We start from the raw sequence: 245709 nt of genomic DNA, 5'->3' as shown, positions 1-245709 counted from the left end.
AAGTCAAATCGCCGATGTCATCTTATAGAGTGAAGGCCCACCTACACTCTATTTTGGTTTCAGGTGTGTGGGTCGTATCTGTCACGTGACAAAGGCTTAACAAAATGGGCTTTCACCGCCAAATTTACATTTATTTTATATTTAGTGCGGATTTCATGAAAAAGTATACCGAAAATGCAACATGACTGAATTATGCTTGATGGTCAGTTATTGAGGAATATAGAGGCTTATATTCCTATCAATTATTTTGGTTTCAGATCTAGGGCAGCTATGAGTCACGTGATGCTCGGCCTTGGAAAATTCGTACTAAAAAATAGCAGTTTGCGGTTAAATAACATTATGCCTAACTTTGAGACAAAGTGTACCAAACAGTGTAAGAGAAAAAGTCAAATCGCCGATGACATCTTATAGAGTGGTAGCCCGCTCACTCTCTATTTTGGTTTCAGGTGTGTGGGGTGTATCTGTCACGTGACAATGGCATAACAAAATGCGCCTTTACCGCCAAATTAACTTTATTTTATAAATTTAATGCGGATTTCAGGAAAAAGTGTACCTAAAATGCAACATGTCCGAATTATGTTTGATGGTCAGTTATTGAGGACTAGAGGCTTCCTATGAACTATTTTGGTTTCAGATCTAGGGCAGCTATGAATCACGTGATACTCGTCCTGAGAAAAATCGTACTAAAATAGCATTTTGCGGTTGTACAACATTAAACTTAAGTTAAACTTCGAGACAAAGTGTACCAAACAGTGTAGAAGAAAATATGAGGTTTACCACTCGCAATCACAGCTGCGGTACTGGAACCGCAACCGATAGTGCATGAAACAGTCATAGGGTGTTACGCATCCGCGTGACGTCATGCGCCAACAGCCAGCGCAGCCGGCAAAAACAACTAGTTAATTCTGGTTCCCAGACCAAAAGATTCTGACTATTCCTGATGAATCTTAGGTCCGGTAGCCTCCGGTAATACAATGTATTACAATTTACGTCACGTGACTAAAACGGGAGGAATTCCTCCTTTTTCCGAAAAATTTCCGAAGTTTGCCGAAGTCGTTTCGTCGACAGTCAGATAGCGCCTGAGTATTTCCGAGTATATAATATAGGTTTAAATAACTGGTAATTGCTTATTAATTTTTTTTTAAAATGAGTTGATAATGAATAATCATTGTTTTCATTCAGAAAACTTGAAATTCAACGACGATTTTGTGCATCAAATATATTCGGATCGTACGGGCGAACTTTTTGCTGCGTCATGTACAATTTTGAATTTGACGACCGTTACCGAGATTTTCCAATACTCATAATCGACATACTCATAAAATATGCGCAGAACAAACATCGCTGGATTTTGTCGGTTTTTTTTGGCTAAAATGATGAAAAATATGCGCCTTTTCCGCACTGAGCCAACCTGACACTTGAAACGTGCACGCATATGATCGAGCGATGATTTTCGGTTCGCTCGGAGCGCGCGCGCCGCGGGCCGGGGGTACGGTACATGCACTAATTGTACGCATGCGCATACTATCATTTCGCTTGTACCGTCCGTACCCCCCGCGGGACCTGCCTACGCTGCTGGGTTACGTGAAAAATAAGCTCCAGCCCCAACCTCGTCCCCAGTGCTAACTTTATTTCCAACCGTGTTTCCAATAGTAAACCCTGGATAGGAAATTTTCTTCCTGTATCCGGCCTGATTGGATACCGCAATTGGCTAGTAATGGATTTTTATCGTGTACTTGGTGCTATATATTCACAACGTGCAGTACGTGTTTTCGCGATCATTCGTCCACGCCTTCTCGAAAATACTAATTTCCTTTCCAATTTGCTCATATTAATATGAAATATGATACTGCATGTTGTCTCGATAAGATCGTAACAGTTTGATTTCAAAAATCGTGTTTTCGTAACTCACGCCGTGCTCGCGCTGCTGCGAATTGACTCTGTTTTTACCCCAGACACCGCATACAAAAACAAACGCTAATGTGTAACGCATATCCAGGCACCAGACTGTTACTCATTTGCATACATGTGCAAAAATCTTGCACATGCAAATGATCCAATACCAGGGTGAGAGAGCAGGTAGTGGTGGGCGCGTACTGCTCGACACCCTGGGGACGAGGTTGAGGTAGTGGTGGGCGCGTAGCGTAATTTTTTTTCCTAGGAGGGTTAGGGGCAATGTCATGAATAATTCAGTTTTTCCTTTGAATCATTGCAAGACTTAGGTTCTCGTTTTATTTTCCCCTTAATTTAAAATTATCTCAGTGATAAATTTGGAGAAGAAAAATAGCTGATGAAAATGAGCAGCGACGACGTGGATTCGAACCAGGGATCTTTGTATCCATAGCTCATCTCGCTATCCACTAGGCTACTGTGTGGTAGCTCGACGACAACCGTTCTTTAAAATGCTTTTGTAACTAGTTGAGTAACTAACAACAATGCTGTTGATGTCATTGTCCGTTCTCATGGATAAACATGAAATATTCATGACATTGCCCCTAACCCTCCTAGGAATAAAAATTACGCGGGCGCGTACCTATAGGGTGCAGACCAGTAAATCGGTCCGAAATTGCCTGCGCCGGCCAAATCACGATTTGCATGCCCTCAAAATCTTCGGTATTTGGGCATGCTGTGGGCCATGAACTTGAGGGTTTGTAAAAAATATAGGTGGAAGCCGTGCACAGGACTGGGAGCTTGCAGTTCTGTGTAATTTTGATGTAATTTGGACCCTAAAAGCGCTCTATTTTGCAATGGAGTGTAGGCATCGTTTTTCAAAATGGCGATGGGCTTCAGGACTATTTTCAGGGGTGATCATCTTCAGATGGAAATTTCTCCTAAAAGTCATCAGTTGACCCCCCGAAAATTGAAAAGAAAATGAAAGATGATGAAATAAGCTTTAATTTGCTGTGCGTCTCGAACACCTTGGAGAGTTGTGAGTATTTTTCCCGAATTTTTGAAGTGGGAGCATTTACCATTGGGGTCTATGGAAGTTTATTTACTGGTCTGCTACCCTAAATGACAACCCAATGAAAAAAATTAGGGCTGGGTAACTAGAGTCCATCCAGCTACGCTGAGAAGGTTTATTGAGGGCAATCAACCGTGACCTCGTAGCCGGCTACGAGGTGGATAGATTCAGTGGCGGGGTATTCTGCAATTGTGCCGAATTCGGTAACAATAAGATCACGAACCACAGATTTTCAGGTTTTTGTAGATCGCAATTTTCTTTCACTTCGGCGCATTGCCAAGTGAACGCGCGCTCGTTCTTAAGAATGCACAACACCGTCAAGTGGTTTAACCAGCTGGTAACCGATTATTATTTGTGCGTCAAAATAGTGTTTATTCGTTTTGAACGTACGCAGGACGGGCATTTACGTCTCATCCAATGAAAAGCTTTTCTTGCCACGCTCCACCCACAGTTACCGCCCACCATGACCGTCTCCTGTCTTTTTTTTTTACCTTTATTATTCAAATTGTTCGCAGCTTGTATTAATCATGATAACAATGCAAGAGGATTCCAACTCGTTGAGCGGTACAAATATCAACATAACAAAAGAACATTCTAAGTGGCAGGATCGGGAACGTTAAATTGGAGTTGTATAGTGTTGTACCTATAGGCGACATATGACGTGATGAAGAAATGCACTGGAAATGTTGTACATTACGTATATATGTGTATAGGACACTCTGTAGTGCACAGCTCAAACTCATGTTGAAATCTTTCGACAAAGTTTGTCAACCATTTTCCTATCAATAAAAGTAAACACAAACAAATGTCTGTTTCTTTGAAGCACTATCGTATAATCTCCGATAAATAAGAACCTGAAATTAACAAAATAAAAGACTTGTTATCAATTATATCACATGTATTATAAATAAATAATTATAAATAAAAATTGGAAGGACTTGCCGAAACTTGGGTCAGCTAAGTTTGTTGATTAGTAGTTTCAGGGCATTGTACTCTTTAAACAGTTTGCATACAAATATTTCTTTTTATTGGAGATTCAGTTAAGGTTAAATTTAAACGTAATGACCCAAACTTTTTTCTAAGCGTCGCTAAACATTGGTGATTTACTCTATAAACCTATGATTTACTGTTTTTAAACTTATGGCGATATGCATTTAAAACAAGTGCCCTCTCCTCATTGATATTCACACGGGCACATTTGTCGAACGTTCCCCATTTCGTGCCTCACTTTCGTCTTGCTTTCAGAGTGACAGTACCTGACGGTGGCCTTTAGCTTTTACAGGCGTACAATGTATATGTCTTGTTAATCTGAATACTGACTGTACCCTGCGTAAGCATTTATAATCCTATGTGCCGTATTGTTGTTCTAAGTAGCGCTCGTACCCTGCCTTAGGCCAAAAAAAAAAAGTCTCCGGTTTCTGGTATGCGCACGCGTCGCCGTAGCCATGCGCGTCGGCAAAATGAAAAAGTTTTTTTTTCAATACAAGATGATGTCTCAAAACCGCCAAACTCACTGGTTTGACTGGAATCCTGCTGCTGCACAATTTTAACGTGTTTTTAGATGGGGCTATGATCGAGAATAAGCTTTATGTGGCCTCTCTGGACTCCCATATATTTGCACTAAGTTTAGTCGGGCACCATTTGCAGTCATCAGCCGACATTTGAAGCCCCCCCCCCCCCCCAAAAGAAAAACAGGTAAAAAAAAAAAAAAAGCTGCGTCGCTGCACCACTTTTGGGGCAAGCTCCATACCAGAAACCGGAGACTTTTTTTTTAGCCTTAGCCTTATTATTTCCTTGCGTTCCGAGTGTATTGTTAATCTGAATACTGACTGTTCCCTACGTAAGCCTTTTTAATCCTACATAGTTTCTATTGTAGCGCCTGTACCCTGCCTTAGCCTTATTCTTTCCTTACGTTCCAAGTGTATTGTAAATCTGAATACTGACTATTGAATACTTCTATTGTAGCGCAATCTTGGCAAAGGTGCAGGCAAACAAAATATGCCCGTGCAGAGAAACCCATGAACAGAGTGTTGAAATAATTCCAAAGAAAAGCCAGCTCTTCGTCGAGGAAAAAAAATTAACAAGGGGTACACTTATCAATAACAGAAAGTAATAATATAGAAAGGAACATGATTGTGGCCACGAGATCCATGACTAAAGGCAGTATGTGCGTCAGTAGGCTTAAATGCTGAGAGGACTCCCTGCAGTGTGAATTCATATACCTGCACTAAACTAATTACGTGCGTAATTCTGTTTGCTTTACCGACTAGATTTTGCTCAAAACACATCATGTACAGTGTACATGTATTTGCAAAACTGCTTCGACCTTCCTCCATGGATAGATTCAGCAGGCATTGTATCAGACAGCTTTAATTGTAAGAGATCCTCTTTTGCTATTTAGATTTTTGTACCGCTGAACGAGTTGGAATCCTCTTGCATTGTTATCATGATTGATACAAGCACAATTTGAATAATAAAAGTAAGGCTGTGGACGGTCACGGTGGGCGGTAACTGTGGGTGGAGCGTGGCAAGCAAAGCTTTTCATTGGCTGAAACGTAAATGCCCGTCTTGCGTATGTCAAAACGAATGAACACTAATGCGGCACTAGAAGTGAGCGACTGAAAGTGAAAGCACGACATCACAGTGAGTTCGTTTTTTAGTCAGAGCTTGCGAGTACTGTACGGCCAGACGCAGTCGGGCTAGGCCTAGTCTAGTATTCAGTATTGGGGTTTCTTTATACGTTACGCTTAGCGATACCTCGTTTGGTTTTTGCATTGGGATTTTTTCTAGAAATTAGGAAAACAATTTTTTTTTCAATTATAAATTATGCAAAACTTGGTCACGGTACTTGGCTAATTATTTGAAAAATATGCCGACTGACACTGTTCACAATGTCTGCCAAAAAATCCCAATGCAAAAACCAAACGGTCCTTTCTGTATACCTCGTATTTCTCAGAGAACACCGAGTAGGTAGGAATGCTATCATCCAGCTTGGATTCACAACCAAAAATGATGTCTGGCTGGTGTTGTGTTACTGCAGCTCCGAACTTTAGTTTGCTGTTTTCCCCTTTGAGCCCATTGCAGTTAATTTGCAGACCAAGTTACTTTTTCTTCTCCGTGTTTCTGCTTGGCTTGGATTTAGATGGCGTTGAAGTATGAATTGGTCTCTCATTACGAGGCACAGGTGAATTTGTGGAGTAGACGGTCCCAGAACGATCTGGTGTCTGTATTGTGTCAAACAAGTTGGATGAATCGACAATGGAAACAGAAGTTGGCGCAGATGATGAAACGTTTTGGGAGTCACATCCGCATTGCCATGGCAATTTACTGTCTTCACATAGGTTTCTGTAACGTTTCTGTAACGTTTATCTGATATTCTCATGCAAGCACAGTGAAACCAGGCACTGCAATGGTCACCTGCAACGGCGTGATGATGGTCGAGCACTTTCTGGTTGCACCTGCCACAAGGATAGAGTAGTGATGCAGAGGGTAATGGAAGGACTTCGGTAGAAGGATCACCATTACTGCGTGCAGATATTTGGGTATTTATTGTGGAAGGAAAATGTGTGATCTTACTTTTCTGTTCCACAACAGCCTTACCGGTACATCTCTGACAGTGGGAATTAACCCGCTCGTCTTCCTCTGGACCGGAGGATGCCAAGTTTCTTTGCAGCATTAAACTGGCCTTGGGGCAAGATTTTACTTGCACAGGATCTCCAGTTTAAATTCCCTAGATGGAATATTTCGGAGGACCACAAACCAAATACCAAGATCTCAGAGCAATGAGTTGTAATCTTGAAGTTGAGTACAGTACATGTGCATGTACACAATGTACATGCATAATTTGGCTTGTACATGCATAGTCTGTTCTATTGATAGTGTGGTCCCTGTGAGTAGAGGTCATTATTGTCTCTTCTGTACAAGTGGCTGTAGATTAATTACTAAATTAGTCTGTTGGGCTAGTTAAAATTTAACACAACCACAAAAACGAAAAAAAAAATTATCGGAAAATTTTTTTGCAACCTGACACCACTTTTTTCTTCATAGGGAATCTGGGACTGAGCCTTGAACATTTCCAATTTTTGTCAGGAAATATTCATAAAATTTTCTTGACTCTCCATCTATTATACACAATCGCAGAAGTGGCGTCAGCCTTGCAACATTTTGTTCTAATTATCTAGAACTGTAAATTAACAATTAAACATAGAGTAGAGAGTCACCCAATATTTTTAAAACTGATTTCCATGGCGGTCCCAAAAAATTACCCTATAACTATTAAACTATAGGTCTACCTCTTAGCAGAAAATGATGTACTCTCAACTATATAATGTCTATTTGACAGACTTCTTCACTTTAAAACTTTCCTTTGTGACTACTCAATCAATTTGTTTTTTTCTTTGTTTCGTTTCAAAGGATAAAGACAAAGACACCATGTCACATAGCAAGGGCAACACCAGCATTGAACTGATCAAAGAAAAGATGAAAGAAAAGCGACGAAAGAAAGCTCTGAATGACAGTAATACATCGTGGTCCAGGTCATTCTCAAAACGTAAAGGTAGGAAGACCCGGATGATATCCAATACACTACAATTGGCTCCAATGATAAGTAGGCCTATAATTGGCCCAAAGTCCGTAATTCATCTCAATTCATTGTCAGCTCCAAAGAATTGTAATTACCTAAAACTAATATTTAAAAAGCAAATCAGACAAGTGTGAATGTACTCAAAGATTGAAATGTTTACAATGGTGCATCTCATTTTACTCAAACATTATGAAATGCATGGTTGTGGGTGTAGAAAAGCCCCTGCTGATTCCTTATGTTACTTGTAACAAACCAGTATTCTTTTGTTACCCACAGGAACAACTGCATCAATCATCCTGATCGCCAGGTTGCGTTCTAACCTGGCTGCTTCCAAACGCGATGCTCAGCAGGCTCGTCAGAATATCTTGGAGCTGCAGCGAGAGAGACAGTTTCTGCAGCAGGCCAACTCTAGAAGGATGGCAGAGAAAGAATGCACTGTGAGCATTGGACTCTTAAACATGACTTGACTTCCAGAAAAATCCTACCTACTTAAAATCAGACAAAAATGAAAACAAATTGTTTCCCTGATTACTGGCTAATAAGCCCTAATAGATTTTAAAAATTGTTTTGAACTGTTCTATCTTTCTTATCTGGCTGCCAGCAACGCTTTGGAAACATCAAACAAGTTCTGTCCAAAGTGACTCCCAGCTTGTTGGATGCCGTGAAATCGATTGGACTAGCCATTGATCTCTGCTCTTCCTTACCCTTGCGGGAGAGTAGCTTGGGACTTATACCGAGGGCCTCCTCGACATCAGATGATGATTCCTTCAGGATTATGCAGAAAGCTGATCAAGGGTGAGTGCGGAGTCCTTGCAGGAACTGCGAGCTGCAGTGAATGAATTAAGCACTTCACCAAGTACTTGGTGATGTGCTTATTGCTTTAGACAAGGGGTTTGCATTTACAGATAGTATGCGAATCAGGTACCCGATTGAAAAAAACCAAAATACAAAGTGTGTACAGTGAGCTGTGAAGCCTTACGGTGTAAAAGGCATTTTCACAATCTTCATAAATGTGAATCTGTGTTGTTGTTTGTTTTTTTCATGTAGCCTGGTTTCCATTTTGAAAATGTCCCATGAATGACATTCGAAACCTTTCTTTTTCATTGTCTGAGAAGTTACTAAGTCATTTGTAAAGTTGATTATGGGTACTCAATTCCATAATCTGGAATCTGGAGTCCAAATACACATTTACAGTCACTTTTGTTCCTTCTCAAAAAGGGTCCATGATACCAATTTGAAAAGATGGATGTTTTTTAAACTTTTGTTATGTAAATCTGTCACATATTGTAGGCAAGCTCAGCTCTCCTCGGCCATTGAGAGTGCAGCCTCTCATGTGATGCAGGCAGCGGATAGCACAGGGAACTAGCACAGAATTGATTCCAGAGTATGGTAACTGTAATAATTGCTTCTTGAATTTTCTTGTTTTGAAGAGAGTGTATCACTATGATTTGAAGTACATTTTATTGGTTATACCCCAAAATAAACAATTTTCTTAAAAACGATAAACTGTCATTGTGCCCCATGATGTCGTTGGGGCCAATACAATGAATTCTAAAAGTGTCGTTTACAGGTTCATGCTTAGGATGTGGGAATTATTTTCAAATAGTTTTTAATAAATGTATATTCATGTTGTTCATGCCTCCTAAGGTAGTTGTAGTTCCAATTCCAGACGTCAGTCCACTCACCTGGAGCCACCAGTGAAGTGTTCCCGCACTAAAAAAAAAAAAAAAAAGCCGCGTCGCCGCACCATTTTTGGGGCAAGCTCCATACCAGGAACCGGAGACTTTTTTTGTGTGGCCTAATCCAGCTCACAGTTAAATAGTTACATATGTTATGTTCTACATGTAAACGTTAAATTAGTTACTCCATATTGCTTTGTGTTAATAAGAAAGCCACAAACAATAAGATGCTAGTGATGCAATCTACGTTGAAAGTGTAAAAAAAATGTACATTTAAAAAAATGGTCACATGCGGAGTTCCCCAAGGATCCATACTTGGGCCCCTCCTATTCTCCATTTATATTAACGATTTTGTGAAATCCTCTGATATTTTCTCATTTATTCTTTTCGCAGACGATAGTAATTTATTTTACACACACCCTGACACTAGTGAGCTCTTTAAGACTGTTAACAAAGAACTAAGGAATGTTTATGAATGGATTAAGGCCAACAAACTGTCCCTAAATATTAACAAAACTCACTTTATGTTTTTCCGTAAAAAGCAAAATATCCATTTACAGGATATTTTTATTGATAACACACCTATTAAAAAAACAGATTGTGTGAAATTTTTAGGACTGTATATTGACCAATCTCTGTCCTGGAAAAAACAAATTAACAATACTTGCTCTGTTATTTCTAGAAATGTTGGTGTTATTAACAAACTTAAAACCTTTTTCCCTCAGAATGTGTTATTCACTCTCTACAACGCCTTAATTCTACCTTACATTAGCTATGGTGTTTTAGCATGGGGGAATTGTGGAATTAGTAATATTAATAGAATTGTTGCCCTTCAAAAAAAAGCTCTGAGAATAATTAACCGTACCGACTTTCGGGCCCACAGCAATCCTTTATTTTATAAACACAAAACACTAAAGGCCAATGATATTTACCTTCTACAGCTTGGGACCTTTATGTACCAGCTTTCCAACAATAACCTGCCTAACACTATCTGTTCAATGTTTTGTAAAAATCAGGATGTTCACCGTCATTTTACTAGGCGTTATCATGATATTCACCAGATCTGGGCTCGTACAACTTTAACTCAAAAATCTGTTAAACATGAAGGCCCCAAGCTGTGGAATTCTCTCCATCCGTCTCTTCAAAAGGTGTCAAATGTGTCATTATTCAAACGCAAATACAAAACCCAATTAATTAACAAATATGTGGTAGAATAATCCCATATTGTAAGACCAAATAACTCTAGTTTTATTTCGTATTACTAGCTCTGTACCAACATGTTTTTGTCATTTAACTCCTATCGTTGTACTTGTACTTGTAATTAATTGTAATTGTAATTGGCTTTCCCGCTTATTTGCGGAAAAGCCTTTGTTTCTGTACTTATTTTCAATTTTTCTTTTTTTTCTTTTTTGGCTTTTCCGTTTAAATGCGGAAAAGCCTTTGTTTCTGTACTTATTTTTTTTTTTTTTTTTTTTTTCCTCTTGGGACTTGCAACCAAAATGCCATAGACTTTGTGCACGTTTTTTTCTCATCGGCACTTTTTGCATAAAGCATACTCATATAACATTGAAACTTTACATAGTCGAAGAACATATAGCAAAGGTCTTTCGTGAAGATAGACGCAATGATGACGTCATCATGGGTCATGTGACGTCATCTTAAAGGTGCATACTTTAGGGCCCTATATCGCGAGCATGGTAAGTCCAATTTGGTTCATACTTGGTATGTAGGTAGACCGGGATGTGTTATAGGTAAAAATTGGAGTGATGTCACGATGACGTCATCGTGTGATTTTATAAGAATTTTTGAAGTTTTGGACCCTCAAACCATATCTTATCAACGGAACATGGTAAATTCAAAATTCTTTTTGCAATGGGTTTGTTAGGTAATGCATACTTGGACCAAAAAAGTGAAAGTGCATGACGTCATGATGACGTCATCAAAAATGCGATTTTTGTATTTCACATATAAGGGTAAGTCTGATCGTCTTGAAACTTGGTGGATATGCAGATACAGTTACTAGTATGCAAAATCCGAAGTGACGTCATGATGACGTCATCGCTTGATTTGTTATAATTTTTTTAAACTTTGACATTTTCTTCTACTTGCAAAATTGTACATGAAATAGGATCATTATTAACTTTAAACTACGCACAGTACAAGGCCCTTCGGTAAAGTTGGTCTTAAACAAGTCACATCATAATGACGTCGTCATTAGTCATGTGACCTCATCTTACAAATTATAATTTAAACATTTTATACCTATCGTTCTAGCAAGCCAATTGGGCTGAAACTTGGCAAATATACAGTTATGTGTATGTTATATTTAAAATAAAAAGTTTCATTACGTTTTTCAATTGACAAGTTCGGAATTATCTTGAATCCGATCAATTACAAACTTCGAAACAAATTTAAAAGAACCAACCTATAGCCAGATTTTCCAGAAATTTAAAGGAGACTTTTTAGTCTAAAACGGACGAAATCACGTAATTCCCGATTTTGGGCAATAATGTGCACGTAGAGCAAGTATTTCTTTCGCCAACAGAGGGCAGCATATACATTTAATGGTTAGTTTTGTTTAGCATTCGGCAGCTAGGGCCAAGTTCGCGCAAGGACTATAGTTGACCAATGGTTAACTAACGTTTGCCCGCACTCTGTCTAGTCAACGGTGGTTGACTACGCTAGACGACTATTTGGAACCAGCCTACTGGGGTTGGTTGCTTCGCTGGTAACCAATAGCCGCGCGCATTCACGACGCTAGCAGAGAGCCAGGATCCAGAAGTTTTGCGATGACATTTTGACCAGCGTTTGACTAGAGACGTTCGCACGTTGCTATTAGTGCGCAGGCGTAAGGTACGTCACAAATCAACCACTAGTCGACTAATGGTCCTTGCCCGAACTTGGCCTATAAATGCAATGCAAGTTAAACATTAAATGTATCTGCTGCCCTCTATTGACGTAAATTATATACTCACTTGGCTGTACTGTACGCACTTGGCTATTGCCACTCAACCGTGTGTGCATGGCTATCGCCGTTGAAATGATTTGCCGCCCTGTATATTTTTCTACTATAGAAGTTAACTACGCCAATGTTATTGATTGCAATGATCTATAGCCCTCTACCCGTCTATTTTATTTACTTTTTTATTAGTAGAAAATGTCGTTATTAGTATTTGAAGTTTTGAAATATAAGGAGTCCTGATTGCATCAGATTGTGCAGACCAGTAGTTGCTCAAAATGGCATTAGTATGGTAGGCCTATATGTCAGAAGAGGGAAAAACATATCTGTATGCTACATGTTGTGGAAAACAATAAATGAAACAGGCAGAATTTCTTTTACTTTAATAATCTTTATTAGACCTTTGATAAGTTTAACAATTGATATCTTAATATCTGGCTGCACATGTTTCTGCTGCAGAGACAAAATGAAATGGTAAATGTATTTCTCATCATAAAAGAGTTATTGATACATGTATGTAATTGAAAGTTAATTAACACAATTGAAATCAATTGTACATCGATTGTTGTACACATGCAATTGGTAAACATGAACAAATTAAATGATTGAGGCCATGGCCAAGTCATATTTGAAGTTATAAAAATGTTAGTAAATGGCCATCAGGTTGATTTTAAGTAAAATGTGATGGCATTATAACATTTATAAGGAATTCTTGCACTGCATAAATTGTAATGGAACTGTATGAGTACCGCTGTCTATAAACAAACCTGGTGTACAAAAAATTTCATTCACTGACAGTTTAACAGGGATGTGATTTACATGTATTATACAAAAACAGTAGAAATTGTTTCAAGTGGTCATTTCTTTGATAGTATTATACAGAATGTGACATTTAATAAATATTTGAAGTGTTTGAAGCATAGGAAACGGGTAAGTTCAGCTCTGAAAAATTGAAGTTGGAAACTGTTAAATACCAATGAAGCTTAACAACTGACTGCTGTGTCAGGGCTAAACATTTGCACGTTTGGAATTATATAACTGCTTGATCGCGATTCCACATTCACGTGCTAGAAATCACGTTTTCGAAATTCACTTGGAAAAAGCTGGTGTGACTTATGTGGCTTTTCATTTTCAAATAATTTAGCATTCTAGTATTCGAAATTGTGTTAAACCGAATATTTGAATATTCAAAGCTTGCTGATCATTTGTTTACACGTGCCAAATTAAGTTGCATACTGCACCAGTTAAATGTTCCAGGCAGAGAGTGCAAGGGTTTTGCCTGCAGTATTCAAAATTATGGGGCGGTCGTTGACATTTTGTGCACACCTTTTGTTGTATGAAAATTATCAAGCACACTTTACTGTTAAAATAACATAACAGGCATTTGTGTAGGGCGTATATTTTTTACTCGACTATTCGAATCATGAAATTGCTTTTCAAATGTTCGGTTGTTGATCAATTATTCGATATATATTCAAAACAGCTCTAGTGAATTAATAATTTCGGAAATAATTATTCGCTGACCTCGATAGCTCTGAATACTCTGGCATCTGCCGACAGGAAGGGTGGCAATAAGGGTTGAGTAAAGAAAGAACTTGATGGCTTCAGAGCAACAAGCTGCAGATTGAAGACTTCAACACATTGTCCTGCATAAAAAAATGTCTGTTAAACTGTTTTATGAATTACAACCAACAGAGAATTGAAAACTTCTTGCTGTTCTTTTACTACCTCACAGTTGGGGGATGTAATAGAAAAGATTTATGTGCCATTTTCATGTAACGGTGAGGAAGATAACTCTACATCCTCCTTACATATGTAACAGTTACACTTTCATGTTACCTATGCATTATTCAAAGAATGTTTTGAATTAGAGTTAACTGTAGTGTGGAGTAATTCCTTAAGCGAAGCACATGTAGTTCAAATCTGCAAGAAGATATCTTTACAACCCCCCCCCCCCCACTAACAGTTACACTTACCTGAACAGTATATCCTGGCTGCTTTATTTCACAGAGGTTAGCTGAATCATCTGTCCTTGCTCTATGGCTGAATAATAGCGGCGTCGCCAGGATTTTTTCTAGAGGGGGGCAAAACATATTTTTCCCCAAAAAATCTTGTATTTCTGAACAAATTCTCGATTTCTCAGTTTTAGACGGGGGCAGGGACATTTTGCCCCCCCCCCCAACTCATTAAATTTACACCACTATGACTTCGCGCCTCTTTTTCTTTCTTTTTTTTTCTTTTTTTCTTCCTTTTTAATTTTTTTGGTTGCTTTTCCAGGGGGGTGGGGGTGGGGGGCAAGGCCCCCCCCCCTCGCGACGCCCATGCTGAATATGCATGAGGTAAAGTAAAAAAATATAACATGGTTTATTTCGGTTGACGAACTCAGTTTGTCAACTTCCAATACCCCTGGAAGCTAAAATCGATTATTCAACCTCAAACCATATTGTATACTATTTGATAACCGTGTTAAACTACCTTCCATGCAGGTTAAACATTTTCCCCCACTTTTCTGCAATAATTTGAACAGTAATGCAAATTCTGATACTATGGGAAATTCATTTCTAATTTGTTATCATCATTTATGGCCGTTTTTTGTTCAGGCCTTAGCAAAAACAAAGTATTATAGAAAACAAAATCAACCACACGTTGGTGACCTTTCCGCGCGAGACTTACACACTCTATAAGCGACAATATGTCGATCCTACATGGCGCTATATTGGGTCCAACTGATTTGCATAAAAATGGCCGCGTGAGGTCGCTGTTCGCGCTGTATTTTTAATGCACTGTACTGCATGCATAGCGCATAGACATTATGACTGCATGCATTACCGCGCCACGGCCGGATAAAAAAACAACTAGCGCCTTGACCAAGGCTATGAATGCTGTCATTGTGGTCGTTATTTTTTCAAAATGATTGTAAATGACCGAAGATGTGAATAATGGCAGGTTGTGCTATGCAGGATACAGGCATGCAACTTTTCCTCGGATCAGCTGATTTCCTCTTTTTTTACTCCTCATGTGTGCCATTGAAAATAGAAAAACACTGTACAAAGTCTTGGAAAGATTTGAATTTCCCCTTTTTTGTGAACGTAAAAGCAACATTTTCTGAGCCTTAACGTGGCAGCTAGATCATAGAACACGCGCAGTCCTTCAATTTTTCAAATGTCACTACGTCACGTTTGAGCAAAAGCGCGCGTGCTTAATAATAATATGACGCAACAATGGAAACAGGCATGGCACATTATAGGGCACATGCTTTGAAGGGCGATACCATTGTCCAGTATGGGTGAATAGCACTGAATACCATGTTTCCTTATGACTACACGTACATGTACGTGAGTGGCTACACGGGCACATGCATTTTGCAGTCGACTGCATGAGCAACCATCACTGTGTAGGCGCGCGGTCGACTAAGTAACCCTTACTGTAGGGCGATACCATTGTCCAGTAGGGGTAAATGGATGACGACATGTGTGCGTTTAACCTGCGAGTGTGCGTTCAACCTGTGGAAGCACCATTGAATAATGTGCGTTGCTTGCAGAGCTGCAGTTCTCAACTGCCCTTTCCAAACAGGCACATTTTCGACTGGCCCTGAACTAGTTTTCCTTAAATCGCATTCATAAATACCTCAGACAGTTTAGCCATTCCTATTGGTCGAGAGCCCGTCACGTGGCCGGTCTTAAACGGATGATAAAGACATGGCTAGCTGGTCTTAAACACTTTTCCAGTGTCACAATAAAATGTGGACTCCTAAATCCAGTGCCTCTTATCGTTTCATTTGTTGAACGTTCACAATCCTCACGTAAGCATGCGCAACACTACCAGGGAGTCAGAACTTTATAGTTCTAAATTCAAAACGCAACGCGCCAGGTGCGTTCTGCGCGACATCGCGCAGAACATGATACGCGCGCGTCAATCTCCATAAAAGGGTTGTTTACATCTTTACTCGCCAGCTGAACACTCCATTATTTTGCAAGAGGGATGTTTCAAAAAGCATAAAGTGAATTTGTTGAACAAAATCGGGATGTTTTGAACGAATTATATGGGTTTTTTTGTTACCGGAAAGGTATTTATTTACCCGCCTCCGGCTCGGGTAATAATTATCAGCACCCAGACTCTAAGTGGTCTTAAACAGAGTGATAAAAACCTCCGGACCACACATTTATTCCCTTATTATATAATAAAATAAAAGTAAATTTGGCGGTAAAGGCCACTGATCTCTATATAAAGACTGGATAGCGGATATGCATACAACATTCACACAGTAGACTTTGCATATTGACCAATTCGCCCCGGTCTCACGAAGATGGCCGCGTATAATACGAACGTTCTACGCGTAAATACGCGCGCGTTGTATCAACAGTTGACGCGCATTTTGGTCACGTACACATATTCTGATGTTCTAAAAGGAACACATTTCCGTAGTGATTATTATTTCAAAAACGCCGAAAAAGTGATTTGCGGCATAATAAAAGTAACCACTACGTTAGAAAAATTGTAGTAAACCTTGGTCAGTTGGTCAGTGGTGGTGGCCAAAATATAAGTCAAGTGAGCCGCGACGTTACAAAAGAAATCAAGCTGTCTATGAACACGGCAACTTGTCCTTTGTAGATCACCAGCCGGTCTCACCAATATGGCGTCAAATTCGTACATTGTGCGGCTCTTTATTAGCTATCCAGTCTTTATATAGAGATCAGTGGTAAAGGCCCATTATGTTATGCCATTGTCACGTGACAGGTACGTACATCTGAAACCAAAATAGATTGTAGGCGGGCCACCACTTTTTTAAGATGTCATTGGCGATTTGACTTTTTCTCCTACACTGTTTGGTACACTTTGTCTCGAAGTTTAACTTAAGTTTAATGTTGTACAACCGCAAAATGCTATTTGTACGATTTTTCTCAGGACGAGTATCACGTGATTCATAGCTGCCCTAGATCTGAAACCAAAATAATTTATAGGAAGCCTCTAGTCGAGTCCTCAATAACTGACCATCAAACAAAATTCGGACATGTTGCATTTTCGGTACACTTTTCCTGAAATCCGCATTAAATATATTAAAATATAAATTTGGCGGTGAAAGCCCATTTTGTTATGCCCTTGTCACGTGACAGATACACCCCATACACCTGAAACCAAAATAGAGTGTAGGCGGCTCACAACTCTTTAACCCTAAAGGGGCCGGGGGGGGGGGGCGGAATCCGCCCCCCCCCCCCCCCTCAACATTTTCCGCGATAGCTTCTAAAAAAAAATTTTTCGCGACCCGAGCTGTTATGACTTTTTAGCCTCGAGCTTTGCGCATCTTTTGATACCAAAAACATAAAAATTGGACCACGGGTTGGCCCGTAGCGAAATTTTTTCCGGCGCTACGCGCCGTGAAAACTGAATTTTTGCATATACATCGTGTACACCGAGCAGAATTGCCATGCATACATATGAATAATTAATTAGCCATAATTCCAAAACCCTTTGACCTATAGTCATGAAATTTCTTGGGCATGTTTAGGAAGAGTTGCTCTATGCATGTGCTGAGTTTCAAAATTTTTCGTCACTCGATGGCCGAGATCTTAGGGGGGGGGGGGCGGAATCCGCCCCCCCCCCCCCCGGCTGAGAGATGGTCAAAATAACCCGGCCCCTTTAGGGTTAATGTTTTCGGCGATTTGACTTTTTTTCCTACACTGCACTGTTTGGTACACTTTGTCTCGAAGTATAAGTTTAATGTTGTTCAACCGCATAATGCTATTTTAGTACGATTTTTCTCAGGACGAGTATCACGTGATTCATAGTTGCCCTAGATCTGAAACGAAAATAATTTATAGGAAGCCACGAGACCTAAATAACTGATCATCAAACATAATACTGACGTCCTCCATTTTCGGTACAGTCCTCGATGAAATCCGCATTAAATATATAAAAATGTATCACATCAATAATGTTGTTTATTGGCCTCCGTACTTTATGAATACGCGGCTGAGCTGAATACACGGCTGAATATGCGGCTGTGGTATCGATATCTGGCCGAATACGCGGCCAGGTTCACTCTGGTGGCCATTTTGCCTGATGTCTTGTGATAGACAGGTACCCTATTAAAACCATGACGAGAACCATAGCGTCGTCCAGGTATCGCACCAAATTTACAATTAATACCTTTGGTCTGGTTTCACTTGACCTTCATAAATTTTCTTCCTATTCTGAGTCCTAACGGAACGGTACCAGTCTCATTATGCCAGTGCAGTGCAGAATAAGTACAAGTGCAACTGCTACATACAACTAGGCTTACAAAAACGGAAGAAAAACTAAAATAATCGGGTAGCAAGAAATGTACGAAATTGTGATGATGGTGAGTGTTGATTTTTCTAGGGACATGGTATGATGGTTCAGTATAGATTGTATTCAATTACTTTATGATGAGCTCCAACATTATGCACAAGTTTTGCACTTGCAAAATGCATGCAGAAAATACACATGTAGTCTAGCCGCCTAAATAACATGGTTTTAAGTCAAAGTTAATTTGCCATGTGCAGACCATGGAGAAATAATGTGCAGACCAACACTGCACTGCACTGGCAATGACACACTGAGTGAGTGAACAGCAAAGAGAATTTTTGACTTGAAAATTTTTAAGTCAGGAGTAGGAAAGAATGTAGTAAAAAATTAGTAGTATCATGATTCATGATGCCATTTCTTTGGTTGTGTACATTACAAATCTGTGGAGAGTTGAGTGCATTTTCAAAGTATTTTCTAACAAAATTGGTAATTTTTCTCAGTCCCAGATTCATGCATTTTCAACATTTTTGCAGTGACTGACCTTCATTGAGGTAATATGTGATTAAAACAAGTGGCGTGAGGATGCAACATTTTTTCTCAGGAGTATTGTCAATGTCAAACAATATTTTATACTGGAAATGATGTCGTAACGATGTTTGTTTTTTGGCAGTGTATATTTTGCCGGAGACGGCAAACCTTTAGTAAACGTTAGTTTGCCGGATATGCACTGAACATGCGCAGTTACTGTTTTTTTGTACTCTAACATTTTCCGGCGACAAGTTTTAGTCTGGCTCCATGCCAAAATTATCGTTGTTACCTCGTATTCACAAGTTGGGATTCAGACCATTTTATAATTTCGGACTTTATTTCCCTTTTAAAAAAAATCCTCCAGAGCCACAAATCTGAAAAAGAAAATGTAATACTCTGCAAAAAATGTTTGAGACATGTTAAAATAATAAAAGAAGAATATTCTTATTTATTTGGGGATGAGAAAAAAAAACTTTAAAATGTGGTGCGGTCGGAATCGAACGCGAGTCATCCTGCTCACTAGAGCCTTTGCATAACCACTACACCAAACGTGCTACACAACTTTTGGTGGGAATTTAATACATCTTATAATTCAGCCCTATTTTAAAGAGTACAGCACCCTCTGTTGATATGGATTGCCGCCGGCAAACCTTTAGTAATCGTTAGTTTGCCGTCATTACCTCCGGCAAAATATCCACTATCTTGTTTTTTTCGCAGTGGCTATCGTTACGGCAGCCGTAACGCATTTCCCATTTTCTATCGTTACGGTAGTACTGCAACTTTTATAAAAACATGAGAAGAAAATATAAAATTAGAAGGAAAAAAAGTGAATTTGAACTTTATGAAATTCGGACTTTATTTCCCTTGTAAAAAAATCCTCCAAAGCCTCAGGTTAGAAAAGGAAAACAATTCGAGTGCAAAACTGAGATGCAAACCCACAACCTCGCGGTGCAAAATCCTACCCTCTATCGACTGAGCTGTCACACTGCTCGCTAAAACGTGGGGAAACAAATAATTATATACCTGCGTGCGTGTCAAAAAAGTATCGTAGAGGGCGCTAAACAACGGCTGCCGTAACGATAGCCACTTCGTTGTTTTTTATTTCGATGAAAAAAACTATCCAACTGTAGGGGCCTACGTGTATTTTTTTTCTCCCCCCCCCCCTTCCCCCCCCTCCCCCCCCTTCCCCCCCCCTCCCCCCCTCCCCCCCCCTTCCTTTTAAACAGTGATATCATATTGTTTCACCTGAAAGTGTAAGTGTAAGTGTTGCCCTTAAAGTATTACAAATTTGGGAAAGAATGTATCTTTATTAGTGGAGGCCTTATCCGAAATTTCAGGACTCTCAACATATCATTTATCGCTTTTGCACAGGATACTGGACTTGGTCAATTGTACGTGGACAGTCTGAATGTCAACGATACACAGCAACTACTGTGCAACCTAAAGTAAGTATCTCACACTGATGTATTGCCCATGTTGTGCCCATTCTTGAAAATCACGCATTCTCGAGAATGGGCATGCACATTCTTGAGAATGTGCAACTGGATCCTTGCTCAATCTTGGCAAAAAATAACTCTTCCAGATTGAGCGCACATTCTTGAGAATGCGCGACAAGATAACGGTCTTGTCGATGCCGAGCACCGGCTGCGCTTGGCAAGTCTAGCTGAATCCTCGTTCACTGATTCTCAATAATTATACTGTTGCAACGCAAGGCGCTGAAAAGTAGAGTGGATATGATAAGTAAAGGCGTATTGATATGGGGGGGGGGGGGGGGCGGACCGGGAAAATATAAGAGACATAATAATACTAGTGCAAAGAATTCTGATTTTTGGGATAATAAAAGCGGGGGGGGGGGGGTGGGGGGGGACGTAAGAATGAAGAATGTGAAGAATGAGAATGAATACTGCGACATCCCATAGTGCTAATGCTATTTCCCATTTAAATTGCCACCAATTTATTGTTCACATCCCACCATAACGTCGCAGAGCTGGATTCTATCTAGTCAAAAGAGCAATTTTGGCAGCTTCTGGACATCGTTTTTTTTTCGTGGCACGCATATGATACATGCAGGGACTTGTAACTTGTCTAGCCTAAACAAAGCACTTCCCAGACTAGTTCCCAGTCCTCCGTTATTACAAAACTTCCCATAAGTGGGCAGAAAAAAGCAATAATAACAGGTTTAATTTGATTCAAATTATCGTAGTTATACGAGTACAGAAGTATAGCACATTTTGTTTCCTCTTTATATGAATTGTTTCCCTTTTAACCGCTATACAATTCATTTAACATAATTATGTCGTGCAATGTTTGTTAAGATTGGGCAAAATTCACAAATTGTGCACGTGATATTCCCACCCAATCTTAAGAATGAGCGCTCATTCTTAAGAACGCGTGCTCGTTCTTAAGAATGAGCGCTCATTCTTAAGAATGCGCGCCCATTCTCGAGAATGTGCATGCCCATTCTCGAGAATGCGTGATTTTCAAGAATGGGCACAACACCCACATCACCCCACGGTGAGTTGGAATTCTTATTGACATCAAGTGACCGTTCCAAATCGACTGTGCTTAATTGTTAATTGTTCCAAACAGTTTTGTTAACCCTAACTGCCCTGAATCCGTCAAAATCCTCTTTGCCAAAGAGGAGGAATTTGGAGGATTGAGGTTACATGGCAAAATGGCGTTACTGATTTTATAGGATGTAGATTGAAATAAATGTTACTACTACTACTAGATAGAATTTCAAGCATAATCCAGGCATATATGGATGCATGGCTGAGCAAAAACAACACAAGGTCTGGCCCTAGACCTTGACACAGTGCATCCTACGAAATCAGTAATGCACTTTTGCCATGTAACCTCACTCCTCCAAATTCCTCCACTTTGGCAAAGAGGATTTTGAAGGATTCAGGGCGGTAAGGGTTTTAATGTGTAAATTTCTCTGTCAGTTAGTTGGGCATTTTAATGTTCAATTTTTTTTAATGTCAAGTAATTCGTAACTTGAATTAAAAAACAAAAATCTCAGGAATCAAATTGAAAGTTTGTAATTATGAGTGCTGTTGTCTTTGTGTACTCAGACAAATGAAGAATGTTGTGATTGGCAGTAACAGACAGAAGGCCAACCTGATGCTGTGTGGTGCTGTGCCCAGGTAAACCGCCCCCTTGTTCTCATCTGCTCCGCCCCTTTTTTTACCACACTGAAACAGGATGTTTTGGACCACATGTGAAATACCACTAAAGTCTATATGTGGGTTTTTGCCTAAATCAAGTTTACATATAGGGCAAAAATCCAATGAAAGTGTACATATCCCAGAAAGTTCACCGTTCACATTTACTGGTAGAAATCATTGACTTATTGATTGTTTCTAGCAGAATCCTTTTGGACTGAAAAAACATTCGCAAAAGTATTTCTATCTAAAAGATAGCACTGTAGATCCATAAACCCTGTATGAACTCTGCACGTGAGATGTAAATTTGCATGTGACAGATTGCTTTGAATCCAAAATGGCCAAACAAGTGATCGCAAATTATGTTACACTAAAAAAGGATTGAATACAGTTTAAAAAAAAACACCACCATTTTTATCTGCCATTCTTCATGTGCGGTTTTTACAAATTGATGTGTTTTTTGCAACTTTTGTTAACTAGGCACTTGTTTTTTTTTAAAACAGATTACTGAACATTATTACAAGTGAAAAGTCCCCCGCAGTGCTAGTGGAATGTGCCATTATTCTTGGAAGCTTCGCTAAAGGGTCAGAGGTCACAAGAAGAAAGCTTCTGGAGGAAGGGGTCCTGTCCATTATGTTACAAGGTAAGGCAGGCCTAGTCTAATCCTAACCATCCCAAATCCTCTAAAATCCTTTTTGCAAATTGGAGGAATTTGCAGGATTGAGGTTACATGGCAAAAGTGCGTTACTGATTTTGGAGAACGCACTGTGTCAAGGTCTTAGGCCGAACCTTGCGTGTTTATGCTCAGCATTGCATAAATTTAATAATAATAATAATAAAAGAACATTTGTAAAGCGTCGGTATCCGCCAAAAATAGGCGCTCATGGCGCTAGCTCGAGGAGAAAGTCAAGTTAAGATTGTGTGATGTGAGAGTAAGCTTGTTTGTACAGGTGAGATTTCATGTTTGTCTTAAATGTTGTGATGGATGGAGATGATTTGATAGCCAGAGGGAGTTGATTCCACACTCGGGTTGACGCTGCAGCAAAGGATCTGTCACCCAACAGAGTGGAGGTCCTGGGCTCGTGAAGCATCATGAGCTCACTGGAGCGGAGTCCGGTGCGTGCTGTTGAGTACGGGTGGATGAGGTCGATGAGATACTCCGGCGCATTGCTGTGGAGGATTTTGAACACGAATAGGCCAAGTTTGTATTTAATTCTGTATGATACTGGAAGCCAGTGGAGATCTGCTAGTACAGGAGTGATGTGAGAATGTTTACTAGTGAGAGAGATTAGTCTGGCACTGATGTTTTGTAGTCGCTGCAAACGGTTTAGTTGATTTAGGTTAATGCCATACAATAGTGAATTGCCCATGTCAATTTTGGATGTGATGAAAGCGTGAACAAGTATTTCAGTTGTGTGTTTGTCAAGATATTTTCGTATGTGTCCGATGTTACGGATCGACATGCAGACTGATCTAGAGATTGATGTAAGGTGAGGTTCCATGGATAGAGATGAATCAAAGATAATACCAAGATTTCTGACTTGATTTGATGACATGATGGTTGAATCACCAACCCTTATGGATGGAACATGAACTTTGCACGATTGCTGCTTTGAACCTATGATGATAAATTCGGTCTTTTCATCGTTGAATTTAAGCCAGTTTTGAGTCATCCAAGAACGTACGTCATCAATGCATGTTTCCATCTGCTGGATTGCTGAATCAACCTTGTGTTGTTGAGGGTCTACTGACATGTATAATTGGGTATCATCTGCATAACAATGATAGGATATACCATGCTTTCGAATGATTTCACCAAGTGGCATTGTATACAGAGAGAACAAGACGGGCCCTAGGACTGATCCTAAATTTAGTCCTTGATTATACTTGAAATCCTCCGCACTGCTCCAAGATGTCACTGCCTCTGCCTCAACATATTGACAGTCATAGCCAGAGGATTTTGCAGGATTGAGGCAGTGGTCACCCCTCCAAGGACCACATGCAAGAAATAATGGAGGAATTTGCAGGATTGCGGCTATGTGCTATTTTTACATGGGGGCAGTAGGAGGATTTTGCAGGATTGAGGCTACATCCTAGCAAAATGGCCTAGGGAGTTAGGGCTAAATTTAATGTTATATTTTTCTTAATTGTATCCTGGCGCAAAAGCATGAGTAACTGATCAGTAGGCTAATTTAGAAATTCAAAACTTACTTGGATCATTACTCCTCAAGAAATTTTGCTGAGAACTTTTCCGACTCATCCAGGTGGGAAATATTTTATGAGACTTTTTCTATTTTGCCTGAAGTAAAACATATTTCATTGCAAGGGTTGTTTTTTAGTTAGTCAAGTTGGAAAACATTATTTTTGATTGTTCGTGTCAAGTCTAAACCAGTTCGAGCCAGGATTATTTCGAAATTGACTGGACCCAGACGTGGGATTGTTTTCACAAACCTCGATGCCAGAGAGGTTCAGGCCGTCATCTGTGGGTAGCACACCCTGATATATCTGGCCTCGCTCATTGCTCGTTTATCCGTCATCTGTTCCGAATACAGCAAAACCTTTGCGTATATACACGTCATTCGATGTGAACTGGTTAAGGGTGTTGGATCCTGGAAAAGGACGTAGTCATAGATTAACCCTAATCCTCCTCAATCCTCCAAAAACCCCATGGCGGTTTTGAAGGATTTAGGAGGATTGAAGATGAATGGTGTTTGAGAAACATGAGGATTTTGGAGGATTAAGGATGAATGGTGTTGAAGAAAATGAGGATTTTGGAGGATTGAGGATGAATGGTGTTTGAAGAAGAGGAGGATTTGGAGGATTGAAGATGAATGGTGTTTGAGAAACATGAGGATTTTGAAGGATTAAGGATGAATGGTGTTTAAAGAAGAGGAGGATTCTGGAGGTTTGAAGATGAATGGTGTTTGAGAAACATGAGGATTTTGGAGGATTAAGGATGAATGGTGTTGAAGCAAATGAGGATTTTGGAGGATTGAAGATGAATGGTGTTTGAAGTAAACATGTAAAGGAGGATTTTGAAGGATTGAGGATGAATGCATTTTGACAGACAGGACTTTCTGATGATTTTGAAGGATTGAGGCGCTGGGCATCCTTCATTGAACACAAGTGCAAAATTATGGAGGATTTTGGAGGATTGAGGATGGTTCTTAGCAAAAAGTGCCTAGGGGTTAGGGTTTAAGGTTTTTTTCTGGTAAAGTACTATGTGTCAGGTTTTCTGGTGGGATGTTAAGTTTTTGATACAGTCTAGAATCTCTCTGTTCCAATCAGATATTTGTGAGACAACTTGTAAGTCTTCTTGATGAATTCTCACTCTTGAACTATCAATTGTTGCTGCGTGGTTTCAAGAAGTGCTGTTAGAGTTGTCTTTGAGTTCTATTTTCATATTACTGAAGCTCTTCAGCATGGTCGCTTTTTGTTCTTATTTGCTACGCAGGATTAGCACACGGCGAGTTGAAGTTTGTCGAAGCCTGTCTGCGTTTCTTGAGAACCATGATGACAAGCCCCTCAGCCCCGACGGAAATACTTCACCAGGTATTAAGCACGAAGGTTTAACCCCCAAAACCACTGGCATGTCAGACTGAATTTTTTTTTTTAACTTTAGACCTCTTCTTCTCAAATAATTCTTCTCACTTTATGCGAAAAGAGATTTATCAAACTTCAGAGTGTCTACATTATAATAAACTAACTGACTTCATGGGAAAAAAATCATCCTCTATGTTGCTGTCGCACATAACCTTTGATTTGCAGAATAATTGTACCTGAAAAGTTTGAAATTTAACCCTTTAGTTTAACTCCCGAGGCATATTTCTAGGTACCTGCCTGAATACTGTTTACAGGATCTAGAAGTGCAAGGGATTAATAGTGGTGTGCCCACTAAGGGAAAGTGACCATTCAGCCCTGGTATGAAAAGGGCTGGGACGGTACGGAAGGACTTCTTGGGAGGGGACGAGCTTACCGGGGGGCCCTTTTCATACCGGGGCTGAATGGTCACGGTCCCTAATAGCACGACCGAAGCCAATAAATATGCATTTCTGTTATGTAACATGGAAATCTATGTGTTCATTTTTGTCTACAGGACAGCACCATCATACCACACATGATACAGCTGCTACCACAATCCAAATGCACCCAAGAATGTATAGCCAGCATACTAGCAACATGTTGTAAGGTAGGTCCAATTGAAAACGGTAACTGAGCTTCATTTCATCTCAGACTTGGTATAGTTTTCGTGGCCGAGTGATTTGGGGCATAGAACTTTTTTGGTCAGTTTGCCGATTGTGGGTTCAAGCCCAGTGTGTTGCAGTGCGTGTGTTCTTGGGCAAGGCACTTTGTCACTCCTTGCTGCCCACCACCCAGGAGTAAATGGGTACCTGTGAGGGCAGAGATGCTGTTTGTTTTTGAATGGGGTATTTTTGTGCCGAATCGGCAGCATCAAGTTGTATACTTCCAGGAAGTTGAGATGGTCTTAGGAACATTTCATTGCTGGTGCAGAAACACTCTTTTCATGTTGTTCTTGGCAGAATTCCGAGCATCAAGAGACGTTATGCAGGCATGGAGCCATCAGTGCACTGGCCCCTCTACTAGACATCAACGAAGATAGGGTGAGTGCTACAGCAGGGGCATTCTGTGATATTCCTATGTACACATTTCAGGGACAAACGCAATCCCTGTTTTAAATGCACTAGTACACTGCATAGGCATATCACATTTTGCAACAAGTATGCCTACTTTGAGATGAGCTAGAAACCAACAAAAAATACGATACCCCCAAATTTGTGGATATTTTGTAGAAAACATGTTGGAGTATAATTTTCATCCAAGTTTGTCTCTAAGATCACCTGATCCACAAGGTCAAACTCAAGGTCAAAGTAAAGGTCAAAAGGTCATCATGCTTGAAAAAGCTCGGACATGAAAAATAATGGTAAATTTAGATTTCTTATGATGTAACCTTCCAAAGAAACCAAGATTTAAAAAATTGGCCCACAGGTTACGGAGCTGTGGTCATTTGAAAATTGGCAGCCACGCCCATTTTTTCCAAAATGGCCCAAAAAAAATGACAGGTGGTAGCGAAAACTGTTGGTCCAATGGCACTAAAACTCAAAATTTCAGCTTTTTCAGCCTAAATTATCCAATACACCAAATATAAACCAATTTAAAGGGGGTGCGGTTTAAACTTTCTAATTTCTTGGGTGATTTGACACGGAATGACCCAGCAACAGAGTTGTGATCAAGTTGTGATCAAAGCATGCAGTCACGGGTCAAGACACAAGCAATTCCAATGAAATGTGACAAAGTAATTCCCTGTCACAGTTCATCCCCTGTTACATGTGACCTGCCTTCACATTTGAATTGTGATTTTGCTTGTAAACTGACTTGTGATTTTGAATTATGATTTTGCTGGAATACAGCTCTTCATCAAAGAATGGGATATGGAGGAAATCAATCATTTAAGTCGATATGGGAATGCAGATGTTTTCGTTCAGGAAATAATTGTAGGCAATTACTGGACCAAGCCCAGTCTAATGTGGCTTTCTTAGATGTAGGTAGCTTTCCAGCACTTAACTGGTTCGTCACTCATCACTCAAATTCTGATGGGAGGCAGGTGGCTCTGAACAACGACGCACATACATTGGGGATAGCCTGACTGTATGATCATGGAGCTATAAAAAAAGGCTCCACGGTATGATCAAGGACAAACCATGCACTCCCACCTATGTGCGAACATATTTATGGTCGTTAACTGATTAAAGAGCCATTTTCTCAGTGGGGTGCTCATGAATACGAACCGGGGAATCCCGGGTTGGCGAAAGCCACATTAGACTGGGCTCGGTCAGCTTTCTTGTGTATCAAAAATATGATTTCTGGTTCTTCTCTGAACCACACAACTCACAAAGAGATATCATTCACAAGGTGTTTCCGCAAACCTCCCATTCATTGATCTGTATTACCCATTAAATAATTTTGGTTTCATATTTTGTCTTGTGTGGATTTTTTTATAGATTCAGTTGCCAACACTACGCTGCTATGCTGCCCTGGCTTACCAGAACAGGAACGTCTCATCTGCAATAGCCTCCAGTAAGATCATTTGTTGTTTAATTTAAAAAAAAAAAAAAAATTCTGTTGCAAACATTTAGAGGAATTTATTTGGCTTAATAAATACCTAAGACAGTTTACCCATTCCTACTGGTCGAGAACCCGTCACGTGGGTGGTTTTAAACGGTTGATAAAACACTGACTGGTTTAAAACACTTCCTTCCTGCACCACTGTGTTCCGCGCCACATCGCACAGTGCGTATCGGGTGGGCACAAATCTCCATAAAAGGAGATATTTAGCACTACAGGTGTGACACACGTACCATGGGCTCCGTGCGCCAACGAAAGAGGGCGCCCTTTTACCAAGCAACGACGTCCCATGGGCGGGACATTTAGCTGGCTGACGTGCACCGTTCCTTGTGTGTACTGCACGTACTTCAGGGGATTTGTAATATGTACACGCAGTGGTATGGCCGTGCGTTGCGGCAAAATTGCAGTCAGGCAAGATGTCATCGGTCGGTCACCCCCAATTGTACTTTCTTTGCCTGTGAGGGGGTACTTGTGAACGGAGAGAATAGGTGGTGTTTCACAAAACATGAGGTAAAATTGTTGAACAAAACCGTTTGAAAATTGTGAATTTTAAACTTGTTTTGACTTTTTGACCGAAAGGTATTTATGAGCATACTTGTTTAGAACTGGCCAAGGGCATATTTATTCCCTTATTGAAGCATGTAGTACTAATATCTTTTTTCATTTTCCTTTTTTCTAGCAATGCATAATGGAGAGAGCTTACTTCAAATCTTCTGTCGACTTCTGAACAGAAACCATTCAGTTGCCATGCAGCTGACTGCAGCTAAGTGGTATGGGTGTTAAAGCTCACAACTTGTGTCCTTATGACGTGGGTTTCCATATATTTCTTCTTAATGACTCCGGTGGATTTTTGAATTATAAAAGAAAAGCAGAAACACAAGCAAATAGCCATATTGCCAAATACATCACAAAGAAAAGTGACTTATAAATCAATAGACCATTATCATGTTGCGGCCATCTTGATTTTTTCCCATTCTAATCAACGTAACCAAAGCGAGGCTGGAGGGAAAAATAGTCTGGTTCCTTTTTGCACAAAAAACATCATTCAGTACTGTGATTGGATACAGGGAACATGACTGTAATGGTGGCAGCATGATAATGGTCTATTACCAGAACAGTGCCTTTTTTTTAATGGCTAAATGTGGAATCTCTGCTTACTGCAGTAGAACATATTGGGAATGGTAAGAAGTTTGGGCCTTTTGCACATGTTCATCCAGTAAATATGGAATCTTTGCTTAAAGAGTCAGTACAGAATGTCTGTGCTAGCATAAGCCACAGAATTCCATCGGACTTAGGACTTAAACCAAAAAGTGACAAAAATGTAATTATTGCGGTGCATGTTTCTCTTGCAGCCTTTCCTATCTGTGCAGAGCTGGGGCTGTGGCAGTTGACGACCCTATCATACAATTCAGGGTGAGTTTAAATTGCCGTACATTGAACAGAAAGCTGGCAGCTAGTACTATTTCTGTAGCATGGTATATAATGCTACTGGATTGCTGCTCATAGACTTTATGTTCCAGCTATGGATGGCACTGAGAGTCAGTGAAGGACGAATGGCACATGCATGTATGCAGTATTGTAGTCCAGTCTATTACAAGTCCTCACAAGCACAAGTCCTCACAAGTACGAGTCATCACAAGTCCATCACAAGTCCTCACAAACACAAGTCCTCACAAGTCCTCACAATCACAAGTCCTCACAAGTCCATCACAAGTCCTCACAAGCACAAGTCCTCACAAGTGCTTCACAAGTCCTCACAAGCACAAGTCCTTACAAGTCCACAAGTCCTCACAAGCACAAGTCCTTACAAGTCCACAAGTCCTCGGCACAAGTCATCACAAGCACAAGAAATCACAAGTCCTCCACAAGCCCTAACAAGCACAAGTCATCACAAGTCCATCACAAGTCCTCAAAAACACAAGTCCATCACAAGTCCTCACAAGCACAAGTCATCACAAGAAGGGAGTAGCCATATAGTCCTAATTGGACCCAAGTGTCCTTCAATATCAAAGCTCTATTAACATTTTGACCATTGAGTGGAACGCAGTGCCCACTTGTGTGTAAGTAAATATTTGCATTAGGTTGACCTGCATCATAGGTCATAAGGACAATGCATGCAGATCATTCTCTGACCCTTTACAAGTATCTGTGTGAGATATTGAGGCAGTGTTGGGGAACACGTCGTATGAAGTCTCTGCCCAAATATTTATGTTCAGTTTAAAACCATGATTTTGTCATTTTCTTTGGCATTGCAGGTTCTCCCTTGCCTGGTCAGAATGTGCAAGAAGGATCGCTCTGTGGAGGAGAAAGTGGAAGGGGCGGAGACTCTGGCCTTCTTAATAGAGGAGGATATTGATCTGCAGCGAGTGGCCAGCATCACGGATCATCTCATCATGACGCTAGCGGCGTTCTTGAGGTACATACCAGAAGCAACCAATAAGAATGTGAGTATGATAAGCTGTTTCAGACTATCAGACCACGTCACCTCTGATGAAATAGCTGACGGTTTTAACCAGTTCACGCCAGAGGCTGTGATAACACGCACTGGCTGTTTTTGTACGCAGGCACGGCTGACGGGTTAAGACGTCAAAATTGCCTCGACTGGCCTCTGGTTGACGTCTAAACACGCTAATCCCTCGTGCCTTTTGTACACACACACAAAGTCTTTGTAGTCTGTGGAGGCGGACCATGTGCTGACCATTGTGTGGGCGGTTTTGCACGGCCTATTGTTGTACAAGTACGCTTCAGTGCACACCTCAGAGTGTTGAAATATATGAGGTTTCAGCGAGAAATATCGCACAAATACTGTTCAAATCACTCTTGCGAATCAGTATTTGTGGCGTTTGGCTGTATATCAGAAGTTGGCTGGGAAATTTTGCCTTTTGAAAATTTCGAATTTTTTGGCAAAAATATACCCGGCGTGAAGTGGTTAAACATCTTTTTCATATTTTTCTTCACGGTACAGTGTTATATGACCATTTTTAAACTTATCTCTATTTCAAGTGATGTAACTTTTGTTTTCAATGTTGGTTTCAAGTTACCCTGAGAGGCAGAATATTCAATTCAAATAAAAATCTAAATATTCATAACATTTATCAAATTGTCTAAGCCCGAAACCTTTCAAAGTAAGATCCAGTGGTGTAGTAAGAACACTGATCCAGTGTAGTCTGGCTTGATCCTGAACATTCAGGACAAATGCCGCGTCGATTTGGAATTGACAACCCTCATGCTTTTCCTAATTGGCGAGGTTTTTGTTCTTGTCTCTAGGAGGATTTAAGTACAGAAATGAAACAGGCCGCCTTCAAAGTCTTCGCATCTCTGGGAGCCAACGAGGAAGACATTAGGAAAAAGGTACGGAGCTCAGAATAATTTCTTTCCTTTATCTTTCGTCTCATAGAGAGATGTCAGATTTTTTTTCAGCGTGTGTTCTTTGCTAGCGCTTTTCTTCAAAACGGTACAATGGATATACATGAAACTTTCACTACAATATGTCCGAAATACATATCTCATTTGCAATTGTTTTGATAATTGCTACATATTTTTAATACTTTCTTTAATTTGGGTCTAGATCATTTTGACTCACCCTGTATGTATATTAACATGCATTAAAGCATCCCTATCTGTTCATTAGATATTTGGATATCTATATAAAAAAAACACAACTTTAACCTTGACGTGCCAACCCACTGCTCCGTGGGTTGAAATCAGAAGACTATCTACGGGAAATACACCACAGGACTTAACTTAACTTTATTTTGGGATTTCAGATTATCGACACACAGAGCCTGATGGATCAAATAGAGATATGTCTGTCGGAAACCAACCCCAAGGTCCAGCTCTCTGCTGTAAGGTGAGAACTCATAGAAACTAGTCTGGGGCTGATTTCATGAAAATTGCCTTATCTTGCAACTCATCTTGGGACTTAAGATGAGTCCCCACTCTAAGATCGATCTTAGCTAAGACACGTCCTAAGACCAATTTCACTAAACACATCTTAAGCAAGACGCGTAAAAACTACCAATTTGATGGCTGTTTCATGTTTGATTGTACCGCTTGACAAAACAGTTGTTGAAAAGAAACACGCCAAACTAACTTCCCCCGTGCACACGTGCATAGAACACAAACTTTCATGCGAAAAATTACTCTACTCAATACATTTCACACGCAAGGTAGTTCTACACAAGATAAGATGGAGTCATTCTTGCTCCCCGTTTCATCACTCTATTTTAAAAAGTCGACTAGTTGTTGGTGTATAATTACATTTTGTAAATACGCTATTTTTATCAAAACTACCCACGTATCAGAAGACATTGCAATGATTTCCAGACGATATACAAATAAACGCACGTATTAATGAGATAAGACAACCCTCAGACCGATCTTAAGTTAAGACGAGTTCAGCCGCGTTGCTAAGTAGGTTTGTATGTGTTAAACTCGTCTTTAAGTTTAGTGAAATTGATCCTAGGACGAGTCACGAGTTAAGACGAGTAACCCTTTCTAAGACGGTCTTAGCGTTTTGTGAAATCGGCCCCAAGCCCATCAAATTCAAGCCTGACACAAAATCAGCCTTTGGAACCAGGGCCAAATCTCATGCCCTGATTACTGTTGTCTTCCAAGCTTATGGTGACCATCCAGTGCGCCAGCAAAGAAAAGTCATGCCTACCCTGCAAACACAGAATCTTGAGTTTGTGGATGAACACATGTGCTCATGCTCAAAGTTTTTGCTAGCCTGTGAAATCCGCTGCGTTATTTTAGAGAGTTTGCGTTGTAAGCAAAGATTGAAGTGGCCTAAAAACCCTCTTACATCGTCGATAGATTGCTTGATCTATAAAGCCGCTTTCACAACTTATTCCTTAATACCTCAGACACATTAGTCTAGTCAGTAAGAAATTTTTACAAAAGTTGATAAAGTGTATTGTCTGGTAGAATCCCTTGCCAAGTTTTGTTTCGTGTTCTCGTTGTGCTCTAGATGTCTTCACAGCTTATCAAGATCTGTACAGCAACTACGAACAAGTTTTCAAGACCACGCTGTCTGGAAACCTCTTATGAAGGTAAACTAAACAAAACTAGAAAATTGTAAAAACCACTTGCACTAGATGATCTTTATAAACCCTCCTAAACAACAGATAAATAAACTAACAAACAAGTCATCAAATAAGGTACAATTTAGCAACAAATTTTATCAGAATTATTACACTTTTCATAATTTAGGTTCCTAAAAAATGGTTTAACTTTGAATGTAATTTAAGTCAACTTATTACACAAATTAGTGCTGAGCATGAAAATAACTTGATGATTTTAGTTGTACATTTGTCTGATTTTTTTAATCGCATCAGTTGTTAAGATTGGGCCAACCAGACGAGCTAATGACGATAGCATCTTCAACACTCTGTAATCTCCTGCTGGAGTTCTCGCCCAGTAAAGAGGTAGGATGCAACTATGAATCGTTAGTCACTGAAACACTACTGAGCCCTAACTTCTTAGACTTCTTTTAGCAAGAAACCTTCCTTAATCCTGCAAAATTAGCTTGCGAGAAAACCCACTGGCACATGCCGTCTACTTCAAGTGTGAAGAGCAAACGTCCATGCCTCAGAAGTGTTGAAAAATACAGAACATTTTTAATGGGGCTCAAATTATTGGAAAAGAAAACTTTTTTTAATTAATAACAATGTTCATGGAAGTTCCTGATGCCTAGAGTGCCTGCTCCTGTGTCATGCTCAATCATTTAAGAGATTTTTTTCTGGAGAAAAAAATGAGCCTATAGTATAGCTCATTGTAACAGTTATTGTCGAAGGTTTACTCATTCGTTCGCTGTCATGTACTCTATCAACCGTGAAACAAAAAATAGCAAGATGACTGCAGCAAAAACTTTTGTACTTACATGTAAGCAACCATAATACTGAAGCCTCTATCTGAAATTACATCGCTTTTTGCTATGAATATTGAAACTTGCATTAGCACAAACAAAATATGGGTCGTAAAAAAATCCCACAAAAACTTTTTAATACATAGACCATGAGTAAAGGTATAGGGGACCAAAAAAAATTCATTTTTATTGTCTGGGCCCTTTTAACTCCAGCCAATTGTTGATGCCGGGGCAGTCGAGCTACTGTGCAAGCTGACCGCCAGCCAGAACACACCGCTACGTCTGAACGGCATATGGGGCCTGATGAACATGGCCTTCCAAGCCGAACAGAAGATCAAGAACAGCATCCTGACATCGCTGGGAACCGATCAACTCTTTGACTTGCTGACAGACTCCAACGTTGACATCCTGATGAAGACTCTGGGGTTGCTGAGGAATCTACTATCCACAAAACAGGTCAGTGAAATAATTCAAATAATTTGTTTTGAAATGGTGTGTTGCCTTCACCCAACTGACTCGGAAATTCTGAAGCAACTGGTCATTTTTACTATTTGAACTTTGTGTCCTGTTTCAGACGTACAATACAAAACAGTCAGAGTTTGTTGAAATTGAGGCATTAGTGTATGGACCAAAAGAAAAATCCTATTTTACATGTATTCCTAATACATGAATTTAAACAACACATCAATAAATATTTTTGACTTAACAAGACAAAGCTAAGTAATTTGTAGTGTTCATCGTTTGTAATCAGAATGAAGTGTGTTTCCCCAAAAAACAGTCGAAAAAAAAAAAAAAAATGATCCTTTTTCTTCAAAATTTGTCCTGAGTCAGTCAGTGTGAGACTATCAACATAGGGCTGGATAGCTCAGTTGGTAGAGCACTGGTTTAGTAATCCGGCGACGAAGGTTCAAACCCTGCTCCAGCAACTTTCTTTGTAAAACCTAATTTTGATAAGAATTTTGTTATATTTTGTTTTGTTTCAGCATATCGACAGCATAATGATGTCACACAACAAGCAAATCATGACGGCGGTCATCATGATTCTGGAGGGTGACCATCCGCCTGATGTCAAAGAACAGGTGTGCTACCATGGCAACAAACCTGCATAAAATCAAATTAAAGCCATGTTTTACAGGATTTCTCTCTTCAAATTTGTTTCCCTTTTGTTAAAGCATTAGTCCCTGAACCATCCCTCACTGCCCAGAACCGCCTGCCTGTTACTCCCTGTACCACCCCAAACTGCCCAAGCAATGTTATAAATTCTTCACGGAATAAATACAATGTAATACAATGTAGTACAGGAGGGAATGGGATAATGCAAAGTGCTCCCTGTGTCATTATTATTAGATTTTATACCAACACATCATATGGTTAATGTTTTCTGTTATTTTCCTGACAGACTTTGTGCATACTTGCCAACATTGCGGACGGACATTCAGCTAAAGACTACATCATGTCCAATGAAGATATTCTGAAAAAGCTGACGTACTATATGGTTAGTTAAATATTTTCATTTGTTCGCTTATTCCTGTGTTGATTTTCAGTCTTGTTCTAGATTCAGATCCTAAGTGGACATGTAAATATTATAGGATGTTTGCCTTTTCAGAATTGAAATGTTGTTTTTACTTTTGTTCACATGTTCATTCCACATGTTATTTTTGCATGTTCATTTCACATTTTCATTTCACATGTTCATTTCACATGTTCATTTCACATGTTCCTTTTGCATGTTTGTTTCATATCTTTAATTTCACCTATTCCTTTCTCTTGTTCATCTCACATGTTCCTTTCAAACGTTCATCTCACATGTCCAATTTGACATATCCATCTCACATGTCCATCTTGACATACCCATCCCAAAAAAATGAAGAAGTGCACCAGCATTTCACCAGACAGTGTAACAAATATCATCAGTCCTTTGCTCGTACCACTCTCTCCTAAAATACAGTCAAGCATGAGGGTCCCAAGCTGTGGAACTCCCTAGATGTTTCTATAAAAAAAATGTATGGAATTTTCCATTATTTAAACGAAAATATCAGGCCATACTACTAACTGGGTATTTAAATTTTATTTAGTCCACTCATTCACATATTCTCACAGGGTTAGGCCAAAAACAAATACTCGGTCTCTGGTCAGCGCGCGCGTCGATTTTAATCATGTGCGTCAACCTTTTTTTCTTCTTCAAATTAACACGGAAGCTACAACAGCTGCGCTTCCTCAAATTTTTGTACCAAGGAGCACCAAGGAATGGGGAAATTGCACCAAGGCAAATTATGGAGGACACCAATGTGTAATGAGGACACAAAAAAGCAAAATAGTACCCACCTTGTCTGTACAATACAAGCTTGAAAAAAAAAAAAGCCACCCAAAAAAAAATAAAAACGCGTCGCCGCATCAATTCCGAAACTTCGGTCTAACCAGAGACCGACTATTTTTTTTTTTGGCCTTACAAGACTTACTGTCCTTTCTGGTTTAGTTTACTGTCTTATTGAATGTGTATTTAGTGTTAATGTAATTGTTAATTAATATTAATGGGGGTCCCTACTCGACAAGCAGTTGCTTCTTGGTGACCCCCATCCACATTTACTTTTCTTTTCGTATAATTATACATGTATTGCGTAGGCACCAATTAATGTGGAAAATAAAGAATGAATGAATGAATGCCACATGTTCATTTCGCATGTTCAATCACATGTTCATTTCTCATGTTAACTTGGCATGTTTTCTGCAGAGGATAGAGCATGTGAAGCTGCAGATCGCCGCAGTCTACTGCATCAACAACCTGGTGTGGACAGAGGAAGACGGAGCCACCGAGAGACAAGCTAAACTCAAAGAATACGGAATTCAGAAGCACCTTCAGGCGTTGCTGGATTCTAGCGACACGGTGCTCTTTGACAAGTAAGTCAGCCTGTCATTATCAACCATTCATTCCAAACCCAAACTTGGTTGTGAAAGTTTGATTTAAAACGTTAAAATTGATGGAAAATAACATAATGGTCTGTTTCCTATTATAGAGTCAAGACAGCACTGCAGCAGTTCTCATCTTGAAGGCCGGGAACAAGACTTGGCTGGAACTGTATCTGATCCCTGGCAGACATTTTGGCATTGGATAATGGAATATCGGTGGTGCAACTTTCAGTGGTTTTCATCGCGGAGCAAGTTCGATCGAGCACAATCAGTTAATCGATGGCTAATTCTTGACATAACCTACACCTTTGTGCTTTGGGGGTGAAAGGGAATATACAACATTTGCAAACATCAAAAAACAAAACTATAACATATTATGAAATACCTTTACTGGACTGTTAGTGAACGACAGTCTAAAGCATCCTGTAAAATCATGGCACCTGGTGTGCTGTCATTTTCAAGAAAAGTGGTATTTTTGATCAATTTCCAACATTGGTCGGCCGACCATCGTTGGAAAAAATTTGTGTTTTTTTTTAAATACTGCCCCAAATTATTTAGTTCGTCTGCCTTGTGTTTGCAATGGATTACACACCTACAAACAGGTTCAAGCCGGCTAGACTGGTTCCCTGACCTCGACGTCTGTAAATTGCTCCGTTTAATCTTATGTGGGGTCAGGGAACCAGACTACAGGAACATGATTGTTTTTTCTTGGTTTTTCCAGCATAGAGTTTTAAGCAATGAGAGAATGGCATCCATTCATGAATAATATGCAAGAGGTTTTGTAAATAAAATATTAGCGAAGGGTTTAACGTTACGGAAGAGTCCTAATGATGTAAATATATTCAAGCAGTTGCACATGTTAAAAGAAGTTCATATTTTAGCTACAAAGGAAAAAATATATAGGAACAAGTGGTATAACAGCAATAGCTTCCTGAGTTTGATCCCTTGAATATTCCATTTTCCTGCGGTGCAGCGTACAGAGAATGGGATGCTCCAGGTTTTCCCAAAGGGACTATTTCACAAATTTTGCAAAAAAGCAATCGGCAGTTTTTTGGTTCCATTTCTGACATATTTCACAAAACTCAAGATTTTCAGGAATATATTTTGGAAAAAATGTTGCAACCTGACGCTACTTCAGCGGTTGGGTTTATGGAGAGTCAAGAACATTTTCTATTTATTTCCTACCAAAATTGGAAATGTTTCCCAGTCCCAGATTCTTGTCTTTTCATTATTTTTGCAGTGACTGACCTTCATTGGGATGATATATGAAGAAAAAAAAAGTGTCAGGTTGCAGCATTTTTTCTGATATTTTGATTTCTGGCAACACTCCAGAGAAAATGAAATTCCACACCTTTGGGATATCTCAACTTTTAGGTATATTAAAAAATAAATCCGCTATTAAAATTTTACTGAATCCTGATTGTTTGTTGGACTTGCTCATTTAAGTTTGTCTTCAGTTTTAAGAGTTGGTCTGCTGTCTTGGTCTTGGGCATTTTAAGGGGCGGCATTTTGGTGAGCTAAGCAAAAGGGATCACTATGAAAGAACTAACAGGCCAAGGGTGGATCGGGGGAAGCTTTTCACGTGAACTGTGGCAAAGGAACTCCTTTCTTTGCTTACTAATGACCAGGGGTGACGTCATGTCTTAGGTCTATTCTGTATCTGTATCGATTTCCTGCAGCAAAACGGATACTGCCACATCCCGTGCCATGGCAACTCCAGCGGGCTGTGGCCGTTTTGCTGGAGGAAATCAATACAGAAACAGAATAGACCCGAGACATGAAAACGTCATGCTTTGTTTACATGTGTGCTTTCCTATGGGAGCCAGGCTGGGATGGTAGCCCCAGATTCGACTACATCACAGGACTAAGGTGGGGAGCTGATGATATGAAGAACAAATACTGCAAGTGAAACTTGCGCATTCCCCCTGGCATGCTGGCAGTTATGATACAGTCAGTTAGAACGGATACTTGTCAGTGTCCTTAACCAAAATGGAAGATTTCTATTGTTTTAGCAATAGTGACCTTGACCTTTGACCTGTCAGCCCGAAAAGCAATAGGCTTTATAAGACTACCAAGAGCAACCCACAAACCAAATGTGAAGTTCCTAAAAAAAGTATTTCTCAAGTTATCGTGCTGACAATGTTTCTATTGTTGTAGCAATATTGACCTTTGACCTGTCGGCCCCACAACTACCAAGAACAGCCCACAAACCAAACTTGAAGTTCCCAAGTAAAGTATTTCTCAAGTTATCGCGTTGACAACATTTCTATTGTTTTAGTAATAGTGACTTTGACCTGTCGGCCCAAGTGATAGGCTTCTTCAAGAACAACTCACAAACCAAATTTCAAGTTCCTAAGTAAAGTATTTCTCAAGTTAGTGTACTGACAAGTGTTAACCTAACCAAAACATGACACACAGACACACACACATTTGTTTTACATACGCTATGTGGACATTCCTTTGTTTTCGTGTAATTAAGAAAACTCGGTACAAAAAATAACTTTACTTAAACTGTGAAAACTCTTTCAACCCCAAATTTGTTTTTTGATTTCCTTGAATGTTTCTCTTCATTCTGCGACGATAACCCTTCTATAAACCCAAAAATGCCTCTAAACCTGTTTTCCAGAGAGGGCAAAACGTTATGTGGACATGTCTTAGTCCACATAACGTCAACACAACCTGCATTATGTGGACATCTTTTGTTCACATGTCCACATAGTGACTGTAAGACAAACTCAGACATACACAAATACAGACCTCCACACATACATACACACAGAAAGAATGCGCTATCGCAATATCCTGCTCCGGCTTACAGCCAGGCGGATAAACAGCCAGGGGGATCAACAAAAATGGCACAGCCTAGGTATGGACTGAGGGAAATGGGCTTTGACATAAGGCAGAGGCATATTGCTCACTCACTTTTTTGAGAGAAAGACATAAGAAAAGTGGAACAAGCCTAATGTTTCTCATTAGTGAACGGATTTAATTGGACTCAAAACAAGCTCCTTCCAAGAATTACAAATGCCTTACAACAAAAGGGGGAATATCAGTGTCATGAGAACAACGCTCACAAAAACGCAATCCAAATATAAGTCTACTAATAGGATATTTCGTCTTCAAGAGTTGTCAAGTAATTCTACCAATTTGGCAAACGCAAGGGATTCAGATGTCTTAATTAAGGCACTCGTCCAAAGGAACAGTCAACAAACAAGAGGGTCATTAACGCAAGGTCCCTGAAATAAGCCATCATGCAGTCAAAACACTAGTTAACTCTACACATTTGTATATCTGGTGTTTAAAAGTTTAAACTTGGGAACTATTGCTTATTTTAATATTTTTTTTTTTGTATTTTACTTAATTTACTTATGGCTTTGTATTTACAATGGTTGTTTTTGCCGCATGTACAAGTAATTCATAATTTTCTGAAAAGGTCAAAGGTTATCCAATGCAAGGTACAGTGTGTAAGAAAAAGCGTAGAAAATCACATTCAGAAATTTTGTGGTTTTTTTAAGTACAGTCTATAAGTAAGAAAAGTTTGTAGAAAAGAAGGCATTATTTTTGCCGCCTTTGACCAACATCACACATTATGAACATTTGTTTTCGTTGAGATTCTACAGGTTTTTTTTATACATATTTATAATTCAATATACAGAGTTATCTGATCACAAAAATAGATGAAATATTTATGATCACCTTCAGGTGAAAAGGCAGTTACTCTTTTTTTTTTTTTTTTTTTTTTTTTACACATGAACAATTGAACATTTTGCATTTTCCCGAACACAGCACATTCGTTTTCTTTGCCAATTATAGTGATCTGTTTTACACACTAATACTCTTCTAAAAAAGACTTGCATTTGTTTATCTTTCACAAAAACTGACAGAAATACACTAATGTTTCCTCTTCTCTGCGTTCAATACAAGGAGGAAAACAAAATTCCACTTGGGACAACAATGCAAAACTTTTACCGCCAACAGCATAGAATACACAGATACACAAAACATCCAGCACAAAATTAAATCCAAAGTGGTTCCCAACCCACTCCCCCTATACTACAAGACTCATTTTCTCTCCTGGTTCCCTGTGATGTCTAATTTTCCCCCGATTTGAGGAAGTTTCCTCAAACAATTGGTTTCATTTTATTTAAAATTAAAGCACTATGAGCCAACTCGCTAAAAAAACCATTAATCTTTTTTTGTTAACCATAACAAAACAAGTTAATAATACTTTCCCCAAAAAGAAAAGAAAAAAAAGAAAAAGGAACCATGGCACTTTTTCTTCGCACTTATCTTAAACTCATCAACGTTAAACATCAAATATAACAATCTTCTGGCAGAAAATAGTATCCTCCTTTTTCAATAAAGGCTGCAACATTTATGTCACAAAAACTATTTAATGAATGAAGAAGAAGTGCCTAAACGAAACAATATCAAAGTTGGACACTAATATCAATACTGTTTACTTTTTAAGAGTTAGCTGATCCCGTCTGATAGAAAAATACAAGTGATCTTTTTTTTTTAACTAATGCTTTGATTAAAACAAAACTACAATTCCTTAGACAAGTTACAGCAGGAATGTTTCCGTGTCTAATTACATTTGACATCTAAAGCAAATATAGTGGTCCCTACCTTTGCAACATATCTGATTGTATTATCAGCAAATTGACAACAAAGCAAATTGTAAAACAAAAAATAGTGATTTTTTTTTAATTTTGAAAATATAAAAACATTTGTTCAACTTGAAACACAAAAACTGAATTAAGTACTGCTAGTAATGTACCAATGCTTGCTATCATGCCTATTGATCAATTTGTAGCCTTCCACTGCGTCTACAGACCACATTAAGAAAGCAGTAAACATTCATTCAACAATAGCAAGCTCCTCGGTTAGTTACAAAACCATCACGCCCACAGTGTCCGAGCTCCATTGATAACGTACACAGTGGGCTCGCAAGACGAAAACTAGTCAAAATCTATTTCTGATATTGCTTGCTTATATTTGGAATCTGGTGGTCACCTCGACAAACGCAAGAAGTTAAAAAAGACCACAGATTTGGTTATTTTCTAAATAAACAACATAAAGTTGATTTGGCATGTGTATTTATGTGATGTTCAGAATACAAGAAGCTTATCTTTTGAGGCTCAGGGGAAAAAAAGGTATCTTACAGCAGCCGCACAGCTTATTTACTTAATTTTTTTTTACAAAGAAAACAATTATCATGAATCTCAAAAACGTAAACATTATAATCTTGCCACACTGCAACAGCTACCGAACAAAACTGATGTGAAGAACAATGAGGTGGAAATGACAAGGACAAAAAAGAGTGACATGTTTAATCTTTTTTTTTTTAATTGAGGTAGTCAATCATAATCCCAGATACACAACATGGCTCAAATGAAACCTATGTGGATGAATGAGATGGATTTAAGTAATGTGAGATCCCTGTGGGGGAGTTTTTACAAAGTGATATTACCATGATGTTATTGATACTGGATAATCCCAAAGTGGGATTACATTATTTCCATTTTTTTTTTAAAACTGAGTAAATTCTAGATGAAATTATCTCAAGTAGGATAACTTTTATTTTTTTTATTTTTTCCTTCTTTTGGCACAAAGATGTCTATATTTGTAAGACATGACTCATAATGAAGGCTGCCAAAGTCGATTGAAAAAAATAATCAAACTTTACAGAGACAAAAGAGGAGTTGACAACCACATGCTGACCCATCCCCATGCAAGTTTTCTGTGTCCTCCACTTACCACAGACAAATGGTTCACCATTTATAAAACAAAAATAAAATGTATCATTTCAAATGTACAAATGAGCAACAAATGATCCCGTCATGAGGTAAAGCATCCATAATTAAAACTGACACCCATCTTTCACCTATTTCTGAATATTTAAATAAATTTTCCACGAATAATATCATACATCTAGCATAGTGAGTCCAAGCATTAATATGTAGTTGATGTTTATAAATCTCTCGGCTTTAAAAGAAAAATCTTGCACCCACAACATTTCAAAGATGATAGTCAAAGCTTCTATTTCTGTCTTTTTGAATGCATTTGAGCGAACTAAAGCAACCATTGATACAATACACTGAACAGCCTCTACAATAAATCAATACCTAATAAATCTGTAAATATCAACAAAAATAATAACGACCATTTTGAAAAGTTTCAATTTTATATATTGGCCCTAATAACAATTACTCTAGCTATAATCATAGGCAGCACACACAACTTTCAGTTTTTGTACACGTTTTAATGATGAATATATATTTAATTTTTTTTTTTAAAGAAATCAACAAAATATTCGCAGCATTCAATGTGATACAAGGTTAAAGTAATGAAACCAACAATACCACGAGCCCAGAGCTGAAATGCATGCAATTTTATACGTTAAGTCAATCGGCCGGTATACTACACATACCGCAATACTTGAACTTTCAAGATGTAAAAGGCTCCACGTTTAAGTAGATGACCGATAGATATCACTTTGAGTCTGTTGCAGATCTTCCTCCTTACAGTCTTTTTGTCCAATTCAGACATAAAATATGCCTTGGCAGTTATGTCTGGAATTGTGTAACTAGCAACCAGCAGTGTTGTTTGTCCTCTTTAGCCGGCATTTTGTGCCTTTGTGACAATCAGTTCAAACTCAATACTGTTGAGATTCTTGGACACCGTACAAACGATACAATTGGTTTGTTTGGGCGTTGTTTTTTTTTTCCTAGCTCTCGCCGTTGACCATGATTGGGGACACCTGTCCATTTGTCATGCCGTTCATGGCCGTCACTTCCTTCACCACTTCTCTCACTACTTCTTCGACTCTCTTCCGGTTGCGCTCCTCTCGAGGTTTGCGCTGGGGTAGCGCCTCAGTGGGTGTGGTCTCCGCACTGCTGCTTGCGTTGCCGTTGACCAATGGGCCGTTGAGGTCTGCCTTGGTCTGGTCTCCTGACTTCCCCTGTGGCTGTTCTTTCAGCTTTGGCGAGTCTGCTTTGCTGTCGTGTGAATTGCCGTTAGCCATTGGAAGGTCGCCGTTGACAGCGCCCTCTAACTTCTTGTTGGAATTTACTGGCCCGTTCTGCGAGATTTGAATGCTGTCAGGGCGGGGCACGGCGCCGGACTCATTTTTGGTATCCTTATCTACCCCGCCCTCTGGTTTCACCTCCCCTTGGTCGTGTCGCCATCTGTACTGCTCGCGTCTGCGGATGATTCTGTCCTTATTACGGGGTTCCTCCCTGTCCTTCCCCCGCCCGCCTTCGCCTCTGTCGTAACGCTGTCTGTCGTTGCGTGGTCTGTCGTTGCGTGGCCTGTCGTTCCGGGGGCGGTCGTTCCTGCGCCCTTCTTGCGATGCTTCGTGATGCGATTTATCGTCGGCGCTGCGAGGACTGTGTTTGTTGGGTCCGTCCTGCCGGCCTCGGTTCCCCCGCTGGTCCTGTCTGCTGCCCTCTTTGGCCGACTGAGACTGACCCTGTCTTGGATTGCTACCCTGCTGACCCTGTCTGTCGCTGCCTTGGCGTGGGTTCCTCGGACCTCTGCCTCTCTGGCCCTACTCGGGAAAAAAACACAATAAAATAAGATGCTTTGTTTTAATTGAAATAAGGGAATGCATGCTTGAACAGCAGATAGCAAATTGTGACCACTGGTGATAGCTCCATTGGCAGGACTACTCTCTCCAAACCACTTCAACAATCGCTTTGAAAGAACACCCTACGATTATTACATGGACCTTACTTTAGGGGTGATCAGCCAGTCACTCAAATAAAGGCCAAACTGAGGCGGCTACGGCTTCAAATAACACACAGGTCTATGGGAGTGGCTGCAGCCGCTTCCATAGGCGCCTGTAATATCAAGCCGTAGCCAAGTAATTCAGACATGGCCTAATCCTCTGATAAACAAATGAGCATCCACCAAATCACATTTTTAGAGTCTTTGCATCCTCCAGTGCACTCTTTGTGGAGACTATTGACACATCCAGCTAACTGGCAACAAATTACACCCAAAGAGCAAAGGTTACACATCTGTATCAGACTGGCACACCAGAGTCGCACTGAACTAACTTATTTTCAAAGACTTGTTTTGTCAAATTAAAATGTTGATGTTTTAAACAGTTCAGAGGGACTCTGTCAAAGATCGACTGTCGCAGTCACTAGGAACAATTTCGGAGTCTTGTCTGAAACCCAAATCTATTTGGGTCGACATGAGTCACTCCTAGTACATATGTGGTTCAGCCAGACTCTGGAAAATCAGTCTGCGACAGTTATTAACCAGTGAGTTTGTGCTGTACCTGCAGCGATCGCTGCATCTTGGCGGCCATCTTGGCCACCTCAGAGTCCATATCAGCGTCAGGGGTGGTCGGGGAGGTAGGCGTGGCTGGGGTGTCCACCGTGGAGGCGGATCGGCTCAGCAAGCCACCGTGATCGTCGCTGATGGAGGTGGGCCGGCTCAGACTGTCCATACTAGTCAGGGACGTCAGGGAGTGACGACGAGCAGAGTACACGCTCTTGACGGGTAGGACCTCACCAAAGTTCTTGACGGCCTGAAAGAAGGGATTACAGTAGAAGTTTGTGAAAAAAACACACACAATCGGGCCAACAAAAGATGTTTAGTAATGTAATCATTCATTACTTTTTCCACCAAGAAAGCACTGTATATTTGTACATAAAATATGTGAGCAAAAGTTGATCACGACGGCAAAATGTTTGGTATAGCTGTGTTCACTATCGACCTATTGCCGTTTGCAAGTTATCCACGCCCCTTAGATAACTATGGAATTTTGCACATTAAGTTTTGTTTGTCTCAGATTTTGCGCGTTCCACGTCCATTTGCATATCATGTCATTGGACAATATTTCACAAGCTGCGTTGACGCGATTCTACCGCGATAGGTCAATTGCGGTGCTCTCCTGTCAGGCATGCAACTTGGAAGTAACCAGCAAAAAAAGAGGAAACTCCATTCTTTACAAGACTTTATACTGTGCATTTCAATTTTTAATGGTATAAAAACAAGGAAATCAGCTAATCCAAGAAAAATTGCATGCCTGCACAGTCTAACTTTAACAATTTTTGACTCAAACTTCCAAAACATGTTTTCAACTTTTCAAAACATTTGTCATCATTCCAACTTGAACATTTGGATCCTACCTCCTGTAGCAGGTCTGGATTGCCTGTGAAGCGAGATGATCGCCCAATCTCCTCGTCAATTTTTCTCTCCGAGACAAAGTGCTAAAAAGGGAAAAATAAACATCAAAAAACAAAAATCAATGATCAGACCTTCAACAGGGTCTTCAAAAACATCCTCATCAGCCCTTGGTCACATCTCATTCAATACAGGGTTTTCAAAATTGTATTTTTTTGTCAACAATATTCAAATAAAAGAAATCACCACCTAAGAAAACGTATGGACTTGAGTCCCCCAAAATAGAAACGGGGATGGGCTACAGGCAATCTATGTTCGGAACTCAAGTGGATACCAAAAAAATTGATCCATAAAATTTACCACATGCAGCTGAGCAAAAAGAAAATATTCAGAGACATTTGACATGAAAGGTAATTTACAACATTTGAAAATATCAAAAAACAAAAACGCCAAATTACTACGAAATACACATGTACAGTAAACTCCGGCTAAACCGGCACTCTCGGGACCCAAGAATTTGTGACGACTTACGCGAATGCCGATATATGCTATAAGTCGTCATTTTGCCGACTTACATGAATGGTCTTTTGCACACATGATTCATTGCACTAATTGGCTTCGATTTACCCTGGATTGTCTCCTTAATGATTGAGTTGAATCCAGGAAATTAATCCTCGAATTGTATCATCACGTTTGGGTTATTGATAGTGGAGACCACGATTGTGTACGTGCACAGTAACAAATTAAATGCGTGCGTGGTGCGGTATATACCACGCACGCATTGACTGCAGCAGTAGTCATTCAATAAGACGACCCCCAAAATGGACAGAGCGCATTCGTACAGCCCAGAGGGGGTACTGGTATTGATATGCTCACGATGCATATGCGATGTATGCAGCAAAGATCCTATAACGCCAAGTAGTGGTATGCAGTAGGACACCCTTTTTCGACACTGATGCATGCAGCAATCACGGGCCGTGCGAAACCACTTTTCACTCGACACTTTGCTAACCGCAGTACAGGAAGTCGATGCCAATGCGTGATTTGTTGAATGCCGACTTACACAAAGGATTTTGTAAAGCTTTTTATATAAAAGGGGACCGAGAGTAACAAGACGACTTGAGCGAAATGGCGACTTGTAAAAGCCGACTTAGAAATAAAAAATTCAATGGAAATGCATTACGGACAATCAGGACTTAAAGGGAATATACATCATTTGCTTTTGCTGTAATTTTCAGAAATGGGTGGAATTGGGGGGTCGGAAATATAAAGCAAATATAGTTACACTAACTTTTTGGAGGTTTTGGGTTCGAAAATGCTATAAAAACCAAGAAAAACGATCATTTTCCTGTAGTCTGGTTCCCTGACTCCATATAAGAAGAAACAGAGCAGTTTACATACATTGGGGGAATTGTAAGGTCAGGGAACCAGTCTAGCTGGCTCGTACCCGTTTATAGGTTTGTAATCGATTGCAAACAAGTGCAATGGTCAATTGGGGCCAGTATTTGATAAAAAGCCAGTTGTTTCCAACGCTGATCGGCCGATCAGCGTTGGAAATTGATACAAAAATACCACTTTTCTTGAAAATGACAGTATACCAGGTGCCATAATTTTACAGGATGCTTTAGACTGTCATTTACCAACATCCTGTTAAGGTATTTCGCAAAAACTTGATAGTTTTATTTTTCGTTGTTTGCAAATGTTGTATATTCCCTTTAAGTCAGATGGCCGACTTGAGCGATTTGATGAGTTGTACGATGTCGGTTTAGCCGGAGTTTACTGTACCTTACTTGACTGTAAGTGAACAATAGTCTCAAGCATCTTGTAAAATCATGGCACCTGCTGTGCCGTCATTTTCAAGAAAGTGGGATTTTTTGTATCAAGTTCCAAAGTCGGCCGACCATCGTTGGAAAAAAACCCAGACATTTTTCAAATACTGCCCCCAATTTATCAATATAACAATATTTGCTGTAAAATTCTAACCTCTATTCTGAAAATTACAGCAAAAGCAAGTTTCCTTTAAGTAATAAACATAAGACACTTTGGCAGATATAACATGTATGAGGGGAGGGGTGTGTGTTTCAGAGTATTAAGCATTCAGCCATATGTACCTGCCTGTGTAGCTCTTTGAACTTCAACACAGTTCTACATGAGCGATACATGTACATGTCTAGAGTTACAAGCACAAACATCTGTTTTCCACAGCCAAACCTCCCGGGGGAGACTTATATGTAAGAAAGGGCAACCTTCAACCCAACCTCAAGTCCAACTACAATTCCAACGAGTTTCCTGTACTGAGGGGAAATGTTTCTAACGAGTTTACAATGAGTTGAAGATTTTGAAAGCTCCCTGTCTGGCTGTCAGTTTGCAAAATGTATACCATATGATCAGACGGCTGAAATGGCATTACTAATTTTAGCATTCCTACTTTTGGCATGCACAGTCGAAGGACTATACAACGCAACCTTGCTCTGAAAACGTTTTAAGTCTTAGTCATTATTCCCATGTAATACAGAGATGGGTAAAAGATATTGGAAAGTATCATTAAATCCATTGTTACACGTGTAAAGAAATTCTACTATGAAGCAAAAATACCCACCAACGGCAAGTAGGGTATCTTTACTGTCACTGATAATCTTCCCGGTAGTCTGTACAAGTGGTTTTCATTTCAAAGGAATATTCTTTTACAGTGAATTTTCAATTTTGTACATGTATGTACAATAGAAGTGAATCTTACAGAGTCCTCAATAATGTACAACAAAACTCTAAAAAAAATTGTAGTTTTCTCCAAGAACTATGGACTTTTGAGCTTGGACTATCATTTTTCACTGTCATATTATATATGTGGTTCACTTTCGATTTACAAATGTGCACGACTGATAATAACATACCCACACAACACAATCTTGAGCTACCTAGTCAAAAACACTGCAAGTAAAACTTGCGCAATCCCTCTGGCATCCTGCCAGTTTGTATACATGTACATGTACAGGCAGGTAGTAAGGACAATTTTCAGCGACGGCCTTGATTGTCCACCCGGCAGGTACCAGTTCTCAGTTGAATGGGGAGTTTGGGTTGAATGGGGAGCTTCGGTGAGACACTGGACTAACATATGTTAGAGTCATTAGAATCTCTCCAGAGACCTCGTAAATATCCATATTGGAAAGGATTTTTTTAAACACACACCCACACACAGAAGGAATACGCGATCACAATATCCCCTTGTCTGGCTTGAAAGCCAGGGGGATAAAAAGACACAACGCAGAGATGAATCTTTCCCCCAGCCCCATACCTTGATATCTGCTCTGAGTTCCAGGAGATCAGTGTCCGTCTTGCTAACAGCTCTGCTGATTTCTTGCTTCAGCTCAAAGGCCCGATGCTGCCGATCATCAAGAAGTGAGGCTGTTTAGAAACATTCAAAGAAAATAAGAGTTACGAAAACAAATCAAATCATGAACAAACCTTGAGCTCCAGTTACGGAACTTGGTTTCAATCGCTGAAAAACATTCTTTAAATCCAATTCACGTACTATAATACATAAACGCACAAAACTGAATAAAAAATCAATGAAAAGCCAACTTTTTAGACTCATAACAACTCTATAACTCATTCGTATCATCATGTCGTCACCTTTTGACCAATCCAAAAATGTCTAGCTCACCTCTTCCAGATAATAACAAAATTAAGTTAAACACTGCAAATAAAATCCTGCAATTTGTTTCTTAACTTACTGGCTTGTCGCTTGACTTCTTGAATCTGTCTCATCAGTTCCTCCTCTCGTGATCCCAAACTGAAAATAAAAAGACAAAAAAATTGAAAATTGTTTCCCGAGGCATTTTGCTATCACATCAATTTCTTTGACTCTGTCTTTGTACTTATTTACTAGGAAAGTCCACCAAAGGCGAAACAGAGCAATTTATAGACGTCCGGGAATTGTGAGATCAGGGAACTAGTCTAGCTGGCTTGTACCCATTCACAGGTGTGTAATCGATTGCAAAGAAAATGTGGACTAACTAAATATGATAAATCGGGAGAAGTATTTGAATAAAAGCCATTTTTTTTCTAACGCTGGTCGGCTGACCATTGTTGGAAATTGATACAAAAATACTACTTTTCTTGAAAATGTCAGCACACCAGGTGCCATGATTTTACTTGCTTTAGACTGTCATTCACTAATAGTGAGGTATTTCGTGATAATTTGGTAGTTTTGTTTTTGATGTTTGCAATTTTCAAATGACGTATATTCCCTTTAACTGCATGATGAACAATTTTTTGAAGATTTAGGAAGGTTTCCCAGCAAAAACACTTCGGGAGTTAGGGTTTAAGTTGCTTTCAAGCAAAAGTAAATGCAGCCAGAATTTACCAAACTGAGGAATTCTGGAAAATCAAGCTCTGAATAGATATGCAGAAGGGGGTTCTTGTTTTTTACCTTGTCCTGGCATCATCAAATGATTTCTTCAGTCTTTTCTCAGCTTTCTCTATCTCTTCCGCCAGCAGGTTCTTGTGTCGTGTCAGTGACACCACTGTTCTCTGTAGATCCTTTGATGACTTGTCCAATGAGGAACCTACGAATATCAAACAAATAGATATAGATTCGCAATCTTGACAATCACAAGACACCAGCACACGTGTCACAGGAGAAAAATAAAGTTTTACATAATAGACATGTGACAAGTCTTACACAAAGCATATGGTACGTTTCTTGTTTGTCACTGTTTCTATGTCATTGTGCCTTTCAGAGAGTTTCAGCCATTTTTAAAAACACTAGACACGCAAACTTCTATGATGTTTTAGAAGTAAAATACACTTAAAGCAAAATATCAAATGTTACAAGTGATTGTTCTAAACTTTCACAACTGAATGAAAAGACAAAACATAGCCAAATCTCTTTTCAGCAAGGTCTAAAAGCCTCAGCGTCTGACCAAAATTTGGAATGATGTTCCCTGAGAGCAGTTGAAAAAGCCTCGTTGAATCTTAAGACTTACCTGTCTTTTTGGATCTGGACGGATCGGTCACTGAGCTAGACTCGCTAATATTCCTCTCCCTCTTTCCAACACCCTCTGAACTTTGACCCTGACCCGACCTCTGACCCGAGCCATCCTTGCCTGTCCTTCTGTCGGGTGCCGGTCCCGAGGCCTGTTTGTGACTGTGTTGCTGGCCGGATCTGGCTTGGGTTGCTTCCGATGGATGTTGCCCCTGTTGGGACTGGGCGTGCGCCGGGCGCTGCCTGGGTTCCTGAGGTTTCTTTTGCGTGGCGCCCGCTGGGTTCTCTTTGGGTTTTGACTGGGTGGGGGCGGGCTTCCGGTCGCTATTGGTCTGCTGGGGATTGCGCTGTGGTTTCGGGCTATCAACAGGCTTGGGGGCACTTTGGCGTTGCGCTGGTGCTGGTTTGGCATCGTTGGCTACTGCACCAATGGGCTTGGTTTGCTGAGTACTTCCAGCTTCAATGGGTTTATCTACAGAATAACAAAACGGTAACTGACTATATTGAAGAGGAAACAGGTGATCATTGATGAATGGTTTCCTTTGATGCTGGTTTACCTGACTGCAGGTAACATCTGCAGATGAAAGTCAATACAGAAAAGGTCTTTGATGAGTCACGAGACGGAAGGGAAGGTCATCCACTTCTGCAACTGGGATATTGATTGAGTTATAGTGAATTATGAACTGCCCATAATTTCTTGTATTCACAAATTGTATTGCAATGCAAATGATCTTTAGTATTAAAAGAAGTATGTCTGTACACATGTACACGACACCTGTTTTACATGAAACCTGTTTAATAGCAACTATGAAATGAATTTGGGGTAAAATTGCGCATATTTTCAGATGACTCTGCGCTTTGCATAAAGGTATCAAATTTGGAAAAAGAATATATGGGTACAAAGATCATCTTATTCAGAGAATAGCTGTACATGTATGTAAATTTTATGGGCTGCGTTCACAAAAAAAAAACCTGTTTTCAAATGTTTCACTTCTTTCAATCACACTACAATGGAATCATTGGTAGGAATGAAAACATAATATTAATTTACAAATTTTAAAATACTGCATATGTTCAATCGATTATGTTTTATTCAATTTTTGGGAGCGTGGGGCATATTCTGAAACGAAATTCATGGAAATGTATGTCTGCTCACGTACTGTGCAAATCAATCAATAATTTGATCGTACATGTACATGTACTGGCAAGACTACATTACAAATACCGAATTTCCTTTTGTTATTGACAAAAGAAATATGCAAAGTATGCAAGCCAGGAAACTACTATTGATCAACTTTGGAGATATGAAAAGCTGTTTATAGCCGCTGTGCCAAACACTGCAAGGAACTGAAGACAATGGCCTTGCATTTACAATGTAGTTACACGGACTGTTCAACGTGATTGCACATTCGGGGGAGTTCCCCTATACCAGTTCAGACCAGTGTCAGGCACCAACTTGTATGCCCGTGGGCCGTGTTCATGGACATTGATCATGATGTTTTTATCATCAACAAGTAGCCACAATGAACTTAGAGCGCACGCAAATACAGTGTTTACTACCTGCTTAATTCCGTTTCTATTATGGGTCTGATGGTTAAACAAATGACTCCATTTAACCACATCCTCTGTGTAAACTTGTAAAGGATGTTTAAGTTTTAATTTGATGTGTATAACCATGGCACACAGACATTTCTCACATCATTATTACTCATCAGTTTTGTTTGGGCAGTCAGGGAGGAATTACATGTGTACATGCACATGTACTTCAAATATTCAAAGAATCTTAAAATACTGTCATTCCAATACTTTTTCACAGTAACTGTAAGTTCTTCATTCAAGGCTTCATAATCATATTAAACCCTTACTGCCTGGGGCATTTTGACTTGGAATTTCAAATTCCCCAAATCATCAAAAATCTTAAACTAAAGTAAAACAAAAGCACTTTTTTTGCATAGTCACTGAGGTTTACTGCTAAAAATAGCTTTATCAAAACTGTACAAAACCAGGCAATAATTTTTGATGGATTGAGGTTGCAATGATTAGTATTAAAAGAAATGCTTTAACATGTACATATGCACATGTACATTGTAAGTACATGTATATGATACATGTAATTTCTGGAGAAACGGTGACAACTTATACATGAACCAAATATTAATATATCACTTAATATATCCTGGCGAATGGTGATGAGAAACGTTCATGCTCCAGGCCTAAATGTAAGTTATAATCATTTTCTTTGTTTACGAAACAATACATGCATACCTTCCACAACAATAAATGCCAATGTCTGTGATTTGTGCTTCACCGATGCGACATGCGCATCACATGATTTCATGTGATGTGATGGTTAATAAACACCACATGATTTCATGAAGGTCACGTCTATCCTATCATTAGTTACATGTACATACCACATTTGTCCCTGGGAGGCTTAACAAATTTGCCGAAAAGTCACAAGACATTGTACCAAGGGGATTTTAAAGCCAACCCTAGTCACCCCTACAAAGATTAATGGTTGGTGCTGTAAACTGTTGCTCCAAACTGACCTTGCCCAGCACATTTGCCTTGTCCATTTTTCAAAAGAGGGGAGTTTATTCATAATAGCTGTCAAAATGACAAAGACATGCCAAGGTTGCGGTTTCTGTAGACCTTGACAGTGTACCAACAGAAATTTTCTTGGTAAACATCCACCGCTCACGTACATGCAGCAGAAAAGGTTTGGCATTAATCAAATCACCTGAGAGGGTATGTAAATTGTTGAGTTGCCCATAAACTGCGGCCACCCAGTCTTCATGCCAACTGGGGATTTTTTTTGCCAAACTTGCACGCAGTGATTGGTAAATTATAAGAAAATACAAAGAGAAAGAGGAAGTTACTTGATCCAAATAGGAAACTTTCAAGTCTGATATCCTCCTTAAATTGAAAAAGAAACCAGGTTGTTCGCTAATGACAACATTTTTGCAGATTTGTGCAGGCATGTGAAAACGATAATAATGATAATTTTCAGTGGTCAAGATACACGATGACACCTCTCCGGTTCTTATCATTTTCACCAAAAATAACATAGCACTGTTGTACTTATTATCACGATGTAATGGTACACGTAAATGAACATGTACACGTTGATGGAAGTGTTTATTTGCTAAGAATGCCCCTTAGGATTCTGAAATAATTTGTGTAACAAACATTGACTTACGATGTGATTTCCCTCAAGAAAGTGTTTAAGTTTATGTCTTGGACATAAACTTAGGGAGAAGTACGTAATGCTATTGACAAACAGAATATCTAATTGGTTGTCCCCCTTCATACTCTCAATGTACTACATGTACAGGGTGAGTAAAAAAACAACCAAATGTCGGGACCATTGTTTTAGTGAAGTTCTGCATGTAGCACTTTCAAAATGTACGATATGAGACCCCAATTCATAAGCTTTCTTTTAGTACAAGAATCATTCAAATCACTCACGTAATTTTCAAGTTACGGAGTTTTAAATACAACCATCGTTTTAAAGTTCTGTCCACGGATCACAGAAAAAGGTGTGCGTTCTTTCCGCAAAACGAAAACGAAATACACAGGGAAGTGTGTCAATTGTTTTCGTTTTGCTGAAATAACACGTACCTTTTTTAATCACCCTGTATAATATATGCAAGTGTCTTGATAATTCGGCATGCAATCTAAAATCACTTTCACAGAAAAAAAAGTCCCCTAAAAGTTAGTTTAGCTTGAACAGGTCACGTACAGTGCATGTGAACAGCGAGACAAGCATTCCATTTCTCTGTGGACGTGGGCCTCTCATGATAAATTTTTCTGTCTCGTCTACTTGCAGATTTGGCAGACAAGCACACTTCCCTTGAACAGGTTGATAACAAGCGACAGTTCGTTTCTATTTTTAACTTGGCGATTTTTTTTTTCTTGGGGGGGGGGGGGTGGTGGCTGGCACATACATGTACACGCACTTACCTATGTTGTTATTATTAGGAATGTGTTCTTCCTGTAGACCATTGGCTATGGGTAGGCCGTCTTCCTGGTTTGCCGACTGCTGCTGCTTGCTACGCTTCTTCTTATTCTTGTTATTGTTAGTCTGAAATGCAAGAGAGACGACCAAAAGACAAAAAAAAAAAAACACATCAGACTAAGTAATTATCTGAAATGGCTCACATGCAGCTAGACATGACTGGTCTTTTTTTCTTTGAGGGAAGGGGAAATTTTCATGTCTCACCTCGAGTATAATTACGGGAAATGACGCAATCCTGAACATATTAGCAAAATGAGTTAGAAAGGCTCTTTGCTCGGATCCTGCTTATCAGGGGCCACTTTCAAGGGAGCTGCGAAGCACAAGGATTTGCTTATAACTTGCTTAAAGCAGCCGGCCAATATGTCAAGCAATGCATTTTGCTGATAAATGGTCTCAGCTGATATTTTGTTTAGAGCATACATTTGCTAGGCAAGTTTTTTTGTGCTAAGTTTCTCCATGACATTGGGACGAAACAGAACAGATCCCTAAATGTCCTTGAGGTGAGTAGCAGATACATGTAACTAGACTAGCCACAGCCATTTGAGGCATCACATTTCAATGCCAAAAACATTCCTTCTATCCGTGAGAAAAAAATCGCAGATTCAATACTGACATTCGTACAATTTTAATGAACTGTCTAATTATACTCATATTTACACCGATCCATTGTGCTTCTTCCAGCACAGGATTGTGATAGTTTAAATAGAAAATATTGCTGCATCTTAATGTCAACTTGTCATAAAATGATACTGTGGAGGTACCGGTACTCTACCTTGCGTTTGTTGGGTATATTCCATTCCTTGAGGATTTCTTCTGCTCTGTCTGCAAAGTGAAGTAAAAGAAAAGAACGTATTATTGTTCTGAAAGAACAATCTCACTTGTAAACCAGTACGGTGTCTCACACGGAGGGCAAAGCTAGCCACAAAAACTGCTAGACCATCAATATTGCCTGCCAAATTCCTTCACTGACTGAGATATGAACTTGTACTTTTAGCACAGAACTTGATAGGGCACATTCAGTCAAATATGTGAATGAAAGACGCCCGAAGTCTGAATAACTTCACCTCCTGCTCATGTATCTAAAGTTTCATAAGATTACGAAGTCCATTCATCCTACCTCCAGTCGTACGTTTAACTTCCATTTTGTGCTTTTATTTTGCTGTACTTCAACCACACCACACGTACATACACCACAACCACAGAGCAACCCACAAACAGAGCTCCGTCTTAGATCCGACTGAAGGCAACAGTGAGCAATCCAAGAAACCAAATTGCAGACAGATGCAAAAAATAGAAACTCCCAGAAATTTCTGCTGTGTCTGAAAAAAAGTGTTCCCAGTAGACCGGCCCCTGCCCATACATACATGCAGCAGGTGTTTTGATACCAGGGTTATCATGCAGTTCCTTGAGGAGTTCGAAGCCAGACTTTGGTAGTCTGTTATACAACTGGGCACATATTTTGTAGTAGGGGGTGCATTACAGATTGGGCGAGTGCCTGTTGGTAACAAAGTTCATTCAGATGTCAAGGATTTCCAGGGCAGCTGGATCTCATAAAAAAAAAAAAACTGTGTAAGAAAATCCAGGAGTAATTTGGGAAGTTGGAAGAGTCAGGTCATCAGATGGACAACTAACTCTGTGGTTCAATCAATGTACCAGTTCTTTTCTCAATTCTTGGACGAAAATTTGGAGATCTTGATTTGTTCATCTTGAACATTTACCGTGTTTACATGTAAATAATAATCAAGTTTTCAGAGGGATACTGTGGACACTCAGTCTCCAGTCTTTGGCAGACTTTTTAGACCCTCTTAATGTTTCACAATTCCTAGGTGAAACTCCTAAATTCATGAAACTGATGTTAATATACTAAATGTCCCTACCACTTTTGTCAAGTACAACTGTACGTGTACATTTTACTGCATGTATTAAAGTCAACGTAAAATTTAACAGGAAATGTATGATTTGGAAATTGGTTGGGCAAACATTATTGTTAGTCATGAGATACGTATACATGGTACGAAAGTATATATACAGTATGCATTCAATCAACATAGTTTGTTTTAATGTGTTTTTATTTAGTAATTGTTATAATAAGCTTTTTTATATTATTTTATTTTATGTTTATGAGATGCTTAATTGTACAGGCATGCCAACTGAAGCAACAAGTGATGAAGGAAATGATCCAGAAAGAAGAAGTCAATTTGGTAATCTTTTGCTGAATGTAAATGTATTAACCCTAGTAATTTATTAACCCTAACTCCTTTGGCATTTTTGCTAGGATGCAACCTCAACCCAGCAAAATCCTTCAATTGAATCCATGTAAAAATTGCATACAGCCTCAATCCTCCAAACTCATCCGTTATTTCTTGAATGTGGTCCTTGGAGGGGTGACCAATGCCTCAATCCTGCAAAATTCTCCAGCAATCACTGTCAATATGTTGAGGCAGAGCCAGTGACATCCTGCAGCAGTGCGGAGGATTTCAAGTAATTTGTAGGTCTTAATTCATGCACGGCTGAGCATAAACAACACAAGGTCCAGCCTAAGACCTTGACGCAGTGCATCCTCCAAAACCAGCCACACATTTTTGCAATATAGCCTCAATCCTGCAAAATCCTCCATTTTGCAAAGAGGCTTTGGGAGGATTTTGGAAGATTTGGGATGGTTACGGTTAAGGTTGGAAATTAAACAAAAAGTTAAGAAGTAGAAGCAAAAGACAAGAACGAGTGAAAACCATGTAGAAATCTCTTTTGGGAAAATGTGTGGTTATGAAAAGAACCGGTGGATTGTCTTTTTAGAACCACACCTTTTCTCAAAAGAGATTTCTACATGGTGTTACCGCAAACCATCACCATGCAAAGTTTAAAATCTTAATTAAAAGACAAGAAGTATTGTAGATTTTTAACATGCAGACAAAATAAGGAACAAAGGGAAAGTACATGGTACATGTACAAATTCCCCTTTAATTTGCAAGCCCATGACCCTCACCCGCCCCACCCGTTTTTCTCCTCAACACGAAGAAAACATACACACACTGATCATTTAATGTCCTACCTTCCATAAACGCTTGGATGGTCTTAGGCACATCGTTATCAAAGTGTTGCAGAACAAGCAAAATGTCTTCCTTCTTTCGGTGGGGTACCACCTCCCGTACACCAGCAAGCTGTAAAAAGACGCAAACAATAAAGTTCGGCTGCATCATTAAACCAGTAACCATGGCAACAGTTGCTTACTTATCCCTTTTTCATTCAGCTACAAGAGGAAACCATTTCTATGTGGGTAGCAAATGCTCAAAAAAATTACATAAGGATAAAGTATACGTTATTGACTTGTAACTCTCTCTGAAAATTTCATGCACTTTGCACTCTACTCACACTCTATTCACACATTTAAATACAAACACCCCAAAATTCAGCTGTCCACCACTGTTCATTTACCGTTCTACACATGGATGAATACTCTTTAAATAATAAAAAAAAAACATGATGCTTTCATCCCTCTATGAATGAACAAAAAATTGCACAGGAAAACAGACACAAATCACTATCCCTCTTTTAGGAGAAAAGACTTCATTTTTTCCTCATATTCAAAACACAAAATCTGACCCAAAAAAAGAGAATGTTTCAGTCTTGACTCAACTTATACCAATCTCATTTTTACATAAATGCCTACATGTGTGCAATCTCTGGTTCTCTCTCAGCTCAATAGCTTCAAATGGCATTCCATGGACAGCTGTAAAAATGAGTTCCTTTATTAAAATATGCATAACTGTTCAGAACATGGATCAATTTTGGTAATTTTATTTTTTCCAAATGAGTGGAAGCACATGGTGGTTTAATGCTTCATTGGTGTGTCAAAATTAATTGCTTTTTAAGGGGGAAAAAATCATTAATCCAGGTAAGGCTGCATCAGATTGCATTTAACAGGACGGCTGGATTTAACTCAAGGGTCTATCGCCACTGGCTGCAGCCATGTCCATAGGAGCATGTGCAATTTCCAGTCAAAGCCGAGCAATTTGGAGACAGCCTCACTTTCTTTTTGACTCGCCCACGTGCACATGTTGCAAAACCACCTGTAGTGTAGACATTGTATGCACAAACGTCCAAATTTTGATTTTTGCCTGTAATTGTTAGATGTTTACAGTACGCGTCCTTTTAATTCTGAAAAAAAAAATCCATTTTTACCTTGGAGGGGCACTTTCATTCAAAAAGAATTTTGAGAAACATTTTATGTACATATCGGTTTATATATTTCATATACTTATTAGCCACATTCACAGTCCTTGTCAATTGTCATTAATTGTGTGTATGTGACATCATACATGTAAGTCACATTGCTCACTACACCAACCACAGACTTGTTGCTACAATGAACTTTCTGGATTTTCAGATTTTGCTGCTCTCCCAAATGTCATCCTTTTCATTTTACCAACTTTGCAACAGGTATGGAAACAACCACCCCAACCCCCTTCCCCTGTATTGTAATCTTCCAATTCTCACTGGATCTCTCCATGACAGACCGATCCATTAGCACAAGGAGGGGTGAGGAAAAGGAAACAAATAATTGACCGGTTGCCGATCAATACAAGCTTATGCAGCTGTGAGGATGCATATTTGTCAAACATTAAAGGGTTCATTTAGATATTGATTTCTCCAGTAACCCAAATTTACAATGACTAAAATAGATATTGTATTTGTTCGGAGGGAAAATTGCAGAGAACCTTAGTTATAGAGAATAAAAAAATACTCCATCAAGACCAACTTTATTTCACTAAAATATAAAGTTTGGTATTCTGCCGTATTAAGTGTAAATGTAATGAACAAAAATCAAACACCATAGTTGGTGTTGTCACTGATAACCACATGGAAAACAATTCGGGTGTTTCACAAAACAGTGCGCCACCAAGAGTTTACCACGGAGAGTTCATTTTTCCCGGTGCATTGTGGGAAATGGTCGACAAATTCGTAGCGCGGGACATTTGAAAGTGTTAGTTTTTTCCAGTCAGTAGTTTCGTAAGCATGATTCGAGTATCTGTTTGCCCTTTTCTTTTCTCTTTATCACTATGGTGTTTTTTTGTAAGGTGGCTGAACGCTACGCCCAAATCTATAACAAATTAACTCAAGTTGTCTACTGACACTCGTTCAAATGGGCCATGTTTTGTCGACCGTTAACTTGAATAATGGACTCTCCACGACAAACTCTTGGTCATGTTGGTGGCGCACTGCATTGTGAAACGCCCGAATTCAAGTTCATGTCTACATGTACATGTGATATAGAGTGACTTTACCTTAGGCTTAGAAACTCCATGCAAGAATAAAATAGAAATCATGTCCAAACTCGGAATCGGAATTGTAACTTCACTTCAAGGAAACAATCCCTGAAAAAGCTGATTTTTATTATGTAAGTTGGGTTTTTTTCATTCCCCTGAGATTCAATTCTGGACTTTTCAAAACAGCTTTATAGTTTTATGTGCGAATGATCTCGTTTTAATGAGGAATAATTAATTATCTCTGTAATAATTCACTAAATGTTCATATTTTTGAAGGTTGCCCAAGCTGTTTTTCAATTCTGAAGGCAATCGTGCCCTCTGAATAGACCAGGAACTTTGGACTTCCAAAATGTTGGAATAAGAAAAGTCTGTTTATCTTGTATTTTATAGGCCCCCTAATGCACTGTACATAGCACTTGATGCACACAATCTACTTAACCACACCAGGGAATTCCAAGCTGGAATTTTCCTTAACATTTTTCAGCTCTACCATACATGAATAAGACTTTGATCTCACAGCTCAAGCAAGGCACCAGAACTTGCACCAGATCAACAGAGGGCAAACCTTGTTTATAAAAAATTCCCCTTGAGAAGCAAAATCCCCATTTTGTTCCTTCTGTTATCAACTGCAGGGCCACTTGCTACAGAAAGTGTTGGATTCACATGTAAAAAATACCTACTGGTAGATGTTTTGGATTTACAAATCAGCCAGCTTAACCTAGTAATATCCAAAACCAAACTTGCCATTTTTTTCTCAAGGAATTATAAAAAGCCTTTGATATTAAGCCATGCAATTGGTTTCTGTTCTCTGTTGATGTGATGGGCATCAAATTTAGAGCACTCGCAATTTTCACGCTCTTTTAACTTAGCCTAATTGAACCAATATGAACTCCACTGCATCATTTAACACGAGTCAGCGTGAGTGTCAGTGATAAATTATTATGTCGCGTAGCCACCAGCGATACCAATACATGTACCTGTACTGACCAGCCTATTGGCCGTTACTGATCTCATGCGACACGTATTGTTATCCCCACCACTCCAATCTAAGACTGAAATTGTGAAGGCGTGGAGAACTGTCTATCACCCTTCTGTTCCTCCCTGCAAAGAATTTTGTGCAGTCAAGCTTGCCGTTGTCCACAGGGAACAATCCGGACGTGAACAGTGTTTTCGTCTGTCCAACAATGTTTTTGTCTGTTATACATACTGTGCATTTACACACACAGCTTTCCCTTTTTATCTCTCCTCCGAATAAACGCAGCAAATAAATGTATACAAGGCCAAAAAAAAGTGAACAAATCTGCCATCAGCTTTTTAACATGCAATCTAAAAAAAAATGGAAATCTCAATTTGTACAAAAAATGGTATACCGGTACCACAAAACACAGTAAAGTCACAAGGTTTGGAATTTTGGAGTTACCCCCGGTACTTCAGATTTTTTTTCTTAAACTAATTTTAAGTATCGTTGATACCCAGGAACAACTGCATGTGCATGTATGATTTGACATGAATGTAGCAAATTGTTTATAACAAGGGAAAAACCTGTCTATTATGTGTGCTTCTGCAGTAGGTACAGTGTGTACATGTACATGTGGCAATATTCTGCGGAATCCAAAAAGCCAAGATGCACTATCAGTGTAACTTCCCAGATGTTCAGAATTAAGTTTAATAGAAATAAGGTGGCACTTATATAGCGCTTTACACCAAATGTCTCAAAGTGCTTCACAATTACTACCCCTGTTCATCAGGCCTTAACCCGAACCCCCTAGGGCCTTTGTGCTAGGAACCATCCTCAATCCTCCTAAATCCTCCAAAATTTTGCATCTGCTCAAATGAAGGATACCCAGCGTCTCAATCCTTCAAAATCGTCAGACAGTCCTGCCTCTAAAAATGCAGTCATCCTCAATTCTCCAAAATCCTACTCTTTTTTAAACACCATTCATCCTCAATCCTCCAAAATCCTCATGTGCTAAACACCATTCATCCTCAATCATCCAAAATCCTCATGTTTTTCAAACACCATTCATCCTCAATCCTCCAAAATCCTCCCAAACTGCAATGAGGAATGTGGAGAATTTGAGGTGGGTTAGGGTCAAGACCATCTTTCTGCAGCAGCTCGAGATCAGCGTAATCTGGTCTCTACCGGTACCTTCACAGGTACCCAATTATACTAATGGGTTGAGAGAGGCAATTTTGTCTAGCCCAAAAAAACACAAGCACTATGTTTACCATCAGGGTTTCGAATTCACGTACCATGGCACATGAGTTGATCGCCATAACCATTTGACCACGGCGCTATTGTCCTATTGCTGTTTGCGAGTTAGCCACGCCCTACCTATGAAATTTTGTTAAGTTTTGTTTGTCTCAGATTTTGCGCGTTCCACGTCCATATGTATATCATGTAATTGGACAATGTTTCACAAGCTGCGTTGACGCGATTCTAATGAGTTAATTGTCTCATGAATACATTACCGGTACGTACCTGTTCCTTGACGTTAGCCATTGAGTTATGCGATGTCCGAGTCAGTACTGCCTTGGTTCTTGTGTCAAAGTAAACGTCAGTAGTATCTGCAAAAAAAAAAACCACAAACTTGTCTTTAACGTTAAAGACACTTACGTATTTCTTGCAGAGTTACGCAAGAGTTGGTACCATTCATTTTTTTTTGTACTTGTATTTTTTTTCTTTCGTATATCGTCATTGTAACAACATGGGCAAAGCATCCATGATTCTTTTTCAACACACTTAAACGGTGTCAGTTTTTTAAAAGCACATTGCACCTAAGGAATTCAATTGTTTTATCTTTCAATATATTCAATATTTAGTTTTTCTTTCGTTTTTCATTGTTATCTTTGTGCACTTTTTTCCTCTCATCTGTCATCAGTTTGGTTTGTAATATGACTTTACTACATTGGTTTTGTTTGTCTTTTGTTTGTATGTCCCACTAGTGTCTGTCCTTTTGTTCTTGTGATTACGTCGTATGTGTCCAGGCTGTTCCACCTATAAGCCTTGGCTTATGTAAACAGCCTTGAACTCTCCTATAACTCTTTTTTCTTAATTTTGCTTTCTATTAATCTTCATTTAAACAATTAGCTTCAAAGCATTTTGTTTCTGTTGGTAATTGCCTTCATATTTTTTTTCTGTTCATTTAAATATCACTGTATTATATTATCCAAATTTGTATTGGTTTATTGGAGAGTCCTAAATAAATGTCAACTGAATTGAAAATTGAAAAGGAATAAATACAATAAATCAGAGTCTCCCATTCAAATAACAGAAGTTGGCACAGTTAAAAAAAAAAAAAAAAAAAGAGTGATCTCTACTACTCAATAAATTTGCATTAAATATGCCAAGAAAGACCAACCAGTGTCATGCAGGCAGTAACATATTTTTTCCAGCTAAGCCCACTATAGCCTAGGCTAATAAAAATGATCACTCTTACAAAACCTGTAACAATTTTATAGGCAGTTACATCACAGGATGTGTTCCAAAAACCAGTGACCCCACACAATGTCCATGTAACAAGAATTTGTTCCCCTTATTTGGACGACCTCGACAGTTAAATGCTCCGTTGCCTCCACTCAAAGGCCCAGCTTCAATGAAAAGATACAAGGTGTCATGGCACAGAATGCTCCATGATTACAGTAGGACAATTCAGTCTTGAAGGACAAATTATTGAAAAATACTCTTTTTATTTTTGTATAAGGCCATGCAGTAATAATATATATACACCTGTGAACGGTACATGTACATTGTGTACATGTACATTGTGTACATGCGCATGTTTAAAATTGTAGGCTAATGTAAACCAATATATTTTGTGGAAAAAGTGAGAAAATAATTCCTTGGGTGTATCCATCCCCATGTACCGGGTACATCCATCCCCGTGTACATGTACAAAAATGTATCATACATGTACATTCATGTACATGTATACATCTATGTGCGGTATGTACATGAAGCGAGTATTACTCAAAAACATGTAAATTTTCGACATGGAAAATACATGGTTACTGGTACATGTACATGTAACACAAATAACTTATAAGTTTAAATTATATGTTCATTTGTAGGTGTATACTTGTACAAAATACATACACATGTACCAGTATGTGATATTTCTGTAGGCTGTAGAACTTTACACTTACAAAGTTACAGAAATTCTTTACTACAAGTAAAACTACGAATACATACATGTGTACAGCATACATGCACATACATACAGTACACATCACTATACATACATGTACATGTACATGTACATGTATGGGTACATATAAATGTACATGTTCATAGAAGTCAAGATGTAAAAAATTTTGAGGTTTACGTACATGTACAGGTACCCTACATGCATGTAGAATGCATACAACTGCCATTTTAAAGATCACTTTCTTGATGCATGCCTTTACAAGATAGAAACTGCCCACCCCTCCATCAACACTGTCCAATATTCAAGTCAATGGATTTATATTTAAACATGTTCATTATGCAGCCAGATATCTCCTAATATAATATGGTCATTTCTGGCTCAGCGCACTACACAAGTATTGTGGAAATTCTCACAAGGAAAACAAAAAACCAAGAAAAAGAAACCAAATATATTTGACAAGATATAAAAAAATATATACGCCAGTGCCAGCCTGTGGAATATTTTCCAACAAAACACACACAAAATGAAGACAGGTACAACACACTTGATAGTGCTGGTCATTTTCTTCAACCATTGTTAACCTTATTGTTCACCTTATTGTTCACGCATGAACATGTATTGGCGTGACTATAATGAAGTACGCAGTGTACTACAGTATTCATCTAATAAGCACAGACATACCAGTACATGTAGAGTGGTCTTCTTTCATTGTCTAAGATACTGCTTTTCAATGCAACAGGTCAAGGCAAAACTGGTCTGGGTGAAACAAACAAAACTCTACAAAGAAAAACATGCTGCACATCTTAATCAAAAAGGGAAATTTATGACTAAAAGTATCTGAACCTGCATATTACAGAATGTGTATGGTATATCACAGAATGTGAACAAACTAAACCATTTTGAAATCCGTGTGAAGAGCACGCCTGGACATCCACAAGTTCTCATTTTTTTCCCTCACGAACTGTGGTAGAGTGGAATACCCTGGACGATTCATTAGTCAACGCAAGGTCTTTGATCAGTTTTATTAAGCAGCAACTCCAATAAATCCCCACACATCCCCGCACAAGCCTGGCTATTATACTCATCATAGAGTCGACTATTCAGCCAGTATAAGAGCAGAAGCAGCACAGAATGTAAATTGAAAAAAACAAAAAAACTTCACATTTTTAACCGAAAGGGTAAAAAAAATCTTAGTTTTAGCACGAACCTGAGGCCAAAAAAAATAATAGTTCTGCTTCCAGTTTCCCTACCTACCCTATTCTGACAGCCCCTACCCTATTTTTTTTTATGGGCAAAATGAGAAGGAAAAAAACACCCAAAACCATCAATTTCCAAGTTTTACCCTTGACTAAACGTAGACACCTCCATATGATTGTACACACACAAAAAATGGCCAAAAAAAAAATCCCTACCTACCTACCCTATTTTAGAATGCCATGTAATTGTAATCGGAAGCAGAACTATTATTTTTTTTTGGCCTAATTGACAGTATAGTGTCAGTGTACATGTACATTGTAATGCAACTGTATACATGTACATGTACATGTACATGTAGACTAAATGCATACCGGTACATGTACAGTGTAATGTGCAATGTTCGGTTACATGTACTCTTATAAATTTCTTCTGCACAAACCACAATTTTTTTTTCTTGAATTAGAAAGATATAAATCTAAACATGGAGGTAGGAAACATAATCTGAATCAAACGAATTACAAGTACATGTAGTATATAAAGCTGCAGGTTTTGTTTTTTTTCAAAAAAAAACTACAGGTAGCCACAATCTTACCAGTACCGCTGGCATTCACACGAACCCTCCCATAACTTCCTGAAGGAAAATCTGATGAGAAATCGCAGTGAATCGTGATAACAAGTGGGCACTTTGGCACAGCCTAATCAGCTGTTTTTCTGTTCATGCACAGTAAGCTAATGGGCCTTATGCACACACAGCGTACATGTACCCTACGTCACTACCCAGGTCCAGGTCCGTAGGTCAGTGTTCTAAGTGCCTAAACAATGCATGTTATTTTTGTTTGGTGCCTCCTGCAGAACAATGGCAATAGATCTGTCAAAATGCATGACCCCTTGCTCCTTATCACTGATTAAACACTGCTGTCAAGTAAATTGTGTGTATTCAGATAATTTGATATTTAAAAGCTGGTGGTGCAATACTACTACCAGTGCAACTGGAGCAACACAGATTTGTACCTTTTGGAGAAAGTGTGCCTCAAAATAGTGGACCACATGTTCACAATACATGAACATTTCAGTTAAACCTGCCCTGTGGCATGGTTTAGCACAGTTACCTGCGGTAATGCTTACATGTAAAACATTAAGAGGACAGCACGCTACAAGGTGACAATGACACAATCCTGACTGAGATTTAATCCTTGTATGCATAGAAAAGAACCCCTGATTTTCAGTTTCTATCTGATAACGTTTCTATCAACGCTAAAGGTTTAAACACATTTTACTTTGTAACTTCATGTAGTGGTTGTTAAACAAACTTGATGACAACATCAGTATCAGCATCAAGTTGTTGAAAGCAATGAAAACTGGCCTGGGTGTTACAATGTATCTTGTGTGAGGCAAAAACATAAGTACAAAAAGATTAAGTTCAAACTTTTGTAAATTTCATGAAAATCGTTGTCCTTTTATATGAGTACTACCTTATAAGTTACCGGTATATTCATCATCGTGTATTGTACATGTACCATGTGCATGTACATGTAAGGCCCCCCCCCAAAAAAAAATTATTGTGTTGCCCTCATCTGACCAACCCAAAACTCTAATACATGTATTAATTAATCTAAATTAAATAAACTTTAACCTTACCGTTATTGTTTCTTTGTGATGCCACAATATAATTTTCCATTTCGTTACAAAACGTACAGTTTACCTAAATGGTAGGTTCAAATTTACAAATTTCAAAGGTTCAAATTTACTGTATTTTTGAACGTGTGACTGACGCTGAGGCTTGGGAATGTGGTGTGATGTACTGCATAATGCACTGTACCATTTATCGCATGCATACCTGGTACATGTACACAGTATATGTACGGTAGTTGGCGCGTGCAGTACATGTAGCCTAAACGTTCTGTGCACGTTGGTAGAGGGGAACTGGTAAGCAAATAGAATTCTAAGAAAGGGTACGCCTACAATGTATGTTAACTATATGTTATCTATATGTTAACTATACATGTATATGTTAACTATATAAACACGCCCCCCCCCCCCCCAAAAAAAAAAATCCCCAGATAGACCATTCCTTCCTCCATGGATAGACCAACCCTCCTGATTGTTTTCAAATGAGGGCAACACAATAATTTTGTTGGCCTGATGTACATGTACATGTAGTATGCACATACATGTACATGTAGCTTTTACATGCAATCTCTATGCTACATGTTTAACAACCCCCCCCCCACATGCATACACATTTTTATGTACATGAACATGTCATCATGTAAAAATATGTACATGTTGTACATGTATGGCCTCCCTATCAATGCAATTGTATTACCATCTCTAAGTGTACTGTATACCGGTACCTTGAGAACCTGACCATTAATTCAAGTGTAGAATTTAGAATGACCTCACCCTGAAGGAGCTATGATAATGAGGGTGGCTACATGCACTTAGCGTGCACAGTAAAATTTACTACAGACTTATTACAAATTTGTACATTGTAACTCAGCAAGCCTAGAGGTTGTCACATGGAGAACAATTTCATGATTTTGTGCATAACACTAAAACAGCACTTGAATATATTTCATTCACTCAGCACACTTCTGTCTACATGTACGGTACCACCTGGTGTACCGGTACCGTACGTGCACATTTTTGCCACGAAGGAAATATGTCGGTGTGAATAATATCTTCAAGAGCTTGCAAGTGATACATTTGTAAGTTTGCTCGCATGTCACATCTTTCATTAACAACTCATGAGTGATGTGACTGGCTGTCATTACGTGTATGGTTTGTCAATGACAGTTTGGAACTCTTTATCATCAGTAATGCACCTGATGAGCAAACAATGCACAGGGTGTGTGTTTGTGGTTCTGAATGCAGAGGGTGAAATTACTGTCAGACATCCGACATTTTTCTACTGGGTCCATGCCATGAAATTGTATTTCTTTGATAAAAAATATGTATTTGAGCGGCCAAATGTTGTACCCTAGTGCACTGTGACAGCTCATAATTGACTGCACTAGGCATGCTGTCCGAGCAGTTTTTTGTTTCTAGTGTTAACTGAAAATGTTAAGTTTATTATAATTTTCCGTAAATATTCTATTCTATTGTTAATACTCTGAAAATGTTAAATTTATTATAATTTTCCGTAAATATTCTATTCTATTGTTAATACTCTCTACCATTGGTGACCAACGTCCAATAGACTCATTGCATTCAGAAGACATGTTTGAGGCGGTCTTATTCATTTAGTTCAGTAACAATGAATGCACAAGCCGTCTACTCATACATACATGTACATGTACATGTACCGGTAGTACATGTGGAACAACAGCAGGCACCTCAAACATTATGCAAAAGATCTGTACCTTAAGGATGCAAAGCATAAGATAGGGTTAACAATTTGTACATGTTTAGGTACCGGTATTGTATAACAATTTTAAAAAGGGCGTGTACCCACACCTGGCATCCAAATGAGGTGACCACAAGCCATGCATTGACCATTTAGCACAGCCTTTCAGCTGTACTGCCCAACACTCTAAACCTTGATCATACCAGTACACCCTGGCACAAAATCACCTGTCACATTTCAAGGACAAGACAGTATTCTATCTATGGAATCCCCATGTCTATGTAAATTGAGTACAGTGTACATGTACAAGTAGTAATGTGGTACATACATGTATCCAACACCGCAACTCACAAGTGAGTACATTTGCACACTGTACATGTAGGAAAATACTGTACACGTTCATTTCAGGGGTTTAAAAGTTTGTGGTAGTCAAACAACATTGTACCTTTATTAATAGATATCAGGTAAACAGCCTGTCCTGAAAAAGTCCATAGTTCAAAGTTCCACTGGAAACAATAGTATTTCACTTTAAATGTGAATTTTATTTCTTGTTTTTTAATGTAATTTCTGTGGTATTTTATGTAATGCACGTTCCATTATTTTTATGTAAACGGCGCAATATAAATTTTAATTTATTATTATTATTATTTTACGAAACTTTGGGAAAATGGTTGTGGCCGTCACGTGCGTTCTGATGACAGAAACCAAACAAAAATTTTTGAAATGAATACATGTACATATAACTAGATAAATATCAATATTCTAAGATAGTTAACTAGATTGAAACAAAAATTAAAACAGAATAGTGAGCATGTGTCTAGACATTCACTATTCCAATTGTAACTAACGGTGTACATGTACCGGTACATGTACACGTACACGTTGTGTACACATAGTAAACTTTATCCGTACCATTCTTTATCCTTCTTGAGTCGACACACGCTGATACATTGTACACTGATCAACAATTCATAAATAAACTTACAAAAGTTACAACCTTACCAGGAAACGATGACAGACCAATCAATATTCACCAACTTAAACAGAGTCTCCTGCGTTGCCTCAAACTACATTTGTACGTACAAAAACAAAAAGATCCCCCATGTTCACACAAACATCAGACCTGTCTGCACATGTTCAACTGTCAAACTTTGTGTTTTGCTCACAGTTGAAGAAAAAACTAGGCTATAGTGAGGAGTACACCCAAGGTTTTTTGTAGAGATTCGCCGAACCGTGAAGGAGAGCACAAACATATTGCGGGCATGACTACCCACAGCTACCTCAGGGGGTTTCCTGGGTATTGTTTACATTGTTGTCCTGGATAACAATACAGGGTGGAGTGCCACATTCCAAATTCTCTCTATTATACATAATAGTGCTTTACCCCTGTACCATAACCACACAGGTACCGTCCACAGACTGCAACTGCCACTCTTTTCCAATCTACCTCAATAAGCCAGTTTGGTGCTGGCATCTCGATGAAGAGGTCCAGGTCAATGTCATTTGGGATAAAAATGCTGACGCGACTCAAGCGTCTTGTACACATAAGGCTCGTTCTGCTCGAAATTAATGCACCGAGTGTCATGCGACCATTTCCTTGCACGTTCATGCACCTTCAAGCGTTTGATTATCCCGAATAACCTGTGACCATATCCTTGCACTTGCATGCGCAGTTGCAATACCGAACTAGCTTATATTTCCTATAGTCTTGACTTTGTACATTTGTTGTACCATGCTCTTTTACATACATGTATAATCATGTGAACATGTACAATAATAATGACGCTTATTTCGCGCTTTACACAACATGTCTCAAGTCAAAGCGCTTCACAAATTTTTAAAAGACCTTTTTATAACAGAAAGAGACAATATACAAAAGGACCTTAAATTCCTACCTAAAAAGCACGACATTTCCACGAAAAGTACAAAAGCCTCACAAGTTAGAATTCAAACAAATGTGAATTTTATATTCATGCTTAAGGGTGCTGAAAACCTTGTGTGCGCTCAGTGTTGCATGGAAAATAATGCACTGTAGTTTTAGATGGCTCGGCTGGACTTGTTGTACATGTACCGGCACCACCTTCTCACTTGATTGTTTACAGCAAGAGATAATGCATTGGAATGCCACTTTGGGTGGAATTTCTCTTCAAGCGAACAGCCTATGGTGTGAAATCATGCATACACATGTACATGTACATGGCATGTGGCACACACATGTACCTATTATAATGATGCAGCCGAAAGCGCTTGACATACACCCACATGACCCATGTACTGAACATGGATACACTAGAAGACACACATTGTAACAGGTTGTTGCCACATTAGGCACATATGTTTTTGCGTACTGTTATTTTGACTAAATTAAAAAATAACTGGGTATGTCTTCTGACTGGCGCACTTGAACAAAGATATCAATTGGCAAACTGGGGAACAGCCAACATAGAGCGGGATAGCTCAGTTGGTAAAGCACCGAATGTCGCAGGTTTAAATCCTGCTCCAGTCAATCTTTGTTCAATTTAACAATTAAAAATAAATGGTTATAATTATTGCTCATCATCTCAAGGTCTTTACACCCACCCCCTCCCCCCCCCCCCCCAAGAAAAAATATAACTTAAAAGAAGCTTGGTACCACTATTCTGATTATAGGCAAGATATTTAAATCCTTTTTTTCTGATCTTGGAAATGCAATGACCGATTTTATGCAATTTATAGATATTTTCATGCTTAGTACATTGTAAGTATGCAAACATTTAAAACAACTGGGGGTAAAATCTGTGAATCCCCCCCCCCCCCCAGCCCCACGCTTTTAAGGATAACTCGTTTTAAGGGCTCCAACATAAAAGTTCAGCAAAGGAAATTCAGTTACAAAACTATCTCTCAAGTTTACAAAGTTTTTGCAGAATCATCAATTTAAAAGTTACTTAACAGTTTTGTGGTCCTTAATTAAAAAAGTTATGTTTGCCCCTTTACAAACGAAAACTGGACAATAGATACCACATGTTCTGTGTGTTAAAGGGAATATACAACATTTGCAAACATCGAAAAATAAAACTACCAAGTTTTTGCGAAATACCTTAATAGGATGTTGGTAAATGACAGTCTAAAGCATCCTGTAAAATTATGGCACCTGGTATACTGTCATTTTCAAGAAAAGTGGTATTTTTGTATCAATTTCCAACGCTGATCGGCCGATCAGCGTTGGAAACAACTGGCTTTTTTTCAAATACTGGCCCCAATTGACCATTGCACTTGTTTGCAATCGATTACAAACCCATGAACGGGTACGAGCCAGCTAGACTGGTTCCCTGACCTTACAATTCCCCAATGTATGTTAACTGCTCTGTTTCTTCTTATATGGAGTCAGGGAACCAGACTACAGGAAAATGATCGTTTTTCTTGGTTTTTATAGCATTTTCGAACCCAAAACCTCCAAAAAGTCAGTGTAACTATATTTGCTTTATATTTCTAACCCCCCAATTCCATCCATATCTGAAAATTACAGCAAAAGCAAATGATGTATATTCCCTTTAAGAGAGGTGTTCCCTAAATTTGCACATAACACATGTGCCTTTACCGGTAGGTTTCAGATACATGCATTGTAGGCTACCTCTATTTCACTATTATAGAGCAAGGAAAACTCTCTACTGAATATCTTGACACTGACAGACCAGCTGGCAGCTGCACAGCGTTTCAAGGGAAGGAAAAGGATAATTGAGCAACAAGAGTGTGCACAGATTGATAACGGAAAAAAGTCAATTACGTGTAAATCACATTATCACACGACTGGTAATTATTTATTCATAAGATGAATATGGGTCGGGGTGATGTTAATCAACTTAGGTTTTATACTCAGTGTGTTACCTCTCAAGTGAAAGTTGGAAAAAATCTCTTGGGTGGGACTCGAATCCACGACCGCCTGCTAGTGCAGACATCTTTCTTACCACTCTTTTAGGCTTGCGCATGTTTAACTTGATCAAAATCAAATATTCTATTAAGTCCAACTTGGAATAAATCAAATACTAAACTATGTCATAATGTACAGCCCCTACCGGTAAGTGCTTTTATTGAAGAGTAAGTCTAGGACTACACAAAGCATCATGGCATTTGTTGTGTCGTTTGATGTGTCGTTTGATGTGTCACATTTACAACGCATTCAGTGTTAAATAAAAATGGCTCATGGAACCTATCAATTATCATAACCACAATCTACCTTGGAATTGGTACAAAAGTCGTGTGATGGATTCACAAGACAAATCTAGCATAGCTGCATAGCTGAATGAGGATATCACCACTCAAGACTCAGATTATTCTTTTTTACGCTGTGAGTGTGAATAGAGGGTATGCACAGCCGTTTTCCCACAGTAAACTTTAAGCGAGATTTGACCTCGGTGAAGTTCTGTTGTGGATCTTTCCATAGGACTGATGACATCATATGCATTTTTGAGCAAAAAACTCTGAGGTCAAGCGCTCTGTAACGATGTGTTACACTAAACAATCATAGAGCTGCCCAATCACCGTCGCGTGTAGGTTTTGAAGATCTATGCGCACCCCGCCGTTGTTGTATTTCAAAAACACTGCATCCGAATCGACCAATCACAATCTTAGTCAACATTTGGGAATGAAATGACGTCACGATTTAATATTGGTTTAAGTCGAGTAAAGACTAGTATTGGAGTAAAGTCGACTCTGATTGGCTGGCTGGCGCGGGGTTGCATAAATTTGCATTCTTACTATCAGACGTTGGACTGGAGATAGGGCTCCGTACGGACAGCGGGTGATACTCAACTTATTGAACTATGGATGATGTTGATGGAGGAATAGGGCCTACACAGAAATGATAAACAACAATGTGACACAAATGAGGTAATCCTTACTCTGATTGGCTGATAAAAATAAACATCTTATTAATTTTTTTTAGCAGCCAATCAGCATCGGGCTTACATTATGTAGGGCTTTCACTCATGTTGTGAAAACTACAACATGCACATCTGACTGCAAAAAAGGTAGGAAAGTCACATTTTTTTTGAAAGTGCTTTCAAAATTACAACTTACATGAGTTTAAATGAAGAAAAAAGACTGCTTTAGCCTGCAAAAGTCACTTTGGTAATGGACAGTCATCTGCAAAAGTCAGTTTTGAACAGAACTCCTAAAAAATAGAGGTGTCCTAAAGATACATACATGTAAGGATTACCACAAATGACATGAAATTGAGCTGCAATCTTCTGTATCGTCAGTCCACCTAAAACGACGAGGATCTATTTCGACACACTCGCATTCAATTTGTGTTGGACGACGAGCGCATGTTGCAAGCGTTACCTGCGCCGATTATGGTGACTCAAGGATATTTTAAATTAAAAAAAATATACTGCAAATTGTGTGCATTTCAATAGAACATTGCGCTTTCAAAATTCAATTATTACCTATTTTAAATATTAATATTAAACGTTAGTAAATTAATATTGGAAATAAGGGTCAATAAGGGTCAATTTTCTTTAGTGCTACTGCTAGGGCCAATTTCTTTGACAAGACTTAATTACTAAATTTGCATGATCAGTGCGGTTTTTCTTTTTCGAAACAGAAAAATTTAAAAACATCGTATTTCATTTCAATTTTCATTCATTCATAAAATGCATATCAAAATTACAAATGCTTCCTACACGTACCTCGTTGCTTCCTCGCCATTTTATGAAAATGATGCCCTTCAATGTAAATACGATCAGAAGAAGGCTATCCTCTATACAATAAAAACGGAACACCGCCTTTGACGTTGTCAAACAACTCACAATTTTTTATGCCACTGCGACGCGTCGAGTTTCGATTCTAATTCTAGTGATGTGCTGAGTCGCCATATACATGTACACACCGCTTCTAATTCACGTAACGTAAATGCCGGGTTCCTTGGTTTCGTAATTTTTGTTACAAAACTTCATAGCCTTGCTATGCAGGCTACCAGCGATTGATTTCGATTTCCAACGCGTAGTTGATGTGACACATACTCGACCATTCCATTGCGTGCTGAGTGCCCTACCATTTCTATTTCAACTGCACGTTGTGATAAAATGTGATTCTTTCCTACTGTCAGAATTTTTTAATGGTTGCGGAAAATGATAATTCGTTAGTTCTTGGTCGCTTTTGTTAGTACTTTTGTATATTCAACAATCGAATGACATGTTTGAGAACATGAACAAGTATGACTTTGTCTTTGCAACGTCGACCAGCTTGACCTTGGCAGTCATGGTTGGGTACCGTACGGCGGTACCAACCACGGGTTGGCAATGCCAATTATCCAATTAAAAAAAAAATGAGAAACTGCGCTGCATTATGAACAAAAGCGTAATTGGTAAGATTAATCAGTGTAATAATAAGATTAATCAGTGACACATCAAGGTGTTTTTTTTTTGTTTTTTTTTAGTACCAGGCCTCGTCTGGATTGTTTATATAACCCAGGCAAAGTTGGAACAACCACCGTTTTTATATCACTCTCGGGCAGTCATATCCACTTCATTCCCTTTTGCCTCATGGTTTTACAGACTATAACCGGATGGTAAGTCCCATGAAGAAGATTTCCTCTCCAGACATGCCAGACAGTGCCCCGGTTGGACTTCAATGCCAGGGCGGATGCACATCATAACACCGAACCAACCCTAGGCCCTGGCGAGTGGATATAAATTTAGATATCCTCTCCCAAGCAGGTTCGCTCTCTGGCTGGCAAAAATACTTCAAGGTATTCCTTAAGGGTTAGCATAAATTTGTTGCAGATTTCGAAGACGTGCTGTCGGCAAAGTCAGTCATATTCATTGCAGCATATAATGGGCGGGGCGACGGCGGCGGTGCGCGGTGGGTATAGAGTGCACAGGTCAAATAAAAATGTACATATTAGTTTATTGGGCTAATATTTTTAGTTTTTGAAGTGGCGTGCATAATGGGGGATGACACGCAGCCTTTCTCTTATTATGACGGACTATTTTGACCTCTTGAGAACCGGTGTGAAGTAGGCCTGTATAGCGGCGGCAGTATGTTCTTTGCTCACTGTTAGTTACACGACGTACCGGTATAAAAGGTCACTGTGTGCTCTGTCTTCAGATATTTTCCCATAATGTAAAAAAAAGTTTCCCTCCATCGAGCCTGCTGGACTGGAGAATTCAGACATGGTTTTCTAGATTCCATGGCAGCCTTTCCGGCGTCCACTCACTATTCTCAAGGTACTTGCGATGATTTGGGCCAAATTTGATATCCATAAGGATTAAAAAAAGAACATACTTACTTCTGCTCTGGGAATTTCTTGCTATCAGTCACGAGATATGGTATAACATGCAAGGATGACACATTTTACAGCATTTTATGCAGGGTGAAGGGACGACCCTCGACAAGTCTATATAGAATTCCAAATATTAAGGAATAGACCATAGGAGGTGTAAGAGCCTTATGAGTTATGTCATGATGTGCCTATTTTTGGTATAAGGTTTCGGTCAATGACCCTTCTCACTTGATCAATGCGACAGGGAAGCGATGATTTATGGCGCCGAAAATAGCTAACGACGTGCACGAAGTCCATGAAGGCATGAGTATAGCTCCGTAGTATACCAAGACATATCACGCCCCTTGTGTTGTACTCGAAACAGACATGCGAGCATTACCAGAGGTTATATACTACATCATGGAGGAAGGAATTAGACCTTTCACTGGAAAAATATACCTTACCTTTTTGCTATCGACGTGTCAGAACTTGCAGGATGACTGAATGGTTCCTGTCGTAGTTGAGAATTTCACCTGTTTACAACAGGTGGGGCAGTATACTTTTTACAGCTCTTGAAAGTTCAAGAATAGATTGGAGCACTGAGTCCGTGATCACCAGCGCTGTTGGGTAATCTGACGTGAACTGCGATCAAAGTTTCCCTTCGAGTTGTGTAATCAGTTGATTTAGGAGATTATCTTGGAGCGCACTTTTATCCGGTATCGGGCCTATACTGATATGTCACAGTGTCCGTAGAGTTACGTATATTGTTAGCTGCCCACCGGAATCCACGCGATGGAGTAGCTCAGACGAGACAGAACTTCTTCCCACCACAAAGTGTTCGAGAACGACTCGCCAGCTGGCTCAGAGTACAACCTTGCATCCACTGTGCCAACTTCCTGCCTATACGCCGCAACCTGCAGTGTGAAATATGTCCTTGTTTTGCCAATATTTTAATAGACTCAATATATCGATGTGCTCTTGTTATTATAGTTTCTTGCTTTTGAGTATTGAGCGTCCTTGTGTGCGGCCATGGACAATCAGCTGTTGCAGTGTTGCTGACGATGCAGGTTGTGCGCCGAGGCCTGCGTGCATCGGCCGGGCCCAGCCGACCCGGCAACTTAATCGTGTATGGTGATGGGAAAACCATATTGAACATGCCCGTGGCTATTTATGGAACTTTCATTGATCGACTTCCTCAAATCACTGTAATCCAAAGCTGGGACATTGGGACTAAGGGAGATTAGGTTCTCAGGTTCAGGGATCAAAAACGGGTATTTTGGAGTCGTTTTTAGCCACAAGGGACAATTAAAATAGTTAAAATGTTCTGTATTTTGCGTTAATAATATACCCCGCGTATCCTCCATGGTACACCTATACAGGGCAAGATACGGAGCCATAAGGCTACAATGATCTACGGGGTTAAAATAGTATCGAGCAAAGCTGATCTGCCGAGAAAAACTGTTTTGTAAAATCCGGGTTTTTTCCCATCAACATATCGTATTCTTTTCAACCAAACATTGTGGGGAAAAAAATGTTTCCTCGGAAAGTTCGAAGTGGCGAATGGCACCCCCTTCCCATCCGATGCTTTCGTGTGCCCCTTTTGCTCCCCACCCCCTCACGGCCTCAGAATTTATAGTGTAAAAAAAAGATGTTTTAAAACAATTGTGAAATCCATGACTAGAGATTTCGGACCCCGTTTCTCATGTTACGTCACCTATGATTTGAGACCACCCCACCCCCTTCCCCAGTTTCTCTGCGGCTAAAATATTGGACGTCATCTCACTCTTGTCCTTTTTTTTTTCCTACTGCAATTTGGAAGGTGAAAAATACTTCAATATTTAATCCCCCGGGACGATAACATTAGTGTCACGTTGATGAATCAATAAGGACAGGCGGCCAGTGCGTGATACAATATTTGTAATGCTAAATTCCCAAACTTTCATGAACACATGTGCGCGAAATTGTGCATCATTATTCATAATTACTGCGAAAAGGGGGCGGGGCCTCAGTGAACAAAAAAAACGAAGCTTTTTGCTAACAGCGTGCGCGGGACGGTAACAGATGAAATATGATCAATCAATAACTGAGAATAATGCGGTATATGATTTTTCTTTATGGTTTATTCAAATGTGTGTAATGTGAAATCCGGACTACATGATGTACGGACGCATAATTGGTTGTAATGCCTTATGAGTCCATCTAAAATAAAAATGGACCAGAGTCCAAATGTTTTAAGACACCGGAATTTAATTTAACTAGAATATCATGCATTGCATTGCAATTTTTTTCCGAGCGAAAAGAAAAATCTAGAGATATTGCAAGGTGAGGGGTATGTTATCTTTGAATTCTCATTTGCCGGATTTAACTGCTGACTGGGGTCAGCCATTCCGCATGCGCACAAAATTACATATACATGCCTTGGAATATTCTTGCCTCGTGTCTTTCAACAACCAACAATACTTTTTTGTTTCCTTGACAATTCTTGTGACAATCTACACTGCCCTTCGAGTAGACCAAGTGCACAATGAAAGCAACGCTTGGCCTCAGGTTATGGAACCGTGAAATGAGTAATTTAGAGTGTACGTAGGCCTATAAAATGACAATGCAGCCATTGATTTTGTTTTCTTTTTCGTCGACCTGAAAACAAAATATGTCGACCTAAATAAATATTATGGAAATCTATTTCAATGACCAATATACAATCAAAACGCTGCGAACCTTCGAGGGCGTTTAATACTAAACTTTCGAGCACGGATGGTGTGGAATTTGTCAAGTCTTAATAGCCTCGTACCGGCCCTCCTCTAGATAAATATGCATTGTTGATAAACTTCCTGTATTGATTCCTTGAGCATGTTTATTGTATCATGCGCACAATGTGGGTGACAAGTAGCGGAACAGCTGGATATGATTCGATTGGTTGTTGATCGGCGACGTCAGTCGCATACGGCACGTTTTTGCACTTGATGCGTCACATAATTATATACATTGATTTGTCTGGATAGAATGTCACTATTGGGGAGGGGGTCGAAGGAATATACATGTATTTAAAAATGTACATAATAATAAGAGCTTTCAAAATTGTGTTTCTCAAGATTTCGCAGATTTTGCTCATCCAAAATTGTGTTAATTTGTTAATGTGGAAGTTCACTAAAATTATGAGGATTCAAAAATCGAGTGACGGTTCCTGCATGCTCAAAGGTTTTGACGTCAGATTGAACAATGAAGAAACTTCGTGCAAAGGGAGGAGGATTCCCCGCCCCCCCCCCCTTCCTCCTTGCAGTTGCAGTTTGCAACGACGACGCGCACGATGTGGTGTTATTTGCGCCCTCTTTTGACACACAATTATAAATAGACGGAAACATGTTGATTTCTGATTATCCGCTAAGACGACGACAGGGACCCAGACTCATACAAACCCACGCATCTTACGCGGCAGAATGACAAAAAGGTAGAGAAAGCAGATATTTATTTTGGGTTTTTACTACAATTTATACGTAATACAAATACACTAGTAATAGGAATGTGAAATTAAACAATTTAATTAAACGATCGTCGTTGTTAATGGCTGTGGAAATATAGGGGGGTCAGACAAGTCGACCGTTGAGACAACTCGACTCGGGACAAGTCGACCATTGAGACAACTCGACCGTTGAGACAACTCGACCGTATGTGCGATAAATGGAAAGACAAGTCGACCGTTGAGACAAGTCGCCTCGCATGTTTTGGGCCTAGTTTCGGGAATAGTACCGGGGATTTTGACGGCGGCTGATCGCCGTTTGGGAGTGATGACACATGAGTTTTTTTGGTTGCATATAACAGGGCCAATATAGCGCAGCGTGATTGTCCGTGCACATCGTTCGTTTTTTTTCAAGGCCACGTGCGCGCATCCCCGGTCAACGTGGCCGTACCGTGCACGGTGGCATCGTTTTTGCCGGGCCTGTGCGCCCATTTGCCGCGCCGGTCGACGTGCCCTTGTGCCGGGCCCGGCCCGGTCTTCGAGGCCGGGCGGGGCGACGGGGCCCGACGCAACATCGAGTATGCCCGCGCCGCACCCGTGATCGGTCTTGCCACAGAATTTTGTGCAACTTTTTCTGCTCCACGTGTATTCATTTCCATTAAGTCGAGCAGTCTCAACGGTCGAGTTGTCCCGAGTCGAGTTGTCTCAACGGTCGACCTGTCTCAACGGTCGAGTTGTCTCAACGGTCGACTTGTCCCGAGTCGAGTTGTCTCAACGGTCGACTTGTCTGACATTCAAATATAGGAGAATGGGATTCATTATTGTACACAGTGTAGTGATCAACAACATGATTTAGCTTTCACTAGTTTCAGTGGTGTCCCAGTACAGTATTTGTTCTCCCCCCAAGTGAACCATATCAATCGTCTCATTTTCTGTCACACTGCAGTTTTTTTTCATCTGAACATGAGGCCTTTCCCATGTTTCCCAACTTCTTTTTTATGAAGACGTTTGTTGAATCTTGAAGAGCAGGTGGTCCAACTGTAACAACTGAGTTCGACCGTGCCATTATTTTTCTTCAACTGCATGAACTGCACGGTGAAATTGTAACATCCCAGCATGTCATCGTCCACACCAAGAACTACAGCAAGTACCAGCCAACTAACAACGCCCCAAATGGCGTCACGCCCTGCGGTCACTCGGACCGTGGTCACCGCGACGGGGACTGCGACTATACCCAAGATGGTTCCCCAGTACGGCATCTCACCACTCATCAGTGACAACTCCACCAAGAGACGAAGCTCGTCTCGCTCCATCAAGCGGAAGAAGTTTGACGATGAGCTGGTGGAGAGTAGTCTACTCAAGGTAAATGTATGTCAAACCAATTGCATGAGTTCTTATATTATTATCTGTGTAGCACTTTTACTAGAAGACCAAAACTACAGCGCGGCTTTCGTTTCATCGCGCAAGGCACGGAAGCACTCTCGTAACGAAAGCCACGCTGTAGTTGGTCAAGAGAATTAAAGTGCTCTCAGTCGACGGCAAATGATGAGAGACAGCCGAGTGAGAGACTCCTGTGATCCTGGTGAACAAAATTCTGGTAAAAATGTCACATATTTGTTTGACATTTGAGGGATTTCAACCCACCCTAGAGGTACTTATCCACATCAAGATAATACTTATGAAATATTGAGGCAGAGCATTTCGTGGCAGGAGAGAATGGAGGTTTGAAAAAATTGAGAATTTTCTGCTTCAGCAACTTCAATTGGTCTTGCTGTAAGGTTTGTAAAAGAACCTTACAGTTCTGGAAGTAGCTAAATCCAACAGGGTCCAACGGTTACTGCCTCCTCAATCCAACAGTATCCAATTGTAGTTAATATTTAGTTGTCTGCTGGATCCAACAGAGTCCAACTTGGCGTTATTTATCAGTACTCAACAGAATCCGACTCTAAATATGTACATTTGAACAAGGGGTTTACTGCTCAATCCAACAGGCTCCAACAGGCTCCAATGGGTGTATGATATAGTTGGATCCTGTTGAATTCAGCTGGGTTAAATATATTAATTAATGCAAGAACGTTTTTGATAATATTTTTATAATACTTTTAGGGTAAGTGCAAATGATCTTATATGCCTTTACAGATAGTATGTGCCTCTTTTTAGGTAACTTGGATTTAGATTTTCACAACGTAAATTCAAAAAAAATTCAAACTACACAGGAAGCATAGAACAACAAGTAGCAAACTCCACACAGAAAATAAGTTATGTTATCCATGATGTTTGGGTCAACACTTTTTTTTAATCTTTAGACTTCCAAGGGCAAAGTGTCATCAACGACGTCTCCGTCCGGTCAGCCGCCTCCTGTCGAGAAAGAGGAAAAGAAAGAGAAAGAGAAGGAAATAGTGAAGCCGCCTGTCCACCATCCGCCCACCACAGAAAGGAGAAAGGTCTGGATTTATCCTTTTTTGTGTGGTCCACCACCCCATCAATGCTTTTTTTTAGGCAAAGAGAGAGTCGGTCAATTTTCCGATATTTTAATAAAGGCAACACTCCTTAAAGTTAATATTGTTCTTAGGGGTAGTCTTTGTACTCAACACATTTTAAGAATCAATTCTTGTTCTCCCCAAGGAATTGCAATTTTGCTTAGATATAGTTAGGAAGTGACTCCAAATGTTTACGTTTGAAAGGAGAAATCCTAAAATTCATTTATGAAGTGAATATTAGTGAAAAGAAAAGAAAATACAAGGACTTAGCAGTGTAATGAATGTTTTATCCTGCACTCATAGCTAGATCATTTATTACCTAATGTTCCCTCCGAGTGTAAGATTTCACTCACAAAACAGGTCGGAAAAAGCTCTATGGAATCCCTTTCTTCCAATCACATTGGATTCCTGACATCCTCAAATTTCTCAAAAGCTGTCGTTTATTAGACTCTTGGAAAAATCAGGTTCCACCGAAAGTTGATCCTTCCAAAGAACGCTGTCATTACTCTGAGGGTGGAATCACTTCAGTTGCATTTCAGAGCAGAGTTGCTCAAGTCGACTGAAGGCTTATTATTCATGTTATCTTGCTCATTTGTTTCTCATCACCACGCAGGTATCCTCCCGCCCGTCTACATCCCACAGTCATCGCCCGTCTTCCTCTCACAGACCCCCCTCAACAAGCCGTCGCTCCAAGAAGCCCAAATCCCTCTTGTCCATCGCTAAAGATCACGGACGATGGAAACCACAGGATGACCTCCTGCTTATCAGTGCTGTACAGCAGGTATGGTATTGGCCGAAACAAATGCCAGAATGGTAACTGTATCACCACAGGCCAGTCACTAGTCAGATCTCAAGAAGCAACGGATGAACAATGTTAACGAAATCGTGTCCCTTGACTTAAGACTGGATGTCTTGTGATTGTGTTGTGATGACATATGATTGACTTGTGATGACTTATGATTGACTTGTGATGACTTAAGATTGACTTGTGATGACTTATGATTGACTTATGATTGACTTGTGATGACTTATGATTGACTTATGATTGACTTGTGATGACTTGTGATGACATATGATTGACTTGTGATGACTTATGATTGACATGTGATGACTTATGATTGACTTGTGATGACTTGTGATTGACCTGTGATGACTTTTAATTGACTTGTGATGACTTATGATTGACTTGTGATGACTTATGATTGACGTGTGATGACTTTAATATGATTGACTTTGGATGACTTTTGATTGACTTGTGATGACTTTTGATTGACTTGTGATGACTTATGATTGACTTGTGATGACTTATGATTGACTTGTGATGACTTATGATTGACTTGTGATGACTTATGATTGACTTGTGATGACTTATGATTAACTTTTATGACTTTTGATTGACTTGTGATGACTTATGATTGACTTTTATGACTTATGATTGACTCGTGTTGACTTATGATTGACTTTTATGACTTATGATTGACTTTTTATGACATTTGATGACTTGTGATTGACTTTTTGACTTGTAATGGCTTGACTGCAACTCTGCAACTAAATCCTTTCACGCAGCATTTCTTCAGAACTTTATCTGTGTAACAACAGCATCCTCAATGGTAATATATGCAAAACATCACAGCTATACTACAGAGTACTAGGGTTGTGTATGAGTGTGTGTTCACGAGTTGATAGCTCATGAGTTGATCACCCTCCTAGTGGGTGACTCGCTGGAGGAGCGGGCGACTCGTTACCATAATGGGCCTTATTCACGAGTCGGCCATATCGAATGTAAAGTGAGGTAAAATCTTCATTTTTAGAACTTACAAAGAGAAATGAAAGCAACGACATGTAGTTAATTACACATTATACCAGTCTGCTCTAATGAGTAATTTCAAATTTGTGATTAAACATACCCTAATGTTTTAAGCCAAAGAAACAAAAAAAGTGAGGCTAGAATGTATAAATAGTCTGGCACCATCCCATTCAACAGTTTAGTTTGATGGGTTCACAATCTTGTTTCTGTCAGACCAATGACTTGGAGACTGTTTACCAAGGAGTGAAGTTCTCCTGTCGATTTACTCTGAAGGAGGTCGAGGAGAGATGGTACGCTCTGCTGTATGACCCCGTCATATCAAAGTAGGTTGATTCTGTCTTTCAAGTTTATAATATACAAATTAATTATCTTCATTTTGAACCATGTTTTTTTCCTCCATTTTTCAACGGTAGAAAAGTGTATGTATACTAATTACAGTGTAGCTAATTAGTAATTTACCTTTATAGCTTTAAGCTAATGAATATGTACACTTCCATATGTGATGTCAATCCATGGCTGTTTTTACTGTTTACGTAAAATTTGTGATGGACCTATTAAATATTTGTTAGGGAGATCTCGACATCTGTAGCTCATGAACTGATCTGCCATCTCAAAATCTTGTTATGAAAATGTCAGGAATTGTGAGCACCTTTAAACTGGCACATGACTGTGTTGTGACAATTAGTAATGGCATACTTCTGACTGTAATTTTTAATCATAAGCGCACTTAAAAAATAAAATAAAAGGTATTTAAAATTAGACTCAACCAGTATCCTTGGTGTGTTGTTACAGGGCACGTCTGTGTAATTTTTTGGATATTGTTTTCCAGGCTATCCCAGCAGGCAATGCGGTCGTTACACCCAGAAGTCAAGGCTATTGTCGTCAGTAAAGCTATCTACAGCGAAGACGAAGAAAAGTTGCTCGGTACAGTCACTTCCGTAAGTCTACATTCACTCGTTTCTCAACAACGAAGGAAAGCGAGATAGAAAGTTTGTTATTTTGAATAAAGTGATGCAACCCCTGCCAGTGTGTGTTGTAGTAAAGTCCATCACAGATCCTCACAATTCTGTCGTAAGTCCATCATTGGGGAGTCAGGTTGGCGCAGTGGTTACTGTCCTCGCCTTCCATCGCTGTGGCCCGGGTTCGATTCCTGCCGTGGTCCACATGTGGATGTGGTTTTCAGTCCCCACTGATTCCATGGGTTTTCCCCTTAATATTCTTCTGGGGTTTTCCTCCCATCTTGAAAACTGGAATTTCTTCTCATTATCTCGTCTCTATAGGTTTCCTCAGGCTTGCGAGCTACAGTGCCTAGGGCACTTTTGAGGAATCCTTGGTTTCATTACCAGAAATAAATAAATAAAATAAATCACAAGTCATCTAGGCCCAAGTCAAGCTATTCAAATGAACCGTGACAAAGGCATTCCTTTGTTATTAGACACCCCTGTTTACTTTTGAGTGGTCTTGTGAAAGGATTTGTGATTTACTTGTGACAGGACTTGTGACTGTACCATTACTGCTGCCAGTGCTCAAAAGTTGACACGGTATTTGTAGCTTTTGAAAAAAAAAACTTCACAAAGTTCAAGTCTGTCCAAACAGAATATAATCTCTATTACTCTCTTTGACTTTTTCTTTTTACAGACTAGTCAACCAACCGTGGAAACATTTCAAGAATTAGTCAACAAGAATCCAACCTCCTTCCATCCAGCCAGGACAGCCAAAGCTCTTTACACTCATTGGCTGCTCATGAAACAGTATCACCTGCTTCCTGACCAATCAGGTGAGCTGACATATTGTCATTGAGTAGGCTTTTATATCTGTCACTGTGATTGGTTATTCACTAAGGCAGTTTTTACCGTCTGTCCAATCAGGTGAGCTGACACATCATGCTTTGCAGTATTGTCCTATCATTGGTCACTAACTGAAGTGATGTTCACTGCCTGACCAATCAGATGAGACGACACATCATCTCTATTTCTCACTCTCATTGGTTATTCTCAGAGGCAGTGTAAACTGCCTGACCAATCAGATGAGCCGACAAATAATCACTTTGCAGTCTTTTGTATCCTTCACTCTGATTGGTTACTCACTGAGGCAATGAGTACTGCCTGACCAATCAGGTGAGCCAACAAATCATCCTTTCAAATTTCTTTGCAAATCACTCACCGAAATTTGTAGGGATGACTGCCCCATTCAACTTTAATAGCGATGTTCAGGTGATATATTTCTTTTTTGTCTCTGTTTTTTTCTCTCCTTCTGTACAGTCCAGCCAATGCCGAGGGGTGATCATGTACTCAACTTCTCAGATGCTGAAGATATGTTAGACGACACCCAACTCCAGTAAGTACTAGAAACTTCTTTGTCTCTCATTACTCATGAGCTTATGGTGTGGTTTTAAATTTATCTCAGAATTTGGGATTTTCTGGAATGGAGAAACAGGAATTTTTGGAATGGAAAAGAAACCCACTGGCTTTGTATTGCATCGACCTTTCTCTCATTTTTGGTAATCAGTTTTGTTTTGTTTTTGTTTTGGTGTATAGGGATCAGAGAGATGACATCCTTGAACATGGTAAGAATGATCGCTGCACATGCTTTCTGTAGTACAATATTGTTAACGACTAGTTAATCTGAGAAGTAGGGTTACCGTTAACAAAATTTGTTTTTAATGTAGTAATTTATAACTGAGAAAAGCCTAAAATAATTTTTTTCATTGATGAAATATTTGATCCCTCATTGTATTTTATAAAGATTGTAAATTTGAACAGATTATTATTAAAAATCACTGTGATTATTTTTTTCCTTAATTTTTCTGGATTATGGCTCATGCTGTGGTAGGATTTTATTGGGTCACCATTAGCCGAGAGAAAACTTGAAGAGAGTGAGAGAATGGCCTAACATGGTTGTGCCGTGTCTTTTACTTCTGTTGCAGAGTTGTCCGTGTTTGACCGGCGGCAGAAACGCGAAATTCGAAACCTGGAGAACGAAATCACAAAATGGCAATACCTCGTGGATAGCGTCACAGGTAGGATGAAAGATACGCTTCCACCCACAGTACACAAAGGAAGACTGTTTGTAAATGTGTAGATTCAATGCACTAATACTCGCTGAATGTCACCAAGAGAGAGTGAGGAGCACTTGAATGCATTACCACTGTATGAGTAATGCTTATGCAAAGACGTTACATGTAATGCTTATGCAAAGACGCTACGCGTAATGCTTATGCAAAGACGCTACACGTAATGCTTATGCAAAGACGCTACACGTAATGCTTATGCAAAGACGCTACACGTAATGCTTATGCAAAGACGCTACGTGTAATGCTTATGCAAAGAAGCTACACATCTGTGCAAATCGGCAATAAAATTAGCCTTTCATACTTTTTGCCATACCCGCATGCACCTGTGTGTTCATGTGCTTTGTCCCAAACAATGGAGCTCTCGTATGCGTAGTCGCATGATACCATCTGTTCATGCACGGTGTCTGTTATGAAAACACGCCCCTCAAGGTGATCCACAAAGCGGGCTTTTTTTTGACACTCCATGGATCACTGAGCATGTGCACATTTTCACTTCCTTAAAGTTTTGGTTCTTACATATCAATGTATCCATGGTACAGCCCCTGTTTATCTTCAAAGTTTAGTTCAGGAGTACCGGCCAGCTAGAAATCTGCGTTCTATCCATAAATCTCTGTTGTCACCCCCAGTCATTAAAACTAAGTCATATGGTTCCCGCTCCTTCCAATCAGCTGCAGTTGAGTTATGGAACAACTTACCAGATATTGTCAAACAGGCCGAAACATCAGAACAATTCTAAACCCGGGTCAAAACATATCTGTTCAATTTGTATAATTGTTGATTTCATGAGAGCGCATAGGGACCTCACGGTGATATGTGCTATATAAGAATGGTTTTATTATTATTCCTGGTTGCTAATAGTTTGACACCTTATTATGAACATGGTTATAGCATTTGTGACCACGGTACGGTCTTAGGAGTATAGCGCGAGTTGGAAGCAGTTGATTCAGAAAAAAAAACAGGCAATATACAAGGTGACTTGCTCTCTGCCTCTATGTGATGACTTAATGAAAATCAGTACTTCAAAAAGTGTGTACATGTATATCTTTGCTTGACCTTTATCTTTCTGTAAGGCATTAGCTTAAAGGGAATATACGACATTTGCAAACATCAAACAACAAAACTACCAAATTAATGAGAAAATACCTTACTGGACTTTTAGAGAATGACAGATTAAAGCATTCTGTAAAATCGTGGCACCTGATGTGCCCCTCATTTTCAAAAAGTGGTATTTTTGTATCAATTTCCAATGCTGGTCGGCCGACCAGCGTTGGAAAAAACTGGCTTTTTTCAAATACTGCCCCCGAATTACCATTATTTAGTTAGGTTGCATTTGTTTGCAATCGATTACACACCTATGAATGGGTGCAAGCCAGCTAGACTGTTTCCCCAACCTTACAATTCCCTGACGTCTATAAATTGCTCTGTTTCATCTTAAGTGGGGTCAGGGAACCAGACTACAGGAACATTTGTTTTTCTTGATTTTTCCCAGCATCTACGAACACAAAACTTCAAACAAGTCAACAATATTTCCTATGAAATACTAACCCACAAATCCATTCATTTCTGAAAATTACAGCAAAAGCAAATGTTGCATGTTCCCTTTAATGGAGGATTAGGGGTAAAAGTTTCATTTTAAAATCCCTTACCAAGAAATATGTGATGTATGTATTCCATTGTTTTCTAGGTTTTATTGACCTTAAATTCAATTGTTGTCTCCCTCTTCCTTTCCCAGGAATGACATCGCCGGCGTTTGACGGTCAGACTCTAGCCGTGCTGAGAGGTCGTCTGGTCAGATATCTTATGAGGTCAAATGAGGTCAGTGGCATCTAGCGCACCCACATCCAGCAAAGAAAATTCACAAAAAAGAGCGAAATACATTGCATCACTGGGTTTTCTAACTAATACTGCATCCAGTATCCAAAATCAAACACCGTTTAACAATATGCCACAGTGTCGCTTTGATATTCTCGTGATACATATTTTTTTTTTTAATCACCTGATATGTCTTACACATGCGTAATTGCGTATTATGGTCAGTGACTATATTTGTCTGCGTAAGAAACATTTGCCAGCAGGCAGACGGCAGCAAAGGCCTTTTATGTCATATCTTTGTAAATAGGAGTACTCGTTCAAAGCTTAAAGGCAATATACATGTACAACATTTGCAAACATCAAAAAAACAAAACTAACAGGTTATTATGAAATACCTTGCTTGACTGTAAGTAAATAATATTCTCAAGGATCCTGTGAAATCAAGGCACCTGGTGTGCTGTCATTTTCAAAAAAAATGGAATTTTGTATTAATTTCCAACAATGTCTTTTTTCCAAATACTACCCCCAATTTACCAAATTAAATTTTGTTTTATCAATTACACATCCGTTAAGGGGTGCAAGACAGCTAGTCTGGTTCCCTGACCTGACAGTTCCCCGACCTCTATAAATTGCTTTGTTTCTTCTGAGGTAGGATCAGGGAACCAGACTACAAGAACAGCATTTTTTCTTGTTTTTTTTTTCCAGCATCCCAGAACACAAAACAATATTTGCTATGAATACTAACGGCCAATCCATCCATATCTGAAAATTACATCAAAAGCAAATGTTGTATATTACCTTTAAACATTTTGTATTTCATCAAATGGGAAATCAATTCAATAATTTACTTTCTTTTGACAGATTACAATTGGCCGCTCCACCTCGGACACCACCATCGACGTCGACCTCTCACTGGAAGGTCCAGCTTGGAAGATATCCCGGCGCCAGGGCCTGATCAAGCTCAGAAACAACGGGGAATTCTACATCGCTAATGAGGGCAAACGGGCCATCCACGTGGACGGCAAAGCCATCATCAAAGGAATGAAGAGTAAACTCAATAACAACTCCGTAGTTGAGGTAAGGGTTCTTGATAACAATATTTGCAAAAAACACACTAGCTTTAGGAGCCATTCAATGTCAGACTTTAAATCTCCATGTGAAAAAGAAAAGGATGTTAGCAGCCCATGCATGCAAAAAACAGTTGATAGGTTTTGTGCTCCCATTTCTTAATTAAAAAATCACACAAGGCTGAAATTTTGACTCATGAAATTTGTTAGTAATTAGAATAATATAGCGCATTTTTATTTTAAAATATTACTAATTTTGAAGTTATTTACATTTGTAGGCCAACGACCTTCCTTAACCCTTTCATGCCCACATTGTTTATTGACTTGGCTCTCCCCAGGACCGAATTGTTTGCTCAGTCATGCGGAAATCACTAGAGCGTGAAAAAATGAGCACGAGTCGAAAACTCACTTTTTTCAACCCAGATTTTCACTGCCAAGGAGTGATTAAAATCATAGGTGCTGTGTGTAAAGTTTGTTCCTGGAACCTTACTCTTTTATGTGATGTAAAAATGAAGTCCATACGTGCAAATATAAGAAAGTTATGCCTTTTTGTTCATCTGGTCCCAATTATCAAACTGCAAGCCATTTCACCACATGACCTAATGGCACTCCATACCTCAAATTGTGCGTGGATACTTTCTGAAGCACTTTTCTCATGTTTTTGTAATGGTAACACTATGAATAAACCACACCATTAGAAAGATCCGAAAACACTCTTTTAGCTGGTATATAGTTGATGTATGGGCGGCCAAACATATCAACATGCTGCCTTTCTGAAAAGTAGTGAATATATCTGTGCTGAGGATGTTTTGTGTGTGGTTTCCTGGTCGACTAAAGTCGCCCATGGGAACCAGCAGGGGGGTACTTCTTGTCGACAAAAGTCGCCAATGGGAAGGAAAGGGTTAAACATTTGCTTAAGCAGCATGTTAAATCATAGTGTCCTTCTAGTCAGTGGGCTTACGGTCGAAAATGACCCCCCATATGCAATTTCAGGTACATTCTTTGAAACTCTCAGGATCACTAGAGGATACCTCCAGAAGTTCCAAACCACTTGATGCCATTTTTTCTGACCCTTTTGTGGGCGTGGCCATGATTTTAAAAAGTGGGGGGCTTCGCGCGTAAAAAATTATAAAAAAAAAAAAATTCTTTTTCATATTTGGACAGTTAACTCAAGTGCTACATCAAAAGAAAAAAAATTCCACAATTGTGCCTCTTTTGGGGGTGGGGCTACCTTTTAAATAAGTGGGGGCACACGTTGCTAACAGAAAATCGACCTGTAACAGGCAATCTTGAGCTTTTTTGTTTTGTTTTTGTATTTGTTACAATCCCTTATAATTTGGTGTGGAAAACAGAGTTTTGAGTTAAGGCCAAAAAAAAAAGTCTCCGGTTTCTGGTATGCGCCCGCGTCGCCGTAGCCATGCGCGTCGGCAAAATGAAAAAGTTTGTTTTTTCAATGAAAGATGATGTCTCAAAACCGCCAAACTCACTGGTTTGACTGGAATCATGCTGCTGCACAATTTTAAGGTGTTTTTAGATTGGGTTATGGTCGAGAATAAGCTTTATGTGGCCTCTCTGGACTCCCATATATTTGCACTAAGTTTAGTCGGGCACCATTTGCAGTCATCAGCAGACATTTGAAGCAAAAACATCAGGTAAAAAAAAAAAAAAAAGCCGCGTCGCCACACCACTTTTTGGGCAAGCTCCATACCAGAAACCGGAGACTTTTTTTTTTTGGCCTTAGAAGACAAACGAAGGACGCTCACAGGGGGAACGGAATGATAGAAACGGGTTAAAGGGAATGAAACGAACTCCAGTGATGTGCACTGAATGAGACACAATAGCATGAATCTGGCAAAGGGACAGAGACAATGAGCATACAGGATGGAATAATACTTTATTTATTCAGATTAATTGGTAAAAACACCTGTCTCCCAAAAATACAACTATCCAATTAAAAGTAGTATGCCAAATTTGATTAAAAACCGTCCAACAGAGTAAAAATACATTAACAACAATAATTCCCTTAATTACAATAATTCCCTGAATAATATGAAAAATCTGTGCGACAATTACATGTAGTCGTGTATATTATAATTATTTTGAGTTGCATTATAACAGTGTGTTAATTATCTCAAATTTCTGAAAGATTAACGAAATACAAAGTCAATTGCAAGACTGAGCAGGAAAATATATACTAGAAAAACTGCATAGTTATATTTCTACAGAAATTCTATTGATAGAGGATAGTCGTTGTGTTTTCCAAGCTTTTGATAGCATTTTTGAATACAACCGTTGAATGTCAATGAATCGAAAAATAAAAGTTTTGAATTTATGGGACGGAGCAGCGTTTTGTGCATTTTCACTTTGACGTAGGCCATGATTACATTTCATGCCAGATTGACTTATTCCTTAAACTTGAGCAGCCTTCGTATTTCTTAGACCTCATGGGTAGACTTTATGAGTATAGCGGCCGTCTTATAGGGCATCTTTTGTTATTTTAATTCAGTAACAATGAGTGCTTAAAAGGTTTATTTCTGGTATGTCACAGCAAGACAAATGTATTGCCTTGATGACTGCTACCTAAAGGTCCATATACGCCTTTTTTGAAATGTTGTGGGCAAGAGAGAGCGCCTTTTTTTCAGTGGGAGACCTCTCTTGTATATTCACCCCGCAAATGTATTATATTATGTTATTCATTTTTTAAAAACTATTTCATTGAAAATAAAACATGACAGAAAATACGGGGTGGAGCAGATTGTCACTTGTTGAGGTGTCCAGAGGTGTTTGTGAGAGTTTGAAGGAATTCGCAATAATCCATATGGGCTCGCATAAACTTCCTTTTGGAATACACGTATGCCCCCCTTTTTGTGAAAAAAAGTGTGACACGCCCCCCTAATGGGAGCCAAAGAATTTATGAGTTGACATGTAAACGTTTTTTTCTTGCCAAATTATAATGGATTGAAACAAAAACAAAAACAAAAACAAAAAAACCTCAAGATTGCATTTTACAGGTCGATTTTCTGTTAGCGACATGTGACCCCCACTTTTTAAAATGTTGCCCCACCCCCAAAAGAGGCTTAAACAGCTTCATAAGAACATTCAAAACAATTCACTGAGATAGCTGGATCTCTGTTGATGTGCTTACCAAGTGTATGTTACTAAAATAAGGATTGTAAATGACCCCAAAAAACCCACATAAACAAAATTTTAAAGGACCCAATTTTGTGTAATTAACATTCTTTTGAGTACCTATAAGAGTACCTTGGTTACATATGTTTTTAAAAGGTAAATTAATTTTTTTTTTTACAAATTACAAGTTATGAGTCATGATGTTTGAGTCTGGGTCTTTTGCCGCCTGCGACTGGATTTGGGTCCGTGTCATGGAATTTGGGGCCTCCGCTTATAACTATATCTTTAATATCTCCTGGCCCATATACACACCACACAGCTTCAATGCAATATATAGCATACCCATCACATAAATTATTAAGGCCATCAAAAATTGAGCTGTATGAGTAAGTAAATTTCTTAACTGGCTTTTTGTATTAAATAGTTTTTCATAATCTGGAGATGTTGTGTTATAATCTGAGATTTTTGTGTAAGCCAAACTTTTAGGTTCATGTCTGCATACATGTCAAATATTATATTTATAACATTGAAGAGCTTGTTATTTTGTTTTGTTATATCCTTTTTTTTTCTTGACAGATTGCGGGTCTTCGATTCATCTTTCTGATAAACCAGGAACTGATCAACGCCTTCAAAAACGAATCCATTAAAGGAAATGCCTGATGCTGTTGTTACAGCCCTGTCTGTAGCGGTTCTTTCCTCGCCTTCCACTAATGTGACCCAGGTTCGAATCCCGCTCGAGGACAACATACGGGTTGGGTTTAAGTAGCTACCTGATTCTGTGGGTTTCCCTGGCATTGCATGCATTCTGGGGTTTTCCTCTCACCTCTAAAACTGTAATTTGTTGGATATCCTGCTGAATGGCAAATGAATAAATGCAAACAAATTCACAAATACACAAATTTTTAAAAAACTGACACCGATTTCTTGAAGGATTTGTGGAGTCTGCATTTTTTTAAAAGAGAAATATATGACCAACAGATAAAACTTTTCCGACTATCACAATTTTTTTTTTACTCATTTAAAACCACAGGGTTCATAAACACTCCAAGGGGTGTAACAAAACATCAAAAAGCGTTTAAAATTAAAGTGGCATGTATTCACATTTTATTTCCCTTCTTTAAAGGTTTAAACTAAAGGTAGGGTAGTTCATTTGTCATTTGTTCCTTGTTATTTTCGTTTGAAGCAACAAAAGTGCTCAAAATCTAAAGACAGGTGCTTTATGCTTAACAACTCACCTGATGAATTTTTAGCTCAGTGAATGCTGTATTTTTCAAGGAAACAATATTCTAGGATGTCGATTTCAATTCAAAAGTTGCCGAGTCATGTTTTGAATTGCGGCCAAAATCAGCACTTGGGACACGTTCTCATTCAGGCGACTGCAGCTAGCGATTTCACGCACTGAACTGGCAAATAATAGCAACCGCGAGCACGTGTACATTGGGTCAATGCTTGCGTGCACCCATTCATGGATTCGCAGAATTATAAACCCACTACTTAGGGATATTTCCAAAAATGTGTCAGTAAACACATCTTTGGAAATGGCCTTCTTTTATTGTTTTCTTCAAAATGACAGCATGCCAGAAGGAATAATTTCACAGGGAGTTCATCGCCATGCTTTTCAACAATAATTATGTCCGTTACTTTTTGGATAGCTGCAAATGATATACTCTACCTTTAAAGTTCTCTTGGAAACTTTTGATAAATTGTGGATTACAACATTGGTTGAAAAGAAAGTCTAATTTTGGAAACCTTATTCTGTTCCTGAGTACATCACATTACTGGTGGTACTCACTTCCCATGACTTTGAGCCAACTGTACATTTGTATTATATCTGTAATTGCTATGCCAGTGTTTTTGTAGAGGCGGAATTAAACGTTAAAACAAAGTTTTTGGCTGTAATAACAGATTTGTCCACTTGCTTTCTTTGTTGAAGTGTTGAATGCAATTTTTTTCTTCCTATTAAAGTAGATGTAGTTTCAACCAAGAAACATTTTTTTTAGATCCAAAGGACCAGCCTTGTGTCCTGACTGACTGAGTCACTGACTGATTGATTGGCTGAGTGACTGAGTCACTGACTGAGTCACTGAGTACATGTATAAATACTGCCCTAAACTGAGATTTTGGGTTTGGCTTGTCTTGGCAAGACTAGTCATTGAAATAAAAATGTTAAGGTTAAAAATGTCGAAACTTCATGTAATGCTAAGATTACAATTTTGAAAGTTGTAAGAACATCATTGAATTCTAAAATATAGAGGACAAATATTGAATGTAAAAATACACCTTTTTAACCAGTAGCTCTCCTTGAGAACAGTTTCTATTTCAATGATGGAAATATTTCTGAGCATCACTGCCGACTGGTTGTTTTTATAAAGTTTGGAACCCCACATTGTGCATAATAATTGTTGAAGATTGCAAGTATGCACTTTGGAGCTAACTGTCATAGTCTATAGTCTATATTATAACGCCTCACCCACAGATTCTGTGTCTTGATTGGCCGAGAGCGAGTCACATGTTACTTTCTAATATTGCTATCTTTCTGTGCACGGCCAAAAGTACTATACCCGTAGCAACTTAAGTACTATACCATTGGCAACCAAAGTACTATTTCCACGGCGCGGTATTTGTGTGCAAATGGATGCTTGTGTGCGCGTAGCGCGTATTGTTCCAAAGAGAGCGCGCCGCAGACTAGGGTTCAAACATTTCGTGAAGGGGTAGTTTGGAAGAGAGAAATACATTTTCCACCAATTTTGTATTGAAATTGAAGTTTATTTCAACTGTGTTCAGATTTAAATAATTTAAAATATTAAAATCAAGCAGAATCTGTGGGTGAAGTGTTATAAAACAAATATTGAATGCTTTATCTCGTGGTGAAGTAAAACTAGCCTCCCTCGATGATCCATGGACCATTCTATTTTCCCTCGGCTTCGCCTCGGGAAAATAGAATGTCCATGGATCACCTCAGGAGGCTAGTTTTACTACACCACTCGAAGCATTCAATATTTGTATAATATGCTAGTGCATGAACACCACTCTTAACCAGTGTGACAGTACGTGACGGGCATGAACAAAGTAGAGGCTACGAGTTAGTAGACTTCATTCCAGTCTATACAGTTTTTTTACTAGATCAAAGGTCCTCATGTTTTACCGTAGCAAAAATGAAGGTTTCGAAACAGGTAAATTTCAAAATATTGAACCTGGAATGCCATGTATAGAATTTCGTTAGCGTGTTAGACTTAATACAAATCTACCGTGTTGTCTGCTCCATTGAATGGCACAGCAACTTGTTCAGTTCATCACGGGTTTGATAACAGAAAACTTTGATATTTTTTTATCAAGTCACCTGATGCTTGTCATGTGTGTCTTTCGTGTCAACACGACTACCCGTCCCGTAAATCAACCTGTCCAGTTCCACAAATATTATTGGACTGTGAGAAGCAAATCCGGAAGTACGCGATGTTGTTATTTGTGGCTGTAGTTTTGTTGGGTACATTGGGCACCGTCGTGTTCGGCCAAAACCCCATACCCCACAGGCCACCTACAGGTTTCGTGTACCCGGCCAGCGATACTTGCAAGGCACTCGTTGAGTTTAAGGCATTCGTGGACCTGGCTTGCCCTCACAGCAAGACAGCATGGCCGACATTTGAACAGGTTAGTTGGTTCTGTATCACTCGGAAAATGACCAGAGTGCGTGTTATGCTGGTTTGTCGGTTTCTGGTTGTATACCCTTTTATCAGTGAGAGTGTTATACAAATCTTGGAAATGACAGATGCGTGACAACATTAAAGGCTATGTTGTGGGGTTGCGAATGATTTCTCAAATGTAAGCAGGTAAATGGCATGGAACCGTGGTTTTAACTTGTTCGAATACTTCTACTTAGCGCCAAAACGTCATGTACGGGGATGTATATCTAACCACGCTATTGGCCCTTGAAAAAAAGTTCCTGAAAAGGTAACCTTTTCATATCAAGAGAAACAGTCACAAGTCTGATTCATTCTATCAGAGAACTAAGTAAATAAGCGCTCATTAATATTGTATAATTTAGTACATTGTCTTTCCTTTCATATTTTGCTACGAAGCGTCAAACTGAAATCGTTTTTCAGAAAAATAAACCCGCATGTCTTGTCTTCCACACCTCAGAGTGAGTTGGAGTTGACATTTATTAGACTCATTTCCCTTCATCTCGTATCATTTGTGAATTGCTTTTAGAAAGCGCTTGTCAAACTTTATTTATTTATTCCATTTCTTTACCCAGGGTATGCCCAAACAGTCTAAAATTGGTTTCCATTGGGGCCCTGCATACAATAAATAATGACTGCAAACATGTATAATTATACAATACATTACAAATACAATAAAATTCAATACAGTGAGATAAAACATTATTTGAATAATGCATAGGTCTTAAGCAAATATTATAAATACAATATATTTTAAAACTATTATAACTACATGTATAGTATGAATGCTTTACTATAAAGTTGATTCAGTGAACACGAAAAAATTTGGATCTGTCTTGTAACATCAAGAAAAGAAAAAAATATTGCTGTAACTATATTCGCTGATTACGGGAGGGGCGAAAACCCCGCGAAAACCCTTTTGGGAGAAAACACGGGGAAATTCCCATCCGGCTCCTTATCTTCTTATTAACTTGACTGATGCGGGAAACAGGCATCCGCATTCGACATTTGACATTTCAATTTGTTGCTCTGTTTGACGGAAAACCACGGGGGGGGGGGGGATCCGAAAAGGTGATGATTTTTGCCCTGTCATGTGTATTTTATGAATAGAAGTTCGCACTCCGTTCTGATGAATGAATACTTGCCGAATTTGGATTCTTGTTGAACAGGTTGCAGCGTATTACAACAATGCGACCGCTGCATTGGTTGCGTTTGAGACGCTCATCTTTCCTCTGCCGTACCACCGTGCGGCCTTCCCTGCGGCTCAGGTAACTTGCTTGAAGTGAGCAGAGTGGTTGATTTGAAGAAAAATTGCATCCTGTGTTGTTGGTCGTTGTGCTTGTTTTGTTGTTGTTGGTTGGTCAGTCAGTTCGATCTAGTTGCTTGCCACTGACTAGTTTGGTTGTGATGGGTGGCTGAGATGGTTGTTCAAATCGAATCCCTCACGCCTGTCAGTCGATTCTTCAATTTTTTGAAGAAAAAACTAAACTTTCACAAATTCAAAGATTTAGAGTTTATCAAAAATTAGAGCCTTATTTCAAAATTACATTGAAAAGTTAGAGGTGATATTCGTCTGGATATCGCTTAAGTTCGTGTTTCGGGCTGCTTACTAACATTTCAACGATTTGAGTTCCAGTATAAATTTTTTTTTTTTCATTTTCAGAAAAATGCTAAAAAAGCCACATTTTTTGTCTTTCCTATTTAAAAACAAGAACTTTTCAAGGTACGTAAACATCTTTTTTTTATCTTGAGGGAAACGGATTTAAGATCCCAAATTGGCGGAATACGGCGCATTCCTGACAAAAGTGCTCCTTTAATATATTGTTCAGCTGACGAAACACCTTTTCGCAGTTTTCACTTTCTGACGCAATTTTATTACTTCTCCAGGCAACGTACATTCTGACGGATATGAAAAGTGGAGTCGCCTATGACTGGTTTCATTACATCTTCAACCATCAGAGCAAATACTACGATGGCGCCATCTTGAACTTCAATCAGTCAGAAGTCCACCAGTAAGTTTTAGTTTTGCTTGAATATTTTCTGGTCCACTTCAAAAATGTGCTGCCCTGTCGGCAAATAAATGCCGCAACAAATAGCGCCGTGCACCTTACGTCCGATACTGCCCAAGATCGTCTGCTTCATACCCCCCCCCCCCCCCCCACCACCACCACCCCGCCAACTCTCTACTTTTGTTATTTGCGCGGCCGGGAGACCGGAAAAAGTCCCATGGCTACCATTCACTGAGTGGTCTGCCGGCGAATTTGTCGTCACGCCCCTCCGTTCAAAATTAGTCTGGCGACGCCAGTGGATTCCCCGTACTAATATACCCTTTGTTGACATGATTTCACACAAACAACGTATTGTGTGCAAATATCCATTCCTTTGTTTGAATTTTTTTGCAAACTAGTAGGAGCTACCCTTTTTTCGGTTACTATGGTCAGTAACGGATGGGGAGGGGGTGGGGGCGGGGGTTGAGGGGGTAGAAAGGAGCGTGTAAGCCCCCACCCAACCCTTCATGTCCCCCGAAACCAGATCAGCCCCTGATGATATAAAGCAATATATATTTTTGCTTAGCATCCCAGAAACGTATAGCCCAGCGATTTCACCTCGTAAATGAGTTTTCCCTCTTCCAAATCTGTGACAACTCAAATTGACTCCATCCGAGTATCAAAACTCTCCGTCTCGTTATCCCGCGGTAAATAAGATCGTGTGTCCTCTCTTAGGATGCTGGCTGAGGATATCTACATGGCCACTGGCGTCTCAAAGAGCGACATCCTTACCCACTTCAAGGACACTGACCCGTCTTGGGAGGAAGAGATTGTCATGTGGAAATACGGATGCACACGTAAGCTCCTTCATTTTATCAAGTAGTCTTGTCTTAAGGTAACATGGTTTAAGGGGAAGGTGCATGTGGGCTGATCTGACTACCTCCTGATAACACGAAGCGGAGGGAGGTAGCAAAAAATCAGCCAACACTGAGGTAGACCGTCACCCTAAAAATATGGCGACCGGTAGCTAACTCCCATTTTAAAGCCATTGATTGAACCACCTCCGCGCGCATCATGAGTGTTTATTTCCGAATCAAGGTGTTTTACAAAGGCCTTTTCCGAGGGTGATTTTTTAAAGAAATCAATGTACCAAATCTTTTTAAAAATAACTCCGACTTTAACACGCTAATATTCCTATTTGAGGGGTCCGGAAGCGCGCCACCAGCGGTCAACTTTCAGGCTCCAACAGTCGATCTTTCGCACTAGTTCCTAATTATTGTGTCAAACGTCGAACTTATGTCTGGTCTTCTAAATAATTTTGATCGACTCGACTCTGGATCGACGTCTAAAACGGGAGTAAGGTTATCATTTGAGGCGGGTTTGAGAGAATAAGGGATGACTCAATTTGTCGGGAACGAACAGTTGATTTTTAATTTGAAAAAAGATTATGAAAGTTTAACAAAGTCAAATGTATTTGAATGTAGCAACATGTAAACCTACGTCACTAAAACCTTGAATTCGCGATTATACCTCTAATGTTATGGCGTCAATAACGGCGTACTCAGTTGGTAAAAAAATATGTCCAATTTATCTTCTCACCCCAAACCTTCAGAGAGGCATTTTTGCCCTTTGGTTCCCGTATACACTGATGTGTATAACCCCTCAATTATTAGACCCTTCGTTGTTTTATCAAAAGGAACGGTAGACGGCACGCCGAGTGCTTTCATCAATGGTGTAAGGGTGGAATTCTCTCCGACTTGGACGCTGGACGATTGGAGGCAGGTCATTGACCCCTTGATTTACAATGAGGTATATGCCTGACCATTTGGGTGCGTTATCCCCATATTGTCGTATAAGTACAAATCTTTGGTCTCGCTATGCTCGCGAAGTAATAGTGTATTAAAATATAGGCCTATAGGAGGTTGAAACACATAGTGTAAGTGCCTGGGGAAAAGTACCGTAAAGACTTTGTGGTGGTTTTTTTTGTGCAATCTATCATGAAAGAGACGGTTTATCTCCTACACAAAATTCGTACGCAAAGCATTGTGGGTAACCTTGCCTGTGTCATTTAAAATTTGGACTCCTATGAAATTTGGTCTCTTTTACCTTATATGGATTCTATCTCACACATGTGACCTGTCTTTTTTGCATTTCTGTCCACTGAGACATGCGCAATACGGATGAGTCAGTATTTTTATGTAGGCCTAGTCCAGGTTTCACAATGCACAGGCCATGATCGGTGCACATACATACATTTTCGTTAAAACTGTAAGGGTAACTTTCGTTAAAACCAATGAAAGCTCAAATATATTAACTGTCACCAGCGCCCTGAGATAGGGCGGTGGATACCAGCGGAACGGTCATCTTTATTTGAACTGATTTAAAATTCTCGTTCAACCAATCACAGGACGCGTTCTACATGCCGAAGACCTGCCCTGCAGGCGAGGCGGAGTGCAAGTATCTGCCAGGGAAGATGGAGTGCTGCTTGAATGGCGAGTTTTGCATTCCCAATGTGGGATGCCGATGCTAGATAACGCAGGACCGGCCACAGATATCGAGCGTCAAACAGTACTTCAATGAGATGATAGAATGATTTGCAGCTGACAAGTAAAGATTTAAAAATGACAACAGGTGTAATACTAAAAAAATGTAATGCACAATCATAATTTGAACGGTGCATGGGGTGGGGGACGGGGGACACCCCCACATTTTTTAAAAGGGGGGGGGGGTATCATATCGTTTGCCCCCCCCCCCCCCACCACCACCACGCGTTGCTCGTCCCCGAATAAAAAGTGTAGCCTAGCCCACATTTGATTCTAAAGCTCAAAATAGCTGATTCAATGACTACAAATTCGAAAATGATGTTTAGGCTAAATTATGATCTTTTGCTCAGAAAAATGTATAAACAAAAGTCAGAAATTGCCTCCGATCGCACCACAGAACGTCTAGAATCCAAATTGTCCGGGCCCTTAAGCGGGCCCCGAACCCCACTCCGTTATGCTTCGCTACAAGGCATGTCCCCCACTTTTGAGAAACGATAAACCTTCTTGGAACGGTGCATGCACACATCGACATTGGACAGCTTTCATTTCGACCCCAAGTCTTCTATAACTTAGATATCATCTTTTCACACCAAAAAAACCCTAACAGATAAATAAAAAAATACACAATATGATACCCAAAGTTTGAGCTGAGATCAGTACTGTTACTGATCTTATTTAATTGCTGCAAGAATTTTCCTTCATTTTAGATCTGAATTTCAAAGCGCATTAATGTTGCGTGTCCAAAGTGACTTCGGCAAGGTGTCCATCCAATCTTTCGGTTTAAAGATTCGTCTGTTTTTAAATAATAGGCCATTGTCATGTTTCCGTTCAAATCAAAGTAATCAAAGCGAGGCTGGAAAGAAAAATAGTCTGGTTCCTTTTTTGCACAAAACATCATTCAGTACTGTTATTGGATACAGGGAACATGACTGAAATGGTTGCAGCATGATAAAGGTCTATTGAGCTGAGATGGCTAATGAGACAGATACCAAGGCAATTAAAATGATTTTAATGAGCTAATTTGTACAGCTAAAAAAAATCATATGAGACATGTAACGCAAGGTCATAAATGATGAAATAACCAACATTGAAGATGTTGGTTTTTATTCTGAAATTTTTTTGAGTTTTTTTTTTCACACAGATAAGCAATAATTCGTTTGGGATCCTGAAGCAGGCAAACGAATAGTTTGTTTTTAACTTAGCCAGTTTCTGAAATGATGCATGTTTGAGTGGAGTAACTATAATGTTGTCTGCAATAAAGAAAATGTTTTCATGTACAAAATGATGAGGAGTGTCTAGAAGGTTATTCACTTCTTTGATCCGACTTCACTTGCAGGATTTATCGGGGGGTGGGGGTGGGGGGGGGGGGTTCGTGAGGGGGTGGGGTTCTCATCTAATTCATGTAACAAGAATTTGCCAAGAGGTGGTCCACAAAAACGGAACACACAGAGGGAAATGTTGTTTAAAACATATTACAATATCCAATATAAAAACTCTGTAACTTTGAAGATAATACTAATTTTGAATAATGACTGAAAAATTCCCCTAATGTTCTCATTTGTTTCCTTTTTTTTCAAAACATTTTAATATGAGAACTTTTCGAGAAGACGATGAGAGTTCCCGTCAGCGATACATTAAATTTTGGAACCCCACGTTCAGTGTACATGTGTAGGCCTATAGAGCGCACTGACATTGCAAACAAGCCAGTCTATTTTTGTCACGGGTCATTGGTCAGTCTGAACACCGTACCGGTGCACAAAACGGTTCTGCTTTCTGTAGACTTAATATCAAGCCATAATACAGAATAATAATCGCTGAAAGAATAGGGCCGCTATGTTTAATTGCATCATGAGGTACAAAAAGTCAACCTGCTAAACATGCATGCATAGAACTTCCATTTCAGATAAAGATCCCCTTCCAACTTCAAAATCCAAAATCCAAGCGTTAATCTACGAAAGCCCATTAGCGCCACTGCAAGTATATATGTTGCGGATTATTTAATTCGTTATTACGGATTATTAATTCGTTATTACGGATTACTAATTCGTTATAACGGATTATTAATTCGTTATTACGGATTATTTAATTCGTTATTACGGATTACTAATTCGTTATAACGGATTATTTAATTCGTTATTACGGATTATTAATTCGTTATTACGGATTATTAATTCGTTATTACGGATTATTAATTCGTTATTACGGATTAGTAATTCGTTATTACGGATTATTTAATTCGTTATTACGGATTACTAATTCGTTATAACGGATTATTTAATTCGTTATTACGGATTATTAATTCGTTATTACGGATTATTAATTCGTTATTACGGATTATTAATTCGTTATTACGGATTATTAATTCGTTATTACGGATTATTAATTCGTTATTACGGATTACTAATTCGTTATAACGGATTATTTAATTCGTTATTACGGATTATTAATTCGTTATTACGGATTATTAATTCGTTATTACGGATTACTAATTCGTTATAACGGATTATTTAATTCGTTATTACGGATTATTAATTCGTTATTACGAATTACTCATACGTTCTGAGTCATTACTCGGCAACTTAGTATAGCACAGAAGTGGTGCTGGTGTAAAGCAAACGTATGCAAAGATAGCGCCGCCTAGCGGCGCTATATACATAGGCCCCTGGTCACGTGCTCTCCACGTGTGAGAACATCAGACTTAATTCGTAATAACGAATTAATAATCCGTAATAACGAATTACATAATCTGCAACATATATACTTGCAGTGGCGCTAATGGGCTTTCGTATTAATCCATTAACGCAGACGGTACACTTGTTACAAGTCCGTAGGATCCAGTGACACAGCAACTTTGGCTATCATGATGTGATTAGACTTGACCTAAGTCGGGATTCTTTATGCCGCGCCGTTGATCATGGTCCGTGTTCCGTGTACATGCACAGTACGCATATACGGATTGAACAAAACAGAGTAAGTCCGACTTGGGTCAAGTCTATGATGCGATAGGTTCAGTGGTCACGGGTTCGAACTTTGGTCCTTTAATTCCCGACTTCACTATTATCAAGTCACCTGATGTTGAATTAAATCATGTGACGGGTGCTTGTCGTATATAAACAAGCGTGCACGCCTCCATGCACAGATAGGATCTCCGTACACACCATTTTCCATCTATAAACTTGTTCAGACAGCTTCTCGCATTATTAATACTGAGCCAAGTGAAGCGAATCATGAAGTACATGTACGTGGTGTTGGTGTTATGTGCGGCTGTTGTGGTGTTCGGCCAAGCCCCCATACCCCACAGGCCACCGAGGGGTTTCGTGTACCCGGCCAGCGATCCGTGCAAGGCACCTGTAGAATTCAAGGCATTCATCGACGTGTCTTGCCCGGACTGCAAAGCGGCCTGGCCTACATTTCAGAAGGTTAGTCTATGATTTTACCATGATTCACAGTTATCATACAGTGTGAGTTGAACTAATTTTGTGATATGGTACAATATACTCTAAAATGAAAAAGAGTGAAAAACCACCCGAAGTTGTCCCCCATGGCTCTTGAAAAAGAGTGGAATTTAATTCACTCTTTTAGAGTGTTTTTTCACTATGGACCATTGTGCAAAGCGCAAAAAAGATGAAAACTTCACTCTAAAAGAGTGAAATCTACTCAAAAAGAATTGTCCGCATATGGCTCTTTGAGTGATTTTACAATCTCGCTGCGGCGACTTACCAATTTAGATTTTTGTTAATTGCTTGTGGCCCTCTTCCGTAGCGAAGCCATCGTTATCAGCGAAAACCAGTACCGGATGACCTCTCGTCCCATAATTATATGTATATCCTCCATTATCCTTTGATCTTTCTATAATGCAAGCTTTGAATTTTTGGAGCAGGTTGCTGAGTATTACAACAATGCTTCCACGTCACTGGTTGCCTTCGAAGCAATCATCTTCCCCTTGCCATTCCACCGGGCAGCATTCCCAGCGGCACAGGTATATTGAACTTCAAATAATTGCTGTATGACTGATGAAAGTAACAAGGGTTTTAGCTTAATTGGCAGGTGTATATACCCGCCCCCCCCCCCCCCCGAGTCACATTTCATCATCCATTTTTTTTTTTTGGGGGGGGGGTTCGGTTTTAATCTTGTGCGCCTTTCAACACAAATTCATGGATCATTATGCACATTTTCGTTCTCGTCTGTTGTTAAAAAACGATAATAATTGGACCTTAATTTACTTTAGGAAGGGTTAGTTGAAGTTGTTTGATAGGCGGAACAACTTTCTAAAATGTCACTCATTGTGGTTATTTTTCCCTTCAGGCAACTTACATTCTCCGGAATTTGAAACCAACTGCTATATACACCTGGTTTAATTACATCTTCAGCCATCAGAGCAAGTACTACAATGACGCCATCTTGAACACCAGTCAGTCAGCAGTCCACATGTTAGTACCTGATGTCTATATGTTAAAACTAAGAACAAGAAGCAGTGGCTTCACTATGGGGGGGGGGGGGGGCATTTGCCCCCAAGTTTCTCCCGCCCCCTCCAATGTGGGACATGTTGCCCCCCCCCCCCCCCAACTCATTAAATTTACACCACTTTGTCTTCGCGCCTCTTTTTTTTTCTTTTTTTTCCTCTTTTTTTCCCTTCTTGCCCCCCTTGCCCCCTCCTCGCTACGCCCATGATGTTCACCCCCGTCCCTAGTTGCCCCCATGCGTTGTCTACATACGCGTAGGCCCTATAGTTTATTTCCTTCGCCGTTCAGAGTCAGAACTAATGTTGGAAGTAGAGAGAGAAGTTTGGCTTAAGTATTGTGGATATTCTAAAAAAAAGTGAAGTAAAGTGTAACTACATAGGCTAATTATAAGCCAGTCCGAAAATTTGTATCAATGACCGCGGCCAAGATTTTCTGCACAGCTTTGTACACCAAAATGAAGAGTTATGACATGAAGGATACCGATTTCGGACCCCATTTTAGGTCCACGAACGAGGGAAAAGTATTTTGTGAGATGCTGCAGTATTTTAGTGACAGAAAATGAGAGAAACTGGTTACTGTGCCCAAATGTCGCTAGCGTTACGGACCATTAATGTGCGAGCTGACTGATATTTGGACCTGTGATTGCCTCCAAATTGTTGTCGCAACTCTTTCTAAATTCCAGTTCTGAAACCGAGCCACCAAAACTCCCATCTCGATACCCTGAAGATAATTTTACTCTTGTATTATCTCTTTAGGTTGTTGGCTGAGGACATCTACGCAGCCACTAGTATCTCAAAGAGCGAAATCCTTACCCACTTCAAGGACACTGATCCATCCAGGGAAGAAGAAATAGTCATGTGGAAATATGGATGCACGCGTAAGTTTATTCATTCAATGAACAGATGCATAATGGGCACAAAGACTCCGGTGACCTTCATGGTTGAGTAAACATTAATTAAAGAAACAAAGCTCCTGTACAATTTTTTTCTCCAGAGTTCTTGGCTTTGGAATGCAATATAGTCACCGCACGCGATAGATGAGTATGGAGACTGATAGAGAACAGCTGTATAATGCCCCCTCCTCGAAAAAAGGGGGAAAACACATCTTATCTATCAGTTTGAATCCCCATCCCCCCTGTTTGTAAAATAAGTAAACTGATGCAGGTATACGGTTCTGAGCGGATATTATATGCAGCGCCACCAAGCGTTGTTAGGGGGTCTTTCATCTACTTTGCTCTCTTATCTCATTAACCGGAGATTCCTGATTTATTTTCGCCTGAATTAATAAACTGTCCTAAACTCTAAAACTGCTTGCACAGTGACAAAATATATGGCTATAAGGTGGAAGGGAACACATTTTCTTTAGCTAGCCTGGTCTGAAAAGGGAGTTAGCTAGGAACAGGTACCGAAGGCAGTAGCGCGTACAAAAGGCACTGCTGCTGAGGGGAGGGGGGGGGGGGGGGTAAATTCGCCCGGAAAATGTTGAGATCTGCATGGATGCTTTGTCTTACATTCAGGAGCATAATTATTTAGAAAATGTATTGGATTCAACCCCCCCCCCTACACTCCACCGTACGCGCTTCCATCGGATCGACACGTTCATTGTAAGTGGATGTTTTTTTTAATGGTGAGTGGTACATTTCCTCTGTTCTGCTACCTTGTACCTTGCCACCTGTAGTCAGCATCCCCCTTTTTAACTGATGATACTTTTGCTGTATATTTTGAAGGAACGGTGTCTGGCACGCCCACTGTTTTCATCAATGGCATCAGTGTGGACTTTTCCCTCACGTGGACTCTGGACGATTGGAGGAAGGTCATTGACCCTTTGATTTACAGCGCCGAGGTAGGCGTCTTTATACTTTATAAACTCAGTGGTCATTGGCCACTGTAACTGCACTTGGAGATGGGCGATTCATTCAGAAACTTATGACACTCGATGTGTCGATAGTTATAAAAGAGAACTTGCACATACTTAGTTGTAAATTTTGCAAGGAATTTAAGAAATTCGAAAAAGCGCCCACTCGACTGCAGCTTATCATGAGTACTAGTACAGAAACAGGGGGAGAAAAGTTCAGTGTAAACAGTATAAAAGAACCCACGACCTTTAAAAAAAACTCTGTGGAATCGGGTTATCAAGTTATAAAAGAAAGATAATTAAAAAAGTTGGCCTACGTAAAGGCCGACTTGATAGACGAGATCCGAATTCGATCACTGTACACGAGAGACTTATTAGAAACACATCTAGTTTCCATATAAGTTCATCTATTACCGGGAAAAACACTTCCAGCTGCATTAATTTTTCGAAGATTTTAAAAGCTGCTACCTTAACAGTGACACGTGTAGGATCGGCGTACAAGGCGCCGCCATTTTGACATTTGTTTTCAATGACAACAATAACGGGGTAGGTTCATTTCATGTTTGTACGTTCGGCCTAGCTACAACGACACAAACATATTTGAGTGACTGGAATATTAACGCATCACAATAACGTGTCACCCGGCCCTTGAGTAATCGGTGAGTACGAGAAAATATTACACTTCTCATTCCGCTTATCCAATCACAGGACACGTACTACATGCCGAAGACCTGCCCCGCAGGAGAGGCGGAGTGCAAGTATCTGCCAGGGAAGATGGAGTGCTGCTTGAACGGCGAGTTTTGCATTCCCAACGTGGGCTGCCGATGCTAGTTAAGTCGGGACCGGTCAACGACACAGCATGAACCGACAAAAAAGATATGATAAAAATTAGATGCAGCTCAGGGACATTATTATCATTATGCTGTTAAATACATCATCCGTATGAGTCTGAAATTCAACTGCACATGCGTGCATCGAGACTTTGCCATTTAGGCAAAGCACTGCGTAAAAAATCTATGGAGAACCTATCAATTAAAATAATTGAATAGAATTTTTAGAATTGGTAAGAATTCTTCAGATTCTTTTTGCACACGCTTATCTTAGTTTGTTACTTTGTCCAGTGACATCGACAAAAAGAGTGATGTGCGCATGTGTAGTTGCATACAACTGCAGCTTGTTACCCAATGAACTTGTGTATTTAATCAAGTTATTGACATGGAGCCATATTATTGGTACAAAGGCGATTGTTTCTTTTTTTATTTAGACAGTAAATTTTAGCTCTGGAGTTATACATTAAATCTAAGGCAATTACGGTCGCCAGTGGGTATTAAACGAATAATCTCGACCGGGTGTTTAAGAGGGTGACCAAACTTTAAAATTAAATGGTAAATGACGAAATCTGTTGCGTACACTGAAGATATATACTTTCAGAGGCTGATTTAATAGTGAGTTCCTAATGCAATAATTATAAGTATTAATAGAGAATAAACTTTCTCAATATTATTATTATTATTATATTAAACGGTTTATTTGTTTTTATAAACTTTTTTATATTTGTTTTTTTTTTATAAATTTTTCTTTTTTTTCTTTTAAGCACAAACGAGTTTATGCTACAATTTACATTAAAAAATGCTTGATGGCGAAGTTTTGTCATCATAGTCTCTAATCAACTTGCAAGTGTAATTGTCCCAGTCAGAGTGTAATTTTTGTATGACATCTTGCAGCAAAATAAATGGTTCTTTCAGTTTGCCATTATCATCTTTCAGTTTGCAGTGGTATAATCAATACAGACCTTCTAATTCCATCATCAATGGTGATCATTAATTATACGTGTTTACATTTAAATTTATTTCGTTGAGATTCTCATTGCAATTTTTAATGAAATTAATTGTACGTTAAGCTACAAGTCGGCCGTGACTGTGACTTAGTGGTACCGATACCCAAAGAAATCAAAAATAAACATGCTCACTGATGTATTACTAGGCGTGGTCTTCGTCGTGTACTCGGCTTTAACACCGCCCTCTTTCGTTTATTCATCTGGATATATTTCATTGCCTCACGTTTTTTTTAGTCTGGTTAGGCCAAAAAAAGTCTCCGGTTTCTGGTATGCACGCGCGTCGCCGTAGCCATGCGCGTCGGCAAAATGAAAAAGTTTTTTTTTCAATGAAAGATGATGTCTCAAAACCGCCAAACTCACTGGTTTGACTGGAATCCTGCTGCTGCACAATTTTAACGTGTTTTTAGATTGGGTTATTGTCGAGAATAAGCTTTAGGTGGCCTCTCTGGACTCCCATATATTTGCACTAAGTTTAGTCGGGCACCATTTGCAGTCATCAGCCGACATTTGAAGCAAAAAAATCAGGTAAAAAAAAAAAGCCGCGTCGCCGCACCACTTTTTGGGCAAGCTCCATACCAGAAACCGGAGACTTTTTTTGGCCTTAGGGCAGGCCTCATGCATGCTTCTGATGAGTGGGCGCACACACGCCAAAGATCACAATGACAATGCTCCAAAACCTCCAAGCATGCCAAGACTGCCAATTTTCAAAGTTGTCAGTGTCGCCATTTTGGGTCCAGGAACTGTTCTTCTGTTGGTGCTGACTTGTTGAGTTGGATTGTTGGGTATTTTAAATTTTAAACCCGGTGGTTCGCTGCGTCTTCGAACCTGTAGATTCGTGAGTATTTCAGCATATAACGTTAGACCTATAACTGTGGTTCTGCTTCAATATAAACCGCGGAAAGAATGTTGCATCCTGACGCCACATTTTTCATCATATATTTTATCAGTGAAGGTCAGTCATTGCAAACGTGTTGAAAAGACGTGAATTTGGGACTGAGAAACATTTCCATTTTTTTTCTCCATTTTGGACAAATTTTGTTAGCTGCATTATCGAGAAATTAAGTTCAGTGTGGAAAGTTCAACGTCGTGAGTATCTACCAGGTGAAGCATCACTATACTGTTTCATGTATTGTCTCGACGGCTGTTTTATGTACTGTTTCGACGGTCTTGTGTAGGCCTATTTCTTACACAGGTTAACTCATACGGGGAGAGAGCAGGTGTACACAGTGCCAATTAGCCTATTACTAATAGCCCATTGTTTGTACTAATCCATTATAAGTAGCTCATTGTACTAGCTCAATATTATATCAGCCATTGCACTAGCCCATTGCACTCGCCATAGTATTAGCCATAGAATTAGCCATTGTATTAGCCATTGTATTAGCCATTGTGTTACCAGAAATATAGCTCATTATATTTTAGCCCAGTCTTGGATCCTTGTTTTAATCTGTGATGTTTGCCTGGCTTGCGAACTGTGTTTGTGTGCATCACAAACTAATTAAAATTATACAATCCTACTCGGGTAAAGTAGTAGTCAAGTCGACTTCGGGCTTTCTTTTAAGACTCTTCTGAGCGATATTAAATGTTCGGTATATCAACTCATTTCATTTTTTTTCAATTAGAAATAAATCAGTCTATCTTGAGAGCAAGTTTTGGAATTGATTCTTGTTTATTTAATTGCAATATTAGTTTCTCAATTGCCAAAGTTGTTAATGTAGGGGTCCGTGTCCTTTGAGAGACTCCGTAGTCTTCGTGTGAGACCATGTGGCGACATGTCACCGCTATTCATCCACACGGAGTGTAAATAGTTCCTTCGAGGAAAAGTAATTATTTAAAACAGGACGCATCAATTCCGAATTCACTTATTTGTAAAACTCTGTTAATGTGTGAGAATGTACCTTTTAACTGTTAGAGACACCTTTATTGAACTAACAGTATCAAGAGAGGGGTTGTGTGGCGCATTAATCTACGTGTGTTTTGCCATCTTGAAATGTGATGTGCAAGACCGTCCTTTTCGGATCAGCGGCCAATGTGTGAGTACATTGAAGAATAGTTTGTGTCCCAAAACTCAGCTTTTGATGATAATATTTTTAGATCTATTGCATGATTTGTGTCTCGTAGTCTCACATTATTATCCCTGATACTACTGGACAAATCTTAAGTTCATATGTTGATTGGAAAAAGAGTAATTTAAGGTTCATTTGTCCTCTCGATATGTTGTAAACTTTCGTGAGTGAATCACCTGGTCGTACACGGTGACTGTTTCATGTCTGTAATTTACAGCGACTGTTGTATGCCTAATTCTCGCTTTGGTTTCTTGCTCCATAAATATTTTGTGTGATAGGTTGGCGAGTCTGATGCCATAACACAACCCAGCTTGGCGTTCGGGGAAATTTTAAGGGAAATTTGAAATTGAGGAAATTTAGGAGAATTTAGACATGTTAGAAGGGAACCTAACGAAATTTGGAACTTAAGGAAATTTTACATTTAGGCCCCCCTAGTGAAACTCAACTTAACTGAATAGAAATTTAACTAGAATTTAAGTGAAGACAACTTAATTGAAAAGAATTGTATTGGGTTCAAGATATCATTTTGTAATACTTGCCATTGTGGGAACTGATTGTCAGTCATGTAATTCTATGCCTTGTTTATAAAATCAGACATCAATTAAAATAATTTGATATTGCAATCTGAGCAGTGAAACTTTTTGCTTCCGCTTCCAATTATTTTGTTTCTGATTTTGAATTATTGCCTCAACGTCCTAAACTAATCATTTAGCGGACTTTCCTTCAAGTATCGTGGTGCACATAACACTGCCCCATGGTCTCCGCGATCAGCAAGGGCGGATCCAGAACACAATTTTTTGGGGGGCCCCAAAAAATTATGGTCCCCCAAAAAAGTGGGTCCAATAATTTACGGCGTGGGGTTCAGGGCCCGCTTAAGGGCCCCGAAAAAAATTTGGATTCTAGATGCTCTGTGGTGCGATCTGAGGCAATTTCTGACCACTTTAACTAATGTTTTTTTGAGGAAAAGATGGTGTTGTACTCATTGCCTGCCTTTATTGCGATGTCACTTAAAAAAAAAAAAAATTGGTTTCGTTTTTGGGGGGGGGGGCTGGCCCCCTTTGGCCCCCCCCCCCGGATCCGCCCTTGGCGATCAGTGCATTAATTTTTAATTAAACGTTAAGCGGACTCACCACCCTAGGGTCACACCCAACACATAACCGTGACAATAATGTCAAATGCATTTAACATGTGAAAGGACCAATTTGTCAGTTGTCACTAAACGGTCCGATTCTCAGCCTTCTGCCTGATGGCGCCCTCAAGCCTCACGCACAGCTTCTGTAGTTTAAATTCAGTGGCTACAAGTACAAAAGTGTGTGCCCATTCGTATCTCACAGGAACAAAGGCATGTTCTCAGTTGTGACGTCAGATGCAAATGCTCTATTGTTACTTTTCTTGGAGCAATTTCCGTCTTGTCATCACCCATTCGACAAACAAAGCCAAAAGAGACGACGCCCACACGCAGCCAGCGATGACAAAGGCCATATCGAAGCTTCCAGTCTGGTCGTACATCCAACCTAGAAAGAACGAGATATGTATGAATGCAAAACTTTATCCACAACCTGTGCCTACAGCTAGATTTTATTTCAACGTAACTTTTCATATTGTACTATAATGTGTGCTGCTCGCGCAAAAGAGGAGTCAAAATATGTTTGGACTTTTTTTTACACATTTTACACTATTAAGTTTGCACAACGCAGCAAATGCGGTTTGAATTGTCACAACGTATTTTGTAGCGTTAGACATTGTTCATTTTGGTTCTTTAAAATGTTTCGGGCACTGAATGTATCTTTCATTTACATAAAAGGCTAGTGTGGGCAGGTTAATCGGGCGCAAAATGAAGAGAAATATCAACTCAAGGGAATCATCGTAAAACAAAATGGGTTGAAGGAGTTTTCACAGTGTGAGTAAAATGACTTTTTTCCCCACAGGTTTTTTTCTTAACTACACAAAAACAAAGGAATGTCCACACAAGTATGTAACGTTACAAACATGTGTGTTTAGAACAGTGTTTAATTGCTTTACACAGTTTTTGCAGTGCACATTTTGGATATGGTAGTGGGTACGAGCACTCACTCACCTGGAAAAAATCCCACACTGAACAAGATAGCTCCACTAAGAAGCTGCATCCAGCTGAAAGCGGTTACGAGGAGATCAACTCCGAGTAGTTCCCTGGTGAAGAGATCGGAGAGTGCGCCAGTTGCGCCAATCGCACCGAAACACAAGAAGGCATTGCTCATCATTAGCCAATAGGAGTTCATCCAAGGAACAGTCACAAAGGTCAAGGACCCTACTACGATCACAATCGCTAATGCATGTCGTAACTTCAACAACGCCCGGTCCACTAAAGGACCGAAGACAATCTTTGCCGCAATGCTTCCCAACCCGCCGGCAGCGGTAAACATCACGGCATTATACGCGGAGAAGCCTTTTGCCTGGGCTTGAGCAACGAAGAAAATCTGCCAAATGGCGCCCGCGAACCGATAACAAAGAAATATGGCGGCTGCTAGCCAAAAGGCGACCCGGCGGCCAACCGAGACCCCGAAACGCTCCTTCGTGATCAAGAGGGCGTCCTTGGCTGAATCCAGCCACGATTTCTTGCTGGCACCATGAACGTCCGATGAGCTATCACGTGATTCCGCTTCATCATCGTTGCTGTGGGCAACGGGCTGGTAGTCGCCGCTAATCCGGGTTGCCGTTGAGGGTGATCGCAAGAGGGCGCCACACACCCCAAGATGCAGGCTAAACCCGCCCAGAAGCAACAAGGCGCCTCTCCAGCCGTAGGTGTCCAGCAGTACTTGGATGAAAGGTGCGAAGATGACGAAGCCCAAAGGGTGTCCCGAAGAGGCAATACCGATAGCTGTGGCGTAGTTTGTGGTGAAACACCGTCCTACCATGGCCCTTGACAGGATGTTCACGATACTCAGACCCGGTCCTGTAGGGAAGTAATTTTTCATGGAAATTGATAAAAAAAAAATTCACAGCAAGTTTTGATGTTTAAGCGATACGACATACGTGTATACCACATTTTAAAGCAGGAACCACTATCTTGCAATCCAAACTCAGTGTGCGCAGTACATGTACATGTATATGAAAAACTGCCGCTTACCAGCTATCAATGCTAGAGGCAGTGTCAGCATGGCCACACTAGTGGTACAAGAAGCGAGGACGATGGAAATCCCGAGCATGAAACCGCAGATCGCTGCCACTGTACGGGTACCAAACACGACCTCAAGAGGTCTAGCCAAAGGAACTGCATGCATTGGTGGAAAAAAGGCATACAGAGTTTAACGGCAATAGGAACAGTAGTTTACTAATAACCCGAAAATGACCCGCCGGTAACTCTAACCCTCCTCAATCCTCCAAAATCCTCCTTGTGGTTTTGGAGGATTTTGGAGGATTTTGGAGGATTGAGGCTGAATGGTATTTTTCAGAAAAGGATTTTGGAGGATTGAGGCTGAATGGTACATGGTATTTTGAGGCAGGACTGTCTGACGATTCTGAAGAATTAAGGGGCTGGGTACCCTTCATTTGAACATATTATAAGTGCAACATTTTTGGGTAAGAAGGATTTTGGAGGATTGAGGATGAATGCATTTTAAGGCAGGACTGTCTGAAAATTTTGAAGAATTTAGGCGCTGTTGTAAAATTTTGGAGGATTGAGGGTGGTTCCTAGCAAAAAGGCCTGGGGGGGGGGGTAAGAGAAAAAAATTGCCCATGCTGTCCTGTTCATGACAGTTCACCCGTCAATTTCATCTGAACGAGTGACGTTTGCGTTGGACTTGGGCCATTAAAAAAAAAAACTGAAAAGAACGAATACAATTTGGCTGGTTGTGAATGAACAAGATTTGAGGTTTACATGAGAGTGGTGAAGTACAACCAAGGAAACGGTTTGGCGTATCTTATCAAGAAGATGTCCTGTGAGACTTTTAACTTATTATGCTTTGAGCATCCTCAAGGTTTCTCCTAGTGACGGTCGCAGCATACTGATCGAAACATGACACTGGAACCACAGGTCCCATACGCTTTTAATTTTCCATCGTGTTTCCTCATGAACAAAAGCTATAAGAACGACGCTCTTTTTGAATATCAATTACCAAATGGCTTCATGTAGGGTAAGCATGCAACTCAAAAAATCACGATGATGTGTGCGTTGAAATAAAAAGTTCCAAAATTAATCCGTTCGTATATAATAAACACTTGGTACCGTCATCGTTACTGTGCCTTCATTGTGAGCTGAGCATGGGGTCTAGTTAGTATGGAACTCTCACCTAACAAATTGCCAGTTCCGCTGATGATGGCGATCATCCATCCTATCAACCAGGTATCAGTAGCGAACTGCTCCTTGAGTGTGGGCAACATTACGCCGAGACCCTTGATGAGCCCAGCAAAGAGCAACCAGCTCACATGCACACATAGGACCGCGTACCATCCCTGACGAGAACCACAAACTGCAGTCCTTTCACCCATGGCGTTGCTCAATATTGTAGCGCAAATTGGTAAACACTTTCATGACTTACTTCTCGCACGGCGATTCTCTTTAATTCTGGTAGCCTTGACCAAGGCGTTGGGCTTTTAAAAAAAAAAATCGCCGATAAGAAAATCCCTAATCAACTTGGCAAGGCATAATTGAGTGCACATATATCGATGCCCGTACGCTGCTAGTGAGAAAGTAACTTGTACCATACAGCGAGGCTATGCTTGCACGTACGCACGTACACACACGTACATGTACTCGTACAGCAGCCATGCACACACAGTGCATGCATGAGCTAGTCCGCGTAACCCAACGCCTTGATGGTTTTGAGTTGACCCAGCAAAACCTATTACGGTAATGAGGTACCACCCCCCCGCGTATACTGAATTCTCATTGGTCAGCCCGCGATAGGCTAACAAACACGTCGCAGTCTGTCCGAAGCAGTATTGAAGGCTCCAACGAATTCTGCAGGTAATGCTGTCATTAGACGATCGTTGCCCACTCAAATGGATTCATTACACGAGCCGAAAAACTCGAACCAATGTCAAATTGTTGAAAAAGTGACGAACATTTCGCTCTCGCTAACAAGACATGGAAGACGCCATGATGACTAATGCATTATGCATGCAGCGCGACGTCACATGATTCTTGTGAAGCTATTATTATTATTATTATTATTATTTATTCGGCCAAAACATTCAAAATACAAACATGTACATGCACATACAATGTAAGAAATGTCATACATCAAGGACAGTCAAGATGATATATAAATTGTGTAACAAATACCAATCGAAAAGAATAGATGTGTATAGGTACAGTAGGTAAGAATGAGATGGGGAAGAAATGGGGGTGGGGATGAGGAATGTATAGAAGGGGAGCGGATTGGGGAAGAGTGGAAGTGGGAGGGAGTTCAACAAGCAGAGTAAAGACAATCCAATCTAAGATGGCCAGGATGAACAAAAGTGAAAACACTGTGACTCAAAAGCCTGTTCATCCAATCCTAGGTTGGTAACATGCAATAACTTTAAAATATAACTATTAAATACAAGTAATATGAGAAGTTAAAAATAAATCTGGAAATTAAAAATGCTATTATAATGGAGGGTAATATATATGAATAAATAAATGGGTAAATAAATATCTGCTAAATATGTAAATGAATTTAAATGAAAATAAAAAAGTAGCATAAATAAAATAATTCAGTAAGAAACACAATAAGTGATAAACAGGTAAGCAATGAAACATACAAACGAGTTAAAAAAGCATCAAAACAAAGACAAGAACAATCAGATAAAACCATACAGAAAAAAACATAACAGATACCCTACACATGCAAACAGACAAGAAAAATTACAATTATACGAACAGTCTAATACATGTACAAATGTAACACACAAAAAAACATATTAACAAAAAAACAGAACAAAAAACAAAAAACAAACGACAAACAGCCCAACTCCCCAACAAACAAACAAACCAAAAGTTAATTAGAGAACTCTATACGAAAAAAAAATTGAATGATTCATGAAGGAAAGAAAACTGACTGGTATAATTTGAAATGAATATTAGTTGAGCAAAGAAATCTGACCGAACCAGGACCCGAACCCGAGACCCCCGGACTACCGTTCCAGCGCTTGAACAGCAATACGGAGGTCCCGGGCCCGAATCCCGACTCGGCCAAACCTCCCCGCTCAACCAATATCCAAAACACAATTTAGATCAAAAGCAACAAATAGACAAAACATTACCATCAATAAAATGAGCACATAATTCACGATTAAAACACTGAAATGAATCAAGTATCAATGAGTCCTTAACGTGGATTGGGAGATTACTCCATATACGAGGAAAAGCATGAACAGGGGAATTCCTTAAACTTAGGGTTCTGGCGTAATGGTGATTAAATGAAACTGTGTCCAGGTGACGGGTATTGACTACTGTATGGGATGTAATACTGAGACAATCAATGAGGCCAAACAAACATTTAATGGTAAATTGAACAGTGAGTTTGTGTCGTCTAGTTTCAAGGCTTAACCAGTTCAGTGTATGCAGTCTGTCCTCATAGGTCATGGCTCCTCTCTGTTGCTTTAGGATCATCCTAGTGGCTCGTCTTTGCACTCGCTCGAGTTTGGCGGCCAACGTGGCTGTGTATGGGCACCAGGCAGGCAACCCATACTCAAGCACAGGCAGGACTAGGGTTCGGTAGAGTGACAAGAGAGCCTTGGACGATGATCCACCTGCGATATGCCATATGAAGCCCAAAGTTTTGTTAGCTTTAGACACAACAGCATCGACGTGGTCATTCCATGTTAGCTTATTGTTCACGGTTACTCCAAGATACTTGAAGGTAGGGGCAACTGTGAGGGGTATTCCTTGGAGAGTGTAGTGTGGGAGGACTATTGTTTTCTTTGTACGCGTCATGTGCATTATCTTGGACTTTCCCTGGTTGAGTTTCATTCCATTTGTTATGCTCCAATGGGCAAGAGCATCAAGGTCCGATTGGAAGTTGAGTTCATCTCGGGGCGAAAGAATTGGTTGGTAAATGAGGGTGTCATCTGCAAAAAGCAGACACTTGGAAGAAAGGTTATTAGATATATCGGTGATAAACAGGTTGAATAGCAGAGGGCCGAGCACACTTCCTTGGGGGACGCCGGATGTGACTGGTGACCATGATGAAAAAGAGCCACGATACATAACACGTTGCTGACGCCCAGTCAGAAAAGATTTCAACCACATCCATTGTTGACCTCGTATGTTGAAATTGCGAGCGAGTTTCTCTAGTACCGTGTGATGAGGCATCATGTCAAATGCCTTAGAAAAGTCTAGGCAAGCAATGTCAATTCTAGGTGGGCGTGGCTTGTCCAGGATTGTAGCCCAGTCGTGGATGGCATTAGTTAGCTGTGTCACACACGATTTTCGGGCTGAGAAACCATGTTGTTTATCATTGCCAAGGCAAAAGGAGGACACATGATCATGAATACCATCTGCCACAGCCTTCTCAATCACCTTACACACAACGGAAGTTAGGGCAATTGGACGGTAGTTCGTAATATCAGTTCGGTTGGCGGACTTGAATACAGGTGTGATGTTTGAAAGTTTCCAGTCCATGGGGAGAGCACCCTGTGCAAGTGAGGAATTCATCAAGCGCAACAATGGGGGAGCAATTGATGATGCAGTAGCTCGTAGGATTGTGGGTGAGATTCCATCAGGGCCTGGTGCTTTATGAGGGTTGAGAGTTAGCAGCGATTTGGTCAGAAATCCTAGATTGATTCTGATTGGAGGGAGTTTGGGGATAGGGAGGGAACACGGTGGTGGAGTCGCTGGACAATTGACTGCAGGCGAATGAACTGAAGTGAAAAACTCATTGAAAGCTTCAGCAATATCAGCAGGCTTGTGGATCACCTTGTCGGCTTGACGGAAGGCTGGAGGACACTTGGATTTTCTTTGGTCTCTCACAAAGCTTACAATTGGTCAGCTTAAAAATAAATTAATCATACTATTGGGAAGGTTGTTTCATGTGATTGGTCCAAGACGAACCTACATAATCATCACGGCATACCCGCATATCCTGAAGCCCGCCCATTTTTTTCCAAAACTGGACGAAAAGGTAAAGAAAGACATTAAACCTGGAAGTTGCAGACCAAACAAGGCGGTCGTTCGACGGGCCACGCGGCGCGTATATCCCCCACACGCACGTACATGTACGTACACCCACACACAGAACACAGTAGGCCTACATTTTACTGCCTTATTACACCATGCGTACATGTACATGTACTGTACAGTCCGTACTCACGTGTGTGTGCTTGCTGGTTGTGTTAGTACCGAACCGTTCGTACGGGCAAGGGTCGGTGACCGGTGGTACACGCACGTAGCCGCGTTGATTGTGGGTGCAGGGCCCGATTATCTCCCTTCGACAAAAAGCCGAGAGACCGCATTGAACAAGGCTATAATTCTGGCAGCTGGTCTTCATTGGGCGATAGAAATTAAAAATTGGGCGTTTTTAGCTGCGCACATAAAATGTACATAGTGTACAAGCATGAGTGCTTGGCGGTACAGGGGTACCAGCGAAAGCGCTATTGCGCTTTGGGCTCTTTTAGTGTGCGGCGCGGAATTGGGCGCATTGGCATTGCACTGCATGCACAAACCGCATAGTTAGGCGCTTACTGAAGCCAAATTTATAGCGCGTATTTTAAAGTTGCTAAGGAGCTTAGTTACGCGTAGGCCGTAGGCGCTAGGCGCGGCGCACTAGCACTTCACTTGCCATTTTGCTGTCACTTTGAGCGGACGTGCGCTGATCTCCACAACTAATATTGTGAGTAGAAAATAGTGTTATTTATATCGTGACACTTTTCCCAGCTATTTAATTTAGGGCAAGTCTAGCTTGGGGTAATTCAGCGCACAGTTATCCAAAGTCCGCATATTTTTAGGTGAAATTTAGGAGAGAATATAAGCCAGAAATCTTGTGAATAATTTATTTGGAAACCATTTGGAGGTCTGATCACCTCCGGAGGTAACTGGAGGTGACTGGAGGTAACTGTGCTTGGAGGTACATGTACCTCCGATTCATTTGGTGCGAATTAAATGATGCATTGAGAAGTACAAGTTATATCTTGTTTCCGGTTGTCAATTACTTGCTTGTCCAATAGGGTTTGCCTGCAAGTGGGGATATATTTTCCCCAAACGGACGCACCCCCGGGTTGTTGAGAACCCGCCGCCCATATAGAATCCCCACCGCGTGCGGAGCCGCTCCCGCGCGCAACTCAATAATTTTGTGGGAGGAAAAACGCCACAAATGGTGTCAGAAGTGGGATTCTTGTAGGGAAAAATTTAGTATTGGTAGGCAAGTAGTTGTATTTTTGTGTGTGTGTTTGCTTACCTCTTCCGAGTGTGAGCGCCTCGCTGATTTGTGTACCTCCGCCGGAGGTGCTATATAGAGTGTGTGTTATTTGAGAATTATTTTGCAGTTGTGTGTACAAATAAAAGCCTCGCTTGTGATATTATGGCGGACCACAGGACCTCCAGAGAGGTCATATCAGGTTCGGGTACAGTCACCTCCGGAGGTGAGAGTGGTGTACCTCCCCATGGAACCGCCCCTAATTTCATATCAATGAGATTAGAGGAGCTGGAAAAAAGAAATTCAGCTGCAGGAAGAGCAGCTCCGATACACACTTAGAAGCATGGCGTTGGATAAGAAAGTCCAGCCGAACAAAGTAGATAAACCGATTATAAATCGGAATAATGTTGAAATGCCTGGATTGCACCTCCCGGAGGTGCAGGATGATCCAGAGGTGAAATTCAAAGATTTAATGGGGGAGTTGAAGCTCTAAACGTCGGGGTATGCGACTGGGATCAGTCCTACGGTGCCCCTAACAACAAATACAGTCACGCAATGTAGTAGCAAAGACAGACAAAGTGAGGATCAAAACAGCCGTGTGGCTATAAGAGGTCCTCAGGTTAAAGGTTATGGAGGGCCTGTGACCTCCACACCTCGTCCCGTAGTCTCAGAACCTGTACAGACAGGACAGAGAGATGAAATTGGATTGCATCCAATGACCGGACGTGGTGGTCGGCCGAATATAATGCCGGATAGATTTGACGGGAAAAGTCCATGGAAAGACTACCGTCAGCACTTTGAAGCATGTGCAACAGCGAATGGCTGGAGCAATGCACAATCGGCTGTGTTTTTAGCAGCTAGCTTAAAAGGAGCAGCACTGAAAGTGCGTTGTAACCGAGAAAGCGGACAACTCCAGTATAAAGAATTGATTGATCAACTCGAAGCGCAATTCGGGCCGGGACAAATGGCCGAACATTTCTTAATGGAATTGCGAACGCGCAGACAGGGTCAGAAAGAATCCCTGAGAGAGTTGGGGCAGGCAATAATGGAGCTAGTGGCCCTAGCCTACCCCGAATTTGATGAAAGTGGACGGGACCGTCTAGCACGGGTCCACTTTGCTGATGCCATTGAACACCAGTCAATCAGAGAGGGCATATTTAGGGCGAGGCCCCAAACCCTTGACGAATCAATCAGAGCTGCATTGGCAACAGAAAACTTTGAGCGAATGGAAGCTGAGAGAGATCCATCGCCAAGAAAACCCAAATACTGTAGAGCGAGTGAAAACAAGGGAAACCCACAGTTGGGACCAGCTAAACAAGCATTTCGCTCAGATAAGGATAAATTCCAGACAGTGAGTGAGGCGCCCCAACCAATGGGAACACCTCATAGTGAGGTACACATTGGAGGCGCTACACAATCAGAGGTGTTGACTTGTTACAATTGCGGAGGATGGGGGCATTTTGCAAGAAAGTGTCCCTCCCCGAGAAATCGTTCGGGAAACGCAGGGCGGTCTACCACGGGACCCATGGAAAGACCGCTTTTTCAGGTAATGGGTCAACCAGTTGTCCCCCAGAGAGGACAGAATCCAAACCAGAGTTAGAAAAACAGAAAACAAACTTGGTTCCCCTAGAGGAACCCAAAGAAGGGTTATATGTACGAGGGGTGTTAAGATCTATCAGTGTACAATTTCTGGTAGATACAGGGTCGACAGACACGATTATATCGAAGTCTGTTTACTCCCAGATCCCTATGGAAAAACGACCCAAATTAAACACAAGTCATATTCAAGTTCGTCAAGCTGGAGGTAGCCTTATGGGCAACATAATGGGTACAGTTGAAGTTGACATTGAGGTTGGCCACACAGTTGCTCTAGTTGAGGCAATAGTGAATAGTGGCCGATTTGCCGATCCCAGGAATTCTGGGCATGGACTATCTTCTCCCGACTGGAGGAGTATTAGATCTTAATGATTTATCCTTACACATCCATGGTGAAAAGATCCGTTGTACAGATCGAGTTGGGTCCTCGTTCTGTTATCGGGTAGTGGTGGACACAACCACTACTATACCACCTGGGCATGAGGCTATAGTGCTGGGGCATGTAAAGTCCAACCAAGAGTGGATTGCCAAACTTGGAATAATAGAGCCAATAGCCAATGGTGGAGAGCTTGCCCAAAGAGGCTTGGTGTTAGCTAGAACACTTGTAAGGACTGACCAAGACACAGTTGGACTAAGGGTATTAAACCCAGGTAGAAACGAACGGGTACTCCGCTGTGGGACTACAGCTGGAGTCCTCACAGAAGTGAAGGAAAGTGACATAGAAACTGAGTGCAAGCAGGACTCTACCATGGGAGTGCACGTCCCACTACATCTCGAAGAACTCTACGACAGAAGCGTTGAGAATTTAGAGCCTCGTTATCATGACGAGGTCAAGAGACTCCTAATTGAGTTTGGTGATGTGTTCTCCAGGGGTGAATCCGATCTAGGTCAGACCAACCTGGTGAAACACACGATTGATACGGGCAGTGCCCGACCTATGAAGCAGCGGTTACGAAGACAACCTGAATGCAATCAACAAGAAATATCCCGACAGGTTGAAGGTCTTGTAGAAATAGGAATCATAGAACCATCTGAAAGCCCTTGGGCTTCGAATGTGGTTCTTGTTGCTAAGAAAGATGGCACAAAAAGATTTTGTGTGGATTATCGAGGGCTAAACTCAGTTACAATAAAAGATGCATATCCTGTTCCAAGGATAGATGACTCCCTAGACGCCCTGTCCGGAGCGAAATGGTTCTCCACATTAGACCTTTCCTCCGGATATTGGCAGGTTGAGCTTGATGACGAAGCGAAACAAAAGACTGCATTTGTGGTCAGAGGAGGCTTGTACAATTGGAAAGTAATGCCCTTTGGGCTCAGCAACGCCCCGGCCACATTTGAACGATTAATGGAAAGAGAAGTCGCAGGGTTGCAGTGGCAGACACTGCTTGTGTACCTCGATGATGTGATCGTGTATGGGAAAACGGTCACCGAGGAATTGGATCGCCTGAAAGAAGTGTTCAGTCGCTTCAGAAACGCAAACCTGAAACTAAAGCCAGCAAAATGCTTTCTGTTTCAGAAAACAGTGAGGTATTTAGGTCATGTAGTATCGGAGAGTGGCATCGCCACTGATCCTGACAAAACCAAGTCCATTCGAGACTGGCCAACGCCTGGTAACGTCAAAGAGGTTAGAAGTTTTGTGGGACTGGCTTCTTATTACCGGCGCTTCATCAGAAATTTCGCAGACATAGCAAAGCCCCCGCATAAACTTACTGAAAAGTCTCGGGATTTCATATGGGACTCAGATTGTGAGAGGTCATTTGAGACCCTCAAGAGGTGTCTGCAAGAGGCACCAATATTAGCCTACCCCAAGCCAGAGGGCCAGTATATACTGGACACTGATGCTAGTGGGGATGGAATTGGGGCTGTGCTCTCACAAACTCAAGAAGGGAGTGAAAGGGTGATTGCATATGCTAGCAGAACCCTATCTAAACCCGAGCGGAATTATTGTGTGACGCGGCGAGAACTACTCGCAGTGATCTTCTTCTTACGACAGTTCAAGCAGTATTTGTACGGACGGAAGATAATCATCCGAACCGATCATGCCTCCTTGCGATGGCTTATCAACTTTCGCAACCCAGAAGGTCAGTTGGCTAGGTGGTTGGAAGTCATTGGCGAGTACGATTATACAATTGTACATCGACCAGGCTTGAAACATTCCAATGCAGACGGCCTATCTAGACAACCATGTAGACAATGCGGAAGGACTATAGAGAATGAGTCGGAAACGGCAGTACACGAAAGTGTGGTTCGAATAACAAAGGTACAGCCAGAAATAACCAATGAAGCCATAACGCAGGCCCAACTAGAGGATTCCTCCACTTCTTGGGTAATCCAGGCCAAAAGAGATTCAACAGAAAGGCCAGAATGGAACACCGTTTCTGGGAAGTCAATTTCCATCAAGACCTATTGGCGCCATTGGGATCAGTTACACATCAACAATGATGTACTGTACACCAGGTGGGAGTCTGATGACGGCAAAGAGCTGAAATGGAAAATTGTACTTCCTGAGTCGCTACGAAAAGCGGTGACGGAAGAACTGCATGCAGGAAAAACAAGTGGACACCTTGGGTTTAAGCGAACACTGGCCAGAGTAAAGTGTCGCTACTACTGGTGTGGCATGCGCGCAGATGTCCGTTCCTTCCTCAGGAAGTGTGAACGATGCGCAAAGAGGAAATCACCACCTAAGCGGAACAAAGCACCGTTACAGCAGGTTCCAGTCGGCTATCCAATGGAAAGGGTAGCACTGGACATAATCGGCCAGCTACCAATCACCGACGATGGGAATCGTTGGATACTGGTAGTGGGCGATTATTTTACAAAGTGGATCGAAGCATATCCACTTGTGGACACAACAGCACAAACAGTTGCCAAGGTCCTTGTCACCCAGTTTATTTGCCGATATGGGGTCCCTGCAGAACTTCACTCTGATCAGGGAAGAAACTTTGAAGCAAACGTGTTTGGTGAAGTGTGCCATACACTCGGTATACACAAAACACGAACCACACCCTATAATCCAAAATCCGATGGACTGATAGAGAGGTTCAATCGAACCCTCATCAACATGGTTGCAACCATGATAGAGCCTCACAGGCAGCAAAAGGATTGCGATTTGCAGTTGCCATATGCAACATTTGCATATCGATCCACTCCGCAGGAAAGCACAGGAGAGACACCCAACATGATGATGTTGGGCAGGGAAACGGCTTTGCCGATTGATCTATTGACTGTTCACCTCGAGCACCCTGCGAGTGGCGAGTTGGATTACGCAGAAGAGTTACGAACGAGACTAACGAGTGCTCACGGTCGGGCTCGTGGGCATCTTAAATCCAGTACGAGAAGACAGAAGCGAGGCTACGACCGAAATGTGTCTGGCAAACCGCTGAACAAAGGAGATTTTGTTTGGGTTTATAACCCAGCTAAGAGGAAGGGAGTCTGTCCAAAACTAGAAAGTCGTTGGCAGGGCCCGTATCTGATAGTTGATAAACTTTCGGATGTAGTGTTCCGACTCCAAAAGAGTAAAAGGGCACGGACAAAAGTAGTGCACTTTGACCGGCTGAAACTGTATGAGGGCAAAACCCTTGAAAATTGGACTGAACCCAGGCACGAAAGCCTAATAAGTGAGCATAGAGAAATCAGTAATGAGCGGATAGAAATCCCTCCCCAAGACAGATCTATTGAGTGTGTAGATAATGAGTCAGGAAATGAGAGTGAGGCCATGGAAGAGCCGGTTGAAGCCGCTTCCATGGAGGTAATTAACAATGTCAATGAGGGAACTCAGGAATGTGAATCTGAAGAAAACATTGCGGCATTGAATGAGTGGGTGAGGACCCCTCCAAAATCTTCTATGAAACCCTCCGATTTGATGAGCGGTGTACCTCCTGTAAAACGACGGCAGTTGCCAGTAAGAAATCGTAGAGTACCCAAGAGGTACAGGGATTGTTAGAGGGTGATGAATGTTTACTAAACCCTCTCTTCTTCTTGTTTCTTATTTCAGACTATGCCATTACCAATGACCACTCCAGACGATCTGGATGAGAGCAGGTTGCTGATGTGCAACAAGTGCCCGAAAGTATTCTTGCAGAGACGAAGCCTCTACCGGCATCTGCAAGATTGCCATGGTCCACCCAGATATCTCGACTGCCAAAGGTGTGAATTCCAGTCTAAACGGCGGGACAACCTTCGCAGACACTACAGAAGGGTACATCCTCAACACATGGATGACCTCCATTTCTCAAGCAGCCCTCAGGGGCAGCCACCACACAGTCACCGTTGGATGGAGCGGAGGGATATCGCAAAAGTGTCCAACAGCCCCAGGGCAAGACCTGCAGCAACGGCGAGCTGTCCCCCGGAGACAGTAAATGCTCCAGCTAAATATCCAGCTACAGTTCCACCCACACCACGAGAAGCGGTGCATGTGGCACCTCCTCAGCCTACACCATGCAGTGTCTGGAATGAGATGGAAATTCCAGTAGCTGAGGAGGTGGTGATCTCGCCAGCCGCATCACTATCCTTACTACCAGCAACCGCTGAGGAGCTGCCCACCCACAACAAGACACCTAGCCCGGTTGCGGCACCAGTAAGCGGGAAACCCCTAGCCTGGCTGAAAAGTCAACTTCAACAGCAAAATCTGCCTACAGCCTCGGCCTCGTCAAGTGAGTCGAGCGAGGACTCAGACGAAGAAGAGGAGGTCACCAAGAAGAAATCATCCCTGCTCAATATTGCCATCGACAACGGCCTGACCAAAGTGACAGAGGTCGTCACCAAGACGAATTTCCGCAACGGCGACAAGGTTTCCGAGGTGACGCGGATCAGGGTGTATGAAGCCGGCAGCAAGTAGTTCCAAAGTCTTCAAGTTCGTCTATCTGGACTTAACTTTTAACTTCAATTAGGGCCTAATTGTTCCTCGTCGCTTTGCGGATCAGGACTCTAGTGCCACCTGTTAATCAACAAGAGAGTCTAAGTGTTTTTATTTTATTCTAAAATATTAAGTGTTGCGGATCGAAGGACTCTAGCGTCCCAGTTAATGTTTTACTGTTAATTCAGATAATTGTTGACGAATTTATTGTTCAAGTGGTTTTTTTTTTGAGGATCAACAGACTCTGTTCATCGGTTAAATTTGCTATAGAGACAATGTTTTTAAGGAAATGTTTTTAACGAATTGCTGAATTGTTTAATCACAAATTAATTGCTGCTTTTATCCCTCACCTTTTAACCAATTTGCTTGTTAGAGTTTCAGCCTAAGTGAACGGGGACCGTTCAGGCTTCGAGTGGGGCTATGTAGCGCAAATTGGTAAACACTTTCATCATACTTCTCGCGCGGCGATTCTCTTTAATTCTGGCAGCTGGTCTTCATTGGGCGATAGAAATTAGAAATTGGGCGTTTTTAGCTGCGCACATAAAATGTACATAGCGTGCAAGCATGAGTGCTTGGCGGTACAGGGGTACCAGCGAAAGCGCTATTGCGCTTTGGGCTCTTTTAGTGTGCGGCGCGGAATTGGGCGCATTGGCATTGCACTGCATGCACAAACCGCATAGTTAGGCGCTTACTGAAGCCAACTTTATAGCGCGTATTTTAAAGTTGCTAAAGAGCTTATTTACGCGTCGGCCGTAGGCGCAGCGCACTTCACTTGCCATTTTGCTGTCACTTTGAGCGGACAACTAATATTGTGAGTAGAAAATAGTGTTATTTATATCGTGACACTTTTCCCAGCTATTTAATTTAGGGCAAGTCTAGCTTGGGGTAATTCAGCGCACAGTTATCCAAAGTCCGCATATTTTTAGGTGAAATTTAGGAGAGAATATAAGCCAGAAATCTTGTGAATAATTTATTTGGAAACCATTTGGAGGTCTGATCACCTCCGGAGGTAACTGGAGGTGACTGGAGGTAACTTGTGCTTGGAGGTACAAGCAAGTGGGGATATATTTTCCCCAAACGGACGCACCCCCGGGTTGTTGAGAACCCGCCGCCCATATAGAATCCCCACCGCGTGCGGAGCCGCTCCCGCGCGCAACTCAATAAAATATTTTGTGGTAGGAAAAACGCCACAATATCATCAGTTGGATTGTTAGCAGCAAACGAGCAGCTGTTGGTCAATTATCATCCACTGTTAGTGCATGTATTTATTGACCAGTTGTTGGCGACCTTGTCACCTTTCAACCTCCAGCCTTTTGTAGATCCTGTGAGCAGTGGCGTGCCAAGGGGGGGCCAGGGGGGTGGGGGGCACGTGCCCCCCCCCCCTGGAAAACCTAGTGCCCCCCCCCCCCCCCGAGTGCCCCCCCCCCCCCCCCCCCATCAAATGCTGGTGCCCCCCTATCCTCTGCAAAATTCTGCGCGTTGTTAAAATCATTACCTCAAAAATAGCAATTTCTTGAGATATCTTCAGATCGAATTTAGCATCAAATGTGGCACCATTTTGCATCTAGCCCATCCTCCGTATGCGAAAATTTTCCAAAGGGGAGGGGGGCACCCCCTCCCCTTAGACCCCTCCCCCAGGACGGCGATCCGTATCCACCTAAGTGCCCCCCCCCCTCAAATGCTGGTGCCCCCCCTGTGCCCCCCCCCCCCCCCCCCAGACTGAAAAGTCTGGTGATGCCACTGCCTGTGAGGGAAGCGATTTCTTTTGAGTACCGAAATGGCCATTGGCTTCGGGCCAGATTTCAGCCATAAATCAGCATTGTGGTTGAGAAGGCCGATTTCTACGGAAGCGTAAAAGGACCAAAAGAAATTAGGAAAAAAATAGTTACTATCGCGCCGCAGCCTATCTCGCCGCGGCGAATTACTATTTTGTATCGGTGGGCGTCGGGCACGACAATCGCGATCCCTCCGGGTCCTATGGAACGCCAAAGAGGCAGCGGCGTACGTACGTCCTAGGGGACGTGGAGGGGGAGGCTTGAGATTGCAATGGAGGGCGCCACAAAATGTCATCCGTGCTGAAAGGCCGTGAGACAGGGTTTCTTCACCGGATACCCGCCCAATACCCGCCCTAGTCTAGTGTCCCACATACCACTCGGCCGGGCCACTAGACAAACTACATTATTCCGTGTTCCACTCGCGCTCGCGGGATAACTAATAATAACTACCGCAATTGGATTTTCAAGGAACCGTTATTCGCGGGAAAAAATGCACACAAAATCGCTGCGGAAAAAAATTGACTTAGGCCTATATTCTTCCAGCTAATTACGCATGGTATCTCACATAGGTGTTTTTCTACGGATGCCAAATTTTCAGTGGGGGTTGAGCGAACTAGTATTTCGTCGCGGCGAGATAGTAATTCCCCGCGGCGAGATAGGAACAATTTTTTTCTTAATTTCTGTTGGCCCTTCTACGCTTCCGTAGATTTCTAAAGGATACGTAATACTTTATTTTGAATGAACAACATGCACACAGACATGTTCACGTTGGCGGGCGAAATCTTTGAAAATTAATTGCTCCCGTTTGGAAGACCGTATCTCAATTCATGCAACCTTCAGGGTTTATTTCCCTTATAATGATCCAATGATGTGCTAAAAAGCGTTTTGATATATTCAGTACTTTTCGTTGAAATTGGAAAAATAGGCCTGGCTATTTTTAAAAGTTGTAACACTGGTGTTTGCAATATCTGTCAAACTTTTTCAAGCCTCACGAATATATTATAAAAAGTTGCAGAAAAGCCTCCTTCACGAGTTATTAATTGATAAATATCACCCTTTTTGCCGAATTCCATTGGACGATACCGAGACCCAATCGTAGTCACGCCAAGTCACGCTAATAAATATGCTTATTATGTGCTTCGTCATTGTTGCCCAAAATCGGCCAACCTGAAAACCATGCACGTGAGTTAATTTGGTCGGAAAAAAAATCCTCTTCAAAATTTACCTTGGAGATAGTTCAAGGTGTAACACAAGCGTTTGCAGCTGAAATTCGGGACTTACTTAGATGATTAAGTGTTTAACTAATCGTGAAATAACAGCTTGAGGAGATTCCTAGAAATTGAGATAAATACATAGATTTGGGGACGTTTTCGAACGATTCTTCCCGACTTTAAGTCAGCTTTACCAGTAACCAGTGTTGACGTTTCGGCATCAATAACGGCAACTGTTTCACTGACATGAAGTTAAGAATTTCTTCTTCCGTTATAATTTAACATTTCAATCATACTGAGCATATTTTCTGAGGAACACAACGTTCAAAAGGCCATGCTTTTTGGGGATGCATGAATTTTACTGTTCTGTTAAAGCGTCTAAGAACATAATTGGATTAACTTTGTTTAACAACGGGGACGCTTAGGCTTTCGCAACCACACAGCTGTAAATCACGCGTCGTGCAGTTAATATTAATAATATGGATCACAGCATTTCTAAGAAGTTACCCACATGTGGCTGGAATGATATTGAACCCGCAGTCTCTAGTCTCTAAGGATACACCCCTGTATTAAAATTCCCACAGACACCAGTGCTAAATGCCCATACTTCAAAACTCTTTTTAAAATACTCATAATTCTCACAGAAATATGATGTTCAACATGTCATCTTTCATTTACTTTTCATTTTTGGTGGGTACTACACGTACATTTTTTTAGTGAGTACTCAGTCCGGCCACTGTTTTAGGCTTTATATTCTAAGATCATTCTTCAAAATGCAATAAAAAATGACGTACCTAGAATACGAATAGATGTTTCGGGTGAATTTGAGCTATCCATCTTTTTATAAGATTGTCAATCTGCTGTTACTTTGCGAGAGCCACTCGTTCACCGCACACACTAATTACGCCGCCATGTTTGTTGCGTTATTTGCCTCGCTATGATTTTCAAGATGGCGTATCCGAGAAATGTCTATGTGGACGTTTTAGTTCTAGATATAATTCCACGGCTAAATCTGTGGGCACTATAATCTTATTGAAATATATCTATCTGTCATATAAGCCACCTTTAAAGAGATTAAAAGGTCTTATTATTATACTTTTTAATAAATTAATACACTGTTAATATACGCTTTTAGGCATTAGCTTGTGTGCACTGCGAACGCGTTAGTATATATATATACTAGATAATAGTTCCATAGTTTAATCTTTGGTCACCATAATATCGAAATATATCTGGCGATCATAAAACGTAGTTCGTATTTTGTTTGGAAATAAAGACGATTGTGCCATTGTCAATGTAGGACTACATGTAACTTTGGCGGTCATTATTGTGAACTTCATAAATCAATGTTGTAATATTCAAGTTGAATAATATTTGAGACTTTATACTTTGTATATTTCCTTCACACATTTCTGTGAGAGAGATTATTATTCACCCGCATAATACCCCCCCCCCCTCCACCATTCGCCACCGACCGCCGATTTTGGATAGGGCGAATGCTTAAGGGCAATTGTGCACTTTACAATTGGAATAAATTGCAATATAGGTTTTCAGACCTTCTCCAAAGAAGAAACGTTTGAAGTTAGCTTTAAACCCTTTACTTTATCAAAGTCCAAAAAGTGATTTTTTTTTAAAGGACAACGTGCCGTGGGATTTAAGTTGAGTAACAAAATCCACAGACGACACTTGTCGACAAGGTTACGCTATTGGGTTACTTAAGTTGCGCGACAATACGGGCGATTCACAATACTGTGCCTCCAAGAGTTCGCAACGCGTTGACCAATCACAATGCGCGAAATCAGTCGACCTTTTGCGCATTGTGATTGGCCAACGCGTTGCAAACTCTTGGAGGCGCACTATTGTGAATCTCCCGTATTGCAGGCCAATTGAAATGATTTACAGCTGATTAAATCTTATCAGACATCTAGAGATAGTGACTTTATTTACTATAGCGCCCTCTGTTGTTATTCTTCGTAACTTGCCCTTTACATTTGTGAAAAAAAAAGTGCGGGCGGATGGCAATAATCATGGCACATATCACGTGATTGAACAGGTATGTAATGTGATTTGAAATAACTTCATAGTGGTTTAGATTCCACGGTGGTAAGCATGAAATCACTGTGGTCTGCTGCGCTAGGTTGGATGTCCACATGCTGTAGGTTCGAATACCCGCAGTTTTAAAAAAACTTCACCAAAAAGTGAATTATCTTTGTCTTTCTTATATAGTGTTTTAATCAAGTCCTACTGACTTTTCGCCTTTTTCGTCTGATTCATGGCTCTGGAGGATGTTTTAAGGGAACTGTGGCGAATCTATCTTTCAGGAATACGGGGGGGGGGGTGATACTGATATGCAAGGGGGGGGGGGGAGAGAGTTGTCGGCACGCCTTGCTAGGGAGTCCGGGCGCTTGCCCGGGAAATTTTGAAATCTACGACGCTTTCTCCTGCATTCTACTGAGGCAATTTGAGAATAAATTTTGGAACTTTAGCATTCAATTTATTATTTTTTGGCCTAATTTTACTAGTATCATAACATTAGTCAGCGGCTGAACGGGGAGGGGGGGGGGGTTGCAACACCTCCCTCCCCCTCAGATTACCGTTAAGTCTGAGAACCATTCTATTACTTGGTCACAGAAAAAAATATTGCTGGCTGCCCGGATGGCATGTTGAGCGCTAAGCTATTTTCTCACAGCGCCCTCTTTGGCAACTAACAAATCTACTGCCTGAAGAAAAAAATCATCACAATAGGAGGGCGCTATTTGGTTTGGGTAAATATAGAGATCAGTGGTAAAATTATGTATGTCTATGGCATAGACATTTATTATATGTCTATGGTCTATGGTAAATACTTTACACTGGGTCATTCTTTTACTTTGGCGTCCTCTTTTTTTCTGTTCTTGTTAAGTCTGACATTATGTTATTCTGGATAATATATTGAGTTTGTGAGGCAAACGACCTACCCAAGAAATGAAACTTACTAAGAAGTCATTTTTAATGACACTTGATACTTCAGAGGTAACAGGGGCAGCCAACAATTGTCACACTTTGGACCCTTTAAATTTATAGAATGACCCTATATAGAATGAACTATGGGGTTTTTGGAGTGCCTTCCCCCGACTGAAAACAATAATGTTAGTTATTTCCTTAAAGTTGGTGTAAACGTTGGTGTTAAGTTGGGTGTGTCACCTTGAAAAATAAATTTTCAAATTGAATTGATAATTTTGTAGCATTAAATTAGTAAGGAGCTTTCCAATGAGACATCGCACGAAAAAAACAAATCGGCCCATGACAAGTACTCATTTAATTAATTTCAACTTTCCAACTTTTGAATTAAGAGCGGGACACTCCTAATTCGTTCTGAATAGTGTGCGCAATTTCTGAACTGGAGCGCGCCATTTAAAACCAATTTTTAAAATTGTATAAAGGCCTGCAAAAACAACAAGCAAATTGGAAAAGCACGTATATAACAACTTTATGTTCGTGGGATATTAACGCCATATCACTTAATATTGCAAATCTTGATCTATTGCTCCAGGCCTTCTGGTCTTTTCCTATACCCCCTATCCTTTTCTGAAGAAAAAACATTATCTTGTACACACATCTACCCCCCCCCCCCCTGGAAAATCCTAAATCTGCTAATGAGGCAAGGGCCGGGGGGGGGGGGGGTACGCTCAATTCAGGCTCCATTGGACACGCCACTAGGTACATTCTGTCGCATTAAACTTGCAAGTCAGCGAAGTGAGTTGGTAGGCAAGTAGAACAAGGGTTCCAGATATGTGGCTATGTTCCAGAATAATGGCTCATTGTTGAACAACAGCTGGAAAACATTTGGTGTTACTCTCTGTATTTTTACAGTTACCACGGAGGTTTTATTGTCTACCGTGAAATTATATGATAAAACACAAAAATGTTCTATATTTGCAGTGGTGCAACTAATGGAGGGGGCACAGGGTATGTGACCCCCCCCCCCCCCGCTCCAGGCCTATGCCCAAGCCGACCCGCGCCGCACAGAATTCGGAGATGACAAAAATACCTGAACCCCCCCCCCCCCCCCCCCCCCCCCCCCCCAGCACCCCCTCCCCGCGAACTGAACCTCATTTCCTATGTGTACTGTAATACCACGGATAATACATGTATACTTTTTTTCACTGCTATTTTGCTCTCAGTACAAAAATCATTCACTGTTAAATGAGACATCAAACGAAAACAATCCGCCCACATATAGTTCGAATAATAATTGCTTAACACTTAACAGATTCCGAATTATTTGCCGCCCGACAACGAATTCTAGGCCTTCATTACGGGCACCGTACCGGCACAGTGGTGCCAAAGTTACTCAAAATATAAGCCCTTTTCAGAGAGTTGGAGACACCAGAAGAATTTTTTTTTTCCAAAATTCTTTTGCAGAGAAAAATGTTATTAAAATGTATTGACACACGATGTTTATTTATGTTCAAGCTATTAATCACAATGTTGAAATCTGTCACGTTCGAGCTTTTTTTTTTTGGGGGGGGTAATTTTTTGTCCACTCCAACAGTGGATCATAGTGTCTGGTGATGCCTCTGAAATTAGGTGACCTCTAATGAGTTTATACGTCTTCTTGACCCTATGTGCATGCACGATCAATGACCAGACAATACAAAAAATAAAGAAATCCAAATTCATCTATAGCCTATAGCCGTTTTGGACCCCCCCCCCCTCCCTCCGTCTGGACTACGATGGGAAAATAGTCACCTGCCCAAGACCCATATGGATATACCAGGCTTAAAAATAGAATCTGCCTTGTTGAATATGCAGGCATTTATATTAAAAGAAAAAGAGAAAAAAAAGATGTTGTGAACAGGGGTTTTATTTTTCCTGAAAATATCCCGGCTAAAGATAGTAACAGACCCAAATGGCCTGTGCGCTCACGTCAGATGCTGTGCCGTTGACGTCAAAGCAGTGTGCTGTGTCCACAGAGCGATCAAGGGCTTAAATCTTACGACTGTTTCATGTGTAAAAAATAATCAATCCGATCTCGGTGGGTTTGCGCGTTTACCGGCATAAGAATACAGTCATGCCATGAAGACTTTTTACTGGCAATATCAACACATGATATATAGAAAACAGGTAACAGCGACTGAAGTAAAAGACATTTTTTCACTCCTAAAATTCAATTGTGTAAAATAGTTGTCATAAAAATGTCAAACAACGTCAACAAGGCAGTCGGGATGCAACAGGCTGATCAAATTATCTATCTATTCCAGTCGTGGATTACGTTTCAGTTTTGAATAGGCAACAGTTTGTTGGTCCAAAAAAGTCAATTCGGCCGATGATTCCAGATGATAGATGAATCCGACTGATCAATGTGAGATTGGCTTATGGGACTTTTCCGCACCTTTTAAGTTTTGTAAAAAGACAAGGCAAGGCTATAAAGTTGGTCACAGAGCGCATACAATTCTATTCAACTGCCTCAGAATGGCTAGTCACTGGACTTCTTTCATGCACACATAGTGATCTACATTGGCAATCCGCGAAAGAACTGCCCGACACTCTTCACCGGTTCACGTCACCAGCATAGCATACAACCAGTCACAAGTGACATTTACGGGCAGTCAGTCAGTCTCAGTCAGTCAGCCCGGGGAGGGAGGAAACTGGGGAGTCAGCCAGTCAGTCAAGGTTCAAAGAGGTCACTATAATAATGGCTGGCCCTCGGTGACCAGCAAAAAAAAGGATCCCGCCGAAATACAGGGTGAGTAAAAAAAAAAAAACGAAACCCAAATGTTGGGACCATTGTTTTAGGGAAGTTCTGCATGTTGCATTTTGAAAATCTAGGATATAAAAGTCCAATTAATAAGCTTTCTTTTAGTACAAGAATCATTCGAATCACTCATGTACTTTTCAAGTTACGCAATTTTTAACACAACCACCGTGTTAAGGTTCTGTCCACGGATCGCATTTTTGGTGATCCGTGGACAGAACCTTAAAACGGTGGTTGTGCTTCAAATTCCTTAACCGCTGAAAAGTACACAAGTGATTTGAATGATTCTTGTACTAAAAGAAAGCTCATGAATTGGGCTTTCATATACTAGATTTTTAAAGTGCGATATGCAGAACTGCAATAAAACAATAGTCCCGACATTTGGGTTTCTTTTTTTTTTTACTCACCCTGTTAGGCCTCCATGCATGTCATTCGTAATTAACTGCCCAAATTTAGAGCTGTCCATGATTGAAATGAAATCACTAGTGTGGAATCCTAGGTGTATCCCAACTAGTAAAGAGTGCGTGGTCAACACCCACTACCCCTTCAAGTTGGTTACACCTCTATATTCCGACACCCCTATGTGCCGGGTATCGGAACATAGGGGTGTCGGAACATAAAGCATTTACCTTTCACGTTCATAAAATTTTGATTCGAGCATGGAGGCAGCCGTGAGTCACCGCTCTAGTCTGAGCATATTCTAGTTCTCTGGCCTGAGTATAAACCTTCATTTGTCGTGGAGCCAGATCTAATGGAGCGTCCTCTCAGAGTATTCACTGCTCCGTGCTCCGTGCGAAGGGAAAACTTGGCTCATGCTGTTCACAGACTGCATGAGCGATGGGTAAATTGAAGTGGATATGCGTTCGATTCGTCCTGTTCTATTAGGCGTTTTATTTACCTGGCCATCATTCGGTAACGGAACCCATAACGTCTTTATCCGCAAGCGAATTGTGTTCTGTTTTACCCCGCCGATTAGATAACAAATTATTCTAATCTCAGTCAAGGTTTTTAACCATCATTTTAACCATTTTTTCTTCATTATACACACAAGTTCTCCACTGTTGAATGCGTGAGGCATCAAACCGAAAACATGGGCCCACTTTTAGTTAGGGAATAATTACTTTAAAACTTCCGAATTATTTGCAGTCCGACACCTAATGGTTCCTAAGTCAGAATCAATAATGTGGGATCGCGGGAACCAGCATTTTCCCAGGGCGGATTTTGTGCTCAAAAACAACCCCTCTTCGGCATGTTGCAGAATTCAACATAGAGAAATGAAAGCATTAATTGTTTCCGTTAAAATAAAGTTTGAACCCTCATAGTGCAAACGATATTTGAAGAATAAGCTCGCGCCAACGCCACGGTAGCGCCAGTCCCGCGTTGCAATAGAACAATATCATGTTGCGGCCATCTTGATTTCCCCATTCAAATCAACGTAACCAAAGCGAGGCTGGAAGGAGAAATAGTCTGGTTCCTTTTTGCACAAAAAACATTACATTCAGTACTTTTATAGGAAACAGGGAACATGGCTGAAATGGTGGCAGCATGACAAAGGTCTATTGGCAATCTGGTCAATGCTATAAACGAACGTGGGTAGCGCGTGTGCATGCAGTTAGCAAAATGTTAATGACGGATCTTTTTTCATGGCTCAAATGGCACAGCTTGAACGCCATCAACAGACGTGCAGGGCAAGAATTTCCTGAGTTGTGTGAGTTGAAAAAAAAATGAAACTGACTTCTTGTTCCCACACTTTAATACTAGACATAAATTGAGCTGTCTGCGAGGTACTATGTCAATCTGTATTGGCGCAACCCACGCAAAGTCAACATGCGTGTAAACAGCTTATACCCGTATAAATAATGCTAAAAAAAATGATTCCACGGCCAAGTGGTCAAAGGTGTGATGCAAACAGTCATGGCAAGAGATTTCACTTCTCCGAAACAAAAAATCCATCTTGTCAAAATTAAAATGTCATCCCATCCCACACGACTGAAATGTAACACTGAAGACAACTCGGAGTGTAACTAGAACTTGAACTGAAAACAGCCGTCGTGTGTTCTGGCGTCGTTGGGTTTCGAACAGGGGTATTTCATGCACGTCCGCGGACGCGAAAATGAGACGTTTCCCATGCTATGGTGTCAGCCAGAACACAAACAAAACACCGTTTTATGCGTCTCACCTGAGTTTGTTTTGTACCATTAACCAGCTCTCGAGATCAAAACATTCTGCTTGTTGTAATGAAAAAGGATGACTGTATGTGCGCAAAACGGGCACGGGAGTTCTACGACTTTGGCTTTTCACCATTAATTAGAGGATCCCGATGCATGCAAATCACATTGCCAAAATATTAAAAGTGATAGTTTTGCATTGAAAATTAGGGAAAGAAAAATGAAACTGGTTTTATGACCAAAGCTGGCCATGAATTTTGATGTTCTTCAATCTTGTTTAATAATATTGGAAATTGGTCAATGGAAAAAACTAAGTCATTTTTGGTGGGTAGCCTATATCCCCACAACGCGAAGCAAGCTAGTCCATCTCACCAGTCCCTCCCACGGGGTCTAACGGAAACATGCTTGCGCTTAGGAAACGGGAATTCTAATGTCCTTGACAATTTTTCATGATCTTGCATAATATACTATGGATTCCGGCGATGGAGCCAAAACTTTTTTTTTATGGTTTGTTTTATTTATTAAGATTCCCGCGATCGGAGATATTGAGCATAGTCTGAAGTAAAGTCGATGGTCATAACGCGCATGTGTTAGTTTTTAAAGAAATGATTTTGGACTATAGTTTCTCCCCCATACTCCCCAACCCCGAAAAATTTTTCCAGAACCATAAATCAGGTAGAAATTTCTTACTTAAAAAATTTGCATAATTAATCGTCGAAGCTACTCGCATATCATGAAACTTTGCTGAAAGTTGAAAGGTCTATTCCATAGACTAGGGGTCACCACTGATGGGGAAACCGGACTAAACAAACTTGCACTACAGCGCCCTCTAGTGTTGTCTGTCGTTTAAATTTTAAAGATGTACTCCCCGCGCTATTTTCAAGTTTCACCTCGAAATATAGGTTTTTTTTGTTTTTCAATTACGTTTCCCTATTTACTTTTGAACTTCGAACGAAAAAACCACCAACTTGGTTTAGTTATTGCATTATTTCTTCACAAAATTTGGATTATTGTCTGCTAGACAATAATTAATTCAGTTCTCGCAGGGCGGGTTCACTTGCGCAAAAAAGGAAATTCCTTTTTCAGAGGGTTGCAGATGCCCAAAATCGGAATTATTTTTTTTCTTCATTTAAAGCAAAACATACAAATTGAAAACTCATCAGGAGAAAAACAATTCTAGTTTTTGAAGAGCCTGCGGGAAATCATTTTCTTAACTCAAAATAAACAATGCATTTATGGCGTTAGTCACAATGATACAGGCAATTTTACGTCGTACATTTACAAAATCTGCTGGTAGTTGAACTGGCCAGGGGCGGATCAAGATTTGGCTCGAGTGCGGGGGGGGGGGGGGGGGGTGCCATGGGGAGGGGTTTCGCAGGCGTGTACTCCTTTTCTTTTTTGCATGATTTTCCTAGGGGACACGGTAGTGTTAGACCACTTGCACCCCCCCCCCCCCTTCCTGCCCTAAATCAGCCAAAACTTACGGACTGCAGTGATCTGCTCTTAGTACGGACAGTTTAGTACCGAGGCCAAATTTCTTGTAATTATTGTTTAAGGCGCAGGGCATCATGCTTAAACGTGAATATTCTCTCCCGATAACTCCCCCCCCCCCGCCCAACCCTATACTTTCCATTGTAGCCCGCACCTTGAGTGGCCTTCTGGCCTTGTGATGGGCGATTCCCATATAAAAAACCCCAAACACCAATAATTTTGGAATCTTTTTTTTTTTTTTCAAGATTGCAAGCCATGAAATGAAAACTAAAATTGCAGTAATGCGTCGTATTTTCATTTATAACATTCAATTTTTTTTTTAATGTTGATACAACTTGTTTTTTCTAAATAAAAAACAAGTAAACGCCTTTTCAGCCTACAATTCATGCAACACAATTTACATTAAACAAAATTATACAAAAGCGTTATGTGCTCGAGGTTGAATGAACACATTCCAGAGTTCACAGGGATGGTTATTCATCCGGGACCTTTCCTCTGATGTAACCGATATACGGCGCGTGCAGCCGGCGGCCTCTTGATGAAATGACGTCGGCAGGTGTATATTGGTCTTCACCACTTTTCTAAAGGGGTAGTTTGATTGAGTGTCAAAGTTGCGAAGACAAAATGAAATAAAATATATATATTCACATCAAGATACAAAAAATTACAAGTAAGTACATTCTAAATATGTCACATTGTTGACCTAGGTGGTAATGCGTAACCACGCTTGTCTAAATACCAGCGCTATTTTTGGTCCCTCCGATAAAGGTAAATGTGTACACCCCCAAGTGAAAGTGGTAGTGTTGGCGGCCATTACTGGTGGCGCATCGCATACAAAACATGTACATGCACGTAGTTAACGTTGTGTTGTGCAGTGTAATAGGATAATTGTCTGTATTCAGTACCGCCCGTGTGAAGAAATAATATTTTACGTCTGTGTGCACTTTCCTGAAAATGTCTGCTTGAATGTTTCAGCCCTAATGGTTCAGAAGAGGATAGAATACCTTTCGAAGGCATGGACTAGGCGGTGATAAGCGGAGAACTTGTGTGATATTTTTATGCCAGGAAATATGGCTCATTCCAGCTCGAGTCGGCGCGACCTGGAACAAGTGAGCGACCGTGGTACGACAGGCGCTGGCAATAACAACAATGTACAGGTCTCAGTGACAACACAACCACAGGTAATAAAAGCATAATCCTGGTAATTTAAGCGGAAGGAATGTTGTATTCTGACACCATTTTGTTCATCGTAATTATACTATCTCAATGAAGATCAGTCATTGCAAAAATGTTGAAAAGAATGAATCTGGGACTGAGAAACATTCCCAATTTTGTTACAAAATATTTTGAAAAATACACTCAACTCTCCATAGACTTTGTACACAACCAAAGAAGTGGCGTCGCAATACTACATTCTTTACATTTAACCATTTGGAGGAAAGATTTAACGCAATAATATACTCTCCTAAAATGGTCAAGATGTTATGAGGCCCAGCCGCAGGGCGATATTGTGTAGTAACTGACCCTGTTCCTGTAAATAAGTCATGTAAGTATAAATAAGATAGTGGATATTTTGCCAGAGGTAATGATGGCAAACTAACGATTACTAAAGGTTTGCCGGCGGCAATCCATATCAACAGAGGGTGCTGTACTCTTTAAAATAGGGCTGAATTATAAGATGTATTAAATTCCCACCAAAAGTTGTGTAGCACGTTTGGTGTAATGGTTAAGCAAAGGCTCTAGTAAGCGGGATGACTCGCGTTCGATTCCGACCGCACCACATTTTTAAGTTTTGTTTTCTCATCCCCAAATAAATAAGAATATTCTTCTTTTATTATTTTAACATGTCTCAAACATTTTTTGCAGAGTATTACATTTTCTTTTTCAGATTTGTGGCTCTGGAGGATTTTTTTTAAAAGGGAAATAAAGTCCGAAATTATAAAATCGTCTGAATCCCATCTTGTGAATACGAGGTAACAAAGATAATTTTGGCATGGAGCCAGACTAAAACTTGTCACCGGAAAATGTTTAAGTACAAAAAAACGGTAACTGCGCATGTTCAGTGCATATCCGGCAAACTAACGTCTCCGGCAAAATATACACTGCCTATAAATAAATTATATTAAGAGAACAAAAATCCACATTATTAGACTTGCCAAACTAGTTAGGGACATTAAACCAACAGGTATGTCGTAGATCAGAGGGCAGGGTTTTTAATTGTTGGAAGGAACTTTCTGGGTAAACTGATGATGTAGACGACAAAATGTAAGAAAAAAATTAAAATGGCAATCATTGTGATGCACAGTGGTTCAACCCTGCTACTCGGCAGGCAACTTACGTAAAGCACGCATGTGCTGAATGACAAAGCACCAAAGCACAGCACCATTTGCACGTGCAACATACCATAAGCCGGCCTGCGAGGGCTGAGCTAGCTGTGCTTGCTCGGCGATGGTGCAGCCAGCCATTATGCACCTTTGCTAGCCGTGATGTGTGTACACAGAGTGTAGGCCATTCGCTGACTGATGGCTGCTCAACGAACTTCATGTAAACATCGGTGAACATCACTAATTTTGCCACAAATCGTACACTCACTGTTGGACTTAGTTTCTAGAGGTATGCCAAACCCAATGTAAAAGACCATCAGTATAGGGGTACTGTAGGCCTACCTATCCCAACAAATTTCAACAACACCTGCTGTTGGACTTTGATGGGTTGAGTTCGGTTGGGGTTAATTAACAATGCACTGTTCAATTTTTTAACTACTTGTTTGAACAGAAATCCAGGATGTTGCATTTCATGTGGTTTCTGTTTGTTCATGGAGCAATACATTTTAGCTAAAGCGAAATAAACTTTAAAGAACCCTCTTTTCTGCAAATTTACTGTGTATCTGTCGTGTTTGTCATTGTGTTGCACGTTCGTCATGCACGCATCATTGACCAATGACAGTGTTGCCATTCACTTTGCAAATTTGGCAAAGCTGCGTGTATGACAAGCTGCACTACAATGCAGAATAATTGTCGTAAAACTATATACCACTTCCAAGTAACCTACCTGTACACATGTACGTAATACTGTGCCCACACATCATTTTTTTATGACAGTGTGGGCTGAATGTCATCCTGTGAGCAAAGCCTTGCATAAAAAGGCCATAATGTTCAGTGGTACATGTACAAATACGTACCAAGACATCAAAAAAACCTCTACAACAAGAATCAGTGATCTGTACAACTGAGTTTCCTGATCTTCTGGCCCCAATCCCAGCACAATGCAGGTACCATTCCTGTTTGAAACCTTCGAGTAAAAGTACCCTGATTAAAAATGCAACTATTGTTAGTAAGCCTTCATGCAACCTTTATTGTCCTAGGCTGCAATTCTCCAGGAAAAAAAGACTTCTGTCATGACTGACCCAGAAAATGGCTGAGGTTAGGGTAGGGATCTTTATGCCTTTTTTTACATGTTTCATGCATTGATTAGGGAGTCAGGTTGGCGTAGCGGTACTTTCCTCACCTTCCACCTGGTTCGAATCCCGTCTGAGCCAAAATGTGGATTGGGTTTTCAGTCCCTGCCTGATTCTGTGGGGTTCTCCCCCGGAATTTTCTTCTGCGGTTTTCCTCCCACCTCTTAAACTGTAATTGTTTCTCATTGTCTCCTCTCTAGCATGTCTAGAGGTTTCTTCAGGCTTGCGAGCTGTACAGTGCCTAGAGCACTTTTGAGGAATCCTTGGTTTCATTACTAGAAATAAATAGTAATAATGATAATAATGATTTGTAATGTTTCAGCAGCGTGACTTTATCCATGTGGTTGCCCTGTCCACCATGCACAGTGTAATGGCACAGCATGGAATGAGGATTTTGTTGTCAATGTACATGTGACTGCTCACGTATACATGAACATGGCTTGGATTTCCTTTCATTGTAAGCTTTCTTTAAAGAAGAAGTAAATTTTTTTATGGTACAAAGTTTTGATAAATATTGGCTACGCAAGTAGAATTTTTGGTTCCGTTGGGTGGTTCAGCTGCAGTACTACCGGCATGCTTCCCACCATATTTGGAAATCCCTTTCAATTTGTCACAAGATGGGTCTTCATCAGTACACTAGTCCTGGTCTGGACCACATATTGAACCCTAACCCCCTAGTACTCCCTCAGGACTACCAGGGCTGCTAAATCCAACAGAGTCCAACCGGACTTTCCTGTTCAATCCACTGTGCCTCATTTTCAGTTGTCTGCTGAATCCAACGGAGTCCAACAATGCGTTATAATGTGGTTCAGTTGCCTGCTGAATCCAACATTTTGCATGAGGAATGTACACAAGGGGTTAACTGCTCAATCCAACAGGCTCCATCGGGTATGTGACATAGTTGGATCCTATTGGATTCAGCAGGGTTAGGGTTAATTAATAGAGTGCACCATGATCTACTTGGAAATTAAGCCTTTCACTCTAGGAGATAGTTCCACATGGGCTGCCTTTAGTCACCATTTTGGAAAATGTGTATGTCGCGTGTACAGGACTCAGTTTATAATTAATGAAGCATGCAGTTGAGACTTCATGTGAACACCGAGATGACTGGTTACACCATGCGTGCATCGGGAGAGCAAATTAAGCCCGGCTATGTGATCACGTCTGTTGCATTTTCTGACTCATCACTTCACCCATGGGTAATGGCTTGAGGCAGGCGGCTGAAATGGAAACTGTTTTCCTCTTTAAATAAAGGAAAATGTTTTGTTGATTTTTATTAATTTTGATCTTGACTTTGCCTTTTTTTGCCATTTTTGTATACATGTACCGTGATTTGTAATAAAAAAAAATAATACAACAGTTTGATGATTCCAGAATTTGTCTTCAAGCAAACTTGAATCCTCGATCCTGATTGGTCGATCCATGGCAACAACAGAGTGATAACCTATAGGTACATGTACCTAATAGCATGATCGAAATCGCACTCTGCGTGTCACGCTATATTCCAAGATGCACGTGCCATTCCTTCTGCATGCATATAATGGGATAACAATAACCCTAACTGCCCTGAATCCTTCAAAATCCTCTTTCCAAAGTGGAGGAATATGGAGGATTGAGGTTACATGGCAAAAGTGTGTTACTGATTTCGTAGGACGCACTATGTCAAGGTCTTGGACCAGACATTGTATTGTTTTTGCTCAGCCATGCATAAATATAGGCCTGGATTATGCTTGAGATCCCCTGTACTGCTCCAGGATGTCACTGGCCAAGCCTCAACATATTGACAGTCACTGCTGCAGGATTTTGCAGGATTCAGGCAGTGGTCACCCCTCCACGAACCATATTCAAGGAATAATGGAGGAATTTGCGGGATTGAAGCCCTGCTATTTTTCCATGAGGCCAATTGGAGGATTTTGCAGAATTGAGGCTACATCCTAGCAAAAAGGCCTAGGAAGTTAGGGTTAATGGAGATCATTGATAACTGCTAGAGAGTTCATGCACCGCGTGCTTGTTCCATCTTTATGAAGTTTACGTGAAGATAAATTTGTTATCCCACTCGCGCTCATGGAACAAGGAAAATGTAGAGGGTATTGCGTCCCACATTCCACTCGACCTTACTTGGTATGGGACACAGACGCACTACATCATTCCGTGTTCCACTCGTGCTCGCAGGATAACTAATTTAATCATCACTGCTCAACAAAAACTACATTGTACATGCGATGCCTCCCTACCGGTACCTTCCCCTTGCAATAAAACAAGAAGTTAGTACCTTGTATCTCAGATGAGACTACATGTAGGTAGTTGTTCTTGTAACACACAACTGAAACACAATAAGAGAAACACAGTAAGAGAAACAACAGCTTTTAAAAAAAAAGGAATTAAAACTTTCAATACATTTTTACTCCGTCTACATGTAGGTGACCACAACAGTTAGTTTGTTTAACATTGGATAATGTAATATTATTTTAAAAAAACAATGTACCGGTACATGCATGTTAATTTTCATACACCTCAAGAAGGCCCCTCAATTAAAATTTTATACTGTCTCTTTATGTATTTCACTGCTTGCAGTTATGGTAAACTTAGTACGACATATCTCATCATGTATTTCTAAGTAGATGCCATTATCACTTGTGCCCATTAATTTAGTGCATTTTAATTCAACAGTCTGTTCTAAAACTATACCCGTGAGGGTAAATTCGTGCAGATTCATTGTGGAGAAGAATTGAACTGGCTTAAACAAGTGCATGCCAATGCCTTCCATCCCCTTGGGCAATGCCTTCTGAAATGATTTTGCATTCTGCGAAGACGACATGCATTGCAGATGCCATGCTCTCCAACCTTTACTTCCGATTCCGTCGCTTGTCTGGATGGTGTCGGCCGTGTTTGCATAATGCTCTCCACTCCTTGAGCCAGGCAAACTTTTGGCGACAGTATCTCCAAGTCGGAAGCAGTTCCTGGGGCTACATGGAGGTTATCCGGGGCTATGTCCGGCCCTTCTTGACTTCGTACCTCCGTAGCTGCCATCAAATTATTCTTGTTAGCCTGGATTTATACATGAACTGTGATTCCTCTTCAGGGCGAGGCGCGTCCTCAATATCCAACTTTGTCTTCGAGGTTTGACATGTTCATCGATGGGTTTAGACAGATCTCGAGATTGTTATCAATGACACCCATCAAGCCCACTGCAGAATCATTCAGTGTTGACGTCCAGTCAGATTTGATTAGTGATGAGCATTAAAGTTTTCTCAGACTTTTAAGCGCCAGAGTTTCATATTTGGACATGAGTCAGCTTGTAAATGTAAGTTATATTTAACGTTTGGATTTACCAGTGTAATGATACCGGAGTCTTATATAGCACACGTAACTACCAACAATAGGTACTCAAAGTGCTGGAAATTATGTCTATTATTCAAGACAGGTAAATGAAGTTGATGAGAAATATGAGACCTATGTACATGTAGCAGCTGATAAGGGTATACAAGGTGCTGCGGCGCATATTGCTGCCACTGCCAGAAACACCGGGGCAAACCCCTTCTCTTAGCGATAATTGTTACTGGGTTCTTTAACGTGCATTACACAACACACGGGACCTACGGCTTAACGTCCCATCCGAAGGACGAAGCAATAATGGTAAAGTGCCTTGCTCAAGAGCACAATCACCATGTTCCCATGGTCAGGATTCGAATCCATGTACCACGGCTTACGAGTCGAACACCGTAACCATTGGACCACAGCACCCCACAGTTGCCCCATCAGTTGTCAAAGAACTGGGGGCCCTGGGATTTCTTGAACAAAGTGACATGTTATTCACAAAGTGAACATTATCAGCAATTTGTTAGTTACACTTTGGTGATGTCTTGTATTGTAAATTGTAAACATAGACAGTTGCAAATTTGAAGGAAATATTTAAACTCTAATGACAAGCTTTCTGTTACTGGTACAATCTTGTGAATTGGGGCAAAATTTATGTGGAAAACCTTCAGCTCTGGAATGTTTTCTTTATGCTATCCTCACCAATGTGAATTTTTTTTTATTTAAATACAATCAACAAAGGGTCCTTTGCTGTATGGTTCATGTAGGTTACAAGGTTCTAGCAGGTATGTAACTTTTCCTCGAATCAGTTGATTTCTTCTATTTTTATTTCCATTTTCTTCCGTTCAAAATAGAAAAACACTGTACAAAGTCTTCTGAATTTTGGCGTTTCCTCTTTTTGTGTGAATGTACAGTTGCATGCCTGTTCTAGGCGATACCTAGTAGTATGGCATTGTGCATGTGTTACACACTGGATACTCAAACAGGTCAATGCACACATGTGCATTGTGTAGTTTACATGTACTGTTCACAGTTATATTCATCCATGGAGGAAAGCAACTGACCACTGTATATAATACAGGATTAACAGACAGTGCTGTATGCAGATCAAGTGACTGAGCATTTACTTTGGTCACTCAAGTGAGAAAGCACTAGGGGCAATGGCTACACTGTCACTGTGCATGTACATGTATGTTCTTTTATAGCCCATGGGTTTTTACATGATGTGCCTCAGTGGTCATTCTGTATTGACCATCATTGTAGTTGGTACTACTGTACTATGATATAATTGTAGCATATAATTTTCTACCACCTGGGCCTCATTTCATGGCCCTGCTAAGCACACAATTTTTCTGCCAGTAGAGTCTTTGTTCTATTGCATGTTGACTGTAAGCAGTGAGCAGTAAGCACTGCCAAGTAATGCTTAGGCCCAACCTCAGAGCAAAAACTTGCATATTTCATTGACTTAACAATAGAAATCTCCATGCACGAACAACTTTTAGCACATCCACACTCCCAAATTAAGGTTAATAGCACAATCTTGCTTTACAGGTTGTCCCACAAAAAAAAACCTAACAGTTGAAAACCAATTAATAAAGGTATTGCATGTGGGTTTTTGGAATATTTTCAAATTACCTCTTAAAGTCAGATAACCAATCTACCACACAAACTTTATTTCATTCAAATCGATACATTTGAACAAACGCTATGCTTCATCGAACTCAAGGGTTGAAAATTGTCTTGGTAAGCACCGTCGATTTATCGATATTACTTGATTATTCAATATTATTTTGATATCGATATCGCTGATAGCCATTTTTTAAATCATATATCGAAATATCGAAATTTTCGGAATTGAGTAATCTATCGCAAATATCAAAAATGCGTCAGATTATCGTCAAAATAAATATCCTGTTTGTGCTTTTACTTTGTGTTTATCGTTTTTCTGTATAATAAAATAAAACTTGGCGGCAATGTGTGCTTGTGACTCAAAATAAAAACATCAGCAAACGGCGTCACTTTGTACCCTGAGTTTGCTGGAATTCACGGTCTCCCCCTTGTAAAACTATTTAAAAAAAACCCCGTTCTTGACATACCGTGTACATACACGTGTACTCTCAGTGCTGAGATTTGTTTTAAAAAGTTGAGCATTATGCTCCGGAGAAAGCCGTGGAAATTTGGGACTTAAGATATTTTATTTATTTTAATTTTATTTTAATCAAAGTGTCATCTTTATGGTCTTTAACTTTTACATGGGATTATTGATATTTTGAATATTCTCGATATTGGATTTCCGATTTATTGATATTAATTGAAAATTCTGATATCGACGGTGCTTACGTCTTGGGCGATGTTCCTTGAAAGTGAGAAACCGCAGTTAGAGAAACACACAAAGGAATTATTTCCTTTGTTAAAGAGTAACGTGACTTATTCTACCGGCTTTGATCTGTAAACTTGATAAATAGAAAAAAGTGGCCCAAGTGGTTTTTCAAGTCCTGTAAATAATTGTGATTGCTGTAACTTTTGAACAAAACATCCTAATGAAACCAAAATCCTTTGCCAATTACTGCTATAGTTTGAGGCAGTGCGAATGGCGTTTAGAAGCAGTGCGGATGAAATACAAGAAAAACACAGGGCTGATTTATGCATGGCTGAACATATGCAGGATATGGCCTACTGGCTTGACATAATGCATCTTCCACAAAAAAACCCAATATATCTTTGCCATTTATCCTCAATCATCTGTAAAATCATCCAAAACGGGCCAGAGGATTTTGGAGGATTGAGGAGGGTTAGGGTTAAAGAAAAAGGTACCAGCAAAAGTAATGTTCCACTTTCCCTCTCCACATGTACTGCATATACCGGTATGAGTGATCATGCTCATTGGTAAGAATAGATGGTTGCACAAGATCACGTAGTTGAATTGATTAATCATCACCATTTTGACAGAAGGACAAATCTGTCCAAACTGCTCTTTTGAGCTATTCAGGTATTTTGGATGTTCTAATATTTGATTATGTCCTCTACATAATATGCTAAAGTTAAAGACATGTTTGTCAATTACTCTACCCGGTACATGTATGTAAATACACAAAGTTGTAGTAACTCAGTTTTTTAATTTTATTTTCTTATTTTATATGTCGTCTGAAAAGACTGAACAATTATATCCTGATGGGACACTGTAAAATTTCACAATTTTCCCTCGAATGTTGAACCATACACCTTTGAAATTGCCAAAAATACTGTACATGTACTATCTGTATCTGTACATCAATATGTGTACATGTACATGTAAATTAAACCAAGGCTTTGTCAGCATGGGTCATTGAGCGCAGCTGCATATGGCATCAGAAGAGAAGGGAGAAAATATTTGCAATTAAAAACAAAAGGGGAAAAATTAACTATTATTATTTGGTGACACAGCTACAGTACATGTAAATGCCGCATTTCTAATTTCATGAGGCCTGTTAACATCTATGTTGTTATTGTAAATGTCATTCAAAGTTTGTAAATGGCTCACGTACATTTTGTACCAGTAGGCTACATGTCGGGTATACCACGCAGCCATATGTGTGAACTTAATCATTAATGTGCATGCAGGTATGACTTGCATATTTGTACAAATGTGTACCAACTAGTGTACATGTACATCCATGCAATGTGAATACATCCGTATGTGTGTAAATAAAGTTCTTGTACTTGAAGGTCTTGAAAAACTGACATGGATGTAGAGAGGCAGTGTGTCTAACGTGTGTTTATACGGTACATGTAGCTACCGGGTATTGTCTTTCCAAACATTGACTAACAATCTTTAAATATAATTTTTCTTGTCACTTTTTTCACCATCTATTCCATCCCATCCATCTATAGGCCTACCATCCCATCCAACTATACCATTCCATCCAACTATACCATCCCATCCAACTATACCATCCCATCCAACTATACCATCCCATCCAACTATACCACTACATCCAACTATAACATCCGATCCAACTACATGCATAATATCCCATCCAACTATACATCCCATCCAACTATTCCATCCCATCGAACTATACCATCCCATCCAACTTTACCATCACATCCAACTTTACCATCACATCCAACTATAACATCCCATTCAACTATACCAACCCATTATACCATCCCGTCTAATACCATCCGATCCAGCTATATACCATCCCATCCAACTACACCATCACATCCAACTATAACATCCGATCCAACTATAACATCCCACCCAACTATACCAACCCATGCAACTATACCATCCTATCCAACTATACCATCTCATCCAACTCTACCATACCATCCCATCCAACTATTTAATCCAATTATACCACCCAATCCAACTATACCATCCCATTTTAAGTAAGAATTTACTTTGACATTATGTAATTGATGCAGAAAATGCAACTGTGCCTTAATTAACGCAAATACTACATGTAGCTCACATGGATTTTTTTTAATGCTACAATTGGTTGATATAGTTCTAGTTATTGTCGCTACTAAACATATTTGAAGACTTTATTTCCAAACCGCGATATATCCATTTGGGAAAAAGTGACAAATGTGCATGTTTATCATATTAAGAATAAAAACAATGTAACAGCTGTTCCTAAACTTCATTTTAGTGTCTTCTTAAATTGTGTTTAAAGGGAATATACAACATTTGCAAACATCGAAAAATAAAATTACCAAGTTTTTACGAAATACCTTAATAGGATGTTGGTAAATGACAGTCTAAAGCATCCTGTAAAATTATGGCACCTGGTATACTGTCATTTTCAAGAAAAGTGGTATTTTTGTATCAATTTCCAACGCTGATCGGCCGATCAGCGTTGGAAACAACTGGCTTTTTTTCAAATACTGGCCCCAATTGACCATTGCACTTGTTTGCAATCGATTACAAATCTATGAACGGGTACGAGCCAGCTAGACTGGTTCCCTGACCTTACAATTCCCCAATGTATGTAAACTGCTCTGTTTCTTCTTATATGGAGTCAGGGAACCAGACTACAGGAAAATGATCGTTTTCTTGGTTTTTATAGCATTTTCGAACCCAAAACCTCCAAAAAGTCAGTGTAACTATATTTGCTTTATATTTCCAACCCCCCAATTCCATCCATTTCTGAAAATTACAGCAAAAGCAAATGATGTATATTCCCTTTAACTAAAACCTGTCGAAACTGACTCTGGGCAGCCAGAAGAGAAAGGTACATGTATTCTAAAAGGTAAAAAAATGGAGTTGATCACGTTTTGGAATTTATACGGTAAGCTCTTCAATTCCAAATGTGCATTGTGTGTGACTGGTTCTTACCCAATAGAACCCCAGGCACTCAAGCTAATGGAAGCTTTTAGAATGTTAGTGAGTAGCTTACAACTGTCAACATTGTTTCTGTGTCTATACATCAACAAACTTGTTAATGTACTCGTACGCATACATCAACTTCATGGCATTTTCAAGAGCGGATGTGCCTGTCAAATCTTACTGCAATGACGTTGCATTATTTTTCACTTGCAGATTTTTTTTTAGTGAAAATGGTTTTATTAAAATCTGAGATTTAAAACAAAATAGGCTTTAGCCTTTTAGGACGACATATTTCATTTTGAAGTGTGATCGCACTTTTTCATGAAGAAATACATTTCATATCCGCCACCACACTTTAAAGCTAATATACAACACTTGCTTTTGCTGTAATTGTCAGAAATGGATGGATTTGGGGGTTAGGATTTTATAGCAAATATTGTTACACTGACCTGTTTAAAGTTTTGATATTCATAGATGATGGAAAAACCAAGAAAAAATGCTGTTCTTGTAGTATGGTTCCTTGACCCTACTTTGGACAAAACAGAGCAATTTACTTTGGGGATTTGTCAAGTCAGGGAAGGAGACTAGCTGGCTTGCACTTGTTCACAGATGTGTAACCGATTGCAAATAAAATGTTGACTAGCTACATACATACATTTGGTTAATGGGGGCAGTATTTGAAAAAAAAATTTCCAACGATGGTCAGCTGACCATCGTTGGAAATTGATACAAGAGTAGAAAAATTCTGCGTTTCTTGAAAACACCAGGTGCCATGATTTCACAGGATGCTTGAGACTATTATTCACTTTAATACATACATCCCATACAGTCAAGTAATGTATTTCCTAATAATTTGGTACCGGTAGTTTTGTTTTTCAATGTTTACAAATGTTGTATATTATCTTTAACTTGGTGAAGATATTAACAAAATCTGTATACTGGCCCCAGCTACCGGTACATGAGTAGATGCTTTGAAGCATCATTCAGGATTCAATTGATATAAATGCGCATGCTGATTGATGCCAGTGGACTAATTTAGGCCTTGGCTCACACTCCCAAGTTTTTGCACATTCTAAATCTTAACCTTAAGACAAGTAGGAGTCTCACTTTTTCCCCGAATATTTTTTGCAACCGTTTGGATTGGTTGAGATTTTAGGTCGTGTTGGCAATCAGCAGATGGGTGTACAGTTTGAAATGTGTCACATGACGCATTTATTGGAGCCTCCATGTCCATCGGCCGGCCGAGTCTGAACATACATACATGTATGACTGTGACTCATTTCCATAGCTGTTTGATATGCATGGACTGTACGCTGCAGTGCTGCATAAAACGCAGCCTAGAATTATTTATGGAATGAGGACTATGCGTGGCATGCTGTCCGGTCCTTCAGTAGACTGGTAGCCTGTCTTGTTATCAACTACAAGTGTTATATAACCCAACATTCATATCCATACAGTAAGCATGACGGCATTATTTGAATGCAGTGCCGGTACATTAATTAATGTTCAATATTTGCAATTGTATCTAACCTTTGAACTTGTGACAGTTAAAATGCAATCAAAAGTATGCGTGGTACATACAAGGTGTTCATTACTTGATATAGACGGCCTTCAGAATGTAACCTAAGTTGCAGGAAGCTATCCCCAACAGTAGGCCTACATTTTGTTAAAGGGCCCATACAATGTAGTTTTTACTGTGATCCTTTGAAATAGAAATATAATTTGTATCCTTTTTTCACCTTTTTTTTCGATATTTAGTTTTTGCCATTTTCAAGGGTCTTTTTGTGCCATTTTGGTTTTATGAAAATGCAAATTTCCCTATTCATGAGCAAAAGTGTGATGTCATTTCAGGCAGAAACCGCAATGTTAAAGCTATTTCTGTGGAAATTTTGTTTGGGTCAATTTCCAACAATGGTGAGCGGACCATCGTTGGAAAAAGACTGACTTTTTTCACATACTGCCCACAACTTGCCCAAGTCAGTTAGTCCACATTTTGTAGGCAATCGGTTACACATCTGTGAAAGGATGCAAGCCAGTTAGACCGGTGTCCTGACTTGACATTTCCAAGACATAAATTGCTGTTTCATCTGAAGGAGGGTCAGGGAACCAGACTGTATAAGAACGGTATTTATTTCTTGGTTTTTCCCCAGTACACAGTGGACAGGTACTTGAAGTGCTGATCCTGTTTAATTACACTACCAGTAGCATTATGTGCAATAATTATATACAATGTATAAATATGTTGAGCATTGGGTAAGACTAGTAGCAAAAATTGTATTAAAACATTCAGTCCTACTGTAGAGTATGGAAGTGTGATGCAAACGAATGGTTTACAAGTGCAAAATGTAGTGCAAACGAATGGTTCAGGGGCTGAATTATGTGCTCATGTCTTTTACACACATAATTGTGCATGTGATGTGTTCCCTTCGGTACTCTATAAACTGATTAAATGTGTTCAAGATCAGATGCATGGTCATGACAATTGAGTGGAAAACCAATGTTGCAAAGCAAAGTGTTTTGATTAAAGTTCATCTGATTAATTTCAGCCGCCTGCTTTCTCTGTGTATTTTCCTCTGCATCATCTATTTCCACTTGACTGCTTTTGTTACATCAGTAATGTATACATGTACATGTACCTGTTTATGTTTATAGTCTTGTCATTCAGCCTTCGAGAAAGACTCTGCTAGGGTCGAAACGTCAGGCCACTAACTATTTTTTTGCATTTTTTCTGATTAATTTCATGAAGTTTAGTATGGTGCATGTGAAGAGTTTATTTCCAAAACGCAATATATCCGTTTGAAAAGAAAGTGAAAAATGTGCACGTTATCATAGTTAAAAAAAAAAGATGTAACAGCTGATTCTAAAGTTCATTTTTTTGCATTATTATCTTGCAATTGTGTAGACTGACTTTGGGCAGCATTGAGAGACCAGGGTTCTAAAAGGTAACAAAATGGCGTATATTGCATTTTGGGAATAATTCTTCATGTAATGGAGAGCAAATAAGACATTGAACTACACTCAACAAAAAGAAAAGAAATCCTGCAAAATCCTCAGTTATTTCTTGAATGGGGTCCTTGGAGGGGTGACCACTGCCCTAATCATCCAAAATCCTCCAGCAATCACTGTCAACATGTCGAGGCAGAGCCAGTGACATCCTGGAGCAGTGCAGAGGATTTCAAGTATATTCTACATTCTGGATGCCTACATTTATGAACGGCTGAGCATAAACAACACAAGGTCTGGCATCTTCCAAAATCAGCCACACACTTCTGCCATACAGCCTCAATCCTGCAAATCCTCCATTTTACAAAGACGATTTTTGGGAAGGTTAACATGTACAATGTAGTGTTGTAGAATCAGTTTCAAACGGCTTTTTTGAGTATGTTCATATGTGTACATGTACATCATGGGACCGTTATGGGAGTGGCTGGAAGTTCCTTTACAATACTGTACATGTACATTGTACATTTCAATGATTCCATAGAAAACTTGTCCAACATTGAAAGTACAGGTACATGATAGTGGCACTAAGCATACATGCCTTCATATTGTTTTTTTTTTTACATGGTTGATGAGAATTAGTTATTCTGCAGTATGCGAAAATTATGAGGATCACAGAACTAATGGATGTCCATCATTCTCTACCAGCACCTTTGTGTAGATTAGTAATTGCACTGGTACATGTACATGAAAAAGTAAATGGTTTGTGCTTATTTAAGCGGAAAATCTTTGCACTTTTTTATTTATAGTTCACACTTTTAGTTGGAATTGTCTTTTCGTGGCTCTAAAGTGGTTGTCTTTTATGCAAGAGAAAATTAAACATCAACCATCTTGAACCTTAAAGAACTCGAACTCCTACAATATGTAACTCTCACAGTGCCTGCAAAATCAAACAAAAAGTAAGGAATTTGTTGTGCACATGTAATAGTTCCTCAGTACTACATTTTGTACATTGCTTAAATCTATTAAACCGAATCCAGTGATAATTCACATTAGTTTTCTACTCGATCCAACACAGTACAACAGGTCCTGAATGTGGAAACGTTCAAATACAAAATAATTTGCTGCTTATTTCAACGGAATCGAGCTATAGTTTCCTGCTTAATCTAACACAGTCCAACAAGTCATTTTCCTGGGTACATGAATGTTACAATACAAAATTACTTAGCTGCTTAACCCTAACTCCCTAGCATGATTTACTAGGAACCATACCCATCCTGGCAAATTCCAACACCATATGGGAAACTGCACACACATATTTCTGACTTGGTTTTTGGAGGTGTGCCAACCCAATGTAAAAGACTGTCAGTTTAGGGGTACTGTACCCATCCAGACAGATTCCAACAATACATGCTGTTGGGTTTTGATGAGTTGAGTTCCGTTAGGGTTAATCCAGCAGAATCCACCTGTGCCCTATTTTTCCGTTGCCTGCTGAATGCAACATAATGTAAGATACATGTAGTTAGCAGGAATATTCTAAGTTTTTACTGCTCAATCCAAAGTGATCTAACAGAAATGCAAATGATTTCTCATTCATTGCTCTGGAGGTTTTTTTTAGGGAAGTTACAAATAAGTCCGAGAACCATTCCGTTGCCAACTGACGTACATGTACGCATTGAGGTAATACTTGGTTGCCATCTGGACTCATCAAGATTTCACAATTTTCTCTTTAGAACCGACAATCCACCATACTCACTAATTGTGTAATTGTGTAGGGTATTAACGAAGTGTTAAAAAAAGTTCTTGATCTGCATTAAAAAATACTTGTAATATGCTTGATTACAAAAGACTTAGAACTGTGGCATGTTTCAGAGTCAAGTCCCGACCTTTGCACAAACAATACCGGTATGTGTATGTAAGTACACTGTACATGTATACATGTATAATTTACAGATCTTTCTTTGGTTTGCTTGAAAACTTTCAGATCTTAAATTTAGTTACACTCACCACTTAGACTTGAGAACATGTCCAGATGTTAAAAAAAGATTGGCAAAGTTTTGCAGATAGAATGGTATGTGTATAACACTAGATGTACATGAGCCTGTGTTCGAAGATTCATGGTAATCATAGAAATGTTCAATCCCAAAACGTAAAGCTCGTCCGCAACAGTCTCTTGTGAATTTCAATAATTTCTAATGGGCTCCGAATTACCCATGGGTTTTAACGAATTTGCAAAGAAAGACGTTTCTGGCTCAGACCACAATGCTGCTCTTGGGAATGATTGAACGCCCATACAAATTGAGTATTCACACATGTTCAAGAGAGGAAAAACCCAATAGGGCCTAATGCATCACTGAGTCGAAGGAATTATTTGTCAAAAGAGTAGGGACAGCCATTCATGCAACTTTTCCTCAGATCAGCTGATTTCCTCTTTTTCTAATTCCCATGTCTGCTATTAATAATTGAAAAAACACTGTACCAAGTCTTTATGAAGTCTTGGCGCTTCCACTGCCTGGACAGCTCATACAAATGGTTTCATCAGATGGGATACAGTTTTAATACTATTACCCGCAGGTTCTTGTAATTTTCCAGAAATTTTTGAAGCATTTTTTTTTTCCATTGATACTTGATGGAGTTCAGTAAGAGCAACTGAAGTGTTTTCCATACGTGTACAGCGTGTCTCAAAAATATAGCAGTCAAGCAGCTTTTTTTTATTCTGAGGAAACTAAAGCATTTTTTTGGTAAAAAAAATTACCATGAAATGACAGAAGTGTATCTGTACCCTTGTTAGGATTGTTGTTCGGTGTGATTTGGACTTCTGTTCAGGCCAAAAAAAAAAAATAGTTGTGCTTCTGATTACATAGCATTTGGAAAAAGGGTAGGTACATGTAGGTATTTTTTGCAATTTTTTTTGGGTGTACGACCATATGGAGGTGTCTGCGTGTACCGTTAGTAAAGGGTTAACCCTAACGTCATAAGGGCTGCTCTTTGGGGGTCCAGGATCAATTTACTACAGAATACTACATGTTTTGTGCACACTTGTATGGAAAGAAATGCATACTACAGGTTACTACTCAGTAGTATTTTGTAGCTTTAGGTGAGGTTAGGGTTAAAGGTAGTAATTGATGGTTTTGGGTTTTTTCCCTCATTTTTCTTAACAAAAATTAAGGTAGGGCTGTCAAAATACTGGTAGGGTATAATGTAGGCTATAGGGTAACCGAAAGCAGAACTATTATTTTTTGAGTTACGGCAAAGATTGTAAAGACTGTGAAAATCTACTTGGGCCACTTTCTTCACCTTCTTGGTATGTGAATGCCTTTTATTAGATACCAGATAATCTGAAAAGTGGCCCAACTTGGAATTCAAGTCCTTTCATTTAATTAGCTGTATCTCTATAGACTGGGGTGTCCAAATGAGATGGTATAAGAACCATTGAGTAGAGTAGACTCTAAGTTAAAATTTGCAAAAAGAGAGTGCTAGTATTTTATAATAAAAAAAATGTTGGTGGCCAGTGAGTCCATCAGAATCCACCAGTTAACCAGGAGTAAATCTGTTAAGATCGTGAATCTGCCAAAGTCCACCAACAGCTCAATATAGAGGTATCCTGAATCCATCAAAATCCTGCAGTTCTGCTGGCCTTACAATCCTGAATCCATCAAAATCCCCCAGTTTGTGCAATATGGAGGTATCCTGAATCCGCCGAAATCCCCCAAAACAGGGGTGTGGATTTTGATGGATTCAGGTGCGCAAGGGTTAATAAATTGACTTTAGTGACACACGCTGTACCAACTGCATCACTTATAATATGTAGGCCACACACAGCATTCACATTGCAGACGCGCCTCCCACGGGCCGCACATCACTACATGTAACACACATTTGCAGACACCAATAATTTATGTCCACGGAGAGAAACAGTCAACCAGATAATGTACACGGTGAAACAAGCTTGCCCTATGCACACCTCCATGTATACATGCAGCCCTGGTTTATGTGGACTCCCCGCCATTCAATTTTTAATTGGATTTTCTTGCAGTTGTATCAAAGTCAGGTCATCCACACAAGGGTGCACCATTGCACGGCCATCACTTCAACCGTGGAGGGCACCATGTATTATCAGGCCATAAGAAATTCATGTATGGATATGCCTACATAATGAATTTAAGTACAGACATTGTAAACATGCCTTGTACAGTACATGTACATTTTTGTACGTACATGTATGTACATGTACATGTATAAATGTACATTTTCAGAAAATGTATAGTTTTAATTTTTTTTTAAAGTCATGTATTTATGATCACGATGGACATGCTCTGGCTCATTCTAAAAGACCTTATAGCATAGGTTGGCTGCATAATGTTGTGAGGTCTTTACATGTACAATGTACATTGTATGTAAATTGTAAACACATGTATAATTGTAGATTACTACAATGTACTGGTACATTGTATCAGGCCTATGAACATACTGTACAGTATTATGTGGGTCATAATTTGTTGTCCTACCCACTCATCAACAAATACAAAAAATCGTTTGATGTCATTCTTAATGATACTCAAATGGCAACTTACAAAGAACCAAGGTACATTGTAACAGAGACAGGACAAATGTCACACTTTTGATGGGTGCGTGTATATAAACTTGATCGGCGAGTTTTGAAACATTCCAATATTCGGTCAATCGAATACTAAATCATTTGAAAAATGGACAACCCTACATACTTTTGAAGGTAATGTTGGCATGGGCAGGTGGTTGGTTTTCCTGCTATGACATGTGAAAGGCATGCAATCTAGGCATATTTTGTCATCTTTATAATTCCTCCCTAACAACATTGGAGGATTGCAGTTTAACCCTAAATACCTAAAGCTACAAAATACTACTAGTAGTGAACTGTAGAAGGCAGTACATGTACTTGAGCTTATAATTGGGCACATCACTCATAGCATTTTCTAGTACAGGGTGAGTCAAAAAAAGCGGAACCCAAACCCCAAATAGTATATTTCATATTAAAAAAAACGTAGCACCAAAAACAATAATGACTGGAAAGTCAATTTCATAAGCTACTTTTCGATGAAAAAATTACTGAAATTTGTCACTCCGTTCAAAGAATATCACCATTTAAACACAATGACCCTAAAACCTGTCTCATCCAAAAATGCAATTTCAACACTCGTCGTCACAATTGTCTTCAAACATCACCAGCGATGAAATCTTATTTTAAACGTTAACAATATGCAACAAAGTCCTTTTGAAGGCCCGTCTTTTCAAAAAGTAGATTTATCATATTGTTTGCCTAACCAGGGTTGTTAATCAAACTATTGTGTACTACAGTTGGTGACAGTTGTTGAAACAAGTATTCTGTGTCATTTTCTTTGTTCCAAACAGTCAAAACACAATAAATTGATTTTTTGGACGAGACAGGTTTTAGGGTCATTGCGTTAAATGGTGATATTCTTTGAACGGATTGAGCAATTTCAGTAATTTTTTCATCGAAAAGTAGCTTTTGAAATTGGCTTTCCAGTCATTATTATTTTTGGTGCTACATATTTTGTTAAATATGAAATATATTGTTTGGGGTTTGGGTTCCGCTTTTTTTGACTCACCCTGTATTTGGTACCTGCGTACATAATTTTTGTAGTACTTAGTAGTATGTGGTACTTTACCCCGAATGAACTTTTTGAGGGTTAGGGTAAATGGAGTGCAGCCCTTTCTTGCCTACTAATGAGCAGGAAGATCCACATAGCAGAAAGTGCACTTAAAAATGGGAACTTGGATTTAAACACAGACACCCAGGTATATGTCGTACATTACCGGTACCATTCAGTCACCGTTCCATGTAATTAGTAAATTATAATGTTAATATCAGACTGAGCCAGGACATGTTCATCTATTGCTACGAACATGGAACATTGACATGAAGAAGTCGCATAGTATATTCAAATGTACGGAAATTAAACGTAAATTTGTTTTTGATGTACCAGGGTTCACATGTTTGTATTATCTGTAATTGCGTATCATTGTCATGAGCAGACTTTAATAGTTTTTTTGGTATTTTATAAAAGAACCAAAGTCTTAATGTTAACACGCATTACATGTACATGACATGCATATTCGTGCAAATGCATTTTCCATTTTCTGTACATGTATGTGTGACCGAACCTTTCCTGAACATGAAAATGTAATTGCCAATTAATAAAGCACACATTGTGAATGCGTGAGAAGGCACTTCGCACAGGCTGCTGTACGATACACATCATACATGTACATAAATGTGTACACGTAGGAGATCATTATTTGTTTTAGTGCTGTAAATTACTATACCCTGTGGGAGACCATTTCCATACACTCAAATTTTGGATGGCCATTCAAGTTGCCACATAATGTAGAGGTACATGTACATGTACACGCACATGCACATAATTATACAAAGTACCGGTATATTAACCCTCCTATGCAAACATACATTCTGTGCCAAGTAGTCCTTTCAGTCAAAATCAATCAAGTGACTGTTTTGAACAGTTAGGAATTCCCAGCCCACATAAAGCAAGATTGACTCATTTGACTGGCTGTGACTCTTTATGTAACTCGATGCAGCTTTGCTTAAGCTGTGGGTGATTGATGAGCCAGCTGTGCCCACAACTTGCCTGCTTTGTTGGTTCATGGTCTGTTGACTGAGTCTGCACTAGTCACGTTGCTTACTTGACATACATGTACATGTATCATCTGTCTGCTGGTGACTAGCCTTTGTTAACCCTAACCATCCCAAATTCTTCAAAATACTTTTTCAAATTCCTCTGCAAATTGGAGGAATTTGCAGGATTGAGGTTACATGGTAAAAGTGCGTTACTGATTTTGGAGGACGCACTATGTCAAGGTCTTGGGCTGGACCTTGTGTTGTTTTATACTCAGCCGTGCATAAATTTAGTCCTTGATTACATTTGAAATCCTCTACACCGCTCCAGGATGTCACTGCCTCTGCCTCAGCGTATTGACAGTCATAGCCGGAGGATTTTGCAGGATTCAGGCAGTGGTCACCTCTCCACGGACCATATTCAAGAAGTAATGGAGGAATTTGCAGGATTGAGGCTATATGCTTTTTTTCCATGAGACCAATTGGAGGATTTTGCAGGATTGAGGCTACATCCTAGCGAAAAGGTCTAGGGAGTTAGGGTTAAAAGTATAGCAGGGCAAGTGGATGGACATTTTGACTGTCTGTGACTGTTTAAATAGCAGGAGGTTTAGGGAAAAACCAAAACTTTAGGCTTATTTTCAGCTTTTTAGTAATTTTTGGCTTTCTTGATTATTCTTTTGGACGTGTGAAAAAAATATTTCCAAATCTGCTCTCATATAGCCCAGGCTTAGCCATAGTCAAACACTATTCTATGCAGAAACATGCTTGCCCAAGGTTCGAGGAAAAAAATGGTAATTTTATTATTTCCAAACGGAATAAAACTGACCTGTATTGTAAGTGATGTTGACGGTGAGAAAATATCCATTATGACGTTGGGAATTTGCAAAATGAATTAAAAAAATATATACTTTATGTAAGCATAAATCTGCCAAAAATTTGCAGTTTTTTTTTTTGTGGCAGTGGGATTTTCAGTGTAGTTGCTTGTTTGAAATGGGGCACATTGGAAAGAAGGGAACCAGGATGACAGGAAGTTCATTATGAGGGGGCGTGCCATATCTGCAGTTCTGTGAGCATTTTTTTCTTTGCAATTTTCCATGAATCTACAGGTATTTTTAATCTGGCTTAAATGGTATTTAGTTTTAATACGCTATTGAAATTATGACGTGCATTGTGTTAATGACAGGTGGTGCTTTGACATACAAGTCATAATCGTTGCTTTTTCCACGAAGGGACAAATTTGTACGAAAAAAAATATGAACCTTTTTCAAATTTCTTGTAATGGTTGAATTCCGTTCTCTTAATTTGAAACCAACAACATAGCAAAGTAATGATCATCATGATCAGTGTGGACAGGCAAATTGACCCAGCAGTATGTTGTGCAAACATTTACATGAAGGAACAAATTTCTTTGGTGATTGAATATAATCCGTACATATTCATTCTATTGTGCAGTTGCCAAAATACAAGTGTGAGATCTATACTTGTAGTTAATCCAGGTGAAATGTTGATATGAAAAAATGACCAACTTAAATCCAAACTTCACAAGACTTTAGTTAAGTGAAGCATGGCAAAATGTGTTCCTTTGTGAAATTTACTGATATTCAGGCACTGCATTTGGAACAACATGCACTACACCTAGGGGGTTAGGGTTAACCCTACCCCCCCCCCCCCCCAAGTAGTTTCCCATGGGGTGCCTGAATAAAAGGGATATAAAATTCACCAGGGACAGCCAAGTTAGGGTTAAGTTTTTTGTAAAGGGACAAATTTGAACTTCAATTATTCGGTCTATTGTGCAAAATTTTGCCAATAGGTTATAAAAGTGTGAGATCTATACTTGTAGTTAATCCAGGTGAAAGGTTGATAATTTATAAAAAAAACCGACCAACTTAAATCCATACTTCACAAAACTTTAGTTAAGCGAAGCATGGCAAAATTGGTCCCTTTGTGAAATCTACTGTTGTTCAGGCTTCCCAAGGGGAACTACTAGGGGGTAAGGGTTAAGGTTTTTTGTAAAGTGACACATTTGAACGCCAAGTGTATAAAATTCACCAGGGACAGTATGTTGCGCCAAAATGTTTATGAAGCAACACATTTCTTTGGTAATGAAGTATCATCTGTAAATATTCATTCTATTGTGCAGTTGCCAAAACATGTAGGTTGTTAGATCTATTACTTGCAGTTATTCTAGGTGAATGGTTGATATAAACAATGACCAACTTAAATCCAAGCTTCGCAAAACTTTAGTTAAGTCAAGCATGGCCAAATACATGTATGTTCCTTGTCAAATCTACTGATATTCAGGCACTCCATTTGGAACTACTAGGGGGTAAGGGTTAGGGTTTTTGTAAAGGGACAAATTTGAACTCCAGTTATTCGGTCTATTGTGCAAAACTTTGCCAATAGGTTATAAAAGTGTGATATCTATATTTGTACTTAATCCAGGTGAAATGTTGGTTAAAAAAATGACCCACTTCAATCCAAACTTCACAAAACTTTAGTTAAGCGAAGCATGGCAAAATTGGTCCCTTTGTGAAATCTACTGTTATTCAGGCACCCCATGGGGAACTACTAGGCCCCCCCAGTACATGTAGTTCCCCATGGGGTGCCTGAATAAAAGGGATAAATTTGAACTCCAAGTGTACAAAATTCACCAGGGACAGCATGCTGTGTGAAGGAACAAATTTCTTTGATGATTGATTGTCGGGTAAATAGGCTATTCATTCTATGGTGCAAATGCAAATAGGCTATAAAAGTATGAGATCTATCTATATTTGTAGTTATAAATCCAGGTGAAAGGCTAATTTTAATAAAAATGACCAACTTTCTCTAAATTTAAAAAAACTTTGGTTTGGCCAAAAAAAAAAAAGTCTCCGGTTTTTGGTATGCGCACGTCGCCGTAGCCATGCGCGTCAGCAAAATTAAACAGTTTTTTTCAATGTAAGATGATGTCTCAAAACCGCCAAACTCACTGGTTTGACTGGAATCCTGCTGCTGCACAATTTAGCGTGTTTTTAGATGGGGTTACGAAATTTAGTCGGGCACCATATGCAGTCATCAGCCGACGTTTGAAAAAAAAACCCCCAAAAAACAAGCCGCGTCGCCGCACCACTTTTGAGGCAAGCTCCATACAAGAAACCGAAGACTTTTTTTTGGCCTTGAGCAAAGCATGGCAAAATTTGACCAGGTTCGTGAAATCGTTGAAGATATTGAGGCACCCCTTGTAATAGTTGTTTCAGAGGTTCTCATACAATGTTGGTTAAGTGGCTCAATCGTTTTTGCTGGGAAATGTTCAGGTCTTCCACAATCTATGGTTGTGCAGAAAACCACTGGCAAGTTTTAAAAAATGTAGTATAAACTAGTGAAGGTTTGCGGTAACACCATGTAGAAATCTCTTTCGGGATGATGTGTGGTTCTGAAAAAAACACCAATAGTTACATGTAACACCATGCACAGTTTCAAATCTAATTTAAAAATGTTGTTAAACGTCGAGCATCATGCCCCCCTAAAAAGTGATAATGGTTGGGCCCTACCGGTACTTTCTGCAAATCTTTGGAATTCTCCCAAACTCTGCAGAAACCCAGCGGAATCTGAAAGACCTGGTGATTAGAGTTACATGTAGTTCGTGTATCTATAAAGTTGTCTTTGTTTTTTTGTCCATGTTTTATAGAATCAGAATCAGAGTGTCGGAAAAGGTGCGAGACGGAAAGGGAAATTCAAGCGGTCAGATGGGAGCTTCTCGGACACAAGTTCCAATAGTCTTCTGAGGCAGGTAGGTTATAGGAAAACGACTGAGGAAAGATCTTTGTTCTTCCAAAAAAAAAATGACTTGAAAATTCATATACTTGATATTACAGGCATGCAACTTTTCCTCGGATCCGCTGATTTCCCCCTTTTTTTTACTTTTTATGAATGCCATTACAAATTGAACAAATAGGGCCTGCTGTACAAAATCTTGTGTGGTTTGGAGTTTCCTTGTTTTTTCCCCTAAATTCCCAGTTGTATGCTTGGTATTAGAGGAATTGGGACAATATTTTTTTTTTTTTTCAAAACAAAATTCAATATCATTCGGCTAAGAGCACGAACATTACTTTTTTTCCCTTCTGTTGTTGATTGATTTCAGATAAGAAAATATTTAAAGTTAATTGAAATTATTCCTGTTTATGATTTATAAAACTGTCAGTTGTGTGCCAACTGCACATGGTACAGAAATTAGAAAACTTCAACCAAAACAAATTATGAAAAGTTTAAAACTAATCTTCGTTCATTAAATTTAACTCAAATTTCCATTTTTAAAAAAAAAATTAGTGCTGCAGTGATGCTATATATGTATGCTTGAATATTGGACACATATGTGTTTTATCTCGCACATAACACGGCCACATCTGTCTTACAGATGTACATGTAATTAATATGCCCAGTGTCACATTATGAACATGTACATACATCGCTTGCGTGGAAACAATTATCATCACATTATAGAAGAAACAGGGGTTTCTTCATAAATTATGTCTGCACTTGAGCATACATGTACATGTATACCCTCATATTTCCAAAGAATAAACCTTTAGGAACTAGGTAATTTAGAACGAAAAAAAAATCATTCCATTTTAGATGCAATACTCTGTATAAAAAGAATAACTTAAGTCAAACTTGAGTAAAGACTCATTTTTTTTACCGATTGTATGAATGTTAGTATTAAGTATCTTGCTCAGACTGTAAAATCAGTTTAATGGAGTGAATTTTCACTCAAATGAGTGAATTTTTACTTTTCGAAAAAAAATACAAAGAGAAAAAAGAGTAGTACATTTTTAATAGCTTGTGTGGATTGATACATGTAATTTAGATTTTTTACCGATGGCAAAAATAAAGATCACAATTTGAGATCCATTTTTACATGTACGTACATATGTACTCGTCTTAATTGATGTCACACGTTTGGCACAAACCACGAAAATTCCATTCAATTCCATGTTCTCAGCAAGCAACTTGCTCCAAGCATGGCTTACGTGTGCATGTTGAAACCGAGCCACAGTATGATGCATCAATTCATGAAAATGATGATCATGTGATGGGACTAACCATGGTTTTTTTAATCCAAGAAGGGCGTAGGGTTTCAGGATTCTGTTACATCCTTGCTAGACCCAGAGACCGATCTCCATAGAGTGAGAACAGATGCAGAGCGGCTGTGTGCATAAAACATTGCAAAATCAATTGAAGAAAATAGTCTGCTTTGTTGCATTTCATGTCCAAGGCATATGATGTTAACCATTTAATGCAGAACACAGCTAATTTTTATTTCTTTTTTGAAGACAGTGGTACCGTCAGCTTTTTCACGAAGGGACGAATTCGGCCAAAATCCATATTTTTTCGAAATTCTTTTTTTTTCGGGCGAAATCGGTTAAGTAAACAGTAACAAACCTTTCGGCGAAGTTTTTTTGGTCAAATTAAGTTAAAATCAATGAAATCATGACAATCAATGTAGGGAACATTTCGCCTTAATCATATTTTAAGTTTTCACAAACAGACATATTCCAACTTTATCACGTTCTGTGGGGCAAAAACAATGCGCATACATGTAGGCGTTTTGAGTTTTCACGAAGAGACAAATTGAATTTGCCCTGCAAAACAACATGCTTGTTATATTTTAAGTATTCACAAAGAGATTAATTTAATATGTAATGTGAATGGGCCAATTTGTCCTGCAAAACAACGCGCGTGTGGCATTTTAAGTTTTCAAAAACAGGCAAGTCTCTATGGAGATTAATTACTCCGAAATTAATTGTTCTATTCTGTGATTGGTACATTTTTGAAGTTTAAGATCTCAGCTTACTATCTTATACAAAATTAGTCAACATGTGCTCTAAAAAAAAGCCAAATTTTTATTTCCAAAAGTGACCAACTTAAAACCCAATTTTCTCAGAACCACTGTTCAACAAACCCCATGGCCAAATTTGTTCCTTGGTGAAAATGCTGACGATACATGTAATACACTTGAGCAAATAAAGGCCACAGTGTACCTGTATCAGTACATGCGCAGTGTATAGGAAATGTGTTACTGTGCGGTGGTTCATTGTCGATTTCCACTCAAGAAGTAATAACTTCCACGTGTCTGAAAATGTTAATGACGCATCACTTAACCAGACACTTTCAACTTTACTGCAGCCAGCCGTGCATGGCTGAATAAATACAGAGCGCGGAACATACCCCTTGTCCAAGAGAAACAGTCGTTGCAGTACCACCTTCATGTAGCAACTAATATACAAGAACGTTTATGAGATATAAATGTTGACAGTACTGGTACCAGGAGGGATGTTGGGATGTTGAAAGATTACTGGGTTAGTGGTGGTAAAGTAGCCAGTGGAGGGCGCTCCTACGTAGATGACACTAACAGTTTCGAGCGTTCCAGTGGGGAGGAACCCCCAACGTTTGCGCGCGGGTTTGTGTGTGTGAGGCATGAAATACGCACAACTAAATGTAATTATATTACATGAGCAGCAGACATATACAGCAGGAATGCATTATAATACCCTTCCTATTGGTATCCCCCAATAGAGCCGGAAAGTTTGCCCCTGGTGGCGTGCTTCCGGAACCCTTGAATAGGTTAATTAACATGCAAAAATTCTAGAATTTTGCAATTAGTTTTGGTACATTGAAATCTTTAGAAAATCAACCCCGAAAAAGGTCCTTGTAAAATGATTGCTATCTACATTAGGCCCCCCCCCAAAAATAAGTCAGTCTCTGGTCAGCGCGCGCGTCGATTTTAATCATGCGCGTCGATCTTTTTTTTTTCAAAATATTCCGCGGTAGCTCCAACAGCGCCCTCTATTTCCGCACCTCCTCAATTTTTTTTACCAAAGAGCACCAAGGAATGGAAAATTGCACCAAGGCAAATGATCGAGAGCACCAAGGCAAATTATGGAGGACACCAATGTACACGAGGACACCCAAAAAGCAAAATAGTACCCACCTTGTCTGTACAATCCAAGCTTGAAAAAAAAAAAAAAAAGCAAAAAAAAAAAAAAAAAAGCCGCGTGGCCGCGTCAATTCCGGAACTTTGGTCTGACCAGAGACCGAATATTTTTTTTTTGCCTTATGGAGACTGATATATTGCCTGACCAGAAAGAGACATATTGTGCCAAAAATTGACCTCTCACTTCCAAATCTAAAATGCATGCGGACTAGTGCAACTCTGTCTACTGGTATATAGATGAAAATTATGAAAAAAATTTGTGGCGGTCTTTAAATGAAAACTGAGCTATTGACCACAAAATCTCTGACAAAGAGACAAAATCACACAGTTCACAGTAACTCTAAATCTATCTCTCAATAGGCCGGCCTTTACTATCAAATGAGGCTTTTTTTTCCCCAGGTCAGTAATTTCCAGGCCATTTCCTTTATTTGAACACCTTCTGGAACATATGTGTGCCTTATGAATGCTGTCCATGCAAAGTAATTCTCACATTTCTGGGGATTTTGGTGAACCACATATATCACAAGTGTGGGCGATAACATTTATCAGTTAAACGGAGAGTCCTATAAGTACTCTTGATAGAAATTGGAATTTTTTTTTTATGGTTTTACTTTCATCAGGCATTGCATGCGAAATGCTGGTATTGGTCAGAGCATGCCTGTGCATTTCTGCATACCAGTAGAATCCAGAAAAAAAAAAATTGCATGCCTGTTTGGACACGAGGCCATTGAAGGAATAAGCCCACCCACATGGAAAAATAATTGCCGTATCTCATAATTATTTAGTTGGGAAGGGCTTCGGCCAATGTTGCTAGTACATGTAGATTGGACTCGAGTCTACACTGTATCCTGTGCCTGTCGTGGACTGCGTGATAACTACGCCATCAGTGATGTTAGCGGTGTAGTACTGCGCAGCTACATGTACATACGTACACACCATGTGCCCTGTGACGTCATACAAACAGGCAATTTCCGCGCAACCCAAACATTTAAACATCTTTTGCATGTTATTTGGCCCACATTAAACAGTATTCGGTTAACATTTTATGAACCATTCATCATATTTTATGCATGCAGTGCAGAAGAGAACCATTTGCTGAAAGACCATGTGACATGTGACGTACGTCAACCGCCAGGCGACCCAAACATTTAAGCATCTTTTGAATGTTATTTGGCCCACATTAAACAGTATACGTCAACACTCCATAAACCATTCATATTTTAAGAGATACACATGCAGTGCAGAACAGAACCTTTTGATGTAAGTTGGCCACTACATCAAATTTTGTATAAACAGATGTCACATGGTTTATACTGTCTTCCTACATGTTAAGCGTGGATGTGGTTTAATATTAAAGAAATTGCAGTAAAATCTTCACTGGGTGTTTGGCTCTCAATTTGAAAACTAAATTATAGGCCTACATGTATTAGAAGTTTTTTAACCAGTTCCTGCCGGGATTATTTTGACATTGACCAGACCCAGGCGCGAGATTGTGTTTCATGAACCTCGATGCCAGACAGATTCAGGCCGTCATCTGCAGGTAGTTCACCCCGATATTTCCACCCTCGCTCGCTACGAGCGGGTCACTGACAGATATTTCCGGCCTCGCTCGTTGCGTGTTCATCCGTCATCCGTTCCAAATACCGCAAAATCGTTGCGTGTATGACGTGTACTGGTTAACAAGGTGGATGTATGCTTTGCTTCTTTGATAAATTGAATACGTACCACATGTGTACATACATGTACATGTTAACATGTATGTAGGTATCAGTAAAATACAAATAATTAAACGAAACAATTTTGCCCTTTTTGGGGGGTGGGGGCTTTACCTTGTTTGATGCGGAGGGGGGGGGGGAAGCTAGTCTACATAGTGTATGTAATGACCATGGCGAAAGCTATGTATGATTTGTGAGCAGATTTACTGATAAATTAATTCTAAGGCAAGACAACCGCCTCTTGACCTCTAAATTTTGATCAATCAGCGGGCGCTTTCTACATGTACATGTACGGTACATGTATGTCGGGTCTTTGGTCGTTCACCTGTTGCTCTGAATCATGTTACGTGATATGCGCCTGGCTGTTGTTGTATTACAAAACACCGCATTTGAATTGACCAATCAAACCTGATTTAGTCCTGATTTGGGAATGAAATGACGTCATGATTTAGTAAAGTCGACTCGGATTGGCTGGTGCGGCTTGCATAGATATATCTGCATGTCTAGACATAACAGACGTTATACAGGAGACTTGGCTCCGTGGATAGCAGGTGAAACTCAGACTAGGGGGAAGCCTCCCTTGCCCATTTTTCTTATGTCCCTTTTTGTGATATTTTACTTCTCTTCTGGTTTAATTAAAAGAAAAATAGCGATCAGCCTTGCCCTCCCCTGGATCCGCCTTTGGCTGGTTCACACATTGTACTTGGTATGAATTCATGCCAGCTCATTTGCGATGTCCCAACAATTACATTTGTACACACTGTGCCTGTGTGCCAGTTTCTTTTTATCACATTTTCATGCCTCATATACAAAATGTACTTGAATTGAGGAAGTTTGACGCAACATACAGGGAGTACTTTCCATAATGCACTTGTCTTCTACATGCTAAAATGCTGGTATTATATACAGTGCATAATTGTAAACTTATGGTATGATGTGTAGACCTTCATTTTAAAACATGTAAAACTTGTTGATACCGTACTTGTATGTGTGTATGGATGTGTCCACATACATTATTTTTGCATAGTCTGTACGAAAATGTAATGTACATGTACATGTACCAAAGTCATGAAGTGCACATGTATGATTTTTGAGAGTACATGCAACCATCATAAAGAAAACAAGGATCAAAACAGTCAAAAACGCTTTGTGTATTCTCCAGGCACTGTACAGTCATGTAATTATTTTGAATGTAGCCTTTGCAAGTCTACTCCTTCCTCATTTCCTGAATCTCTCATGGGACTTGATTGTCACCAAGGCTAATTTCAGATTCATGACCACCCTGCCCCTTTAAAGAAAGAAGATATGCAGCGTCCAGGTCCACGTGGGACCTCTCCTTTAGTGTTGGGGACCCACCCATGCATGTATTCATATCACAGACGCTTGTCGTACTCGCTGTGTGTGATGAAGGCATTGCTGTAATTGAACATGAGCCGCCATCATGGCCATGTAGCTGGCGGAGCCTTGGGCTTGATGTCCTCAAGATGCTCTTGTAGAGTGTGTGGGGGGGGGGGGGGGGTTGGCAAGCTGGATGCTGTGTCATGATTCCGATGCGCGCCATCACTCATCTGCCTTAGACACAGGTGCGGCTGGCTCATTTGCATGCAAATTCCTCATGAATTATTAGCGAGTTTCTGACACCTCCCAGGCAGCTGATCTTGTCAAATCTTGAGGGTACGGCCCGCCCTTCTTATCTGGCATTCCATGTACATGTAAATAGTGTAAAACATACGCCTCCTAAACCCCCCCCCCCCCCCAAAAAAAAACCCCACACACACAAACAAACAAAAAATAAAGTACAATAAAATAATGATAATAATTTATTAAAAGTACAGAGAATTACATACCAGCAAGTAAAACCAGGGTATGTCCACATAATTATAACCCTAATGCCAAAACTTCAAAAAATCCATATGCCACAAATACAACATACATGATGTATAGCTTGTATGTTGTATGATGTATGTAGCTTATAAATTATCTGGGTTTTTTTTTAATGAAATATAGCGTATTTCTAACAATGTTTTTTAACTGAAAAGCTTTTAACTGAAAAATTGATTAATACCGGTAATTACACAAAATATCGATTTGTTTGAATAGTACACACGTACATCTGACGCCATTTTTTAAAAAGTCATTCTTATAACCAACAGATATGTTTTATCAGAATTAAAATCCCCTTAATACTTGTAACTTTTATCAAGCACACTGTTGAATTGTCCGAAAATGTACGTCCAACACTGTGGAGCTGACCATCAGTGGAACATTTTTCGTGAGTCCATGCACATGTGGATGTGCAGGCCTGTGGGTAGGCATACACCGCGTTATGGGGAAGTTTTTTATTGTTAGGCAAATTAGGACCGAGTTATGGGGACTTTCTGCTGTCCCCATAGCATTTTCGGTCCCCACAAATACCTCGTGGCGACGAGTGTAAGTTCCCACAATTACGGAACAAGAATGGGTGTATGAACATACAGGTACCGCTACAAGCACGTACCTGTATGTTCATTTTCATTTATTTGTGCCAAGTTCAAGCATAATGTACATTACTAGATAGCTAGATAACTAGACTTACATAAGATTTTCATTATAAATACATTTCCTTGTCTCTAGTCTTGGCCCAGTTTTACTTGTGGGGTCATGTACTGTACAATTTTACTGTGCCAGGTACTGTCGCTAATGGGGGACCTGGTGGGGTCGGGCTTCCCTTGGCGCGCAATTAGCCCCCCCCCCCCCCCCCCCATGGCAAAAGCCATACATGTATTTTTGTATTTTTTGTATTAGTGGGCCCCCTTGTTGGTACTATGGCCCCCCGATGCTCAGGGCTGGCGACGGTGCCGACTGTTTGAAATGCATTTTTGTTAGATTTACCATATTTTTTTGACAAACTCTTGTGAAAAATTCAACCCTTTGATGTTCCAACCATGATTGATGATGGAAAGAAATGGATTTTTCCACGGTTATTGGATGCATTGTACACGCATCTGGGACGGATATTGTGTAAAATGGGGATCTTGAATTAGTCCACGGTTCATATGTATACATGTGCAGTCTGTGTAGATGTGGTTCAGTGGATTTGTTTGAAGTTGAAAATGAAATATATTTTAATACAATCTGTGTACGTTTCAGCTGGGTAGTTTCTATCCAGCTGTCTACACTGAAGTTTTTTGCAATGGCCTTTTCATCCCGTCCCAAAGAATTCACATGGACAATGAGGACTTTTATTCCTGAAGCACCAGGTACAGTACTTGTACTTTTCCGAAAATTGCCAAAACCGGGTCGAGGCTGACTTGATGTCAGCCTTTGATGCTATTTATGTCATGCAGAACATGTACATTATACACTACGGTACATGTTTGTACCTGTTTATTCAATAATGGGTTTTGTCCTTCACCAACGTCAGGCCCATTCCAGGAGGGGGGGGGGGCCTGTTGTGGCTGGGCCTACCTTGGCGAGCAATTGCCCCCCCCCCCCCCCACGGCAAATTTTTGTATTTTTTTTATGGTAGTGGGCCCCTAGTTGGTACTATGACCCCTCCTGTTGCTCCTGGTGACGGGCTTGACCGACGTATTTTATAAGCACTGTATACTCAGTGTTGCCCCCGAGTGATTGTGAGAAAACAAATTCACTCGGATGGGATTCAAACCCACGACCTGCCAACTAGCGCAGACGTCTCATCGTACAACTCGACCACTGAGGTTGCCAGGGACGGCTGGCTCGGTGAAATACGTCGGTTACCGGCCAAAACCCAATATTGAAATTATTATAATGTACATCTCAACGAGACGTAAATTCCATCTTGTGAATAAGTACATGTTTGTACACGTGTACAAAAACAGTACATTTGTATTGGTGTTACACATCGTTCCTGTCAGTTTCTCATATTTTTATTTGAGTGGATGCAGCAGGTCAAAATGGCACCTTCTGGAGAAATGATAGTTCCGTACACGTACATGTACATGTTACATGTACGTGCGCAACATCCATTCTGTAAAATTAAGGGAATTTGTTTTTACTCTTTACACTCTACATACATGTATATGTAGCTACAAGGATCAATATGAACATTTTTGTTGGTTTGACAGACAGTATGAGGACTGGAGCATTTGTGTATGTTTACCATCTGAGTGTAATCCGTTTGGGGGGGGGGGGGGAGGGGTTGAACCTCCAGGGGAAGATCTATGTTTGGCATGCCGGCCCACTTTGACATCTACGCATATTTCAGAGGCACATTTTAGGGAATTATTTTAGGCAACTGGTATAACTTTTTTGGGTGGCCCAAGAGGATCCCCCTCCCCAACATGCCCAATTCACAACTGCCCCCCTTTCCCTTCTCCTTCTATACTACGTCAGCGATAGTAGTACGTCATCATTAGAATTGTTATAAATACATGTACAAGTACATGTACATGTGAATACTCAAGCTTAAAAAAGGCAATTCATCCATTGAAGTTTTGAACTTGCATAAGATCTATTTTTTGTATACGTCTGCTAAATTCTAAAGATGTATTGTCGCTGTTCGTCAATCCTGTACAGAAACTGCACGGTCACATGCAGGTGAATGGGGGGGGGGGGGGGGGGGGCACTGTCAACTGACATGCACAAGATGTAGGTCATGTCAAGTACATGTACATGTATCTATTCCGGATGAAGTCAGCAAATATATGAGCTCGATGCATGTATTTACTGCATACATGTACATAACATGTACGTACATGTACATGTACATGCACATTTATGGGTGCGTTCGATGTAAGGGTAAAGATGTTTCCATCAGTGCACAGAACATGTGCGAGGAAAACTTTCAAAATGCAGGGGTTTTTAATTTTTTGTATGTCTTTTTTGTGTCATGTGAGTTACCAATAAAAAAAACACATTGCCAATTGAATAGAAGCTCGTTTTGTAGGCCATTTTGTTGACGTTTAGTCACTTGATTTCAAGGGATCTTTTGTGACAAAAATCCACCCTAAATGATTTGACTTGGCAGAATAACAGCAGAGAGTTGACTGAAGACCCGCTCCAAATGTGACGAGAGTTACCATGGGATTGCCCATCATGTAACCCTCTTAGTATGTAACCTACCGGTACATACAAGTGAAAAATAAATGTATCTTCATAATACTACACTGTGTATTTGTGATACATTTCAAACTTTCCCCTCGGCAGTGGAATACCGAATAACTCATTGCAGCTCACTCCACAATCTTTTTTTTATATACTGACCTCAACCTTTTCATGACCGTACACGTATTTGATGCCCATACATCATGCAGTGATTAACTGCATGGCACGAGTCTTAAGAGATTGGTTATGATGAATTACATGTAATTAGACATGCTGTTTTTAGTCCCCAAGAGTGAACACAATTAGTGGCCAATATCAAGGCACAAAATGGTATCAGACGTAAATATTTCAAAACAAAACCAGTTTTGATCGGTTGTATGCAAGAGCGTTGAATACATGTACTTGCGCCCCTCACTTAAAATCAGTGAAAAAGCAAAAAAATTTCCCAAGCTACATTATGTACATCATTTTTGTTTGAACGAAAATGGTTGATGGTAAAAAATGTCTGTTTATTTAACCTTCTGCAGTGTACAAATACAATGTACATCTATAGTACATGTACATGTGTGTACACAATATGGCAATTAATTTTTATAAATGAGATAACTATCGTTGCCACAGTGATGAGAGCCATATAGTAGCCTAATTGACCTCAGGTAGAAACCTCAATGTCTGTGGTACTGGGGAATTTTAAACCAAGTTGTGGAGACTCTCCAATGTCTTGGACTTGTGTGTACGTATCCTGGCTATAAGGTTTTGCGAATTAGTGAATTTGAAAAACAATAGACCTTACATGTACATGTACATTCTCCTTTATTTTCAGGCTTCATATTGTCCTTATTTTTCATGCGCTTATGTTACATTTGCCCAAATGAAAACTTGAGCTAAACATTTTCTTGGGGGGGGGGGGAGAATATTGTACATACAATGATACAGGTGTACATGTACATGTACATAATATAGCGGTATGTCTACAGTAAGTTATTCCTTCATTTTGCATAATTAATGCTTGCTTTTGTCAGCATTAGTTTATCTTTCTAACCTTTTTCTGACCAAATATCACTTGAAAACCAGGCAAACAATTATTGAAGTGTTCTCGTGATTATTAGACACGGATTGAAGGTCTACCGGTAAATCAGAAAAATTATCTTGACAGTGCTGCCATGATTGAATTACTTGCGCTGATTGAAAGCCAAAAATAAACAGCATTTTGTGTTCAATTTCCTGATGCAGCAAAGCCTGGAACATTTCTTACCAGATTATACATGTGCTAAACAAAAACCAGCTAGGAGTATTACAATAGCAATATACAAGCAAGCTTATAACATAATGTTCTTGCCAGCACTTTTCCCTGTGTAAGTGCCATTCCATGTTTAGAGCTCATGTACATGTAGCTGATTGGGGGAGGGGGATTTTTATTTACAGTTATTTTTCTTTAAATGTTGAATCAGAGATGGAATAACGACAACTGTCTTTAAATCAAGGCTGTATAACTCCTTTCCCTCAACAGATCTTGGAAATATTTATAGGAAAGAAAGAAAAGGAAAAAAAAATACATGCTTAGGCCAAAAAAAAAAAGTCTCTGGTTTCTGGTATGGAGCTTGCCCCAAAAGTGGTTCGGCGATGCGGCTTTTTTTTTTTTTACCTGTTTTTTTTTTTTTTTTTGGCTTCAAATGTCGGCTGATGACTGCAAATGGTGCCCGACTAAATGTAGTGCAAATATATGGGAGTCCAGAGAGGCCACATAAAGCTTATTCTCGATCATAACCCCATCTAAAAACACGTTAAAATTGTGCAGCAGCAGGATTCCAGTCAAACCAGTGAGTTTGGCGGTTTTGAGACATCATCTTGTATTGAAAAAAAAACTTTTTCATTTTACCGACGCGCATGGCTACGGCGACGCGCGCGCATATCAGAAACCGGAGACTTTTTTTTGTTGGCCTTAACTGCCGTAGATGGATCTCAATCCTGTCTAGAGTGAATACATGTAGGTGGGCACAAGATACAGGTAGCTGTACATTGTAGCCCTGGTAAGCTGTGTTATCATGCATGTACCGGTACCCTTGTTTTTATGTACATGCCATATTGAAAAGAATCGGGAGTGATGACCAAACTGCAGCTTTGGGACGAAAAGTTAGAGAAATTTCACCGGGAGAATTGGAAGAGTTTAAATTTTTGTCAGGAAAATGTTTTTATTGTTTAAATAAGTTAAAGGAAAGATACAACATTTGCAAACATCACAAAACTTCAGATTGATCAACAAAAGATCAGATTGTCACAAAATACCCTACTGGATTGTAAGGGAATGACAGTCTAAAGCATCCTGTAAAATCATGGCTCCTGGTGTGTTGACATTTTCGAGAAAAATTGATTTTTTCCAATGCTGGTCGGCTGACCAGCGTTGGAAAAAACTGGCTTTTTTCAAAAACTGTTTGCAAGCTCTTTGCTGCAAAAACTCTTTGCGATTGATTACACACCTGTGAAGGGGTACAAGCCTGCTAGACTGATTCTCTGACCTTACAATTCTCCAAAGTCTATAAATTCTCTGTTTCATCTTAAGTGGGGTCAGGGAATCAGACTACAAAAACATGAATGTTTTTCTTGTTTTTTTTTTTAGCATCTATGAGCCCAAAACGTGAAACAAGTCGTTTTAACAATATTTGCTACAACATACTAACCCTCCAAATCCATTTATTTCTGAAAATTAAAGCAAAAGCAAATGTTGTACAAATTAACCAGTATGCAGAATATCAGGCCGAATGATTCCGATGAAAGAAACGAAAAAAAATTTCAGCAACTTTTTGCAGCGCATGGTTGAAAGGTTGAAAGCTCTAAACCCCTGTCCCCTGATCGGCCCAGCTTGGAATGCGGTATTCATGAAAACACAGACTTCTTGGTTGATATTCAGTGAACTGTGACCAGGTCCTGGGACAGCAATCGTGCATGAAGGAGAAATATATGTTTTCCAGCCCCGGCTGATGCATGAGGAGTTGCTTCATTGTAATAGCGCCCTCTTGTGGGCAGTAAACGGCATTCAATTTTAATGTGACCTCATGAAGATTACAAATGGATGGGCTAGGCACTTAGGTGTGTGCATGACAAGTAGGCTGAATAATGTTGGGGCTTTCTTCATGATTGCGGCTTTAAATATTCAATCAGAAGTCATGGTGTTTTTTCTTTTCTTTTTTTCCCCCATTATATTTTTTATCATGAAAGTTTTTCCCATGGAAACGGAATAATTTGTGAATGGTCATGTTCTTGTATGCATATTTTTGCTGGGCTTTTGTAGGGTTGGTTAGAATATCCATGGACATGTAATTGGAATGTCACCACTGGAAAGTCTTGTCTTTTGTGTGTGGTTCTGTACATACAATGTATGTCTTTTTTTTTTCGTTTGAAACTTTTTTCTTTTGTTGCTAGTGCTTTCAAAAGAATATAAAGATGGTTTTCTGAAATGTCAGTTTATACAGATATTTTCCCCCTGTGATTTAGGGGTTCTCTTTACAGAAAAACTATTCATTTGTACATGTAGGTGTACATTTAATGTATGCATATGGTACACATGTACAAATTTATGTAACACTATCGTACAGTATTGTCTAGCTACATGTAGCTTACTTGAAGTACATGTATTCCGGAGGGAAACAATTATATTCATGGATTACTGGTACTTACCAGTACATCATTTCAGTTTCATCTGCTAGAAATTAATAACTTTTACTTTAATTTGTTTTTTGATATTTGTAATTTTACATACATGTACCAGTATCTGCTGTTGAGTGTTGATGCAAATACTATTTTGTGTAATTAGAACAGTATTTTTGAGTCCAATTTTTTTTAAAGTAACTTTAAATTAGGTTCTTTGCAGATTAATAATCCTCCAATTTTAATACGATTTTGCATACCCCCTAGGGAGTTAGGGCAATGGTCAACGTTGCTGGAATTTTTGCTTTGAAGAAAACCTTGATAAAAGAATCAGTATTATTATTCCCTACTGACGCATAGAAGAATTATTGGTACTAAAAGCAAGGTTAATAATTGATTAACCTAAATAAGAGAGAGCCAATTGCACAGAATATCATTTGGTGCCCCTACACACCACTGCATATATGTAATACTCTCCGTCTGAGCATTCCACTCTTTTGGGTGGTAGACAGCCACCATCTGCACATTATAATGATTCAGTGCTGCTCTCAGCCTACCAAGATCAATGGCTTTGCTGACTGGTCATTAACAATTACTGCCTGATGTATAATTTCACATCTGTGTCGCAGCGTGCCGATCGTGTTGGCCTCAATCCATTTCTCTTTAATTGAAGCCACATCGCCGTCTCTAGTTATCACCCGGGATCTAGCCAGTGCGGAATTTTAAATTTACAGGTTTATAATGTACATGTAAGCGACAGTGTGCATGACGCCAGTGTGTGAAGCACGAAGGATTACACCTTCTTGTAGGCCCCTTTCAATAATTACACCGTCCCCGCGTATGCGTTTGTGGGAGACTTGCTCCCAGCCCTGCATTTAGTCAATTCATTCCGTCTACTACTGCAAACTGCAAGGCTCTCCCTTCCGCGCCATGATGTCTTGTAGTTGTAGCCGACGTGTTGAACTAGGAGATGATGCCATGGTAATTTGACGGAGGCCTGCTTCACTCCATGGTTTATCATCGTCATTAACATCGGTGGCCGGAGTGCACGCATGCAGGAACCCATGCTTGCATGCAGGGGAAGTACACTGCTGGTGTGTGCGTGTACATGTACATGATTGTGACTGAGTGAGGAGAGTGTATTCTAACCGTAGGGGCCGCCACCTTTTCTTTCGTTCCGCATTAGAATGCGTCTCATCACTGGATGACGGTGGAGTCTGCCGCTCTCTCAGGGAACCAGTGAAGGAGTAGCCAAGACGTATGGGCCAGAATTTGCCTCGCTGTTGAGTAGTCATACATATGCTGGATTTCTCCGGTACAAGGAGTGTCCTGTTGCTGATGAAATTCCAGCAGAGACACAAACCAAACGGGCTGAGACATCGATGCGTTGAAGTAGTATGCTTTTGGGAGTGTATAGCCATCTGATTGCCTTCAAGGTTATGGCAGACCCGCATTGCAGGATTTGGCTCGCATTTACAGTACAACTTGACGGCAGCAAGGAATTATATTTTTGGTTTTTGTCCAAGTCCAACAACAGCCTTACAAGCTTTTGAAGAACAGCACTGCAGACTTGCGCAGGGAAGCGTGGAAAAGACATCTTCGAATTAAACTTGACTGTTGATTTATTGTTGTAACGGAGAAAGGGCGGAATTGTGTTCTGTGGTGTCACATCGTTTGCTTCATTGGTTGACTCGCTGGCCATGACTTGGACCCGTAAGGACCGGGGATCATATTCATCAGTGAGCCAGTTTGATCCAGATTATTTCATGTCAACTGACGAGGTAAATGATCTTCATTCATGTCTTCAGAAGTCATAAAAATAGAGTATTTGAAGGACCTGCTCATACTGTGTTCCTTATAAATTTGCATTAGTTTGATAATGGAACTTATGAATTATATTTAATTAACGATAAAGTTTTTAAAAAAAATTCCAGCCAGAAAACTTTAAAAAATTCAAAAAGAAAATAAGGGGGAAAAAGGAACGCACTAAAAATTCCCAAACCTCTTTCACAATCGCAAGTACATGTACTGCATAAATGGGACAAATTAACACAAACATGAAAGAACTTTGTGATTACATTGTAATGATAATAATAACAAGACAAACTTTTGTATTATTAGGAAAGTGGATGATTGGTTTTTGAAACAATTGATACAAAAATAAATCGTCTGTTCAATTATCAAACTGTAGCCAAAACATGAATGATTAATCAATCAAAAAACGAATTGCATACTTGCGGGTCTTATATGGCTACCTGTACATCTACATGTACAATGTACATGTATGCATGACTATATATTTGTACATTCCCTATTAACATGAATGCACTTTTCCCTGCACTTGTGTGTCTACATTGTTGGCCATTAAATTTTAATCATTATGAGTTATGATTTGATATATGTAGCTGTTTAACAGCATTTTATTAATCATTATTATTTTTTTACATACATGCAGGTACATGTACTACACTGAACATGTACTTTTTCAGCACAACTTTTCTGTTCATAACAGCATAGGTGTGGTTTCTTTTGTGTCTTCATGTGAAATCCATCACCAGATTACTGAACAAGTTGAACATTTACATGAATGTGTACATAATGTATGTCATTAATCCTCACATTGATTCTAGTGACTTGTAAAGTTTATATCAGAATAATTAAATAGTATTGGATGGCTTTGAGGGGGGATACAAGAATATATTGCATGAGCTATAATAATATTGCACGGGTCGAAGATGAGTGCAATATTGTTATCAATATCAGGCTGACTTGATGTCACTGTCTTGTAAAAAGTGCCGGACGCTTCCTCAGTACTTCTAACATTAAAGGGATATTCAACATTTGCGAACATCAAAAAACAAAACTACCAAATTATTATGAAATACCTCACTGGACTGTTAGTGAATGACAGTCTAAAGCATCCTGTAAAATCAGTGCTGACATTTTTAAGAAAAGTGGTATTTTTGTATCAATTTCCAAAGCTTGTCGGCCGACCAGCGTTGGAAAAAACTGGCTTTTGTTCAAATACTGACCCCAATTTACCATATTTAGTTAGTCTGAATTTTGTTTGCAATCAATTACACACGTACATGTATGAAGGAGTACAAGCCAGCTAGACTGGTTCCCAGACCGTACAATTCCACGACGTCTATAAATTGCGACATCTATAAATTGCTCCATTTCATCTTAAGTGGGGTCAGGGAACCAGACTACAAGAACATGATTTATTTTCTTGGTTTTTCCAGCATCTATGAACACAAAACTTCAAATAAGTCAGTGTAACAATATTTGATATAAAATATTAACCCCCCAAATCCATCCATTTCTGAAAATTACAGAAAAAGCAAATGTTGTATATATTCCCTTAACTTCAACAAAGTACCCGCTAGTGAAAGCTTTTCCAGCATCTCACAATCCGTCAGTAGCTTCTTCTCAGGCAGATAAATTGTATGCTCATGGAATATCTACTAGTGTCATCTTGGTCGCTTTCAATGTATTTCAGCATCTTGAGTTCTCAAATCGAATTCTTCGTCAACCGAAGCGAAGCTTGCACTGCTCAAAGCTGCCATTTTTCTTGACGAAACAGTACAGAATGCGCGTGCGCGACCGCTACTCTCTATTTACTAGTGAACAACTGTGAGTTTTTCACTCTTGATTAATTGAGCGGGAACTAGCAAAAGTAGTTAAAATGTCCAGATGAGGACAATATCAAAGATAATATTGTCGTCATCATGATCCGGGTACTTTTTCTGACATGATATTGTAGTCATCCGGGTTCTTTTTACGAAAGTGCTACACTGATTTGTTTAACAACTGGCACTAGCCTGATGGTAATATGTAATATTGATCTGAAAACTGGCCTTGAAATTTGCAGATATTTGCTCACGTATACATGTACGTATTCTGATCTGTGTGATAATGGAGCTTTGCGATGGATTTCGGCGGTTTGAAGGATTGTTGTTTTCAGATCCTCTCATGAATGCATACATTGTAAATCACAAGTGTGTTGGCATGGGCCGGTACATGTACATTTTACATGTACATGTATGCCATTCATGTGTAGGAGATATGATTAATGTTGAATTCTTCAAAATCACATGTGGAACGGATGGAACCATTAAGTTGATGTTAATAATGGAATGGAAAAAGCTGCATTTATGAAATATATGGATCATTAACTTCATACAACTGGGGTTATTACTTCATACAACTGGGGTAATTAACTTCATACGACTGGGATATTAACTTCATACAACTGGGGTTATCAACTTCGTACATTATGAAAGCAGGGATTTAAAATTACATGATATGTAAAATATTCACGTACATGTACCGTAACTTGTGTTAAGTTGTTAAAAACCAAATTTAATGGGAAAAAAATCTATTAATCATGAAAAAAAGTGTTACTGCACTGCTTCTTTGTACATGTGCATGTCAAGGATTAAGTGAGGCAGGATTAATTTTTGGTTGACGTCCAAGGTCGAAGAAAGACCTCTACCCAGGATCCTTCACCTTTTGAATATTGTTAATGGAGAACTTGTGTACTTCCAGTGTGACATCAATCAATTTAATGATGTCCTAAATTGCCTCCCACAAATGACAAAAGGACACGAGTGATTTGCTGCTGGCCCTGGACCTGCGATCATGCAACAAAAAGAATGACGGCAGAGCCAACTGTACCTTACGTCAAGTTCTACATTACAAGAAAAAAGACCGGGAGAAAAAAAAACTGCAGAAGCTCCTTGGCCTTTCCCTGACATTTAATGCAAGACACATGTTCCGGTTCATTGGCACTGTCGCCATGGTGATCAGGGTTGCCGTGGTTACTCCTCTCCTTGGATGCATTTTTTTCCCATTTGTGTTGGAGGAGGAGGGAATTCTCGACCCCGCTCTCGCACATTGACATTTGGAATGACGGACAAGACCTGGCACATTTGTTGATGAATAGGTGAATACGTACTTTTTATGTTTGTTTTTGACATTACCCCAGATGTCTTGATGGTGAAGTTAATAGTGTTGATTTACCCTCAATATAAACTCATTCACATCTTGTTTGCTCAGGCGTGCCATACTGCACTTCCCAACAATCTTCAGTTTTCCTGAATGTTTTTTTTTTAACTTAAATTTAGGTGACCAACAACAAGGAGGCAGAATTTTACTTGTACAGGTGGATGCACCGTACAGGTATCCATGCACATTTTTATAATGTACAAATACATGTTAAGGCTGGTGTGTACTTCACGTGAATGCAAAATATAAAGTGAATATGATGTCACGAAACATAATTCACAGCTGAATTTGCTGGAGTTGAAATAGGTTCAACTTTTGCGTAAATTTGCATATTGTGTGTATTAAAACCTGAATAATTGACTAAAAAAATTGTGGGGTTTTTGTTTCTGTTTGGCTCTCTATGTGTCATATGGTACCTGGAAGAAGGTCGTAAAAGCGAAAAATGGGTCAAAAGGTCAAATTCAGATTGTTCGGGTAATCGATAGAGCTTGGAAATATCTTTCATTTGATATACATATTGTCTCAAGGGGCAACGTCATTCTGACGTAATTAACAGTAAACAAAAGATGGAAGAAGGAATTTCATTATTTGTGCCCGGCAAAAGGTCGTAAGCGTGTAATTACAATGTAACAAAAAATGTTCGAAGCGACCTAGCGTCCCACTCAAGTGGGTACGCAAGCCAATTTTGTTCCCGGCAAAAGGACGTAAGGATTTAACATATTAGTGTAAAAATTGAAATAACTTCACAATGAAGTAATATTTTGACTTAAAAGGCACAATATTATTTTAATTAATAACGAATGCCATCAGTCAAAATTTCGACCTTATGCGATTTTTAATCTAAAAATGGCAGCACATAACCTTTCAACTTGATTATCTCCAAAAGTCCTTTTAGCATGCCTGGGCAGCTTACGTCCTTTTCCTTGTCACACGATGATTTATGGTAAGGTGTGCGCCACTCATGGAACGTATACATTGAAAAACATCTTATACTTAGAAGTTCTGGGTTTACATTTGTTACTAATTAATGGTGCGTGGGCACCCAGCATTATGGTACCGGTATGTACATGTATCTGTATGCTGTTCCAAAGTTAGCCATAAACACACAACCCTATTTTTTGCATATTTTTATTGCTCTTTTAAAAGGAATATACAACATTTGCAAACATCGAAAAATAAAACTACCAAGTTTTTGCGAAATACCTTAATAGGATGTTGGTAAATGACAGTCTAAAGCATCCTGTAAAATTATGGCACCTGGTATACTGTCATTTTCAAGAAAAGTGGTATTTTTGTATCAATTTCCAACTCTGATCGGCCGATCAGCGTTGGAAACAACTGGCTTTTTTTCAAATACTGGCCCCAATTGACCATTGCGCTTGTTTGCAATCGATTACAAACCTATGAACGGGTACGAGCCAGCTAGACTGGTTCCCTGACCTTACAATTCCCCAATTTATGTAAACTGCTCAATTTCTTCTTATATGGAGTCAGGGAACCAGACTACAGGAAAATGATCGTTTTTCTTGGTTTTTATAGCATTTTCGAACCCAAAACCTCCAAAAAGTCAGTGTAACTATATTTGCTTTATATTTCCAACCCCCCAATTCCCTCCATTTCTGAAAATTACAGCAAAAGCAAATGATGTATATTCCCTTTAAATGCACAATTAGGGCCTATTTACATGTACACTCTGCACTGTATTCACACCTACCGGTATTTGCTTTGTGTGCTACAAATAAATATGGCATTTGTAAATTTACATTTACGGCCCGACATGAAAATTGATTAGCGCATCCGCAGTGCATCATTGTTTGTTTTCCCAAGGACACATATCTTTCAGCCAGATGTCTTGTGAAATAATTATTGTTTATTTACTCTGTGGTATTGTAGAGCAATTAAGCTGTTAATTGTAGCACTTTCGAACACATTGTTTGGCTTGTTTTCTAGAGTTCTCTTTGCAGTTGTGAATTATTATTATTGTTTTGGGGGAAAAAATCACAGGAAAAAAATCCAGCTCTGTCAATTTTTTTTTGTTCCCACAAGTCATAGAAGTTCCCACAAGTCATAGAAATAATGCTAACGCCCCCCACCCCCCTGCTCTTACAGCCAAAAATAATTATAGGTATTTATATTCCTGTGGCCAAATTACGGACAGTGCCTGCTTGGTTAGGGGGTATTTGTACACTAGCCTGTACTATAGTGTTCATAATCGTCGCATTTGAACTAGCTCCCATTTAAAGTATGGTACGAGCCCCCCCCCCCCCCCCCCCCCCCCCCCTTCTTGATTTTGCGGAGCCTAGTGTCCGGACAAAAAAAACCTGTCTACATTTCAGCCATGATTTACTGATGAACCCCCCCCCCCCGCAAAAAATCCTGGATCCGCCCCTGCCACAGCCACAGCATGCTGCATTTATATTGAAATTAGAGCCCACATCAAGTGCACATAGACCCTAATCACAGGACGTATAATTTGTTTATGAAAATATTTTACCTGATCGATTTTGGCAGTAATAATAAACATTTATGAACCGCGTAACATACATAAACATGTAAATGGACAAAGTATAGTACATTTACTCGGTGCACTTTCGTGAATTTCTCATGCAGTGCATTATCGGTTGCCTGAATAATGGAATTTTTATGTGAAGTTGTGAGGGCATACCGTATAAATGTGCCGGTAGGTCAGTATTCTCGTGACTATGTAGGTGAGTTGACTCATTACATTTTGATTAAAAATGTCCATGTCTTCAGTGAAAAATTTTGACATGAAGTAAAAATAAAATTGTATGGCAGCATGGAGTGGGATTGTATGCATTTACTATTTCTGAATGGACACAAAATACATTTTCATTAATATATTGGCAAATATAATTTTAAAGGCAACTCTGTCTATTTCTCGGATCTGTGCGCAAAATATTTATCTACATTTACGTGTACAATTGTACATTGTATTATTAATAGATTTACCCTGAAGTGAAACCATTCTGCATGTGAATGGAATGCTTTTACAATTGGAACAAATACACACACACATTTTCCAATTAATATTTTAACAGTTGGCTAAATTTTGAAACATTAATATTTTTCTAGTGAGGATATTATTTGAGTTTTTTCCTTAAGCTTTTCCTTGCCCCAGTTTGTTTCAGATCCAGTTGTGCATAAGATTTGCATGCACATGTGTATGCACTTGCACATATTTACATGTACATGTTCCCCCTACTAAATGCAAGATGGTAATAAGGATGCATGCAAAGTGAACAAAATGTCTCCTCTCCGCTTTCAGAAATGCTCGGTCATCGCTGTCTTAATTGTACCTCAATCAGTGCAATGTCAGTGTCAGCCAAGTCCTTGCATACTGCACTGTAGTTTGTCTTTCACCCCTTAGATACCTTTGATATTAAAAATAATGTAATTTTCTATCACTCCCTAATTTTATACCTCTGGTTCTTTTCACAACCATTCTTTTTAGTTTGAGAAATTTATTCCCACATGGTGTTTCCGCAAACTAAGTTCATTTATCCCTAATTTTACCGATCCATTTATTTATCAACAAGTGTATTTATAATAAATTGGAGCTTGAAGTGACATGTACATGTTTACTTGATCATGTAATTTAATGTACATGTACATGTTCATGTAGGTTCTATCGGGTCTCATTTACAGCATACTGGTTATTTATATTTTTAATGTAAAGAACTTTATACTGTCAAAAGTACACGTCCAAGTAGGTGTACGCAATGAAAATATTAAACTCGTTAGGAAAAACTGGTTAAAATTGCCATGGATTAATTTGCCAAATTACCATCAGGGATTTAAATAATTGTGATGTGGCGCTGTAGAGACCAGTATGAAACCAAAAACGGCCTGCAACAGCAGCCACACTATGGTGAACCCTTCCCTCAAAACCAACCAATAAAATCAGTTTTCAACATGCAAGCTGTATTTTGCTGTCCACTCTTGTTGGTTCTGCCAATTCTACCTCTGTGGTTCTGCATACGTCAGTAATGCGTGTATGGAAAGTCAATTTACAGGGGGGGGGGGGGGAAGAAGACAGCAATATGGAGAGGATCGTCATACCGGTACTTAGGATTACACAAAGCGGAAATGCTAGATTGTCATTTAAATAAGAAATAAAAGAAAATACTTATTGGCAATTGTTTCAGGCACATTACTACCATTAACTTTTTAATTTCCCCATTCTTAACATTAGTACCATACGTACATGTATCTAAATAAAATTGCATGGGCATACAAAAACGTCTCTTTAAACATTTCTTGACACTTGACCACTGAACAGTTTTCAATATATACCCTTTTTTGAAATTTGTTTTTAATCCACCAAACAATATACATTAACACTTAAATATGCACTTTTTTTTATACAGCACACTTGTCCTGTTTTTTTCAATGATAGAAAAATTTCATTCAATACAGTATCCAACACCATATTACAGGGAATGTTAGATGAAAACAGATATACACCAGTTGTAACCTTAATTCCAACTTGTACAGCATTGCCATTGTGCAATTCCCACAATACAACCGACTATTCCTTTTGTGAATTGTCCACATTGATATTGAATACACGGCCAGTTGTCACTGCCAAGTACATGTACATGTACATGTACCTTTCCCAATGACATGCATAATTAGGCAAAGCCTACTGAACATGTACGGAGCATGGTAATACTACCCTGGCATTGCCCTTACCAGGTGATGTCATTTTTCTTTCCACGCATAAAATTTCTGTATGGATTTTACCATGCCTTGTTGCACGTACAGATACCGGTACATGTATTGACGTTTGTAAGGATTAGTCGCATTGACTTATAAATAAATAGAAATTGTACGACAGATGATCAGGGATCAATAGGGGCACGCTATTTTTAGCGGTGTATTAATCTGGCTCCTGGTTTTACGTGAAGCAGTAGTGTAAACAACGTGCATGTAGTGTTGCAGTCCATCACAAGTCCATCACAAGTCCATCACAAGTCAGTCACAATTCCATCACAAGTCCACCACAAGTCAGTCACAATTCCATCACAAATCTGTCACAAGTCCATCACAAGTCCATCACAAGTCAATCACAAGTCAATCACAAGTCAATCATAAGTCAGGCACAAGTGTGTCACAAGTCTGTCACAAGTCCATCACAAGGCCATCATAAGTCCATCACAAGTCCATCACAAGTTGGGTCAGAGTTAAATCACAAGTCCATCACGAGTCAATCACAAGTCCATCACAAGTCCATCACAAGTCTATCACAAGTCAATCACAAGTCTATCACGAGTCTGTCACAAGTCAATCACAAGTCCATCACAAGTCCACCACAAGTCGGTCACAAGTCAATCACAAGTCAATCACAAGTCGGGTCAGAGTTAAATCACAAGTCCAATCACAAGTCTTGTCACAAGAAACAGGGGATGACCAATAACCACAAGGGATAGGAATGCTTACATGTACGTTACATTTCATTTGTTAAAATCAGACACATCTAGGCAGAGCTTCAGAATGGGGATATAACCCAAAAATATAATGTGGAGCTGATTTTTTTTTTCTCGATTTTCAGGTGTTTTTTTCAAATTTGTAATTCTACATATGTCTGAAATATTCTGTGAAACTTTCAAATGGTATTTTGCCTTTAAAAAGCATTTCATTTTGTAACAATTCATAACTGATGTTACAACCCAAATGTTTATCAGGCAAGTTCTTTGTTCCGCCTTTGTGACATCAAAAACATCAATTGGGCTTATTTTTGCCAAGGAAAGTCAGTTTTCAAAAAACAAATAACCCAACACCCTAACAAAAAACCCACTGTCATTGTAAAGGAGATGATTCATTTGAACACCTAGGGAAGGAGGTCTAAATGTTGGTTTCTTTTTTGTCTTGAATGTTCAGGGTTCTGAGGACTCCAACTATGGCCGGCCGTCAGATTCAGATCTCTCGCTGGATGAGGAGAGAGAGGCTATACGACGGGAGACGGAGCGGCAGGCCCTGGCACAACTTGAGAAAGCAAGGGTAAGATACAATTACAAACATGAAAAACTGTCTTTGGAAGAAGCGTTGAGTGAAATGCAGTCTTACGAAAAGACGTTGTATAAGCAATCACCTGCTGCAAGAGGGCATTATCACTATGAATACTATCACCCACGAACAGCTATCACAACGTCTTGGGAATCTTGTAAAATTTCCCTCTGAATAATAGGGGCAACTAGTGCAAATGCGTTACTTCTGTAGGCACATTACGGTCCATTTTAGTCGCACACTTACTACATATGACAAAAGAGCTGTCATGAAGTTAAACAAAGTCGGTAGCAGCTTGTATGCTACTAGCTGAAATTTTGGAGTTTGGTTCAGAGCTAGGTGTTAAAAGCGTGCCGCATGCATAGCATCTTGTGTACTACTGGCTGACCTAAGCCTGCAGAACAGGTGCGCCCACATAACACAACCGCTACAAGAGTCCCAAGACAAGGTGAAATTCTGTTTTTACATCAAACATTTTTTCAGTGGTTATCATTTTGTCAGACCATACCCAGTCAAAATGTTGCCGCAAAAGTGTACATTCAAAATTAGACAAGGAAAATGTCCTGCGTTTGTCCAACAGGAATTTCACTCATTTTATCAGTATTATAAGGTCGGTTCATACTTCAGCGTGAAGTGTACGCAAACATGAATTTATAACATCACAGCAAATTTTCTGCGCTGCAAATTTGCAAACGTTGAACACATTTCAACTCCGTCGCATGTCGCAGCGATTGTTCTGTGAAGTCAGATTTGCTCAGCATACATGCCTTCGTGTGAAGTACTTGTATTAACCAGGCTGTAAAGAGTGAGGAAGGTGTGGCAGCAGCATCCTGAGAGAATCTGCCTGATGGGAATATTACAGTCATCACACTAGGCCTTGAAATTGCATTCAGATAAGCCGCGCTGCCCAAGGGTGCGGCATTTCTCATCTCCCACAGTTTTACAAGATACATGCGTTTCTTTTATTAGTGTAGTTTTAATCATCACCGTCCCCAACTCTCCCTCCGTCCTCCCAACTGTTGCCATAACCTTGGAGTCAGCGAGCGATGCGATCCCGATGGGTGTAGCGCCGCTGCGCCAGGACCCTAATGAAACGGAAGCTGACGTGAACCGACATGTACCAAATTAAAGATGGGGGGACATGTATGCAATTTGATTGATAATTTAATCGTCTTCTGGATTAGGGTCTGAGATACTCTTGTTGCTTGTCCAAGCACTGATGCCTGTAATGTGGAGGATGTTTTACATACAGTAATCACAGCGCGCTCAGAACATGTACCCACATTTAAAGCGTTCCATCTCCATATACATGAACAACTAACACTTTAAGATTTGTAATTTCAAAACAAGATTACCATAAGTTAATAATCTCATGAATAATAACTGAGTTCCTAACCTCACGATATGAAACAACTGAGCAAATCTTTTGTATTTTTCTCATGTAAGGTTTTTTTTATCAGAACATTTACTTTTTCTTCCAAAAACATGTTCATAAAATACATGTTTATGTACTTTGTGAGTGCCTTTAAATCAGCAATCTTTGATATGGGCAATTAAAATACAAATAAATGGTTCAGATTGTGACATTTTTCCTGTCCGTGTTACTTTTTGATTGTTTTCAATTATCATTAACAAGAATGACTTCAAACAATGTTTTATTTGTTGAGGAGGTATTTGGCTTTTTCTCAGTGTATTGGAGTTGGAGTAAGAATTATATAGTCATAGATGTCACATGTACATGTATGTATATGTAACAGCTGGCACAGGAGAAAAAAAATGGACCCCAAATTTATAAATGACCCAAATATGTGATGCAATCAAGCCAAATGAGTCGTTTGTCTGGAACTTTCATGTGGAGATTCATGCCAAAATAGGGCCACTTCATCATATCTCTTGGTGTTCCGACTCCCATAATTTTTGAACTAAGATGGCGATGGTATCAGCATGCAGTTTTCACAGCAGTAATGCTGAGATTGTGCTCTTTTCAAATCTGTAAAAACAAAAAAAATTATCAGGGTCGACATACGACTCATTTATCTTGATTGCATCACATATGCTTTGCCTTATCTGCATGTTCCGTAAACTTCAGGCTCATCAAGTATGCCAACTAGATTTCACTTGCAATAGATCAATAGGTCATCAGGCCGAACACTGCATATTAATGTGTGACGGCAGTGTGAAGTTATTTCGAAACTGAGTCTCTCCGCTTGCAACGTGTAGAATTATACACTACAGCAGTAGCCCATACCGGAACCTGTGTGGACATTGGACATGTCATGTAGCCAGCGTCAACATGTCCACGTAATGCTGCTCAACCTTTGCTGTAAAAATTGATCAAGCGTTGTAATTTTCCTTCTATGTTGACAGAATAGTCACTAAAATAAAAAGAACGGATATAACTGCACCTTCAAATTATTTGCATTCTCTTGGGGCAGCTAGAAGCCCCTAAATATACATGTGTTCTTCACTTGTATTAAAATGTATGAATATTATCTACGATGTACATTATGTACCTGTACATTTCGTGTTCAGTATAAATCTTTATGTAGAATATTTTGCACAAGGTGTGTTCCAGGGTATTGGTTAGGTACATGTATATGCACGTGTGTGACACTACCTTCATTTCAGGACACATAAAAGAAGTAAAATGCTCAACAAAAACCAGACCTACCGGTACTCTGCATATGTTCTGTTCTTGTTTGTGCCCATGCATTGTGGCCCTGGACTAGACACAAGCCATACTCGACATAGACACTTCCCCGACGCAGTGGGAATGGCCATGCTAATTTTGAATTTGCGTCATACCATCGCGCCATTGTGCTGCAGTAAATTGTAAATTACAGGCCTGTACGTGCTCGCGTTGGCACATGTCCATATGCAATTCTTTAAAAAAATAAGAATTTTTGAAGAGCGCATACATGTACTGTAAATTTGCACATGAGCTATTTTTATGGCTTCAGTATGTTCTTTTGTGATGAATTCTTGATGTCAGTAGGTATGACAAATCAAAACACAATTTTATTAAAAACCAATTTGTTAAATAACATATGGCAGCAAATTATTACTTTTCTAATTTTCTAAAGAACATCGGTGCATACATCATTTATTTCTCAAAGCACTAAGCTGCCAATAGAATTTACATGTACAGCCTGTCTCAAAAAAAATGGTACAATCAGAAAAAAAATTGGTTAAATATGAAATTTCAAAATAAGTCACTCTTACTTGGCATAATATTAAAGAACAAAGACTGGGCTTTCCAATAGTGTTTGTTTGATCTTATTTGCTTTTGTCAATTCAGAGATATAATCAATTTAGTGCGATACACCAAAATCGATTTTGTGCCACTTTTATGCATGGGCAGAGTTGTTTCGAGTACTGTGCCATGCTGTCTTGAAGCTCACAAAAGATTGCAACTTGGCAAAAGAAACAAACTCGATTTTTGTGTTCCGCAGTAAACTGGAGTTATCTCTGGATTGGCGAAAGCAAATGAGATGAAACAAAAAGTATTGGAAAGCCTGGTCTTTCTTCTTTAATGTGATGCTCAAAACGACTTACTTATGTTGAGATTTAATATTTAAAAAAAATTGTTTTCCATTGTACCATTTTTTTTTGAGACAGGCTGTACATGTACTTCACTAGGGTTTCCTCATTAAGGTAAATATCCAAAAGTGTTAATTGTGCTCTGTTTCAGGGATTCTTAACATCAATCAGTAATTCATTAGCCCTAACCCTGCTCAATCCTACAGGATCCAACTATATTATAAATCCGCTGGGTCCTGTTGGATTGAGCAGTAAACCCCTTGCACATGTATTCCTGTTGAAATCTGTTGGATTCAGCAGGCAACTGACATGACTGAAAACATTCAGAGTCGGATTCTGTTGGGAACTGGTAAAGAACGGCAAGTTGGACTCTGCTGGATCCCGCAGCAAACAGAAAAATAAGGCACAGTTAGATTCTGTTGGATTGAGCATGCCAGTTATTTTATATTTTCAGGTACCCAACAACTCGGCACATTGGGTTGTTTGGACAGTGGGACTGTGTTGGATTGAGCAGGAAACTCATTATGAGTAACCATCGGACTCTGTTGGATTTAGCAGGGTAGTCCTGGGGAACTACTAGGGCATATCGGTAGGGTAAAGAGGCGCCCAGCACCTTTATTATTAGGGGCAGGTTTTGCTTTAGTTGTAACCGTTTTTGTGTGTATTTTTCTCCTTTCCCAGTTTAAGCCATTAGCACATGTACTACATTGTATTTCATTGTGTTTATTCACCTTTTTATCATTGAGTGCTGAATTGGGCGGTTTTGGGCCTTAACTTTTAAATACACAAGGCAGTTTGGGGCGGTACAGTGACTAAAATGTTGAACCATTTTCTTGATAACAAAATGTTTCGTAACAGTTTGGCGTACTGGTACATGTATCCAAAATTCAGAAATTTCTTTTTTGTATACATGTACCTGAAGACTACATGAAATGAGTACATGTACATGTATCGGTACCAAGTCCAAGACAGTACTATTTTGTCAATCAACATTTTTACATGTACACGTAGGTAGGCAATAGCTGGCCACTATAAATATACAGGTCTGTGAAGCAAGCGCTTATTATGTTAAGCTTTCAATATTTGCCATAATGCGTGTAGCTGAAGCTGACTGCAGGTGAAATTCCCTAAAGCTTGATCAAGTGGAAATTCGCATTTCAGCACTCACCCTTGAAACCTGAGGAGTGTCCTGCATGTTAGGCAGTGTGATGTCAAAGGGATAGGCTACATGTACATTTACATGTATACAATGTATGTGCATTTTGAAATTGTACAAATTCAAGTTTTGGGTTTTCAGTTATTGGTAGACACTTGTACGATAGGTACATAAAAAGTACATACCTGCAAATACATCAGTTGGCACCTCGTCTCAACTTCCCCTAATCTCATCCCATAATTACATTGTAATTAAACTTCCATATGAATTATGCATGCTCTATACCCTACAGTCCACTTTCTCTTGATTTGTCACGTATTTCGATCACCGTAATTATGCAAAGACTGTAGCCCATTGATTGTATTATTTTGTGTTTGGAGTGCAGTTTCCTGTACACAATTCTTGTAGACATGCAAGTGATGCCTTAAGTGTTGACTTTCCAATGTTCATCACAATTGTACTGAAAGGCATCCCTACTACCCTTGGTATATGTATGTACATGTATCTGTGTACACAGCCTGTTAACCCCCCTCCCCCCTCCCGACATTCTTGGTTGGAATCAACACATGGACCCCGACTGCCGTCTGCCTGTATTGCGCGTTTGTTTACAACGGTTTTACTCCCGGGGCCATTCAATTATGCAGATGAGTCTACGGACGTCAAACGGCGCTGCCGTTGCCAATCTACATAGCCGTTTCCATCACTTCTCGGGTGTCTGTCTGGTGTGCGCATCAGGCATTAGAGGCCCATCATTCACACTGGTCCCCATAGCGGGGGGGACTGCCCAGGGCACTCCACAATAACATCGCAACATGCAGATGTAACGGCCCAGGCCTGTTATTACCTACCCGAGTAGAAGATGTTTATTGGCGCACTGGTAGTTAAATTTTGCAACAGCGAAAAGAAAAAAAAATGGAAGAGGAAATTATTTCATAGAGCTAACAAGATTTGGTCCGAGTAGCCTGTTAACCTATTGGTGTTTTGAGCGAGTGTGAGTGTCATTGTGTAAGGTGTGAAGTGTACTCTGTTTGATCAAGCTCAATTGGATTACAGTGGAAGCTTTCAATACTGCCAAGCCGAACTGGCATTTGCAATGGGTGGAGTTGATTACTAAAGGGATGTTGTGGAAATTTGTAAATCTGAAGCTACTGAAAATTGTGAGGTCGTTATCGGAGATAAAAAGTTTATTTGCGAAAATTCCTTTGTGGGAAATGTTAAAACCTTACGGTACATTGATGGATGCCTCGTACATGTACATAATTCACGTAATGCGCACGCGCTCTGGGCTTCCTCAACCAGTAGGGTTACAAACATGCGTGCGCACCCAGTATTTAAGAACATTCGCGGTATGCGCACGGGTGTGCACCACCTAAATATGGCTTCTTATTTTGTTTGGCGAATTACACTATAGACCATTATCATGTTGCGGCCATCATGATTTTTTCCCATTCAAATCAACGTAACCAAGAGACGCTGGAAGGCAAAATAGTCTGGTTCCTTTTTGCACAAAAATCGTTAACATCCAGTACTGTTATTGGATACTGGAAACATGACTGAAATGGTGGCAGCATGATAAAGGTCTCTACTGAGTGTTCCGTCACAAGAATATCGAGGGAGACTTTATATATTCATTCAGTGCACATCCACATATACAATGGCTCAATATTACTAATGAATCATACATTTTCAGGTTAATTTTGATTTCATGAAACTCTTGGGGAATTGTTTTTGTAATATTACCCCAGCCAGGTTGTTCCCCACAACATCCAACAGGGGTAAATTCTGTAACACTTTTTGTTGATCAGTCAGAGCAGGAATAGTTTGTTCCAAGTTCATTGTCAAACCACGAGGACATTAAATGAGAAGTGATTGAAGATACATGTACCGGTAGGACCATCAGGTTTTAATTTTATTTTCACTAAATTTGTGTCTGTTTCTCTTACTCTTTTCTCAGACAAAGCCAGTGGCATTTGCAGTCAGAACGAATGTAGCCTACGACGGGTCAATAGACGACGATTCACCTGTACAGGGCTATGCCATCTCCTTCAAAGTCAAAGACTTCCTCCATATAAAAGAGGTGGGTAGTACATGTATGGGCTCTGTGCACAAGGCACAATTTCACTGCACTGTTGAACAGTTAGCAGAAAAGTTGTTTTTTAGCATAGCAGAAAAATTTGCTAACCTTAAGCACTATTTCACGGCTTGGACGTGCTAACGGTCGCGCGTGCATGGAGATTTCTATTGTTACGTCACTAAGTTAAGCAAATGTTTCCTCTGAAGTAAGCGTACCTTTTGCTGTGCTTATGCTTACGGTCTCCATGAAATACACATAGATGGAGGCTCTGTTAGCAGAAAATGGTGTGCTTAGCAGCGCCGTGAATTGGGCCCAAGTATGCCCTCAATGGTAAGAAAGGGAAAGCTGGGGGGGGGGGGGGGAGGCACGATGCAGGACGCTCTTGCGAAGAGGCTGTGGCTTTGTACACATTGAAAACAATAAAAGTCATGCATACTTCGCGCTTTGCGCGTGCAAACCAGTACGCGCAGGTGGTGTGTCCCGTCCATGGGGCTCTCAAAAGTGGTAAAAAAAAGTGGCCCTCTTGTTGGGGCAAGGAGCCCATAGTGTCCATGCGATACTTTAGTTTGAGAGTACTGAAGGAAATAAAAGTTTGTGCGGTTTGATCTGGTGCTTTAGACAAAAATAAGCTTCCTGATAAGACCTCCCACCCTTAAAAAAAAGATTGAGGATCCCTTTGAAGTCAATTTTCCAACAGTTGTCCATACTTGCTGACTACCGTACACTCTGAAATTTTCAAAGGCACTATAGCACTATTGTTTGTGCGTATTATTATTTATATTAAACATTTATACACAGATGCCGTCGTTCACTTTGCTTGCCTTTGATTTTCATGAGCACTCTATGTCATTTGCCCTGAGTGTGGTATGCATACATTTTCATGTATTTTATGAGGTTGTCGTACCCGAAGAAGGACGTTGCCTACCTAAACTGCAACCTCAGTGGTCAATATGCGGAAGAGAAATGTTGCCATGGGCCCAAGTTCACATGTGTTCCCTCCAAAAACAAAGATGTTGCAGATTTGTTCAGGACACTTCTCACAATTCCCAATGCCCCAGGCAAACCAGTGCATTTATTACATTTGTGAATACAGTCGAATCTCGTTAGTACAAACTCTGTTAATACAAAATTCTGGTTATAACAAACATAAAGCCTTAGTCCCGACTGTGCATTTATGTGCACAATGAATGGAACTGATGTTCCTCTTAATACGAAATTCTGATATACATGTAACAAACAATTTGGCTAGGTCCCAACGAGTTTGTATTAACGAGACTCGACTGTACTTGGTTCAAAGAGTTTCTCAAAGCAATACCTATAATTTATGCTTTGATTTGAGTCAAAAACTACTGCTTAAATACAGAATGAGAACAAACACTTAGAGGCAATACAGAACGTATGTAAAGAGCCTAATAATTTGTGTTTGCAGTAAATCTTCATTTTGTGTCTGTCTTAAATGATTGTTTCAGAAATACAACAATGATTGGTGGATAGGCAAGCTGGTACGGGAAGGGTCTGATGTGGGTTTCATCCCCAGCCCAGCCAAGCTAGAAAACATGAGGCTCCAGTCGTCAACAAGTAGGACCAAGCTCATGAACAAGTGAGTTATCGCAAACATTCAGTCTCCCAAATATTCTGCTTTTCTATCCAAAAAAATTGAGCACTTTCTATTTCCTGTGTTCCTCTGTATTCAGTTTTGAGTGTTATGTTTTAGCACTTTGTAAATCTGTGAAAATTTACATTTGTTCTTGTTTGCTTGATTTTTTTTTAAGAAAACAAAATCAGCTTTACCAAATGCTGCACTTTGCTCTGCTGAATTGCTGAGCTTAATGGTTTTTTTTTCAATTCTGAGTTGTTGTGTTTCTGTGTGAGGTTTGAAGTGAGTCTTTTCTCTCAAATAGTCGGGAGCCTGTGATGAGACTAGCCATCTTCACAGAGACACAGACAGTACACGCAGGGAATAAGACTGACATGACAGCAGTTTATCTGTTGGCTACCTGCTTGAAATGCCTTGTAACAAAAAGAGCTAGCAAAAGAGGTTGCTCACCAATCAAGCGCAAAGAAAATAAAAAAATGGACAGAAAAAAGTTTGACAGCCTGCAGGCTGTGCTAAAACTCTTCTAATCTTTCCCTTCTTATCCCCTTCCGTGTTTTCTCCCTTTCGCTATAATCTTGTCTCTTTTGCTTTCCTTGTGTCTTCCTGGAGCACTGCTTGCTCATGTGAATTACAGTCTACATGTACGTCCAGTTGAAGTTGCTGCTTAACGTGGCCAATGGATAAAATGAAACTAAAATCAGAATTTCTTTTGCTAAAAATTGAGGAAACAAAAAGCATTATTTAATCTTGAAGTTTATTTTTCAAAACGATTTCGTAGAAAATCTGAATAAACTTGAGGACTGTCTTTAAAATCTCTATCCCATTCAATTTTTTTCCTGTTAGCAGCAGTTTTGAGTGTGAGCAAATGGAACACAAAACTCGGCCTATATTTGTCCTTCCTCTTTTGGTCACATTCATGCATTCATAATACTCTCATTATAGAACCTACGTACTCTTTGTGTCTACGTAAACCTTTTTATATGTCTGTTGACGAACCACTTCATGTCTGTTTGCCTCTACCATTACCAGAATGGGGGGGGGGGGGGATGCAGTACACTGCATAGCATATCCATCACCGTCTAATTGCGTTTTATAATTAACATAAAAATGACATGAAGACAAAATTGAATCAGCCAATTTGATGAGTGAGGAGCACACTCAACGTTTATTTTTTGATAATAGGTAAAGATTTTGGTAGAGCTACATGTATGTTAAGTGTTAGGAGGGGGGTTAAACAATCAGACAAAAACAAATTCAAATTTTCTAAAGACAATATAATTGCTCGTAATCGAACCTAAGATTAATTATATTAAAGGTTTGAATCAAATCAAATGATAAAATGATAAAATTCGGTAGACAAAACTCAGGACCACAGTATCACATTAAAATTTAAAAACCCAAACATCTATATCTGTCTTTTTTAGAAGGTCAAGTGTGATAAACAAACGTTCATGTCTGTCAGGCCATCTTTGCTTAGGAAACGACAATTCCATTAGAGCATGTCTGATGGCATGTGTTGAAAGGATATCAGGTGCATACGTGTATGGGGGGGGGGGCTCTTTGAAGGGGAAGGTCGTTAGTGGCTCATGAAAAAGAAACATTTCATGTAGCCTCAGCCTGAAAATTCAAACACTTTGTTGCTACCTTCGGAATGTTTTTTATTTGAAAGCGTGTTTGGTGTTCCGGTGATAACATTTCCTAGTTCTCATACCAATCTGAAATCTTACATATTTGAGGTTCGAAAGTCCCACAAATAAAGTGGAGGTGTGCAAACCTAGTCTCTCTAAACATTATCGAGGAACTTCCTCACGTAGTTTCTTTGTATCGTTCTTAATTCACTAAAAATTGAAAATTCAAGCTATTTTCAATCAGCTTTTCTGTAAATATTTCAGGAATCATTATGAGGTACTTGACATGTACAATGAATGTGTGATTTACTTCAGTGTAACAGCACCTTATCAACAAGAAAAACAAAAAACATTGTTTCATGGTTTGGTTTGTCTTCCTTTCCTTGTTCGTCATTTCTTTCTCTCATACTATAGTAGTTTTGTTTTTCGTGTCTCTTACGTGTCGGGTAAAAATATTTCAGAATCCTCATAATGAATTACCTAAAACTCACAAAATGGGAGAAAAGTGTTGATATACATGTAGCACCATTCATGAGAATGTTGACTTTGATATTCTGGCGACTCCGTCATAATTATAAATAACTCTTCTAACTTGTTATATTTTCCAATTTATTCACGAAATACAAATGTGGCGGAGCACTAACAGGTTTCTCCTTTTTGCTATTTTTCCCCCTCGCCTGTTTCTCTTTCTCAACCGGCCCCTAACCCTGATTATCCCCATTTTTATACTCTCGGTCACCAACTGAATGCCTTCCATTGTGTCATAATATCTGCTTACTTTGCTGAATGATATCAAAACTGGTTTTGTCATGTATACTAACCTGGTTTTTGGCCTTTTCTTCTGTCTTCTTCTCAATGTGCTGCTGGTCTGCATGTCACCTGTGCCTTAATCTGCTGCTAAACTGGTTTAACTGTGGCTTTAACGGGTTTAACTGTTATTCATGTTGCCATGTTTTACTTCATTTAACAATGTGTATACTGACTCACCTCCCCATATGGTTTGTGGCTTTGTTTTTGGGCATCCTTGGTTTCAACCACACCCAACCAATGTTGTTAACATGGACAACTGGCTACACGTACACGTGTCCCCCTTTTCGAACCACCTAAACCTGGTTATGCAATCTTGGTTGCGGTACACTTTCATCATTCTTGCTCGGTAACAATCACCATCCTCCAAAAAACTGATGTGTTCACATGAACATGCCTGATGCAACATCACATCGGTTGATTTTTTTTGTATCATTGTGACATTTTGGTCATAAATGCATGATTCATGTATACTAAATCTCAAACTAAAAAACAAAAATCAAAACCGGGATTTCTAAAAAAAACGGTTCTTTCATCTCACATGCACAATCACTTGTCTCCTCAATTAAAAAAACGAAACAAAACCGATCATTGGGTCCCAACAAATGTAGCCGGATGCCCCATTCCCCTTCCGGTAGGATCAACTACCTACCCAACAAAGCCGCAACCCTACCCCTCAACAGCAAAAGTAGTTACCCTACTTCCCCCCGTCATAGCAGGTCTACTAGCGGGCTCAGCTCCACCTCCAACCTGGGCGACATCATGGGACTGGCCAACACCAGGAACGCCAACTCCAGGGGATCCACACCACCCACGCCTGGTAAGTCAAGAGAAATGTTCCACATATATGGACCAACTTCAGTCATTGTTTGCAATGTTTGCTACTCTTTCTTCATTTATATACATTGGCGTAGTGATGGGGGTGGTTTTGGTTTGGGGTTGTGACCTAATTCCCCCTTCCCTTATGAGCCCCCCCCCCAAAAAAAAAAGGGAGGAGGGATGGGAATAAAAGGGGCCGGGGCCATGAATAATAATATGCTGAATGTGCTCTCTGCTCCAGGCCTGTTTGGGCGTGGCGCACTGCATGCAGATGTGATTGAAACTGGCGTATTGAAATTTCGAGGAGAGTTTGCTGGTAACGCATATCCCCCCCCCCCCCCCCCCCGAACAAATTTCTCACTATGCTAAAACGCTTGTTTTGTTTATTGTATCGTGAATCGGTACATGTAAGTGTTCCAGCATGTAGGTTCTCTACAGTCTTTCCATTTTTATTTGCATCGCAAGATTCGGTCACCAGGTTCAAAGGACACTGATATCTCCAAAGTTGGAAGAGACCCTTTTGACACAAATGTTAATTTCAAGATTTTAAGAAGTATTAAAAGTATTTTCCTTTTTGGGGGGAGGTGGAATCCACCAGAATACTTGTGATACCAGTATTTGTTAACTTAACAGCAAAACACACTCCAGGTTTCCCCCAACCACAGCCCTTGCTCCAACCCTCTTCATCCCAACAACTTCACTCTCACCAACCCTAAAAGCAAAAACAAACTGTAGAACCAATTCAAGTCAACTCTGACATCCTTCACCTGAGGCAGCGCGCCAAAAAATGCAGGCCGAATACGAAGTGTGGGAATATTCACAGTGGACCACCTCACACCGATACAGGATTTATGCATGAAGCTGTGCCATGCAAGGGACCTGTATTCATGAAGATAGATGCTTCTTTCCCCCCTACTTTCTCAAAACCTCTGCGGGCCACTTCCGGCTCGGCCGGTGTTCCTCAAGCGCGCCCTGCAAGTGCTTGTTTGTTCTCGGCCTTATTTTTTTTTTATCTTGAAGGAAAAATAAGGGAGGTACTGAGAGGAATGCATCAAGGAATAGTGATCCATTGTGTTAGATGGATGAGATGAATGAAAGCCACCTTTTCAGTAGAACTGTTTGAGTCTGTGGTGTACAAGAGCACGTTCATGTACATGCAACTGCACTGTATTGTTCTATTCCATTTCATGTCTTGGTGCTTAAAAAATGACTGAGCCGGATTTGCCGTCCAAAATCTGCATTATGTATGAGCCCCTCTGATCTGAATCTGGAATTAGTGCAGTACGGTGGTGGCCTGGCATATATTGAAAAACCAAGTCATCCGTTCTCTCAACGAGCTACATAGTCGGACGTGATTTATTTGGTGCTAATTAGCATGCATCATTTTCCACCGCCGCCGCTATTACACTTTCTACGAAATCCTCTCCACGTAGCTTCAATCAGCTTCCGATGTGCGTAATTGCTTCGTCTGGCTGATAAGATTCCTTTCCTTTTAATGGGGTTGCTCAAGCTAACTTGAATTTGAAGGTCAATCTAAAGTATATTCATTTCCCCCCCAGAGTCGTTTCTGAATTATCTGCATTTGGTTGGTTTCAGTAAAAGCATTATCAAAGTACCGGTACATGTGCATTTTATGTTCCACAGGGCCAAGATATATTATAATTTGTTGATATTTGATACCGCACAGATGTTGTAACACATTCCTAGAGTTGCACAGGTCACTCACACAGTCGTGCTTTTCTATACGCCCGAGGACAATGCTTTGTGTTTCCCTTTGTCCCTGTCATATAACACTCTCCCATAGACTAAGCACATAACCGCATTGAGGACTGTTTCCAACAAAACACCCAACGCTTGAGGACTGAAAGGTTGTTTTGTTCTCCCTTTGTGTGTTTGTCCTGTATCGTAAAGCCATACATGCACACTTAGACCTGCGCATTGCTCTAACCTTAATACTTTCGCAAAGACCAAAGATAGTGTAGCATTGATCATATTGACATGTTTTACACTTGAGGTTTGGTGGATTTGAATAACTACAATCCATATTTAAGAGTTTCAGGTAAATTAAGAAATAAGCATTGAGTTGAAGATTAGAATGTTTAACTGTCGCCATGAGCTTGTAACCTGAAGTTGAGATGTAAACAAGATGTGTGTTTATATTAATTGCTTCCGGTATCTTATCAGCACGATGGAAGATATCAGCACAGCCATACATACATGTACATTCATGACATATTTACATAGAGGAGCATACCGTACTTACATATGGAAAAGGCTTTCACATAAAAACATCATGTTCGAAAAAGGATGTATAGAGGTGCTACATGTTCTTCCACACACCCCCCCCCCAAAAAAAACCCCCAAAACTAGAAAGTAGTACCAGCTTAAAACATGTGTTTTTCATAAAATTGAATTTCTTTTTCCCCTCATGTATTTTTGAATTTGTGTGTTTTGTTTTAACAAAAAAACTACTTGATTCCAATTTCGTGCGTCTGCAACCCTCTGAGAAAGGAATTTTGTTTTGCGCACAAGTGAACCCGGCCTGCAAGAGCCGATTTACACAAATTGTCTGGCAGCCAATAATTTGATTTTTGTGAAGAAATGATTTAATAACTAAACGTCAGTGGATTCTTTTTCGTCCAATGTCTCATGCAAAAGTGAATGACTTTTATATTTCTAGGAAAATAGCAATTGAAAAACAAAATCTAATTTTCGAGGTGAAACTGGAAAGTAGCACGGGGAACGCGACTTTAATTAATAGAATTCAGCTGTGGCACCTCGATTCTGTCTTGGGCCGTGTCGCTCAGCGCCATTCGATCGCAGCTCACAGGGTTGGCTTTCCATTCGACATGTCCACAGCTGCAGCTCTTGGGGTGTTTATTACAGAAGCGGAGGGGGGGGGGGGGCATAAAGAGGCATGTGGCCATTTTGTGTCCGTGCACAGAGCCACACAAACTCTTGCTGTTGGTCATAATGGGAGGCATAACCCCTGAAAAAAAGAATAAGCTTTACTCCACTGCCTCATTTACCCTGGACGGTATTTAACCTATACCACATCTCTATTTTCTTTATTTTAGGATTGCCACTACTAAATACTGTGTTCAATGGGGGGGGGGAGTCCTTGTGAGATTCTCTGTGCTGGAGGCTATTGCGGAAAAGTAGTTAACATAGGGACACAAAGCACAGTTTTCTGCTATAAAAGGAAATACTTGACAAGAAAGCCAAGGGCACGAGGTTGTGAAAAGCACACATTAGACACAGAGTAACACACCGGAATGCACCTCAGCTAGGAATGTTACAACTAAACAACAAATAGAAACCCAGCTAAAATCAAGTACATGAAGGTTATCAAGTTGTAACCAGTTGTAAATTTGTAATGGCTGTATATCTTGACGTGGGTGAAGGCTCAGAAATGACGAAGCTAATTTAAGGACGTTGTTAGAACAGGATTTGGCTCTCACTAGATTGCGATTGCCAAGCAGGAGCAAGACAATTGATCCTTGCCTCTTTGGGATGTCTGGATCCTCTGAGATTCTCAAATGGACACTTTAAAGAAGGGGGTTGTTTTTACCCTGAGCCAATCGGCTGAGTGAGTCAGCGCCCGGCAGATGTGTGGGAGAAAAGGCCCCCGTACCCTCCCAGGGAATTGATCAGTATTCATGAGATAGCAACCGTGCACCTTTCTTCTTTTTTAGAAGCGTTCCAAAATAAAACCTGTCAGAAACAAGGCTCGAGTTACCTAGATAATTCAATCCGTTTCCGTGGGTGTGAGTTCCTCAACTCCCGGCGACTGGCCTAGAAACAGTGTTTTTCCCATTCTAATCCCTTCCTTTTTTACATGGGAAGGAAATGAACTTTTGTTTGCATTTACTGGCATGATAGTCTCATTAGGAAATGTATACATGTACATTGGTTCTTGTGGGTGGTTTGATTTAGGTATTGAGTTAAAAAGTGCTTTACTGTTAACACACTTTGTTCAATTTTCATTGTACAATCACAGTACTTTAAGTATTTTATGCATTGTTTTCGTCTCGCCTGGACTTTGTTCAGGAAAGAGACTATGCAATTACTATGTCTGTAATAATGTACATGTATGTGGTATTTTGGTTAAAGTTTTGTAAAATTGGTCTCATTTCAAAAGTTGAAGTCCAATTGGTACCAAACTTGAATCAAAGATGCAACATGGCAACCTTTATATGATAATGATGTCAAAAGTCACATACCAAGATCAAAGGTCATCTGAGGGCAAGTTGAAATGGGCTGAAAATGTAAAATTGGTCTCATTTGAAAAGTCGAAGTCCAATTGGAACCAAACATGGGTCATAGATGCAACATGGTAACCTTCATATGATGATGTCAAAGGTCACATACTGAGACTAAAGGTCACTCTTTAAAGACAATCACGAAAGCAGGCGAGATGCACGGTTTGAGAACAGCCTTGTTTAGTTAGTCAGGCAGCTGTCTGAAAAAAGACAAAACTATTCCCTCCCAAACAGAATCTGAATGATAAAGATAAAGAACAAGAATTCATCCACACTTTAAGCACAATACTCCTGGGCTCTTGACTATTTGGAGCAGACCCCCAAATTTGGCTTCTGATATTTGTTTCCAGCCACAACGGCTGCTCGTTGGGGAGCAACGGCTCAGGAGGTAAAATGAAAAGAAGACAGTTGTCTTGACACATACACATATATGTATGCAATAATTACACACTGGCGCTCGCTGTGTGAACCTGTGACATTTTCTCCAGGAGTTCTGTCCGTCTTCTGGGATGAACTGTTTCAACATCTGCATCTCATTTTCTTTTCTGTTGTCCACTCGATCTCTTCTTTATTACGGAGTCAACAGTTTGGCAACGGCTCTGTTAGTTGTTTGATGCGATCTGTGACGTGCAAAAACACTTTCCGAAATTGAAAAACAGACAGGTATTTGCAAATAGATGAAAATGCCAGACACTTTTGCAATTGCTCTTTACATTTACATGTAAGTTGCCTGATGCTGTAATGTGAAAACACTTTTACAAAAATTGAGAACGAAAGAAATGAAAGACAATTTGAAAAACAGTATTTTGAAAATTGTCTGGTGTAGTCTATGTTGTGAAAAATACTTATGGAAATTAAAGGAAAATAAATTCACAAAAAAGCACTATTGTCTTAGCATTTCAGTTGGTACATTATTTGCACTCTGATAAAAAGAAGTCGGGTTTATATGGCATTCCTGGTAAAAAAAACTCCCATGTCACAGAAAAAGTCCATAAACCAGTGCAGTAAGTGAAAAGTAGTGTGCACAGGCATGTGCTAAAAATCACTTAACCCTAACCACCCCAACTCCATCAAAATCCATCCTGCAAATTTGGTGGATTTTGGGGGACTTAGTCCAGAAGGCCTGGCGTGACTAAATATTGATGGAGTATGATGGACTTGGGCCTAATGGCCTGAAGCAGTGCTAGGGGTATCCGATTGATTTTGCGTAGCATACTGCTATAAAAGCCATATTTAGCAAGTCCATGAATGTCAACCAGTGCGTCAGTGGTGGATTCCATTATGTCCTGTACAGTTTTGTATTGGACGCACAGTGATTGATGGATTTTGATGGATTTGGTCCAGTTCCTAGTAAAAGACGCTAGGGAGTTAGGGTTAAACTATAGTATCCTTGTTCATCCATGGTATGTTGCATGTTTCAAGTACATGTACACATTGTCCCAACAGTCAACATACATATACATATATGTATGTATGTGCTCTCCATGGCTAAGCAATTTCACATAATACACATGCCATAGGTGAAACCATGCTGAATAAAGGGTCTCATTCCAACAAACAAACATTTCTTTTGCCCAGGCCTTTTCCCTTCACTGTGCTGTGTGCGGGCAGTGCAATGATGAGGTTCCATAGGCCCCAGCCGTATTGATTTCTACATGCATGTTCCCCATAGTTCACTACATGCTGCATTCCATTATATATCCCCTATGCTAATTTTTGCGCTCAGTGAATATAAATAAATGACGAACACTATTGAGTTGTCGAGACTTTTTTTTTATTTTGGGCCATGTGTATAACCGCAATAATTTTATGTGTTATTTTACCAAGAAATTGAATTTCATCCAGTCGATTTAAATTGATTTTTTTATTTTTGGCTAAAAATAACCACATTCCTAATCTGTTTCGTTACTCCGGCGATCATCAGCAACTAAAAATAGTATTTAAACTTAAGGCATTAGTTGATTGCATTTGAATGGAAATTATTCGAAATTAAATGAGGCAGGTTTTGAAGAAAACTAAAGGGCGGGTAGGAGGGGATTAAAATGAATCCTTGCAACATGATGCATGTTGGCTAGCATGAATCGATTCCTCTCCCGCAGCTGCAAAGGATTCCTAATTGGATTATAAGCCCACCTCGGTTCCCAAATCGAATCAGGGGCAACTAACTGTAGAATGATTGGAAATTTAGCACGGTATACATGATACAGAACATTAAATGATGTTATCTTTAATGTGTTGTCTAAATTTGTAATAACGAAATCCTGTGGGTGCACGTGAGCCATTAGTTTGAGCATGATGGTTGTCATCATTTTAAATGATTAGAAGCTTGAGTTCGCATAGAGGGAACATTTAAAGACACTGTTCTGTCCTGGAAAAGTTGAACACCTGTACAGGTACACGTGACATGTGCACATGTGGCACACATGTTGGAGACTGATGTGACTGTTGTGTCAGATGTGTACATGTGACACAGACGAATGACTAAAAACTCAGTCTCCAACACGTGTACAGGTACATGTGACACCTGCACAGGTACATGTGACATGTGTACATGTGACATGTGTACATGTGACACAGATGTGTACACGTGAGACAGATGACTGACTCAAAACTCAGTCTTCAACTTAAGTAAAGGCGTTACTCAAACATGTAGTCCCAAAATGCACAGTCAAATTTATGTCTCTCAGTTATAATACCCTCTTGACAAGATACTTATGTATTTATGGTTCACAAGTGCAAGTTTCAGGTTGTACTTTTCTCTGAAATAAGACAGTCGAGTTATTCAAGATTTGGACTCAACAGCCAAATTAATTTTGTATTTATACTCTGCATGCTGTACTCTACAGGTAGGTCACTGATGTGGGTTCATCAAATTTTAATTCATTTCAAGGAATACAAGGAATTTTTTTCTGCAACATTGTTGAACAGGCAAATTTTAACGTCGCGTTCCCAGTGTTATTCTCAAGTTTCATTCCGAAAAATTGATTTCTTGTCTAAATTGCTGTTTTCAGAATAATACAAAAGCTTTTCACCTTGGCATGAGACACTGACTGAATTGGCCTGAGTTGTTACTTTAATTTCAAATTATTGGCTGCCAGACAATATTTATATTCTTGCAGGGTATGCTGGTTATTTGCCCACAATCGCTATCGATGATGTCCGGACTGGGGCCAGTCTGCTCAAAAAGTAGATCTGTTTGTGCCAAAAATGAAAAAAATTATAATAAAATGCAGAGAGTTGCAGGCATCCATCAAAAAAGAAAAAAAAGGAGATTTTTGGGATGGAATCAAACATACAAGTTGAAAATTTATAAATAGGAACCCCCCCCCCAAAAAAAATCAAATTTATTGAAGAGCACAGGAGCACAACTGTAACGTGCATTAGTTCTAATTTTGCAGTTTGCGTTTTGCCTGTAGGCACAGTTCTACATGACAGTCTACAGTATAAAATACCAGTCTTTCAAATGGCTTAACTGACCTACCGGTATCGCGGTCGAATCGCATTAGAATAACGTCAACGCAGCTTGTGAAATATTGCCCCCCAAAAATGATATACAAATGGGCGCGGAATGCGCAACATCTGAGACAAACAAAAATCCATAGGGTTGTCTAAGGGGCATGGCCAACTCGCAAACAGTGATAGGTCAATTGCTCGACCACTAAACAAAACCACACTCAAATGCATCAATCATCAAACGCTATCTAAATTTCCCCAAATCATAGAACTCACAAGCTGTCAGTTGGATGTACAGAAGAATTGGCTTGTCCAAGTGCCAGATTATAACACGTGAATAATTTTCATACAATACAAACTCAGAGACCATTATGAGATTTGTCCAAGCTGTCCTTGGTTGGCCTCGTTGCATGTTGAACCAATTTTGAGAACGGTATGCGGAATGTTAACGACAGTCAGTCAACACGCTGACGAGCGGCCATGATTGTCATCTGTGAGATTTTCCGAGAAGCGCACTTGCACTTAATTGGAATGCTCTGCTCCGACCCAGCCCGTCCATGCGATCCTTGCGTACTGCTGACACATGGTTTTGAGGGGAGGGGGGTTTGGGGGGGGGGGGGGGGGGTTGGGGAGGGGGAAGAAAAGGTAGTTTTTCTGATAAATGCCCCCAATTTCTTTTATTTGTTAAAAAGCTTAAAGAATGAGGGGGTTTACGGTAGTGGTTGTTAAGTGCTGGTGGTTTCATTTCCTAAATAAAAATAATAATTTACTGAATGTTTGGGGGTGGGGAGTTCCCGCACCGTACCCCTTGCTGGATACACAAAAGATGTAACCCCCCTTATCCCCCAACCCGCATTATCCCCCCCCCCCCTCCACACACACACACACTCATATTTATCCAGTGATCTTACGTATATATGTATCTAAGATTACAGAGGAACATTCTGCACATGATTATGTTTAATAAAGAAAACAGCATATTCACAGCAGCTACATCAGTCATCCTAAATCCCAATCAGAAAAAGTGCATGAACACTCAGCCCCTCCCATTCAGTGATACAAGCATTAAGACAGTCAGTGCGTTTATTAAGGAATCAAAAATTGTCAGCATGATGTAATTATCATAACCAAATGATTTAATGTTGTCTATTTGTTAATTGTGGGTCTGTCTCAGCGTCTCAGGGCAGACCCGGTCTCCGGAGACTGCAACATAATAACGAGGCACTAGTGTAATTAACTGGGAATACACCAGCTTCTCTCCTTGCAAGGGATGCACGTTTCTCCTTGGGGGAGGAGTAGCAAGTATGGCGAAGGGCTTCACTCAAGGATGCGGGCGAGATGGTCCCTTCCCATGATTCTGAACCCACGTTCTTAAAGATACCGCCACAGGAACATGACTCTGATTACCTACATGTACCTTGGCCCAATTTCATAGAGCTCCCATACAATATATGCAGACAAAATATTGTTCAGGAAAATCATGCACTAAGCTCAAACATATCAGCTTAGAACAGTCAAAGCAATTATATAATATTGGATGGCTTTAAGGGGGATACAAGAATATATTGCATGAGCTATAACGATATGGCATGAGTCGAAGATGGGTGCAATATTGTTAAAGCGAGTTCAATATATTCTTCTATCCCCTGAAAAAAGGCCATCCAATATTATTATTATCTATATCATGCTGACTTGATTCGCGTATCTGCGAAAAATAAATTTCAGGACACTGTCTTTATTTCCCAAATTTCGTTGAATATTTTTCGCTTACTGAAGCAAAATTTGCGTCGCTCAAAGCTGCTACTAGTACTCTGCTGCGCGCTGTGTTCGCTTGTGATGGTACCGGGTGCTACGCTCTGTTGACTGGTTGACAACTGAGTTTCTGCGCTCTTGATTGTGCAGGAACCAGCGAAATTTGTTAAAATGCCCGGATGAGGACAATATCAACAATGATGTTGCCCCCATCCGGGTACTTTTACTGACATCGTAATGCAGTCTTCCGGACACTTTTTACCACTGGAAGCCTGATATAAATAATATGTAATATTGTACAGTTCATGAATTGTTTAGCTACTAGTAGCAACCTACATTTGCCCAGCAAAGATTTTGTATTGCTTCATGAAATGCCACTGATCGTTAAGCTGTCGGAGACAAATATCTCAAATTTCCTGTTTCATTGGGGCCGTGGACGTGTCCAGACTCCTCGGCCTGTATAATCACCGCACAGGAAGTTCATGAATGTGAATCATTTTAAGTATTTGTACAGAAATTTGCCGGTGGGGGTGAGGGGGGGGGGGTTGGAGGGGAACACTCTCATCTTCGGATAACTTCATGCAATTTGCCCGCTGCAACAATTGTAGAAAGATATAACAGTTGAGTTGATTAGACTGAGTGATTGTCCCTTGCATGCATTATGCGGTACAGGTACATGTACATATATACGGGTGATTATCTTTGACCCCGCAAGCAGGCAAAGGCAAGCCTGTCTGTTTAATGTTTATGGTATTGCAGCTTCATAAATTATGTTGAGGCAGAGCTGTTTTTAGGTTAATGTTACCTGTATAAATTCACTTTGAGCGGTTTCATAATGAGACATGGAGTACGTTAACATCAGTCTCTCACTGGAGATTGTACTTTTATTTAATTTTTGTTTAACTTTGCGTTACAACACCCACTATTCAAGAGCTCTTACACTATAATGAGTTCTGAATGTTTTTAATTAGGACGGGATAATGTGACTCGGTCGAACAATTTTTCCTAGTAATTTAACACAGGCAATTTCCAGACTCTACTGCAAACAATTATAATAATGTCCTACAACACACAAGTGTCAGACAAAAAAAAGCTGTCTATAAATATTGAAGGGGAATGTACATCATTGGTTTTTGCTGTTATTTTCGGAAATAAACTATTAACCCTTACCCTACTTGACCCTCCAATGCATGCCAATTGTGCCTCAAGAAAATCTCCTATGTTTTTTGCATGGCCCTCCAATATCTGCCATGTCATTTCAAGGGTAACTGGACAGGCACTCCAATACATGCCACAGAGAACAATGAGAGTCCTCTGATAACAAAGTGAGTGCCCCCAGCTGGTCAGTATCAGGCACCCTCCAGGGCCTCCAACTCCTGCCAATTGGAGCCTTCACTGTTAAGACTTGTTATCTGCCAAATAACTGCAGCTGGAGGGCATTGGCATAACCAACTGACATGCAGTAAACTACCCTCAGAGAGTAAGGGTTAAAGGGCTTACAATAGATCAAATATTGTTACACTGACATGTTTGAAGTTTTGTGTTCGAAAATGCTGGAAAAACCAAGAAAAACAAAATTCAAGTAATCTGGTTCCCTGACTCCACTAAAGATGAAATAGATCAATTTATAGATGCCGGAAAATTGTTAAGGTAAGGGAACCAGTCTAGCTGGCCTGCACCCGTTTATGAACATGTAACCAATAGCAAACCAAATGTGGACTGAAAAAATGTTAACTTTGGAGCAGAAGTTGAAAAATAGTTAGGTTTTTCCAACGGTGGTCGGCCGACCACCTTTGGAAATTTATTCAAAAATACCACTTTTCTTGAAAATGACTTCACACCAGCTGCCATAATTTTACAGGATGCTTTAGACTGTCATTTACCAACATCCTAGTAAGGTATTTCGTAAAAATTTGGTAGTTTTGTTTTTCGTTGTTTGCAAATGTTGTATATTCCCTTTAAATTAAAGAAGTGGTATGACAACTGGTGCTTGTTTTTCAGGCATTTGAAGTGCAGTACTATTTGCTGTCCATTTTTCAGTATACCATGCTGTAAGAAATTATATCAACTGGAAAAACTACATTTACGCTGTCCAGTCTAGAATGTAGGCCTATTCCTGCTAACTCCCCTTTCCCCATAACTCCCAACACACGGGCCTGTTGCAAGAAAACAAAATTTCAATCATGACAGATTAACTATAATAAAAAAGCTCTATGCATCCTGATACAGTCCATTTCAACTGAAAGATGAGGGTAGGCAAGGTTTTCTTTTAAATTCCTAAGATGCAGATTATGCATTCTGTTTTGTAACAGTTTCATAACATGTTTATTCATCCATAATTAATTGAAGGTGACATTTGTAATGTTCGATTTCATGCACCTCTCTCGTGGCACATGATGCAACAAGCTCCAGAATATTCAGTACGGTTGAGGTTTGTTATTTAATCTCGGTATGGAGCCGTATGTGGGCGACATTTGTGCATCTTTTTCACTCGAGGTCCGATCCCAACTGTTTGCGGCGTTTATACTTTTCTTGAAAGGTCAGCGGTATAACGTTACTTGGCATATATGCTGCTTGTGGTGTCCCATAAGTACATCTAATTGCCTGATGAGGCTTGATTCTGTTGACATTAGGAATTGATGGCTTAAAAATATGTCCAGTTCTGTCTGAGGTATATACATCTTGTTTTTGACTAAAGGAAACAAGCTATTTATTGCTAAGCGACTTATTTTCTTGGAGCCAGTTATAACGAGAAGGACATTTTGAACTGCCGTAATCCGTCAATTTCGTGGGATGAAGCAGACCTTCGGGGCAGAAGTGCTCTGTGTTAGCACTCCAGTGTGGCGTAGGCCCAGTGCATACTTGGCTCTATGTACAGATATTTTTATTTGGATAAAAGGAAAAAGTGAATGCCAACATATCCACAATGGCATTTTTTGTTAGGGGAAGGGTTAATGCTACGTTTACAAAGCAGTCTCCCCCCCCCCCTCCCCCACCCAACCATTCTTCCTCTTTAAAATTACCCTGAATTTTTAATTCTTCTAAATTGGGATTCAGCACTGCATGTTGTGTAACCAAACAAACTGGTTCCAAAGTGTAGTTGAACATTTGCACAAGACCAGTTGCGCAATGGTTTATGTAAAAAAAAAAAAAGGGGAAAAAAGAGAAAAAAAAAGAAGGTCGTTAGAAATGGGGACAACATAACAGACGCAATCAGATCAATAACCATGCAAGCACAGCCCACATCATATGCTGAAACATATATAGGAAGCCTATGTGTACTGAGAACAGAACATAGGAACTTGGTGAAACCATATAGAGCAAGGAACAGATTTTCTAACTAAACAGTTTCATTTAAAATGGTTTTGTGGAAAGATGGAAATCTATAAATGTTGGATTTAGTAATAGACAGCAGAATTATGAGTTAGTGACGTCGTACCATGATGCAGTACTAGATAATACAACATGATGATCCCCTTGTTATTGCTCATTTTTCAAATGGCCTTTACAGAACTTGCCCGGAAGTCGAATTTTTTTTTTTTTGGGGGGGACTGTAATTACAGACGTTAATCAAATTCAACCTAGCAGGTTGTGTAACTGATCAACTTGAGTTACCAAGGCGATATGCATGAGGGAGGTTCCTTTTCTGTTGTGTGTACCTGTGCGTGGGTAGGGAACTCGTGCTGGATTGTTTCTAAAATTGGAAACATGACAGGCAGGACTGTAGGAAAAAAAGAAAATGTTACCTAAAACACTTCTGTCGACACTTGCATAACACAGCAGTCTGTTTATATTCATTCGCCATACTAGCGTCTATCCACTTTGGAATGTGTCATATTAAGAAATAAACTGAGTATTAAACTCTGTGAAGAATAAGTATAAAGAAAAGGCGACAAAGACTTAGTGTATCCATTAAAGTAAAGCAAAACCAGGTTTTAGTTTAGGATTCAGAAGGGTCATGAATAAGCCAGTTCAGTATTCCAAAATAGTCTGGGGAACAGCAAGATTCGACGATTTTTTTTGGGGGGGGGGGGATGACCATGACAGATAAATGCACACAAGGCTATGGGGGACATGGTAACCAAATCTGCATTCTGTGCAATTTTTCATGCAATCGAAAAGAGATGGAACTTTCGTTCGCACAAAAGTTTTGACACACAAGACACTCAAAAACACTTCGCTGTTTTAAGAAAAATCGGCACATCTTGATGTGCACATGCGTAGTTGGAATACCGAACTGTCTTATTACGTGATTGCTGCTTGCAATTACACATGTATGCGGCTGAGACCACTTCTCAAAGACTTGTGTGTGATTTCCAGCCGTAGCCAAGTATACTTCAGACGTGGCTTATGGGTGGTTACAGTTTCACCAAATGCATTCTTCCATTGGTGGACCTTGGCAAACCCCATTGCCTGTTTCAGACTTCAGAAAGCAAAGAAAAAAACTTGCTCTACAAATCAATGGTATTGTGACTTAATGTCCTCTTGTTTTTTTTTTCTTGAAAAACATTAGAGTGCCAATTCCCATGTTACACAGTGGTACATATATTTACATTGTACACAAATGTCGTCAGAATATTTTCAATTTGTGTTGTTTTTCATTTTCTTTGTGCTACAGGAGTTGATTTGGATCAAAACGGCATGGCAGAAGTTGACGACAATGAGTCGCTGAGCAGATCAAAGAGCAGCACCATCTCGCCCCAGCCGAAGGAAAAGAGAAAACCATTCTTTAAAAAGGTAGGCAGCAGTGACATCTTTCTATATGTTGTCTTCACTAAGGCAGTTAACTAAGGGAAAACACTCTCAGTAAAACGTCATGCTCATGGTAAAATATCTTTTAACCATTAGCAACTGTAATACATTATTACATATTGCTTATTCACTGATGTAACCTCCCTTTCTCCTTTTTTGGACGTCTGCAACACTCTGCAAAAAAGGTTTTTGTTTTGGGCACAAACGGATCTGCTCTGCGAGCAGACTGGCTCCCAGTCCTTTCACTCTAGATTCTGATTGTGGGGCGGCAACAAGCCTACCCTGTGAGAACGAAATTATTGCCTGGCAGTCAATAGTTCGAATTGTACAGTAATAATTCAATAACTTAACAATTTTTGTTTTTTCGGTTGTGTCTCATTCAAAATTGAAAAACTTTTTGTGTTGCTAGAAAAAGAGCAATTTAGAAAAGGAATCTATTTGTCGGGATGAAAATTGAAAATAGCACGGGGATCACTACTGTAACCTTAGAATCACATTACGATTGTTTTTCTTCTGCAGACGGAGAATATACCGCCATATGACGTGGTCCCCTCCATGCGCCCTGTGGTCCTAGTGGGCCCCTCCCTGAAAGGCTACGAAGTCACAGACATGATGCAGAAGGCACTCTTTGATTACCTCAAGCGCAAGTTTGAGGGAAGGTAATGCTCTCTGCGAACACCTTCATCCGGCTTTCAATTTTCTTAAGTGTTCCGCTGAATGTTGAAGACCTGTACCCTGCTTAATCGGATAGTGGGCACATTCTGTTGAGAGAGATTCGTTGATCCATTCCTTGAATTCTGTTGAGTAAGGCTATTCCTTTTGATTTATCACGGTTCCTAAACACACCAGAAGGATGTTGTTTTCAAAAAGTCGAGCTGTGAAATTTGACAGTGTTTTTCATTCCGTATTCGAGTTGAACCTGAAAGCCTCGATAAATATACTCAAGACTCTGCTGGTCAGTCTGTCAGTCAGTGACTCACTCAGTTAAGGGACAGTAGGTTAGGCCTTTGGGTCTAGAAAAAATCCTCCATTTGAATAGCTGGACAAGCAAGGCTATGTTTTTAGGCTCTTAAAGTCACTTACTTGGACCAAGCTTGCAGGCACAATTTTTCAAAGCTTTTCCCCATCATTGAGAAGGGGGCCAATTGCATGACTTAATTTGCTTAAGTACCCAGAAATGAATGGAGTTTAAGTGTCGGGGGGGGGGGGGGGGGGGGGGACATGTCGGTAACCAGCAGTATCAGCTGGAATGCTAATACATTCAGCGGGGAACCGGCTGATCCCTGGGGGTCAGGTGAATCCCCCCAGTCAGTTATCCCAAGGTCCAGCTGAGCCCCTCGTCTCTCATCTTGGAAAGGTCACGCTGACTTGCCTATTCTGCAACAATAAGCATGTGTTATTATTGCATCCCATCGAGTAATCCGATGAGAATGTGAGCGCATGTGTTTTCGACAAGACAGGAACACAATCACAAGACGAGTTGATTAACAGAACTGTTGATTGGTTGTCATTCTGTTTTCTTTTCACTACTTTGACTTTTTGATTGAACCGGCCAAGTTGCAGATGAACCATTACTTTACTTTATTGTGGTTTTTTCTCAGATGGAAATATCCCCTGGTAAACATGTTGCCAATAGAGAAACCTAGAAAACAGCAGAAGGAAATGTCACAATTGAATGGTGCATTGACTTATTCTGTTCTAAGTGTAAAGTTGGGGTTTTTCTCCTTCAGTTTTTTCTTCTTCATAAGGATTCCAGCCTCAAAGAAAACCACACTTTAAAACTCGACATTCAACCTTGCTGATAATTTACGACTCTCCCATGTTTTTCTTTTTGTCTTTTTTCCCCCCCATTTTTCATTTTTTTTCTTTTGCCTTGTAGAATATCCATCACCAGGGTAACGGCTGACATAGCCTTGGCTAAGCGTTCCGTCATGAACAACCCCAACAAGCGAGCAATCATGGAGCGTTCCAACAGCAGATCCTCCAGCATCGGTGAGTAGGGTGTCTCGCGGTTATCCGATACCTTAATCTGAAACCCGAACCATCGTTAGCTGTACCAATGCATTTTACTGAGAATTTGCAAATGCAAAAGCAGGCGGTCGCTGTTCCTTTATTTAATAACTAAACAGGTTTTGCAGTAACATTTAATGTAATAATTTGGAATTTTTTAAAGTAAAATACAAGTTAAAGAAAAGAGTAGAGGTGTGGTGAGACTTTGAAACATTTCTTTGAAATTTGTTTCAAAATATATGTGTAATTGTCAGTAGTGTCAACGTTGGGAGACCCGAGTTCTAATTTCTTTACATTTCCTTAAAAGAAAACCTGGCTAAAGTCACGTGGAAAGCACTTAGGTAAAAGCTTTTGCTGTTGAGATTTCGCACACTGGCAATGCAGTTTCAAAATTCTGGTTAATACTATCTGCCAAACTTCTCAGGGTGAAATTGTTTCAGCCTTAACTATGTAATTCAGTTTGTGGTACCAAAAAAAAAAAATTTACCCAGAGAAACACAAAAAATTACCCACCTCCAGGATTCGACCTTAGCAGTAGCCCGCTAGCCAAATACGAGTCAAAACTGTGGTGGGCTAGTCAAAACCATTCTCTAGCAGCCCGCCTGGCGAGTCAAAATTATTGAGATTGGTATGAAACTTTTCCAGGTAGATGCAGACTTCCGCGGTTTTTTTTGTAATGCAGTCTGAGAAAAAAATCTGATATTGACAGGCATTCAGCTTTTCTCATGCCGTTGCGCCGCTGAAAATTGCGCCAAAATCACAAGTGTATAAATTAATATAGAGAAGAAAAAAATTGCAAAGAAAAGCAAAAAATTCTATTACGGACTATAAATGAAAAGGCCTGGCGGGCTAGTTAAGAGTCTGGTTCGCTGGTCGGGCTGGCTAGTCAAGAAAAAAGTTAAGGGCGATCCCTGCCTACCTCCCACTTTTTCCTTGGGGAAGGGGTTAGGGTTTATCACATAAGCACTGTCAGAAAGTAAAATAAATCTGCAGTAATTCAGTGACCTTTGTTAGTAACTTTGAGAGAAGAAAAAAAAAGTGTCATTGCCAAGATGCACCTTTCCAGATGATTCAAGTTTTTCAGCTCTTCACAGGCTGCCCTTTTTGATTTGATCGCCGGACAAACATGCTTAGATAGGTAACACCTGCCAAATTGTTTGCGGCGACCACATGAATGAGTTTGGGGACGGTTTAGGGGGAGAAACGTCATGCATGGGGAGAGAACCATGCTTTCCCTCAAGGCTCTTTGAGTACAGTGGAGGGGACGGCAAGCAGAGCGTAACGCCTCGTCTTCAATTCAGAATCCTCTGAGTCCGGCACTGACGCACATGGGGTGGAGGAGGGATGATAGGGGAGACATTAATACAGAAGTGTTGTCGAGATGCAGTGACTGTATAAGGCAGTCGTACGTTATTGAGCCATTCCTCACTTTGACTAGCACTTATTGCGTTTGTCAGCTGAAATTTGTTCTGACTGAAAAAGCCATAAATCGACTGAAAAAAAAAACATTTTCACTACAAAGACTTGGTGCTTCATTTATTGCGTAAAGGGATGAGCAAGTTAAAAACTGTGAAAAAGTCACAATAAAGTCAAAGATAAGATGAAACTTTTGCACGTGAGAGCTCTAAAGTGGGTTAAGGTTTGCTTTACTTAAAGTGCTGAAGTACACTACCAGTAGTTCAAGTAATGTCTTTTCGACAATCCTAAAGGCACGCATGCACTTCAATGGGTTTCCGCAGAATTTAGGAGTGATGGCTTACACCACATGCATTTGCAGGAGTGATGGCATTTATATCACATGCATTAGCAGGTGTTGCTCTATGGGCCTGGGCTTTAAGACATGTGCATATTTTATTCATGGCGTGAGCCATGTGTAGGGAATTGAAAGTGCAGCTGTGAAGAAAGCATCTCGCATGTCATTATTCAAGATGACCTCACAGCACGCGATATGCAGATAGCGAAAAGTTCTGTTCTGTTTGTGCCAGTGGCAAGATATGAATGCCCTGAGCATGCTAAGTGCCCCCAGTCCACAGGACCCCGGTCAGCCACTGGTTTGTGCCAGTGGTCTTTCATCCGTATGCTGTGCACTGTTTGAGACAGAGGAATACCTTTCCCTTCCACACACACACACACACACTGTAGACTATTGTTACCTAACATTCCCCCCCCCCCCCCCCAGATATCTCAAAAGAAGTCCTGAGATTCCGGGAGCACAATTACCAACACAAGGGGGGTGTGTGTTTCCCCTATGTGTTTCCCCTATGTTGCGTACCTTGCTTCAAATATTCCTCTGAACTTGGAGGTCTTTCCACAAGTCTATACAAGTATTGACTTGCATGTACTAAACAAATACTTTCATCTAAACTTGCGGGTGTCTTAAAACTGAAGAGACTAGACATTGTCTACCAAGGATGAATATGTTTGTCTGAGATTCAGTTGCAGGGCAAGTTTAAGAATTCGCACACGCAATGTCCCATCCGTAACAAACGTTTAACCCTCTAAGATGTTCATGAAATTCAGTGTTATGTTAATTGTTATGTTATTAGTCTTTGCGATGATTATGTAATTACAGAAAACACGGTGTTACGTGTGGGACAAAAAGGTACTTGACTCAGGGTCACTTTGTGTTCTGACCAGGAACACAAGCAGTGTTTCCCATTGTTAGAACAGTTCTCGATAGGATAAGATTGTTTCAGTTCACGGAATACTGCTTGTACTCACAAAGAATGTTGCCACACTTCTCAAAATTGAATTCAGTCCAAATTTTTTGGACAATCACTCATTACAGTTTTATTTATGGCATCATGTGACTGCCAACAAAATAGCCTTTATTGGCAGTGTGTGCTTGAAACCACTCAAACCATTAAATTGCAGAGGTGTAACGTAGAAGTCAATCACAAACCATTCATTCTCAAGTGGAGTTGCAAGCTATTTAGCTGAACCATGACAAACAGATTCTTGTCATTGTTTGTAACCCTCTATTGCATGCGAACTGACTAATGATGTGATGTGTGATTGCCTTTTGATCAACTTGTGATTTGACTTGTGATTTGACTTGTGATTGACTAGATTTCAACTCTAATCTATCACTTTTTTGGTCATATTTTCTTTGTTCTCACCACAGCCGAGGTCCAAGCAGAGATTGAGAGAATATTTGAGCTTGCCCGATCCTTGCAGCTGGTTGTTCTGGACTGCGATACCATTAACCATCCAGCCCAGCTAGCCAAGACCTCCCTTGCCCCGATCCTTGTCTACGTCAAGATCTCCTCCCCGAAGGTCTTACAACGGCTCATCAAATCTAGGTCCAAGTCACAGAGTCGTAACTTGAATGTTCAGCTGGTAGCGGCTGATAAACTTCAGCAGTGTCCACATGTGAGTAGAATCAGTATATTTTTTGGGCCGTCCAGATTGTAAAAAAAGGATTTTATTGTATGCTGTAGATATTCTTGTGCAGCGTAAATTTCAAACTTTTCTTGGGCTTTAGGTAGTTGCTGTTTACCAGTTAGCAAAGCTTACTAAATTGTTTTGTAATTTGTTGGTTGCAGGAGTTGTTTGACGTGATCCTAGATGAAAACCAACTGGAAGATGCATGTGAACATCTGGCCGAATACCTGGAGGCTTACTGGAAGGCAGCCCATGGACCAGAGCCTACAACACCACCGAAACCAACCCCGGCTCATAACTCGGTATCGCGGACCTCCTCACCTCTGCACAGTCTGCTGTCTCGAGTGGGATCCCACAGACACGACAAGCACAAACGGAAAGGGAAAGATGACCATGACGGCCACAACAGTGACCGCTACGATAGCCACGCCGATCATCCCGAGAGCGGGTACCGCAGTGACTCGCGGCCAGATTACATGTACCAGGATCGGCGTGATGACAGCGATCATGACGACCATCGGGCGTTGTCACCAGATGAGCGGCCCCGCCGCTCCAACGATTACTACGATAATGAGCGGCGAGATCACCATGACTACGACCGTGATTATGATCACCAGCGCAACCCGCGAGAAAGGACTCGTGATCAGGATGTTGAGCGGGGCCGTGATCATCGCGGGCAGGACTACCGCAGCGAGCCACGGGAAAGCTCCCGGGGCTCCAGGGACAGGCTTAACATAGAACGGGATGCGGTCCGGTATGAAAGTGATTATCCTGATCGGGGCCCACAGCGGGAACACTATGAACCCAAGGGCCGCTATGAATCAGCTGATAGAGCCCGAGGTAGCGGTGATAGGGACAGAGACAGGTACATGTACTCCGAACGGGGTAGTGGGCCAAGCAGTGGACGCTCCAGAACAAGGGATCGGGATATTGAGATGGAGGACATGTATGAACATGCTCGATCGGGCCCATACCCTGATCATTACACACGCTACTCTGAGGGCCCACGGGAGAGAGTTCCTCGTGACCCTTCACCCTCGCCCAGGTCACGTGGAGGCCGACCTTAACTTGCCCCCACCTGAACCCTTTGGACACACCTCCACTAGGAGTTGAACATCCTCCGGGGCTTCTGATGTTTCCAACGGCTGGTTTTATTCATGGACAATTGAATAAGACTTTGCTTTTTTTTTTCCAGATTTCTAGCTGGCTGAAAGATGACAATAAAAAAAAACTACATTTTTTTTTGTCGACAGCCACCTACTGCTTGCCTGCAAGCAGCGAGGCCATTTGAACTGTGACTTTTCCCAGGTTGCACATGAGGTCAAGCCGTGGCATGTCTCGCGTGTCGTGCAGGTGAATGCACCAGCTCAGTCTAAGCAATGATTGGAAAAGTTTTTTCAAGTTTTCAACTTCAGGTTTGGCGGATATTTTCCAGTTTTCTTCGAAAAAAAAAAAAAAAAGTTCACTTGTTAGTTGAGGGGATAATCGTCAGCTTTTCAGACATGTAACACATACTTAGAATTTCATTTGAAAAGGTGCTTATTGAACTTCATACCTATTGTATAGATGGCAGTTACTCTTTGATCTTCTATTTACGCCTGTATAATCTTCTGTAGGGCAAGTGCTTACATTCATTTTCCTCTACTTGTAAGACATGCAAGATGTGGTTTGTACCTATCAAATGGAATCTTTTAAGGTGGGACAGAATGACGGCTTCAACTTTAAAAAGCTTGTTTAGGCTCATACAGGTTTTTTTTTTAACTTGTCATACTTGTAGGGCCACAAATCTTTCAAGCTTTTAACAGGAAAACCCTCATTTGTTTGCCCATCTTTACTTGGTCTTCAAGGTACAGAATGACATCAGAATAATACACCCAGTCTGGGTGGAAGTGGTGTCTGTACCTAGAACCAAAACTAGATTGGGGTTTTCTAAAGATTGGCAGAAGTTCACCCAGAAACGTCTGCGAGATACCTTGAAACCTGACGGGTGGCAATCAATATTTTCCCATCAATTTGCGCCTGAAGAGAAACCGTTTGTTTATTCACTGGTATTCATCCGTTTAGAACAACATCAAGAGCTGTTTGTATTCCCTCTGCAGCATGTCCCATCTGCCTGTAACAAATTGAGATGTTTGCGGAGACGTTTATTGAGGGATTTTTTTTATCGCGATGTGATTCACATAAAAGCCATGGGGTAGGCACTGATTGAAGACTTGCCGATGTTTCTTTTTAAAAAAAAATGTGGATTATTCCTCCTGCCTAACTGGCTATGAACGTTAGCCAGAGTCCTGCATCTGCTGGAGTCCAAGAACTGAAATCGCTTTCTTATATTTTGCTTTTTCAGTCTCTAACTTTGGTCTAATTTTCCGTACCATTTTTAAAATCACAGTAATGCAGAAAATATCAGGTCAACAGAAATATAAGTTTTGCTGTTGGTTGGATCATGCACAGACAAAAACTGTCTTGTAGAGATGGAATCCACACCAGCAAAATACTTGAATATCTCAACATTTTGGCCAAAGCCATATCCATCGGATCAATCTCTTTATGGACATGTCATTAGTGCCCTTGTACTGCATGTGTTTTTCTTTGGCTTTGACGGAGCATATAATTCGTAAACCCTAATAACATACATGTGACTTACCCTGTGGCTTCATGACAATCTCGCCATTAGCAATTAGAATGTTGTTTTGACACCAACAAAAGAACTAGTGACCTTTTAATAAGAGACACACGACGCACACGTTTTCCTGCAATGTGAAGGACCTTTTCCCCCTCTAAAAGGGTGATCAGAACGAAGGCCCTATCGCGTCTTTGATTTTGAAATTCTAAAAAATACAAAGGGCCAGGTTGTCATTTGTTTGTCGGAAGACTGGCCCTCGGGTTTTATTTCAGAGGGTTTGAGTCCTACAAACTCTCTCTCATACTCGTTTTCAACGTTCAAGTTCAGTCACTTAATAGTCAATATTAAGAATCAGATTTCAAAACGGCATTCTGGTTCTTAAGTTTGTAATGCACATGTGGATGGTCAGTTTTGCAAACTTAGAATGGTTGAAACATTATTTCCTGCTCTGTTAACATTCAGTATCGTTTGCATGATTGCCACACATTTTCACGCGGACATGCAGAAAGTAAATGCGACATCCATCGATGTTTAGATGGTTTGGGTCTCTGCTGTGCCGGTAGGCACCTTTCAGAAAAAAACTTTCCTGTTATTATCAGCGATAAATGTTTGACTTATTTAAGCCCATGTTTGGCTTTTTTACACGGAAAGTTAGATCCATGGGAGAAGTCGTACAGCTGTACATGTGCAAAAGTCAAACAAGTGTATAAAACCTATGTATCAAATATTGGCGTCAAAAAAAAAAAAAATCAGACGTAATTCTCTCTTTTACTCAGTCATGAAGTAATGTAAATTATCGTGGAAGGAGATGTAATTTTAATATGCAAATTTTACAAAGGGTCATGCATATATATTATATGACCTCTTTGTTTAATGGGTACCGAACTTTGTGACAATAACAAAGGCTTAAAATCTTGTGGTAGATAGATACTTGGCTAAATTTAGGTGGTGATGTCACTCCAAAATATGTGAAAAAAATGCAAATGATTCCCAGACTCTTTATCTATGCATTTGAGCTGGTAAAATGGTGTCCAATATATATATATAACTTTTGTTGGCAATTTGTGGAATCTTTCTTCGGGAGGGAATGGGGAAAGTAATGCCCATGAAATGTTCCTAGGACATAGGATATATGAGGAGAGAGTCTTGAAGTGTTTACTAGTTATATAAAGAAAACACAAGGCAAGCACACAGTGTTGAACAAACACATAGCCAAACACAAAGTAAGATGAATTTTTTTTTTTTTTAGTCTTCGTATTGACTTCACTAAAAATGAAGATATAGTTATCATATATTGGCTCCAAAACAAGTGTCATGTTTTGTTACTCTCTGCATAACAAAGGCATCTCTGATTCAGTGTTTGACAAATGGGTACGTCCGCTATTTAGAAATTTGTAGGCCTGTGTGTCAGTGACATTAAGCAGGGAGAGTTTACAGTAGGCAGAGCAGCTTATGAAAGTACTCTAGCCTTCCAGGCGTCAGGGTAATGCCAGTTTGTGCAATAATTATAACCGTTAATCCGTACAAACTTCAAACGTATTTGGAGTGCTCTTTTTCTATCCATTTTAACTATGTAACATTGTACTCTATCATAACCATTTATCGCCACCAAGTCACTATAGCTACTAAAAAGCAGTTGGCTTTTTAACTCTTTGAGACAAAACTTTTGAAACATCATTTGTAGGCCCACAAAACATGAGTTAAGCATTGCCCGATCTGTTCCGGAACTAGTCAGAATGATAGCTGTATAAAAGATGTATATATATCATTCAAAGATAGCAGCTTGCTTTGCGTAAAGCTTAATGGGTAATTCGCATAACAAAGGGGTTTGCACAACTTGTGACCAACCAAAACTCACGTCAGATTTTTTGGTCGATTTTTGAAGCCGTCACTTGTAAAGAAACTATTGGAATAATATATCAATATTGTCATATGTAATCAACATGTATACAGTACACATTTCAGAAATAGCCTTACGACTTTTGTCTGTGAATTTATAACTATCAGCATGCTCTCCGTGTCACTTGAATGAATCATCTGTATGGGATTTCTGGGAATGTTTTGGTCCCATGGTCATTTGAGCTTTGCAGGAGCTTGTTTTTTCAAGTGTACAGGTCTTTGCATGAACTGAATTGAAGCTAAGTACTGTTGTACCCGTTGCCTCAAAGTTGGCTGTTGCTCTGGTAACGAGAGCCGAGATGGGATGTCGTCACTTGCACTCTTTCAGTACAGGAGAACAAGGTGCAAAACAGAGAAACGTTTGAACCAATCAACCAAAATCTAACAATTCCTGTCAGCATACCACTTTTTCCTAATTACAATTTAGTTTTCTCTAAATGTAGAATCCCAAAGTAAACCAAAGCTAACATACTTGTGTCGAGGGAGAGCTGTATTGGTTCTGCCTTTGTTTCCCTTCATGTTTTGGACTGGTTCTCCTTCTGTACTGTCACTGCATCCCATACCACTTTGTATGCTTGATCTCCAATCGTAATGACTGAGGGTAACATCTTTTTCTTTTTGTATGGAGTGACTCTTATCCATGAGTACACTTTTAAAACAAGCAGGATAAGTCATGAAAATCTCGAGCAAAACTTAAAAACAAAAATGTTATCAGCGTGGCATTCCTTGCGGCCATGCTGGTGAATTTGGTAGTTCTCGGCACCAATGCTGAAAGGGTTAGTAGGAGTCATTTGCAATGGCAAGCCCTGTTCTTGTACCGACAAACTATTGCCGATCAAGCCCAAGCAAAAACCACAGATTTGGACGGATCACTTTGGCTTTTTCCCCGATGCGATGTAAATAAAAATTAATGAAAAGTACTGGAAAACTGAAGAACTTTGTCATTTTCAAAAATGAAGATATTACATGGGTTGTTTTTTTTACCAGTAGTTTGTATGTAAAAAGAATGCGTATGTAATTCACCTATACTATATGGAATGTGTAGTTTATATATATATACACACACATAATACATATATATATTTTCTTTTTTGACTTGTGTGTCTTTGTATTGATATTTTCTTTTGTTTCTTAAAAAAAAACCGCAACATTCTTTGGGTGATCAGTGTGCAGATTGCAGCGCGCCCTTGTATTTAATGTAAAGACATTTGTTTTCCATATATTGAAAAAAAAAGAAATATTGGTTGGTAATGATTTGGTTTTAATGTTTTCTATATATTGTGCCTTTTATCATTATATATAAACTGTATTATAAATACATTTAGCAGGTGCAAGTATACATTTTTCATACTTTTTAATTCTGTTAGCGCAGATTCAGCAAGCACTACTTTGTTTCTTCGATTGTTGCTTTTTGTGATTGTACTGAGTTCTTTTAGCACTTTGCAATATGTTTACATGCTCAATCTTTCTGCCTCCAGAACTGGAATTTTTTAATATGTACACTAGTTTAAGAAGTTTTTGGAGTAAATTGGCACGATGGGTAGAATGCCTGAGAGAGATCTGTTGAAGGGGAAATCGTTGAGGATTATCCTGTCTGAGTTGTGTATATTGTATCAGGTTTTTTTGTATGTGCTGAAATATTGGCATTACCAACCAGTCCTTGGTTCTTAACCAGGTTATACCCGCTTGAACAGTTTAGAAACTGGAGGAATATGGCACAACAGGTCATGTCGCCTTTGGTCGATCACTAACTAGGTTATATGCACTTGTAACCAGTCCGTCTTTGGTTTAACCAGGAAATTGACACTGCATTCATCAGTAACCAGCTGTGTCTTGTAACCAGGTTTTGTTGGTTATGCCCAACCTGGTTAAACTGGTTACAAGCAGCTTACCAGGTTTTGTACACACTACCAGTTTAGTGACCTCTGGTTAACTGTCGGGTTATTATTATTTTTTTGTAAAGTAATGTCATTTTTTGTGTGTATATGTGTTTGCAAAGGCACTTACAGCCACAAAACAGATACTTCATATAAACTACGTGTATTTATTCCTTTGTTGTATATTTGCTATTTTAAAGAGAATTTTTACTCGGCAGATTCTATATTTACGGTGTGTGATATACTTAACATATTTTCTTTTGTGGATTCCAGGTTTATTTGAATACCGCAGCATCATTGACAGTTGCTGTGTCTGGATTGTTTGGAACTTACGTACTAACACACAAATTTAGTTTGATTTTTTCTGGGGCTGTTGTGTAGACAATTTGTGCCTAAGTGTCATCTTTTTGTCTGGAACCGAGTTGTGTCAAGAACTTGCTCCTCACCGGATTGTTTGACTACATGTGTTCAACACAAGCTGACTTTTTTTTTAAACATTGGCACTATCAACAGCAGTAATCAAAAATAGCTGAGTTGACATGGCCTTATAGGCTCTGTGCAAAACCCACGGTGTGCATGTCACTTGTTCCCACTGTTACATTCTACTCACATCTGTTAGCAAAGTGAGATACTGCAGATAACGAAAGGAGACTGGTTCCGATCCTTCCATCCAGTATTGTAGAATATCAAAGACGGGGCAGGAACCATGCATTCTACGAGTGAGAGCACAGTACCCTGGTGATCACAAAACAATTTTTATCACTGACAAAGGAAAAGCCCGACATTGACAATGTTTGGCAGTTTTTGGGGATTAGCCCATTAGACTTTTGTTTTCGTGATGACCAGTGCAAAATAATGCCTCATCCCTTTTCGGCGCTGTCACTTGTTCCATGAAAAGTTTGTGAACTGTGTCAGCTGTTCTGATTGGCTCTCACTGTTTTATGTGCCCGATGTAGCCAATCATCTCCTTTGTTCCATTCAGGGGCCATGTCAAAGCTCAGCAACCTGACCTTGTGAGAGAGCAAATATTCTGACACGTACTTGAAGACACTTTATTTGACATGGGAGTGTTCCTGCTTTGTAAACTGGTTATATTGAGAGTGGTTGGTGGCCTTACATTCTGAGAACGATTAGGGAAAAAATTCACATTTTGGGGTAAAAAAAAATCCTGGCAACATAACAGTTTAAGTTGGGGGGGGGGGGTGTTACATAGTCAAAATAGGGTAGACCGATATATTACAAAACTATTACCCAATGAAAAGGATTGAATGCTGGCTGATAATGCAGAGTAGTGAGTGTGACTGATGGTAGTTGTGCGAATGTGATGAAGGGGAACAGAATTATTAAGGAAGAAAGTGAGAGTGGTGGTATGGTAATGCAACATGTAGCTGTGACGGCCGTCATGAAGAGAATTGTGGTGAAAATGATGGTGATGTTCTGAGGGAAGCAAAGGTCAAGAATATAACAACAGAGATGGGAAATGAAATAAGTCCAGTTTCTTGCGCCGCTTGCGTGACAACTGCACTGAATCTAACGCTCAAGAATCCAAGCTCTCAAATTCTGCGCACTCGGCCCATAGACACTTTCTGAGAAATTCTCATATTGTGTTTTAAAATGAAGGGGCATTTTTTTCTTGAAGGGATGGGAGATTCGCATAGTTGTTGAATTCATTCGATGGTGGAACGAGGATTCTTCAAGGGGGTGGCTTTAGTGTTGAAGTTCAATATTTTTCAAGGGTGGGGGGTGGGGGGAATGAAGTTTCATAGTCAACGCATAAAAAGACCAAAGGCCTACAGCAATGAATGACGATGAGTGACGATGTTGTTCCATGTTAGCAACCCCCGATCCACCCTTGCGTCATATGTGTGTGTGAATGATTATATGGTTGATGATGGTTTAATGTTGAAGATACCGAGTACATGGAAGTGGTTGATAGGTTTGATGAAAACATAACTGTGTTGATGGGTTTGAAAGTTTGTATGAAACTTGAGGGTGATTGTTGTGATAGTCATGATTGTGGGCGATGATAGTGGTGAAGGCACATTGAAACATCGGTGGTTGCGGTGAAATTGCAGAGTGTGGTAGTGACAGAAGATGCCAATATTTGAAATTTTTTTCTGGGTTGGGAGGGGGCAAATATACAGCAGATCAGGATTTCTCAACTAGATGACCCAGTTCCATTTTTGTGCAATCAAAGTTTGCCTGGTGCAATTTGATCTTTTTTTGTGATGACAGGGAAACAAAGTTGACATCTTTGCCTTGTTGAAAAAAGGGTGTCTGTTGACAAATACCCTATACAATTCAGAGGACAGATAAGTGAGCCAGAGTGGTCTTATTTTTGAAGTCAATTTCAGTTGCTATACTTGCGCCAAGACTTTGGACTTTTTGCGCAGACTTTCTTGGGCAGAACCTTTATGGCCTTGTTTGATTGTAAACTTGTATAACAGTTCACAAAGCAGGAACAATCCCACATTTCTTGCTAACTGCTAGTCAGTGGCTGTTTTTTGCTATGCTTACATGGTTGTGCCAGAACATCACTTGTATAAAATGTTCTCTGTTTTGGTATGCCATTCTTTGTATTTGTAGATAACCCACAAACTTTGTATTTTAACCGCGTGGCAGGGTCGTTTGTGGAACGTGTGTCATTTGACTGTGTCGAGTGGCTGTGTCATGTGACTGTGTCATTTGACCGTCATGTGACTTGAGAGTGTAGACCACCCCTGGCCCTGCTGGTTCAGGGTAACCATTTTAATCCGCTGGTTGTACAGTTTAAGGGGCCCAAAAGTGGCCCCAAACATGGATACCATCTGTTGGGTTGTTGTTGTTTTTTTTAATTTGAAACAGAACTGTAATTGATGAGCTGGTATTCGTAAGTAAAACATTTTACTTGTACAATGAAGGGAAAACTGTGTTTCTATCGTAACTTCGGAGAGTGGGGAGAAAATCAGTTACAGGGAATGTTTGCTTGATTTATTTTAAAGGATTGTTAAAATACATGTACTACACACTTTGAGGAAATTGTATTCATGTTCCAGATTATCCCTGTTTTTCAAACTTTCTGAGAAAGTTTTTCTGATGTATGATATACTTTATGTATGCACTAAAATGTTCATTGTAATTAAAAGAGAAAGTAGCATTTTTAAAATTACTTTTTATTTTAAGATATATATATATATACACATTCTAGAGAACCATATTTGCCATGATCATAATTTATCGGAGTGTTGTCAGAAATGATTCACTGACCTCAATGTCACGACGATGACCATAATTATCGAAAATGAAATTCAAAGAGAGTCAACACTTGTTGGCAAGATGCCAGAATTTGTAATCCCTAATTATTGGTAGTACTGTGGAAGACCCTTGTCACTGTGGATATGGAAGTGCAGTACTTAAATTTGCATATTCATAAGACAAGCGGATGATGTAATGAGCTAGCTATCATGCAGAGCAAGTTAAAAGATGCACTTGGGCTCACGTCATCTTTCTTGGCTTTTTTGTTTTCAAGTCAAGCAAGCAGCACTTATTGTGGCAAGAATTTTTTTCTTTCAAAAAGTATTCCCAATATTTACAATTTCATAATCGGCTTTTATTGAATAGTAATTAAACATACTCTTGCTAAGTACTCTTTTATGAATAAAAAATCTATTTGTTTTTTTGAGGGAAAGCACTCTTTGATGTTTTTCTGATATAAAAAAACACCAGAAGTCCAGATCGTTATTTGGAAATGATATCATGTTTTGCATGGGTAATTCATTCTGAAAGCTTTAATACGGTAATCCACTTTAAGAAATTATCCTTAAATGTAGGTGATAGTTCATTTTTGGGGTGATGTAACCAATGGCTAGATAGATTTCAAATTCATCTTCAAATTGTTCACAGTTTTTTCCAGTGATGATAAAGTAACGAGCGTATAGCCTAAGAGAAAATAATAATAATAATAATAATAATCAATACATTTTGGACATTTATTTGAGGTTTTTGTTTTTATTTCCAAATTTAATGTTGTAATCTATATCCTTAAAGAGAATATGTATCATACAATTTTTGAAGATCTTCCAAACTCAACTGTATAATGTACTAGAATGTTGTATTTCTGAGTGGCATATGTACATGCTGTTTTATGGTAAACATGTATTCACTCTATACTGTATCTTTCTCTGCCTATTTGTAGGTGCGCCCCTCTTTTTCAGCAGGCTTCATGACTGCAATGGTTTAGATTAGAATGCAAGCACTCGACATCGTTTATTGCGCTCAGGACATTTCAGTCGTGTGGTCAGCCTTTTTCTATGGTTGACAAGTAAAAAAAAAAAAAAATTACAATGTATAGACAATTATCAAAACATTTTAAGAATCATGTTTACTCCATCATAAAAATGTTTACTGCTGTGATATGGATCAACACAATTACAAAGTGGCGGGTTGTTGAAAACAAAAAAATTATTGGTCCTTAACAAGGCTTGGAGTTTTTGACAGAACAAAAATCTTTTTCTATCAGAATCGGAAAAAGACTGTAAAAACAAAACTGTTTCCGAACGCTTGATATGATAGCAAAAAAATATTGTATATGCAAAATGGTTCAACGCGTTAAAAAAAGTATTAATGTAAACAAAAATCCTGTATTAAACTTGCGAGTCAGTTGCCAGCAGGTGGGCAGTATACATTGTGCGTAAGACAAAAAAAGAGAAACGGACATGTCTATTTGAATAGATAATAGGCTGACGTTAATCGGAAACCTGTTTCACCATTAGTGTAATCGGTGTTCCATATGACATAAATGTGTCGACTCTCATCTTAAGCATATTGGTAGCATTTGCAATATGTAAAACAAAAAAAACAAAAAAGTAACTTTGAGAACTTGTTGTAGATACCAGGATTTAGATGAAATTGTCCAGATCTTTCGCTTCGGAATTTGATTGTGTATGGAACTTCCACTATGTCTTGCAATACGAAATGTTATAACATGTTTGTGTACGTCCTCGCTCGAGTGTGGTTTTGTTCGTTTCCTCTTCTTTTTTTTTAACAAAAGTAACATTTCTGCAATTCCAAAATGTGCTTCATGTATTCGGGACACTGTATTCTTGACGAACCACACATTATTGTGGGTTATCGTATACACCATGCACTAGCTAATTTCATGTATGGCCTACAATAAACTTGTGTGTATGACGTTGGGGGGTGGGGAGGAATAACTTACGGTTAAAAAAAAATATTTGAATTATAAATTGTAATCATAAAACAAAGATCAATTTAATGAGTATATCTAATTGTAGTGGTGAGCTCGTGTGAGGGAAGGGTTGTGTTGGCACAGTGCTTAGTGCTAATGTCAAACTATTATAAAGCAGTACAATTGTTGAGTCTGGCGGTATGTGGTTCAGCCATTTGTAAATAAATTTTTAAATTGCTTCTATCAGCTACTCCAGTTTGTGTGCGTCCACATTTTGTCTTTGCTTTTGTTTTTGGTCATTTCGGTCAGACAGCTGAGACTTCTGCATCATCCACATGGAAAGGTTGAATAGGGATGTGCATCGGAAGTGGGTACCGAGTACCCAACTCCTGATGTCAGGAACCCGGATTCGGATTATGTTCGGGTACCCGTAACCAACTTTACAAATACTAATTATCTTCTAAAACAATGACAAAAATTGTTTTGTGAATACCATTTGTTGGGGAATTTTAAAAATGAAAACCAGGCTACATGGAAAACTGAAACACATTTTCACGTTTTGTGCATTTTGACAGATGACACTTGCAAAAGTTGCAGTTTACACCGTCAAGCTATAAAGGCCTTTTATTAAACAACTTCCGAGATTTGAGGTTTCGGGTTGGGTTTCTTTTACGAGTGCTCAGATACCCATGTTTAACTTCAATAGGGTACCCGGTTCCCATACTACCCGTAAATGCACACCACTAATGGAAGTATAGAAAACGAAGACCCCTAAAACGAAGACCGAAGACCCACTCGAAAACGAAGACCCACTGTTTTCTAGTGGGTCTTCGGTCTTCGTTTTCTGAGGGGTCTTCGTTTTCGATACTACCCGCCACTAATGTTGAAAGCCTTGTGCATCCTACTCTAGAGAGCCAAAAGTGTTCCTATGGTTTTGAACTTGCTGGTTCCAATTTCATGGTGCTACTAAGCAAGAAAAAAAAATTACCAACATTTCGTATTCAGCAAATGAGCGGAGAACCAGTGGAAGGAATACAGACAATCAAATGACATTGTGGCTGGTAACCAGCTGATAAGTCTTCGCTAACTTTCTTTACAGCTCCATTAGGTTGGGTCCAGTGTTTTTTTAGCATGCAAGCAGGAAGTTACTGAAAACAGAAAATGACTCTGTTGCAAGATCCCCGACATATTTAAATTTGAAATGAATGAATTCAGCAGCCAGTAGTGGGTTAAAAGGTTTACCCAACCAGTAGCAGTATCCAGTGTTTCCACAACATCAGGGGAACCTCTAAGCCTTTCCAAATACACACACAGGTCAGACATAGGTAGAGATTTTGGAGCAAACACCACTCCCACACCCAACCCCCACCCTCATCCTATCCCCACATAGGACTAAAATAGAAAAGCCATTTACAGGCATTCAATTTCTCCTTGGATCAGCTGATTTCCTCTGCTTTTTTCTTTCATTCACGTTGAAAAAACAGTACAATGTCTTCTGAAGTCTTGGAATTCCCCCTTTTTTGTGAATTTACAGTTGCATGCCTGCAGGCTGCAGGTAGGCTATTGTGCTGAGTTTATGCATTTCACTGGGTTAAATATGCACACATTACACTTTGGATCTCAAGTGAAACCAAATTCCTAGAATGCTAAACTCAAGGCGCAAGCTCGACATACCAAGAAGAGGAGACACTGCCCAATGAGTGTGGGCCAAACTCTAGTATTCCAGAAAAGCCAGGACAATCAAGAAGACTACAGTCCAATGATGTGGTCATCCTCAGCAGGATTTGAACCCAGGTTAGTACAAAATTACACCAAGCCAGCACAAAATCACGCCAAGCCAGCTACTATTCCAAAGTTTTAGGTGTATCAAGCAGCTACAGTTCACATATTTCCACAATCACTCATGGCATGTATTTCTCACCCTGTGGGCCATTCTATAAATGTAGGGTCTAAGTTAGCTGGAGTTACCCAGCCCTAAATTTTATCATTGGGTTGTTACCCAGCCCTAAATTTTATCATTGGGTTGTCATTTAAATGACAACCCAATGATAAAATTTAGGGCTGGGTAACTCCAGCTAGGTCTAAGTGTGACAATTTTCCAGTCCACTACCTCAGAAGAATGACTTGATACATTTTTAAAAATTAATTTGGGGTAGGGAGTTTGCCATTTGACATCACCCATGGAGGACGACTGCATAACCATATTTTTTTTTTAACCATGGTATAACTAATATCTGATTAGCAGAGTTTGTCCCTCTCTACTCAGGGAGCACCCCCCCCCCCCCCTATTAGTAAACTCTGACATCATAAGTGAGATTGTTTTGTCATCAAAGTGGCATGTGTTACAAAAGCAGACCACAAGAAGGCGCTTTCTGTGATTACTTTGTCTGATATAGTACAGTATAAATGTTTCAGACCAGTAAATAAACCGACTTCATACCCGTGATAAATACCCATACTTCCAAAAATCAGGGAAAAATCATCACAACTCTTCAAGTCGTTTGAAACACACATCAAATTAAAGCGTATTTCATCATCGTTCATATTCTGCTGAATTTTTGGGTGGTAATTCTTGACTTTTGGGAGAAATTTCCATCCAAAGATGATAACCCCTAAAAGTAGTCCTGAAGCCCATCACCATATTGAAAAATGATGTCTACACTCCATTGCAAAATAAATTCTAGGACCCAATTTCGTCAAAATTTCACAGAACTTTACAAGCTGTCAGTCCTATTCACGGCTTCCACACTTCTTTTCTACAAACCCTCAAGTTCATGGCCCACAAAACGCTCAAATACCAGAGAATTTGAGGGCATACAAATCGTGATGTGGCAGGGGTAGGCAATTTTGGGCCTTTTTACTGCCCTGCAACCTTTCGATCAGCATGCACACTCATTCACCTTTTGTGTTGTGGTCATGCCTTTGTTTGTGATTTCCAACAGCACTCAAATGCTGCATCCACATAAGTTATATCAGGCAAGGTTTCATAATACCTTTTGTATGCAAACTTGTTACAAGACCAATCAGTTACATGGAAGTACAGTGTATTAAACCCAGCTACAAATATCAAAAAGTAATAATTTCATCAAGCAGAGATTTTTAACATCTTCTGGAAGCACAAAGTTATTGTGATTTACTGCAATGCAATTCATTTTCTAAGTGGAGACTTTGTGGCTATAAGCATGGAGGTCTATTCCTACCTCCATGCTATAAGTGTTCAACGTGTTTCCATGAAATTCAGATTCTTCAGACTTTTAACCAGTTCACGCCGGGATTATTTTGACAAGAACAGAACGAAGCGCAGGATTACTTTTCACTCGACCTCAAGCCAGGCGGGTTGAAGCCATCACCCTCAGGCAGCACACTCATATTTCCGGCCTTGCTCGCTGCGAGCGGGTCGCTGACAGATATTTCCGGCCTCGCTCGTTGCGTGTTTATCCGTCATCCGTTCCGAATACCGCAAAACCTTTGCGTGTATACCTGGCCTCTGGCGCTAACCGGTTAACTTTAATTCAATCTGTAATTTTCCTCTGCGTTAACACGAGTTATGCCATCATTCGCCTGATTTTACAGATGCTGAACTCAATTTGACAAGAAAAAAACACTTGAAGCCTGACGGATTGAAAATCCTGTTGGCATTATTGTGCCTTTCTTTTTAATAATGCAATAACTATGGCAACTCTCCCATTTATGCTAAAACTTTGACGGGGTGTATAAACAGGCGTCCATTTCTGATTAGTCCATGAAGTTAAATAATTAAATACACAAACCAACTGTCCACAAACAAAGTCACGTATGTGTAAATTGGCCTTTATCCCTAATCCTCTAGGCTTTGGAAAGCTTATAAACCCTAACTCCCCAGCCTAATTTACTAGGAACCATACCCATTCTGGCAAATTTCAACACCCACATGGCAAATTGTACACACACACTGTTGGACTTTGTTTCTGGAGGTATGCCAACCCCAGTGTAAAAGACCATCTGTTTAGGGGTACTTGTACCTATCCCAACAGATTTAAACAAAACCTGCTGTTGAGCTTTGATGGGTTGAGTTCAGTTAGGGTTTTAATGTAACTTTAAAGGGATATCATACACTGGAGATTCCTGCATTTCATTTGTAACACAAATAACTATTTGCCAGCATTGCCTACAGTGATATTAGTGGCTTAATTAATACCTTTTTATTTTCAAATTGTACTACCTTTTCTTTCAGAGAATATCATATTGTTTACTAACCAGACCAGCTTTTTCTTGCTTGGATGAGACCCAGTGCTTTTGTACCTATGGTTCAGCTTCATGTACTATTAAATTTGTCCATGTTCTTGCTATTCATTTTCAGACCACTAACAGAAACAATAAGGAGTATAATATTCAGGTCACTAAAAAGTGTAATATACAGATTCGGGAGTTGTGGGTGTTCACTCAAATCTAAAGTAAAATGTTCAAAGTAAGTTTAAGTCTGACGATCAGACATTCACGTGTGCAGAGAGAATGTACGGTACGAACGTCTGATATCCTAACACGCAAATTTTATGCGACCCCGCACAACAGCCAATTGGAGTTAGAATTTAGAAACTGTGATGTCATTTCAATCAGAAATGTGGACTAAGCTGTTGATAGGTCAATATGGATGCCATGTTTTTGTAATACGGCAATGGGTTAACGGAACTCCCGATAGAAGGGTCAGAATCTGATGTTAAGGCGCAGTCTTGTTTTGCTTTATAATTAACCGCCGAATCTGCGCGAATGTCATAGACGCTTGTGTGAAAGTGGCTTTTCCATAGACTACTGAATTTTCAGCTCCCGCATACATTTCAGTTTGCATGAATGTATCGTTGTGATAACCCAATCTTACCGTTCAACCATTTTCTAGGATTTTCAAGTGTTGAGGTACATGTACATTAAAAATTTAGTTTGCTTGGAGAAGTGCCTATAAGAGCAGCGCCTATTCTCTATAAGTACATGTACATGTACACCGTGCAGGTGTATGGATATTTTACCTGTTTGTATCAATGACTCCATGGATATGTGTTTTGTGAGTGGCAGACACTGGTCAGGGAAATACCATAGAGTTACACTCAATTACTTAGAGCACTGACTTCTCAATCATTGCGGAGGATACTTTCAAAGGTGCCCTAGGCACAGATGTTTTGAATCAGCATGCGTGATCGTCGAACATCTTGAAATTTGATGGCTTCATTTACGTACGGGTATAGAATACAAACGCAGATCGGCAAATACCTGTACTAAAGCCTTCAAGTGTTCCATACGTTTGTGCACAAACATGAATGCCCTCTAGTAATTTGACATAGCTCTATAAAAAAATACTTATTCCAGATATGTGAGCTATCTACTCTGGTCTCACTGAAATAAGTCTCGTCCAATGCTCACTCCATTGTGTACACCGATACGCTTGACACGCCCCCAACCAAGAATTCAAATCTTCAACTCCACACCTACATGTAGCTGCCTTGCTTCTTCAAGTGTCTTCAATTGTTACACGAATCTTCTAGTTCTCAGTCAATCTGGTCCATAACTTGCTTGTGTCCCAAACCAATCAATCACATTTTCAACTGCATCATCAGGTTCTTGTGATGACGTTCCGCTCCAACCTGTCTTCGGTTCTCAACTCGAAGGGGCTAATCACAGAAGAGCAGGCAAGCTCGAGAAGGAAGGTTGCTGTGGCCTCGCATGGTATTAGCTGATTGAGTAGATTCTTAAATATTAGTAAATTGTTTGATCGTCAGGAACAGAGGATGCATGGCTAACTCCTCTTTCTCCAACCTGCTGCTCGGAATCCAGACTGGAGCAGCTCAGAAATGCCATTCACTGCTTTATCCCACTTCTGACACCAAAAAAAATCCTCCTCGGGATGGACGTTATCTATCAGCTCTTGGCATACCGCTCTACGTAATGTCGCACTTTGGCTTCAAAGTCACTTCTATTGCGTTGGTAGTGTTCGGCGGCCTCAATGTTCAATGGGTCGTCAAAGTTTAGCAAGTCCTACGGTGGGGGAGAAAAAAGTGACATGTATAACGTACCGGATTTGAATCAGTTGGCTGACTTATGCAAGTTAAGGTGGCCAAGCAGCGTTTCTCTGCACTAGTTTGAACTCATGGAAAATAGTCGTACTCGTAGTCATGAATATGAACTTTAACACATGCTCATGAAAACAAATTGCCTCATACTCGTACTCATAGCAAGGTATTCATACTCGTACAAATAACTGCAATGCTTATATAGCGCTTTTCCATCGTATCAACAATTTCAAAGTGCTTTACAATTATTCCCCGTTCATCAGGCCACGAGGCTACGCGGCAGCCGATATCAGCGCACATTCGGTCCTCTACCCTCACAGGTACCCATTCATACTCCTGGGTGGAGAGAGGCAATTGTAGTGAAGTGTCTTGCCCAAGGGCACAAACACCATGTACCTGGCAGGGTTTGAACCCACTCACCATCATACATGAGTCAAACACCATAACCACTGGACCATGGCGTTCTACAACATGGTTTGAGGGAAGGTTGTGTGAAATTACTGGTCCCTCAGTGCTGGCTGTATTTTGCATTTGTTCAAGCTCATGAGTCAGTGTCCCACAACCAGACTTACCGAGAAGAGAAAACTCAGACCCCAGGCGACATCCTTCATTCGTCTTGTTGGGGCCCAGCCAGTACCGTCCACTGAATGCTCCCTGAGTATACTGCCAACACACAGGAAATCCAAGATTAGTGTTTAACCCTAATCCCCTAGTAGTTCCTCAGAGCTACCCTGCTAAATCCAACAGAGTCCAACCGGACTTTCCTGTTCAATCCACTATGCCTTATTTTCAGTTGCCTGCTGAATCCAACAGAGTCCAACTTGCGTTATAATGCGGTTCAGTTGCCTGCTGAATCCAACATTTTGCATCAGGAATGTACACAAGGGGTTTACTGCTCAATCCAACAGGCTCTTTCGGGTATATGATATAGTTGGATCCTACTGGATTCCGCAGGGTTAGAGTAAAGACATCATTTCTTGTCCAGTGATGAACTTCTTGCGAATTTTTCTTTCAAGGAACCACATATTCTAATGTGGAGTTACGTTTGATTTTTTTTGTGGGCAGTTTAATTCTTACTCGTTGTGAAACTCCTAGCCAGAATCCTCCTTTCTCATATGTTATTATTCTATTTATTTAATTTCTTGGCAGCTGTCAGATTAAAAAAAAATTTCTTCAGTGGATCCTATTGATTTTGTACACACCATGTTCTGAACTGGAACTTGGCCGCTGAACACGGCCTGTCGTCGTAGCAAATATCGCACCGTGACGGGGCCTCGGATTTTTGCACAATTTGAAGTTATGGTGAGAAGTCTCGTACAAATATTGCACAAATGACTCAGGAGTCAGTATTTGTGGTGTTTGACTTAATTTTAAAATTTGGCCGATATATCTTTTCTTTTTCAAAAATATGTTGTTTTCGGCCAAAACTAATCCCGTTGGCAAGTGGTTAAAAATAAAACACCCAAATCAAGCTTACCTAAGGCAAATGTTTCCATCTTCTGATATGTTGGGATGCCATATTCTTGTGAGACACTTCACAGTAGGAGGCTAAGAAATCAAGGGTAAACAACAAATGAGCACACTGGACATGAAAGAAATATAATGACAGAAATATATGACTGCATAAGTAAAGAAATATCACATCCATGTATATGGGTCTGATACAAAATCCAATGACTGGTTTTACATGAATGCACTTGGTTTGATAAGGGAATAAATATGTACTTGGTCAGTGTTAAAGGGAAAATACAACATTTGCAAGCATCGAAAAATAAAACTACCAAGTTTTTATGAAATACTTTACAGGATGTTGGTAAATGACAGTCTAAAGCATCCTGTAAAATTATGGCACCTGGTGTGAAGTCATTTTCAAGTAAATGGTATTTTTGTATACATTTCCAACGGTGGTCGGCCGACCACCGTTGGAAAAACCTAACTATTTTTCAACTGCTGCTCCAAATTTACTTTTTTTTTCAGTCCAAATTTTGTTTGCTATTGGTTGCATGTTCATGAATGGGGGCAGGCCAGCTAGACTGGTTCCCTTACCGTACAATTTTCCGGCATCTATAAATTGATTCATTTAATTTTCAGTGGAGTCAGGGAACCAGACTACTTGAACATTTTTGGGTTTTTTTTGGTTTTTCCAGCATTTTCGAACACAAAACTTCAAACATGTCAGTGCAACAATAATTTGATCTATTATACTAACCCCTCAAATAGTTCATTTCTGAAAATTAAAGCAAAAACGAATGATGTACATTCCCTTTAAAGAAGTAGGGTTTAAACTGGCTTGGGGCCTGGATGCGGATAATGGCCCGAGCCAAATCGGCGACCAGGCCAGTTTTAAATGTACCGGTACTTTTATAAATTTCCAACAATTTTATCTCATGTTTTGTGAAACACCCCTCTAGCTATGTTTATGATATGTGCCTCGCGCGAGTAGTATTAGAAATCTCCTTATATGGAGATTGGCACTGCGCGGTGTGCCACAGAATGCAGCGGTGCTGAAAAAAAAGTGTTTAAAACCAGTCGGCATTTTATCAACAGTTTAAAACAACCCACCTCGCAACCAATAGGAATGGGTAAACCATCTTAGACATTTATAGATAAAGTTTAATAGTACTGTATGTCAGAATTTTATTTAATACTCGGACTACCCTGTCCCCTATCACCGCAGTCAATGTCCACATGTAACAGCCATGAAGCTCTGTCATAAGTTAATGCGTTAACATCCTTCCAGTCATAAGATTCTCCAATCAGAGCTTGCTAATGTGTTACTACATTGTACCATACAAACTGTGTACGTGAGGACTGATAGAAGAGATTAAAATTGCGCTCACAATACAGATGTACCATTTTTTCATCAAATTTTTTAATAATTAATTTTTAAAAAACAAATCAGGTTTTGAAGGGAAAACATTCTTGGAAGAAAGTTTGAAAAAAAAATCAGAATTTCAAATGAAATCGGAAGTTTCACTTCTGCTGGGAGTTAAATTATTCCCCTGGACGTGGTTGAATCCACTCCCCTTAGTCTAGTCTCAATATGACAGCTCAGACTTTCCTTGGTGCCATACTGATGGCATAACAGACCGATTGGGTCTATGGGGTCAACGTAGTCATCTGAGTCAAGTCAGTCAGTCAGTCTTTATGAGATTAAAGTGGACCGCAGACTGGCCCTCAGGGATCAGCAAACATCAGGAACGCTACACCGACGCAACCACAAACTCACCACTATATTGTATTCTTCTGGGACATGGATACTGAAGACGAACCGCCCCCCTCGCCAGTAGCCCTCCTCTGGTGTCACGATGAGTTTAAAGGAGTGGAGCTTGTTTGGGTCCTCAAAATCCACAGTACAGGAAGCTGTTGAAGGTAAGTCAAATCAACAAGTTACTGAACTGAAATTGGGACGTGCAAGCACGACAAGGTATGAATTTCCATCAGGAGCAATGGATGGCTACTACTCGTGGGAGCTAAACGTGATTCCTTTTCAACGACGACTCATTTTAAATAAGAATTGAAAAGTTGAACAAATAATTGACTGGAGCGGGGTTTGAACCCGTGCGGAGTGCCATGGCCTAGTGGTCCGGAACATTGAATTTTGTGGTCTGTGGGCAATTCTGCAGGTTGTGGGTTCGAGTCCAGCCTGGGGTTCATGGTGCGTGTGCCCTTGGGCAAGGCACATTGTCACTCATTGCTTCTCCCCACCCAGGAGTACATGGGTACCTGTGAAGGTAGAGATGATTATTGTGATTGATTTCAGCTGCTTTGCGGTGAAATGGCAGCATCAAGCTGTATACTCCCCAAGGAGCTGAGATTGTCTTTGGAATGTTTCACTGGCCCAATGAGCAGGGTAATAATGCCATAGTGCCTTGCACACCGATAGGCCTACTGGTGTAACTGCAAGCACTGGTTGCCGTTCCGGTGCTCTACTAGAAGAATTTTCCAGCTCTATGTTGGCAGTATTTATTTAAACTCCCGACATCAGGCGACAAAGTCGCGTATGTGTAAATTATAGGCCTTTATCATTGCCTTGCATTGAACTTGTATGGACTTTATAAACTACAACACTGCTGCTTGCCAGCTCTACACACACAAAAAATGGTCTCAATTTTTCTCACACGGGAGGTTTACGTCCATTTCGGGCACTTCTTTATTGAGCAGCATGTCCCGGACGGACGCTCTCTTGGAGTTGTCTGATGTCTGCGGCGACGACAATGAGTTGTTGGCCCGACGCGCTGCATCCTCCTTTCGCTTCTTTGACAGAGTGAGCATCCCTGCACATCACCTGGATTCCATTAAGTGAGAGACAAGTGAATTTAACGCAACTACCACCAAAAGATGAACTCATTTATGCAGAACAAACAAGGACATGTTCCAACAATTTTCAATATTTACAAAATTCCTTTAATTGTAGAAGTTTTGTGTCACTCTGTTGACAACTAACATGCTGTAGCTATAGTTACTGAAGTCAACCATTGTTCATTTGTTTAATAGTTGTCGACAAAATGGTTCTTGGACTTAACTTCCCTTTCAAAAACAAAAAATACTCTGGAGCAGTGAATTGCAAAGCCTAGATGACATACACCTTAATAATTCTTATTCCTCCATGATAATACCAACATGGCTGTGCGGCATTAGGCCAAATGCAGGACATGTTTAGCGTCCCCGCCCGCTTGCTTTTTTGAGGCCGCCTCCTTTTTTTCCTTTCCCACCCCCCCCCCTTTTTTAAATAAAAAATATGAAAACAATGATAAATTTTAAACAGTGACATTATTTTGACCACTTTGTCTGTTGCATCATCGGTTGCTATGCTATGTGTTACCATTCAGCATTTAGTTTTATGAAAATGGGTCTGTTGACGAGATGAAGATATTTCAGAGGTTTCTGGATGTTCTTTAATTTTGAACAACAAAAGGAAGAAAATTTGTATTTTTGGTAAACGAAAAAAGTGTCAGGCCTAATTATGTATCATAATTAGCAATAGATAGATTTACACCCGGATCACATGGCACTCAAAACAAGTGAAAATCCTAAGATAAAGTGCTTCTGTTGGTCACCAAATTTTAAACCTCATGAATTTGTTATGATTTTTTTGCTAAATTCCATAGCTTTACTATTCGGCCTAGCTTCATCATATTTATTGAAAAGCACATTACGAATAGGCCAATGATTCATTGACCTATTCGTAATGTGCTTTTGGAAAGATTTCCATATACGAAGTTCACTAATTTTCCTCTGTATTGACTAAACAAGCCCCCAGATAGCAATTTCATGTCATCAAAGTCAATTTGACTTTTTGAGCAGTGAGAAAATACAAGCATTTTCTTAGAAAACACTTAGAATTTTTCAGTCAAATCTCATAGGGTTTGTACACAGGGTGTTGAGTGAACTTCGTATATGGAAATATTTCCGAAATGGGAAGTTACACAAGCTTAACGAATTTTTTATGTTTTTTTATTGAAGGAATATACTTAATTAGGCCTAGGCCTATACACTGCGCTTTATACACTGTATGCGCTCAGCTCAGCCTACCTGCTTTCGATTGTTGAACTAAAAAAATCAGAACGAAACTAGTGACGGCATGCCCACTACAATGACGGGAAAACACAACGGGCAGCCGCAGGTTTGAAGTGCATGTAGTGGGTTGAATTAACAATCGTTTTATGCTGATCAATGCGGTGAATTTCGAATATTTTCCTGAACATGCTGAATTGATCACACGGACATGACGGAAATGATATGAATGAAATATCACTGACAACTCTAGTCATAGAATTTAGAGTCTAGGCTCTAGACATATTTTTGCACGGGTACTTTGCTCGTTGCTTGAACCCGACTAAATTCCACACTGATTGTTCCAACCAACTCCGCGGATTCGTCCGGATAGATGTCATACGATAAATGATAGAGGACACACGAGACGTTAATGATCATGCTGAACGTCACTATATTTTGCTGTGCAGTGGAATGATGGCTGTCCTCCGATGATGAATAATGTTCTGGTGACCATTAAATTGAATTTAAAAGATAACCCCAACTGGTGGTCTCGGGATCGAGACCACCAGTAAAATGGCGTAAATCGGTGGGGGACGGGGACCAGGGCAATTAGTGCTCGTCAAAGGGGGGGGGGAGCTGCCCCCCCCCCCCTTGGCGATGGGCCTAATAATAATAGTGTGAAGCGATCTGAAAATTATAAACTTCTTCAAACTTAAGAATTTTAAACTTAAAACAGAGAGGTGAGGTATGGGCATTATATTTGGCATGGCAGGCATTCCTAATGCATTTCTTTTGTAAAGAAACAATCCTATTATAAAAGATGGATAACGATTCTAATCAAATCACCCCATGCGAAGACTGCATATTTTAAATACGAATTAACCAATACGTTGTGAATAAAAATACTTGTACTATATTTTATCCTCATAAGTCTTTTGGTTCTATTAAGAATATAATTAATTAGCTTTGGAAATTTTATTACAAACATAAGAAATCTGTTCCTTCCAGAGCATATTTTTATCAGTCTCAAGGCCTAAAAAATCTAGTACTAGGGACCTTTTTAAGAGAACAATTTTCTAAAAAATTAATGATATATCAGGTAAGTAACGTTCCTTTTGCCTGGATGTATAACATATAAAATAGGTTTTATCAGGATCATCTCTTAACCTATTTGCTCTAAACCAATCTAGTCTCTGTTAACCTCCATAGCCAATACATTTAAAGTCATTCCCAGAGGCGAGAAGAGTTGTGTCATCTGCAAATAAAATAGGCTTTGCAACAGAACAACAAAATGGGATATCATTAACATGAATTAAAAATAATAGTGGTCCTAGTGTGGAGCCTTGGGGGACACCACAATTAATATCTTGATGGCTGGATTCTACTCCAGTCAATATCACATACTGCTTACACTTATTAAGATAGCTACCAAACCAATCAGGTGCTACTCCCCTAATCCCAAGATAATGGAGCTTGTTTAAC

At 39.9% G+C, this 245709-nt stretch overlaps 10 protein-coding genes, 1 long non-coding RNA gene and 1 other non-coding gene across 29 annotated transcripts; 8 read left to right on the top strand and 4 right to left on the bottom strand.

Annotated features, from left to right (window-relative positions):
- The first annotated feature begins 5536 nt into the window (after positions 1-5536).
- LOC119741588 lies at positions 5537-10022 on the top strand. Of its 5 annotated transcripts, none has more exons than XM_038217401.1 (6): positions 5537-5605; positions 7376-7517; positions 7821-7981; positions 8146-8339; positions 8835-8928; positions 9192-10022. In XM_038217401.1, exons 2-5 carry the CDS (start codon positions 7394-7396, stop codon positions 8908-8910), a joined length of 555 nt encoding a protein of 184 aa, XP_038073329.1. In that variant the 5' UTR covers positions 5537-5605; positions 7376-7393; the 3' UTR covers positions 8911-8928; positions 9192-10022. The 5 variants fall into 5 exon arrangements, with proteins under 5 accessions (XP_038073329.1, XP_038073328.1, XP_038073327.1 ...); XM_038217400.1 differs by having other exon boundaries at positions 8835-8933; XM_038217399.1 differs by having other exon boundaries at positions 8835-9754.
- Positions 10023-12553: 2531 nt separating this feature from the next.
- LOC119742124 lies at positions 12554-14281 on the bottom strand. The gene is made up of 2 exons (XR_005272816.1): positions 14159-14281; positions 12554-13828 (listed from the first exon to the last, which is right to left on the bottom strand). It is a non-coding gene; the product is annotated as an uncharacterized LOC119742124 (long non-coding RNA).
- Positions 14282-18301: 4020 nt separating this feature from the next.
- On the top strand, positions 18302-37475 carry LOC119741472 (armadillo repeat-containing protein 8-like). The gene is made up of 20 exons (XM_038217230.1): positions 18302-18522; positions 20349-20422; positions 22052-22123; positions 22645-22784; positions 25596-25693; positions 26238-26330; positions 26683-26763; positions 28162-28237; positions 28965-29055; positions 29638-29698; positions 30541-30729; positions 31553-31636; positions 32053-32135; positions 33255-33336; positions 33622-33711; positions 34365-34607; positions 35135-35230; positions 35551-35646; positions 36883-37049; positions 37166-37475. The coding sequence occupies exons 1-20, from the start codon at positions 18502-18504 to the stop codon at positions 37197-37199; spliced, it is 1971 nt and encodes a 656-aa protein (XP_038073158.1). The 5' UTR covers positions 18302-18501; the 3' UTR covers positions 37200-37475.
- Positions 35006-35077, top strand: Trnat-agu. The gene has a single exon. It is a non-coding gene; the product is annotated as a tRNA-Thr (tRNA).
- Positions 37476-40018: 2543 nt separating the features above from the next.
- Positions 40019-77458, bottom strand: LOC119740404 (spermatogenesis-associated serine-rich protein 2-like). 6 transcript variants are annotated; one of them, XM_038215697.1, is made up of 12 exons: positions 76861-77458; positions 62948-63033; positions 58251-58359; positions 55974-56023; positions 55147-55267; positions 51185-51655; positions 50629-50764; positions 49931-49989; positions 49492-49601; positions 46205-46285; positions 45349-45600; positions 40019-44610 (listed from the first exon to the last, which is right to left on the bottom strand). In XM_038215697.1, the coding sequence occupies exons 2-12, from the start codon at positions 62966-62968 to the stop codon at positions 43789-43791; spliced, it is 2232 nt and encodes a 743-aa protein (XP_038071625.1). In that variant the 5' UTR covers positions 62969-63033; positions 76861-77458; the 3' UTR covers positions 40019-43788. The 6 variants fall into 6 exon arrangements, with proteins under 6 accessions (XP_038071625.1, XP_038071626.1, XP_038071623.1 ...); XM_038215698.1 differs by lacking the exon at positions 76861-77458 and adding an exon at positions 74943-75013; XM_038215695.1 differs by lacking the exon at positions 76861-77458 and adding an exon at positions 74823-75011.
- Positions 77459-79757: 2299 nt separating this feature from the next.
- On the top strand, positions 79758-95125 carry LOC119741540 (microspherule protein 1-like). Of its 4 annotated transcripts, none has more exons than XM_038217333.1 (13): positions 79758-79844; positions 80883-81221; positions 82160-82297; positions 82947-83114; positions 84354-84463; positions 84970-85078; positions 85779-85917; positions 86402-86477; positions 86678-86706; positions 87067-87159; positions 88946-89028; positions 89887-90102; positions 93798-95125. In XM_038217333.1, exons 2-13 carry the CDS (start codon positions 80970-80972, stop codon positions 93879-93881), a joined length of 1497 nt encoding a protein of 498 aa, XP_038073261.1. In that variant the 5' UTR covers positions 79758-79844; positions 80883-80969; the 3' UTR covers positions 93882-95125. The 4 variants fall into 4 exon arrangements, with proteins under 4 accessions (XP_038073261.1, XP_038073262.1, XP_038073263.1 ...); XM_038217334.1 differs by having other exon boundaries at positions 79763-79844; positions 80878-81221; XM_038217335.1 differs by having other exon boundaries at positions 79766-79844; positions 80858-81215.
- Positions 95126-96670: 1545 nt separating this feature from the next.
- Positions 96671-101588, top strand: LOC119741761. The gene is made up of 6 exons (XM_038217646.1): positions 96671-96869; positions 98068-98166; positions 98786-98910; positions 99622-99743; positions 100583-100695; positions 101294-101588. The coding sequence occupies exons 1-6, from the start codon at positions 96675-96677 to the stop codon at positions 101414-101416; spliced, it is 777 nt and encodes a 258-aa protein (XP_038073574.1). The 5' UTR covers positions 96671-96674; the 3' UTR covers positions 101417-101588.
- Positions 101589-104432: 2844 nt separating this feature from the next.
- LOC119742039 lies at positions 104433-109506 on the top strand. Its single transcript, XM_038218055.1, has 6 exons — positions 104433-104848; positions 105310-105408; positions 105735-105859; positions 106648-106769; positions 107619-107734; positions 108455-109506. Exons 1-6 carry the CDS (start codon positions 104657-104659, stop codon positions 108575-108577), a joined length of 777 nt encoding a protein of 258 aa, XP_038073983.1. The 5' UTR covers positions 104433-104656; the 3' UTR covers positions 108578-109506.
- A 3219-nt stretch (positions 109507-112725) lies between these two features.
- On the bottom strand, positions 112726-116247 carry LOC119741489 (monocarboxylate transporter 12-like). 2 transcript variants are annotated; one of them, XM_038217257.1, is made up of 4 exons: positions 115918-116247; positions 114756-114899; positions 113727-114581; positions 112726-113163 (listed from the first exon to the last, which is right to left on the bottom strand). In XM_038217257.1, exons 1-4 carry the CDS (start codon positions 116114-116116, stop codon positions 113033-113035), a joined length of 1329 nt encoding a protein of 442 aa, XP_038073185.1. In that variant the 5' UTR covers positions 116117-116247; the 3' UTR covers positions 112726-113032. The 2 variants fall into 2 exon arrangements, with proteins under 2 accessions (XP_038073185.1, XP_038073186.1); XM_038217258.1 differs by lacking the exon at positions 114756-114899.
- A 300-nt stretch (positions 116248-116547) lies between these two features.
- On the top strand, positions 116548-127917 carry LOC119741488. Of its 2 annotated transcripts, none has more exons than XM_038217255.1 (2): positions 116548-116594; positions 126554-127917. In XM_038217255.1, the coding sequence occupies exon 2, from the start codon at positions 126557-126559 to the stop codon at positions 127394-127396; it is 840 nt and encodes a 279-aa protein (XP_038073183.1). In that variant the 5' UTR covers positions 116548-116594; positions 126554-126556; the 3' UTR covers positions 127397-127917. The 2 variants fall into 2 exon arrangements, with proteins under 2 accessions (XP_038073183.1, XP_038073184.1); XM_038217256.1 differs by lacking the exon at positions 116548-116594 and adding an exon at positions 119916-120441.
- Positions 127918-140626: 12709 nt separating this feature from the next.
- Positions 140627-232940, top strand: LOC119741735 (voltage-dependent L-type calcium channel subunit beta-3-like). Of its 4 annotated transcripts, none has more exons than XM_038217610.1 (11): positions 140627-140977; positions 165127-165228; positions 189765-189884; positions 196541-196663; positions 198130-198260; positions 201412-201512; positions 215597-215715; positions 216250-216389; positions 217610-217722; positions 220865-221112; positions 221286-232940. In XM_038217610.1, the coding sequence occupies exons 1-11, from the start codon at positions 140855-140857 to the stop codon at positions 222189-222191; spliced, it is 2226 nt and encodes a 741-aa protein (XP_038073538.1). In that variant the 5' UTR covers positions 140627-140854; the 3' UTR covers positions 222192-232940. The 4 variants fall into 4 exon arrangements, with proteins under 4 accessions (XP_038073538.1, XP_038073537.1, XP_038073535.1 ...); XM_038217609.1 differs by having other exon boundaries at positions 201409-201512; XM_038217607.1 differs by having other exon boundaries at positions 201304-201512.
- Positions 232941-236976: 4036 nt separating this feature from the next.
- LOC119740310 (NEDD8-conjugating enzyme UBE2F-like) lies at positions 236977-244559 on the bottom strand. The gene is made up of 6 exons (XM_038215578.1): positions 244264-244559; positions 242850-243016; positions 241958-242091; positions 240206-240276; positions 239301-239391; positions 236977-238693 (listed from the first exon to the last, which is right to left on the bottom strand). The coding sequence occupies exons 2-6, from the start codon at positions 243001-243003 to the stop codon at positions 238577-238579; spliced, it is 567 nt and encodes a 188-aa protein (XP_038071506.1). The 5' UTR covers positions 243004-243016; positions 244264-244559; the 3' UTR covers positions 236977-238576.
- Positions 244560-245709: the final 1150 nt, after the last annotated feature.

This window comes from Patiria miniata, unplaced genomic scaffold (assembly GCF_015706575.1).
Source record: "Patiria miniata isolate m_02_andy unplaced genomic scaffold, ASM1570657v1 HiC_scaffold_5, whole genome shotgun sequence".
NCBI classification, from domain to species: domain Eukaryota; kingdom Metazoa; phylum Echinodermata; class Asteroidea; order Valvatida; family Asterinidae; genus Patiria; species Patiria miniata.
The sequence above is the reverse complement of the archived record's forward strand: the minus strand, read 5'-3'. Positions and strand labels throughout refer to the sequence as shown.

Bases quoted from the DNA above. Each gene is read 5' to 3' on its own strand.
- LOC119741588 (XM_038217401.1), top strand. From the start codon at position 7,394: ATGTCACATAGCAAGGGCAACACCAGCATTGAACTGATCAAAGAAAAG. The intron at 7,982-8,145 runs GTGAGCATTGGA...TCTGGCTGCCAG, and splicing joins TGGCAGAGAAAGAATGCACT to CAACGCTTTGGAAACATCAA. The intron at 8,340-8,834 runs GTGAGTGCGGAG...CACATATTGTAG, and splicing joins ATGCAGAAAGCTGATCAAGG to GCAAGCTCAGCTCTCCTCGG.
- LOC119741472 (XM_038217230.1), top strand. From the start codon at position 18,502: ATGTACGAAATTGTGATGATG. The intron at 29,056-29,637 runs GTATGGGTGTTA...TTTCTCTTGCAG, and splicing joins CAGCTGACTGCAGCTAAGTG to CCTTTCCTATCTGTGCAGAG. The intron at 35,647-36,882 runs GTTAGTTAAATA...TGTTTTCTGCAG, and splicing joins AAAAGCTGACGTACTATATG to AGGATAGAGCATGTGAAGCT.
- LOC119740404 (XM_038215694.1), bottom strand. From the start codon at position 65,322: ATGAAAGAAGACCACTCTACATGTACTG. The intron at 46,286-49,491 runs GTATGGGGCTGG...TTCCCTTTTTAG, and splicing joins AACTCAGAGCAGATATCAAG to CACTTTGTCTCGGAGAGAAA. The intron at 44,611-45,348 runs GTACAGCACAAA...TTTCCCGAGTAG, and splicing joins AGATGCAGCGATCGCTGCAG to GGCCAGAGAGGCAGAGGTCC.
- LOC119741540 (XM_038217333.1), top strand. From the start codon at position 80,970: ATGTCATCGTCCACACCAAGAACTACAGCAAGTACCAGCCAACTAACA. The intron at 85,079-85,778 runs GTAAGTCTACAT...TTCTTTTTACAG, and splicing joins TGCTCGGTACAGTCACTTCC to ACTAGTCAACCAACCGTGGA. The intron at 89,029-89,886 runs GTCAGTGGCATC...TTCTTTTGACAG, and splicing joins ATCTTATGAGGTCAAATGAG to ATTACAATTGGCCGCTCCAC.
- LOC119741761 (XM_038217646.1), top strand. From the start codon at position 96,675: ATGTTGTTATTTGTGGCTGTAGTTTTGTTGGGTACATTGGGCACCGTC. The intron at 96,870-98,067 runs GTTAGTTGGTTC...CTTGTTGAACAG, and splicing joins CATGGCCGACATTTGAACAG to GTTGCAGCGTATTACAACAA. The intron at 99,744-100,582 runs GTAAGCTCCTTC...TTTTATCAAAAG, and splicing joins GTGGAAATACGGATGCACAC to GAACGGTAGACGGCACGCCG.
- LOC119742039 (XM_038218055.1), top strand. From the start codon at position 104,657: ATGAAGTACATGTACGTGGTGTTGGTGTTATGTGCGGCTGTTGTGGTG. The intron at 105,409-105,734 runs GTATATTGAACT...TTTTCCCTTCAG, and splicing joins CAGCATTCCCAGCGGCACAG to GCAACTTACATTCTCCGGAA. The intron at 106,770-107,618 runs GTAAGTTTATTC...TATATTTTGAAG, and splicing joins GTGGAAATATGGATGCACGC to GAACGGTGTCTGGCACGCCC.
- LOC119741489 (XM_038217257.1), bottom strand. From the start codon at position 116,116: ATGGGTGAAAGGACTGCAGTTTGTGGTTCTCGTCAGGGATGGTACGCG. The intron at 114,582-114,755 runs GTAAGCGGCAGT...ACTTCCCTACAG, and splicing joins GCCTCTAGCATTGATAGCTG to GACCGGGTCTGAGTATCGTG. The intron at 113,164-113,726 runs GTGAGTGAGTGC...CGTTCTTTCTAG, and splicing joins CAGTGTGGGATTTTTTCCAG to GTTGGATGTACGACCAGACT.
- LOC119741488 (XM_038217255.1), top strand. From the start codon at position 126,557: ATGCCATTACCAATGACCACTCCAGACGATCTGGATGAGAGCAGGTTG.
- LOC119741735 (XM_038217607.1), top strand. From the start codon at position 140,855: ATGCCAGGAAATATGGCTCATTCCAGCTCGAGTCGGCGCGACCTGGAA. The intron at 189,885-196,540 runs GTAAGATACAAT...CTCTTTTCTCAG, and splicing joins CACAACTTGAGAAAGCAAGG to ACAAAGCCAGTGGCATTTGC. The intron at 221,113-221,285 runs GTGAGTAGAATC...TGTTGGTTGCAG, and splicing joins AACTTCAGCAGTGTCCACAT to GAGTTGTTTGACGTGATCCT.
- LOC119740310 (XM_038215578.1), bottom strand. From the start codon at position 243,003: ATGCTCACTCTGTCAAAGAAGCGAAAGGAGGATGCAGCGCGTCGGGCC. The intron at 242,092-242,849 runs GTGAGAAAAATT...TACCTTCAACAG, and splicing joins AATGGACGTAAACCTCCCGT to CTTCCTGTACTGTGGATTTT. The intron at 239,392-240,205 runs GTAAGCTTGATT...GTGTGTTGGCAG, and splicing joins GATGGAAACATTTGCCTTAG to TATACTCAGGGAGCATTCAG.